Raw genomic sequence first — 265624 nt, forward strand, 5'->3', positions numbered from 1 at the left:
ATGGCGCTGTGGCAATCATCACAGTGGCGACTAGTGACTGGCCGTCGTACAGTTGTTCTGTGAGTCACAGAAGACACCCAAAAGTCATCAGGAGACACCTCACCACCTCACCAGGTAGACCTGTAGCTGATCATGATACCAGAATCTTGAATTTGGTTTCTGTTATTTCTACTCACAAATAGAGGTAACTTACTTTTTATCTTACACTTTTAATACATTTGTATAATTTCAGATCATCAAGACAACATCTGCAATGGATATGAACAGATAGAAGGTACATTTTAATTGTTTATAAACAATTAAAAAATCCCTGTGGTTCATACAGATGTTGTTCCTTATGTTGCTCTGTGTGGTTTGATCTCCAGATGTTGATGTATGGACAAACACAGTGGTTGTTCTGGTTATGAGGCTGCTTCTCATGAAGATCATCGTCTTTAACACTTTGATGACCACTTACGTTGTTATTAAGTGGTAAGAGGATGAGTCTGTGTGCCTTATTTGGAATGAAGTGTCATCAATGAGAAAATAACCAGGTTTTCACTCACCTTCATTGTGTGTCTAACAGTGTGAAAATGTGTTTTACCTAATATATTGTGGTTGTAACAGTGTATTTTGACCTTTCAGATGGTTGGAAACGGAGGGCTTCTGATGCACCATGTGCCCTTGAAAAGAAAACGAACCCAGAGAGGGGAACTCTTTCTTCTCTGAAGTCTACACAGTGAGGATTTCTGCACTGGAAGAAGCTGAGCGTAGTACATGCTTGTGGTTGGCTTTATGATAATGGTTTTACACTGAGTTTTGGATTGGAATCTCATGGATTCAGTGGGAAATGATCTACTGTCAGGATCACAGGAGTAACAGGTCTCAAATGCTACAAATCTTGAGTCGCGCCTTTTTCAGCCGTTTGTCATTTGACATCCCAGGTGTTGCCGACTGTGGCAGTTGAAGACAGATTGTGTTTGTGAGGCCAAACCTGGTATCTGATTGAAACCTAACCTCAGACAGATGGGTTAGTGCACATATTGTTGTATATGTGTTTGTGTATGTTTGTGAGAAGATCTGTGTGTATTCTTACTCATCTTTAATTTTTAATTCCTTGAATTACTAAAAAGATTGTGGGGGAAATTTAGCTTAATGTTTTTGGAAGCTTACACATAAACATAATTTCACATTTTTAGTATCTTGTTTTGCTTTTTTATAAGCCTGTGAATGTGACATTAGTAAACAGGAAGTAAGCTTGGACCATTTTGACTTTATTGTTTTTAAAATAAAACACTTGCACACAGATTTTTCCTCATGTTATTTTTTTTAGCGCCTTGAGTAACACACTGACATAGCAACAGAGCACCACTAGGTGGCAGTACAATCACATTTGACATTTTTTAAAATTATTATCCAACAGCAAGAATATGGAGCTTAACCTTCTCTACAGGACACTACGTTCATAAATAAGTTAAGTATTTCAACATTGACCAGCCACTCTTCACCAAACTGACACTCACACATGATGTAAGAGATCACAATGCCAAAAACTGAGATTAAGTTTACATGGCCAACCAAATGGGGCATAATTATATAGAATGTTACATGTTAAAAAGGTTCATAGTCTTAAGTGTTGGCATTTCTATCAGCTATCAAATGGCATACATTTCCCACAACACACTGCTGAAGCACATATCTCAGCAGACAGTGTGGTAAAGTTTTCTCAGTGATTTGCAGTGTTTTGTCTACACTCCAGTATCTTACACGTATCCCAGTTAAGGAGCAGCTCATCAATTCTGGCAGTAAGAGTAAAACAGTCTACAGTAGCAACTTTAAAAACAGGGGAGAGAGTGTGAGGAGGAGAAGGGTGCTGGTTTGGTGGTGAGTTATGATTTCCTTTGTACATGAAAACCATACATTATCTGTCTTTGGCTCAAATTAACACAACAAAGAATACGGTGAGCAACATACATGAGCCGGTATTGTCACAGCCTCTTGGCAAAAAGGTGGGAATACCTCCGACATGATTCTCAGAGGAAATTAAAAAACCCATCCAAGCATGTCAGCAACTGGTAAAAAAACAAACAAAAAACACTGACACAGCCACACACATTTTCACATACACTCACACTCACACATATTTGAAATCAGGACTGAGGAAAAACAACAAATTCATACAGCAACAAAATAGTACTGATGACATTTGCTGTGACAATATTCATAATACATTCAAAAGAGAACAACTCACATTAACTGACTTAAAATGACACGCTGAGTCAAATCAGCTACTGGAAGAATGATGCATTTTAACAAAAATGGCTCCTTGTATTCAACAGACCTTTACTTTGAATGATTAAAAAAATCTAATTATAGATGGTCTTCAAAATGTGAGCTTTTGGAGACTGTGGTGGAGAACAGTAAGTAAGAGGAAGAAACACTGATGTGGATTTGTTAAAAAAAAATCTAAATAAAGTGCTTCTGTTAAAACAAACATCCTCTGTCTGAGGTATTAAAGAAAAATCACATCAAATGACACAAAAAAAAACTCTACGCCATTACACTGTGCACTTAAGACAAGCTATTTACAGTTTGGAGTGTATATCCATGCACTCAGTTCACCCACACAAGTACATTTGTGTCATTGTTAAGTGTCCTATCCAAAGATGAAGACAGATTGCGAAAGCCATCATCACATCTCCTGTGTTATTCCCCAGAGGGCTGATTCTGCCAGGTAAGATGCAGGTAGTGTTGCCAGTATCTCCTGTGCCTGCTGGGAGGTCTGCCACCTCTTCTACAAAAACACTAGTTCCCAGTAACTGTCCAGCCTGCTGTTTCCTCTCTACATGAGAGGAATCAGTGCTCAGTATCAGTGCTCAGCAAAAAAATCTCCCAAAACTCTCTTTCTAGTGCACACACATACACACAAAGACCCCCACTCCCGCTCTTACATCAATGCCACGCTCAGAGCACACAGCAGGAGCAGAGCGAGCCGTTTGATAGGTTGAGAATTAGAGTGTAAGGTGGATGTGGCAGAGCCGCGGGGGTAGATCCTCCATCTATCCCGGTGTGGGTGGAGGCTCTCCATGTCTTTCAGGGCGCTGTATGCTGCCACTGTGAAGTTAGCATCCCCGGTGGTCAGGAGATCAAACACGCAAGAGTGGAAGTAAATGTCCTGCACCTCCAGCTGATCCCTGCAGCGTTCCTTCGCCCCCTCCACGCCGAAAACCTGCATGGCAGCGTAGGGGGATGCTTGTGTCTGTGAAGAGTAGCTGGGCCGACGTAGCTGCTGGAGCTGTAGGCCAAGCGCAGGAGGGGAGAGGGGCAGGGGAAGATACCCTGCTTGGTCAATGCGTTCTCCGCTCGGGCAGCCGTTCAGACAGAGCTGCAGGTCCTGGGTGGCATCGTAGGCCTGAGCCAGCTCTTCTGGGATCCGCACTGCCAGGGTCAGGTAGCGGCCCAGCTGGCGAACGATTACAGTTACACCAATGTAGCCAGCATGCAGCTCCACGTGGCGCCCCGGGCTGCGCTCAGAGATCCACAGAGCCCGGACCTTCCCAGTTGCACCGTCTGCACCAGCAGAAATGTGGATGGGGTCTCCACTGCTCACGGTTCCATCATCAAAGGCAGCAGGGAGGTTGTCTGTGACGGCCTGGTAGACCCTCTGGTCTGTACAACCCTCATAGGGCTTGAAGATGATGGTGATCTACAGAGAGGGAAAGACGGAGCATAATGGAGAGACATTTTAAGTTTAAAGTGTGTACAATGAATGACAATTTCAAAATGCAAGTATTGATATACAGTTTACAGTTACAGTAGTCAATTCAATAGATATAGGACAAACAACTTTCATCAAGGAAATGAGTAGAGCTGTAACAATAAATCGATTAATAATTAGTCAATTGAAAGAAAATGAATCTGCAACTATTCAGCCACTAAAGTGTGATGATTTGCTGCTTTTCTTTGTCATATATGATAGTCAATGAAATATATTTCACTTTGGGCTCTGAGAAATTGTGATGGTCACAATTGTTTCACATTTTACAAACTAACGGATTAATCAATTAATTGAAAAAATAATCAGCAAATTAATCGCTAATGAAAATAATCTGTAGTTGCAGTCCCAATCAATTTATTAGTTGATCAACAGAAATAAATTGGCAGCTACTTTGATAACCGATTTTCAATCAAAAAAATTCTCTGGTGAACATTTGCTGCTTTTCTGTTGTTGCAAATTTTGAATCTTTTTGTTGGATAAAATTGAAAAATGCACTTTCACTATTTTCTGACGTTTTATAGACTAGACCATTAATCAATTAATCAAGAAAAAAATTACCAGTTTAGTTGATAAGGAAAATTATCAATGGTTGCAGCCCTAGATATAAGGCAAAAAGGTCTCTCTCTCACACAAACACTCACAAATATTAACATTCACCCATTACACAGGTTATTGACTCTCATCACACTACATTTGCAAAATGACTAAATGAGTTTTTAACAAGTTGTAATTTGACACAGCTATGCAAACATACTGACACACACACACACACACAGGGCTCCAGTGGTGAGTGGACGCAGTGCTGGATACAGGGTGTGGTGTGAGCATTACGGTTAGCACTAGCATCATAGTTCCGGTGAAAGACTGCTTTGTTCACATGACAGCCATGAGGAATGAGGCCTGGCAGGCCATTAAGCCTGGAGGGCTGTTAATGTGTGTGTGTGTGTGTGTGTGTGTGTGTGTGTGTGTGTGTGTGTGTGTGTGTGTGTGTGTGTGAAAGAGAGTGTGTGTGTCCCTAATAATCGTGACTAATAACTTGCCCCACCTCTGACACAAGGTCAAACCTTCAACTCCACAGTGTAGCAACCCTACTGTTTGCTTAATGTGTGTGTGTGTGTGTGTGTGTGTGTGTGTGTGTGCGTTTCTGCCAGCGTGTGTATGACTAAGTGTATGCATGGGTGTGTATGTGTTTTAATAATTAAAGCTATTGACTAAGCTAGAAATGGCAGATCATCGGGGGAAACACCAGCATAGCTTCTTTAACAACACAAAGATCACCTTGTGTGGTTCGTCATCCATTCAGTGGTGTGTGTGCGTGTGTCTTTTTTTGTCATTAAGGGATAAGGACCATTAACACACATAGTGCTTTAAGCTGAGTGCCATTTATGAGACACACACGTGCACACAAATACTTGCAAACACACACATAAGTAAACAGTGGGTCCTTTCACACATCTCACTCCATGTTATTAAAGAGAGCGAAAAGTAGAGCAAGTAGAGCAAGGGTCTTTTCCAGCCTCACACTGATAAGATTTCTTACTCTGAGGCACAGAAAAGCAACTTACACACTCAAACTCTCCAGCACACACACATAAATAAACTAGATTACACCAGCTGCTCTCACTTAGGAAACTCTTTCAGCCTTAATAACAGCAATTAAGAAAAGCCCATTTTTCTCTGCTCCCCCCTTTATAACAGTTCTTTTCTCACCTTATTGGTTGCTGTGGCACTGGAGCCTGGTACCACGGGAACATTAGTGACCTGTACTGACAGATAATCATTATCGATGAGAGGCCACGCCCCCTCCACCTTACAAGTCTGGAAGCTGTCCTTAAATGTCCTCAGGTGTGGGTCCCCGAACAGCCCACAGAACAGGTACGCAGGCCGGGAGTGGCTGTGGCTGTGAGTGTGAGAGTGTGTGTGTGCGTGCACGTGGGAGTGTGTGTGGGCGTGCTGGGTGCGACTGTGGTAGTTACAGGGCTCGTGGACCACCTCGGGGTGCGTGGAGGAAGTGGGCCCGTCTCTGGAGCAATTCCTCTGGCTCATGAGATCGGAGATGCCCAGCACAGCCGAGTGGAAGACCAGGTTCCCCCGGCAGGACTTGGCCGTCCTCTGGGTGCAGGCCGAGTACGCACGTAAAGCCTTGCAAAACTCAGTGTGAAAGCCATCCACGGCCGGCGTCAGGTGGGAAGTCAGGGAGACAAAGTCGGTGGTGCACTTCTGGATACGGCACTGAGGGGTGGCCACCTGGCACTGACCTGGAGAGGACAGAAAGAGAGAGATGCAGAAATATTGTTAGCAAAGTGATATTATTACAGGAACAGTAATAGTGATAGGTGACCAGCTATAACAGCCTTAAATATTATCACACGTCTGATAATGTAGGTATGTACTACACTGAGAGTTGGCTTTAACACACAGAAGACAGAAGGTTACTGTTTGTAGGCAGCTTTGAACTTAAACACACAATGCTACCAGCCTGTTACAATCCAACCTAATAAAATTGGAAAAAGAACCAGCCGCTGGTTGAAAGTCTTGATCAATCAGCAGTGCCGCTCTGCAAGTGTAATAAACCAAAGAGCAGCCAGAGAGAAAAGATAAAGAGCGTTTTCCCACAAGGAGTGAGATAATACTGCTTATATAGCCAGGGAGCACATAACACATAGAGTATTATAGACAAAGAGCGCAAGACAATACAAGGTGTGCTATGCATATAAACACACTACCGTGACTTTGTGAAGCTTCTAATGAAACTCTGTGGTCATTTACAAGGGCATTTGTGATCTTGTGTAGCTTTAGCAGAGAGAATACACAATCAAAAATGTACAATTATTAAATATAACTTTATTGTTTGTTTACAGCTATAACTATGAGCACCAGAGGAAATGCATTCAGAAGACTGATTATTCTGTCTTGTATACCCATTAGGAACAAATTTCTTGGTCAGAAATTGTCCCTGATGTTTTATCTATTGCTACATTTTCTGAATGTAACAAGGGTCAAACCGGCCTTTTATATCATAGATCATCAGAGAGAGAGGGAGTTAGAGCGAGAGAGAGATTAGAGACCAGACCTAATGCATCAGTCACATCATGCTCCTATTAGATTAGGCCAGAAAGAGGCTCTGCAGTGTATGGGCAGCTGCACACACACACACAAACACAAATAGCTGTCTCAGAAAGAATGCTGGTTGTACTTCTGTTAAATGCACACAGTCAGTGATCTTCAGTTGGTGGTATGATCTCCCAAAAAGCCAAGCAAAAGCAGAAAGTACATGTTTCTTACTGAAATCAGCAGATTCCTTTAATGTGACACCAACACTAAACAACCATAAGTTGCCACTAACACAATAACACACACAAGCAAACAGCACATTCCAGCTCTTCTGTGTACGTTTATGTGATTTTGGGGCATGAAGGAGTCAGGCATCACCATTTGGGGGCAGTAGTGCTCTGAGTTTTATAAATCAGTGTGCAGGTACAGACCCCCACTCACACCGCGCTTCAGAATCTCTCTCCTGCCTGTTAAATACTGACACCAACCCACAGACACACACACACAGGCTGCCTTCCATGCCAACCACCACTGTACAGACGGTTTGAGTACTGAGGACACATTGTGTCTTTGCACCAACAGCCTCCTTCTCTCCCTCCTATCTGCCCTGCAGTACCTAAATGCTGCTCTCAATCTAATCAGAGTGGGTTTATTCTCTTTCGAAGGATATCAGAATCATGAGCTGCTCTAAAAAAACACACAAAAGCACTCATTCACTCACATTTTCCCAGCAGGGTGACGCAGCGAGAAGGGAGTCGACCCTGTAACTGAAGGACTCAGGTTCAAACCACTGACTTATATAAAGCTTAAAATCTTTCTAACAACAAGCTACTTCTAAAGTTTCACACCAGTTCCCATTGTGTTGCTCTATAGCTGACCCTGCACTCTTCCCTCCCTGTGAATGAATCAATATTAAAGCACAATTTTGATATTTTGGTTGTTCAATGCTCCCCTTTTGTGCAGCCGTCCTCTTAAGGGTGCCTCTCTAAGCATGCATAGCTGTACATTCAAAAGGGAATCCAATCTATGCACATAAATAAGCAATTTGTGCTAAGTCGAGCCGAGGTAATGAATATTGCTATATTGCTAAGAAGAGAGAATAAAAAACTCCTCATGTGAGTAACTGATGCAAGAGGGCCATTCAACACATCCAGAGTCTGGTTTGTTTCATCCCCTGGGGTAAGTATCTAATATAGACACAATAAAAGAGCTAGCGATGCCCACACCACTCCATGTCTCACCACAATAAAAAAAAACTCTCTTTTCACTCCATCCACTTCTCCCTGCTGCCTTTATCATCTCACAGGAATCATCTCTTCTTTTCTCTCAAGCCTCATCTGCTCTTTTTTCCCCCAGCTCAAATAATTTCACTCCATCAGCACTATTCTGATATATCACTACCCCTTTCTGTTTTCAGCCCTCTCAGTCTGATTCCCTGGCCGGTCTCCTTACCCCCTGGTCATCTCTCTTCTCTGCATCCCAAGGCACCCTCTCTACCATCAGACAGAGGTCAAAAGATCCACCAGCTGAATCGCTCAGGCTTGGTTTAGCGATTCTTTGTCTCCCTAGCCGACAGCCTCCAACTTCTCTGATCTCCGGAGATCAGAAAAGGATCTATTGGGATCATCTCTCAACCGAGGGAATGGCTTGTGAAGTGCTTATTGATCACCTTGTTGTGTGCACTCTCTCACACACTGAGCTCAAATCACACAAACAGCCCTCCAAGCTTAGAGATACAAAGCTTTACAGGAGCTCACTACAGCATGCACTCTTTCTCTCTCTCGACTAGACACTCAGGAGGGAGAACAATAGTCAACAATTCAGACGTTCCTGCCTCTAAGCAGACACATGGAGCTGACGGAGCGACGATGAAATAATTCCAAATACCTTGAAATGTACAACTTATAACAAATAAAACATTGTTTGGCTAAACAGACTAAATAATACACATTCTTTCCAGGTGACACACGTGTAGCAGAAGGTGCCAAGAGGGTCTTTAATGTGAACTGGGTCGCTCTGTTCCTACCAGGCTACGCGCAGAGGCAGTTTCGTCCCGCTGCCTGAGCCGTGTTAAACTAATTACTGGAGGTGTGACTGCTCAACAGACAGCTGCCACAACAGCCGACCCCCTGCACACACAGCAACACACACAGACTTGGCCAAAAAAAGCTAGTTTCTGGAAAGAGGATATTATGCTGCTTTTTTGCACCAAATGAAAAATGCATCTGTGTCTCTACCAAACTTAACCAAATGAATTTAAAACCAACAAGCCATGTAAAAGTGGTCAAATTATGTTTTTGTATCAATAATCCTTACAAACACCTTATTATCCTTTCAGTGAACATACTCTTCTTTTGTTGAATTCTTTGTTTTCCTTTCTGTACAGCCTTTGGCTTAGGGGTGTGTTAGTTTCTGCTTTTGGTGCTTATTAGAAGACAAACAACCACAAATACAAGAAATTGGCTTTCAGACAAGGATCGCTTTATGTTTTTTTCCTTTAAAGAGTCTATCCTGTGTAACTTTAATCACTTTGATACTATTTCTTATGATGCATTTTATTAATTTGCATCATACAGCTTAACATAAACTGCATTCCACAATAGGTTTAGTCAGATTTACAACACAGTACAGCCTTGATCCTAACTTTATATGATCAGATTTACACAGATTCGGTTATTTGTTTCGATATTGCTCTCTGTGTAAAGCTGTAATTTGTTATATATGGACACCAGGAGAGGTAGCCACCCTCTCTGCCCTTCTCTTCCCTCCTCCATGAGCCATTAAGGGGCAGACAGGAGAATGACGGCCCAGGAGAGAGGAGGAGAAACTCGATCCGTGCTCTGACTGCTGCACTGCCGCTGGAGAGAGCCATTGTCAGGCAGCACTGGGCCCAACACAAGGATCGGCCACACAATGATTACAAACGCTTAATAACTAATAAAGTATCTCTGATGACTGCTAAATGTAACAGACAGAAAAGAAATGTTGTTAATAGTTGTAGTTGGTTCAGCGCACAGCTAATAGTGCGAAATTGGATAACAAGAGCCTAAAATTACAGATTAGTTGCGATTATGACGGAGAGACCGACTAGTTGTTGCAGCGTGGAAGTGTAGGTTACCTATGTGAGCACCGAAGCAGAGGGCGATGATCAGCAGCAGCAGCGGCCGGAAGCGGCGCACCAGAGACGGGGAGGCGAGGCGCTCAGCCCCGCGGCAACGGCATCCGGCTCTCCCCATCCCCGTCCATGCAGGGCCAGGAGGGGAGAGTGGACAGACCTCCAAAGGGCGAGGAGGCGTGGTGTCCAGGCCTTCTCACTTCTTCGTCTGCCTCTTCTTCCTCACTCTTCTCTCCTTCCTCTCCTCCTCGGGTGCGCAGGGGCATTAAAACACAGCTGCTCCACGGAATGCAGGGCGGAGGGGGTGGAAAGGCAAAGAGAGGAGGAAAACAAAGTAAGAGCAGAAGTCACTCCGACGACACTTTTACTTTTCCCCTATACAAATCCACATCCCACGTGATTGAAGTGCGCTCCCTCCGCGGTCGGACTTTTGCCTTGATTGTGATCACTCTGTCCTCTCCTCTCCTGTCCCAAACACGCACAATCACATCTCTCTCCTGCCTACCAGGCCGGGCTTTCTCCTCCACTCCTCCCCTTTCACTTTCTCCTCCTCCTCCTCCTCCTCTTCTGTCCCTCCAACAAATCAATAGAGAATCAACCAAACCCTGCTGGCGGAAAACCCGCCTACCGCGACTCACACACGCACAGAGAGAGCGTGAGAGCAGTCTACAAAATAATGAAGAGGCCGGAGATAAAAGTTGTAAAACGTTGGTAAGATGCCATTAAATCATTGCGCATTCGTTTTTTCTCTTGTTTTCATTCCTACAGTACAATAATAATAGTAATAATAATAATAATCCCTCCACCTGAAGAGTTGTTATAGAGAAAAGGGTGCGGTGAGAACCTGCGGTGGGTATAAATTAGTTTTGCAAGCTGTAATAGTTGTTATAATGGCATCCATTCCCAGAGAGATAAATAAATACCTAAATAGTCACGAATCTGTTTATTGTGAATTAGTTTGTCAGAGAGAAATAAAAGCATATCTGCATATCGCCTACCAATAAAATCATGTTTTATGTCCAGAGCAGATCGGCATACATGATTTATATTTGACTGTGTGACGATGAAGTTTGGTCTGATAGTATGTAATGCAGTCCAGCATTGTAAATCTATGTTTAATATAAAGCTGTGTTTTAACAGTGTTTTCTGCAGAAACAAGCCAAGGAACACATACAGGTGTATCAGAACTCTTAATTTAGCCTGTAAGAGTAAATTATGTAAATTAAACGCATTTTTGTATCTTTTTCAGATGCCATCCATGCACATTTTAAGCTTGAAATGATCATACCAAAAAATATAAACATATTAAACCCAAAATCATACCAAAATCTGAAGAGTTTATGTTGACTTGCAACTCTCCATACTCGTCATAACTTTTAATGCAGGACGGTTCCCCGTTTTCCTCACTGCTAAGATAGTAATCTGCTGTATCAAGCCTTTGATTTCTTTGATCCACTGACCAAATGAGCTGAATATTTTGTAGGAGAAACGTTACTAATATGTGGGTATTCACTATCAAGTGGCTAACTCAATCTTTGACTTCTTGTTTTCTGATGAAAACCTTGCGGAACTAAACATCACACTTTTAACTTAATTCCAAATAATTATGCTGCGGTTGGAAGGATTTGTGCACCAACCATCGTGGTTGGACATCTGTGGATGTCTTTAAATAAGTTTGTACCTCTGCCCACTTTCTTGGCAAAAAGCACAGAGGAGATCAGAAACATAACAGAGCACAATGTGAAGGGAGTGCCTCTGTGACACAAATCAGTCCAAACATAACAACACACCAGACACCAAACTGTTCACACTGTAACAGTTGTAAATCTGTAGAGTCAGAAGAACAAAAGTACAGAAGGTACAAGGTGAGCAGACAGTGTAAACACCCCCCAGCCATAATGACACTGAACACTGCATACACAGCTATATATGCAAAACAGCTTGTACCTTTGTTCTCTCCACCTACAGCTATAACTCATAAATGAATAACTTCTCACCCACTTTCTGGAAGGTGTAGCATTTTAAAATGTTTTATTACAAAGAAGTTGAGCCTGATCCAAACTCCCCATTTCACCTAAAGGTTATGGAGCTGGACAGGTTTGGACACCCTGGCTTAACTTGTTTGCATGTGTATGTGCATATGTGTGAATATATGTGTGTGTGTGTGTGTCTCCATATGTTTGACCAAACAGAGCTTCTCTGTGGCTGATATTTTATGTGCTGTGTGTCATAGCCGGGTAGTTTCACTCTAACATGACAGTATGTACACTCACATCACTGCCAGGCCATAACTTTGGTCATGGCCAATTGTGTCAGTAAAATAAACACACACAGTCACTACGAAGCTCATGAGGATTTGACAGTAAGTTTGGCCAGAGGAGATGATGTGTGCAACTCAAACAGGCTCTGATATTAGATTATATTAGCTTCCTGTTTGTGCCAGAAGCCTCTGATCTCACCAGTGAGAAAGCCTGCATGTGTGTGTGTGTGTGTGTGTGTGTGATGAGTCAGGAAATCTTGTCAGATGTTGTATTGTAGTGTATTTGTATAGTGTGTATATAGTTTGTGCCTTTAGAGTAGGCCTGAAAGAGGTAAACATACAGACAGGTGAGAAATTAAAGGAAACAGCTGAATAAATTAATGCAGAAACAAAACAAATGCAGATGCTGCTGTACAGGGACTCTGAATGGTTTGATTATCAGTGGACTAAAGTAACTATGTGCATTTAAATGAGTACTGTTTTAAGGTATTTGCACAACTAAAGTATTTCCATTTGATGCTACTTTATATTTCCACTCCACTACATTTTAAATGCTAGAATATTTATACAAATATTGCACTTTCTACTTCATTACATTTATTTGACAGCTGTAGATACTTTTCAGATTAAACCCACGATCAATTCATGAAATACAATGCATTGTTTTAGATTTATTCCCAACTGTACAAAAAGTAGTTAAAACTATCTCCACCTCGACCAGCTGTGTGTTGCATACATGTTATTGCATCAGTAATACTACATCAATACTTTTGTATATGTTTGTATATATATATATATACTGTATATACACACACACTTATATAACAAAAGACACAGAATGCCCCAAAAACTTATTTTTTAAAAAGTACATTTTCCCCCACTGTTGACTATAAAAATTATGTGAATCATATGATCAAGGTTTCACAGTCACCAGATCTCAAGATTAAACACCTGTGAGAGATTTTGGACCAACGTGTTAAACAGTGTCTCCACCACCATCATCAAAACACCAAATGAGGAAATATCTTTTAGAAGAATGTAGAAGTCCTGAGAAGGCTGAAGAGCATTGAAGCTGTCCTGGTGGCTTGTGGTGGCCCAACGCCTTTCTAAGACATTTTATGCATGTTTTTTGTTCTTAATTTGCCACGCAGCTGAACATCCTGGACACCAAATATTAGGGCGGGAATTAAACAAGCAGCGGTTTAACAGTTAAAACAGCTCCTTTAACCAAACTGCCACCCCTCTGCAGGATGAAGAACAAGAGGAGAACATTTAATTTATGCTAACACTCAGAACATGTAATTGAATTAATTACATGTGTGCATGTGGTGCTATTTATCATGACTAATTTCATATTTAATTCTAATCACACATCCGCCTGCATAGACACACAAACGCAAATCTAGACAACATATGACCCTATTCATGGAGTTTAATTCTATATTTCATACAAATTTATTTAATCAATTACACCACAGCTGAGACCTGGGGACGCTGAAACTAACTCACCATCCTCCACTCACACACACACCTCTACAGAGCTGCTCTGCCTAGTTACACATGCATTCACTCACTGCGCCTCAGGCACAAAGACAGTCTGTTTCTGAACGTCCAGCTTGTCTTCACCTCCACACCTTTGCCTCCCTTCTCCACTTATACCTCTCTTCACCTCCCCCTCTCCCCAACCCAACTCCAAACAGCCCGTCATTCAACAAATTGCTCTCGCAACTCCATGTACACCTGTGTTTGCGTGTGTGCCAAAGTGTGTAAGTGTTGAGAGTTTGCATTGTTGCAAACATGTCAAAGGCTGTGCTTCTTATCTGAAAGATAAGATGTTGCAATGAATCTCTAATAATCTCTCTCTCTCACACACACACACACACACAAGGTGGTGGAAGAAGTACAAAATCTGTACCTAAGTAAAAATAGTAGTAGAACAATGTTAAAATACTTTGTAAAATTTACTTAAAGTATCAAAAGTAAAAGTACAGAATGACTCATAGTGTTATGGATTATATTATTGGATTATTAATGTGTAAGTAGTATTTTACAAAAAAAAACACAATTCTGGATATAATTGAGTCTTAAAACCCTTATTTTATTAAAACAAAACCTGTAACTGTAGTATGAGTGTTTAAGCCTGTTTTTAATTCTAAAGAACTTGTTAAAAGAACTGATTGTAATTTAAAACAAGTAAAGCGCATTGCAGCACTAGAATTATGAAAAATCAAACTTAATTTTAGAAAATACTTGAAACAAATTGGATTTCAGTGAAAACAGGCTAGAATATTCTTACTGCAGTGGTAGATTTTTTTTCACATGTTTTGAGAAAATAAGGGGTGAGGAGCCAATTACAGACTCAAATGACTTGATAAGAAAGAGATTTTTGTAGAGAACAAATGCATCATAATTCAAAAGGGGATCATATTTTGTACAAAAAATCTTACAGTAATTGGTAAATTAACTAAAGCTTTTAAAAAGCTGTAGCAATATTTCCCTCTGAAATCATAGTGGAGTAGAACTATAAAGGAGAATGAAATGGAAAATAAAGTACAAGTACCTCAAATTTGTACTTAAGCACAGTACTTGAGTGTACTTGGTTACATTCCACAACTGCACACATATCAAGTTATTCTCTCTCACTCATTCTTAGTGCCAGCCACCACAACACACACACACACACACACAATTCTTGACTCACAGATGGGTGGTAAAGGTAAGTGGAGACTGCAGGTGTGTGTGTGTGTGTCTTTATATTCCTGATGTGAGGTGATAACATAAAAGATAAAATCCAGGTATCAAAGCCTCTTGTAATGCGTGTGGAAACCCAATACTATAATAGCCTGTTTGATAGCTGTTTCTCTCCCCGGCCAAACTCATGTTGTGTTTTACTTGAGTTGGCCTTATCAGACCTCCTGTGTCTGCACATTCACTTCACTGTTACAAAGAGAAGAGAGAGACTGAAGCTGGTTTCAGGTGCTTCTGTGCAAAAAGCGTCAGAGTGAGAAAGCGAGAGCGCTCATCTTGGGGTCAGTTTATCTTTTGAAATGCTGAAGAGAAACATAGCTCAGATCAGTAGGAGAGGATTTCTTTAACGCAGGCCACAGAAGCAGATTATCACATTGATCCTTCTCTTCTTACACCCTCAACCCCAGTCTCTTTTTTCCCAGAGCAGCCCATTGATGTGCATTGATTGACTGGTACTGACGCAAACCCAAAATACTATCACGACACTACAGTTTAAAATAGAAACAGAGGAGAGAAAATAGAACACATAATTGTGATAGTGCTTTCTGTTCTGGTTCTCCAAACACATTTCTGCCACCCTACTTCCTTTCTTCTGTCTAATAGTGCTCTTCTTCCTGCCCTCATTACCACTGCTTGTTTTATACATTAGTGAAAGTAAACTAAGTGCATTTACTCAAGTACTGTATTTTTTGAGGTATTTCCATTTCATGCTACTTTATATCTCCTCTTCTACTACATTTAAGAGGGAAATATGTACTTTTTATTCCACTACATTTATTAGACAGTTTTAATAACTGGTTACCTCACAGATTAAATTTTACGTACAAATCTATGATCAGCCAATAAAATATGTTGCATTGTTATTGATTAAACAACTCAACAATATACACTCACTTGCCAGTTTATTCGGTACACCTAGCTAAAAGTAATGCAGTTTAATTCAACAGCCCTGCAATAAATCCTTCCTTCATGAATGTTTTTAGAGAGGTGTTGATTCAAGTTTATGTACTTTTACATAAGTAAGACTTACGTAGGGAGTAAAGGATATGAATACTTCTTCCACCACTGTATTTATATATACACAGAATAAGTTTCTATTTAGAGTGTCTTCATTAAAACACAAACCAGGATATCTTTAAAATCTGAACTGTTTTTTAGTTGCAGTTGCTAGTTTTTCAAAGATCAAATCAAAACCTGACACACGATATGCAGAATATCTCCAGAAAGTAACACACCTTTCATCTGAGGTGTGACTGGTCCACAGGGACACCTTCCTGTTTTAGCTGGACAAGGTATCATTGCTTGGGGAAAAAACACATACATAGGGAATTATTTGCCACAGAGGCTGTGACAAGTCAAGTGTGAAGAAATCTGAAGTAAACACACACAACACATTTGACAAATTTATAAATTATTTTTCTACTATCTCTTCATCGTCTTTGTCTTTACATTCTTCCTCTCCCTGTTCATTTCCTTCATCTCTCATTTCATCCTTTGTGTAAAAACATCTGAAGTACACACAGCTGCATCAGACAGCGCGCAGTGACAACGAAGCCTCTGTTTTCTCCGGGCAAACACACGCACACACACATTTGCACACACACAGCAGTAAGCAGTAAGAAGGAAACAGCTGAAGGATGTAATAGGGCAGATGAGGATCATGGGGTTGCAGTTTGGTTTGGGTCAGGGTGTTTGGCAGCTTTGAGACAAAGACACGCTATTAAAACGGCTCCCTTCTCGCCTCCAGCTCTCTCTGCTGTGAAACTTATTTTGTCAGTCAGTTTGCCAGCTAACATCGACTTGTGATTCTACCAACTCATTTTGGTGATAAGAGGCATCTTTTTGTGTAGACATAAGTGCATTACTTCCAGAAACTGGGACTTTTTCAAGCCTGTAGATCTGATCATGAAGGCAGCGCAGGTGATAATTGTTCATCTAGTTTAACGCTGCTTTCTCTGCATCTACTGTGATCGCATTACACACACAGACGTCTACCTTTCTCTTTCTCTCTGTCTCTGTCTCTCTCTCACACACTTCCTTGTACTTCTATCTTTGTGAGGACTGTCATTGACATAATGCATTCCCTAGCCCCTTACCATAACCTTAAACAACAAAACTAAATACCTAACCTTTACGCTCACCCTAACCATAACCTAATTCTAACCTAACCCTTAAAACCCAGTCTTAACCTTCAAACAGCCCTTTGAAGTTGTGAGGACCAGCCAAAGTGTCCTCACTTAGTAGGTAAAAAAGCATGTTTCAGTCCACATTATGTAGCAAGTACAAGTACACACACACACACACACACATGCAGGTTGCTTTGCTGATGTGCTGTGTTTTCCACACATGCTTCCACACACTGAAGCTTCACAGATATTTTGAGTCTTGCGGCTACAGATGGTCAGCTTCCATCTCCTGCTGGGACATCCACATCCTCCAGTGGTAAACACATACCCCCTCAACACACACACACACACACACACACACACACACAGAGAGAAAAGGTATGGGCATCTATAAATCACTCATACCTGTCTGTGAGGAAGAAGCCCAAACACAGGTGAGCCCCTCACATTCCAGCAACCTGACAGATATACAGATGGAGAGAGAGAGGGGGGAGAGAGGGAGAGAGGGAGAGAGAAAGCTCACCGCCCCTCTCTCTCCTGCATCCAGCTGTGAGTGCCTCCCTCTCTTTTCCTCCCCCTCCCCTCCCATCTCTTCCCCTTGGGATAGAGTGCTCACAGAGTGGCAGATGGGTGGAATGCATAATACATAGACTATTCGGGGGGCTGGGAGAGTGGTGCATGTGTGTGTGTATGTGTGTGGGTTGTCAGTCCATGGGGAGTAGGCTGTGGAGTCATTATAGATCTAATGGTTGTGTTTTAGACGCTGCACCGTGCCAATCTCATTTGAAGTGCAAAAGCCAAATGAGTGTGAAGCGTTTCATTACTCATGCTCTGTGTGTGCACGCTCCCCTTCAGTTCATGCGAGGCAACAGATCAGTGATGCAGTCACAACTTTCTAACTGACATGTAAGATACATATGTGTGTGTGTGTGTGTGTGTGTGTGCACATTCAAGCATTTGTATTTTGAAGGACATTTAAGGTGGATGCTAGGCTGACTGAATTTGAATCTTTTGTTCTCCGGAGTCATGGTTCTTCTGTCTCCCTGCTCATGTAGACCGACTTTATTTTCTTAATTACTGTGATTACAGCAAGATGAGGCCTATGTATCATAATGTTGTGTAATTAGCAGTCAATTGTGGACTAACAAGGCCTCCTCAGGCATAGGTAATGGATTTTGGATAGACAAGCCGAGCTGAGGCATGACTAATGCAGCATGGGTAAGTATAATTAAAGCCTCCTCTCTGGAAGGAGGTTCCCTCTCACACACAGCAGAAGTTTGAGCAACAATGCATCAATCAGCATAGTAGAGAAGTTCATCTAATCCACATCATGAATAACAGCAAGGTCTCTCTCGGACTTCCTTGGGGGTTAATGGGGATGTGTAAGATGTGTACCCAGAACAGATAAAGGAAGCTTGTTAGCTGATAGAGGCAAAACCCACCGCGCTGACAGAGGCAGCATCGGTTTAGGCAGACAAACGGCAAGGGGGGAAGAGCGGGAGGAAAGAAAACAAGAAGGAGAAAACAGAGTGAGAGAACAATGAAGACAAGACAGAACAGGAGAGAGCTGGCAGGTAGCAGTTCTCTGGAGATTCATTAGGCTTGTCAGAAATGCTGGCTGTGAATATGCTTGCACAGCAAGCTCCTTAGTGGGCCCACGCAAACATACACACACCAACTCAGGTTGCTGCAGGTGTATAGAGCTCTCATCTGCTGACAGGTAGGGATGAAAGCGCGATAGGGACAGTGGGATTTGGAGTCACACTGTGAAGACAGCAGGCTGCGTTTCTCCAAATGGCTGCTGCGGGAATTAACATATTCTGACTGGCATTAAGTCCTTTGCTTAGTGGCACACAACATCTCAGCTGATGAGTGAAAAATTTATTTTGTGTAAATGTGACCGAAAGCTTGATTCATCTTTAAATTTCAGTGAGTTTTTTTGTACTGTAAACACAGCAGCATAGCTTCCTAGTTGTTACAACACTTCAACAATCTGTCCTGTGACAGTTAAGGGGAACTAAAGTGTCACATCGCCTCTTCGTGCTTTGTGCATCTCAACATGCTGTATACTCATTTAACTAGACAGCCCCCATTGAGAATGTACACAATATCTGTGTGTTCCTGCTTATGGAAGAAAGAATCAGTGCTGAGTTTGTCATTTTGTCTGGTTAAATAGGGCTTAAAATGCTGCTGAGTAAGTGTAATGTACTGAAACAGTAGGAAGCATATTATATCAAAAGTATGCTGCTTGAAAATGAACCAATTTGTACACAAGAGACTCTCTTTCTCTTCTTCCTCTTCTTTCCCTTTCTGCATATATCAATGAGTGTATTATGGTTGTTTGTTTAAGGTGAAGAGCTTCTGATGAAAAATGACTAACAGATGATGAAATGACCTGAAATGTATGATGCAATCTGTGCAAGTGGAAGAGTCCTTTGTGTGTATGTGTGCATGATTGCATGCATATGCATGTTCGTCTTGGCAGGGGAGTGCCGTGTGTCTGGGCTTTGGGCTAGTGTGTAAATCCCAACATTTAGGTGGAAGAGAGAATCACCGTCTGATTCCCCAGCTATCCTCGCGGCCGTTTCTCTGCCTCGACAGCCTGACCGCTCACAAAGAAATGTTTACTGTACACACACAAACAAACACACACACACACATGCAGACAATACATGTGGCGAGCTTACTGGCAGTGAGTTTTTCTTTGCAGACAAGTGTCCAGTGAGTGAAGTGCCAGCCCCCAAATGCAGCCTCTCATCACAGAGAGGACCTCAGTGGGAGATGGAGAGAAACTCCACACCAGCAGCTGGAAGCTAGATGACTGTTCCATGTGTTCATGTCTCACTGGAGATCCATAAAGCCTGACCGACACAGCCTGGGACCCATCCTGTGTGTGTGTGTGTGTGTGTGTGTGTGTGTGTGTGTGTGTGTTTGAAAGAGAGAGACAGACAGAGAGAGAAAGACAGAGCCAGAGAACCGACTGTATGTATTCATCACTTCCAGGCAAGTATTGTATTTCATCTACACCCTACTGGCAGAATACACTACATAACATTTTATATCATTTTTGTGGCCCCTGTCTCACTGCTAGTGGTCACATAAAAACAGTCTCTCTCTCGCTAGGAAGACATCTTTTTCTTATGCACATTTTGACTTGGAGTGACAGTGTTTACTCTCACCTCATTTTCTTGTGGAAATGATCAGGCTGGTACACTGCATCTCTTTCTCTCTTTTCTTCCTGGGACTCAGCTGTGGGCTTGGGATCATGGGACTATGTTTCCGTGACAACCAGATATCACCGCCGAATGCTGACACTAAAATAACAGACTGAATAATTTAGACAGATCCATTTTTAAACAGTATGTCAATTCACATCACTGGCCACAGACACCGTGCTTGGCACCCTGCTGAAAGGCCCACCCAGGCCGGGTGAAGGGTGGGATGCAGTGTCCAAGACTCATTTAACAACAGTCTGGCTGTTAGAGTTAGAAATATCCTGAAAAAACTGTGGAAATGAAAGTAGTTGTATAATCTAGGCCAATGTTCCCTCTTGAGATAAAAAAAACACTCAAAATGTTTAAAATTAATATTTGCATAATAAAAAATACATTGTGATACAGTAAAAACTGGTTCAGCAGCAGAATATGGAAAGACAGGAATGAAATCTACACAAATAACTGGTCAGCAGTGACAGTGTGGGACCCCAAGTCATAACATTTTGAACTGAAATGCTTGTTTGGTGTTTATGTCATGAGAGATGAGCCCAGAGCAGCCCAGTTTAATGACAGCAGCACATGGTTCCACGATCAAAGTTCAAAAGAAATCATCCATCAGGGATAATTTTCATGTCTGATTTTCTCATTTTAAAAAAGACCACAGAAATTAGCATTGATGACTGACCATTTATCAGCATGAAGCATTAGTGCAATATGATAATAAGAACTAATTAATTGAGATAGATTTGTAATGCACGTTATATCAAGAAGTAAAATATGGGCCAGATGAAAGTTTAACAGCTAGGTCAACAGCAGATTTAGCAAAGAAACTTCAGTTTTATTTCATGTATTTTTTATAAAACAGGCATAATTTGCATATTTTTATGTTGTTTCACACCACGTATTATTAAATGTTATCATTTATTCCAGCTGAAATGACAAGCTAACTGACAGCACACACTCCCTCCTTTCGTTTCCCTCAGGTTTCTTAAAAGCTGCTAAATTTTAAGAGGATCTTTTCTATGTTTTATGACAAGCTCGGTGAAAAACATAAGCTTAGGGCTGCAGTTCATGTATCTGCACAAATAAAACAAGACACAAAGAAAAAACAGACCCATACATGTTCACATGTCACACACAGATCCAACTGATGGCTTATTCAGATGGAACCTCGGGCTGCGAATCAAATATTTGCACACATGATATATCCTGCTTTCCTCAAGGCCTGAGTGTTGAGAAATATTCAGACACCATTGTGTCTGCATGTGTTTTGTGTGTGTGTGTGTGTGTGTGTGTGTGTGTGTGTGTGTGTGTGTGTGTGTGTGTGTGTGTGTGTGTGGAGCTGCTCTCCTGTTATTTTACAAGCTCGTATTCACACCCACACACGCCCAATCACCAGAGGGCTAAACGGAATAACGGAGAAGGGGAGGTAAACGGCCTCGCAGGTGTCTCCCTACTCTGTCGCACTCACTTTGTCTCATTTAAATAGTGTCTCATTATCCTCTCTAACTTTCTCTTTAGTTCTGCTTTTATACAATTGTTGAGCACATTTTATGGAAATTGTTTTGAAATCATTAAAAAAAGATACATATCAGCAAAAGCAGAGCCATGTCTTGAAAGCAAGGGTTTACAAAATGTTCCTTTAAGCCTAAATATGTAGCTCTGTACAAATTCAAGGTTTAGCAAGAGTCAGACCCACACACAGGGTTTTATAGTTGTATTCAGAAAAAACACTGTTTAATATTTGATTCACGTTGCATCTGTGCAAAAAACCGCAGTAAGTGACAAACATTTCAGCCCCTGTAGACAGTCAATTCCTGGGCCCCTCTCTTGCTGATCCATAAAAACAAATAAAAATAAAATACAAGTCAGATGCATTTTCTAAACTTGTGTTGCGCCAAGTAAATACACAATAAATATTCTTCCTGAGGACAGAGCTACCCCAATAACGCACAATGCAAAGAGTCTTTATGCAATGCTATTGTCAATGTATGTCCATCACATCAACAAAAACTCAGTACAGTTTTTGTGCTATTAAGAGAACTTTACTGAAATTTGCAGTTTTAATTCTACATTTCTAATTCAGTGGAAGATCATAATTTACATAAAAATACCTTCCAGCTCTCTTTCTTCCTCCTTTTGTCCCCCTCACAATATTTTGAATTTGACCTTATTTCGTGTTCTGGGATTTTGGGAGAAGAATCCTCCTGATACACCCTGTCATCCCTTCACACACACACACACGCACACGCACACACACACACACACACACACCCTCCTCTCACCCCACCAACCTTCAGGCAGTGCACCTGGGTACAACTCTTAAACATGCACACACACAGATATACACACATACACAAATGTGTGTATAGACACATTCCCCAACACTTACATATGCACAACTCACAAGTACAGAAAACACACAAATGCACGCTCACACAGACACACAAACTATATGTGTCCAGTCTCCAACAGCCAATCAGATTGTGTTCCAAACCCAGTGTTTGGACAGATTGTAGCTCCTGACAGCTGTCATCAGGAGGTCTCCCATTAGGTCCTATAACAGCTACAACAGTATGACCACTTGGGAAATGACACACATACATACACAGAGTGTGAAAACCACTGAGAGACACACAGCAGGATTGATCTCCCTCAATGGTATTGATTAGCCTACCCCCAACTCAGATCAGAAGATACCAGCTGTGTCAAGCTATTTGCTTCCTGAAGCACTCTGTCTCCTGCACAGAAGATGAAAATAATGACGCTGCGAGCGTCTTCTCGCAGAGAAATTCTGCTGGCTGCAAAAGGGCAGGAAGTCCACAGGGAAACAGTTACCTCAGATGAAGGTCGCTCCAAGCCATTTGTTTTGACCTCTGCCCTGGTCCTACTGAATGTGTTTGTGTTTATTTGTGTATGTGTATGTGTGTGTGTGTGTGTGTGTGATATACTATGTATAACTACTCCTTGGGCTCATGTGGTTGGTATGTGAGTGTATGTGTTATGTGATCAGCTAGTCAGTAAGAACGCAACCAACTGTGTGTCTCATGTGTTAGTCTTTCTGTAACTTTGCATTTGGCATTTACACACTCACATACAAAGACACACAGTAAAACACTAAAATGCATAGCTGGGAGTAACATCAAGGGAATTCTATTTAAATTGTAGTTTCACAGTATTTTATTCTCCTAGAACAGGGCAGTTATTTTATATTATTAATAAAAGCATGAATACGTTTCTTTTCCAAAGCCACAAAGACCATATGATAATATCATGATGTAAGATTTACTAAGCTTAGCATAGTTTAATGAGCTGCTCTATTTGAGTTGTCACTTCCAGATACTCCCTATTTTTATTACTATTCTGTCTGTGTTTTGAAACAAAATATCAGAAACTATCTATCTGAAACTTTTTGTTTTCTTTAAAATCCAAATCAATCCAAAGGTTTGTGACACTGCAGCTGAAATCAGGATAAAATAAGACTAGATTGTCCTACAGAGTGAATTATGAAGACTCAAATCCAGTGGTATTCCTGTTCAAAACCAAAATTACTATTAGTATTATTTCCTCATGAAAATACTTGCATCACTGCTAAAACAGTTGTGAATTATACCACTAGTTGGGGGGAAAAGCAGTTGTTGGAGCTGAGTGTGATGAGGAGCTCCAACTGTTGTTGCTGATTACTGTCAGTGTTGCAGATTTTAGAGTCTTGCATTCAGTTATGACATAAAAAAACTAAACAGCATCCTCTCTGACAGATGAGCAAAACTTAAAAAAAACAGAATGGTGAAAAATATGAGTTAGTAAAGTATGTATAATAAACTACTCACTGGCAAAACCACATTACTAAGTAAAGTGTTGCAATTGTAATTTGATCAGTTTTTTCAGTAACAAGTAGTATATGGGATTACAATTTGAAATACATCAATTGCATTGTTCAAAGTTGGAGGGTGTGCGAACAGCGCTATTTCACTGTGGGGATGGGACTTCTGTTGTAGCCATGGCTAACGTAAGGCTAAATCTTAATGGTCAGTAAATACCTCCAAAATGTAGGCTGGCTGTTAAACCATAGTGACTTTTTTCTGTTTCTACATGTGTTACAGAAGCTGTGACCTGTGGTTGTGGATGACTCAGAGTTGTTGTTGTTGTTGCACCTTTGATGGAACTGGGTTGACTAATGAAAGTAATGTAATGTAACAAATTACTTTTGCTTTTGAGTAATTAGTAAAGTAATGCAATTACTTTTTCAAAAGACAATATGCGGCGAGTAATTTATTACATACATTTGTCATTACACATTTACATTTGTCAAGTAACTTGCTAAATACTGCTCTCCCCCCTTATTCACAACAGGATCAGTTTTGAGTTCTTGAAAACAAAAATGTTCCCTGTAAAATATTCATTTTACTGAAATACTTTAAATAGCCCCATGTGTAGAAACTTAAAAACTGGCAAATATTCTGCAGGACAGTAAGAACTTCTCTGAAGGTCCAGCTCCTGCGAACCAGCTTCAGTTTGGGATTAACTGCACATAAACACATGCATTTCAGAAGGGAGTATGTAGAGTAAATCACATGGTCACCTGTGGCCTTGCAAGAAAGTGTGTCTATTAGGTGAGCATACATGACAATCTGGAAACCAATTTCTCCTTGGAAAGAAAGAAATATGACAAACATGAACAACATCAACGTGATTCTTCGAGTGTCTTTGAATAGTTTGATGTTTTATTGTTGTGTGATGCTTGAAGTACTATTTGGTAGAAATTTTGGTGGTTTTTATGTACAGGTGAGGCTTCCTGCCTGGCACCTCAGTTCTTCAAACATCCCCCTGATCTGACAGACTGCTGTTTAGATTCGAGACAGCCGTCCATCTCCCTCCTCTCCAACTTAAAATGTCTGTCTTTGGCTCTGTGGTCTCTCCTACTCCCCTCCCTTTTTTCCCCTCTTTGCCCTCTCTGTATTTTTGACAAGCTGGCACACTCAAAGGGCATTGTCAAAACGTCAAACTTTATAAAATATAGATATAGAAAGAGATGTACAAAGGCTGAGGAAAACGGAAAAGAAGATGAATGGGAGAAATGTGAGAGTGTAAAAAAAAAGGAAGACAGAGTGAGAGAGTGAGAAAAGGGATATGAGCTCTCTGTGGTAAAAGACAATAAAGTGTGAAAGGTTTTTCCTTTGTTTGATGTCCTCCCCTGAGGGGCTCTGTGACAGAGACCGCTGCAGAGCCCCAGTTAAAAGAGGAAAAATGACAGGAGCCATTTCTCTCTTTTTCTCTCTATGGCCCTTCAGGATGAGGATTGTCTGTGTTTGTGAGTGTGTGTGTGTGTCAGAGACTGAGAGAGAGAAAGAGGGAGCGTATGAGACAGAAAGAGAAAGCAAGAGACAGGGAGAGAGAGCCCTTGGGGTCTAATAAATCAGGCCTGCATTGACTGGGAGGTTTCTGGAGGATCTCGTGTGGGAAGACAGGTGTCCATAGCATTCTGGGGCAGAGGTTATGGTCAGACACATCAGTCATTTCACAAAACACACACACACATGCAGAGACACATGTAGGGCTGAAATCACCCAGAGACAAAACCCATTTCCTCCTATTGTACCTCATTACCATGTCACAGCCCTCTGCTTCATATTTGGTTTCATTTTAAATGTGAAATACTGCTGTGATCAAATAATGAGAGCGAACGGCAACGCAAGCCGCTTTTGTAAACAGTTTACCATTGATTATTCCGCTGCTTATTGTGTTTCACTGTGTTTTCCTTTCAGTTTATAAAAAAGCAAGGCTGGCACCTTAGCGCACAGCAGCGGTGGCTCCTCGGCTACATTAGCATAATGATAATTCACAGGCTGGAGTTATGGAAATGAAATAAAATATTGTTCTTTTATTCTGCAGCACGCAGCAGTACTCCGCTAAGACATCCAGTTATTATACATGACAAATATGAATTAAAGTCAAGAGTTTGAGCTGGAAGGAAGGTCTGTGAGCGTGGAAGGAATCGCACCTTTCACGCCGCCTCTCTGCTGTCTGTGTGTGAATGACAGTGTGTATGCAAGAGGTGTGTTTGTGTATGTGTATGTATATGTGAGACATGTGTGTTTGTGTAATTTGTATGTGTGTGCATGCCTCAGGGTTACAGTTAGGGGAATATTGCATGCCTCTTTTCTCTGTCCTCCTTTTCACCCTTACAGATGGAGAAAAATTAAACTCCTACATGCTGCACACACACACACACACACACACACACACACACACAACCACAAATACACACATGTACACACGTACACACGTGCAGACAGTCAAAGAGTGAAGGGTCCCGCAGAGTTCATAAGCTAGTGAATAACAAAAGCTCCACACTGGACTGGGCTGTCTGTCTGTTGTAAAAATGGCCTGTCTGTGACATGAATATGATTTTTGTTGTGCACATGCAGATGTGTGTGTGTGTGTGAGAGACAGAGAGAGAGAGAGTGAGTGTGCTCTATGGTAACTAGATGAATTATTCACTATTTACTGATGAGGATGCATTTAGGCTCCCAGGAGTGGTGCTCAGAAGCAGGCCTCACCTCTCTCCTCTTGCCCTCTTCGTCTTTATCGTTCTCTTCTGCTCCTTTCCTCTTTCCCACTCGCCCCTATCACACTTTCATCATCTCTCTGCATTACTGGAGCTGTTGGTTCTAACATCATGCCTTTGTGGGATAACAGCGCTGTTGCCTTTAGCTCCAAATCTCTGCCTGTCTGATCCTGCTGACCTAGTTGGGAAACAATGTTCTGATGGTAAAATCTCTGTTATGATGAGCACAGTAGTAACCCATTTGCATGTATTAAGTAGAGGGATGGGCTACGGCTCTTCCTCTTTGGGGCTGCCTTAGCTGAATTAGCATCACCTCACTGACTAGACTCAGACATACTGATATACCCACATACAAGTAAGCACAAATCAGTGGAAGCCAAGTTTAATCTTTATCTTACACACACACAGAAGTCGGTACACACAAATGCACACACACATATTCACATAGGCTAAAACACAGTTAATACACCCACTAATCAAGCTCCTATTACCAGGAGGAGGCTTTCACACATGGGGACCAAACTCCCTTCATCTAATTGGTCCGCTGAGAAAATCACTAAGCTGTTCACATCTGCAGGGATACATACACACATATATGCACGCACACACACACACACACACACATATACACACACACACATGCGTACACACACATGCAGTCACTCTTAGCCAATCAGTGCAGAGCTCCTTGGGCAATGTGCACAGTTCCATCCTTTCTTTTATCCATCCTTTATCCTCTGGTTCATCCCTTGCTTTCAGCTCTATCGGTCCCATTACCACAGCCAGGGACCCCAATCCCTGGAACAGAACCTCAACAGACACACACACACACACACACACACACACACACACACAAATACAGCGCACTTAACCACAACCCAGCTTCCACCGTAACAAAACCAAGGGTCCAAGCTTTTTTAGCCTATTGGTATCTTTCCTGTGTGTTTGTGGTGTTTTTGTATGTGTGTGTGTGTGTGTGCGTGTTTGGAGTTGGGTGGTTTCCCATCCGGAGCAGCCGTTGTGCTGCTTATTAAACAAAGCCTGTCTAAAGCTGTCTTAATCCTTTCCCATAGCTATCCCTGACTACACATATAGACACACACACACACAGATTTCCGCACAGTTGCTGAAGTCCAGCGCTCAGCAACACATTCTGTCCTCTGTCAACCCCAGCAGAGAGAGGGAGAAAGAGAGAGAGAGAGATGGAGGGAAAAGAAAACTTAGCTATGCACACATTCACACACACACACACACACACACACACAGAGTACATAGTATTCTTTAGGGTCTGGCAGCTAGTCGCCCATCTGGGACTGAAGATAACCCTCGCTACCCACTAGTGTACGCAGCAGTGTGCAGGGTGTGTGTGTGTGAGGCTGATTATATGTGCTTTAGAACCCCCTGCACCCCGTAGCACCAAACCAGCACCCAACACTCTTCATCATTTAATAAATAGAAGTTTTCTGAAGCATAAATTCATCTCAGTATGAAGGTAAAAGAAACCTGCAGAGTTCTCTTGGCTTTATTTCAAAAATAATATGGACAAATAACAGTGCTGATAGACGGGGGTGGATGAAGAACTGCCTTTGGACTCACAACACAAGGGGGAGTCCATCAAATAGTCGACTTCAGCTCATTTCAGCAGCAGTGTAACAGTTTTAAGGGATTGGCCTAGAGGAAATCTTGGCTGGTGAGGCAAACACTGAAATTACTTTACTAATCTTTGTGAACTGAACTGAAAGTCAGGCAGTCTAAAACAGTGAAATATATACGAAATAGGATACAAGAATACTGTACTGCTCAATAAGCAAGATGCTTTCTAGCCTATTAAGCCAGACAAGTTGTGCAGGTTGATCAAACTGTGAAATGCATCATAGAGTTCCCTCATAGAGTGTAGATGATCACTGATTCTACGATCTATCATTCAGTAAAAAAATGTTTAGGAGCTACAGATAAAACCAAAATATTGCAAAACAATAGCCTTGGATGATGCCCAAGTCATTATCAACACCAAGCTGCACAGCAGTGACTCCAAGTTTGATCTGTGCTCTGGGCTCTCCCTATAGTTCAAACTGCTGAATCCAACAGGAAAAGCGTAACATCATGGTCAACTCCAATCAAAAGTTATGATTTCAGTGTGTTACAGGTTCATTACATCTCAGCTGTGCCCCATTGCTGCCTTGGATCAGCTTCAACAGAAGCTGCAACAGACCCATCCAGTTCTGCCTTATCAGTATATGAAAGGTGTCAGACTTATGAGGCCTTATTGTTTCAAAGGCAGGTGAAAGGAGATAGACACTAAAAGTCTCCCAGTGCAGGAAATTAATACACAGTTCTGTATGTGTCTATTTTATCAGTATTAACAATATATCATTACCAAGTCAGTTTACAGGCCATATAGCATAATAAAGCAATTTGTATCTTAAGATAACCGTAAAAATTATATTGGTATTAGATTATAAATGGCTGCATTTTAGTAACTTGACATACCCTGGGGGCAAGTATGCCTGAGAAGACAAGCTCTGGGAAATTCAAGTCTGTGAAACTGGTAAGCTTTCTTCCTGGTTGACTGTTGTTGAAAAGTGAAAAATTGAAATCTCACATAAAGTACAGAGACTGGATGAATTTGTGGGTAATTCAGTCACAAATTCCTGAAGGGACTGACTCAATAGACAGTAATAACAAGCGACACATGAGTAACCACATACGGAGGATTTTGGTCTTCACACCTTTAAAATTTAACCACTAAGTTCATGAAGCGGCTATACCAAAACTATTTTATCTATTTCACAAATTCACTTGCTAACGTTAGTTTTTTTTTTTTTTTTGCTTTTTTGTTTAACAATGCTCGTTCAACTGTTTTACAGAAACAAGAATCTTTATTTTGATTTTATTCATATTGTTTCACCTTGACAGAGTGGAGAGTCTGTGGACTGCCTGACGCCTGATAAGCAAGTCATATCTGACGTTACATATAACCTTATTTACTTTACTGGTGTGTGTGTGTGTGTGTGTGTGTGTGTGTGTGTGTGTATACGTCTGCAAATGCATGTGTGTAATGAGGCTTGTGTGTTTGTGGCTGTTCACTCACTAAATGTGTGAATGAGACTGGAAGTGTGTCCACATTTCTGTTTGTCCACAGCTGTTTGCTGTGATATTTCCAGCTCTGGTTTGTGTGAGCACAGCGCACTGTGACTTTGGTGATAATTGAAGCACATATACCCACCCCCATGGATGTGTGTGTCTGTGAGTGTGTTTGTGTGTGTGTGTGTGTGTGTGTGTGTGTGTGTGTGCGTGCTAAGGCACATTGACCAATAGAGATAATTACCTAAAAATGTGTCTGCACTCTGAAGTCATCACTTATGGAGATTACATCCCCGGACTAGTTTCATGAATTAATACACATACACATACACACCCTCTCTCTCTCTCTCTCTCTCACACACACACACACATGCACACACACACACTAGAGCAGGGGTGATTTGACAAGGGCTGGGGCTGTTTGAAGAGCCGCTTCAGACACAAGCATCCCAAATAATTTCAATGCATCTCAATGAAGAGTTGACGCAGCTGTCAAAAACACATACACACATATTACACACTCTCACACTCAGAGCTGTCTCTTCAATAAGTGTGCATTATGTGTGTGACCGAGAAGAGCATGGCCACAAGCACCTCTTTGTTTCAAGACAAAGAGCAGGTCAAAAACATCATTAGTCTGAGGCTGCAGGACACACACACCCACACTGTTTTCCAGATGCTAATACTATTGCCAGTAGGGGTTCTGGGCCCCAGTGAGACTCCGAGGCAATCACTGAACACACAGTAGGAAGAACATCACTTCACTCTCACACACATGCGCACACATAGCAGCAACATTTTTTCCCAAAAGAAGGATATTGAATTTTTATAAAAGTGGCAAAATAAAAAGCCGAAGCAAGGTGAGATGTGGAGTGGAGAAAAAGAAAGAGAGAGAAAAATTGTGTACACATCTATTGTCCAGCTTGTACAAAGCCACAAAAGGGAGCTCTCTCAGTAACCTTGTCCTTGTGAGTCAAGGCATAAATCACTGTAAATTGTGTTTGTTCACACTAATCCAACCCATGGTGTGGCATGAAACAGTGCAGTCAGCAACTATGTGCACATAACCTCTCAAACACACACACACACACACACATACACACTCACATGGTAACCTGACCTGTGTCCTCTCTAAACTCCTCTGAACTTACATCAGCTTCACGTAAAGCTCTGACATCAGCTTTTAGAGTCCAGAATATCTAATGAAACCACTTTTGTGTCTGGTTAAAAACATTTAATAGAGTTAGAATATTTGCTCTTCTGCCTCAGCTGTTATTGATGTGATGCACTTGCAGCATCACCACATTGCAGCCAGTAAAAAGACTCACACGCACTGATTAAACTCTCCTCTCTCACACTTTTCTTTATTCTGTCTTTCCCTCTCTCTGCATGACTGCATGGTGTAATCCCAGTCAGGTAAGAGGAATGTTCCAGTGTTGTTCGGGTGTCTGAGCCTGTATACACACACACACACACCGCACATGGAAAGCAAAGGACAGCAGCTCCTGCACATGCACACAAAGCGAGGTTGTGCTACTATAAGTACCGCAGAGCAGAGCGTCAGGGCCGAGTGGAAAACCACAGGAGAGGGGTGATGACAAAGAGATGTTACACCTCTCCGTTCCTCCTCCTCCGACTCACCTCCCTTCCCCCATCGTTCATTCCCAGGCATCAAGGTCGGACTGTTTTACAAATGAAGCACTGCTCCACCCCCTCTTCCATCCACTCTACAACACACACACACACACACACAGCGGATGAACGCCCGCTGCTGTAACTCACTTCTTGCTGTGACATCATTAATACGACATACTGTCCACAGTGACATCATTAATAAGAGCCGGGGTGCTGACTCTTCCTTAATGGCTCTCTAAATATGACAGGTCTGACATATTGTCCATGTGGTGTTCCTGTGCGTGTGTGTGTGTGTCTAGCAGAGAGGCCTGTGCATACACTGGTGCCTGATTTACACTGCAGGCTGCTGTTTGCAGGGTGGAAGCAAATGTCAGCAAGAGCAGGCTCCCTGTCTTTTTTAAGCAATTAGGGAAACAGTTTCTGTCCCACCCTGCGACACATCCTCACAAACCTAGACACAAACACAGACAGAAGAAGCACACACACACACACACACACACACACACACACACACAGACACACACACACTCCTAGTTTCCTGGTTGAGGGCCTACACTGAGCAGAAGATGGATTCTGAATAATTAGGGAGATAATTGCCGAGGCAGGGGGAGAAAGAGAAGATCAATGGCTGATCTTAAAACGAGTTTATGTGTGTTCTTGTGTGTGTGGGGAGGGGTGGAAGTGGGAGGGCAAATATATGTGTCGACTATCTATATGTTTAGTTTAGGTGTTGCTGTTTTAGGTAGAAATGTCAAGAAGAAGCCAGCACAACCTTGCATTGTTAAAACAATCCGACTTAGTTATATCATAAAATGTAGCACAAACACTACGACAGTGCCCTACATAAGAATATATATAAATAGAATAAATATATGGCAGTAAAAATGATAGTTAGTGATGGGGGTGACACTGAAGTAAAAATTTGTTTTGAAGTAGTGTGTACATAAAAGGCAATGCTACAATGGAAGAGTGTTTCATCCTGTGTCTTTGTTCAGTGTGACATCAGTAGAAACAGACTTCTCTGTCTTTGTTTGGCAGAGGGGAGAGATGGAATAAAAAAAACATAGAGATGCAGGTGGGGGGAGAGTGTGGCAGGTCAGACTGCACCTGCTAAGCAACGGATATATTGTCATGGCAAGGCTTCTTCCCCTTGTTCTGTCTGACACACACACACATCTCTGATAAAAGCTTGATCAGAGCCTCCTGCATCCTCTTAAACTTCTTCCAAATCCTTGTCTAGCTCACACTCCCACTGTGCTCCTTCTGCGCTCCTCCTCTCCCCTCCTTCCTCCCTTCTTCTCCCTCAGACAAAGGTGAGCACACGTCAGACTGACAATCAGACTGGAGCTCAGAGCATGCATATAATTAACACACAACCATACACGCACAGACACTGACATACATGATGAGTTGCCTACAGCTCCCATGGCAGCCAAACAATGAGCCTCACTGACATTCATCTCCATCATATTTATCTGCTGGCAGACTAGAAAAACGCGGTGGCCCCTGTTATCTGAGCTCTTTTCTTCTCATTTTCTCTGTTCCATGCATTTACATTTCAGTCCGTTAGCATACGGTCCTATTCACAGTCCCTGATTTTAGAATCATTAATTTAGTATCTAGGCTACCAACAAAGGCAAACAACTGGGACAGCATCACTGTTATCACTATTAATAGAAGTTCCTCTGCAGTGCATATTGTTAAGGGTTATTATAATATGTGGAGCAGACACAGAGAGGAAGAGCCAAATGATGGAGGAAGAGAGGAAGGGATAAGAGATATATTAGACAGAGGGGGCAGCTGTGGGTGCAATGCTGTACCAGATAGGCAGTGGCAGGTCGAAGCCTGGACTCATCAGATGCATCTCCATATGAAAGGAGCTCTGTGCCACTCTAAACACTGTATGCATTTGTAATACAGCTCAAACATAGAACTGGGAATTCATCCACCACTACATGTGAGTGTGTGTGTGTGTGTGTGTGTGTGTGTTTAAGCAGGTGTTCAGAGGACAAATAGTAATGAACCAGAATTCAACTAGTCCTGTCCCCACCTGGCACACAACATATCCACCAACACAAATACCATCCCCGAAAAGGACGGGTCATTTTTTGAGTATCCATTGAGCCATGTCAGGCGAATAACAAAGGAAACAGAGCTGTGATAACTAGGTGTCCCCCCCTCTAATTACAGCTAAAAGAGAAAATCTCCTGCAGCGCAGGCCTGTCTGTCTTTGTGTCTCCCTGCCTGTCAGTCGATCCATGATCTCAGACTGGAATGGTGCAGCTTACAGTAAAGCTGGCAACTGACTGACAGCTTAAGTCAAAAAACATGAAATATGTTATGTTTCGGCACCTCCCAACAGACGACACCCTGGGGAAGGATAGTTAACTTTAATGGTTTGTTTAGTTTGGAGACGTGTATGTGTGTGCATGTGTGTGCGTGCACCTGTGTGTGTTCATTTTGAAGTGTGGGGGCATTGAAATTGCAATGGGGCTGTGTGGGCTGATGACTTCACGCACAGTTAATTGGCCAACTTGGTTATTTCCGTGCAACACTAACTTCCATAGGCAGACCTGGATCTACCACACAGACACACACACATATACAGAAACACACACCTGCTAAAAACTAAATCTAAACACAAACAGGTAGCTTCCATGAGTATGTGTGTACTGTAGAAAAAAAGTATGCTTTTGTTGTGTGTAATTAAAAATTTTGGAAAGAAACACTACAATGTAATCGTCAGGTGTTTAAATGACAAGAAACCCCACTTTCTAGCCTAAAAAACACTACAGAAAATGACATGAGTATACAACCACCACAGCCAAATAGCTCCCTTCTAGCTTCAAAAGGTGTTTTATGGATACAAGCATCCTGCTGGGGAACTTTATTCGTTCAGCTCCAAGGCATGTAGCACATTTACTTTTCAGAAACATTTTGACCATTAGCAGTAGCACTAGCAGTTTCACTGGAAACTCTATCAGATGTGATGGGGACATAGCTTTTTCTGCGGAGTAATATAACGTGCATGGATGATGTGCACATAAAGCAAGAAAAAATGGAAACCACACACAGTGACAGAAATGAGAAATAACACCATTATGCTTTCTCTGCAAAACACAGAGGGCCATAATGGAATAATCTGCTAAACACATTAACTAAACATTATACTGTCACAAGGTGGTTGATATGCTATTAACTACTACCACTATTACTGAACTATAGGGCAGTGTGCTCATCAGTAGGGGTTCTGCTGCTGCAGACGTAAAGGTCCTCAAGGATTTATACACACACACAAACACACACACACACACACACACACACACACTGTACAGTTAATTAGCTGGTTGTGTTTTTGCCTTTTTCTGCCCATAAACAGATCTGTCAGAGCAACAGAACACAACAGACTGGTAAATCCAGTTATCCACAGAGGAAATGACCTGGACCAGGCCATCTGTGAGTGAAGTGTATGTAAGAGCATGTGTGTGTGTGTGTGTGTGTGTGTGTGTGTGTGTGTGTGTTTTAGAGAGAGCAGAATGGGGTGGGTATAAAGCAAAAGGGAGAGAGTTTGCCACTGATGCTCATGTGTTATTCATGAGAGCGCAGAGAATTTGTGGAATAAAAGCTCTTTCAAACATTAAGCAAAAGAGAGGACAGCAAAGTAAGGAAGAGTATGGAAAAAAGCAGTGAGGCTGAAAGTATGACTTCATTTGGCTTTTTGCTGTTTTATCTCTCTCCCTCCATCTTCTTCCCTCTCTTTTGTTTCCATTCTGAGGCTGTCAGATGGAAGACAGCGATGTAAGGGACTGAAAGAGTCCCAGACAACCAGGGGAAGAGGAGAGAGGCAGGGGAAGAAAGGGAAGCAGACAGGGGGAGAATTTGAGGAGAGGAAGGGAAAGAAGAGGATGTAAACTGGGGTTGGAGAAAAGATCGAGGTGATAGGAGAGGACTGAAGGAGTAAAGAGGAGGCTCAGGGAGGCAGATGGGCTAAACGAGGACAGTGTAATGTTCCAGCTGCCACATCTCAGTATGAAAGCAGAGCAGGAAAAACATGTCGCCGTTGTCTCTCTGATTCACTGAGAGACAGTCTGACTGACTGACATTTGAAAAGGAAACTGACACCAAATTGGCTCTATTAGCCTTTGGGAAGGCTTACAAATAGAGATAAAACAAACAATTACACAATGTTGTACAAACCCAATGCATCTTAATATGCAAATGCAATGAAAAATACTATAAAACTAATAAAACAAGACTGAAGACTGAATGTGTTAATTGCACCCACACTGATAGAGCAGTGGGGACTGATGCATGTTGCTACCTGTGCACTAATTAGAAAACTACTGGCCCTATTTTTTATGCAACATGGAGGAATGATGCAGCATTTCAAAAATGTTTTGCTTATTTCAAAGCTTATCTTGTCCCTTTTTGAGCTGCTGTAATAAAACTGTGTAATTAATTAAATTCCCATTAGATTACAGCAATTAATTTTTTCTCCCCCAAAATGGAATTTTTAATTGCAGTGATTGGTCCCAAGTGGTTGCTGCAGGGCATATGTTCGTGACAAATGTTTCTCCACATATGAAAACACTGGTAAATGCAAGCAAATGTACAATTACTGTCAAACACCAATAAGGCCAAATAACGTCCTAATGCAACTTTCATTCAAGGGGAACCGATTTTACACATTAAAGTCTTTTTACAGGGGAGTACTACTGCATGTGTGAAACAAAGTTGTATAAAGCTTTTTGTGGTTCCAGATAGAGCTGTGTGAAATCTGATAATTGCCTCAAATGATGTTGGGTCTTCAGCAGTTGGGTCTGAAGACTGAGTTTGAAAATGAAACAAATCTGGGGGTGTGGAGTTAGAAAGAAGTGAGCTTACCAGACCTTTGTAACCCACTCCTCATCTCTGCTTGAGGCTAGTGTCTCGAGGCTACATAAGCCGCTATGAGCATGACACACCTGAATCTCCGACCGAACTGTCAGCAGTCAAGTTGCATTAGGAATTTTGACAAGGAAGAAGAATGAGTGGAAGAAAATCTCTGGTTCTGCTGCATTGATTTTTTTCCTTTTTTTAAAAAAAACTGTCCATCATGCATCTGACAATTTATAGGAGTGCAATGCTAAATTGGTGGTGTGTTCTTTCAAGAAATCCTTCAAATAACAACACAATTTAAACAAATATCATCTCAAAGGCACCTCACCGCCTTTTTAATCACCAAAATAGAAGAACTAGTGTCTGTAACAGTGAATGAGGGAACCTGTTTGCACAACGGAGGCAAATAAAACTGTTCTGCTTCGGGCTGCGTGGACCATTTTTCCATCTCACTACTACCAACATACTGAGTGCACTAAACCTGCGTCTGGAGCGCAGCGAGAGTGTGTCTGTGAGGTCAGTCCCATAAAAGTGCACCAGCAGGTGCCTGCTACAGTACATCACACAGAATTATGCACTCAATCATACACACAGACACACACACACAAATACACATAACGCACATGCATGGTTGAGCTGATACATCCAGGCGTCTGACTCCAGAGCTTATAGCTTCTAAGTGCTGCTTGTTTCCTTAAATCACCTCTGACGGAGAAAGACAGAGACATTGAGACTTCACTCTTATTTCCCCCTTTGCTCCCTTGAGCATGTGACAATTCTGATCAAATAAGGTGTTGTGTTAAACATAAGGAGCAACCATAACAGATATTTACATCATTCATAAAACCACAGAGGCAGGACGGATGAATGTAGGAGCTCCAGACTCACCCTCTCCAGATGTCTGTCTGATTAAGATAATACACTGTTATGCTGCTTGGTTCTGCCAGGGGGGTCTGGCGAGGACTTTACTACAAGCCCTCTGATTGGCTGGCCTCTGGGTGACCCGGTGCTGCTGGGAGTCTTGAGATGTCAGACACGATTCTGAGGAGAGCTGCACGTGTAGTACCATGATGCTCTGAGGTTACAGGAACAGTGTCTGGATTGGTGGTTGTAGGAGAGACTTTTGCACTCTTTTACAGAAGGGCAAAAAAGTGGGTCAAGTGCCTGGCTGTCATTGTTGGGGAGGAAAGTGTGTCATTGTAACCTACTACTCCTCCCTCTATCTCCTAAACCAGCTGGAAGGCCTGCTCACAGTCCGGCATAACCTCACCTACATTTAAAAGACGTAAACATGCCCACTAATCAAAGCATTTATCAGACATCTTCAACAAAATAAAAGTTACGACATCAAGTTGAACATTATATTTTGAACTTGTTCGTGAAAGGCAGCCAGAGCTCCAGCTGACTGTTTTGTTTCAAATGCTCAGGAAGCCTTTAAGTGCCTCAGCTGAAATCAGTAAATCAGAGGAGATACATATATCTGACAACACAGACACAAATGTCAAATAAGAGGAGGTGGAAGTGAAAAACGTAAATATGTCTTACAAACATTATTAGTGCCAATACAATAGTCTTGGTCATATTTTATAACAGATTAGGAAGAGCAATGTGATGTGTGTGGGTGTGCATGAATAATGGAAAAAGCAGGTCATGTGGCTGTTGGACAGAGCAGGCAAGAAGGACCTTCATCCCCACGCACATAATCAGGAAAACAGATATCGGTTGTATTGATGTCACTGATCCAAAATACATGAGTAATAAAGGAAAGATGTGGGAGAAGTGGTTGAAATGCAATATGTAAGCCTCTTCGCTAAAGCCCTAATGCTTCTCTGTTTATCTACTTCTAAAACCAGATCTACAATCTAAAACTATAAAAAAAGTACTAATTTTAGGTCTGTTTGCCAATTATTGTATCACTCTATTGTACCTGCTATTCTTAGACAGGTAGATCTTTGAAAAAAAAAGAGATTCAATGAGTGATTATGGCAGCATCAGCAGCAACAGCAGTTTTCTGGAATAAATATAGGGAGAAATGGGTATTTAGTATAATTACTGATGACCAACATGACTGACAAAGAAAAATCCTGACATTCCAAACATAAAGAAACTGAAAATGAGAAAAAACTCACTGCAGCATTTTTGATAACAAAATGTATTGATCTCTAGGAAGTGCAATGCAAAAACAACTCAGCAAGGACCACTTATCACCACAAAACATGGTCTGCCATTTCAATGCTGAGTTATGGATCATGTGACTGTGCTGCCACAGTGAACATTGTTGTTTGGTTCTGGAATTGCAGCATTGTGAATGACAGATATTCTGACAGGGCTGAAAAACTATTATGAGAATTACTGACTACAGGGAACTCAACTAACATCTTTTTTGAAGCATAATATTAAGTAAACAGCCAGTTTCTCCATCAATTTACAGGTAGACATCTCTATCTATACATCAGTCCGTCCACCTGACATTCATCCATCCATACGTCCACATAAACATTCATAGAACCCGTCCAGGCAGTGAGCTTTTCTCCCCTGGGAGAGGCTCAGCTGCCTCCTGGAGCCCTCAGACATGTTTTAATGGTGAGCCTGAACTATATAGGCTCCTCTGGCTCTCCTGAGATGCACACACACACTCACATCAAACACTGCATAAAATTGTATGAATATCAGCAGCGGTGACCTAACCAATGGCTCTGCCACATTTCTATTCTCCTAGCCTCCCCCTTTCTCTTAATATTTACACCCCATTTCTTTATTCAAATATTAATTTCTACTTCCACATAACACCTCTTTGTTGTTCCTTTTCATCGAAGTCCCTGTAAACACTGGTTATTTCTCTCTCTGTAGCATCCATTTTCGTCTTTTTCTTGTCCCTTATCTCTCTGCCTCCCAGCCTGTCCCTCCTTCTGGCTTTTCCTTTTTCTTCCTATTCTTCAACACCATCCCTCTCTGCTTTATACCCCTTTTTCCTTTTTTTTCTCATGTGTGTGACAGAAAGAGACAGACTCAGAGAGATAGGAAAAAGTTAACTGTGATCAGCACAGATGGAAGGACACCTGCTCTGTAATGGTGTTTTCAGATGCTCCCTTTCTCTCTTTCATGCCCTCATGCAAGCGCACAGACACACACATACACACAGTTACTTCAGAGAAGCAAACCTGGGCACAACATGAAGGACCATCCTCCTCCTCCCATGGTGCAATGGAGGCAGAGTGACGGATGGGATGGGGAGAAATGGGAGAGAGATAAAACGACAATATGGAGCCATGGAGGCAGGTCCAAAGGGAGGGAAGGGGGAGTCACACACAGAGAAAGTGGGGGACAGACAGGGAGTGGTTCACACATTTGGCGAGTGAAACTAGCTGTGATAAATCCAGCAGAGTGGCCTTATCTGTGTTCACTTGTGTGTTTGCATGTGGTGAGTGTGGTCCTGTGAGGCTGAGAGGGAGCAGGTCTGTACAGCTACAGGGCAGACAGAGAGATATATATTTAGGCCAAGAGGCACTCACAGTCCACTTCAGAAGTTGGACCTGAACCTGAGCTGTGATCAGATTCTTTCAGTGCTGTGTTTGAGGTCCAGCATATATTTAAATTTAAAAACAATCACAGAAAAGACTCCACATTGTTCTATGAGGAAAGATGAAAGGTGTCAAACATGCAATCTTGAATTTGATGCAGCTAAGAGCATTTTATTAAATCTTTGGCTAATAAGGAACAGACCAAAACCCAGCTGACCACATACTGGAGGCTGATGATCGCCATCAGACTCTAACACACATCAAAGTGTTTGACATTTTGTAGAGATAATATAGAGGGAATAGTGAGGCCTTGGACTGTGCTCACCTGAACACAATCACAAGTAAGACAAATGCAAACTGGCCTTCTTTTTACAGGTTATTAACATGAAATGCGCTTATTCGCTTTCTTGTCAAGAGTTTGATAAGAAAATCGATACTCCGTTCAATATGAAGCTGGAGCCAGGAGACAGTTAGCTTAGCATAACATCTGCTAACAGGTAGCTTCTGTCCAAAGGGAACAAAATCCACCTACTGTCACTTCCGAAGTTCACTTATTAACATGTTGTATCTCGTTTGTTTAATCTGTACACAAATTAAAGTGTAAAAAAGACAAATTGCAAGGGGTTATGTCTAGGAGTATTTCTTGGAGCATCCGTTGGTTGCCAAGGAGTCACTGCCCCTGCAAAGAAATAGTCCCACACATAACCCTCCGTAAAACCGTTGTACACTTGTCTACAAACGACAAGTTGCGGATTGTACGGATTAAACAAATGGCAGATTTTGTTACCTTTTGGACAGAGCTATGCTATCTGTTTCCCCCCTGTTTCCAGTCTTTATGCTAAGCTAAACTAAGCTACCTGGCAGCGGTCTATAGCCTAATAACAGGCCCCACAACCTCACAACAGACAGATATAAGTGTGGTATCAATCTTCTCATTTAACTCTCGGCAAGAAAGCAAATAAGCGTACTTCCCAAAATGTCAAATTATTGCAACTATTGAAGCACTTATTCTGAACGTGTGACACTAAGCAGACTCCATAGACCTAAATGCCTGTAGGCCATTGCAGACCTACTTTAATGTGCATAAGAATATTGCTTAGTGCTTTTTAGAAGTAGAAATTTGGTACCAACAAGTTAATAATTAAAGTTTGCATTTACTTCAAGTGGAGAAAATATGAGGGCTTCAATCCTCAATGAAAATGAGGAGGACTCAGAGGAGGAGGCACAGTGACTTTTCAAACAACACCTTAGTTCTCAGAAGAGACAGGGCAGTACAGCCCAGCAGGCAAACACACTGCAAAGCCCGTTACCAGTAGTTCAAACAAGGTTCCTGACACCATGCATGTCAATGAGAAGAGGCTGAAGCCCAACACACACAAATACAGAGACACGCGCTGAAAACACACACGCAGATAGAGCAAATAAACAAGAACACACACACACAAAGAAAATCTAGTAACTTACAGAAATACCCACAATTACATGCACACATCTAATTTCATTCACTTATGAGTAGATTCACTATAACATAGCCTACAGGTGTCATTAACATTTCAAACATGGAAAATTATGCAACCACCCTGACACGCTGTGGGGGCAAGCAGCTCTGCTCATTTAACACACTCCTCCAGCTGCTCAGACAGAACCGTTTTCTCATCTGTCAGTGTTCCACGGCTTTACGATAACAAACATCTTGTCAGCATTGTGCACTCTCACATTTACATTAACACACATGCAGACATCCAGCGGAGTGAGACTGACAAAAAATAGCACAGTTAATGCAGCTAAGGACAACCAGTTTCAGAAGAAAAAAAACCCACACACACATCGACTACTCACACATGAAAGATAGTATCAATGAACATTTTCTGCTTCCATCATCTTTCCTGACCCTCTTGGATAAACTGTCCAGCCTTGTGCCCATCAAAACCAATCTGCTCTTATTTTATTTCATCCCAATCTATTATTTTGCTTGGGTGAACTGACCATAGTGTGTGTGTGTGTGTCTTTATGTGTTTATGTGTGTGTGTGTGTGTGTGTGTGTGTGTGTGTGTGTGTGTGTGTGTGTGTCCATCACACCCGGTGGAGGTCTATGTGCAGGGCCTCAGAATATGAGGTAATCAATCACATCATACTGCCTTAGATTAGAACCACATCGATCTGGTCTCAGCCCTGACAAACAGCCTGACCTAGAATACATCCACCTGGACAGGGCACACACACACACACACACACACACACACACACACACACAGCAGCTCTTCTTTCGCTGCATTTCTACCACTCCATGTAGCACCCCCTCCCGGGCATGTACACCACCACATACACACATACCAGGAATATTTACTGAGAACCGCAGTCTCACACAGAGCAGTCCCTGTACAGTAAACATCCAAGGTGGGATGATTTTCCCCGTGGGTGGCTGTTCATTTGTATGCACCTTTCACTGTCCATCACCTCCGCTGCCTACATCCACGAAAGCAAACACTCACTGCCACAGTTTTATGTTCTCGTCATTCTCAGACTTGGGAATGTCATACATATGTCTACTTGTATGTGTGCGTGTGTGTGTGTGTGTGTGTGTGTGTGTGTGTGTCTTCTCTCTACAAGCACTCATTTAATTTATTAATGCTGTGTATCGTCCCAGTCAATGGTCAGTGGTGGGATGAAGGTCCTTGCCTGAGGGGAGAGAGAGCAAATGAAAAATGCTCTGAGATATGCAGCGTTCACAAAATCATTAAGTCTTAGCTCAGGCCTGTGTGTGTGTGTGTGTGTGTGTGTGTGCGTGCGTGTGTGTGTATTGTGCTTAACAAGTAATCATTAGCACTAGATATGCAGTGAGGTTGTCAGAGTGTTATCCAGGTATTGTTTGAAGATCTCTAGCTGTCTACCCTGTAGTGCAGATTGAAGAAAATCAAAGCCCTGAACATCTAAAGTATGTGTGTATATAAGCGTGTGTGTGTGCAAGCGCAGGTGACAAGCTTTCTCCCACCATTCCACTACATAGCAGAGACCAAAATATATGCTCCAGTAAAACCACTGTCAGGGGGTTGAAACTTTTCCACCACCTGAGTTTTATAATGTGAAACATACAGCAGAGTACAATTAATTTTAATTTTTGATTCAATCTTTGCATCTAAGTAAGACGAACTGCTGGAAATGTATTTGAAATTGAATAAATATCTACATCATAGACTGGGTAAAGTGACACAGCAATTTAACCATAGCTAACATGCACATTGAATTTCAAACACTTAATTAGACAGTATTTATTGTCATGTAGGTTTCCCTGACTGCTCTGCAAAACTGCTAGGCAGGCAATGAGTCAGCCACCTTCTAAGGAGAGGACAAGTTTTTGAGAAGAGTTCAACATTTTGAGAAATATGCTTATTCATTTTCTTGTCCAGAGATAGATGATACCACTCTTATTACAGTACATTAAGTCTGCTACAGCCAGCAGCCGGTTAACTTAGTTTAGCACAAAGACAAAGAAACAGGGGGGAAACAGCTAGGTAACAAAATCCACCTACAAGCACCTCTAAAGCTCACTATTTAACAAGTTATGTCTCGTTTGTTTAATCTGTACAAACTAATGTAAAAACGTCAAGTTGGAAAGTAATGTGTCAGTCATGTCAAGTTATGTCATTTCTGTTTTGATTTTCATAACGGAGCTCATACCTGATGTGTCCTGGTGAGCAACAGCTGAACAGTATGAGACCTACAGAGACAGCTGAGTGGACGAGTGACCAGTGACGTTCTTCTGGAGGTGGGAGGACTGACCAGTGAGAGAGCAGGACTGATTGGAGGTGATTTACGTTCCTGACATCTTTAACCAAATTACCCGGCATCCCTTGCGATGTGATTACTGTGATGCACAGTCTTGATGCTTGTGTGTAAATTGTGTGTGTGTGTTATTTCACTTCTGCCAAGGCAACAGCTCATGCAGAACTAGAAGAGGGATTTGGACACAACAAGTGAGATTCAAAACTACCAGACAGGAAAAAAAACATCTGTTTTTCAGATTTTGTGTGATAGTCTGATATCTGCTATCTCTGGCAGTTATCACAGTTACCATGCCCACTGACCTGCAGGCGAGGCTTAGACAACATGTTCAGGGTTTTATGAAGTAATCTCATTGATTGCCAGCCAAGACGGCTGTCAGGACATCCAAAAGATTTTCCCAGAATTCGTTTGAATTTATGGAATCTAACAAGCTTGTGTTTATATTTTCTACAAATGCAAAACAACTTCACACAAAATGCCTTCCTTTCAGCAATCTGAAGCCTAATACATATTGATTTACACTAGCTGTAATAGGAAAATACAATAAAACTGTCTGTGCTGACATCCATTTGATTAGCTGACTCCCTGGTGACTACTAGTGTCATTTTCCCAAAGACTAAAGCAGTGGCCTAAAGATTTTGAAATGAGCTGAGGGAAGCGTTCCCTAATATGCAAGCAAATCACATCAAGTCACCTGACCAATTCAATTAAAGACATAAATATAGCAGGTACAATATGTAGTGCTTTTTTGTGGTTCATTGTGAGATGTCTCTACTAAGACCAGCACAGTTTCTATTAGAGCTAACAGGCTCATCTGACTGGAAGCCTGCATGATCCATCAGTTCATTTCAGCCACACTGCTCTCTCAGCCCTGCTCTTAAAGACAGATAGGGGGAGACCGTCTCATTTCACGCTTGCAGGAGTTAATGCTATTAAACTGGACACACAGATAAACTCAAATGTGCACACATTCAAACTCACATATACACACACATGTGCACGCGCACACAAGATGTAGCTGCTATCTGATGGCCTGAACAACGGCAACCTCTGAGATAAAGAGCAGCTTTCCTGTTCCAGTGATACACAGCCATGTTCAGCCTCTAAATGATGTGTGTGTGACTGTGTGTGGGGGTGGTTGTACCTTTGTGTGTGAGTACACATTTGCACCTGCGCTGTGACTGATGCAGGACCAATCCCTCAGTGATCCCATTACAACGGTCTGACAAGCGAGGGTTTGTGTGTGTGTGTGTCAGTGTTAGTGTGTGTGCGTGTGTTTGTGATGGAGAGGATCATCTGAGAACTGCTGTTAGTTAGCAGCATTCTCTATCACTGTGGCATGTCATTATCTGGCTAGGGTCTATGTTACATCACTCATACATGCACATACACACATGCACATAGACGTGCGATCACAAACACACACACACAAACACAGATATTTTTGTGAGGACACTCCATTGACCGAATCGGTTCCTTATTCCTCATCACTACATACAGTACGTAACCTTAAAGGAAGAGTTTGTCATTTTGGGAAATACCCTTATTTGCTTTCTTCCTGAGAGTTAGAAGAGAAGATTGATATGACTCCTTGGAGTTGGAGCAAAGAGATGGTTAGCTTAGCTTAGCATAAAGACAAGAGTAAATGAAACAAGAGTAAACAGCTACCCTGGATCTGTCCAAAGGTTAAAAAAAAGAAATGGAAAAACTTCAATCTATGGTTTTAGGAGTAGTTGTGTGCTGGGACAGTGACTTCCTGGAATCTCCTCACTGTGATGAAAAGACTCAAAGTCACTGCACTCGGCCAAGAAATATTTCTAGCACATAACTCCCCGTAAAACCATTCATCTTAAACACAAACCTAATCAAAAACCTAAAGCTACTTAAAGATGTGAGGACTAGCCACACTGCAACACATATACTGTAAGAGCTAAAACTTCAGAAAGAGAGAACTATTTGGCTAGTTGAGGCAATTGGTCTTTTGTGTGTGTGTGTATGTGTGTGTGTACCTGTCTCTTAAGCTGTATCAGCTGGGCTTGGAACAGGTTATGCCTTGCCTCCTCATATTTCTCCTCAGGCCCCTCGTTTACTCGTTTACTTGCAGCTTGTACAGGCACCTGAGAGCAGATTATTGTTTAGGAGACTTGCAGCAGAACAGGCAGAGTAAGTAGATCTCCTCTCCTCTGCTCTAATCTAATCAAATTTGATGTTTCCAAACACACAGCAGCTGGCTAAAGGCACAGCGATGATACTGTAGGAACAAAGCCCACGCTTGTTGTTGGAGACTTACCTAAGCTTCTCCAATTCCTGCCTCAATTTAGCATTCTCTCCCTGAAGCTTTACGCTGGAAAACAACAAGAAAGCAATTTAACGGCCTGATGCTGTGTGTGCTTAGGTGTGTATGTGCATTACCCTCAAAATGGTTCATGTCTGTTTGTGGAGCAGACATCCTCTGTGGGCTGATTGGGGCAAGTTTCCCATGATCCCACGTTCACTCTGCAGCAACACAGAAAAAGATATTCAAACACCAAGAGATGCTACTGACATAAACAACCCTTTAAAAATATCTTGGCCCTCTGAAAATATTACTCCATCTTTTTACAAACGTGCATTACATGTTCAAATTTGTACAAAAGTAAACACTACAACAGCAACACAGCATGACTATTACCCTGACATTGGAGGTTAGATGAGTTTTCTCTGTTGCCTAATTTGTGTGATCATCCTGTAAAATACATATTATTTTATACACATGTTATGTGTTTGTAAAATAGCTACACAGATGTTGGGGGTCAATGTAGGATTGGGTGGTGGTAGATATGCTACCACTTTTAAGCTTTCATGCATTATTAAAACATCATATGTAATTCTTTCTTCATGTCAGAAATAATAGGGGGAAGGGCTGATAGCTTTGATACACTATGTGTACATCAAATGTAGAGATCACTTCACTTTAGTCAGTACTGCAAAGGTCCTTTCATCACTTTGACCTATCCAGCTCTCACTTTCATCTTACGCTAACGAGGGGCTTATTAATTTCTAATCAAAGGATCCTGATTTACTGCAGGTCCATTGACAGTATTCAGCCCTCTATACACAGAAAGTGGATGGGGTCGTCACATTTTAAACAATACATCTAAAGACCAGTGCACACACATGACTGCTCACATAAACACACAAGGTGAATCTGTCACAGAACACTGCGGCCACTTTTTAATCAGATGTATTAAATTCTATACAGCCAGAGATGAGGGAGGAAAAGATGGAATGGTATGAAGACTGAAAAGAGAGCTGCTTTGTGTTGAAGCATGGTAAAAAGTTCCCTCACACACATCTGGAAAGAAGACACTATCTCACTGTGTGTTTGTGAGTGTGTATATTTGCGTCTGTGCTCGTGTGCACGCGCACGCAGGAATGGCCGTTCCGCCACGTTCCAGATAATTCCACACACAGGCGGGTCCACACTCTCCCTCTATACTCCCGGCCCAGCTCGATTAACACACCATTGGTCACTCTGGTCTGTGCTTGTGTGTAACTATCCAGACTCAGTGAAACAGACAACTGTGCCTGTCTGTCATAGGCTGTTTAACAAGAGATTCTGCCTCGAGAATCTCAATCTGCAGATGCTGAGAGCCAGTAGAGCAAACCACAAGTTTTATCAGTAAAAAACACATTCAGTCTATCAGCCGAATCAATCATATCTCTTGTAGCTAGACTCTAAACTATTAAAACATCATATAAAAGTAGTCATGCTGTTGTAGCAGCATAATATTAAAAGAATTCCTATGAGAAATTGAGTTACTGGATGGCATGATAATCTAATCAAAATCAGAGTTGGTCTATTATTACTAGTATCCAATTAAGGTAGAGTGTTATCATGTGTTTCCATTTGAATTCAGCATGGAATGAGTAATGAGAAAAATAAAGATGAGGTGAATAGGAAACACACAGAAATTTGTGTCCAATAACTTTCATGACAAGTATCTTATTAAGAATCAAAATATTTTTGATAATATCTGCAGAATAATAAAGTAGCATACGGTAAACTCATTGTTCATTCTTCCCATGTATAGCAACGCTTTTAAAAGCATGACGGTCCAGGGGTGGTCTGCTGAATTGATTGTATTTATTAAAAAGGTAAATTAAATGATATCATCAGCATGTATGCGAGTCAGTAGGAGAATTTCCAACCATGTTTTGCAGTCAGTCTTACACTCATCCTGACCCTGTTAGAAACACCATGTCTGCCCAATATCACAAAGACAATTCAGTTCAGACAAAAGGCCAGGTGCACATACAGGAGGAAGATTATTCGGTTTTAACACTTAACCAGACTTAAACCAGAGACAACAATAGTCTATGATACAAAAGACAGCAGCTTAGCAGCTACAGTAATCCACCTGTGTCACAGTGCCATCTAGCTTCCGAATGAAGAATTGCAAAGACATTTTCTGCAATTAATTAATTAATAACAAACTTAATGTTTAGTTTTTAAACTGTAAAATTGAAATATCAGAATTTATTAATTAAACAGGAGGACATACTGCATCAACGTTTGAGAGTAAAGAGCAGAATCATTTTGATGAATCCTGCAATTTTTCCCTACAATGGTAGGTATGGTGTTACATTATACAGTGGGATGGAAATCTGTACAATCTAATACATCCTACTTCAATAGCCCTGTAATACATACTAACATATTAAGGCTTCTAATGTTCAATTTTTGTAGAGGCTGTGTTAGAAACATGCTCCTTTAACTCTGTGATCATTTGGGGGGCTAGTTTGTGGTGTTGTTGTTGTTGTTGTTGTTGTATTAGACTGCTTTATATTGTAATATGGCACTGTTATTTTGTTCACTACTTGTGTATAAAGTGAGCTACAGATGTATATTTTATCACCCAAGACACCTACTGGAGCTGTTAATACACACAGCACGCTGTAGTGACACAGACAAGAGCACTGAGTGGTCATAGACACAAAAAACAACCATGACGCAGTGCAGAGAGTGTGAATAACTGTTTGAAGCAAACATTCATGAGACCTGCAAAGCACTTACAGACACAGAGTGACTCACACAGAGCTCATTTTCTCACTCTTGCTCTCTGCACACTTGTCCATTTGTCTTGGCAATAAACTTCCAATGTTTTGGAGTAAATTAATTACTAATAAAGGAACCAAGTAATGGCTCTACAGTAATATCCCTCAAAGGTCAGTAAAACACCTCCGCTTAATTTGGGCACATGTACGTTTCGTTGCACACACACACACACACTCACACACACACACATTGAGTGAGCTCTCCACTTTCACAGGCTGTGTTGACTCAGTGGAATTCCTCTATTGGTTTATTTAACATTCTGCGGTTCAGCAAGTGCCTGTGTCCAAAGAGAGGCCAGGCTGTGTGTGTGTGTGTGTGTGTGTGTGTGTGTGTGTGTGTGTGTGTGTGTGTGTGTGTGTGTGTGTGTGTGTGTGTGTGTGTGTGTGTGTGTGTGTGTGTGAGTGTGTGTGCTGGGAGCAGAACAAAGTGGTGTCTGTCTGTCCTGAGTAAACACACACTCTCACTCTGTTTAGAACCTAACCTACCTGCCTGTGGAATGCACAGAATCCAGCTGCTATGGCAACAGAAACCTGCCAGTAAATCTCTGTTTAACACCTTCTCTCACACACACACACACACACACACAGCCGACCTTCAGATTTCACTGGGATGATGCAGTGTTTCCTGTAGCACCACTTTAGATGTATTTCTTTCATCTTATGATACAATATGGTATACTTTATTGTCCCTGAGGGGAAACTCGTATTGGACTCACAGCACTGCTGTGTATCATGATTGCAAAACAAAACAACTACACAAGAGTCAATAGATCAACAAACCATCAAATTAATAATATCCAACACATTCATAAAAAATAACAACACAGAACAAATTCAAACATCCACACAACACCCCCAAATATTTTTTATCCTATACACTCCACAACTCAATTACATACATAATACTTTTTCACAGCAGACATAGTGACTTGTCATAGCAGCAAAAGCACAGGTATTACTAATTAACGATGGCTCCATTCTGTTTCCCAGTAAGTCATAAGAGTGTGACAGTGAGCCAGCATACACAATACCAGGAGTCTGAAACTAAAGCAGCTAAATGGAATTCAGCCATCATTCATTTTATTATTTACACATGTGATTTTTCAACAGGTGTCCTGTTCTTACCTGTCCATAACATGTCTACATTACAGTTTATTCATTTAATCATCACTGTACATCTGCCTACCACAGTATTATATTTTATTGTATTGTATTATATTCTATATGTAATATTTTATTTTATATTTTAACTTCTGCACTATTTTATGTCTTATACTCTCACTTTTTACTTGTGTGATTTTCTTTTTATACATATTGTTTGAGCATTGTTGGAGGGATCCTGAGAATTAAGGATTTTATTGCCAGTGATTGCTTCACTGTAATTGTTGTGCATAGGACAATAAAGAACTTGAAGTGAAAACACCTCTGTGGGTGTACAATGGATAGGGGCTTTAATATCTGACTATAGATGTGTCCCAGTTCCATACAGAGTAATGCTAAGGTTTTGAATGTAGTGTGTTCACACTGAAAAAGTGACCAAATTAAGTATACTCAAAAAAGTCAGTATGTAAACACAAGATTTTTGTGAGGGGTGTTGATTAACACTATTGTCCCATAATGCGATGCACAAATGAAATTGAGGAGCAACTCACAGCTCACAAATGCAGACAATTTTATAAATTGCTGGTGTTAAAACAGCTACAGGAAGTTGGAAAACTAAAACTAAAATTTTATAATTATTACTGTAAATCTCTTGGCAGTGGCATTATTAAGGCACAGTTTGATTGACATCTGTCAGGGCACATGTATTGTGTTGTGGTCCTGTTAGGACATAATGGTAAAGTAAGTGGATTTTCTAACATGATGTAGGCCATGCAAATAGTTTGTGGAATGAAACTGGGACACACCACAGTTACCTTTTTCACAGCAGACATTTTGACGTGGAACTAATAAAATTAATGATGGCTCCAGTAATTAATGCAATACAGCATATAATCGTGTGATTAGTTACACTTGTGTATGTCAAGTTAAAATGTCTATGAAAAGGTCAATTGTGTTGAAAAAGTTTCACTTAATTCGCTTTCCCACGAGGTGGTAGTAAATGGTCCACTACTGTATACATGATGTTAATGCTAATGCTATATGTTTTTTTATTATTTCATTTCATATATAACCAACGGTCAAACTTTGTTAACATAGGATGCGTAAAGTCTACGTCAAACGTAAACCTGAAGTGACGTATTCCCCTAACCCCGAACTTCCGCCTTGCACGTGTGTCTACTGAAAATGTGGACAACTGAGCTTAAGAATTAATAGTAATAATATTCTAAACACACTAAATGGTTGAAACATGGGGAAGCTGAATCTCGTGGTGTTGAGATACTTAGCTCGAGATGACTTCCGGGTCCTCACAGCGGTAAGTAGCGAGCTGACGTTAGCTAACTGTCTGTTCTGTCCCAGCTCAGTTAGCCTGTATTAGGCTAGCTTTGGTCGGTTTGTCATTATAGCAGCTAACCCAACGTGAGCTAACGTTACAGTACATACATCATCCACTTTTGTCTGCAGTCTAACAGTTGCTTAATGATATGTCACCGTTGCAGTGGGTAAAATAATGTTAGTGTTGTCATTGTAGAGAGTGAAACACAAATCACCATATATAAAACGTAGTATATAAATATGTGAAATGTACTCCAAAGTTAAGTTGAAGCTTATATTAGGTTTCAGCAGTCTGTGTTAGACAGCTGAAGTTACAATCTTTTTAGTGTGAGATTACCTGTTTGTGTTTCTCCAGACACTGTTTCCTTGCTGAGCTGCATAGTAACACAGTAACAGGGAAAATTGTAGTTCAAACACCGTAAATGCATTCTTGCACAGAAATATTACATATACATTACATTATACAATATACATTATAATGAAGTACTGCAGAGATGCCCTGGCCTACAAATCTTGTTCTCCAGATGTAAGAATACATGTTTGTTTAGTACAGACCCCAATAAATGCATACTTTAATCTCCGCCAGATATCTCTGAGATGCTAACCATAACCCAACTTAAGACCTAAACCCAACTACAAAAGGCAATGGTAGGAGCAACAGTATTGAAAGGGGCAACACAATTTGACACAAGAATGTTAGACCCTCCCTGCCTGGAAAATGCCCACAACTTCTAAACTGCACACCTTTAGTTTGTAAAACTAAACCTTCATGTGTAAAATCAGTGGAATGCCTCTTCAAAATGATCATCATATTACTATAACCAAAATCCCAGACCATGATCTCATCAAGCAGTGTTAATGTCGTGTCAATTCATCTTTTTCTCTGCAGCAATTGTAACACTGTCGCTGCAAGCAGGCTTGAATTTCAGCACTCTAATGATCAGATTCTGTTTCTTCCTGTGAACTTCCCCTCATACAGATTGAAATGGGGATGAAGAACCATGAGATTGTTCCAGTGAGACTCCTTTCCTCCATCGCTAGCCTCAAACACGGTGGCTGCAACAAGATCCTCAGAGAGCTTGTCAAACACAAACTTGTGGTCTATGAATGCACCAAGAGTAAGAAAACATGCAGGAATACTTGCTGAACCTCATTAGTCCTGGTAGAGATGGTACATATAGGTTATTTTTCTAATGTGGCATGTGTATGTTGATTTCAGCTGTGCAGGGTTACAGGTTGAACTACGGAGGATATGACTATTTGGCTCTGAAGACCTTGTGCTCCAGAGAAGTGGTCATTTCAGTTGGCAACCAGATGGGTGTGGGTAAAGAGTCAGGTAAGATACAAAAAACACATACTGTATATCTGCATATGTTCACTTCTTGTTTGGCCTGCGTGATTTGGTTGAAATCAATGGCATGATACAAATAAATGTCTATTGATATGTACAGTATATATCATAATATGATTCATACCAGCAAAGTCAGGTGTTGGAATATTTAAACTTAGATTCATCCCAGAGAAATACACCATAATTTCTAAATAGTAGGCCTACCACTTGACTTCACAAAAATGAAATCAAATGTATAACAAGAACATGTCATGAAATCATTAAAATATGTTTACTCCAACAGAGAATTGCAAATAATATTGAACTTTTTTCAGCCCTGTTTATATTGAATTTTTCCCCTGTACAAATCCCTGTGAAAATCAGGATAGAAGTTGTTTTTCTTACCCATAACCATAAAGAAACACTGTGAAGTCTTTTTAATTGTAGTTTTTCAAAGGACAGTAGTTTAACTCAGCAGCACCCAAGTGTGTACTGATTCACTAGGTGTTGATGTAAATGACATTTGTTTTCTCTGTCAGGTTTCCAGGCTGCTTAGCCAAGGTTCAGAAACTCTTGTGTGCTCATGTTCCTCCAAATATTTCTTTGTTTTCACCTCCTGTAGATTTATACATTGTCGCAAGTCCAAACGGGGAGCAGTACGCTCTGAAGCTTCACAGATTGGGTCGTACCTCCTTCAGGAACCTGAAGAACAAGAGAGATTATCACAAACACAGGAAGAACATGTCCTGGCTCTACCTCTCTCGCCTTTCTGCCATGAAGGAGTTTGCCTACATGAAGGTAATGGAACAAATCAGAGAAAGTATCTAAGTTATGTGGAATAGAAAGAAAATGTCACCAGCAATTCATAAGATGTGCTGTTGGAATCTAGGTTTGTGTGGTGCATCTTTTGAGTCACCTCCAAATTTTTCAGGCATTGTATGATCGGGGCTTTCCTGTTCCCAAACCTGTGGATTATAACAGACATGCTGTAGTGATGGAGCTCATCAATGGATATCCACTGTATGTAAACAAGCCATCCTTCTTTCTTGCTTTATATATTACAATAGTAATATAGTAATACTCTTCCTACTCTGTTTCTTTATATAATTTGTGTGTATTGTCTCTCTTTCAGGTGTCAGGTGCATGAGTTGCAGGATATACCAGCCCTGTATAGTGAGTTCATGGAACTCATAGTCAAACTGGCCAATCACGGCTTGATTCATGGAGACTTTAACGAGTTCAACCTTATGTTGGACGACCAGGACCACATAACTATGATTGATTTCCCTCAAATGGTGTCCACCTCACATCATAATGCTGAATGGTTGGTGTCTCTGCAATAAAAATGAAAATGAATGAACACCTAAAATTAATAAAGCAAACGAAAAGATTTATCTGTTGTTCACTTTTCCAAACTTTGTTTATAGGTATTTTGACAGAGATGTCAAGTGTATCAGAGATTTCTTTGCAAAACGATTCAATTACGAGAGCGAGCTCTTCCCAACCTTCAAAGACATCAGGTAACTGCTCATATTTATCAGTTTCAGTTGCAATAAAACTCCTGAGATACAATGAAAATGGTGGTGTTGTTATTTTTAGATACCTTTTTTAGTGTCCATGGAAAAATGTCTCACATTGTCTTGATTTTTTTACTTGAACATTGTTCAGTATTTGTCTCAACATTTAGAAATGTGATTTGTAGGTGAAAAGCAATCCTTACATGATCTTTTGTTGTCATCGTATATTCCCACAGGCGGTCTTGCTCTCTAGATGTTGAAGTCTCAGCTAGCGGCTTCACCAAAGACCTGGAGAGAGATGGTGCATTGCTACACCCAGCTGGACCTGAGGGAGAGGAAGATGATGAAGAGGAGAGCGATGACGAAGAGGCAACAGACGAGGAAGTAGAAGAAGAGAGCCTGGACATGGAGGAATATAAGCATGCAATGCTGGAACTGGAAGGTCTGAAAGTCAGCGACACACATGTAAACATACAAGATAAGGACAACAAGAGTGAAAAGGGGGAAGAGCAAACTGAGACAGCACCTACTGCTAGAAGTGATGAAGAGACAGAGAAGGACTTGGAGGAAGAGCTGAATGAGGCAGAGGATGAGTGTCCAGAGCTGGCAGACCTTTCTACCTCCAACAAAGACTTCAAACCCTTCAGGTAAACACAATGGAAAGCTAACTCAATCCAATGTCCAAACTGAAGCACATTTGATAAGATGATGCTAAGTTTGAACACTCCACCTGCAGCTGTGGTACAGAGCCAACAAATAAATGTAGGTCTGGTAATGGGAATGCCTGAGAACTTAAGAAATGACATTTGACAAAAATATAGCATCATTTATGTCAACTTAAGCAGGGTTGTTAAAAACATGCAAATTATATCACAACAGTGAATTTCTGTGCTTTGTTGTAAAATGTGCCATGATAGTAACTGAATTTTTTTTTCTGTGTTTTCTCCTTCAGAGACTCGGACAGTCTTCTACACATGGCAGAACACATTAGGAGGAGGACAGACAGTGAGGCCACAATGGGCAGCATAGGGAGCTGCTCTACCATACCACCAGTAAGTAAAACACAGACACACAGCCATCTGCACTTAAGTGTATTGTACAAGGGTCATGGTGAGAGCGAGCCACACTAATACAGTACTATTACAAAATACACTCTGACTGAGGTGATCACTTGAAAGTATGACAGTTTGGACATTCTCCAGACGTTTAGCAATTCTAGTACACAGTTTTGGAGAAAAATTGGAATGTCCTGTAGATGTTGCTAAAGAGCTTTCACATGGTGTTGCAGTTTGTCAAAGAATGTGACGGGTGACTTGTAGCAGAGACAACATGTCTACATACTGTTGTGTCTGCCTTGCAGTGCGTTCATTTGTCTGTAGTAACCTGCTGTCGTTGTTTTTGTGTGTGCTGCAGGAGGTAGTCCGTCAGAAGGTGCGGAGGCAGCTCACCAAACAGCAGAAGGCAGCACAGAGGAGACGTCTGCAGAAGGGAGAGGCCAACTTGGTGACCAAATCCAGGAGAGAGAACCAAAATAACATCAAGTCTAGTATGGAGAGTGCCTCCTTCTGGGGATAAATAGGACTGCAGAGATGAACAGACGTATTTCATGTCAACATGCTTTTTGTTTGGTTATCATGCCTGCTGCGTGGTTCCTCTGCTCCTTTGTTAGGAAAGTTGATGATAGTTGATGGAAAAATTCAGCAAGAGAGTATCTGTAACTCAACTGTTCCGTACTGTCATGGAAAATACACGCAAGAAGAAAGACAGATCTTCTAGCTTCCTTCCTATTTGAACTGCACAGTGAACTATCATGTTCAACATACAGTCTAATGTAAATATCAACTATTATATGAAGCCATATGATTGATAATTAAACCATTTAAACATTACTAATGAGGTGTGCTTTTATCTGTTTATTCAAAAGAATGGTTTAACAAATGAGAACATTTAAGAACATCATATGCACCTGTGCTAAACATGTTTGCTAGTCAAGGGAGCACATTCTTTTTAATTGATACTCACATATCAACCTCCAAGATGGTTACAAAAGACCCATTGAGTAACTTCTGCTATTATTGTAGTTTCAAATTCATTCTAGGTCTGGGTGTACTACTGACAGTGATTGATGTGGATTTAAGATTCAAACTAAATGCAAGTTCATGGGGAGCTTTTATTTATACGAAACTCCTGTGGTTCAAAGGTCTCCAACTATTATGGTAATTTGAATAAATTGCTACCCTCACCTTCCCAGCAACTAATCAAAAAAGTAGAGCCTGACACAAGCATGTGGGAACATATGTGCTCCAGAACACCAATACATTCAGCATGAAAAGTTGCAGGAAATACAGAGTGAGGCATGACATGTAAAAGATGAGAGAGTAGAGGAGTTCAGAGCTAAGAAACCACTTCTTCACTACAGATTCTTCTCAGAATTCAGTTCATTTATGCGTAAGAGGCTTTCAGAAAGCGGGTGAATTCAGACCTGAACAATGGCCATTCATATTGAAGAGGGTGAATGGAGCTCAGACCCTGGGCTCTGTGGGCTCAAATTAGTGTGTGAATTCAAAAGAATCCCATCCCCACACATTTTAACACACTACATGTTGGGTAGATGATGGATCCAGTAATATGCCAGACTTTCCACAGAACAATTCATGTTTTTCCTGTTCCTCAAGATGGTACATTATGCTGGGTGCAGGTCTTTAACTGTCCGAGTCTGTTCAGGGATTAGCCAGCTGCACAGTCCGAGGGGAAGGGTTCAGCATTCCAGCTCTGCACCTCTGTGTGTGTGTGTGTGTGTGTGTATGTGTATGTGTAGAAAGAGTGAGGGGCCCACTGAGCTAATTGGCAGCGATGGTGACAAAGGTGGTCCTCTTCAAAAGAGAAACCATGTTGAGATGTTCATACAAAAGAGGAGGAGGAAGGGAGAAAAGGGGTTTAGGAGGTGGAGAAAGGGAGAGTGGAGGGGCTTTCAGATTTTGAGTTTATTCCTTATGATGTTCCCATCCTGAGCTGTGATGACGGTGGTGGTTGCTCATTTCTAGGACCATGTGTGCCATTTTGATGGACCATTTTGATGAAAAAAGTGAACTGAATGTGTTGGAGGCAGCTGTGGAAGTAAACACTGGATGAGGATGATGAGTAAAATGAAAATGGAGGAGAGCATCATGTCATACCTGTCACAGAGTGAGACTGACACCAGCCCCAAAGACCGTGAGTAACTGAGAAACTTTGAGAGAAACTTTATGTTAGTGGTGCTTACAGCTCCTAATTCTACTTAAATAAACACTGACTGGGAATACTGATTTACAGATGTCTGGCTTGTATATTTAGGTTAATATTTACACATATTCTTAGAGGTTTTCTCAGAGTGAGGCTAAAAGAAACTTTTCACTTCTGATGACATCACAGAAGAGTTATCAAAATGTTTTACGTATTTAAAGTCAATCGTGATTGATGACATGCATTAATTTCACGTATACTTTCAGTACTGTCAGTCTTCACTGTGACACATGTCTGTATTATATGTGTGCAGTGAATGTAGTGGCCATGCTCCATAACTTCTGGGAGCAGAGGCAGATGAGTCAGTTAAATGGCTCCTCCAGTGAATCAGATGGTTCTGTTGGGGACACAGCCATCCAGACAGAGAGCTTGCTACTGTACGAGTCTGCACCGTCCCCTGGTCCCCCATATGTCTGCTACGTCACCCTGCCTGGAGGAAGCTGCTTTGGCAACTATAAGGTGTGTTTATCATCATCAGTGCTGTCTGGCATGATTTCTACACTTGGTGGTTCTTACATGCCTGCACTGTGTCACTGAGAACTTGCACCAGTTATCCTTCACATAAAGTTAAAAATATCACCATCATGTGGTGAGTACACATACCTGACCAAACATAAAATAAACTTTGGTGTTTTACAGATACAGATACATGATGCAGGTGATGTTTCTGTCTTGATGGTAAAAGTGCAGAGAGCAAGGAAATTGTAACATCAGTAGGAAATTATGTTGTAAAAACTTTACAACAGTTTGCTATTCTATGTAAATGGCTTGTGTAGCTGTTGTTTCAAATTATCTAATAGTTACCACACATACATGGTAATAATAGTTTTTAATCTGCAATTGCTTCTCTTCATTTTTCTGCAGCAGCACAAAATAGATCTCAACTAAATCATAGTAAATCAAGTAAAATGACCCAGAGAATCAAGTTTTCTTGCAGTTTTTTTCTGACCAAAAGCATTTGAATATGTGCCAAGTTGTATTCCATCAACTTTCACATTAAGAGGCAGGCGCTTACAAGCAACACTTGAACACCATTCAGTGGGAATAAACACACAGTCACACACACTTTTAAGGTTGTTTTAAATTGATGTTATTCTGTTTAAATTCCACAGTGCCTCTCAATGGGCTCATTGTGACCCAGACAGCAGCCCCCAGCTCAGAGAAGGCATGTGATTGGTTATCTGTAAATGCCTCTAATGTCCTAATCTCACTGTGGATTTGAGTTCTGATCTCATGATTAGCTGCAATGAAGTGTAAAATCATTAAAATGGAACTAAGAGTGGGCACCCATTTATAGACAGAACTTAGGCTCACACATATCAGCAGACCCTGAAATTTCTGTTTGAAGTGACAAATTTTCACACCTTTTCCCTCACTTTTTGCACTCTTTTTTGTCATTTTACCCTTCATTTCATCATCTCCTCATCCTCAGGTGTGTGACACTCAGGCAGAGGCTCGGAGGGATGCAGCTCGTGTGGCTCTGATGAACTCGCTTGTGAACGAGCTGCAGTGTCGGCGCATCAACCCTCAGTTCATCACTCAGAGTTTGCAGCAGGCAGCCACAGAGAGTGCTGTGAGTGTGAGCCAGTGTAGACACACAGTATTACACCTTGTTACAATGCAGATTATAGGAATGACACAGAAGGAGAGTGTTTAGTCTCAACATGAATGTTGACCTGCACTGTTGTCTCTCTAAAGGTCTCTATAGAAGATGCATGTGATTCAAGCACCAGTATAGGAACCTACAGATTGCTGCTCCATTCCTACATAGGAAGAACCATGCTGGAGTTCCAGGTAAAACATAGAGCCAAGGCCTATTTTTATAAATAAAGTTTATTTGTATTATTATTATTATTTTGCAAAATGTATTTTTCTTGTAACTGTGCTCAAAAATCATGTGGTAAAGTATTCTAATTTTACATAATTAGGAGTAATTAAGCCAAACATAACAAATATTTCCACTCCATCTCACTCTCAGTTAGACCCAGGCAGGGAGTCGTGGTATGCAACACCTAATATTTCTGCCTTTGTGTAAATAAGCATATGTCTGCAGACAGACATTATCAGTTCTGCTAAAGCATGGCTCACAGAGATGAAAAGCTTCCAAGTAATACACACACCTCCATACGTGCACATACGCAGACATTGAAATGTATTCATACACATACATTCAAATCTCTGCACACACAGCATCAACCATATCTATGCAGCTGTCAGTGCTTTGTATAATCTATACATGCAGTCATTGCAGGAGGCGTCGGATAGTTTGGTAGTCATAAGCAAGTAGCATAGAGCAGATGTACAGTTGGAAACAGAGTAAACAGGCCGGCCAGTACAACGTGGACTTCAACCCCAGACAACGTACGTGTCTCATTAGGTCAGTTTCAGTTAATCTATAGACTCTCTCTGTTTAACACTAATGTCGCTAGCTCTTAACACACGGCAGCTGTTCAGCCAGACAGTGTTTTATAAATCAGGGTGAAACCTACCTGGTGCACAAAGATTTACAAGATCCTTTCAAACCAATCTTCCATAGTTTAGGTGTGGGTTCAAGAAAAATCCACATAATATGTTATCTTTGTCAGACGTTCGTACACAGAGCTGGATGTTTGGGTTTGTTATTCAAGTCATTACTTATGGACTTGCGCAAGACTTTCTCTCTCTGTGTCTCATTCTCACCCACTTTCTCCCCTCTCTTTCCCTCTGTAGGAGATGATGACAGTTTTCCAGTTGTTGCACTGGAACGGGACACTGAAGGCTCTGAGGGAAAGGCAGTGCTCTCGACAGGTACAGGTCTTGCCAAGTGCTTTGATTAAGCATCAGTATCTCTGCTGCTACATAATGATGATTGCTTATTGTCTTTTCTCCCCTTCAGAGTGTGATTGCATATTACTCTCAGCGAGGACTTGATGAGTACATGCGCAGCAGCTTGGCTCTGGATTGGCTCGGACGGGAGCAGAGGTCACCGGGGCGACTCGGGGAGGAGCTGCAGGTGGCACAGAGGGAGCTGGTGTTGGCGCGGCGTCGAGGCATAGAGCTACGCTTCTACAAGGAGAAGACAGAGATCCTCAGCTTGGCTCTGAGTCAGGCATACATCCACCACACACCTGAGGCCTTCAGCCAGGCGCCGAGTCACACATCCAAGCAAGAACAACTTCCTTTACATACATTATACAGCCAGGGCACAGAAGTCCAGATAACCCCACTCTGCAGTCCTTCACCAATCCTCCACACACAGCAAACAGTCTGTCAAACCTCTGGCAAACACACACTCTCCAACAGTCCTTCACCGTGCTCACAGCAGACTTATGTGCCTTTAAATAACTTTGAATAGACTGAAGCAGAAAGTACAGGATGGATGATAAAAGTTGTCATTTGACTCTGTGAATGAGCTAAAAGTCTGCCACTCGAGATGTGACATCTCTTTGGGAGAACAGAACATATCAAGCATGGTCTTCAGGTTTTGTAAGAGTTCTGTAATTGCGAGAGTTGTACAACAGTTGTGTTAATTTGTGTATTTATAATGCTCTAACCTTATTAACATTCTTTTGTGACTATAGAACTAAGACTTAAAGATGTGTGTAGTGTGTTTTGCAACTTTAACCACAAGAAATACAACATTCAAATGATTTAAATCAATTAGCAGGAAATGTATTTGAGTTGTAGCAGTGACCATCTATCTATTTTGTATGAAGAGTACTCTACTGCCTTAGCTTTTATGAATGTTTTCTTTTTGACAAGTATATTATGACATGTCACCTGTTACTTCAAATACAGGAATTTTAAAAAGATTAAAATTATTTAGCCTATGAACTGCTTTACATACCAGCAACTCAGTACTCCTCCATGCCTCACTGTTGCTTTCTCCTTCTCTGTCTAGCATGTCATCTGGCGTGTCAATTTCCTCAATGGAAATTACTTGCCAGAGCAACTCAGGATACTGACTGACTGTGTGACATGTTTGATGACGTGTTGGCTGGATGCTATGAGACAGAGAGTCTGTTATGAGACACACAGTTGAAAGAGGATGGCTGGTCAACTGCAGCTATAATTATAAGAGCCAGCACTTAACCATGTTCTTCATGATAAAATGGATACAGGCCAAGAACATTTGATTGTCTTAGGTTTGGTTGGGAGTGAATGCATTTTAAAGGGAAAATGTTTTTTTTTTTTAAATCATTGTAATATACATTTGTAAATAAATATCTTTCTGTTACTCATGACCTGCCCGTGCATTCATATGAACACTGCTGGAAATGGTGAGGCACTTTTAAAAGTGTAATCTATTACAGACTACATAACTGAGAAATTATTAATTGCAATGTATTTCGATTACTTTTGGATTTGTGGGTTATTTTTCTTGTATGATCACCTTAGTTGAGATGAGAGTGAACAACCATGCCACCAGATCACAGAACAGGTTAGCTTGTAAGGTTCATTATACCAACCCTGAACTGAAGAAGACTGCTTTATGGTACGATGCATCAATTTGCTACGTGAATGATCTGCAAAACAAACCGAAGTACCATAAAGTTCTACTTGCTGATATTTAAAATAATATTTGTGAGCATTTTAATTCTTGTGTCTGTGTGTGTGATGTTTTTTTGTGTGACTGGCTTGTCTTGTTTTGATCTTGTATATATTAAAATAATTTGTTCTCAGGTTTCTCTTGCAGATGAGATATTGACCTCAATGAGACCTCCTGAATGAATAAAGCTTAACTAACTAAATACAGTACTCAGTTAAACAAAATGTGTAGCTGTATTGAAATCTGATTGATGGATTAAACTAGTCTTTAATAACTCCATCCAGGTATCAAGACAGTCATATTACACTCAGTAGATAATGAGTGACATTCACCCGTAACCTCTCAGTAAACGGCCACTGTGACTTTTGGTGCGTATGATACAGTTTGAGCTCTCTGGCTTTCCGTAGAGAGGTGGAGTAGTCACGTGATCAAAGATTGTGATCGCTCGCTGAGTTCCTGGAATAAACAAAACAAATAACAGCTGACCAGCGGATGGGGCTACCACCCCATGTCACTTACTTGACATCTTATTTCGATCATTTGAGCGACAATATGGAAAACGTAGAGCCGCTGGTGAATAAATTACTGAGGAGAAAGACAGCGTAACAAGCTAAGAGCTATGCGTTAGCTTAGCTTAGTATTGATAGAGCGTCTTCAGTTGTGTAGCTAAGTAGAGTTTCATCAGAAATTAAATCACAAGCTGGTTTTGTTTTCCTAAAATGTATTCTCTGGATATTATGCCTACGCTAAGAGACATGCCAGTTGTTGCCTTGCTATCCTTCTCCAGTGACTTTTCTCAACGGGCCATACCGGAGTGTTTTGTTTACAATCCGTGACAGGTGTTTATCTTGACAACACAGCCAGCCACTAACGTTAGCTGCTTATCAAAGGATAGAGCTCGCTAGCCATCCCAGCTAATGGTTGCTGTTTGTGTGTATCTAGTTTACGTTTGAGGACTGTTCGTTTTCAGCTGATCAGCGTCGTTTCCGCCAGGAGACACCTCAGTCACCTGTTTGTCAATGTGATCTGAGTTGTGGAAAAAGCTGGTGTGAGCAGACAAGATAAGATGGAGGCTGTAAGACCAAAGAAGACCAAGGCAAAAACCAGCGGAAAATCACAGGTGATTAAACCAAGTCCCTTACAGTCACTCTTCGCCTTCTTCTGCTCCTTGCTTTACACAGGTTCACAGGTGGAAGGCCCATTCCATTGGCCTTGAGACAGGACAGGTCTCTCCAGTCCATCACAGAACAAGACAGTTATAAACACACTCCTTCTCACAACTATGGACAGTTTAGAGTATCCAATCCAACGTACTTTTATTTCTTTAGAAATTGGGAAAACTAGGAAACTACAAAACTTGCAAAACATGGAAACTTCAAATAAAGGCCTAGGGCCCAAAAACGAATACAAAATCTTGATTTTAAATGGCAGAACTAATCACTGGGACACTGTGCTGAGACATCATAATTGTTATAATTATTTTTGCCACATTCATCATAATGTTTGCTCTGTAGTCACATGCCCTTTGTTACATGTAGAAAACTAGGGCAGTGGATACTGGACAACTCAGTTAACCAAGGAAAATTAATTTTACCCGTGATTGTTGTTTTATGTTTTCAGCTGGTCGGGAAGCAAAAGCAGGCAGAGGACGACAAAAGAGCCACAGCTCCCTCCGCTGTCTGTGATGAGTCCTCCACCTCTGGCTTCACTGACATCCCCCTCAGTCTTCAGGATCAGGAAGCAGAGGAGGAGCAGCAGGACCCTGTTCAGCCCCCTGAGACCACAGCACAGTCATCAGATCTGCCCTCTGAGAAACAGCAGACCTCCTCATCACATACTTTATCCACATCAGTGTCAACTAAGACTTTACAGTCAACTCTGACATCACAGGATACAGTGCATCTGACAGGGGAGGGTGGTGGAGCAGCAGCTCAGGAGGCTGAGTTTAAAGTTGCAGCACAGACCAATGAGTTGGTAAAAGACACACAGTCATGGAATCAGCCATGTGTTTCAACTCAGTTTCAGATCCCACATGCCCCGAGTGTCCCTGCACTGTACCCGTCTCTCCCAGCACTGGAGGAGAGTCCTGTGATACAGCTCTGTGAGGAAGCTGTGAAAAATAGGGAAAAGGGACCTGCAGTGTTGGCACTTCCTGAGCAGGAATCTTCCCCTCTAAGTTTGCAGCCTCTGGATTCTGTAGCTGAACTTTCGAGGAGCAAACTCTACCCAGAATTATCTAAAACAGCTCCAGAAATTCAGGTAATCTCATACAAAAGAGATAACATTAAGTTAGATTGAGTACAGTTGTGTTTTGGTTGTTTTTTTCAAATGGAAAAAGAACAGTGGAACACCACAGTATTGAAAGACCATCAGTGTTTTCCCCCCGAAACAACACTTAAAAGTCAGTGCTTTATAATTTCTCTGTGTTTCTAAAAGATTGAGAATGTATTGGTGGTGGCAAAATAGCATTCACAAGCTTCACAAAACTTCTGATCAAATAAGTAATTTTTCTAATGCAGTTGCACATGAATTCACCATTTCAGCAGACTTTTTAATCTGTTGGTACATTTAACTGAAATTTCCCACAACCTAGCAACATATTAACATGAGAATAGCTAACTGTCGTATGGTTATGGTTATTGTGTTGTGATGATATAGGTTGAATTTAAGTTTTATGTTTATGAAGTGGCTGTAGCTTAGTCGACTGTTCTAGTAGAGTCAACAATAATTGCTGCTACTGTACCTGTCATGGTATCCACGTTATTAGTGATTTTCTTTCTACAAAATTTCCCCAACATTATATTAATATGTATATATATAAACATTAAGGTATATGGTCAAAATATTGTGATATTTGATTTTGTCAATATTGCCCAGACCCAGATAATAACATTATTAAGTGACTACATTAATTGTGCCCTTACACATATACATGCATTAACATGTGAGATAACCTCTCTCACCTCATGTTTTTCTACTGCAGCCGTTCTCACTGGAGCAGCTGAGTGTCTGGGAGCCAGGCGGAGGTTTGCGAGCTTGGTTAGAGGGTGTTGAAGTGTGTGCAGCCCAGTTCTGTACTCTCGCCCGGCAGGAGAACCACGAACTGACCGAACTGCTGCAGAACTACTGGCGCTGTCGTAGACAGCTGACACAGTCACACACACAGCTACATACACAGTCGTCTGACTGCAAGAGCACACAGAATCGTCTCTGGAGCTTCAGAGATGAACAGCTTACACTTCAGGTGTGGTAGTTAAAACAAAGCAGAAATATAGTGTGTAGAGAGAACTACTAACAAATGGTATTCTGCTGTAATGACATTTTTAATATAATTTCTTCCCTACAGGGTGTGTGTGCAGATCAGTCTAAGGTGTGTGGGTACCACCGCTTCCAGCAGGCAGAGTTCAGTCAGAGTGTGCTGGCTGAGCTGAGGAGACTGTTTGAAGCTCGTAGTGAGCTGCTCCATCAGAAGGTGGCATTACATGCGTATACTGCTCTGCTGTCACGTGTACAGGTCGAATCATACTTGTATCATCTACTAAAAGGTGAGAGACTGTACTGGTGGTGGCTAATTCTAATTAACTTGAAGCCTTAACATGCCTGTTACAAACATGCCTCTCATGCACAATACTAATATTAAGTACATACCCTACATCAGTTTTACATTTGTTTGTTTTTGTTATCAGATTGTTCTGGCAGCCAAACACAGCCTTGTTCTCTCCAACCCTTGAAAGAGGCCATCAGCGTTCTGTTTAGCTTCACACGTAGAGTCCTGGATGACACACAGTTCCAGACAGACGTCCATCACTGGCTGGAGAGACTGGTATACACACACTCTACCACTTTTCTTACTCCATGTTGGTCGAGGTATTTTGTTGTTGGGTTTCCTCAAATGGCTCTGGTCCACTCTCCAGGTGGCAGTCCTGCTACATGTTGGAGGGTCAGGAGAGCACCTCTACTTGCTGTGCCATCTTCTGTGCTGTCCTGCCGGGGTTGGCAAGTGGGCTGCACCCTTCCTTCAGGTTAGTTAGGGACACATTCTTTCATTTATTGTTGTCATGCCAATGGTTATACATACTGACTGGAGTTTTCTTCTCAATTTCTGCCTCAGATTCAAGTTTGGAGGAACACCTATGGAGTGCAGCACTTTATGCAAGCTCTGGCCGTCCTAATGTCGCCTGCCAAGTAAATATAGGAGCCCCTTTAGCAAATACGCTTTCTTACCCAGTGACTGTGAACTGTACACTCTAGCTTTATGTCTTTGGTTTTCCATGAGAATCCAGGTCATCTTGGTCTAACAACCACGCATCTCTAACCAATGGCTTCTATGTTTTGCCTCAGACACCGTGCAGAGTTTCTGGGACATCTGAAACCATGTGACAGCCAGAGCTCAGCAGCTTCTGGACCTGAGTCTGGCAACTGGACACTAGTGGATGAAGGGGGAGAAGAGGTATGTGTAGGGAAAACAATGACTGCATTTTAAGAAAAGAAACAAAACCTCCACTAAACAAAGAATTATCTAAAAAATAGGGGTACGTTAATATGTTAGACAATTTCACGTGTGCGTATATGGGATGGAAGTGAAAGCTGTTAAAAATAAAAACCAAATAACCAATCAATTTTTTTCTACATGATTGCATGGGAAGATACGTAGAAAACTTAAGTTAATTTTATTTTCCTGGTAAAATCAGTATCTGTTTTGTTTTCCTTCACTGATTGTGATGCTGTTATGTAAAAAAAACCCCAGTCTGTATGTCCCTCAAGAAAATGTGATGTGTCATTGAGGTTTGCAGATGATGAATTTATGAATCAGAATGTTCTGATCTTTGTTCTGACCTGCTGAGTCACATTCAAAGCTTTTGTATAAAAGGTGCCAAATGAACATGGCCGTGTAAATATCAGTCTGGCTTAAAACCACGACTGCTGCCAGTACTAATGTGTTGCTTAGGAACCACTTCAAGAAACATATTATTTTGCAATGCAGGAACATTTTAAGATACTGTAATTTAAGTATTATATAAAAAATTTTAAACTTTCACATTTTTTAATACAATGGTCTTTTGTTAACATTTTATATAAAAAAGTAAGTAGCCTCCACTTTGCAGCTTGCCTTAAAAAACTGTTGGCAGTTTAAACAAGTGTAAAATAGAGCCTGTCATGACTTATTTTTCACGACTAAGAGTGCAGTTTGTGGTCATTTAACCTCTAACTGCATTGCCCTTCTCTTCTCTCTGTGTTTAGGATGAGGACCCAGACAGCAGTTGGTTGTTGCTCTGTGAGGAGGATCTGATATCACTGCTCACCCAGTTCCCATTCCAGCAGCTCTATTCACACATGCTGGGGATGAGCAAGCAGGGTAAGGGAGTCTGTCTGTCCTTCTGTCTGTTGGTTTGTACCACTTACTGTATGATCTGACATACCACTTTCCCTTCAGGTGTTTATGAACCCCAGGCCCATTCCAGTCAGAAGATGATGCATGTTTTTGGATTTGCTTCCTCACTCATCGAAATTCTCGCTCTTGGACTGCAAACCTACAACAGGGCACGATACAGACAGCTAGTCAAACGAATAGGACACATCATACGGTCAGTGCACCAATAATATACAGTAAGCTGCTAACATCAGAAAACATAAACAAATTACATATACAGTATTTAACATTCAATATTCATAATGTTCTCTATTTTTCCTCAGAATGACAGTGTGTTATGTCAGTGATCACTGGGCCCAGTATGTGAGTTTAACTGGGGCTGCTGGATCCAGCTCACACTCTCTGTCTTTGGACAAACTGCAGCTAGAATACGACTATCTCTTCCTAAGAGCTGTTTTACATGTGCTCAGAAACAAAAGGTGAGGAATTGGCGTCAAGTTTCAGTTTTTACTGGAAATGATTTACTTTATGGACTTCACAATTATTTTCTGTGGTCCTCTCTCACAGGCTGGGAATTTGGTTGTTTATGTCCGAGATGCCGTATGGGACTCTGTCCAGCTCTATGCTGTGGAGGGTCCTTTATGTTATGCAGCGTGCAGAGACAGCAGGACTGGAAACACTCTGCACTGCTAGTGACACACTTTCCTGCATTCAGGCACTTAGAGGTACCAGTATACGCTCTTACCCTGAACAACATATCCTAAAAAATGAAACTATCATCTGCATTGTAGTAATGCTTGGATGTGGCAGTTTCATCATCATATTGAAAGCTGAACGTATCTTAAACACAATTTTTAAGGCAGTTTTAAAAATGCCCCACACACTTTTGAATTGAACTTTTCTCAAACTACGTAACTTGCTTAACAAACAGGGGTTTTATTATCCTTCTCAGTCTGATGTTGGCAGTTGCCACCCTCTTATTTTACTTTATGTCTCTGTTACAGACCCAGAGCACCAAGAGAAGTTTGAGCACTGGCTGTGTGAAGTGAACAGCTCTGATGGCATCTCCCTCCTCACCGCGCTAGCACACATGGCCACACCAACTCAGCACTCAGACCCTGCATTCATCACAACCATAACTCTGCTGATTTACCAGGTATGACAAGGAGATGCAGAGGGAAAATACTAGAAGAGGCATGTATAAAAATGTATACGATGTAGAGTCATTTAGATGCCAAAACAAAGCTACTGCATTACTCAGATATTATATATAGACTACATGAATTAAGACACTGTGTAAATCATATAGAGGTAGGTAACCGAGGTAAGGTAACCAATACTGAGGAGGGTAGCATAGAGAAAACAAAGTTTCAAGGATACATAACACTGGTTAAAGATTCATCACCCTGGTCCCTTGGTTAGAAAACATACAGTACCTATGTTGTTCTTTGACATCTCTTTATTATTTTTGCTCCAGGTGTCTTATGTGAGTGTGTCTACCAGAGAAACTTACTCTAAAGTGGGGCGGGATTTGCTGGCAGCCATAGCAACAGTCCATCCCTACGTTATCTCTGTGCTCCTGGAGAGACTGAGAGAGACCATACAAACCGTAGGAATGGTTGGTATTGCTATTCTATTAAGCAGCCGCATTAGCATATTTAACTGTGTCGTTGACTACATTGAGAGGAAAATATCTAATTTGGCAGAGCTCGAACTCATGAGTTTTTGTTTTTTGTTTGTTAGGTGGCTCTGTACTTGTGCAAAGAGCTACCTCTGAGTCTGTGGCAGCCCCAGCCACAGGAAATATGTGTGATCGGAGCCTGGTTGCTCCAGCATCCCCTGTCTGCTGTGGAGAACCGGCTAGCTTGTGTCATACTGGAGGGTCTGAACTGGGGTTACACACAGGTAGTCATTGATGCATTAAAAGTTATGTGTCCAGATATCTTGAGTACAATTGTGAGTTTGTCGTTCAACCTGTTTCCTCTGCAGGATGGCTCCTTGGCCCTGTCTTCATCTCTCCATAGTGAAGTGGCTCTGCTGGTGGCTGAAGCCTATCAGAAGTACCTTACTGACAAACCGTACAGTGGCCTCATATCAGAGGGAATCAAACAGGTGACACATCCACTCTTTGCTCACAGACGTTTAGTGTGAACCACCGTGGCTTCATCACTGCATCCAACGTTACTTTGTGGGTTTTTTCATCTTTTTCTCTCTTACTTTCTCCCTTCAGGTGTCTTATATTGCTAGTGTCCTTCGTTTGGGTGTATCTCCTGAAGCATCCTTTAGTCAGTGGGCATGGCAGCTGTTGCTAAGGCTAAAGCTCCATGGCAATGCCCAGAACCCTAAAGGAGCCTGGTCAGTTCCTGCTTTGACGTCCAACCCACCTCCAGAGCTTACACACACTCCCAGCATGCACTCTGTTATCAGGGCTGTAAAAGCAGGAATCCCTATTGGATGCTACCTGTCCATTGCCATGACATCAGTGGGACATAGGTTTGTACTCACTCACACTATACCTAATACTTATGGTTCATTTATATCTAGAATCTGAATGAAGTTAATCTCCTGTGGATTTTCTTTCTGTGTTTTTCCAGTCTGGAACACTTTTGTACCGATGGAGTTGGGTTGTTGAAGAGTTTGATTCAGTCTCGCCACCTGAGAGCTGCTGTGCATCTTCTGGACAACATCCTACCCCCAACCTACCCTCTCAGCTTCTACCTGCTCAACAACTCTCAGTAAGAAAGATACATACTTCACACACAGCCTATAAAAGACCAGAAAGAAAGATATATATTATAGCAGCTACTGTATCTCCAACACTTAAATTTACTCTTGGCTCTAATGTCGTCCCTCTGTTTATGCCAGGTTTGTAAGTTGTATCCAGTTGTTTTTGCAGTATGACAGCGTGTGTCCTCAAGGTGTGACACAGCAGGTCACTCACCGGGTAGCACCACTCCTCACAGGAAACACCTATGGAGACAATGTCCGACTGCTGAACAGTGTCATTCAGGTTCGTCACAACAAGCTTTTATAATGTATTTCAGGTCTTCATCCATCACAGAAAATTGTTAACATTCATGATTCTTATAATGGTTAGGAAAAAATGGAAAATTACATAAGAATTAGTAGGTATGGAAGAAATTTAGAAATAAACCGCAAAGTCTTTACTTTGTGTAGGTGTCAGTAATATCATAAGCCAGCAGTCAAAACGAAAAGCATTGAAATTTGACTTAAATGCTGCTACTTTGTACACAAAATAAACTGCATGGGGCTTATTTGCATCTTTAGCCAGTGATATAGGCTCCAGTCACTCAACATTTCCTCAAAAAAAATTCAAAAAAATACACAAAAGATGGCTCAATTTTTTAAGCAAAAACATCTTGTTAAATGAGTGTAAGTTGTTTTAGCCGATACATCTTCTCCAAAGAGGACATGTATATATGTGTGTTTTATCTTCTAGAGTCATGTGGTGGATAGTTCACAGCCCAGTCGTGTCGGTGCTGCAGCAGTGCTGGAGTTCTGGGTGGGGATTTTGACTCAGCAGAACCTGTGGTACCGGGACAAAACAGTCCTGTTCCTCATGGATCAGATCTGCTGTGCCGCATTCACTCACCATCAGGAGGAATGCGTGCAGAAACTTCTGTACCAACAGCATAAGGTATTTACTTAGTCATGTTAGAGGTTTGCATTATTACGGAACTCTTATAGGTACAGAGTCACCTTTAACCCATTAAGTTTTGAATTTTAGTACCGTGCCAAAGTATGAATAAGCATGCCAACTCTGAGTCACCAGTGAAATGTTCCTATCAGGAAAACTTTTCCATTTTCATACTTCACGCAGAATGCCTTGGGTTACCACGGAGATCGGGGTCTACTCTCCTCTCTGGTTGGCTGGATTGCTGGAAATGCCACGCCCTCATTCATAGAGGGCCAATCCCTGAGTGTGGAGGTAAGGGTCCCCAAAGCACCAACAGTATGTGCAAGTACTATTGATCACACTGGTAAAGTTCTCAGTCCTGACAGACTTGTTGTTGTCTGTGTGTTTGTAGGTTTGGTTCGCCTGGCTGGTGCTGAACATGGAGGGCGTGTTTGAGGAAGATTCTCAGCTGAGACGCTGTGTTGAACATGAGCTCCTGTCAGAGCCCAACATTTCCCCAGAACAAGCCTTAAAGGTATACAGACACATAGACAAAAAGTTGTACCTTTGTTGAGGTAGAAATATCAGGATTACTGTTATTTATAGCAAGCGTTCAGTATCACTTGGCACTGAGAACTTACAAGACATTTCACAATACAGGACACAGTAAGTGTAGGACAAAATGTTGAGGACTTCAACTACTTCAACTACTTGTTCAGTAGTCTGATTCATAATCCTAAGTGCTCTATGTAGATGGTGTTAACAGTGTGTCTGTGTCTGAGCCAGAAGGCGCAGCAGAGGCTGAAGTTGCCGGTAGCACCATCTCTGCAGCGGCTGCAGGTGTACCGCTGGGCGTGTCAGGCCTTTGCCACGCCTCCTGACCACCCCCTCCTTCCTCTGGTCTGGCAGAAGTTCCTACAGCTCTACCTCAGACAGCCAGGACCTGAGTTTGGGTATGATGCACACACACGTTACTATTCCTAGCCAGGGAAACCAGGAAATAGGCAGAATCCATGTGAAGGAACCATGTCTCTTTTTGTATGCGTTGTCCACCAGGCTGGCTGCAGGTGGATGTATTGGCCGAAGGTTCTTCCAGGCCTCTTCTCAGGCCGCTTTACTCAGAGACCTGAGACAGCGAATACAGGAGGTGTCTGACTTTCACCATGCTGCCAGCCAGGCCCTCAGGGTGCCCCCACCACACACGCCTTCACCAGACAGCCAGGGCGACGAAAGCCCAGACAATCCCCGCCCCCCTTACCTAACTTCTCCTCAGCTACACACAGAGCTGGTCAGGTAGGTCACTGATGCTTTCCTGTTGTATAGCAGGTAGTAGCAGCCATTAGTGTGTTAACAGGCTCTCAGATCTCAGCTGATTGGTTGCCTACAGGTTGTTTGGTGTATTTGCCGTGTGGTTGGATGATGAGACTCTGCAGAAGCAAGAGGTGTACCTTCCCTCTCTTCCTCCCGAGTATGAACCACACAGACTGGCACAGGTCATGCAGCGGCAGCAGGTGGGTTTGTCTTTATGTGTGTAAATTTAAGAATGAAAAACATATGATACAGTGGTTGTAATAGGTGTGTCAAATCTCTTTGTGGTGTGTTATATCATGTAGCTCATACATTTGAATTTGTGTTGACATGTTTTGCTGTAGGAACTGTGGCTGGAGTATGTGGACCAGGAGCGTCTGCAGTATGATGAGAGAGAGGTTCTCTCTCTGTGGGAAAAGGTGCAGAGTGAGCCAACCTTCTTGCAGGCCCAAAACCCTGGCTTCATTGACTACACCAGTCTCAACAATGGTACAGATCCAAAATTGATACTCAAAAATTGATACTTAAAAATATTAAGTAAAGGTCTTCAGCAGATGGGCAGTGGTAAATGTAAAAGTCTGATAATGATGACCACAAGGAACATAAATGCACACAAATTCATAAATCTAGCAGTAGTTGATATACTGTAGATACAGGCTGTAGACAGGAGTTTTAAATATATTGCACCAACAATAATCCTGTTTTATCCCGTTTTGTGTCTCTCTGTGTGCAGCAAGGGAGCGTATACTGTCCAACCTGCAGAAGCACCCAGTTCCTCGTCCACCTCCAGAGCTGCTGCAGCAGAAGGCTCCGGTAGCTGAAGTTCCCACCTCCTGCCTCACTGACTCTAAAGCTGCTGCTGAAATGGTGCAGCAGGACCTTAGCATCCTGCAGGACCAGGCCAGGTACATGGAGATCATACAAACATTAAAACATTTCCACATCATCAATGGCACACAGTGCACACATGCATACACAGAAATGCACTGACTTGTTTGTACTCACACAAACGCACACATCAAAACATATACAAAGCTACGCACTGATTACTAAATACTTATTCATCTTGGTGTCAGGATTGCAGTGGCACGCGAAGCCCAGCAGGTGGCGATGGAGCAGGAGCTGCTGGAGAGCCTTCCTCTACTGTATAAGAACCAACCAGAGCAAGTCACCATGGCTCTGGAGTGTAAAGGGAAGGGAGGGCAGCCGTGCCAGGGACCGGCGAACATCACTGTCACAGTATGACCACTAAAACTGCATACTAGCCACATTTTTGCGCATTTTAGAATTTCTTCCGTGATCTATTAATAATGTTTTTGTGTGTTGTCTCTGTAACCACGTAGTGTGAGCGTGTCCAGAGACAGGAGGCAGTGCAGACTCAGATAACGTCACTGCGCAGGGACATCAAGAAGCTTCAAACCGATTCCATGGCTTCTCCACCTCAAAGCCTGGCCCAGGCTGCTGTCCACACAGAGAACTTTATCACGTCAGTATAAACAGATGCAGTGCTACCAAAATAAAAGAACATGACTGCATCATAATAAATATAATTGCAAACACATTTGGGAGGAATAAGTGATTAAAATAAGGATGTTTTGACTAATGCGTGGACTGTTTTTATGTGCTCAGGGCTCTGGTGAATATGTACAAGGCACAGAAATCACCAGCAGTGCAGCATGTTGGCGTGTCTGCCTTCTATCAGGTGGTCTCTTATGTATGTGAAGACACACTGCGACATCCCCCAACACGCCAGTACCTCTCGTCGTGTGTGGAGATTCTGGGACAGGTGAGCACACACACATAGCGGTACAAGATTTATATCAAACATTGTTTAGCTTTATTTACAATGCCCAGACAAAGTTAAGTTATTAAGTCCCTCACCTTTGTTAACCTGAGTCAGAAACACTGTTGCTCAGGGATTAAACAGGACACAGCTGTAACCAATTGGACATAAGTGATTGGTAAAAGGCACAGGTTCACTCTCTGTTACACATTCTGTACACTCCTTAAATGAACTGACTGGCATTGTTCTTTCTTGTTTTGTGTCTAGGTGTTTATCCAGGGCAATGCAGAGGAATGCGGCCGTGTCCTGAAGACTATCCTGGAGCACAGGCGTCTTTGCCCACTCATTTCCCCCTTCTTCACTCCCAACGCAGCACCCAGTCAGCTTGTCTTTCTCTACCAAGACGTGGTGACATCCTTACACATTGACAGTACTGATGTCATTTTCATGCTGCTCACAAAGGTTAGGCTAGACACAAATGCAACACATTGAAGAAATATTATATAAATCTAAAAAACTCCAGTTACAGTAACCACTTCTGTCGTCCGTCCCCCCCCCCCATAGTTTGACTTGTCCCAGTGGCTGAATGAAGCCCATCCTGTGTTTTCGGAGAGAACCCGTTTGCTGGAGTTGGTCCACGGAGCTCTCTGCGTCTGCGGCCAAGACCCTGACCCTGAACTTCTTACACCTTTTCACCTTTTCACCAAACACTGGACCTGGCTTTTACGCCACCATTTCCCTGATCACTACAGTGACTGCCTGCGTCTGCTTATGACCAGTAAGTGTTTGTGTGTGTACAAAGGCTGCCCAATTGAATTTGATGAAATAATTCTTAACTCTTAAAGTCACAGTTTGAATCATTTACTCAATCAAATAATCAAATTCCGATTTTTTAAATCTCCCTTGCACAATTGCCAATAGAACATCACATAATGAAAGGTTAGACCACATTAGACAACACACTAGTTAAGAATGAAAACCAACTTGCAAAGACGTGCATGAGATGGTGAATCTGTCACATTGAACAGCAGATTTTAATTTTTTGTCTGTTATGTTACTTAGGAGCAAGGACTGTTAAAAAAAAAAAAAAAAGTCCTGTTGCTCATTCAAGTGATTCATCAAAACACATTCATCTTTTTGAAAGAATGCCTCCTACTCATCTTCCCACCAACAAAAGATGAAATTAATTAACAAAACTAAAGTTATTTGAATCGTTCCATCAATCCACTGAATCAAGTATGAGTTGAAAATTTGTGGAGGGTATAGCCTTAGTGTGTGTCTATTTATGTGTTTTATCAAGACAGAATTTGGGTTTATTGTTAACAGCCCCATGAGATTAAAATGATTCCAAATGAAGGCACAAATGCTAAATGAGATCTGATATAGTGTTTTTATTTCAAGAATATTGGATTTAGGTATTTGAATTCCAACTTCTCTAACAATCAAAGGCATTTCTTAACCTCATCAGGCTCCTCAAACCAGTTACTGAGTCCAGAGTGCTGGAAGGTGACTCTGCGAGTGCTGGGCTGCTTACCTCCATCCCGCAATACCAAGAGCAAAGCTGAACAAGCCCTCAGCACCACTGATGTCTCCGGTCATGCTGTCGGACCCCCAGCTTCTGCCTACAGGTCCCCCATCAGCCTCTCCCCTCAGCAGGTAACTAATGTTGTTTTTAATAGAGTCAAACCTCTTTATCTGATAATAGTTAACATGTCATATGTGCAGCAGGTAAGATGCTTAAACATTCATTATTAATCCAAACTTGCTCGCTGTGTGATTTATTTATTTATTTATTTTTTATTGGTTGCTAACAGGTGGATGAGACAGTTGATTGGCTGAGTGATTACTTCCTGCGGAGTCGTCTCAGTAAGCAAGACCTCCGCAGCTTCGGCCTCTACTCAGCCTGGACTCCCTACATTAGTGAGGTTGTTTCCTTCTGGGACCATTTGATTGGTTGTCTAATCAACGTGCAGCTCAGCAGCTGTGCCAGAGAGTCAGTGGGCAGCAGCAAAGTAATGAAAGGTATTTGTCAAATTTCAATTTAGATCATTAATACAATTCATCTGATTTGTGCATATGCTTTGTTATGTCGTTATGGAAGTGAAATGTATCTTGCACTCTCACAGCTCTGCAAGACCTACACAGTAAGATTGTGAAGTTGTTTAAGCCTTGGATCTTTCCTCTGGACACCGATGATGGCGGGTAAGGATAGCATACCCTCAGCTCTCTGCCATTCATTGGTTTTAGATGGTGGGGAACTGTTGTCAGTGAGACAGATGTGAGCACAGACTCCAGAGAGGTTTTTTTAAATTTCTGAAGCACACTATACATTACACAAAATAAACCACAAACACGACACTGCTCAGAGAGAAAAGAAAACATTAGATATTTACTTCTGAGTGTGAGTTATAAGTCTACCACGTCACAGTTAAGTCTCTCGTGTGGCCAGAGGTTTGTACTGTGATTCTCTTGATCGATACACGGAGAGAGCAGTTGCTTTCCAGGGTGAAGAAAATGGAAAAAAGCAAAGAGAATGTCAATATCAGTGTCTCTTTGTCTCAGTAACCTCAAGTGTTACCCCTGGCTGGAGACAGATGCGAGTGCGGCAGGATGTCTGGTTGGCCTGTACGCTCAACTCACTGACACACTGCATCACAAATTCAGAGGTGGGTTCCCAGCAGTCCTGTGTTCAGACGTGAGTGTTTTAAGTGCTGCTACTCTTTGTCTGTATTGTTAAAGTTATTTACAACTTTGTGTGGATCTTGCAGATCGTCTGCTCCCCGGCCAGAGAGGTGCACTGTGGCTGTGTATGATGCAGTACTGCGAGAGCTGCACCTCTCCCCGTACACCCGAGTACCTTCTCTACCTGTACCACACACACCTCCGCAGCTTGCTCTGGAGACACCTGCACCCTGACACTCAGCTAATGGAGCAGCTTTTCAGTGTGAGACACTCCACCCTCCGACTCCTAACCCCTGACCCCCAACACTGCACACTGGTCTAGACATGCATGACACAGGGGAGCTTGTTAATTTGAGACCTGGGTCCTTGGCCCCTCGCTCCTATTATTAGCCTAACTTCTTGTAATTTTAGTATCAACACCGTGTTCCTGGAAACAAGCTCCTGTCTCTCATGACCCGCAACAGATTTATAGTTAGGGTATTCTGATTACTTTCAAGATAACTGGATTATCAATTTAGCCATAAATGTGCATCTTAAATTAAGTAGTCAAGGAGTCAAACGTATAATGTTTAATCAGAAGTAGTAAATATTCCCAGTACAGTCACTTGAGACCCAAGACATTTGATTTGTTTGTAGTTCTGTGTTTTGACAAAGTGGATTTTTGTTTATTTTCTCGCCTTCCTGGTGCCTGCAGGTGGAGAGAGGAAGTCCCAAGAGTTGCTTCCTCTTTCTTGGAGAGGTGTTATGTGAAGTTAACTGGGTCAGCGTCCTAAGTGACCACTTACAGACGCCCCCCACCTCTACAACATATCCAACTCTACCAGACATGGGTACTCAGAACGAGTCACACACCATGTTAGTCTATCTACTATACATGCTAGTTTTTCTGGCAAAGGAGGAACAAATCCTGAGTCAGCAGGTAAGTTGAGAATATTTTGGTTTCACATCAGGCTCAGACCTTTTGTCCCTTCTTTGTTTATTCTTAATTTTTCTCCTCCTCCACCTCCAGGACTCACCTCTACTCAGTCTATTGGTCCAGTCCACCTCTCTGCCCTGGCACCATCTGGACCTGTCCTCATACCAGGGCATTCTGGGATATGTCAGCACCCACTACCCTCCCTCCTTGCTGCTCAGTGCTGATTCTGCGCCTCAGCTGCTGCTGAAATCACTGCGTAGTGCTGCTGGGCTCCACCCCTACCCTAATGAAGTTCCACACAGGGTTAGACAATACAGTACTGTTTGTCTTACAAGTCAAATTACAGATGTATTAAGGCATCCTGAACCTCTTAAGGTCTAGATCGAGTTATAGCTACAGTACATTAACGTTGGTTTAATCTCCCAAACTTAAAGTTCTGTATGTAGTAGGTGGCAGCCCAGTCAAGGTTTCAAGCCCAGAAATGTATCACAGAACATACCCACTGATGATTTAGCATACATGCAGTATATCTGACATTTATTTTTATTTTTTATAAATTGGGCACTACATTCATTCGTAACTCCATAAATGAATGAATGAAAAATTATTTAGCCACTTACAGCTGAGATTTAAGTCAATGATTAATTTGAGTCAATGTATAGGGTGAATGGAGATACTAAATATGAACAGCTGAATTCAGAATTCATGCATCTCCTATATCTCCACTTCCCCAGACAGGTACAGTGGTGTGCAAAAGTGTTTGCCCCCTTCCTGATTTCTTATTTTTTTGCATGTTTGTAACACTTAAATGTTTCAGATCATCAAACAAATTTAAATATTAGTCAAAGATAACACAAGTAAACACAAAATGGCCCACTCAACTTTGCAGAATTGTTGTAATTCAGCTACATTGGAGGGTTTTCAAGCATGGACTGCCTTTTTAAGGTCATGCCACAGCGTCTCAATAGGATTCAGGTCAGGACTTTGACTAGGACACTCCAAAGTCTTCATTTTGTTCTTCTTCGTCTGTCAGCCTCACTAGAATGCTGTATCAAATTCACATCTGAATCCATATAAGGTTCGGCTATTATGCAACAGATGTTGAATAAACATTTGCAAACAGTTGCTCAACTTATCTCCACTAGGCCACTCCAAAGTCTTCATTTTGTTCTTCTTCAGCCATTCAGAGACCCCACAACAACATCCAAAGAACTGCAGGCCTCACTTGCCTCAGTTAAGGTCAGTGTTTATGACTCCACCATAAGAAAGAGACTGGGCAAAAATGGCCTGCATGGCAGAGTTCCAAGACGAAAACCACCGCTGAGCAAAAAGAACATTAAGGCTCGTCTCATTTTTACCAGAAAACATCTTGATGACCTCCAAGACTTTTGGGAAAATACTCTGTGGACTGACGAGACAAAAGCTGAACTTTTTGGAAGGTGTGTGTCCCATTACATCTGGCGTAAAAGTAACACTACATTTCAGAAAAAGAACATCATACCAGCAGTAAAATATGGTGGTGGTAGTGTGATGGTCTGGGGCTGTTTTGCTGCTTCAGGACCTGGAAGACTTGCTGTGATAAATGGAACCATGAATTCTGCTGTCTACCAAAAACTCCTGAAGGAGAATGTCCAGCCATCTGTTCGTGACCTCAAGCTGAAGCGAACTTGGGTTCTGCAGCAGGACAATGATCCAAAGCACACCAGCAAGTCCACCTCTGAATCCTATTGAGATGCTGTGGCATGACCTTAAAAAGGCAGTTCATGCTCGAAAACCCTCCAATGTGGCTGAATTACAGCAATTCTGCAAAGATGAGTGGGCCAAAATTCCTCCACAGCACTGTAAAAGACTCATTGCAAGTTATTGCAAATGCTTGATTGCAGTTGTTGCTGCTAAGGGTGGCCCAACCAGTTATTAGGTTTAGGGGACAATCACTATTTCACACAGGGCCATGAAGGTTTGGCTTTTGTTTCCCTTAATAATAACAACCTTCATTTAAAAACTGCATTTTGTGTTTACTTGTGTTATCTTTGACTAATATTTAAATTTGTTTGATGATCTGAAACATTTAAGTGTGACAAACAAACAAAAAAAAGAAATCAGGAAGGGGGCAAACACTTTTGCACACCACTGTACATCTTGTGTAAAAGTGGGAGGTTTGGAACATCAGCCTTAAATTTAGATTTAGACATGTCAGTTTTCTTTGCCAGCTCTGTATCAGTCAGCCAAATTACATTAAATGTAACACTTAAATCTTTACAGCTGATGTAGAGCAGCAGAAGGCAGTTTTATACAGCTCTTAATAATGTTCCAAAGTAGACAGATTTTGGCAGAATCTATACAGTAACCATTTCAAGCTATACTGTACACAGGACCGCTCTAAGATCCAACGTATGTGTTTTCTCTTTAATTTGACCAATTCTTTACCATTCCTAAAAATAGTATTGCTGTCAAACATGGGTTCTACTAATTATATAAAAAATATGCCTGAAAAGCTGTGGAAATTAGATACATTCATACACCATAAAACATGAAAGTTACTGTAAGATACTGTCAGATTTTATTTATTTATTTCTTTAGTAACATAGTTTACTGCAAGTTTGGCAGCCATTTCTTCTTTACTTGAAAAAATGTATTTTTGGATAAGATAAATTGCATATAACCCTGTAATAATTGATAAATGATATAATGCTAAAATATTAATTGAGAGAATCCAAATAATGGCTAAATTCTACTTGTGAGACAATGTCTAAATAGTACTTTGACATTTAACTATTTTAAGGGGCAGGAACTCTTGGTTAGTTAGTACTCTCCTTGTGTGCCTAGGAATATCTTTTAAAATATGTATGATATTTTATAAATGACAAAGTTATGTATTTATTCATTAATCTATTTCTGTATAGCATTAACCCAAACAAACTAAACTATAATATAACAAAAAAACTATAATCTCTGTTACTTTCCATCTGTCAGGAGGAGACGCTGAAGGCTGAAGCATATATGTGCTGGTGTGTGCAGTCTTTGGTGACTCTGGAGCAAGGAGGCAGCATCGGCCTCAGCAGCCTGGAGGCTCAGCTGGAGACACTCCTGGAGAGCGTTGTCACATTCAACCCACCAGGTGAGTTGTCCTCACCATCTTCCTCAACGACATTATCAACCATCAGTAATAAATTCTTTAATCACGTCAATTGTACCACTTCCTCCTTTTTCCTCTCCAGAGACTGGTTTGGAGCAGAGGCACATGGCGTTCTGCAGTCTGTTCAGCAATGCTCTGGCTTTGCTGAATGGAGTCGGTGTCTCAACAGGCGAGGCATTAGCTGCTCATGTTATTACCTGGCTGGACAGGAAGGGGAGGGGCTTTCCTATTCTGCCTCTTCTCACGGCTTGCTCCCGCTGTCTAGCATCAGTACGGCACATGACGCGCATCATGGAGGCATGCATTACAACATACTTCAACCACGGTAACCAAAGTACTTTTTGGCATCCATTTTATTTAACTGAGGATTACAATTACTATTTTTTGGAAAGTTGTCATCTTGTACAGTTTACGTCTTACTGTTACAGTAAGAGGAAAGTGTTCTCCTCTGGTAGATATCTCTGTCCTGTGCATATCCACCCAGGCACATGTTAATATACTGTACATAAACTACTATTGTCTTACATAAGATAGACATTTAAGGCCAGACTGTCCTTTCTCATACAAGTTTAAAATTGACCAATTTCCCAAAAAGTTGTTTTAGTCCTTTAAATTTCTCCCTTTTTAGTATAGATAGTTTAATGTGATGTCAAGGATTCTCATGTTGTTTTTAACCACTGTCTGTTTTTCATTTCAGCTGAGGAGGAGTCTGTAGGTTGGGGTCCTGTGTTGGCATCGCTGCAGGTGCCAGAGCTCACAGTGGATGACTTCCTCTCTGAGAGCCAATCAGGAGGCAGCTTCCTAACGCTCTATGCCTTCATCCTGCAACGCCTCAACACTGAATACACAGCAGCCAATGAGAGAAGGTCTCTGGCTCTAATTAACACATGGACAAATCAGGTCTTCCCCAGGTTTGTACCCTTCATTTGGATGCCTCTTATGGCTTTTAAAAGTCCATTTAGCATGTCAGCATGTGTGTGTTGTGAGTTTATTTTACATGCTATGATGTGTTATGTGTGTCCAGTGGTCCAGGTGATGAAGCCAAGCTGTTTCTTTGGTGGCACAAAGCGCTGAATCTGTCAGCGGAGCAGCTGCAGCCGCAGGCAAGCCAGACTGAAGTGTCAGGCGTCGTCATGGGTCTGTTGAGGTTGCAAACCAGGCTGCTTCAGCTGGGAGAAGAAAGACTGAACTCTGGACTGTTAGGAGCTATAGGCCTGGGAAAGAGGTCTCCTGTTTCTAATAGGTAAGCTCACATGCATTTTTCTAGCTGATCAAAACACTTGTAGGCCAGGTAGATTGTAATAGAAATATCATTGTTGATAAACCACCTGTTAATGCATACTTACTGTGTATCCAGGTTCAGGGTTGTGGTACGCAGTCTGGCAGCATTCCTGTCAGTCCAGCTTCCATCAGAGACCGAGCTTCGACTCCAACCCACCAGTGACTTGCAGCTCTCTGCCAAAGCACAGCAAGTATGCAACAAAAACTGCAAATACGGTATTTTCATTTTCTAGTCTGCAATTATCTCCTAAAAATAACTTGTATTTCTCGTCTTTTCTGTGAATGCAGACGTTGGGGATGCTGGAGGCCATGCCCAGCAACAAGCAGTACGCTGAGTTAGAGGACACTGTGAATAAAGCTGTCCAGTTCATCCGCTACCCAGGACACTGTCTCAAAGATGGACCCCGACTGCTGGCCCTGCTAGCCAACCTCCTATACCCTGACCTCAAATACCTACACATTATCCGTTAACTATGACCTGACACTCATGCAGATGATCCGAGAAGATGTTCGTCTTCTGTGGCAAACACAGTAAACCTTTGTTCTGCATGGAGAAAATCTTTCTGGAGCACAATCTAAAGTGGTGACACTGGTATTGAATCCCTATTGCTATTATATAAGCGAGAGTTACATGTCTGCTCAGCGAGGGCTTTGTGTGACAGAAACTGACTGTTCATCACAGCTCGGTGTGCATTCGTGAAAAATACTTTTTGACTGAAGCATAAGAAATGTTATATGCTAACCTCTAATCTTTCTAATGCTTTCACCTCTCATGTTTATACCTTGTTGCTTTTTATTAGTGATGCACCAATTGTGAAATTCTGGGCCGATACCGATGTTTAAAATAACAATTTGTCCAATATCCAATGCTGATTCCAACATTTTTTTTTTGTTGTTGTTGTTGTTTTTCTTTATTTATGCCCCCTTTTGTGCCAGGGAAACAAAGAAATCTTCATTATAAGAAAATAACAACTGTTTTAAAGTCACTCAGCCCGCCATTACACTATCTTTGAATGAGCACTTTTTATATAACTTGCCTGTTGGTCTTCAACACATCTGTTCTATTCTATTAGAGAAAGTTGCACATAGTTATTGAAGCAGAATTCAACATTGGGCTTCAGGTGTGAGTTTCACACCTGTATCTGCAATCTAACAGAAAAAAGTTGAAGGGTCCACAGATTATTGGGAAGAAGTTGAAGGACATATCTAATAGGCCTATATGTTTAGTGGTACCTTCTTAAAATGCGGTGGAGAAATACCAGGAAACTGGTAGACGGGTCAATGCCTGATACAACTCCTTATGTCAGCTTTTGATGCTAGCATCTAGCTACAATCTGAAATCTCTCAATCTTGCTATAGTACACATACAGATGAATAGAGTGGTTGCCTGTATGAAGTGATTATGTTTAGTAACAGAACATTTGCCAGTATTATTTTTATGTCTAGCCAGAAGTGCTTTCCTTGTTTCTGCCAAAGAGATGTTATTTTCATTTGCTCATCTGCTTAAATCTTCTTGACCATGTACTCTGGTTGTTTCATCTGTCTCTGTTAGGTGCAAAAACCGCAGTCTGAAAAAGCACACGCACTAGAAGATACACTAAGTACCACTTACACTGTGCCACTCCACTTGGCTTCCTTATAAAGTAGTGTATGCAGTGTAATACAAGTTACTGCCGCCGTTGGTGTTACTAAAACAGCAGGGACGTCATGTAACTGGACTTTTATATGCAAATCGTGGTACATATTGGTTATTTGTGGATAAAGGCAGATTGTAATTCAGATTTATCAGACCTCTGTACTGTACATCCAAGATAGTTTTCACATTTTAATTACCCGTGTCAGTTCACTTCTGTTGCTCTGTGCCATCTTAATAATAATCGTGCCGCACTGCTGCAGCCTGAAGCTTGCGTTATTGCCTGTGTTATGTGGCGACTGTTAATGTCAAAAGCATTTCTTTTTTATGAGTCAGTGATCAGGAATGGGTCTTGAGAGCTGCTGGAGGAGGGAGCTACAGAGCTGGGCTGCACAAAGGAGACACAGCTGGTATTTACCAATTCAACCTGGTGATCTGGGACCATATGTAGTACATGGGCCCTGTGAGAACGGGAAGACTGACCTATACTCCCTGGACAGGTCACGTGGAGGGACATATATGTGGGACACTGCTTTATGAATCAAGCTGTAAAACACCAGTGAGATAGATAAAAAGATCCAGACAGAAATACAGAATACATTGTGCAACCTCTATAACAAAACTGCCTGCAATCTGCATTCTCCATGCATAACGCTGCAGATGGTCAAACTAAAACTAAAGCTTCCTTGTCTAAGAAGCCTGTTCTGACAAGCGTGTGATTTGATTGGCATCCGCATCTTGTTGTTCTTTGCATCTGTGCGAAGGTACAATACATGTCCCCAACTGAAAGAAGCTTTTACAAAAGCTGTACAGGAGGGGGTCTATAAATTGAGCTGTGTGCTTAGCATCCTCATTTGACACCACCATGTTTGTCTGGGAGAAAATCTCTCTTCAGGCAACGGTGGTCTCTATGGTTACTGGAAGGGTAGAAGTGAGAGAGGAGGTGGAAAGGACGGGGTGTTCTGAAGCTGTGAGAGAGAAGGTGGGAGATGCTTACAGACGCACTTTGCTGCCTCCTCTTCACACTTGTTAACGGCCTCCGGGATATTCTGCGAGCCCCTCGTCTGTTGTCTCTCGCCATCTAGTAGACCTTCTCTTCTCCCGTCTCTCAGCTCAAGTGGTGGTGTACGGAAGCAGTCGATATTTATGTGACAGTTTGCTCTCAAACGTTAGCCTCATTAGACATCTCTTCCTTAACTCACCCCGTGTGCAATCTCTCACACATATATACATATACACGTGCTCAGAGGAGGTATTCCTGGTAGACACATCACTGTCTGGCAGATTCCTGTGTCACCATGGAAACCCAGCATCAGGTCAGAAATAGTTGCTCCTAGACTGTTTCAGTGCACACTCAGCATCGCAGCAGCACGTGGATCAGATCCCCCTCGGTTGTCATTGGCGATAAGGATGAAGACAAAACAAAGTGTGCAATTTGCAGAAATATGATCATATTCTCTGAAATCTAACTAGTTGTGCAAGAACTTCTGACAATAATGAGTAAGTTTATTGTCTGTGCCTGTGTGTACACTTGGCACAGATGGATACAGATTTCAGATCCCATTGTAACCCAATGTTTCCGTCAGTGCATTGCAGTTGATTTCAACGTGTCCCAGTGTCCGTCACAGGCTGGGCACAGTATAACACTCCACTGCTGACCAGTTGCTCTTCTGGGACAGCTGCACTGGCCCGAAGTCCCTCCCTGCTGCCAAAACACACACGCACACACACACACAGCTGGACACACGAGAATGTCTCTCTGCATTCTCCTCCACAGCTATGCAACACAGTGACTTCTCTACGTGCTTCCATTGTTTTGAATGTTTAGTGTGTGTGTGTGTGAGTACATGCAGATGAGAGTACATGCATGTGTGTGAGAGCAAATGTATATTTGCGTGTGTCAGACAGACTCCTCCATTGAGAACACCCACTTTTCTCGCACCTCCTCGCCAGTCCGGTGGGGAGCGGTGACTCAAGCTTAAATGAGCCTTTATTTCTCTCCTTTTCTCTCTTTCGCATTAACCCAGCAGAGCAGAAGCGCTTTGCCCCGCTGAGTGTACCTTTCTGTGCACTTAACGGTAAAAGTCATCAATAATGAGTCAGACCTCCACCGGTGGTGTAATGAATGTCTTTTTTTTTTTTTTTGGAAATCTGGGTAGTCTACTTGTTGATCTGTTCTGGACTTAGAACAGTGGTGAAGTCTGGGAGGAATGTTTGGCCTTCAGGAGATGCTGTGTGTTCAGCAAGAACAAAATCTCCCAACAGTGAAGGACGAAAATAACCCTCCACTGAGAGGACAGAGAAAGTTAGTGTTTGCTTATATCTGTATTGTGGGACTGGTGAGTCTGAGGCCAAGAGGTCAGGGTTACTGTTAGGCTGTATAGTTAGGCTGAGGTGTAGTATTAATGTCAAATTAGGGGCACAGCAAGGCTGGATTACCACCCAGTCAAAGCAGGCAACTGCCCCAGGGTCCAGCCTTACATGTCAACTGTTTTGGAATATTTTTATTGAATATTTTTTTGGAATGTGCATCACTGAAGGACAACATCCACTGACATGGGCTTTACTGCCTAATCTTGAGACCTTAAAGAGGGTTAACTATAGGTTTAAGACTTTCATTATTTATTTTTTTGCATATGTGATGAATATTCCTATTTGTGTTTAATAAACACAGTGCACAGACGATGGGAGGACCATAGGTTTGATAGGGGGCCAGCAGCTTATTTTTGCCCCAGGCCCCCCTAGTATAATCCAGCTATGGGTCAAGGTTCGGGGTTAGTTGGGTTATTTTGGGGGAAATGTTTAAATTTAGAGTAAATTAACAGTTAGGTTAATGTTGGGGTTCACTTTAAGGTTTAGAATTAGGGAAGTAGGAGGTTTCAAAGTAGATTTCCAGTGCCAGAATGTCTGGCAGCATCTCTGGGTTTAATTTTGGGGGTTACTGTTGGAATATGAGTTGGGGGTGAGGTCTAGTAGTAAGGTCAAGACATTGAACTGTGGTCAGGGTTGAGGGCAGGGTGGGTTATTTTGGAGGACTGTAAGTTTAGAGTTCAGGAAAGGGTTAAAGATGGGGTGAATTTTAGGGTTTGGTGTTGGGAAAGTAGGATGTGACTCTGAATAAAGCTTCACAAAAATAGAAGATCAAAATGCGTGTGTGTATGGAGTCACCACATGACTCAGCAGTGTTTATACCAACTCAACTCAGGCACGACTACACGATCACGCACAGACACACGCAGGTTTTATCAGGTGATTGTTCTTCTGTCAGCTATCAGGACTCCCTCCCTCTCTCTCTCTCTCTCTCTTTCTGTGTGTGTGTCTCTCTCTCTCCCCAAATATGACTCCGTTTCCCCGCACAGTGAACCGCAGCCTCCGACATGCCTGTTTAGACTGGTGAATCTTGCAGGAGGAGAGAATTAAATCAATCCTACTGGTGGGTTTCTAATTCAAATTCCCCAGTCAAACTTCACCCTAAATGTAACTCAGTCTGGGTTCGCTTGCAAGCAGACCTTGAACATAAAGAGCCCTGGCTGCTAGCTGCTGGCTGCTGGTTGAGAGGGCTGGGTTTGCTCTCCAGACTGCAAACGGACTTTTAGACGCCGACAGGTCCAGGATCGGACACAGTGGGCTCGGTAAGGAAACAAATCTTTTTAAGCATTTTCATGCGAAAACTGCCTGAATTGATGCAGATTTTACACTGCAGAGGTCGGACCAGGGAAGATCATGATGATTGATGGGGAATAGACTTACATTTAGGGAATAGAGTTGTTTGTAACCTCGGATCACAGCCTCGTATCAAATAAGTGAATTTAGTATGATTTTTAAATAATGAATATTTATGACAATCACTGACTGAACGGCAAGATGATGAACTTTTTGCGCTCTGTTTTTTCTCCAAATCCAATTTCACGCACAAAATCGCAGCTGCAGTTACGTGATGGATGTAGGTTTATGGCAGGCTGTATGAGCAGTTGTCCGAGGTTTTCCAGTGAAACGTCAGATGCACCTCAGTGTTTGGTCACCGGTTATTTCAGAGCCTGTGATTCTCCCGGCGTCCTGACGTCAATTTATAAGGACCCAGCAGTGCCGGGGCGGCAGACATTCAGATAACACCCGGCTGAAGGAAAGAAAGGGAGAGAGAAGCCGGACCATGTTGATGTGATATTCCTCATAAATTGCTGAGCATTCTGGTAGGATTTTTATTTCATTTTCATTTCCTGTATTTTCCTAATCTTCTTTTTCATTCGTGTTGCCCCGATCTCGTGTAACATTTTTGAATCTGGATCTGAATCTGGCTTTCTGCCACTAATATTTCAGTTTCATTGTATGGGCTAATATGGAAAATATCCCGGATTTATTAGTCGGTATAACCCAATTGTTGGTGTAAATTAGCCTGTAAATTATTGGTTTAAATGTAGGATTTTGGGCTCTATACTCTAATAGAGAACCGTTATCTCTTTGTCTACATCAGCATATAAGCAGCATATCATGATGTTAAAACCCTAGGCTTTTTCGTCCATTTTTGTGCTCTCTTGGTCAAACAGAGGATCATTGTGTCCTTTTCAGAGGCACGCAGTGTCTCAGTGAAGGGGTTTCTGCTGTCTGACATGCTGTGTGTCTCTGCTCAGCTGGTTTAACACAGATCTGGATCCAGATCATCAGTGAGATCAGCCAATTAGTCAATTCAAATCACAAGGTTTCAAAATAAGTGCATTCGAACTCAATTATTCCAGGTATTATCTTTACTTGCCAGGCTAGGGAGAAGCCCTTTGATAAAGCAGATGAAGGGGATTCCTCCACACACCCTGACTACATCCGCACAGCAACCACATCCCCATAGCAACAGTTAGTAAAACCAGCACTCTGTGTTCCCATTTCCAACTATCACTAAATAGACTTCACAGTAACTTGCACTTGAGTGCACTCTGCACCTCTGCCAGGACACACATAGTCTGTTGCTTTGGCCAGTATCCGCCTGGGAGGAGTATTATAAGACTAACAGTAGCACTGTATCTCACCAGTGACCGACCACGGCCGGAGCTTAAGAGGGGGGTCCCAATTCAGAAAGTGTATGCGTGTGTGCAGCTATGGGGAAGGACTACTACAAGACCCTGGGCATCCCCAAGGGCTCCAACGAAGAGGAGATCAAGAAGGCCTACCGGCGCATGGCGCTGCGCTTCCACCCTGACAAGAACAAGGATGCCAACGCTGAGGAGAAGTTCAAGGAGATTGCAGAGGCCTATGAGGTACTGAGCGACCCCAAGAAGAGGGTCGTGTATGATCAGCTAGGAGAGGAAGGTGAGGAGGGGGGTTCATGTCTGGGTTTGATCCTATCTGTCAGTCTGTGTCTGTGTCGAATCATTGAGTAGAAGCGTTCAGTGCAGACAGGCATAGGAGGCTTCAGCACTCTATCAGTGAGGCCTTGTTTAACATGTGTTATGATGTATTAAGTTGTTATTGAAATAGCTCAGGAACAGACTCAGCATCTAATATCACAGTGGATGATTTTGGTTGGCTTCAGCCACTGAAGTAATAATACTTCAGTTCTCTTGCATGTTTTCATGTTTGTGTTTATGTGCAGGAACGTGTGTGTGATTGTCTATTGTTCTCTTTAGTGCCAACAACATTTACAAGCTCTAATACCTTATAGTCTACCTTAGCTGCTAGTGTAGTGTGTGTATAATTGTGTGTGTGTGTGTGTGTGTGTGTGTTAGCTGACAGACAGATGGCTTAAGATCATTACGTGGTTGAGATATGAATAGCAGCGACTGCTGCACATTACATTTGTGGGTGTTTTGTGCATGTGTCTCTGTTGAAAAGGTGTGTGTGTTAGTGTGTGCATTTGTGTGAGTGTGTTGGATGGAGTGAGCTGGTATTTTACGAGTTCCTCCACCACCAGCGCTGTTGGAAGATCAGTGATGCTGTGGGATTTTTCCCGCCCATGTGGGCTCTACTCTTCTTGCTGCTGTTACCCACACACTGTCTTTTCTGAACAGGGTCCTTTTTCTGGTATCTGAGTTCATATTAATGTGTGTTTTTCAGCTGGTGGGTGTTTGAGTGTGCATGTGTATATGAGGTCTCATGTTTTTCTCTTTCTTTTCTCTCTCAGGTTTGAAGACAGGAGGCAGCAGCTCTTCAGGTGCTCCTGGAAGCTCAACATACCACTACACCTTCCACGGAGACCCCCACGCCACCTTTGCCTCCTTCTTTGGCGGCTCCAACCCCTTCGACATGTTTTTTGGCTCCAACCGCAGCCACAGCCGCTCCAACGGTTTCTCCTTCCACAATGACCATGACGAAGAGCGGGACATGGATGTGGATGAGGATGACCCCTTCGCTCATTTCGGGAGACAGTTTGGCTTTCCAGGGGGGATGAACAACGGCTTCCCAGGGGAGGGCCGCAGGAGGAGGGGGGTGCCGTCAGAGCGCCTGGGGACCGGGCGAAAGCACCAGGACCCTCCGGTGGTTCACGAGCTGAAGGTCTCGCTGGAGGAGATCTTCCACGGCTGCACCAAGCGCATGAAGATCACCCGCCGCAGGCTGAACCCGGATGGGCGGAGCATGAGGACAGAGGACAAGATCCTCAATATTGTTATCAAGAAGGGCTGGAAGGAGGGAACCAAGATCACCTTCCCTAAGGAGGGGGACGAGACCCCTGAAAACATTCCTGCTGACATAGCCTTTGTGCTTAAAGACAAAGGGCACCCCCACTTCAAGAGAGACGGTTCCAATATAATTTATAACTGCAAGATCAGTCTAAAAGAGGTGCGTCTGTCCCTTTTCATCTAACCTCTCTCTCTTCTGACTTGGTATCTGCTTTTCTGTCTATCTTTAGTCCTTTCTCTTTATCACGTTTCTGCATGTAGATGAGTAGATAATGCTGCTGAGTTTGGGAGTTTGATTCCCGGTGGAGCAAACAAGGCAGAAATTGAATGCATTCATGGAGCTGCAAAGTTTTGGATGAATATCCAAAAATGGCCCATTTTTTCACTCCTTTTCTTCATATCATTTTTGTCACTCAACCTGGGCAAACAGTGGATGAGGTGGAGAGGTGTAACTGTAATTTAAGGGTAGGATTATGTCCTGGGTGGGTGGTCACATAAAACGTATTGAGGAGTGAGTGTGTATATGTGTATGTTGCTGGAGGGTAGGATCAGTGAAGAGCAGAGTCTCTGTCACTGTAGTGTGGGAGAAGCAGCAGGAATGTGGTGTCCTTGTGTGACCGGCACAGAGCCATTGTCCTCACTTGTTTTGCAGTGGTGTATGAATATATAAATATATATATATATATATATATATACATAAACACACATGCAAGCAGGCACACATAAAGCTACACACAGGCATGAACATGCATGCGTATTTGCAAACACACTCAGTTAAAGATGGATTGTAGTGTGACAGTGGTGACAATCCAGGCTGTTATTATTGAGACTGGCAGGACATTTAATTAGCCGTTCCTACGAGGGCAACGGGTCCAGCACAGCTCTACTTCGTCTGTGAATTACACAAGCTTTAATGTTTCTAATAGAGCTGCCACTCACTGGCCTGCACTCCACATGGTTAGCCTAATAGCAGGTGTCCTCAAAGAGTTGGAGATGTCAGGGGAGTTGTTTGTACTCCACTCAAGCCAATTTTGAATAGTTCTCTTCTAAAAGCAGCACTGACTCTCATACATCTCCACAGAAGCAATTCACTAGGAAAACAAGGGTGCCTACACACAGCACAACTATGAAGACAGCCTATAGTTAATGAGAGCACATTAGAGTTTGTTAAGTCGCATTAAGCAGGAGACGGCACTTGATCAAACCTGCACAATGATTGTTTTCACTGCAAACTCCCACAGCTAAGTCCTATGCTCTTACAGCAGCCAGATAAGAAACTTAAGTCTGATGCAGCCAAAGACGGGATGGAGGAGAGAAGGGGAGATGTGGATGGGGGTGGGGGGTATCTGGGGGATATTAGGGAAGTGGGTCAGATGATTCAGTATCCAAAGCAAATAAGAGCTCATATTCCACTGCTCCACTCTGCTCTGCTTCCCTGAAGATGTGATGCTGCAGTGAAAACACAGCACCAGCTTTATGCTGCACACCAGACAACCTGCCACATATGTGTAATATGTGACCAAATGTTATGCAATGCACCAGTAGATAATGTTACTTAGCCAACAGGATGATTGTTTATATTGGCAAAAAAAACCTCTGCTAGTGCTCATTCTGAAGTACAAAAACAGAAGAGGAAGGCTAAGACTTAATGATATTTGGAAATACACTTCTTTAGCAGATATAGTTATTTTGTCTTGTTGTGTTTCGACTGCTGTATGAGTCCCCTGCTATTTGGTTGCTCAATTTGGTTTACTGCCTGAAGCATGCCCTGATGAGCAGCTGCATTTAGTGCTGCCAGGCTTGTTTGACCACGCTATAAACTCCTGGGAGACTGCTAAAGGCAACTTCCAGCGCTGCAATGTCTTCACTGTCAGCAGTCAAAAGCAGTTAGAGAGCTTAGCACGAATTTGACACATTGATTTCCCTGAAACAGACCTATACTTGGATCTATAGGTTGGCTCTTTCTAACATTAACGATGCCTCTGCAGTGTTGGTATCATCTGTGGTAGTGCATTTCTAGCTCCTGTCACCACTGCACACAGCTCAGCAGCAAAACCCACATCCAAACACACGTAGGTGCTAACTGTAGCTGTTGGGCTCTAAAGGCAAAGTGGACAGCTCTTTACAGCTCCACCTCTGATATCATTTAGAAAGGCAAATACACTGTTTGAAGATGTTGATGTTGTGATTAGCAACTGCTGTGGTTCAGTCCTGTCAGTTCAATTAAATACAACAATAGCAAGCAGTATTCAGGACAAGCATGTATTAAGGGTATGGACTGAATTGACATCACACAGTCTTATGAGGATACTTTGGGTTGTGAGGACACTTTTAATTGGTCCTTTTCAGCAAAAATAAAAAGCTGATAATAACTGTTGAGTTAAGCATGTAACAATGATGGTTAATGTTAGCATATGGCCCTAGGGAATGAAGGTAAATCTACAGAACGTTCTCACAAATATAGCAAAATCAAAGTGTATGTGTCAGTTTCTACAGCTATGTTGTCTGAGCTGAGGCTTATGCAATCAGTGAGCCCTCAGATCAGCTGGCAGTGTGTGTCGAGCGTCATGGCAACCTGTCTCTGTGTGTAACTGACTTGTGTTAGTGAATGGAACTGTTCGTAACAAGAGGATGAGCACTAGTCTCCATCACAGTCATAGGCTAAATCACCTCCTAATGTATGTAGTGGGTAAAAGGAGGCTGATGTCATGGCTGGAAAACTGTCTGTCCTCTGAAGCAGCTGCTCTGCTTGACTGAACTTCAACTGTCCACATGTCCATCCCTGTTTGTTAAAAAAAAAACACCAGACGAGACAAGAAAATCCTCCACGTGCCAATGAAGGCAAAAACACTATTACATCGTGAGGGGCTGGTTGCCTTGAGATGACTGGTGTTGGTATGTTTTAGAAAAAAGTGAGAGGGAAACTTGAACTACTAATGCTTTCCTTTCAATTAAAAAAGTTTCCTTGAGTGGCATAGTTTGATTAATTTAAAAGACTTTGAAAGAAGCAAATTAAAATATGAATACTCTTTTTAGGAAGGAATTCATGCTGAGAACCTATGCTTAGCAATACCTTAATAGCCCCCCCCCCCCCACCAAAAAAACAAAAACAACTTAAACCCCTTTGCTGACAACTATTACACCCCTGCATTTAAAAGTAAGACTTGTCTTGTCTGTCTGTGAATTGTAGAATTGTTTTTTAAGATTTTGCTGCTGATTCTTAATCATGCTAGCAACGTGGCACTAGGGATGGCAATGTCAGTCGGTCGATTGGTCCACCACTTTGGTCCAGACTGAAATCTCGCAATGACTAATCGATGGATTGCCATGAAATTTTGTACAGATATCCATGTTGCAAGGAGGATGAATCCTATTAACATTAGTGAGCCCCTGACTTTTCATCTAGCGCCACCAGCAGGTAAAGGTATTCACTTATTTGAAATATCTCAACAGCTGTGGAGTGGCACAAAATGGTTGACATTCATGGTATCCAGATAATATAATGACTTTAGTGATACCCTAACTTTTCCTCTAGTGCCACCATGAGTTTTACATTTGTCGTTTTGAATGGAATGTCTCAATAACCACTGGATCAATTACCAAGAAATTTCAGGGATAAATTGTAATAACTGCTGATCCCTGACTTTCATCTACCAGTATCATCAGGTCAAAAATGTTATTTGTCCAGTACTTTGGTTTATGACCAAATACCTTTAAAACTAAAGGCATCTTCATCAGCCTCAGCTGTACCTTGTGTTTACTGCTAATTAGCAAATGTTAGCATGTTAACATCCTAAACTATGATGATTAACAATGTATTTATATACCTGCTAAAAATGAGCATTGTCATTGTAAGGCATGTTAGCATGGTGACATTAGCATTTAGCTCAAAGCACCACTGTGCTTAGGTACATCCTCTCAGTGTCGCCACCATGGCTGAAGAGTCTTTAGAGACCAGCTGGTTGTTCCAAGGACTCAAATGGCAACAAATGCTGCGACCGGTACTCCCAGTTATTGAAAAGCTGTGCTGGACGAAGTCAAGGTAGCTACAGTATATCACTATATTGGGGTTTTTTCGTGATCAATTATTTATTGTTTGTATAAGGAAGGGGAAGCACCATCACAGTCACAAAAGTGACACAAGGCAAACAAGGCAAAGAAGTGTAATACAACAGTTTCTTTCAATATATCAATGGTATAATTTTTTTAAAGCATTTTTGGGGTTATTTTGCGTTTATTAGTGTACAGCAAAGAACTAACAGGAAATGAGGGAGGATAACATGTAACAAAGGTCATTAGCCAGACTCGAAACCAGGGACGTCACAAGCAATCGTCAGTGCCCAAAACCCTTTGACGATCAAGGTGCCCTATTATCATTCTTTAAAATACCCTGGGTAATTATAAGTTTTATAAGCTATCATTCTATTTTTCTGTCTTTCTTACTTTTTTTCCCTATAACCTTTCAATCCTATTGAATTATAGGTCAATGACAATGTCTCGCCATCTTCCTTTCTCCACACCTTTATGTTAATTATTCACTGACCTTATTTTGTGTAGTAAATCATTTTGTCACAGTTGCTTAGAATTGCATTATATAAGAAACTTTTTTAATTCATCAGGATGTTCATTCACAGAGTTTTGGATTGAAATAGTTATTTTTATTCAGCGCAAATCTGGCGAGTGATGCTCACTGGAAAGCCTGTGAAGTCGTGATAACCACAGGCCTCCATGTTTAGTTTAGCGCTCTCTACGCTGTGACTGGATTCATCAGGCATTGTGATAAGGAGGTGAGGCTTAGTGTGTGTGTGTGGGTGTTTTGTGTGTGTGTTCTCTCTCCTCGTCCTGCCAGCCCATCTGACAAGCCCACCAACTATTTACGAGCTCAGCCGATTCCTGCCTCACTTCATTAGCCCCGGCTATGAGACTGTTGCTAAAATTAGTCCCCTGTGCAATGTGTAGCCCCTCCAACACTGACACACACACCCCTTCCACCTACACACACACACACACACACACACACACACACACACACACACACACACACACACAAAGACCGGAAAAGTTTTCCACTGCCAAGTCATGTTTTCCAAATGCTGTTCTGTAGACCCCACAGTGCTGTAGTCGATACTAAAACTTGTCTTTTTCTCTCTCACACACACGATGAACACACACAGAAAACACGTGGAAGCATGTTAGGATGACGTACTGAGGGAAGATAAACTAAAGTTTTTAGTTCATGGAAACATTAACTCATCGAGATATTCATGGCTTTGGTATTTCATTCCTACTAAAGGATATTAACCCTCTCAATCTCCTCTCTTCTTCTCCAGGCGTTGTGTGGCTGCACAGTTAGCATTCCCACACTGGAAAACCGCATCATATCGCTCCCCTGTCACGACATCATCAAGCCGGGGACGGTGAAGCGACTCAGAGGGGAAGGCCTGCCTTTCCCAAAGAACCCGTCACAGCGTGGTGACCTCATTGTGGAGTTTTCTGTCCGTTTTCCCGACAGGATCCCCCCTCAGTCCAGAGAGATTATCAGACAACACCTCCCCCAGTCATAAGAAGACTCACTTTTAACCCCTCCAACACCACTCACTCCAGACTAAATGGCCCAAACCCAGAAAATCAACCCTTAATACTCCTTCATCTCTCAAATTTTGAACCCCATTGTGGTTTCCCTTCCCACTTCCAGTCCCCATGTCCTGTGTTAATGTACGCAGCATTAAACAGACGCTGTTGTTTGTAGGGACTTCGCAGTGGGAGGATGAGGGAAGAATTCCGAGATCAATGGCAGTATCAGGATGTGATATATTTGTTTGTTTTGTCTTTTGGCCCAAGCACGCACCTGAGCAGTGGAGCGGTGCTGAGGATGGGCTCAGCACAATCGTGGCTTTTACCGGATAGATTTTCTTATCTCTGTTTTTTACAGATTTATCAGTGGTTTTATATGCTGTCCAACTCTCTGATCCTTGTCTTTTTGTGATAGGATGAAGTGTGAGATATTTTTTAAAAGAAACATTTTTTCTAGGATTTTCTTTTCCAAAGGAAGTTTCAAATAGGATTATTTATTTTTACCTTGAGTGTACCAGCAGCTTCAGTGTGCTCAGTGCAAACCCTAGTTTTAACAAAACTCCCCCCACCACCTGCTCTTCTCTTGCTTTCAGTCTGATAAAGCATTGTGCTTGAAGTCCATAGGCTGTTTACTGTTTGGTAAGATCTGTCTCCCCTACAATCAGTATTCTGATGCGTGCACAATGTCACAGCACACTTAAAATCCTGCATTACTCCAAATAATAATAGCATATCTCAGCTGCATTGGAAAATCTGGGAATGACAATCACATACTGTAACAGCAGTGTAAGCTTGGATAATACAATCTTCACATAATATGGGTGCTCTCCCTTCTGAGCTGTGTGGCTGCTCTGAAATGAATAGCCTGGCTCGCTATCTGAGGGACATGTAGGTGCCTTAGCCCAGTGTCATACCACATATGTGAACACACACACACACACACAGGTCACACTGTAATATATACAACCAGCCATGTTAAGTGCACAACAGACAATGTTGTGTTAGACATTACCATTGGGAGCTGGTGATGTTGGAAAAACAGTAAGTAAGCGATGTAAAGTCAATCACCAAATTGTACTGTATGTAAGCAAGGACATTTTTAGGGAGAGATTTGATACAAACTGATGAATTTTGCCAATGTATCCCTGTAAAGTGCCGTACAAGTGCAGGTTGGATTTCCCAGAGGAATGTAAGCAGTAGGTTAATCTGAAGTCAATAGTAAATAGTTGAGATTTCTCTGGGAAACCCAGCTTTGTTGTGTTTATTATGCTTTCTCTTATGCCATTTGAAGGCAATGTCTCGGTGCTACTGTAAACAATGCCAGAAATAGACCCCCCTTGGGGTCTACTTTTTGGTTTTCATGGAGTCCACAGTTTGTGATTTGATAACTGCTTCTGTCCTCTGTAACATCTGTACATCGAACTTTACATCTGTTTTTTCAAGTAGAAAACCCTGTTTAGGAAACAGGTTTTGTAATAATGCAGCTGCTGTTCTTTGTTTCAACTGCAAGGGGCTCTGAAAGCTCTTCCTACTGTAGTTTGCAGCAATGATGAGATGTATGTATGAGTATGGTTTATGAGGACAGCCCTAGTAGGTCATATATATATATATATATCCTGTGTATGGGGAAATGTTTGAATGCAACATGTTGATAAATGCACTTTTATGTCATAAAAGATACTGACAAAACTATGAGATGAGGACAGAGACCTGAATGACTTGTCTGATTGTTTGAGCGTCCTGCCTCTCAGAGCCTCCGGGGACGCTGGACTGTGGCTACAACCAGAATGCACGTGCTGCTGCTGAAAGACTGTCACTGCTTATGTGCATTTGACAATATTTATGATCTTTTCAAAATGGCAACCAATAAACCAAATGTGTGAACTTAACAGTTTGTGTCATTGAAGTTTCTCTCTCAAGAATGATCAGCTACCTGAGTATGACTTTGGTGTGGTGTGCACCTCAGATTTTCACCTTAATGAGTTTGTACATGCACATTAGTATCCACCATCTGATCGCTAATAATGGAAAACAAGGACAAAAATACAATTTATGCACTGAATTACTGAAGTTAGACTTTCCCTTTATTTCAGTGTGTGATCATCATAACATCATTCACCATCTTGTGTTTTGTTTTACTGGCTAAATGTCATGTAACCTGAGTTGACAACACACCAGCACACATGAATGAAAATGATCAGAAACCTGGTGCCACTGTATCCTGGTTCCCAGCCAGCTAGCAAATCCAGGTTTCTAAAACCAGGTGTTTACATAGGCAACAGATAACCAGAATACTTAAAGACGCCGATCTTAACTGGGAAACATTGTACGCTCATTCTTAGTGGTGAAAAGTAACATGTAAATACATTTAAACACAATTTTGAGCTACTTGTAGCGGGAAATATTGTATTTTTACTACACTACATTTATCAGACAGTTATAGATACTTTTGAGATTAAGATTTTACATAAGAAACATAATACACTTCGGAAAAACTATTAGAAAATAGCTTCGCATGACTTTGAAAATATAGTTAGCAGTTCCACCAAGGAGAGATTTTCCCTCTAGACTTCTTACATGGTTTCATTTAAATAACTGTTTGATGCCCAAAAAAGTCAAAATAGCCAATATTTCATTAGAGAAGTCCAAAAAATTAATACAAATTTGTGAAGTAGAAATAGTTTCTTCCCCCCCAAACAACCAAACTGTATAAACAGCAGTTAAAACAAGCTCGACCACGACCATCTACGACATATAAATGCTGCTTACACATGGATACATCAATATTAAATCTAATAATGTTATATATAAAAATATATTAGTCACAGGGGCCATTGTTCTGCAAAACGAGTCCTTTTACTTTTAAAACTTTAAGTAGATTTTGCTGATAATAATTATGTAGGATTTTAAATGCATGACTTTAACTTGTAATGGAGTATTTTTACATTGTTGAATTGGCACTATTATTTAAGTAAAGCATCTGAGTACTTCTTCCTCCACTGTTCATTCTCTGTTGGTACAGAAATGAGTGGCCGAGATTTTGAGGAATGAAGACACACCTGCATGCAGAGGATCAGAAACCTGGATACTGTTATGATCAGGTATACAGGGATATGTAAACATCACACCATGAATAAAATCAATAAGACTCAGAGATACTAATGTGCAGATGAACGAACTAACTGATCTCCTTTCAGATCTTATAAAACAACAAAAGGAGGTAGGAAATCATTTTTGGAATCCTGTGATCAAACATTGGCAATATATGTTTAACTGTGAGCTATTTTGGTGAGTGGAGTTCAGACATTTTCCATCAGTTTGTGTTACAGATAAACAAATGAAGGCAGACTTTGCCCTCAGCCTGTTAAAATCCAGACGGACAGCTACCCTCAGCAGATCACTGGTCCATCTACCAGAGCGATTCCAGGTAAGGAAAATAAAGAGACTTTGATTCACTTTTTGTTTAATCTCTGCACCATTTTCAGACTGCGTTAGAGCATTAGTCAATTACACACTCTGTGCTGCTGCTGGGTCAGGAGGCAGTCAGGGCAGGTGATCTGTGTTAAGAGACTCTGATCATGTGAAACAACTGCAGTGGTTGATGAGATGTGTGTGTGTTTGTGTGTGTGTGTGTGTGTGTGTGTGTGTGAGACAACCATGGGAAGGCTCTGAGATGTGCTGCAGTAGCACTAGACTGTGACTAATGCCATATACCTGTATCAGCTATTTCTGGCAATAAGGCTGGGTTCGCAGAGGGTTTATAGTTCCACTGAAACACACATTTCAGCTCGGAGGGTGAAAAAACAAAAAGGGATAAGCAGGTCACCAAATACACACACACAACCCCTGCTGTAGTTCAGGAGTTAATGAATTCAGATGTGAGTGTTAATCAGTAACAAAGTATTAGAGCTTAGTCATGATGACTGGGTCCATAGGAGTCTACATGTGAACACCTCACACACTTCTCTGTCACTGTCTTTCCTCTGTCAGGTCCTCAGAGTTGAAACATGAGTGCCTTCGCGACACTCTCGTCAGGGCAGAGGATGCCCTTGGTAGGACTCGGCACATGGAAGAGCGCTCCAGGACAAGTAGAACTATAAACCCTTACACAGGTAACATTTCTGGGAATTGTTAAATAATAAAAAGTAGGGTTTAGACTGTGTCTGTGTCCATGTGTTCTCAGGTGAAGCAGGCAGTGCTGGCAGCTTTAGACTGTGGGTACAGACATATTGACTGTGCTGCTGCATACAGCAATGAACAGGAGGTGGGAGAGGCTCTGGCTGTCAGGGTTGGTCCTGGGAAGGTGAGAACCTCTGGTTAAGCTTGAATTAGACATTGATTTTAACAGTTCATTCATGACATTGGAAACAAGTAGTTATCTAAACAATCTCAACTCAAGATCCACTTACTTGCTTGCTCTGGTGCTTTCAACCATATCACACAGTTTTCATCAGTCGATGGAGTTTGCTCAGTTGTCCTGGAACTGCAGAGGTTCAGACTTTCCTTTATTCTGAGCATTTTGAACATCTACAGTTACATGACAGCTGAGTAAACTTTATTTGCTGATGAAGACCGTGTTTTATGGTTAAAAGCTCCAGAACATGCAAGTTAGTGGACCTTGAGTTAAGATTTTTTTGTCAACTTAATTTACATAGTTTAATGTTAATAATCAATTTAATAACAGTTGACTATGACTTGTCACTAACAAGTCTACTGAGATGAGCCTCCATTCAGCGCTCACAACAGAGTCAACAGGGGCGCCCCTGTGGGTTTAGGGGTTAAGCCACTGACCATGAACTGCAATGTCTGCAGTTTGAGTCCAGCTAGGGACCTTTTGTTGTATCTCCCTTCTTCTTTTCCTGTCATCTCTCTACTGGCGCTGTTAAGTAAAGGCTTTAAAAAATGCTCAAACAGAGTCAACATCAGTGCAGATATTCTGTTTCTAAGATATGGTTCATTTTTGTTTTGGAAACTGGTGTAAGGATAGTTTTGGGTTTAGGACTAACAAAGGGGTCGAGATTGCAATTAAAGTTTAGTATACATTCTGGGTTAAGGTTGAGTCTACAAATGCAGTAAATTGTAGGGTGACACTTTATTAAGAGTCTGTCAAGTGTTGCTGAAACATTTTCATGACCTGGAATGCTCTCTCTGATTCAAGCATGTTTTTTCCCTGAATTGAACATTATGCTTTCCCCTCCAGGCTCTGCATCGTGAGGATGTGTTTGTAACATCCAAACTGTGGAACACCAAACACGACCCAGAGGATGTTGAGGAAGCATGCAGGACCAGTCTGGCCCACCTGGGTCTCTCCTATTTGGACCTGTACCTTATGCACTGGCCCATGGCATTTCAGTGAGCAGCTGCACACAATAGACTGATTTTGTCTCCCCATTGTGCGAATCATTATGAAATGACATGTATCACAGTAGCTGAAGCAGCCTTTGTGTATATGTATGTTTTAGGCGGGGGAAGGAGCTGATGCCTCGGCGGGAAGATGGAAGTATTTGTTACTCTGACACACACTACAGAGATACTTGGAGAGCCATGGAGAGCCTTGTGGACAAAGGTCTGGTCAAAGCTATAGGACTGTCCAACTTCAACGCCAGGCAGACTGATGACATCATCAGCATGGCCAGACACACACCTGTGGTGAACCAGGTACAATGTGGCTTCCTCATCAGCCAAAATAAATACATTTGATATGGTTTTATTGAAAATAGTGAATGTGTAATTCAGGCGTTTGTGTGTCTCATTGTGCAGGTGGAATGCCATCCTTATTTGTCTCAAGCAGATCTCCTGTCTCACTGTCGGTCAGTGTAATGGCAGTTTAACACATTATCAAAACGCTATTTTATTTTATTTTAAATATTGTTCCCATTGTGTCAGTAACGGTGCATACACCTGTGCCTTAGGTCAGTGGCAGTTTGTGTGACAGCCTACAGTCCTCTGGGCAGCGGGGACAGACCCTGGGCCTCTCCTGATGAACCAAGTCTGCTACAGGATCTTCGACTGGAAGCTATCGCCCAGAGATACCAGAAAACACCTGCCCAGGTCATACTTAGGTAAGACACAAAACCTCCCTCAACTTCAAAGTATCTTGTAAACTCAGTCAAGTAAATGACGCACACAATCAGAACCAATCCCTGACCTCTTCGACAGCTGCTTAAACTTTTTGGCGTCCTTTTGGCAGGTGGCATGTGCAGAGGGGAGTCGTGTGTATCCCTAAAAGTGTGACGCCCTCCAGGATCCAGCAGAACTTGCAGGTGTTTGAATTTTCCCTGTCAGAAGAGGACATGAAGCTGATTGAATGCTTCAACCGCAACGAGCGCTTCATCGTCCCAACAGTCAAGGTCAGTCACTAATCTTATGACACCTCACAATATTTTAACAGGACTTCTTTCCCAAGCAGAGTCCATTTAATACCAGTGACTTGTGCTTATATATGTACAACAGCTGTGTCAGTCCAAAATTAACTTAAAGCGCAACTGGTGTAGACTCACTGATGACACCGCATGGATGAAACATCAGTCTGTTTTAGATCTCTATGAAGCTCTGGTATGAGCAGGGGATACGCTTTCTTAGAGAGCTGGATTGTAGGGATCTGGGTCAAACGTCCTGACTCTTGTAGTTTTTTAAGTTGTAAGCAAACCTTTATACATACACATTTAATGTGAGCATAACTGTCATTTTATTATTACAGAGGGATGGCAAGAGAGTGTGGAGAGATGCAGAACATCCTCATTTCCCCTTCCATGATCCTTACTGAGTCTACACACCAGGAATACAATATTGTGCTTTTAAAAAGAGGATTGTCACAAACACTGAAGAAACCAAATTTCTAAGCTCCAATGTGATCAAAATTTATGTTCCTTTTAGGATGAATGGCATTCATTTAATAATAATAATAAAGTGACTGAATTTGTCAAGAAATTTGCTTAAAACATGTTTGTCCAGTCACTTCACTGAGATTGCAGTGAAGAGGGAAAAAATAAATAAATAAGACTGTCAACTGCCGTCACTTTTCATCATTGGCAGAGCGACACTATGTGGTCAGTAACAGAACTGCCTCTCAATGTCAGTAGCTTTGATCACAAGAGTGAACAATCTTTCAAGGGTAAATCCTGCAAGGGTAAATCCTCACTGAATGCACTGCAGAAGCACTGCTCTCAGAGCTTCCAATCAAGTTGCACTTCTGAACACAACTCAACAATGAATCATGCTTGAAAGACCTTTTCAGTGTCAGGTGTAATAAAATACATAATTATTGTGAAAATTCCAGCCAAGAAACATCGTTGCATTTCATCTCTGTCCCTCTACATGTGTCTTGTCTTTAACAAAAACAAACAAATGTAGACCATTACTATATACACAGTACGTCTACAACACTATGAAATCTCAAACTTTCTCCAATAAAGTTATTTTCCCCATGTTAATTTTCTATACACCTAAAATGCACTTAACAGAGGATTACAGATACAGAGTTAATGTACATTCAAGGTATCAATAAATAAGTTTCACAGACGCAGATAACACTTCCATTTCGTGAGATTTTATTTTCAACAACATAACCTTGACAAATTTGTAATACATTATATGCTACTGTTTATTTAAAAAAAAAAAAAGGAAGTAATTAGCAATGTTTTTTTTCCTTTCGTATAGTCTAGCATAGAATCCCACTCACTAAAGCCATTCATGTTGTTTGTGATATACTGAAAATGAGGCCACTCAATAACACCCCCCCACCCCCTACCTCCCCAATCTGCATCAGTCACTCACCTTCCAGTTCCATCATCCCCTTACTCCCACCCACATCAAAGCCAGGGCAAACCAAGCGGCTACATGCTTTCTCCGAGGGAAGTCATACAAAAAAAAGGAACACATGAAAGAAGCACAAAGTCCTAAAAATGTGGAATCTGGTGAGAATTTGTACAGGTGTGATCCCGGTACTGACCACTGTGGGGCAGTGTACATTTATCCATAAAGGTCATCGTCATTATCTTCATTGAACACTGGACCACTGCCAGTTCCACCTGAGCCATGGCTTGGACCAGTGCCGCCTGTAGCACTGGAGGGAAACCTGAAAGAGAAAAGAGTAATTTGCATTTTTTTCTGACTCTTCTGTAGTCAGTGATTCTAGGAAAATGCCATGACTAATATGATAAACATGCAGATAATGTCTAATGTCTGTAGATTGAAGACTTGTTTGAAATTGACCAATCAGCTTCAATTTATCTTTGTTCCAGTATGGCTGCCAATCAGAACAGAAGCTCAATAGCAGTGTAGCTGATTTTATGTAACAGCAATGCAAAAAGAATACTACTCCACTTTCATGGTGTCTCTCCACAAAGCTTAACAACAACACCACCACACAGCTACCAACACTCAAGCAAATACAAAATGTCAGAAGTGTACCTGAAGCTGCCAAAGCCACGGCTCTGCTGCAGCGTCTGAGCAAACATCTCATATTTGCGAATGTCGTTGTCACTGACGGAGCGACGAGCGAATCGCATTGCCTCTTCAAAGTGGTCCTTCCTGATCTCTGGCACAGGATCATCCTCTTCCACCTCCTATGGGAGAAAAAAAAAAGTTTTTTATTAACATGCAAAAGATCTGAAGCAGCAGCAGCAGAGCAGGAGGGGGATGATGCTCATCCAGATGTGGAAAAGTGAACAAGGGGGCAGAACAAGCACTGACCATAGCTGACGGGTTGGTCTGCCTCTCCCTTTCTCTGCGGATCTCATTCTCAATGCTCTCTCGGATGGCCAGCTTACACGCCCGCTGGCAGATCTCTGTCAGATCTGCTCCAGAGAAGCCATTGGTCATCTTTGCCAGGAAGTCCAAGTCCACATCCTATTTAAAAAAAAAAAAAAAAAAGAGAGAGAAAAAAAAGTACAAGTTTAGAAACTTCTCATACATATTTTGAATGAAGCACTTTTTTTGTGTCATCCTACAGGGCATCTTCAAGTTTCATGAAGCAAACCTAATATTTTTCATATAAACTGGGAGTATTATAAGAACAGTTCATCTGACTTTAATGACTGTATTTGACAACAGAAAGAATCCCTGAAAATAAAACAAGGCCTGCACAGAATGTTTTTCAAAACAAAAATAAAAAATAACACTGAGAAACTGTGACCAAGTAGTGGGTCTGTTTGTGCAACTATGAGTAGCAGCACTGTCACCTTGCTGATGGGGCTCTTGCGGAGGTTGGCTTTCAGGATGCTCATCCTGCTCTTCTCGTCGGGCAGGGGGATATAGATGAGCTGATCCAGACGGCCAGGTCTCAGGATGGCAGGGTCGATGATGTCTGGTCTGTTTGTGGCTCCGATGATGAAGACGTTCTTCTTGCTGGACATTCCATCCATCTCTGTCAGGATCTGGTTGATGACACGGTCGGCCGCTCCACCACCATCTCCCACATTGCCGCCACGGGCCTTGGCTATGGAGTCCAGCTCATCAAAGAAGAGAACACATGGGGCTGCTTGACGAGCCTGAAAACATCACACGAACAAAATGAGTCTTACAAAAAAACGTAGAAAAAAATGTATGTAAAATGAAATTAGTTGCAAACATAGCCGCATGTGGTTGTTCTGTGAATTAAATGTACAACATTCTTCTCTGCACTCAAATTCTGTGCCAGACACCCCAGCTACATTCTTACCTTGTCAAAGATCTCTCTGACGTTGGCCTCAGACTCTCCAAACCACATGGTGAGCAGTTCAGGTCCTTTGATGGAGATGAAATTTGCCTGGCACTCATTGGCAATGGCTTTGGCCAGCAGAGTCTTACCACAACCAGGAGGGCCATAGAACAGCACACCCTTGGATGGGGTCATGCCAAACTTGAGGAACTTGTCTGGGTGCTCCACTGGGTACTGAATTTAAGGAAAGGGGAAACAAGTATGTAACATGAGAAAACATTAATTTGTGATACATCTGTTTCAGATATGATCTTACTTCTGGAAGAGGTTCATACCTGCACCAACTCCTGCAGCTCCCTCTTGACATCATCCAGACCTCCAATGTCCTCCCAGGTGATGTTGGGAACCTCCACAACTGTCTCCCTCAGTGCAGATGGGTTGCTCTGGCTCAGGGCCCACTGCAGGACAGCATTGACCATGTTAGTAAGGGCTCAGAAGGCCATTATAAGACAATATACCAAAGACCATATTACAGCTCTCACCTTGAAGTCATCCATAGTGACAGCAAGTGAGTTCATGACTTCAGCGTCAATAGTCTCATCCTCGAGGTCGATCAGGTCCATCTTCTTCCTGATTGCCTGCAGGGCAGCTTCAGAGCAGAGCGCAGCCAAATCTGCACCCACATGTCCATGGGTCTCATTGGCCACCTACATAAAAGACACAGAGCACAATGATACTTTGCCATCCAGTATCCTACACAACACGCCTCCATTAAGTATAACCATTAAAACTGCTACTGCAATGCAGTAACTCTAAAATGTGACAATGCATTATATATTTCTGTATTCATTTACTGTTTAATGAATGTCTGCATCATGTTGAATGGCAAATTGAATAAACACACTAAATGCTGGTCAAGAGCGATCACAGACCTCTACATAGGAAATTAAGGAATGTAAACTTCTGTAAATCTGACAGAACGTAACTATTTAATGTGGAATGGCTGTTACACTGTCAAATTAGGTGCTCCATGTAAGTAAATATAGAATTAGATGCAATTTCCTGTGTAGTTTTACTTGGAAGTTACAGCTAACAACAACAACAACAACAACAACATGACTACCTCTCTTCAGTGAAGCAGTGTGTGGTGTCACCTGACTGCAGGAAAATGATTGTGTACAGACCTGTTCCAAGTCAACATCATCAGCCAGTTTCATGTTCTTGGTGTGAATCTGGAGAATCTCCAATCTGCCAGTGGCGTCAGGAATGCCAATGTCCACTTCCCTATCAAAACGCCCTGGAGGTGGTGAGGGTTCAAAACACACACTTATTAGTTCCAATGAAACTAACTAAGAGCAGTAAGACACATACCAGACACACCTCAAGATAGTTTAAGAGCACAGTCTGCAGGAACTTATTGCCTCCTCTCCAATGGTCTGGCAGCAGAAGTAACATTAAGTACGTTTAGTGAGCTATGCAAGCAGAGCACATTCAGGCTATATAAAATAAGACAGTAACTTTGGGTCTATTGCAGTGATTGAAAATTACATTTTAAATTTGCTGAAGATGAATAGAGATTCCTGCTACAATAATCTCTCACCGTATCTGAATATTTTAATAAACACCATAGGCCACTAGACAAAATATTCCAGGAAACCTACACTTCTTTACTGATCTTAAATGCAGGCCCATTGTTGGTCATATGAGCACTGTACAATGTTGGTAAAAAATAAGACATATTGACTACCTACTGCTAGTGTTCAGTCCAATATTTAATAGGACTAATATCAGTGGGAAACATGTGATAGAGACCTCCCTAATAATTGATGAGTTAAACATAACCAATAGGAATGATGCCAAAACAACTATAAAGACTTGGGTTATAAAAATTACATTTGCCTTTAATAATGTATGTGCGTTGCTGATTTTACATTTTACTACTAATATTCACTAGTTTATGCATAGATATGCATTGGATGATTTTTCTAGTTACCACTGTATTAACTGAACACATGCTTGAAAGAGATAACTTACCAAATCTCCTGAGAGCTGGGTCAATGCTGTTGGGTCTGTTGGTGGCAGCCATGACGATGACATGAGCTCTCTGTTTCAGGCCATCCATAAGAGTCAGCAGCTGAGAAACAATGCGCCTCTCCACCTCACCATGAGTCTACACAAAAAATAAATAAATAAATATTGTTGCTATACATTTCACATTTAAAATCTAGACATTAGTGTTTTGACTGAATTTGAGTGCTTTGTGATATCACTGTCATCAAGATGACAGTGAATCAGCTATATTTTAAATCAGTGTGTGAAGGATTACTGTTCAGAAGGAAATACCAAGTAAGAAAATACTAAGTAGACTACACTTGTTAAGCAATTTTAAAGCTTTTCTAGGTCTGGATATTGACAGCCATTTTCATTTATTTCATAACACTCAAACACTGTACTGTTATTCAGCAATCCACTTAGATTTCCTCTCTTCCCGCTCACCTTCTCTCTCTTAGGAGCGATTGCATCAAGCTCATCGATAAAGATGATGGCAGGAGCATTCTTCTCTGCTTCCTCGAAGGCCTTTCTCAAGTTACTCTCGCTCTCTCCTGCCAGCTTACTCATGATCTCAGGACCTAAAATGGAGGGCCAAACATGTTGATTTCAGAGGAAACCTTAACCTCACAGCATACTATATTCAGTATGAATCACAAGATAAACCCTGTCCCAATTAAACACTGTAGTAATAGATAAACACACTATAGTGTGTCTGAGACTCAATCCAATGCACTTAGTACATACATGGTAATACAAGTGAAACAGTATTAACCATACAAAATATTTTTTTCTAACTTAATTCTTATTCTAGGAGATGACAGCTCTCATCTCTTTACAAATGGTGAGTTGCACTCCCTGCAGGTAGCTGATGTCTTCTTTTATATTAATAATAAGTGTATAATAAAGAATAAGTGTGTGTAGATGATAAATACAGATGGGTGTTCACACCATTAATCAGGAAGAAGAAAGCTCCCGTTTCATTCGCTACGGCTCTGGCAATCAAGGTCTTTCCGGTTCCAGGAGGTCCATATAGCAGGATTCCACGTGGGGGCTGAAAAGAGGGAAAAACTATTTTTGAAATCAGAACTCATTGTAAAAATAAAAGCATTTGTAAGATAAATGGCAGACTGAATTCCTCTACACTTTGAGTCAGTTGCCTTAATGACTACATCATTACACAAATTGACAGTAAGTCAAACAAAACCAAGAGCAGCAAACAACATACATGTTGTGAGGTAGTGTGTTTACTTTGTGCTTTACTTCATGATTTAACACTTGAAATGTACAAACACGTTTGCTTGTTCCTCTATGCAGATTAAAAGGGTGCCTTACCTTGACGCCAATGGCCTTGAACAGTGCAGGGTGTCTAAGAGGCAGCTCCACCATCTCTTTGATCTGAGCTAACTGCTTCCTCACTCCTCCAATGTCATCATAGCCCACCTCGTTCAGGGACTCTTCCTCATCCTGCATATTCAAACACAAGATGTTCAAATTTCAATGTGGTTTATTTTCAGTGAATGTTAATCCATGCACTGTGCGTGTACCTGCTACACACCTCTCTCCTGATTGGCTCTCCCTCACAGTGGATGACTGTATCAGGAGCAACGATGCAGTAGGGAGAGGGATCGGTCTCTACCACCTTGAATTCCACAGCACGCATGCCTCCTCTAACCAGGAAAATATCCCCTTCACAAGGTAAAAGAAAACACTTAATTTCACCACAGACAGCTGCATGTCATCCATTGAAAAAGACTTGATCAGCCAGGCAAAATAAATTATTTGTCCCGACAATGGAAATTTGTACTCACCTTTGCGGATTGGCCTGTAAGCCTCAAGAAAGTATGGCTTCAGGTAGACCTCAAACAGGTTGCCAGTAATTCCCTCTACTGTGTCATCTATTGGAAGGACGTGGATCCTCTTTCCATATTTCACATCAGGACATGGCTGAATGCTGAAAGACATTAGATTTAACACCACTTCCCCCCCCCCTTTAAAAAAAGGGCTGTGGAAAGTGTGTGCTTTTCCCTACCTGATGACATCACCCAGTCGGACCCTCAGATTATTGCGGACCACCCTGTTCATTCGCACCTTTTCATCGGAACAGGTGTCGTCAGACAGCACGATGCAAACAGTCTCCCGCCTCTTCTTCCCCTTCATCAGCACTGTGTCTCCACGGAAAAGCTGCAGCTCATCCATCTTGGTCTTAAGAGACATTAAACAAAGTTATTTTGTGAATCTCAGTGTTGTGACATTTAAAATATCACGATGAAAAATAATATCCAATCTAATCTATTAGGACAGATCACAGGGTTTATACTTTGTAGAAACATCAGCCATGCATAAAACCATATGAATGTCTACCTGAGAGAGAGAGACCACGCTGTTGTCTTCATTGATGGATTCATCAACAATCAGTCTGTTGGGTCTGTTCTTCTGTTTCAGAATTGCAGTGGCTAGATCATCATTTTTGGATCTGTGATGAGAAACAGATAAAGTTACATAAAGTTGTAGGTAAAACAAAATACTTCTGATTGAGCACCTTCAAGGTCTCATGCAGCCACAATAACCAAGCCACTCAAACAAAGTAACTGTGCAAAAGAAAAATTTGTATAGGAAACCATTAACATCTCACTATTCCACTCAAATGAATGTTGTCTGGTACACCTATGGGGAATTGGAAAACACCCCTTGGTTAAACATCCCTTGGAGGACAGCTTTCTGTGTTCAGGGTGTCAATATGGTGAACTCCTTAACCATAGAACTAAAAAAATTTTTTTTTAAAAATGGATCATTACTGGGATAATTTTAAACCCAAGATCAAACCCTGTCTGAAGAGAGATCAAGCATACTTAGTACTAAGGCATGAGTATTTTTTCTATTGATTGTGTTTTGTACTGCTAGTTATAAACGTATTTCTACTGTATTGTCCCTGTACTATTTTTATGAGCCCATCCAGGAATAAGAATTGCAAATGAACTATTATAAATGATGATCTGTGGCATTACGGAATTCTAGTAACCTAATATGCTTGTGTATACATGTCCCTACATTATTATTATTATTATTATTATTATTATTAATAATAATAATAATAATAACAATAACAATAAGAACAAATAAGTATGTTTTGCTGTGAGTAAGTGTACACATGTCGTTTACACAACTCGGCAATTATGCTACAATGCCTACCGTTAACTTAAACGTTACCTACGGATAATACTCACAATCATACGTACATTCAATATACCTTCAAATACTAACCAGTAGTTAACGTTAAGGTTTAAATTGCCACAAGTTTCGAGAAAACGCTGCGGCTGTTTTGTTTCCCTTTCATGTTATTAGCATGCTAACGCTAGCGTTTTAGCTAACTGACTGGCGAGCAAGCGAGCCCAGATGACACAGCAAAAGAAATAGAAAAAAAAAAAAAAACTTTGTTAGCTAGCTAGGGTTCTCCACAGAAATACTGACGTTACAAGTCTATCGTGAATTTACATACATTAGCTGCCAATGTAAGCATGAGCTACATAGTAATCACATAAGGAAATGTGTTATTTCACAACTGTTTAGCTAACAGTCGATCATTTAGAATGCATAGCCTAACCCCGTTAGCCTGCTAGCTTTGGTGCACTTTGTAGAGTGGCTATATACAGCTCGCCATCTGGATGACTAACGTTAGCGTTTTCTTTCGTGTAACCATTACGTTAGGCTATTAACCAAGTGTATGCCATTTGCTGCTTAGATTTATCTTGGTTCAATTTGAAGCCAATTTTAAAAACAGGCTATTAAGCGGCGGATAGGCCAACTTGTCGGTGTGATGGTGGATGGCTTTGGCCTTGACACTGTTGCTAAGCTAACCTTAGCATTAAAACACGACAGCGATGACTGCGCTTTGTCAAGTCGCTGTCACACAGCCGGTTAACTCAATACCGTTAAATGGTCAACGACAACCGTGTGGATGACAACAGTTTAACAACTGTCAACAGTTCGTCGCGTTATACTTAACTGTCACTGGATTTGCAATGTTAGGTTATTCAACCAACGGTAAAAAGTGCGGAGGCTGAAGTAACTGACCCCAATAGCTCTCCCGCTAGCAAACTCGACAATGTATTAGCAATCGAGCTAACTTTTATAAACTAACGTATTCTGACGTTGGCCATTTAAAGGGTATTTGCTGATAGCCATTATTCAGAAAACCGCCATTGTTCAGAAAACCGCATTTTAATAGGAGTGAAATATATTTGTACTTACTCCCCTCCCGAGGCCATGGTCGTCCACCTGGATTACTATTAATAAATAAAGAAATCCTAGCTAAATGTTTAAGAGGCTAAGCCAGTTCTCGTTACTCAACGTTCTCTGTGATTTCACACGAAAGAGAAGCCGTTTCCGTGCTCTTTACAATTATACCATGAGCTGGATACATCCGTCATTCTGATTGGCTGGAGGTTGTCCATCAAATTCGGTAACCAATGAAAGATTTTGGAGTTTGACGCCATCGAGAATATTGTGGAAATCTGGCCAGTTACAAATGAGTGGGACGTTCCTATTTTCATCAACTTTTCTCTTATTGGTCGTTTAAGCCTACCACCAAACTTCTGTTATCCAATAAACTTGTACCGCGTTGATATTGAAGAATCGCAAAAACATGAAATTGATCTTTTACTCTTGATAATAATAGCATATGTGTAAAGAAGAGTCCAAATTAAATTGAGCATTTTATTCGTAAGAGCACTCCATACAAAATCGGTATAAATAGGCATTTTAGAGCAGTAACACAGCTTATGGTGTGTATCTTCTGAAGTAGTATGTATTGTGATTTATCTTGAAAAGCATAATTCATTATCAAAGTAACAGTCTTTTGTTATCATTGTCTGGCCAAATACACGTTTTATTTCCTATAAGCCAGTTAGATCCTCAATGACTGAGCAACTTTATTACTATTTTTAGTAATCTTTCATCATTTCATGAATAAACCACCTGCCAGGTTTACCACCAGTCTCAAACACTGTAAGCCCTTTCAAGATGCTTTATTTTACTATCCCAGTAGATACATGTTTGTTGTGGGTATGGGTTTCAGTTCACAGGCCAGAGAAAGTTGATCCTGTTCAGTAAGTGATAGGGTATTCTTCTTTTGTCCCTCTCTAGGCTGACAAGGTAGGACCAAGTTCTTGTATTCTGTGGCGCAGCTCCATGGAGTCCAACAAAGGGCCAGACTGGGGTTCCTGTAGGTACAGAGAAAGACTCCTGCAACACAGAAGGCATTTACCAGTTAGAAGGAGAGTAACATCACAGTATAGTAAATGTATTCGGCCAAAAGCAACAAAAGACTGATTAAACTACTAGGGGCTTCAAATTTATTTTCTTTGAAAAATACCCTGTTCGTACCTAGTATCTTAAATGAGCAGAAATTCAGAGTGTGTCTAGACCCAACAGAGACAGACTGAAGTTCATATGTGGCATCAGAATGCATCTCTAATGCATTTTGAGTAACCACTTGTGATGAAGAGGAAAAAAAATGCACATTTGCACATGGTCACCTTGACCAAACAGCTAGAGAATAATATAGTAGACCCTCTTTGATTCACCAGGTGCAAGCTTACAGTTGAAATCGCTTAAGTTGTTTTTTTTGTTTTTTAAAAGTCTTTATTTATTCTGGGAAGCTCCACTGAGAGAAAGCCTCTCCTGATCATATTCGCACAATTACACACATTCACACCTGGAAGCTGCCCAGTACAACCACAGTCTGATCTGCTGGCCACTGAGCAGCTGCACTGGAGCGATTGTGGTTAAAGGCCTTGCTCAAGGGCACCTCAGTGGAGGTAATGAGGGAGGGACAAGCACTGCTTTTTCACTTTCCCCACCCAGATTTATCCTGCCGGTCCAGGGACTGAACTGACGACCTCCCGGTCACAAGCTTGCTTCTCTTATTGATATATACTTTAGGTATTTTATCAATGTGATGAACCCCTTAAAATAATGCATTTCTCGTGGTTGGGCCAAGTAAATTATATATCTGAGTTAGCTGGTGATGACATTTTCCCTGCATACCTACAACAATGAGGTGAAACAATAATATGCCATTCTACATGCTTCGTTTTTTAAACTTGCAGAAAATTGTCTTTAGGCAATCAACTGTTTTTGTGAGGTGTGTTTTGCTATATGCACTTTAAGTTGAGTACAAAATGCTTTGTGGTTGGGGATGCATCTGTGTTCACCCCACTCTACACAGTGCATGGTCACAAGGGTTCCATGGCTTGTACAATCAAATCTTACTCTACTGAGGGTTGTGTGGTGACGCTCCAGGTCTTTTCCCAACAAACTGCTGCCTTCAGTCTCCTGCCAAGCCTCCACAGCACTTCACCACACCACAGCCCTGCACCCACACAGTCTGAGACAGCACATACAGCATGATGACATGATGGGACCACGCAAACCAAGTATAGATTCACTACAGTCTTACAGTACATTCATGTCAAATTGATACAGTTCTTGGCTCATACATGAACAGGACTGTAGGTGTTGTGTGTGTGTGTGTGTGTGTAAAAACCTCAAAGATAAGATGTGAAAAACACTGTTCAGATTGTAGTTCATAATGCCCAAGTATAGGCCAAAAGTGACCTTGCTGCTGCATGACCACGTTGCTGCAGTGATGGCTGTGTCAAAAATTGCTTCAAGCTCTGCTGTATATCATTAAGTTACAGCTGTGGTGTGTATACCTGGGGATGCCTGCAGGCTGAGCTGGAGGTCTCTCAGTGCCTCTCTCAGTTGGTCTGTCTGGGCGAAGCTGATGCCCCTACCAGCTAGTGAAAGCCCCTTCAGCCTCTGGAGGATATACAGATCTGTTCCCTGCCTTCCAACCATATCTGCACTGGGGATCTGTGGTGGGAAACCTGTAATTGAACAAGCAACAGAATAAAATGCACAAAGTAACAGTAGCTGTAGGGTGTGTAAAAAGAGCATTTTCTCTCCAAAGCATCACAAAAGTCAGAAAACTACTCCTACTACTAAGTACTCACCTCTCTTTTTAAAGTGCACCTTCACCAGCAGGTTGATACACCTGTAATGCAGAGTACAATCTTATGCGTTTGTTTATAATCGTGAAAAACTGATGACAGAAATAAAGCAAATTTCATCTTACAGACCTTGTATAGTGAGTCACAGCTTGTTTCCAGTCACTCAGGTGAGTGTGGCAGTGACCCTGGAGGAGGTAGGCAGCCCCGGCCCAGAGCAGCATCCCCACCCTATCTTCACCCTCTGCACACAGAGCCCTGGTCTCAGTCTCACTCTTCTCCTCTTCCAACACCAACTTCTCTGGCAGCAGCTCCAGTGTTGTGCTGATGACTTCATCGCACAGCGCCATGCAATCAGCGGGCCGCTGGGCCATGAGCAAGGCAGCGCCAGTCTCCAGGTAAAGCTCGGGCAACCTGGGAAGGGGAGGGACCTCAGCATGCACCTGAGACATACAGCAAATAGATGTCAATTAACATGTTAAGAAAGTATTCTTCCCTTATGGCTGCTCACAAATGAGCTCATAGCATGCACAAAAATATATCCAAAGCTCATTGTTAAATTGTCTTGTGTGCCAGTCAGTATTTTCAGTCTTACTCCATGTTGATCTTCTGAGTGAAGAGCAGCCAGCAGGTCCAAATAATATTCCACACCCTCTGACACCCTGAGGAAACAGCAAAGACACCCATTTAACAACTACAGTGTGCACTATGCGTCTACTATTCTCATCTCCATCTACAGTATGTTTTCTGTTTTTTTTGTAGTGGTCAGGTGCCAGTAAAATACAGAAACTCTGAGCTCCATGCTGGTCGTCTCACCTCCCATGGAGCACACACTTCAGGGCCAGATTGTGAAGGACAAAGAGGGCAGAGGGAAGTGAGAGCAAGCTGCTCAGTGATTGGCTGCGGAGCAGTAAGTATGGGGAGAAGAGATGAGTATCAGCCAGAGCAGGCTCTGTGGCAGAGGGCAACATCAAAGTCTGTGGGCCAAGAGAGGTTTCATGTTTCAGTACACAGGCCTACACCTACATGAATATGTGTCAGTGTCCCAAATACACATTCTGGCTCACCTACTGAGGGCTATTCTACTACAACAAAGGCAGAGAATATTTTTTAACAATAAAAATAATTTAATAAAATTTAAAAAAAAAATACACCTACAAGATAAACATTTAGACACATTTGACATCTTTTTTTCTGCCTTCCCTGTATGTACTGTATACTTGTGTTACTCACTGAGTGCAGCAAATGAAGAGCTTGTATCTCAGCCTGTGTGTTTCCCAGCTGTCTGTAGATGAGCATGCTCTGATACAGAGCACATACACACTGGGAGTCTGTCTCTAGTGCCTTCCGGTAACACTGCAATGCCATCTGAGGGCGGCTCTGGAGACAAATGCAAACACGCACTCTCAATACATGCAAATGCTCAGACCTGTTATGCCTTATTTCCTGTTTGTATGTGTAGACTCTGTCTACGTGTGTACCATATGGGCGAGGCAAGAGCCTGAGAGGAGGTGTGTGTATGCTACTAGAGTTCTGGGAGCAGGCAGGGAGGAAGCTGTCTGCAGACCAGACAGCGCTTCTGAACTCTGACCCTCACTCAACCTCTCTGCACCTTAATGAAACATGAGCACAGCAAAACACAACATTAATTACTCAATACTACAAATACAAGGAGTCTATTTATACATCACTATCATACATCTTTGTGTTCAGTTTAAAGAAATATTTCTAAATTAACTTTTAGGAACCTATGAACTACTCACCAATACTGGCTCTGGGAGCCTACACTCACAATTTACTCACTTCTATTTTAAAAGTCGATTCTGACAATCAGCATTCAAATACATCAGTTTGGATTCATTTGATATTTTTCCTGTACTACTATGGAGTTTGTCTACCCTGTATTCTTTTGGTGGCACCTGTGCAGAAAAGTGAATAGATTATATCAAGGTGAAACATGTATTTAGAAAGCACAGAGCAGAAATCAAGACACTAACTCTATGCTTAAGCTTCATACAATATTTTAGTCTGGTCACATCAAACTGTATTCGGTCATTCAATATGAATTAACAAAAAACATGAATGTTGCTGACCTTGGGCAATGAAAGTACACATCTGCAATAATTCAACAAGCCTTCTTGGATCCATCACCAGTAGTGGAATATCAGAGGACTTTCCTCTTGCCTCGCTCCTCCTGTCCTCCTTAACTCCAGTAGATAGTGTCTCAAACAGAGAGAAAAGCTCACCCTGCATCACAGGAAAACATGCTGTATAGTTTTATAGTATACTTTTATAATATAATAACAACAACAAATACAAGATCAAACAGAGACAGAGAAAGAGATGTTGGGGGAAAGTGCACTTGAATTGTTTTGAAGAAAAGTTTGCATTTCTTTGTTATTCTTCAAACAAACAAAATATATTGACTTTCTCTGTGGGCTTGGAGTATAAATCCAACACTTGACAGTAGTTAGTATCAGGCATTTGTTAGTATCAGGCATTTGTTTCATAAATAACAAAGAAGGGTCATGAGATAAAGAGGAAGGAGATAACGTGGCCTGAACACCAACATGATGAGTAAAGATATAGATATAGATATATATGGTAAATATCACATAACCTTCTGGTTGGTTACATCACAAACAAACCCCATGGTGGAGTTCACTGAGAAACTAAAGGAGACCCATTGGTTAAGGAGAACTCGGTACAGTGGTTTGGTCCACACTAGAGGCTAAATGACAGCCATCTCATTAGCCTAGCCTAGATGCAACAGAGTTCCTTTAAATCACGCCAGACAAGTTAGGTAGGAACACAGCCTACAAACAGGATCTTACCTGAAATCCCTGTATAGTTTTCAGCTGGCAGGTGGCCAGCCATATTGCCCACTGCAGACAGAGAAGGTAAAGTACACAGGAATTCAAAGCTGTGTTTTCCACTGATTTGAGAACTATTCTCCAAAACACAGGAGGGTCTGAACAAACAGGGTTGTCTCCTGTCATCTGTAGAACTGTAGGGAACAAGAGGCAGTAAAAGTTGAGCAATCCTTCAAACTAACATGAAACTATGAATGTATGGCATTAGTGTCATCTACATCTGTGGTTTTGTCATAATTTCACAGCGTAGGTCTACCTCTCTCTGTGGCTTGTGTGAGGAGCAGCTCAGCTTCTGAGAACTGAGACTGAGCCATAGAGGACACACAGACATTGTACACCACTGTCAGCTCCAGCTGTGTGTGGTCTGCATGAGGAGGGATACCTGCAGGAGAGGGACATGGGGAAAGGAAAGGAGGGAGATATAAGATGCATAAAGGTAAGAGCTGAGCTCCCCACCTTAACAAATTAGGCCTTTCTATTATGAAGGAGATGTAGCACCTTGGATTTTCCTTAAAAGTTTGTGAAACTCAGAGGAACACCATCTCAGATGGGTCTGGATCTGGTCGCTGCTCAAGGCATCTCCTCCTTCTTGCTTCTGAAACAATGAAGTGAAAGCAAACTGGAAAGTCACGAAGAACATTTACTTAAGTACTGTACTTAAGTACAATTTAGAGGTACTTGTACTTTACTTGAGTATTTACATTTTATACTATTTCACGTTGCTAATATAAGCAAATATGGTACTTTTTACTCCACAACATGTATTAGATATAGTTATAAGTTACCTCTTAAAAATTTTTTTACAAACAAAACATGATCAGTTTTTAAAAAATGTGATGCACATAGATTAAACTACCCTAGACATGCTACTACTATGAATTAGTTAAAATCAGCCAGCTACAACATTAAAATGCTGTTTACATGTTAATGCATCTGTAATAATAATCCAATATGTAATATAATAACTGTGTAGAGGAGCCATTCTGCATAATGACTACTTCTACTTGCGACATTTTTCTGTCAGTACTTCTGTATTCAAGTGAAGTAAAAGTTTGAATGCAGTATTTTTTTATAGTGTGGTATTGCCATATTTTCTTAAGTAACATGTAAAACATATGAATGCTTCTTCCACCTCTGGTAATAATACAACATTATTTACTATCCAGCTAAAAAAAAATCAAACAGTGGAAGACAGTCTGTTTATGAAAAAAGATATTAGGTATTCTGCAGTATGTCATTAGATACCAGAAGTATAGATTTAAGATAGCAAGGACTACACTATGGGTTCCTCTTAACCTATTCTCAAGCATTAACAGATTTATATAACGATAAATTAACGTTATTGTATTTCATAATGTTGTCGAGGCTAACGTTAACCGCTGAAAGCTAACTACCTACCTTCCATTTGTTTACCAACTCGTTGTTTTCCTGGATCCATCGATCTAACAAAGAAAGTGGTTGACACATTTTATTTAACATTACATCGCTGTTTCCTGTGAAAAGTTAGTGGCGTTTACTTTGAACCTTCCCTCGTTGTCAAAGGGGAGCTAACACCGGAAGTAAACATTAGAGAGTTTATTGCAGTGGCGCGGTGCTGCCCCCTGTGGACAAATCAGGAAGTGACACCAGCACTCTGCTAACTGTCCAGCAGGTGGTGCTGTGACAGAGCCAAGTTCAGTTTTGTTCTGGAAACTTCAATCTGTGGCTTTTTCACAGCCATTAAACTGTGAAACGCTACTGCTGTTTGTTTTTGGTCATTAGCTTTATATTCCTCCAGATAAACAACCTTAATGTATTCAGTATGACTCTGTGTGATGCCTGTCCTCTCCTTACAAAAATCTGCAATGGCCATAGTGGCCATAGTACCACACATGCACACACGTTCACACACGCAGGTCTAAAGCAAGTAAACACATCCAAGGCTTTAATTGTATTACAGCTGAGTCATCCTTGAGTCTGCCAGAACAGCCATTTTTCTAGTTGTCCCTCCCAAGGTGACTCCCTCTTTTCTCACCCAGTTCCTCTCCTCTCATCCCTCTTCATCTCTGTCATCCCTCCATCAGTGCATCATCTTGTTCCCTGTTGTCTGCAACTTCCATTGTCTTTTATCACAACCTCCTGGCTCCACTTTTCTTTCATTGTCTCAAATCACAGAAAGCTCTAAATATACCACCACGGAAAAACAAGGGGAGCTCCTGACATCCACTGCTCCACAATATAACACTCACACACTTGCAGCTGCATAGGCATGTACATACATACATACACAAAAGATAGATTTCATACCGATTCCCCGCGTCTTTTTCCCCCCTAGGATGGGTTTCACTATTTTGTGACATTTTCCTCTGCATCGATCCTGCTATTTTCCATCTCTCTCTGTCTCACTGTCTCCCTTCTCTCCATCCATCCCTTCAAGGACAAGGGCATTACATGGCAAGAGCCTCTCACCTCCTTTTCTGCTGTTCCTCTCCCAATGTCATTCACATGGCAAGACTTCAAACTTTCATTACAAGGTTTGTATACAATTGTCACTGCGACAAATCCACCCATGGCAGCATTAAAGTGCAGATTATGTTCCCTTTGAGAAACCAACAGCAGCCTAAATGTGTCTGTTCTGGTGCTTGACATTTAATCTCTTCTATGGTATTCCTACTGTTTGTGGCAGGGGACCACTCATCATTTGGAGGTATTATTCTGTCTATATTCTCAATTTGGTTAGCAAGATAGCAATAGTTGCAGGTGTGTTGGATTTAACAGCTCCCCAACAGTGTAGCTTAACACTGACCATCACCAAAATTGCCATGTAATATTTCTCCAGCAGGTATATCCCAACACAGACTGCAAAATGATGAGTCTTTTTTCTGCAGACTTCATCTGTGTGCAGTTGGTTCAAATAACAAGGTATTGAGGAACATGAGCTATACTGAACATGAGATCCTCATAACATCACAACTGAATTCTGCCTATTCTGCTCCATTATCCTCATTTATAAAACATGAAGCAAGTGGAGGGAGGGGATGTGATGAATGTAATTTCTGTCCTGCATGTCCCCTCAGCCCCCTGAACATGTGAGATGTGGTGCATAAAACACTGTGATTCACAAGCAGCTAACCAACACATTCAAACATGCAGTTTAACACATTTGTGAAAACACATGATAAAACTGTAATGGGATTTCACCTTTGAAGATTTAAGAACCTTAAACAGACATGACACAATTGCTGGAGGACAGGCTAAGGGCTTGGGCGTCACACAGTCCCCTGGATGTCATTGGGCTGACAACACACATGTTCACAGAGTCGCATAATGGCTGATACAGAGAGATGACTGTGTGCTGATCTGTCTATTCTTCAACATACATCTCAGGGGAACGACATACACACAGTTCTCCCTGCTCCTTTAAGGTATGCAGAGTAAACTCACTCACCCTGAGTTTGAGTAATCAATAGGTGCAATACGTGCTCTTCAGAAGTGGTCCTCTTCTCACAGCAGACATCCCTTTAGATCAGTTTGTTTTTGTGTGAATGCTGTATCATCGTAGCTCAGTGTGTATCCTGATGTGCCTGCACTATAAAGTTGTTTTTGGTTTTTATGTCAGTGCTGTCACATGTCATGCTTGGACTGCAACCAGATCTGCACATCTGGAGATGATTTACTCTTCAGCAACAAAAGGAAGCAGAAACTAAGAGATGAAAAGTTACATTTGAAGTATAAGGAGAGAAACAAACCTTTTGTGTGTGTGTGTGTGTGTGTGTATGTGTGTGTTTAGTAAGAGAGGGAGATGAAAAAGAGTCTGTCAATGGCCCAGGAGTTGAGTTGAGTCCCAAGGGGTTGGCGTGGATCTGCAAACTCACACTGCAGCAGTAGAGCTACAGAGAGCATCAGCAGAACACACTGCACACCCACACAATCAGTTCACAAAGACTTTAGCCACAGTATACCCCAAAAATATGAATATGTCTTCATATTTTTAAAACCTTGCAAAATGAATAATATTCAGGGCTGTTTATAAAGCGCCATAGCAATTGACAGTTGCAAATAAGCCTAAATTTACTCATGTCCTAATCATTCACAGGCTATATTTCCCCAGGTGTTTTTATGCACAAAACACCTTAAGATATAAAGTGAACAGTGATGTTGTAAAAACATTTTACATGCTAAAAAAAACAATATTTAATTTTGTTGCTTCATTAAAATACATAATTTTACATTAACACCTTCAGTACAAATCATCAACAAAGGTTCACTGATTAGCGTGAATATATTCCTGCGCAGGCAGTAGTTTTCTGAAGAGAAGATATCTCTTTAAATAGAGTGTGTCCTGGTGCTGACTAGTGAGTTTTCCCTGCCTCCTATATAAGCTCAGCGCTACCCCTCCTGCTGCAGTCAGTTCTCCTCCGGCCAACATGAGCTTCACGGTAGAGCATCACTTGTTCGGTCCGACCTCGTACCGCAAGGCTCGGCCTGCCTCCGTGTCCTCCAGCGGCTTTCACTCCCAGCGCCGCCGCCTCACCTACAGCCAGCCGTCCTCCGTCGACAGCTTTGAGACCTTCAACGGTGACATGACGCGGAGGAGCGAGAAGGAGATTCTGCAGACTCTGAACGACCGGTTCGCCGGCTACATCGACAAGGTGCGAAACCTGGAGATGCACAACCGCAACTTGGAGGCGGAAGCGGAAGCTCTGCGGCAGAACCAGGCCGGGCGCGCTTCGGTTGGGGAGCACTACGAGCGAGAGCTGGGCGACCTGAGGGGTCTCCTGCAGCAGCTGACCGGGGAGAAGGCCCGCGCCGCTCTTGAGCACGAGCACCTGGAGGAGGACATCCAGCACCTGCGGGCCAGACTGGAGGATGAGGCGCGAAACCGGGAAGAGTTGGAGGCTGCCGCGCGCGCCATGAAAAAGTATGTGGAGGAGTGCCGACTGACGCGACTGGAGCTGGACAAGAAGCTCCGTGCCCTGGAGGAGGAGGACGCCTTTCTGAAGAGGAACCACGAGGAAGAAGTGGCGGAGCTCCTCGCGCAGATTCAGGGCGCTCAGGTGAGCTTCGATAGGCCTATGCGGGACACGCTCAAGGCGGACGTCACTGACGCACTGCGAGAGATCCGCTCACAGCTGGACAGTCACGCATCCAAGAGCTCAACGCACGCTGAGGAATGGTTCAAAGGTGAGTTGGTCAAGAAGGGGAAAGTTTTAAAACAATTTCAGTTTTTAAATCACAGAGAAAATTCCGCGTGCGTTTGACAGTGTTATACGTAGTGCGTGTTCTCTGTCCGTGGTGCTGAAGTCTAAAGTCACATCCCAGACATTTACATTAACGTTAGGCTGTAGCCCAGACTCAGACATCTTTGCAGATGAACAGATCCTGCTGGTAGTGTTAGAACCTTGATAACCTTTATCCCAACAACCTGCCAGATCTCCAACTTTAACAAAATAGACTAAGGAAGTTTTATTACTGGTTACAGAGGAATTAAGTAAGTCAAGACAGATAGCCAAACCTAAATAGAAAATGCGGAAAGATTAAGATTTAAATAATATGACCTCCGGTTTAGACGGTGCGCCTTTCTGTGGGTGCGTCTTTGCCGCAGAATGATCATTTTTACTTAAAGCAAGTACTGCAGGAGTGAGATGGCACACCGAGAGGAGACTATGACTAATTTGCACTCTCACTGTGGGTAACAGTGGGTGTGTTCTTGCTTGCGCCCCATGTGCGCGCTGTGTGTGCCTCACTGCCTCTTACCCTGAACCCGAACCTCTACAAATAGAATTAGCCCTTGCAAGGTCATTGTTCGTGGCAGGCAGACAGGACAGAGGAGTGCTTCATCACATGCTTTAACCGTCATCCGTTATGATGTCGTGAAGGACGTGGAAGCAAGCTATACATGTAGCATAGACTTACTGAAGCGAGGCAGAAACTGAGACATCATCTGGTTACAGCCCCTGTGAGAATCCTCCTCACAATTATACTGCAAGAAGATGCAAGATCGGATGCAGACAGTACTGCTGACCTTTGTGGTACTATACAAATACACAATTGACCACTTTAAAGGCCAGAAAGGGTTTTATCTGGACAGCAGTTCAACTGCATGTCAAAGAACTTAATGCTCTATAGATTGACCATGCGGTACATCTACATGCTGACTTGATATAACCAGCGAAAGGTGCCAACAGAATGACCTTCCCTGTATCGTGTCCAGCTGACTGCAGCACTGTGACTCCTTCATGCTTGAAAGAGGGAGGGAGCTGAGTCAGACAACTGACTGACAGATGGACACTGTCAAGGTTACTCCAGCTCCCAGTGGTGACTGTCTGCTCTTATGAGGCCTTGTGGACAGAGGACAGGTCAAATGTCTCAGGACAAAGATAAAACAACAATGCATGCATATGGACTGAATCAGAATGCACAATATCTCTGTACTTTAGTGTATGCAGGTCATGTCAAACTGTTTTGGGACACAGTCAATGGTGTGACGTCTAAATAATACGCATTCTTTTGGATGTCATTTCTGCAGTGCGTATGGAGCGTCTGTCTGACGCTGCTAAGTCTAACCAGGATGCAATTCGTGGGACCCAGGAGGAGATCGCAGATTACCGCCGTCAGCTCCAGAGCCGCACAATTGAGCTGGAGACTCTTCGAGGAACCAAGGAGTCACTGGAGAGGCAGCGTATGGAGAGCGAAGACAGACACCACGATGACCTCAACTCACTACAGGCAGGAAATCAACACAAACTTCTCACTTATCTCTCATGAGGAAAACCAGAAATGCACATTCGTTGCACATATCCTCTCATACCATCAGAATGATATTCAACCTGTAAGGCTGCGTGTTTATATTTTGCAGGAGACCATCAATCAGCTGGACAATGAGCTGAAAAACACCAAATGGGAGATGGCCAGCCAGCTGAAAGACTACCAGGAGCTGCTGAATGTGAAGATGGCTCTAGATATTGAGATTGCTGCTTATAGGTTGGTCATGGTTTAAAACCACACAATTGAATTGATTCTTTGGCTTCTTAATGTCTAACGTTATAGACACGTTCACTGACTGTGTGTCCTTGTCTTTTAAAACAGGAAGTTACTGGAGGGAGAGGAGAATCGCTTCGTGTCAGGAGGAAGTCCATACTCTTACCTGGAAGGCAGAATCTCTGCCCACTTCAAAGTAAAAGGAGAGGAGATCTCAGATAAAGTCATCGTGGAGGAACAGACAGATGAGACCCAGGTGACAGAGGTGACAGAGGAGGCAGACGAGGAGGAAGAGGAGGGAAAGAAAGAAGGAGAGGAAGAAGAGGCAGGTGAGGAAACCAAAGAAGAGAAGGGTGAAGGAGAAGATAAGGAGGAGGAAGGAGAGGGAGAAGAAGAGAAGGAGGAAGAAAAGGGAGAGGGGGAGAAGGAGAAGGATGAGGAAGGGGAGAAGGATGAGGAGGGGGAGGAGAAGGGAGAGGAAGAGGAGGCCGGTGAGAAAGAAGAGAAGTCCAAATCTCCAGAAAAGGCTGCATCCCCTACTTCAAAATCTCCTCAACCTAAATCTCCTGCCGTCAAATCACCAGAATCTAAATCTCCACAAAAATCACCAGAATCTAAATCACCACCAGCCAAATCCCCGATGCCCAAATCACCTGCTAAGTCACCTGCAGTCAAATCCCCTGCAGGAGATGAGTCAAAGTCACCTGTGTCTAAATCCCCACCCAGCAAATCCCCTGAATCTAAATCTCCTCCTCCCAAGACCCCCGAACCAAAGTCTCCAGAAATAGAGAAGGACAAGCCTGCCGCTGCCAAAGAGACCCCCAAAGAGGAGAAAAAAGAGGAGAAGCCCCAGCCTGTCAAGGAGGAAAAGAAGGAGAAAGAGCAACCTGTGAAGGAGGAAAAGAAGCAAGAGCCCAAGGAGAAAGACCCAGAGAAGGCAGACAAACCTGATACAAAGAAAGATGACACTTCCAAACCTGCTGCTCCCAGCAAGCCCACAGAGGACAAACCTGCTCCCAAGTCTGAGCCAAAAGAGAGTGCTCCCCCTGCCAAGGAGGAGAAACCCTCTGCTCCCAAACCAGAGAAGGCCGAGCCTGAGGCAAAGCCTGCCCCTAAAGCAGAGCCTGAGAAAACAGAGGGCAAGAAGGAGGAGAAGAAGCCGGAGGAGAAGTCCGCACCTAAAGCCAAACCTGAGAAAACAGAGAGCAAGAAAGAGGAGAAGAAGCCAGAGGATAAAAAGGAGACCAGTAAAGAAGAGAGTAAGGAGGTGAAGGAAGGAGGGAAGGCAGAGAAAGCGGAGAAATCTTCTGGTACTGAGTCAAAGGAGAGCAAGGAGGAGAAGGCCAAGAAGTAAGTCTGGATAAGCTGTGTTTCAGGGCACAAGGAGAGGAGGAGGTAGAGATGCCAAAGAACTATGAGGGAGTAAAGAGCAGGAGAAAGGGGCTGGATGTACCCAGCTGTCCAACACAAAGCAGGTGATGGTATGTAAGCAATAGTGATTTCTGTAGCAAATAATCCCCTGCTCCCTAAGTATGGCCATTACACACCCCCAATGCTTCTGATGTATGACTGTAGTGAATGCAGAATGCTCTTAACTCTTTATCTGAATGTGACAACTGCCCTAAATAAATAACAAGTGCATTTAAACTGAATCCTGCTGACGGGGACCGCAGGGGCCTGCTGTACCTACACAAGCCTTCAAGGGTAGAGATGTCAAAACAATGTCAAGCTAAAGACTGTGACAGCTATTGAATATAAAAATGTATATTTAAGCAGATACAAATGTCTGTTATATTTACAAATACATGAGTAAGAAAGACTTGAATTTTGCTTGTTGTGCACCTTAATGCAGCTTCTCCCGACAGGTGAACTGCAGTGTCTCACTCTTCTGGTCTGCAATGCTAGGACAACCATGACTGTGCTATGTATAAACTGCTGAGAATATGCAATATGAAACAGATAAATAAAGAATGAAGAATCAAACACAAGAGGCTTCTGGGGGTTTTCTTAATCTATTCATACCGCAAAGAAATATATAGCACATTGACCTTAGGTGAAGATTTATGAAGGAGAAGCGTCGAGAGTGATCTTAGAAGGTTTGAGGCCGAAAGGTAAATGCTGCCAGTAACTGCACTGCATTGCGGCTGAGGAGAGAAGGAACTGTACCCACCCACAGCAGCCAGCGCACTGTTCCTCACGTCCCATAGACAGCACTCATGTATAAATCAGGAGCAGTGCTGCTTTCTCACACAGAACAGGCTCAAATTCGCTTATTTCCCGGCTCTGCCTCACTGCACAAAGGGAAAGTTCACACGCTGAAGCAGTGATTTTATAATCCTTTCACCCCTCCTACAGTTATCTCATTATTGTTAATTCATAATTACCATTATTATTAGTTATGCTAGTTATGCTGTTGAGTATCATGAGTAGGCTTAAGATTAATACAAAACAGGCCTTCACTTTTGAAACCATACAAAATTAATGAGGAAACACAAATCCTCCTGATCATTTTTGGTCATGACTTATATTAGTATGTAAGCTATTCATAGATTTCTACAATCCTTCACTGAAAAGGTGTAGCTGCATTTTTAATAGGATTTACTCAGTGCAGCAGCTGATGAGAATAGTCATCCATTTCACCAGTCCACGTCTATTAAAAGCAGCTAACAGTTCAATTTAACCAGTGAGAAAAGTTTTTATGGACAAATTACTGACATTGGACACACTTTGGCTGACACTGGAATGATTTTAGTGCTCCCTTCAAATGCAATCTCATTGCATTTGAGAGACAGCTTTGTATTGATGGGATTAGCAACCGCATCATAACACACAACAGGTTGACGTTAAAAATGTCTTTTACTCTTCCTAACTCGTTGCATTTTTATTAGAATACTTTGTGAGCTCTGTAATTTTATTTTTCAGTTTTCCTGAAATACTCACCACATCTGACAGATCTCAGTAGGCTTTTGTGAAGTCATTCAGTCAAGTCAGCCAAGACAAGATATCTTACTTCATTTTGTTTGTTCTCTTTACTGATAACTTTGAGTTTGCTCTTGAGAATCAAATGGAAAAGATTTTCATCCAAAAATAACCTTCTAATTACATCCTTATCCATAAATCCATGAGGCATTAATGTCTGGATTAGTTTACATCCTGCTGGATTTGCACTCCAATGCGCAAGAAAACAAGTGATATTTTTGCCAAACACTTCTGTAGACTGCTGCTAGCTAATCATAAAATGAGAGTAATCCTTGATGGAACTGGTGTCAGTATCCTGCATAACAACCTGTTTTTCTTTTATTATTGCATCCATGATGATAAATGAAAGGTCAAAGGCTAACAATACACCAATATTCCACAGACATAATTCTCTGGGGAAATGACTCAGCTCGCTGTAGCACTGAACCACAATGGCATAATAATCAGCTAGTGCAGACAACGCATATAAATAGAGCAGCACAAAGAGAGGTGAGGGTAGAGAGGAAGGCAGAGGGATAAAACTGAAACATTTGGAGTGCACAACAGAGACTTAAATAGACCAGAAACACACTGATTCAAGAAAATAACCTGGTGTTCTTTTATTTTCAAAGTGTTAAAAAGGCTTTTAAAAAGGTATACTTTGTGTGTCAAATAGTCACAAAGGTAAGCTTAAGGGAGTTGTAAAGTACAGTAGAGAGAAGCATGTGGACAGATTTAGCGGTGACTGAAGAAGCCCTGGGGATGGTTGTACTTGAATGGCTTCAGACGATTTGGGCCCCTGAGAAAGAGAGAGCCATGTCAGAAAAACAGTAAATCTATTCAGATATGAAAGTGTCTTTGACGAAATGTTTGCAAAGAGTTTAAATGCTTCTTGTGACTGTATACCTGACAGTGCGCAAGCACATCTTCTCTCTGGGAAACTCTCGTGGTCCCTCCACGCTGTCATCTTGTCCTTCAGTCTCCAGATACACATCCAGGCAGACGCACAGACGTGAAATCTGATTGGTCAGGAGCTGGTATCCTGGACGTGGGCCCTGTAGTTCATTTTTGAACACATTGACCTCACTCTCCATGGCCTAAAAAAAAAGGAACAGATGAGTCATTTGGAGTCTGAAAAATCTAGACATAAAGAGCTTGTACAAGAACAGAGCACAGGCTTATGGAACATAAGTGATTAATATTGAAAAATGTTCATACTCGTAGGTTGTCATCAGTGCGTCCACTGCGCTCTCCCTTCCAGCTGAGAGAGAGGGAGAAAAGAGGAGAGATTTCTGGGTAACGGGGACTCAGCACCACAGCGGCCTGGAGACGAGCTGAGAAAGAAAAAGATTGAGGCAACGAGTTTATAAGAAACAAATAAAAATCAAGTTATCAATATTGGCCAATTCTATCATCACTGCTAGTACTTACCTGTGCCCCTCTCCACCACACCCATAAAGTACATATCAGTCTCCTTTGCCAGCCCAGCATCAGTCACATGACGTGTATATGGCAGATCCTACCAAGAAAGAGAAATATCATAGTGAGACATGTGCTGCATGAGGTGTATTTTTGGATCCGGGTGATTTCAAATATCTGTACATGTATTTATATGTGTATACCATATACTCCTCGTGAGTGATAGTGGTCCAGCGAGCTAAATGGGAGATAATCTTGGCAGGAAAGAGGTGCTGACACTCAGTGGAGACCGGGATGATGCTGTGCTCTGAGGACAGGAGCACAAACAATCTCAGTCAAAATGTCCTATCTCTTCTTTAGGACTATTTAATGTGTGGTCGTTAACATGTAACGTACCTAAAGAGGCAAACTGTTTGTGCAAAGCCAGGCGGGACTGGACTCGTCCCCTCAGCAGCTTTATGGTGCTCTCCATTTGGCTGGCACACAGAGAACTGCCCACACGCACACCCTGGAAAAACAAGAGTGTATACCAACATGATATGGCTGTAACACACAGAAACTGTGCTCAACTGGGATAATACTTGATTTTAACACGTACCTCTGAGGCATCTTTGGGAAAATGTAGTCCTCCAAGACTCTGAACCCACATGTAGGGATGGCCCAGCTCCTCCACATAATCAGCAAAGCAAACAATCCTAAAAGGAAATTATGGGTTAAATCTGCTGGAATTTTGTTAAATTCAATGGTGTGATTCACTACACATCTTCTTATTTACTTTAATTATTTGACATCCTCACCCGACTTTATCAAACTGGTAGCGATTAGCTGGATTGGGTGTTTCTCGTCCCTGGTCGCTAGAGTAGAGACAGCAGAGTACAGTGTCTGATTTCAGCAGATCCCTGCAAAAGAAGACATCATTAGACTTTCCTTTCAGGGACACAGAGAGGGAGACGAATTCTTATGTCCACACACACACACCCTGCGCTGATGGCTGTGTTGAGGTCTATGGAGGTGGAGACCTTGGTCTTGACAGTCATAATGTTCAGATTCATCAGGTAGTAGAAGTAGAGATGAAGGATACTGCCATCTGTGGAGACATGACGGATAACACATGGTGATGAACTAATCCATTACTAGCTTAATTCAATACTCTGTCTACCCCCCTCTTTTCATTAATCCTCCCACTGAACGTCCCCCAGGGTTTACTTTACACTGCAGCATATTAAAGAGTAATAACGGGGTGTGGTCACGATGGTAGCGAGCAGCACCCAGGAGACACATACTATTCTGATGGTCATCTTTCATGCTCCACTATCTGCAGTCACAGTGAACTCAGTGACACTCTTGTCACTCACAGACTCCTACACTGCTCACTTTTTGCTTTTACTGCAGTAAACTGACTGCTGCAGCTGGCAGCAGTGAAGATAAGTGTGGAGAGGGAAGGCACTAGAAATAAAAGCAGAAGTTAGAGAAAGGCTGGTGATGAGAAAATATGCTTACAGCATGTGGTAGGTGCTGCAGATCCACGCTGCTGCAAGCGTCTTGCTCACCACCTCCCTCCCTCCCTCCCTCTAGGTAGAGTTACGCCTGCAATGCAGATCTCCCTATAATCTGTCACTATTCCTTTTATTGCCAGCAGAGGGAACACGAGGGTCAAGTGGTGTCATGACATAATAGAGTGGGTCACGCTTACTTTCTTTCACATACTATCTCCTAGGTATAGAGTTACCACAACACAGTGTAACTATGGTCACATTACAGGGAATGTAACACAGATGACTTGTAAATATTTGGGCTTATACATGCTGTGTAAAGACAGGGAATGTGTCTGCTTGCACAAAATGCACAGACCTTTTTGGTGCAGACACTAAAATTTTAAGTCATGAAGAATGTAGAACCTACCTTTACACTTGAGGTCTAAGCAGAGGGACAGAGGGTGCCTTTTCAGCATCTCCCGTCTTTTGTCATCCAGCTGGCCGCCTGTAGTTGGCCTTCTCCTCTTCTGCCAGACAGACAATAAAAAGCAATGGAAACAAGAGATGAAAAGAAATAAAGCAAAACAAGGTGCATGTTTGACATTGTGGCATATCAAATATGTTTGAAAAACAATTTGCATCAAATTCCAGCTGCTTACAGGAGAAACATGACAGTCACTTTAGCATTTTAGCCCTCTACTATTACATATAAAAGGAGGAGGGGTGGTTCAAAGGAAGGGCTGGCAGTAGTAAAAATTGAAAAAGAAGAGGGTGTTTCAGATGAGCTGTCATATGCAGACGGTAAAATGCCAGACAGGTTGTAACAAAATACAAAAGATTTATTCTTAAATCAGTAATTTAGAAAATAGATCTAAGCACCCTGGTGTTCATGCCTGAGGTAGGCTCAGGTTACAGTCACTTAGCCATTCTTGGTAAATATTTCCCAGAATCCCCCAGCTGGCACTCTTCCGGATGCAGGAAACGATCGATAGCTTCCGCTCCCCAACTGGCCAGACCACAATGTGTGAAAGCTAGGGCTTCAGGGACAGTTTGTGTGCTCATTGCCGACACGGGTATATTAAGAAATCACTGAACTCACTGACCTGAGTGTGTGTGTGTGTGTGTGTGTGTGTGTGTGTGTGTGTGTGTGTGTGTGTGTGTTGGGAGTAAAGCCAGGCCTTAGACTCACTGTTTTCTCTTGCTCCTCCTCTGCATCTGAATCACTCTCATCATCTGGATGAAACCAGAACACATACATTTATGTTTTTTGTTGTTGGGATGACACAAACATAACATCTTGAAATTTTAAGCGACAGAGTATAACAGAAAAATGAACTGCACTACAAAGATAAGTGTTTGTGTGCTGTATGTGTGACGACAGACATGTATAGTAGTGTTTGTACCCTGGGAATCTTCTGGAGGTTTGGACAGGGCCTTGGCCTCATCCACATCACCACTGATTGAGACAATCAGGTTCTTGTCTGAAATTGAAACAAAAATAAATCATTGACAATCAGAGCTTACATGCCATAAAGAAAAACTCTATTTTGTCTTGAAACATAGGATATTCTCTAATGATTTCTTACCACAGGCCTGGCCATAGGCATTGGCTTGAACAAACAGGACGTAGAGAGGTGGAGGCAGGTGGCGGGCAATCTCTGTTTGTTTCTGAGTCTGTTCAAAAGGCATGGACAGGTACTGCTGCACTGGGAGAGAGGCCTGTAAAAGAAGAGATGTCCATTGGTGATCCAGCAGTTAATACATTCACCTCAATGAAGAAAAACAATTCATGGGACTCTACAAAACACTTTTGTTTAAAAATAAATAAGCTAATAAATTAAAAATTCAAACTCATAAATAATAAATGAACAACACACTTTCAAAACACTTTGCAAAATCAATGCTCCAAGCTGCTGAGACTGGAACAAGAGTGATAGCGTGGTCCTATCAAAGCACAAAACCTTTATAATATAGCACCCAGACAGTTGTTATACCTGCATGATGGCATTGAGTCCTGGCTGCAAACTTGTCAGATGTTCCTTCTTCACCTCGATGCTCTTCTGGATCTTCTCCTTTGTGGCCTGTGACTCCTTGTATTTCTCTGCCAACCTGTATCCAAGCACAAATTTTTAACAAGACTGTTTTTTGACCACAACATGCTACTAATGCACTATGCTGTGTGCAAGTCTGCATACCTCTTCCTCTGTTCAAGCTCCCAGTCCAGTCGTGCCAGTGTGAGTTGGTGGGGATCATTTTTTGTGAGTTGAGGCCTGGAAATTTCCTGTGGCGCCTCCTGGTAAAACTCTTCCTCAGACACCAAATCTATTTCCTCATGCTTAGACCTGGGTCAGGGAAAGGTATGCTTAGCATTTTGTGTATGAGAAGGTGCTATATACATAAAATGTATTAATATTACCACTGTGGAAGCACGCATGAGCAACTGTTTGTATAACTATACATTTTGAGCATCTTCTGAGGTGAGTAATTGTTTTTCACTTAAGTACAAACTCAGTGATTGTAAATCTCTCTCTGACATTTCTAGGGCTTGATGTGACCCGACTTTTTTAGAAAGAATTTTGTAACCTCTTCAATTAAAGCACCATATAAATAAAGACTGCTTTTTTGTTCTTCTTGTATATAATGATGGATAACTTCAGTAGATTTTAATGGGTAGTAATTTAGCTTGTTCTCAATTATGTGCAAAGTAAAAGCTGTTCTACTTGAGATATTTTGTACTAACTTGAACTCCAGACACTTGCTGATCTCCTTCTGAAGATGCATAACTTCATACAGCAGGTTCTGTAACTGAAGGTGCAGTACATCCACTCTCTGCTTTGCCTGAAAGGACAGAAACGGTGGTTAAGGCTGGTTTGCAAACACAACCCAGGTGCCCCTGGAAATAAATACATGCCAAAAATCAGAACCAGGATTCAATAAGAACAAGGATCAATAAGCAGGATCAATACATTCTAATCGAAAACAAACCAAAGGGTGTATAAGCTTTCTTTGCTGACAGTGGCAGCTACTGCAGTTAGGTGTTATAAGTACAAACTAAGTGCTTGGTGTTCAACTTGCCTTTCCTGATCAGCACAAAAGGGAGTTGAGGCAGCACTTTTTCAGCAAATTTATGGAATAGTGTGAACTTAACCTAAGCTGGTATTTCTTTTAATATCCCATAAACGTTGGACAGCATTTGAGAGTTGTGTGGGAGTTACCTCGTGTGTCTGGTCTCTGCCTCTCTTTAGTCGCATATGAGCCAGGCGATTGAGTTTTTTCAGGTTCATGAAGTGGATGCAGCTCTGCATACGTCTCTGCTCCACCTCAGGACACTGAGAACAAATACAACTAGTAAGACTTCATTGTTATTGGTGAAGAAACAGAATCAGCTTTTTTTGGGATCATATATACAATGTTGTGGTGTATTAGATTTACCAGTACCACTAACTGTATGTATAAAGTTTCTGCTGTGGGGGACTCTACTTGTTTCTAGTGACAAACCAGCATAATATACATAGTGTACATTATTACTGACAAAAAAAAAAAAATCAGTCTATAATGACAGATTAGTTTGGATGTGTATCTTACCCCCTCTTTGGCTCCGTTGGCTTTAAGATCCTGGATCTCACTCATGAGTGTGGCCAAACTCTCACATGACTCTTTGTACTGCAGGTAGTCCTGTTCAGGGTCCCTGCTGTCCAGCTCCACCTCCTCACTATACACACGCACATCCTGGAAAATAAATAACAAAACCTACATCAGTATACACAGTATAATCACACCACATCACACCACCATCGGTCCTGCTTTAACTCGAACCCACTCTTCTTGGTGCTGTAAGAAGTCCAAGTACTGAATCCATTACAACGAAACTAGCAGGGATTCAGCCTTCTGGTCAAAGCAGTTGGTAGTGAGTTAACTCAGGTCCTGAATGTCAAGACTCCAATATTGATAACTCATACGTTCAGTATCCTAAATTAGTACCTGGGTATCTGGTAACAATATAGTGCTTAAAAATAGAGGATGTACATCCAACCTAGCATTTGCTCCCATGATTCATTTAACAACAAGGGATTTGTGTTTCAATCACATATGGACATTCATCACAATCACAAAAGCAGATTTAACCATGTGTAGACTTTTCTATGATGTAGGTCCAAAGCAAATAGGAGCAGGACACAATAACACCTGTAAAATATAAGGTAGCTCCATAGCGATACAACAAATGCTACACTTGTAAGGCTCAGGCTGTCAGCGAGCTGCAGATTCAACTGCGATCAGTAGTCTATATCTTGTATCCAATCCACTTAATGCATATTTTCGAGTAAGATGTGCAAAATTTAACTCTTCAATTCGCTAGAGTGGATACATTTTTTCAAGTACAGTGAGTAGCGCCTCAGTGACTACTTGAATTTGAAAACAAACTTCAGCTTGACTCTTTTGAATTTTATATCTCCGCTACATTGCCCAATGACACCTTGCCAGGGCGGATTTTTGCTGCTGGCACAGGATCTTCTGCTAGGGGGTCGGTCTCCCTACACAATGCGGCACACTGCTGCCCCTCCGGTCCCCTCAACCAATCCCTCCCGGCGGTGTCCTACCGGCTGGTCCCCATCTCCGCGACCTCGCTTCATCTCTGGGGTTCCTCCTTCATTGCGGAGAACCTTCGACTTTCGCTTCTTCAGGGCGTCCGACGACATGGGTGGCTGGATAAAGATTGGAAATATATAGATTAGATACAATAAGACAAGCTGTTACAGTAACGTACGTGCCACCAATATTTAGCAAGCTAGCTAATCTCTGTGATAGCTAAGGCTGACTAGCTTATTAGCTAACAATCGTTAGCTTGTCGGCTCATAAAGGAACGTTTTCCAATCATAGATACCAAACCGTCGATATATTGTGTATTTCATGAGATATCTATAGATGTCCACATACCTCCGTGATGCAAAAATACGCCTGCAATGATTGAATCGTGCGCAAAGGCACATACGTGATACACACAGGATAATGAAGATACTTTGTTTCACCGCAAAGCGCCGAGTACGGACGGAAGCCCAGTAGTGCCAAAAACCTCAGACCGGATAGCCGGAGGAGGAACCAGCCGCTACACTGCCACCTACAGTAAAACGAGTTACATACCGGTATTGCAAGTCATTCAAAAAGACTGCATTACACAATTTTCTCTATTATTAGTTTGTTATGCTTTACAAACAGAAAAATTAAGAAAACACCAATGGTGAAAAGGAACTCAAAAAGGTACAGTAGAAGTTGCCACACCATAAGAGAGAAATCATTAAAAAAAATTGTCATGTACATTAATAAACAATAGAAGTACTGTTTTTTGTACATGTACGTACATAAAAACACTAATACAACCTTGTATTCTTTACAAAAAAGTTTACTTGTAAAGAAATATGCTATATTGAGAACTTGCCTCACCTGTGTTGAATGCAAAATCTTCTGAAACCAAGTACCACATACAAACCTATATGTACTGTATATTGTATAAGTACAGTACTTGAACATTTGTACTCATTTACATTTCACATCTGATTTAAACAACGACAAAGTAGACAACATACATTCAAAAATTATTTATTCACAGTTCTAGTGACACTTTAAAAATGTACAAAGACACATGACAAGGATCAGCATACTGAAGTTACATAAAAACCAAACAGTCGCTCTACTTATTCTCTTTTACACTTGGCAGACCAAGGAATAAGTCAGTCCACCCTCACTTGGCCATATCTATCAGACTCTGCAAAGAAGTGGGCACCCAAGTCTTCTCTCCTTGCACAAACACAACTCCTCTGTCTATGTAGATGACAATACGCCCAAATGTGTACAGCTGTTTGCCCTCATGCCGTTTGCCCACTAAGGGCATAAAGACAATGTTGTTCTCCTCTGCCTTGGTCTGGATAAGATCTTTAAAGTTAGTCGGCACACCGGCACTGATGCCCCTGTGAGCTACACACTCGGCATCTCTGCGCTCCTGCATCGCTTCGTACTGGAAGTCCTTTCGTCTCTCTGTCTGTGTTAGATATGCAATATTCTCCCTTGCACCAGGTTGCATATATCCACCTGTGAATATGAAATAGAATGAGTGTTGTAGTAAAAAACAAAAAAGTGCTAATGTGCTGAATTATCATAATTTTATTAAGTACAGTATATAGTTTTCATGTGTTTATTTTCTGAGACTACGTGTAGTACTAACCCATGCCTGAAGACACTGCACGGTTCATGATGTCCAAAGCTTCATTGAATTTCTCTTTAATGAGTGGCTGTGCCAACAAGACGTCACTAAACATGCTTTTCCAACCCAGGTACCATTTAGTGATTTCCTCATAGTTAGGACTGTTGCTCAACCATGAACACAGGACCTAAAACAACAAAACACAAACAGACATGAAGTCACAAAAAATGTAATAAAATTAAATATATCAACAATCAATTGCAGCTAAGTGCATCTTAATTACTTTCTGTTCTGTATACAATTTACTGTGTAAGTATAGATGCTGACCTGCAACCATTTTGTAAAGAAGTTTTTGTCCAGCAGGGACACAAGGCTGGAGGGGGACAACATGCCCTCCCAGTCCATCACCCAGTGAAATGGCTCCATCTGCTGCTGGTGAGGGTTGATAACCAGCTCTTCTAAACACAGAGCTGAGGAGGGAAACAGAAGCCATCACATGAAGAAGAGAAACCAGTGAGAAAAGGAGGGACGGGGAAGACTGCAGGGAAATACATTTTCTCCCACGGCTATGGCATACTTAAGGCAGTCATTGATGAAGACATACCTAGTTTTGGGATGATGTTTTTCACCATGAAGGCCTCCCATGCACCCGGTGTGAATACGTCTTTCCACGGCTGCAGGATGAGGCGGGCTGAGGCGTCGCTGGGATGCCACCGCTGCAAGGCGTTGGATAGTTTGCTCCTGATTGGTGGGTAAAGAGGCTCTAGACGTGATTGGAGCAGAGGCAGCCAAGGATGGATCCAGGAGTGGATGGGCACTGTGTCAGTTAAAGGGTTCCAGTTATCCACCTACCAAACAGGAAACAGAAAGGAATAAAAACAGCTTGCAATGTAGAAGGCATAAGTAAATTATGTGAAATGATCAAAACCATGGGAGTTTATCTACATCTAAGTGTGTCTTTAAGTGAAGATAGTGTGTGCATCTTGCCTCTCTCTGTAGCCGGGGTAAGATCAGCTGCTCCAACAGGTGATCCAGGATCCACAAAGGGAGAAGAGGAGCCCACACTTCCACGCAGTCCACCATTGGCCCTACCATACGAGGCTGCCAGCCTGACACACAGGACCGCATCACTGTTATCCACACTTCCCACAACAGTCTGGACCGACAAAGAAAGGACACACATTTTACAAACACTTATAGTCAAAAATGTAAATATATGTAAATACGTAAGCACAGCTTACTATACGTTTGTGTGTTTAAAATGACCTGTGATAAGGGTCCATGTTTGAATCTGGGGCACTGGAGTGGAGGTCTCTAGATTCAAGAATTGCTCTCCACTGACCGATGTCTTCCAGACAATAAGAGCTGTCCTGAAATAATCAGAAAACAGTCTGAGAAGTGGTAGCTTCATTATTAATGATTTAAAGCAAATAATGAAAGTATGTACTTATCTCAAAAAAATATAACTGCAAAAGCATACCTTCAGAGGGTCCCAGGAACGAAGTCTCTCTTTGAGTAACGGCTGAACAACAGCTACAGCCAGGTCTGCCAAACCCATTGTCTTGTACTCTTCATAATAGTCTGTTTGCAAAGTCTCAAAGATCCGGGCACACTCCTGAAGAAAGAGAAGGAAGGCACCAAAACGTTTACCTATATGGATGTGATAACAGAGCAATGACTATCAAACTGAAACAGCCTGATAACTGTAGCTGTTAGTCTGTTAGTCTGTGTGTGTTCACTGTATATGCACCTGCAGGGTGGGTCCCTCCCCCGGTGCCATCTCCCCAGAAGGAAAACGCTCCACCAATGCCAGAACGGCCTCCATTCTCTGGATGGCATCTTGCTCTGCATCCAGTCTGCTTTGCAGTGCTCGTGACTCGTGGCTCAGAGACACAACTACATCTTTTTCATGCTGCAGACGTCTGGCAGACTACAGGAGGTGGTAATAAGATAGCAAAAGAGAAAGCATGTCAGTATGTGGTAGAAGAAGAAGAGTGGTACATAAACCACAACAACATAAAACAAGCCTCGGGTGGCTGATGCAGAGAGAAGCCTTCATTAGGCCCGGTTGTAGCTGAATATATTTGGCAGATATTTTTGGTTCCCTCATACCTGTAATATGTCTTGTTCTGTAAGGTCTATCAGTAGCTGCAGGTTATGTTCGAGTTCAGGTAGAGCAAAGCCAGATCCCTTCTGATCCTGAGACATGCTTGGTGGACCTTCATCTGGAACACTGTGCTTGTTGGACATCTGACTGTAACTGTAATATACCTTTTGCTCTCTTCCAGTCATATCTATTACCTAGAGATGGGTGGAGATACGGGGTAAATGAGATTCAGGGGCAAAAATGGCAGTCGACATTCATATAACAATTTCACCCACGGGGGCTTGTACTGAGTGTAAAAGTACAATTAACTTAAGTTCCTGATGCATATTACAACATTACAGCCTAATTCAAGGAGTGTGAAGATCAAAGCCTTAGTGGCCTGATAACATTCCTGTGAGACAGATGCAAAGGAGTGTTAATTCAAGACTTCGAACACACCTTGACCTGTGCCAACTCTCCAGCGGATGCCGCTGTACTGCGCCCTGCCAGCTTGCCTTTAGCCTTCAGCTCGTCTACAGTTCTGTAGGAGTACTTGGGTTTCTTCTTTCCTCCAGGGCCTGCAGGATCCTTACGCCACTGGCCTAGCTCCTTCTGAAACTCCGAAACAGGCAGAAATTGAGAATAATGTCAAAATAATGTTGACTGACTCTACAATATCATTTCTGCTATGTAATCTAACAGTGGGTATAGCTCTCTACCTTTTCCTCCTCTTCCTCTGAGTCGACCACAGGAAAATCCTTAAGACTCTGATGGGTTCGCTCATTGCCATAAGCACCCACTGCTCCCTTTCCTTTACGAACCTTTGCCTCAATGGGGTTTACAATACCTGCAGCAATAAGAGGGCGCAAGGTCAGAATATATCAACTCTACTCTGTTGCTCCTGTAAAACACACAGCATTAGTAAACAGCTCAATAACATAGCCTCCTCAGGCCTACCCACCTTGAGCATTCTTGCCCAGGCCTTTGCCTGGTTGGTAGCCCATCATCTGCAGAAGTTTCTGGCCAATTCCCTTTGTGTGCTTCTCCCAGTTACCAATGCCTTTACCAGACTGTATGCCACCTGCAAACCTCTGGGACTGGTTCCCCCGGAAATTACTCTAGGAAAAATAAAAACAATTTGTTTTTGACAAAACACTATTAAAGAATACACTGCAATGGGTAAAGAACATACGCACAACAACATTTACCATCTGGAGTTTTTTGGGTGCAGTGCCGCGAGGAGGGGGAAGTGCTGAAGGACCGCCATCATCAGAGTCATCAGAGCCTCCTTCTACTTTTTGCTGGTGCTGTTTCTCCTCAGCTGCAGTCTTACATAAACCAGCACTCACAAAGTTGACTGGAGCACTGTAGTCTTTAGACCTAGAAAAAACACAAACCACGGACTTGTTTTGTTAACATTTATTTTAAAGCAGCAGTTGTTTTTCTGTGGTCTATTCCTCTTGGGATGTTGAACTCTGTTCTCCTTTGAATAGGGTTTCCCTCAAGTTAGATTTTGTTTCCCCCATTGGGTTTAGATTATGTTATGGTTAGGCGTTGAAGAGATAACTGGTTGGGGTTAGGGTAAGCATCTCAGAAGAGGACTGACTGGAGTTAGGGAAAATGTTGGGTCATGTCAAGGTGAGAGGAAACACATGTCAATAGGGAAACAGACTTCGACCCAACGGGGGCAGTGGGTCAGCTACAAAAAAACCCCCATTCCTTACTTCTTGCCTCCAAAGCTAGGCCTCTCATCCTCGTCTGAGTCCCTGTCAGCCCAGATACCATAGGTGGCCTGGTCCTTGGTCTGCCTGTGTCTGCCGCGGTCTGGATTGAACTCATTGGCCAGGTCCCAGTCTGTCACCTCAAAGCTCTCCACCTCCACACCTTCCTCCTCCTCCTCTCTCAGCCCATACAGATGGGACATGGACATCTCTGGATATCACAATAAACAAAATAACAATACGGTTAAAGTCGTGTAAAAACTCCAAATAATAAGCTACATCCAGAGCCATCTCCATGACAACCGAGAAACTCTATCTGCTGATGAAAGCCACGGGAAGTGGCTGAAAGCTCGCGCGAATAAATCTAACGTTAATAAGTCAATTAAGATTTGTTTTTTTTTGTTGGTCAAACTACCATTACACCCAGTACGTTTTGTTTATTTTGAATGCTTTGTAGCTATGATCACGCTGTAACTGTATCCCAGATATGAGGTCAACAACAATTACCGTTTAGCTAACTTGTCTTAATATTAACTCCAAGAAAAATATAAACAGCATAAATAGCTAGCTAGTTTGGCAACACCATTACTCTTAGTAAATACATATAAACAACTACATGGATTACATTAGATTTGCCCATGTGGAGAAACCCCAACGTGAAAACAAGCTAACATTTACTAGCAAAAGCTAACGATAGCTAATGGAAACTGCTCGCTTTACCTAAAAACTTGAGCGTAGGGAAATAATTTAAAAAAAAATATTTTCTCTAACTTACCTGAAACGTTCGTTATTCCTCTACCCAAAGATCAGGTATACATTCATTAATCTGTGTCAGTAATGAAAGGTAATTCAGCTAAAGTCAGCTAGCTTGTTCGTTTTACACACGAAAACACAGGTACTTCCGGTTGTATCGTAACTGCCGGTGCCAAATTTTGTACTCCGTCTTTCCCTGGCGTACATGTTCTCACATGTACGCGCAAATGTGTCTCAATTTTTCAGAACAAAACAAAATAATTTAGAATAATAATAATAATTCATTTTTGTTTGGTTTTTCGATTCATTGCAGTTCAGATGGCGAAACAATATTTTAAAAGCACTTTCACCATGGTTTCAGATTGAATCCATACATAAGGTTTTGGCCAGCAGATGTCGCCATTTTTTACTTCATCAAATGCTTAGAAACAGTGAACCATTTTCAAGTTTGACAGTGCTTCAGAAAGCTTCGTTTCCCCCACCACTACGTCGAGCTATAGATTACTCGTCTACAGTCCGTTTATTGACCACGCATTAATTTGACAAACACGAGGATACACCACAGAATACAAAATGTGGCATAACACCGGAAGAGGAAATGCGTGTGTTACACTCAAAATAGTCCCACTTGCTGCAGACTCACGAATCACAGACAGCACTTAAACTAGAACTTTGTTAATAATACGAGTATTTTTTTATCACATGTCTGTGTATGTCTACATGGGGTACCGGTGAATTAGCATAAATGTCGGACACCGGGGAGGAGTGGCAGGTGGCCCGGCGACGAAAAGGCGCAGCGCGGCAATCAAGATCACTTCAGGTGTCCTCAAATTCAACATGCTGCCAGGAGCACCTGGACATACGCAAAACTGTTAAACGAATCAGAGACACAGTGTAAGAAGTCTGGGACAAGCTAAGCAGCAGACTCCTATCATTCATTTTTAAAGTGGATACATATTTTCACCACATGCACAAACTCAAGAGGGTCCTATAACTTTGCTTATCCTCCCCCTCTAAAGGTCTGAGCTAAGATGCGAGGAGTTTTGGCAAGAGTGGAAAGGTGAGTATGCTGGACAAGTGGAGTTATCACCAAATATTTTGTTTGGCTGTGCAGTTCAGTGACACTTTCAGGATTCTTGTCTTCAGAACAGCTGCTGGTGGCAGGATCAGCAACCCTCACAAAACCTCCAGACAACAAGGACACTGAGGGCCCCACTGACCGGCTGGGGAGGACCAGAGATGGCAGACTATGCCAACAGCTGGAGTGTGTGTGTTATGGACTTGGCTCCTTTTCCTCCTGTGTCTCCGCTCGCTACCAACTTGCCATGTTGCTGCTGCTGCTGGATGCAGGGCAGGTTAGAGGATATGTTTATCCAATGAGATAACAAACACTCTACATGAGACCCTGTTCATTACAAATCCTGTGTGTCATTGTTCCTCTCCCTTTAGATTCCCGTTAAGGACTGCTCTGTTTATGACCCTGCCTTCTCCTCTGGAGAGAGGGATGTTTTGAGTGAACTGGGTCTGACTGTGCTCACAGAAAATGAGGTCAGTTGTTGGTTTTTATCCTGCAAGACCGTTAGCAGGTAAACAGTGTGGAGAACAGGTGGATAGTGCAAGTGTTGTTGAATGTTTCAGCTGATTTAATACAAATTACAAATACTTAACAGTACTGCCAAGTTGCCACCAACTTTTCAAATCAAACCACAACATCCACTATTTATAATTTCAGTTCGGTGTGCAAATTAATATATAGAGACTAGATCGTTGTTTAGGGGAATAGATTTTTCCCAGGGAACACAGTTTTATTTTTTGTCAGATCTGAGCTGTAACTGTGGACTGTTTCATAAAGTCTTCTAGTGTTGTGGGTTTAAGAGTTCGTGGGAAACTCTGGGCAACAGATTTTAGAGTTTGCAACCAAAGGGGAAGCATTTATGTCAGAAAACCAGCTCCAGAACTCGAACAATAAGAAAACACAGACATCGTGAAGAAAGGTGACACAAACTTGGTATATTATTGCATTCAAAAGCTGCTGTTTGGAGGCAGATTTTTAAATCTCAAATGTCCAAGTGTCCTTTTTAGCACATAAATGCAAATAATGGATTAACATACAAAAAAAGCACTGACAAAACCTAAGATGACTTATCTCAAGCAAGTTTCAGATTGCTGAAATTTGATTTTCTTGTTTTCATAAAACAACAGCTTTCTGTCTCACTGTATTGTGCAGGAGGGGAAGCGTCTGTTGACTAAGCCCACACTCTTTTACCTGATGCATTGTGGGAAAGCCCTGTACAACAACCTTCTGTGGAAGAATTGGAGTACACAGTGTCTTCCTCTGATGATAATCATTGGAAACAGCTTCAATGGCATGAGGGACAGGTTAGTACAAGCCATGAGGGAGATGATGTTTAAGAAATGAGACATGACGTTTTCTGTCTGTCGTCCCAACAGGACAATCGAGAGAGAGTTCAAGCGGGACTACGGCTACATTACCCAGGCTGTGTCTGTGTGTGAGGAGAGACAGCTGCCCTGTCCATCACGTCTGATTGACGTCTTCAGTGACACAGCAGTCATCACCTTTCCTACCAGCAGCCTGAACAGGCTACCACAATCCACCTGGGCAGAGCCGCCTGAACCACAGTACCAACACTGCCTTGATCTGGAGATTATTCAGAGGGAAACACGGAGCTGAGACGAGAGACGAACAAGAAATGGACTGAATGTTTTGGGGTTTGCTTGTTTTTTTATTGTTGCCATTAATATGAGCAGTTTTTAAATAAATTAACCCTGCCTCTAATTGAGGATTGAATCTTGAAATACTGAGCCACTGTCATGATAGTTTGTCTCAAGGCCTTATTGGAAAGGAAAAGAGACTGTTGAGCATCTTGGACCAGTTCTTAACACCTGAAAACCTTGTTTTTGCTGACCTCCAGTGGTTTAATTTCTCACCTTGCTGCAGTGAGGTACAGGTGTACTCCAGGACAATGTGACATAACTGTTTGGTACAGTTAGATACATCAAAGCATATTTGTGACCACTCCCATCAATGGGTTTGCTCATAGGGGAAACAGACTTGAAACTTTCAACCATTGAGGACAAGGAAGGGCTGTTCTTCCTGTTGTTAAGTTACTCTCTAAGTATAGGTTATACAGCTTTTTAAAATAAATTATCTTAAGTTAGTACAACATGAAAATCAACATGCAGAGGCTTGAAATCAGCTTGAGCTAGATGATGCATCGTAGGTAACACGTTACAGAAACATTTACTCTGCTTTGTGTTTTGTCAAAGTTAAGTGCTGAGGGGAAGCACCAACAGTCGGCTGCACAACAGTGTCTGCTGGTGTGATTTTGTTTAGTGAATGCTACATTGATCAGCAGGTGGGACATGCACATCTCTGGATATCCAACACGTTTTCATTGTAGGAACTTACTTTTCGGAATATATATGATAGATATATGTTCTTTCCAGAGCATTAGCTGGAGTAAAATGTAACATTTACATAAAAAAACCCAAACAAAGTATTTTCTATATGATGATTTCCATATATTAAGCAAGTTTCATGGCTGTGCAGATTGATTTCTGCTGATGTCTTACCGTGGACCATATCAGTGGCTGGAAGATGAAAAAACACTCTATGGTATGTTTTGTAAAGTGATTGGTAGTAATGTTTACAAAATTCCTTGCAAATGGGGGAAAAACACAGATGTAGTTCTTTACATTTAGATGATTCTCCAGTTGAGGTTTTTCTGGGCACATGAGGTTTTTGCTAAGTCTTGCAGGTGTGTTTTTCTTGTGTTTGCATTTTCAGATTCAATTGTTACTCAGACTTATAACCTACAATCAATAGTACGATTTTATAAAACTGTTTTGGAACTGTTCCAAATATATTTTTATAACATGATTTTCCACTTTATGCTGTCTAGAGTTTTCTCGGTTGTCACCTGAATCATGATTTGGTGATTAATAGAATCACATCTTCACACATAATTTTTTACATGCATATATGTATGTGCCAAAAAGGCAAGATCACTGGTAAACCAGAGTAAAAAGTTTATTGTTGGAAAAAAGCACTCAACAGTACAGTCCTCTCCCAGCATCAGCAATAACATCTCTAACACAAAGTAATACTCATCATCTGACTCTATGTTCTCTTACGCTGCGCTTCATGTTCATTGGATCTAATTACATCTAGGATCCTGGGAGGGCTTTATCTTACAGCAGTGGCTTGTAAAAACTTGACTACAACACTGTTTTCCTGTTTGATACATTTTCACTTTTCAGCTACTCCATTAGCAGTGACACCATGTGCTACTCCATTGACTGCTACTGTGTGTTTGACTCCTGTTCCATTAGCTATGGCAGCTTTCGAAACAACATCTGCCCAGGTTCCTTTACTCTTAAGGACTGGTGGGCTGGCAGCGATGTCTAAAGCTCCATTTATTTCACCATTAACCTCATATGACTCTGACTTCATCTTATTAGCTGTTGCATCAGATTTGATCTCCCCATTGGCTGTGCTGGTTTCAGTTTCCTCTCCTGTAGCCCTGACCTCTGACTCTCCATTCACTACCTTGACCTCAGCATCTGAATCTGCTCTGTCACTGTCCTCACTGACTTCTCCATCTATGTCTGTTTTCTCTTTGTGCTGGTTATGTTCTGCCAGCTCCACCACATGACCATTAGCTGAAACTATGGCAGCACTCTCTTCCACTGGCTGCTCCTGTTGGCTCTTGCTGGCATTCTCCACTGCTGCGCCTCCTCCGCCCTCAGCTTCCTTCCCGCATCCTGTTTCTTGATCAGAGCGTTTCTCTCCCCCGTTCACAGTCTCTGAGGCGACGAGCTCGTTAGTTACTTTAAATCCCAGTTCTTTTGCCACTGCTGCCTTTAGTTCCAGGTGTTTCTTCTTATACTCCTGGAACCTGTCACTATGAAAACACAATGAATATATCAGTGGCTTCCTACCTAACAAAAAATGACCTTTTCCAGTTTCTTATATTATGTATTTGCTTAAATAATTCTCTCACATTTTTGTAACAACAATAACAGGTGGTAAACTTATCATACGGAAGTCCTGATAGGTAAGTGAGAAAAAACAATTCTGGTGATCCATTTTCTAAGTCTGATCTAAATTGTTTTCTTTCCTGTGTTTATGACTTAAGAACAGGTGGGGAAAAAAAGTTCCCCACCCCAAAAAGTTCCTTTAAGTTCCTTGTTTCATCTGTGAAACAAGTGAAAAAGTTTTGGCAGGTGAAAAAAATGTTTTTGTCAGGATTAGTGTTAGTGTTTGTTGTTGTAATACTATGGAGTCTGGGAGGGGACATGGACATACATTTTTTTTTTAAAGTGCACGTGCATTTACAGGCTCAGTATAATACTCATTCCAGCTACTAGAGGCTGAAGTGCACCTGTTCTTCATCTGTTCTTAAGTCATAAACACAGGAGAGAAAACAATTTAGATCAGACTTAGAAAATGGATCACCAGAATAGTTTTTTCTCACTTGCCTCTCAGTGCTTCTGTATATGCATCACTGCCTGTTTTAAAGATCAGATTTGTATTCACTATTTGAGTTTTCACCATGGAGAGGAATAGCAAGAGGACATACTGGAGAACCAAAACAAAATTTAAAAAAGCATCAAAAGTACTGATAATGCAGAATGGCCACTTTTAGATTGTTACAATTTAATCTATAGTATTATATTATTTATGGGAATTTAAGGTACTTTTAGAGCTAGATTGATAAATATTGACTAATTTTGCTCATCACAGATATAACAGTATTTGTGTATTAGTTGGCTGACAAGTAACAAGACATTAAAGTAAATAAATGCCAAAATATGTTTGAAACAGTATCACTAATACTTACACCAGAGAATACCAACACATTTATTTTTCAACAGCAAAATGTTTGGATCAACAAATATCTTGACCCCAATTCTTTAAATAAGCAAATTTAAGTGATCCTTATCAAGAGTATTTGTTTATTTTATGTGTTGTTAAAAAATGACTATCGACCAACATATCGATATGGAATTATTTAAGATTTTGATATCGGTGTCAGCTTCAAAAATCCAATATCGGTCAAGCTACATTTTAGCTTCAACATGTGTTGAAGTGTGGCATATAACACCATATCATATCATATGTCATGTATTACAGTGAATATGTACCTTTGTGTAATCCTCCTGATCTCTGTCACCAGAACCATTTGCTCCAGCACAGTTTCAGTTGAGGGAGTTAGACACTGAGGACACAGAGGACAGGGAGATTAATAAACAGGTTTACAGAACAATTAGCTCAGGGAGACATTTGAGATTCAAAGAGGTTAATTGTGTCAGAGACCACATGAGCTCCTGGACATACCTCCACTGTTTGCTCCGTGCAGTCAGCTCCTGCCTGTCTGAGAGAGCGTTCCACCTTCACTGCTTGCTTGGTGATGGTGCACAGAAACTCTTTGCTGCAGCGTGTCTGAGAGTGATCCTCTCCAAACTGAGAAAGAAGATAACCATGAGATGACATGCACACACAACCAATCCACTTATCTGGCTCTGGCTCTTTCTGCAGATATACTGACCAAGGAGGTAAAAGCAGTGAGGGCTTCTTTCTCGTGGGTCATAGCACTTCTGTAGTCACCCTTGCTGCACATCCACTGGGCCAACAGGTGCTGACTGCACAGATAAGAAACCAGGGAGAGAAATGGTGATGATGTTGGAAAAGGGGACAGAATAGATCAACTTAATGACTTTATACAAATGATGAGTGCAAGCTATAAATGGCATCTTACTTGAGAGCAGTGTGCAGATCTGTGGGGCCAAAGAAGGAAGTGTTGAGTCTGAGGGCGTTCTTTAAGTACTGACCTCTCTGATCTCCTGTCAGCACCAACCCAAGACAGCTCTGCAGGAAAGCAATGAGAGGATTGCCATTGTCAAATAGTAAATATTGTTTATAAGGATATTGTGAAAAGGCTTTTTTGTGCTTGGGGTGAACACCAAAGTGTTGTAACCTACATCCAGTGTTGCAGTGTAGGGATGGTCCTCTCCATGGACTGTTAGCATTAGCAGACGAGCTCTGAGGAGACACTTCTGAGCCAGGACAGTTTCCCCTCCAGCAAACACATACACACCCAAGAGGGCCTACATATAACAACAAAATTATAATAATCACACACTACACACAGTGCTTACTCTATAAAAACCATATAGAAATGTGTAGTTATGGACCCAGGTCTACAGTTCTCATATCTCCACAGTGACCAGGGGTTCCACTGCTAGTAGTGGTACCTCCAGCTTAGTCATGAAAAAATCTGAGATAAATGTGTAGCTATACTCACATACTGCTGGATAGTGTTTGGGTGGTCAAAGCCAAGCACTCTCTCACTAATGACCACTGCTTTCAGCTGGACACTGCGAGCCTTGAGAACAGAGGAAGTCACAGTGATGACAAGAATTAATGGCCAGTTTCATGTATATTAACAATTTCAAACACTTCAGTACCTCCTGAAATTGACACAGACTTTTTGGTCTTTCCAGAGTGGTACAGTACACACAACATAGAAAAGTAGAAGACTACTTAAAAATATCCCACTACCAGTATTCAAAATTATACTTGAGTAAAAGTTCAGAAGTATTATCATCAAAATGTAATTAAAGTATGAAAAGTAAAAATGGTGCAGCCCCTTTGTTGTGTTATTAAGCTAATAATTTGTTTCGTATGTCAAATCTTCTGCAAAGTAACTTATAACTAAGCTGTCAGATATAAGTAGCGGAGTAAAAAGTGCAATACGTCCCTCTCAAATGTAGTGGAGTAGTTAGAAAGTAGCAGGAAATGGGAATACTCAAGTAAAGTACAAGTACCTCTATATGTACTTCGGTACAGTACTTGAGGAAATGTACTTGGTTACTTTCTATCACTGCAAAATGTGTTAATGTAGCTGTAAACAGTTGTGGAGCAGTAAGTGTACCTCAGCTGCCTTCCCCTGCAGGAAAGCCACCTTGGCCAACAGGTTGTGGCAATAACAGGCCTCAGGGTGTAGGTCATCACACACCCTACCAAACAGGTAGGCTGCTTCTTTAAGGTGCTCGTGGGCCTGATCCAGCAGACCTGCAGTTGGGAAACACACAATAGTTTTGCACAGAATTTACTTTTCATTTAGATTTAGTTAAAAAACTCACATTGAACAAAGATTACAGATACATGACTCCACAGCACAAGGGCTTTTGTAAAGTGCGCAGCTTTATTGACCCACCTTTCTGAATGGAGGTCTGTGCAGCCCGATATGCTTTTGAAGCATCCACAGTTGGCATGTGAATGTGCTTGACGACAGGGAAGATGTTGAGGACGTCGTCTGGACCAATGGGAGCTTTATTTTGGTTGTCGAAGAAGTAGTCTCTCAGTCTCAACTGGTGTAGACACAGAATTATTTTCAAGTTTTTATCTGGAAGCTAATTTTGCAATTACAACTCGGTGTATATTAAACCATTACTAATATAAATGTGTTTCAGTTGATCTAGTGACTAATTTTACAAGGCCAATAACACACTGAATCCATATTTCAGATGTTGGTTACCTGTACTCCAGTCTTTAAACAGAACTCTCTAAGCAAAGAGAGCTTCTGAAGGCCGTAGTGCTCCACCAGATGGTTCGGACCAGAGCTGTCACAGAGAAAAATGACAGTATTCTAAAGTGAACTCTGAGCCATTGCATAACTAACAAACTTGAGGTGAGAACAAACAAAATGCTGTGTCCTCACCCGAGGCAGTCAGATACGTTGTAAGTTTCAACAGCATCCTGGCAGACCAGGTTCCACAGCTCAGCCCCTGTGAGCGTGCTCCAGGACGTGCTTTCAGAGGCCCCGGCCCCTCGGCCCCGTCGCCTTGACTTCTTTTTAGTCTCCTCCCCCGCAGGAGTGAGTGTGAAGTGGGGAACCAACAGGCAGCAGAGGAAGTGACTGACCGCTGCAGAGAGACTAGGCACGTCCGCACCCTGCAAAGACATAACCAGAGGCTGTAGTTCATTCTTTCTGGAGTGTGTGGACCCACACCTGCTGCTATTTCACCTGCTATTAACACTGAGGTGTGCAAACATAAGAATGAATAGGAGTGCTTATTACAGAATACTGTAAAGTACCTGGAGGAAATTGTTGAACACTCTTCTTGTTGAGCGGATGAAAATATCCCCTATGACTGATCTCTGGTTAAGACAGTAAGAAGGATGTTAGAAAGCACAGTTAGGAGAGTGATTAAATCATCACTAGTTTAAGTTGGACTATTTTGTGAATCAGACACACCATTATGTGCCTCAAGCGCTCCTTGTGTTCTGACTGGCTGATGGTCTTGATCACATGGCCCAGATACCGGAGGTTGATGCCTCTCTGGTGTAGCGCCTGTTTTAGAGAAGCTCCATCCATTGGTGCCTCGTTGCTGTGTAGGCAATACTCCACCTGTACACACATACATATGCTGAGCTTGTTTCATGTTTGCAGTAGATGTGCCTATTATAGTATGTAAACAGTGGGTCCACTTACAAAAGCTGGTATCTGATGTGTAATGATGAAAGCTGCAGCTTCCCTCAGTAACCTCTCCTGCAGCTTTGTTGATGTACTTTCACCAGGAGGGAAGGTTACTCCTGAACACAAACCACAAGAAGCCTGTTATATCGTGTTCTAGCAAAAGATTTGTCTGTGCGTGTTAGTGTGTGTGTGTGTGTCTGTGTGCGTGTGTTTGTGTATGTAGTTTGTCATGATACCTGGAGAGAAGATGCTTGAGTTAAAGCGCATCTCAAAGATGATGTCGCTAACTGAGCCCACTTCTTTACAAGCAGCTCGTACTGCATTAGTGGCTCGAGAGTCACCTGCAAGAATACAAACATTTGTCAAGTATAAAATGGCCAAAGTTCTGTGTGTATTAGCTACACTTTTGGTTGCCATTCAGTTAGATCTACTAAAACACTTCTTACAAGCTATTGCACATTCTTCAAAGCCTCCATTCTCATCAAACATCTCCCTGACACGCTGAGTGAACTGGCAATGTCTAAAAGGAGCAAAAAGCAAAACTTCAACTTTCACTTTCACTTTGTGAAAAAACTTTCAAAACTGAGAATAAAATAGTTTTATTTCATGTAGAACTCACTTATGCTGGATGAAGGCCTGCACCAGCTCTGGCCTCAGTCTACAGAGTCCGTGAGGAAAGCTCTTTGGAAGACCAGAGTCTGAGTGATAATTCTCCGGCCATCCTTCTTTTGCACAAGCCTTCTTTTCTTCATCCTTTTCACAGCTTTTATTACTCTCCTCTTCTCCAGTGACTGTCTGACTTTCTGTCTCCACTTCTGGACAGAAGTTGGCATCAGCTGGGAAGCTCCTGAACACATCCAGTATGTAGAACCTCCCATCAGCCCCCAACAGTCCCTGAGCATCCACTGAGGTGAACAGTGGTACCTGGTGACCGCTGTGCGTCACAACAACATGTTTCTGAAGAGAAAGAGACTTGGCAGTGTGAGCCAATATCTGTAGTAGCCGTCTGCGATGGGGGGACTCTTGGGGTCCTGCATTTACCCCATACAGCAAGCCTCTATAGAACACAAGAAGAAGAAAGACAATTAGCAGAAAAGGCACAAAAATGTCACAGTGTGACACCACTACCACAGTGGATAGTTGAATAATGGGTCTACAGGGTGTACCTTGCGGCAGGAGCACTTCCCTGGTCCTGCTCTGAGCCTTCCAAGCCAGGGGCCAGACCCTGAGCAGACAGGCGCACTCCTCTGTAGTCTACAATGGCTGTAGGTAGAGTGTGCAGCCCCTGTAGCCCCTCTATGTCACTGTAGGCCTGTACTCCTTTAAGCTCCAGCCTCTGAGCAGCCCTGCAAGTATAAGACAAGGAAACATCAAAATAATTTGTGCCAAAACAATGCCATTCTAAAAGTGAAACAAAACTTTTATAATCAGACACAGCACATGGCCACAGTGTACTTTGTGAATCCTCACAGCCATAACACAATAAGATAACACAATTAACAGCAAATGGCTTTACATCTTTAGGATCTTGTCACTGAACTTGTGGTTCACGCTCACCTGCGACCCCTTTCCCCACCAAACACTGTACTTGCTGCCCCCTGGCTCATGAACAGGCCGCCCCACAGGAAAGCTGGGTCCTCAGGGTTTCCATTCACTGGCTCCACAAAGCCATCTACAATAGTCTCTGCCCCCTGCATCACAGCCTTAACAAACGCACTGTTTACCTGAGAAAACAGGTACAAATGAAGGTGAGAGGAGGAGAAGTTGAGTGAACAAAGTAAGGAAAGCAGGTGATAAGAGTCCTGAACTGTCCTGCTATTGTTTTGACATAAATTACAGCTTTTCTTGGTTACCTGGAGGAGAGTTCTGTCTCTCTGCAGCCTCTCCTCCAGACTGCTTAGTGGAAGATCTCTGGCTGCTTGCAACTCCTCATTCCAGTCTGGAGCCTACACATACCACACATGGTTACACTTAATATCACTGCCAGCAGCACACCACTCAACAAATAGCAACAAAGAATAATGCTGTGTTTTAAATAACCTGAGTTGCTGGCTGTTCATCCACTCCCAGTCTGCTGAAGGTGTTTTTGTGAGTGCGAGAGGCACAGGGAGGCCCGAGCCAGCTCAGCGTGTGGTAAGGAGTGGGCAACACCTCTACTGGAGATAACTGAGGCCTAAAGGAAGAAAGTTAACAAGCTGCATTACCCAAAATACCCAAAACAGCTTACAATATCAGTTGTTATGAACATTTTATGATTTGAAGTTGGGATATTCACCTCACCAAACCCCACTGTTAGGATTCTGGCAAAATACTATAGTATTCATGCTGGGTAATAATGTTACCTGTTTTTGATTGTAGTAGAAGAAGTTTGTTTGAAGACAGGGCTGATGTGACAGAGAAGGTCAGTAAAACAGTGACAAAATGGGGAAGACTGTGCAGGACGAGGATCAAACACTTCTTCTGTAGACCTGAGATGAAGAAGAAGAGAGAGAAAATAATTCATAATTAAACTGAAACATTTATCAAGTTAAAGTTAAATTATTTATAAAGCAGGTGACTCTACAGAAGTCCTGAGAGGCAAGTGAGAAAGAAAACTGGTGAACCATCAAGTGGTCAAGTCTGATCTAAATTGTTTTCTTTCCCATGTTTATGACTTGAGAACAGGTAAAACAAAAGGATTTAAAACAAAAAAAAGTTTTTTCCAGGATAATTGGAAAAAATTAAGTTTCTTAAAAACATTTTTTTCATCTGTGAAAACAGGTGAAAGAGTGCATGGATAAATTACAATTAAAACTTGCCTCTCAGGACTTCAATTCAATTCAGGTAGAATAGAAATATGACAGCTGAGTACATTATTTGCCTTTCATACATTTTCTACTACAATTTACTACAACCATGAACAGAGTTAATATCATGAAGTAATTTTTTTACCTATTGAGAAAGAAACCTTTTGGACAGGATGTGATGTCATATCGCCGTCCCTCCATTGTCACGACGGTGATGTACAGGAAGTCTCCCTGCAGCTTCCTGTGTCCTGGAGGCGGGTTCCAGCAGCTGAGAGACAGGTCCCTCAGATAGCTGGGGGCCTGATGAGACAAATATAACATCACAAAGAGTCAGTGTGTCTGTGTGCATTTTGGGCTGGCCCAGTGTGAAACAAGACTCCAGGTATTTATGTACCTCTGGTTGGGAGCTCTGTGGTAGCAGGGCCATGAGTGGTCTCTCTGAGGAACCAGGGAGGAGGTACTCAGGAGGAGCTCCATCCTGGTAGTTAGTTTCTGTTTTTGTGTTGCTTAGAGAGCGTTTCAGGCTCTTTCCATTTGGCAAGCTAGAGTCTGCACCGGTATTAAAAGGAGATCTCAGTGTGAGCTTGATTGTTAATTTTGTATCTTTGTTTTATTACCCTTTTGTCTAAGTGCACAGTATGCGTGTGTACCTGCTGTTAGTGTATGTGTGAGTGTCTCCAGTATGCTTGGTGAGCGTCCTTCTCTCAGTGCATCCTGAGGTCCAGACGCTCTCAGCAGCTCCAGCACACGAGCCAGATGGAGCCTGGCTGAGCAGGCAGTGTAGGGTTCTGGAAAGACACACAGCGTTAAAAAGGTTACACTGACCTTTATGAAACTGTGAACACAAACATCTCTCTTTAAATAGCCAGCATGCACGGCACAAAGACTCTGGATGTCATGATCCACTTGTTTTATTGGACTATAGACACAAAACTGACTGGGTAAATACTGTACATAATAAGAGATTAACTGCAGGTTGTTTCAGTATTTCAACAGCTGGCAGGTGTGAGACAGACAAACTGGTTGGCACACAGTTGTAATCTCTGCAACTATAAACCTTGTTATGATTAATCAGAAAAGGTGAGTCAGCAATTTACATTGAGCTGAGAGAAACTTTAGTGTGTATGAAAGGGAAAGGCTGAAGGGTGTGATGAAAGTATGGACTGGATTGTTCTGTTCTGATATTCTACAATTAATAATTATACCATACATCACCCTAGATATGTAGATATATAAATGGACATGTGAGAGAGTAAAAACTATATTGTTAAAAGGCCAGACAACAGCTTTATGACGTATAAACTGCATTACAGAACAGAGTATTGTTAAAAAGCTGCCCAATATTTCTAATAACTGTGTCAAAAACTCATTAGTAAGATTAGATCACAGAGTATACAGGTATGCTATTAAAAGTGCATGCAAGACAAAATTAGAAAAAATACACAATAAATAATCAGAGTTATAAAAGAAAAGCAGTTTCTCAATGCACCCAAAAACAGCCTTCGGACAGTTAAACTATTTATAAAATTCAAGCTACAAATGTAGATTGGAAATAAAGCTGAAAAACAACAACAATACTACCTTCCACCAGGCGAAGGATGGCTCCTGGTTTAAGCCCCTTGAGGCTTTGCAGTTCTGCGAGGGGGTCCAGAGTCGTACCGGCGAGTGCCAGTGACAGGTTGGAACGTGGACACACCTCATCCCTCGAAAGCAGAGTCATTACTGCATCTTGGACAAGCCAAAAACCACGGACCTACAAAGACAAGTGGTTTAACACAGCAGATAATGCCAAAATATAGATTATAAACCTGCCTATTATATTAAAAAATGTAGTTATCTATGAGGATAATCCCTGCATTACACAGAAAGACATAGAGTATTGCAGATAAGACATCAAACATTAACACTGACAGAAAATACAGTATTGTATGTGTATATATATATATATATATATATATATATATATATATATATATATATATATATATATATATATATATATATATATATATATATATATATATATGCACCATCTCCACATTTAAGAGTAGGCTTAAGACTTTCCTCTTTGATAAAGCTTATAGTTAGGGCTGGCTTGGGTGAGTCCTGAACCATCCCTTAGTTATGCTGCTATAGGCCTAGACTGCCGAGAGACTTCCCATGATGCACCTCTCCATCTGTATGCATTCTTATCCCATTAATGCATGTTACTAACTCAACATCTTCTCTCTCTCGTAGTTTTGTGCTTTCTCGTCTCTCTCCTTCTGTCGCTTTCAGCAGGTATTTCTGCCTCCGGAGCTGCAGAGTCTGGATCAGTGGTTGTGGGCTACCTGCTGCCCCCGTGTTACTGCTACTACAACTGCTACTACAGTTGTTATTATTTGTCTTATTATTCCTTTCACTATCACGCCTATTATTATGACTTTATTAATATTAATATTAACTTGATTATTATTTTTTATATTATCACTACCATTACATTATTACTATTTTAAAATTCTTGGTGGAATTTGCATTGTGCTTCCCCACCCCCCTCTCTCTCTCTGCCTACGCCCTGCCCCACCCCCCTTCTCTCTCTCTCTGCCCTCCCTCCACGCCCCGCCCCACCAGAACATCCCACGCCCTGCCCCTTCCGCAAGAGTTCCTGTAAGGGTTCTACATTATCAAAAATTACAGATACTACACAAGATAAAGCTGATGAATTCTTATCAATATTTAGTCTCAGTTATCAATGTTGGTTTCCACCACTTGTGAAATCTTATCATTAACAGAAGAGTGAATAAGAGCGAACAGAGAGGAAACAACAGTCTGGTTTTGTACCTGCAGCTCAAATGGCTCTACTCCTGCCCCCTGGATCTTCACAGGGAACGATGTGTCCTCATCTTGCTTAATACCAATGGCATCCTTTCCACCAGTGAGGCTGTTTACATCTGTTTGAAGGAGAAATCAGAGAAACTAAACTAATTGAGGATAATCACAGAGCCCTGCACTGGACAAGTAAATAGTTTCGGTTGTTTTCCTGCCTTCCGCTCATTACATGCTGGGATTGTTTCCAGCTCACTATGAGCCTGAAAAGACTGTTATAAAAATCGCATGAATAGCTGAATGAAAGAATTAATGAAACATAATTATGACTTATTATGTTCAGATTCCATCATCTGCCCTTTGCGGCAGAATCAAACAAGAACACTAATCTCCCCTAAAATGATCGTGAGCTGGACTGTAGATACTGTGTGTGTGAGAGTGCCTGAGGGTGAGAGTGAATTTATGCAAGAAAATGTTGAAGAAAGGGAAAGTGGGGTGTGTCTGCCTTTTTACACACATTCACAGGACCCAGCGTGTTCCTCAACCAGCAGTGTGACTAAACCTGTTGAATTTGCCTACTGGTCTTCATGTCATCTCAGGGTGAAGGGACAACCACACCCAGCACTGGCATGTGGAAACAGCAGAATGCTAAAACACATAAACTAACAACAAACCTATAGTATGGCTTGGCAGCGTTCTTGCATGCATGGATGCATTCGCATATTGTATATATAACACCTGACTTGACATGTACATAGCAAAACAGAAAATTCATTTTGCACTCATCTCTGAAGACTGTAGTTTATTCTACAGTAAATCCCCAGCTCTTGCTGTCAATCTGGGACTACTTTACCACTGGAAAGCACCCAAAAAAATAGCTTCTCTGTTCGCGATTGGCTGGAAGAAGGTGCCTCCTCTCTGCAGGCTTGGAGCAATCAGCTTCTTTTTGGACTGAGCTGCTGTCTTACTACAACAGAAAACAGCATTGTTTCCAGCCTTGGCCAGTTTATTTTGTCACTTATACGATAAACTACACAAGCAGCCAGAATTCCTTCCCTATATGTCACATAGTAATATTACAAAAAGATGACTTTAAATACATTCAAATGAGTTCCTCGAATGACGTATCCTGTCAGTTATAATGGTGTGCCCAAGGATTATTTTGTGGGGGTATAATCATCTGAAGACAGGCTAACACACACTCTTCTTTAATTCAATCATTCTGTCTAGTGAGAGTGGAGTAGCAAAGGTTAAAAGAAGTCAAGAGGCCCACTTGAGAGTGTGGAAAATGGAGAAACAATTATAAGGTAGATAAGGTGGTTGGAGGTTTTTGATTCTGGATGAACAGCAAGAGAAGCTGTGTACAGAGATTTAAATAAAAACTACTCTTTGCCCTTAAAGAGGATCATAAGTGAGAATTTACAGTTGTTCTAGGGATTTCAGGTTGATTTCAGCATGTATCTGTGTGAATAAATTCACCATAAAAGTGAAGAGCAGATTGTCCAAGTGGTCAAAAAAGTTGGTGAAAGCAGAGAATAGCACCAGCCATTTTCAGGGCAGCAGTGCAGTGCTAAATCTCCCACCCTCCTCACATTCTGTAGCGAGGGAGGCACCAGACGAAAAAAGAAGGAAGAGGAAAGTGCAAAATAGAGACAGGGAGAGAGGAGCAGGAAAGAAAAACACATCGCAGGGATTTCTCACCAGCCTTGGCCTGATTTCTTCCTCCTCCTCCTCTCCTCACTTTGTCCTTCATGGTTATGTGTTGGAAGCTTTTTCTTGAGCTGTCCTCTTGTGTCTTCTCTGTGCCTTGCTTCCCCTCAGTCTTGCTTCAGACTGCTGAAGGAATGCACAAGAGAGGGGCAGAGTGAGTGGAAATGTGCAGCTGGATTGTTTGTGAGCCCAGCAAAATGTGAACGTGAACGGCTGTCTGTTCAGGACTGTGACTCCTGACTCTCTTTACAAAGCAAACTCAGCTTATCTGTTCTCCCTGAGTAAAAAAAAAAGCCACACCCTCCTATTGCTCAGTACAGGCTTATTACTCTGCATGTCTCTCACACTTTTGTTGGACTGGGTGTGTCTAAGCATTCTAGCTTTACTCACTCCTCCCTCCATAAACCCTGGAGGGGAGATGGGAATGAAGCACACAGTGTAGTGTAGTAGTGGTTTGACCCCAGTCAGCCAACTATGCTGCTTTTGAAATAAAGTATTTCATGTTACAAATGTTATGGTTCATTTGGTGAATCTGTGTATACGTTTTAATGGAAACAGAGGGACGTAATTAAGTAGTATACTGCTTTTTAAGCCACACATATTCCTCTAATCCAAGGTGAAGGGAGTGCAATGAGTGCATCATATATGATACACTGTTGATAGTGAAGTCAGTTTGCTGAAAATGCAGCCATGAGATGAGACTTAACTTGTCACAAATGAGTGTGTTTGTATGTCATGATGTGGTTGCTCTCTTATTCTTGAGAGGCCTACACCTACTGTCTCACATTTTACACATACCTGGGTTAAGATTTGTGGGTTAGGCTGAGCAGGTGACTTGTTGAATGGATGCCATGCCATATTGACTGACATTTTATCTAACATCTTCATACCTCTCAGCTGAAAGATAGGAAAGTCCAGCATGCATCTGCTCAAAATATTCACTTTAGCATTCTTAGACATGACATGTTATCCATCCGATTTACAATTACTGAATTCATGTATAAAAGTTATAAACAGCAACTATGGGGTAAATACATTATGTTTACCTTCCACAACATTGGTGAAATCTGAAATTTGTACGCCTCTCGTTTTACAACACACAATTTCTCAACATTTTAAATTCGTGACGTCAGCTTAATGTGGGGGTTGGGGGGGTGAGCCTGTGATATTTCATGTTGTCTTCAAGGGCTCCTCGTAAATCTAAAAATTTCTGTGTGAAGGTTCGGTTCTTTTGCAGTAGAGTTTGATTTTGAGTTTAACAGATACACGATTACTTTGTGTGACAGACGACTATAGGCCTGAAGAAAATGTAGGATTTTATTAATTTACTTAAAAAACTGTACTTATATAAATGTTTCTGTTTGCACTGGACGCCGTGTTTCCGTATTTCACTTGATCGTCAGACTTTGAAATCTCGGGCATCACAGAAAACTCCTTCTGTATTAATATAGGTGTTTTATTTTATCCCTTTATTTGGCCGTTAGTGTGGTCGTTCGTGAAAGTTACTCTCGTAATAGTAATATTTCCGAGAACATCGTAACTAGGCAGCGGTTGACAGGAGGCTGTCCTTGGCTTGCCGAGCTAGCCAGAGCGAGCTAAACAACGAATATAAATCCTCTGCATTAACTGTATGTGAAGTTGTCGGTGAGTTTAAGTTAACGACTGTGTGTTACTAGTGCTATAACGTCCAAAACAACAACAGGATGTGAAAACTGAGAACTTAACACTAGTGTCCCGTTCAGCCATCGTAATTCAGCTAGCATGAACCTCAACCAACGTTAACGACCCTTGGCCTCTAAGATGTGTTTGTTGCATTCTTCAAAATACGCCAATAACATGAGAAATAACTGCGAACAGTAGCTAGTTTTGTTCAAGATAATGTCAAGAAATCCCCAAGTGCTACGTACATCAACATAACTCATAATGCATCCATTGTGTGACATAACTGTTAGCTAGCTGTCACATTAACCTGAGTGTTTATATTTTCCATTGCAGCTGATAATACAGCTGCCAGTGTAGTCTGAGATCTGGGATTAGTTAGTAGTTAACGTTAAACCGCAGCTAGGGTGTGAGCTAACGTGATCTGGCTTGTTCGTCTTTCTATCTCATCACCTATGATGAGCTGATTAAAGTAAACGTCAACAGCCGTTTTGTGCTAGTGTCACTATTCAATCCCTTGCAAGTTTAACAGGTTATAACATGTTATGTAAATGTTCTGATGGTCATTAGGCCTCCTTTTTGCTCTCATTCTGTGTGCAGCTGGGTTGTGACAGGTTCTGTGTTTGCGTGGCTCCCTGCCCCCCTCAGGTCAGAGCTGAGGGTTGGGGTCAGATCTTGGGCTAATGTCATATAGTCCTGGTGAAGAGGGGGGTCTATCTCAGGCTGCCCCAAACGTCAACACTCAAGACCTGTCTGACAGCCCCACTCAGACTGCGGCCACAGGGAGCACACCTGAGGATCAGGTGAGGGTGCATGATTTTGTGTAAGGGTGTATTTTGTGTAACAGTGTTGTTTGTCAAAGTCTGTTTGCTGTAGCGCTGCCCTCCATGATTGGGGTCAGGGTTTAGGTGAGGTTAAGGGGAAACACAAATTGATGGGGAACAGACTTTAACACCACACCCTAACCTTGTGCATATTTTGCAGAATGGTATGGCCTTTTTCGTTATAACAAGATAAGTTGATAAGATGAAGTTGTATTTTATGCTTGGGCTGATGGTGAGATTCTGCTCTTATTGAGCCCACAGTCAATTGTATTGTCTTACGTTTGTTGTCTCAAGAAGAATTTTGAAATGTATGGTGCTGTACAGAAGAAAGACCCAGTCTGACCTGTCAGAGTTATCATCGTTTTGCAGTATGGGTTATCTACATCTACATTTCTCATTGATCAGCTGCAGGGGCACAGAAAGTTGGAGGACCCACTTTACTAGGACCCAAGGAAGCTTGGGTCCTTCAATGTGTTATCTCTAACAAGGTTTTTTTCAGTCCTGGACTAGGCTGATCTGTGATCAGGGATACCCTAAGTGGTATAAGAGGGCACTGATTTATTTGATAGAATTAACATTGTACCTCTATATAACTAACCATGACACCTTACACAATTTCAAGGCCATGCCAGTATTGAACTACTCTATCACAACTGTGTTAGAAATAGAATTCACTCCTCTCAAGTGATTATGAATTTGAAAAAGTGCAAGTGTTGATTTTCAACTAACTGCTGGCTAGTAACAAAATACAGTTATCATATGATGCATTGTCATGTTCCTCCAACAAAAGGCTTTATAAAACCATTCACTGCCTAGAAAAGCTCATTAACACACGAAAAAGTACACAGAGATTGTTTGTGCTCCTGTACTACTGAATGATAGTGGGACAAAGTAGAATCGGTGGGCTTGTGGAGGTGGTTTTAGATGGTCACATACTACTGTCCCTCTTTTAAGGTATGCACACATTATAAATGTTTGAACACAGCACATAGTCCAGAGGAAACAATAAAACCATCATGGTGTCCAGGGCTAGTGTCAGTGTGTGTCTGCCTGTCAATGATAAGCTGGCAACATACATGTACCTGGATGGAGTATAATGAATCACTTTCCTGAAGGTTATTTGCTAAAGGAATTTTGACTGTTTTTATGCTGCATGGCATGCAACCAAATAGAGGAACAGAAAGGTATTACTTGCAAGGAGATCAGTAAGATTAAATTCTTAGGAAGGGCGTTCCATTCGCATATCAGTTTATTCTCAATCTTATTTTAAATCTGTACACCTACTGTATGCACATTACACTGCAAATCGGATTGCTGATTTGGCAGCTGTGTGTAATGTGGGTGTTTGTTGTTGTGTTTAGCAGTGGCAGGCTCTCTCTTTCAACACTCTGAAATAGGCGTAACACAAAAGTATTACTGGCAGCATTGTTTGTGAATGCAAGATATTCAGTGGGAAAAGGTTGTTTACAAGCTGTAGCTGTAGCAGTTGTGTTAAGAAAAAGAGACAAGAGACAACTTGTAGAGGAGGAAAGAATAAAACAGGGCTTTGTGCATCTGGCCAAGGGGAGGCCTGATCCTTTCCCATCCGACTGTCCTTTGCTTTGTCTGATGGTCTCAGGTTCCTCGATAGGAGCTTAATGAAAGGGCACAGACTTCTACATTTACTTATTCTGGAAACTACAGAGTTGAACAATGGACTGTTCTAAATAAGGAAAACACAGGTGTATATAGTTTATATAGTATATATAGCAGGTATGTGCTTTTTACTTAGTAACTGAGCAGTATTGCTGCCAAGAAGAAGAAATATTGATTCAGCATCTTGACCATGCTGTCGTAATTTTTCTCCAGTTGTCGCCTGTGGTGGATGAGGTCTCTCCTTCTTCCACGTCCTCCTTTGAGATGCTTGACATGGAGTCGGTCCCAGCTCCTTATCAAGAAGTGCAGCCTCACTGGTTCTTCTGTCGACGGGCTGAAGACACCACCTCCTGGCTTCCTTTCAGCAGAGAAGACTCTGACAAACTAGAGAATGCCTGCAACATTGGTAGGCACATGTATATTCTTTACATGTATAAAGGTATGTGTAATTAGGTATGTGAAAAGTAGGGAAATGATGAGCTTGTGCTGTGAGAAAATAAAAGGTCAAAACATTGCTGTTGCCAACACTGGCCTGGTGCTCAGTAGGACACTCTCCTCTGCCCGGACATGCTCACCGTTGCTAGCAGTTTAACAGCAAGTTGAAGTTCGGTGTCAGGATGGTTTTAGGTGAGCCTCATCATGATGATTAATATACAGTACCTTTGTTGTATACATTTATTCAGAGTTGACATCTATGATATTCATATTTAAAGAAAGTTCTCTCGCACCCAAAGTTAAAAATATAAAACAACAAAAAACAGCAGGGAATCATTTCCAAATCATTTGAAAGTATGACTTTCTACAAATTGCTCCATAAACAAGCAAAGTTCTTGTCTTTCCCTTTGACAATATAAGTCTCTCCAATGCGAGACAGGATGGGAGTTCCATCGCCCTCATTTGTATAGATGGTACAGTGGGGCAAAAAAGTATTTAGTCAGCCACCAATTGTGCAAGTTCTCCCACTTAAAAAGATGAGAGAGGCCTGTAATTTTCATCATAGGTACACTTCAACTATGAGAGTCAGAATGGGGGGAAAGAATTCAGGAAATCACATTGTAGGATTTTTAATGAATTAATTGGTAAATTCCTCGGTAAGTTCCTCCTCCACCTACAAACAAGCAAGATTTCTGGCTTGCACTGACCTGTAACGTCTTCTTTAAGAGGCTCCTCTGTCCTCCACTCGTTATCTGTATTAATGGCACCTGTTTGAACTCGTTATCAGTATAAAAGACACCTGTCCACAACTGTCACACTCCAAACTCCATTATGGCCAAGACCAAAGAGCTGTCAATGGACACCAGAAACAAAATGGTAGACCTGCACCAGGCTGGGAAGACTGCAACAGGTAAGCAGCTTGGTGTGAAGAAATCAACTGTGGGAGCAAGTATTAGAAAATGGAAGACATACAAGACCACTGATAATCTCCCTCGACCTGGGGCTCTACGCAAGATCTCATCCCGTGGGGTCTAAATGATCACAAGAACGGTGAGCAAAAATCCCAGAACCACACGGGGGGACCTAGTGAATGACCTGCAGAGAGCTGGGACCAAAGTAACAAAGGCTACCATCAGTAACACACTACGCCGCCAGGGACTCAAATCCTGCAGTGCCAGACCTGTCCCCCTGCTTAAGCCAGTACATGTCCAGGCCCGTCTGAAGTTTGCTAGAGAGCATTTGGATGATCCAGAAGAGGATTGGGAGAATGTCAGATGAAACCAAAAAACTGGTAAAAACTCAACTTGTTGTGTTTGGAGGAGAAAGAATGCTGAGTTGCATCCAAAAAACACCATACCTACTGTGAAGCATGGGGGTGGAAACATCATGCTTTGGGGCTGTTTTTCTGCAAAGAGACCAGGGCGACTGATCCGTGTAAAGGAAAGAATGAATGGGGCCATGTATCGTGAGATTTTGAGTGAAAACCTCCTTCCATCAGCAAGGGCATTGAAGATGAAACGCGGCTGGGTCTTCCAGCATGACAATGATCCCAAACACACCGCCCGGGCAACGGAGGAGTGGCTTCGTAAGAAACATTTCAAGGTTCTGGAGTGGCCTAGCCAGTCTCCAGATCTCAACCCCATAGAAAATCTTTGGAGGGAGTTGAAAGTCCGTGTTGCCCTGCGACAGCCCTAAAACATCACTGCTCTAGAGGAGATCTGCATGGAGGAATGGGCCAAAATACAAGCAACAGTGTGTGAAAACCTTGTGAAGACTTGCAGAATACATTTGAGCTCTGTCATTGCCCACAGAGGATATATAACAAAGTATCGAGATGAACTTTTGTAATTGACCAAATACTTATTTTCCACCAAGATTTGCAAATAAATTCTTTAAAAATCAGACATTGTGATTTTCTGGATTCTTCCCTCCATTCTGACTCTCATAGTTGAAGTGTACCTATAATGAAAATTACAGGCCTCTCTCCACTTTAAGTGGGAGAACTTGCACAATTGGTGGCTGACTAAATACTTTTTTGTCCCACTATGTATCCATATTACATGGTATGTCCAAATCCAGTGAGCAGTGATTACTGCAAAGTAACAACATAGTCCTGTGGGTAAATTCTGAGTCAACAGACTTTCGCTTGAAAAGGAACTTCTTTACCAATTACATGGCTTGTACATTCAACAACCTTCTTCCAGAATCACTGTAGACTTGGACATTCCCATAAACAATGAATTCATGTACCTTTTTCCTCCATGCATTTAACACATGTGGAACATCAGAGAACACGTTTTCTTGCAAATCTATTGCCAGAACTAAAGCACAGCACTTGTATTCCTAACTCGTCATCATAGAATCTTTTTTTTTTTTTTTTTTTTTTTTTGAAGATTGACTCGTAAAACTTGTGTTTACTGTACAGTAGGAGACGAGGAGGTGGTGGTAGCTGTGGATGGAGAGCGGTATGACGTACATGTCAAGGAGAGGAAGCGCTACGCTGTGTATTGGGAGCAAGCTCCCACTGAAGTCCGCCGCTGTACCTGGTTCTATAAAGGAGATAAAGACACCAGGTTCATGCCTTACCCTGAGGACTTCAGCAAAAATCTGGAGGTAGTCTGACACCGAACCCTCACCATTACACTGCTCATTGCTACAACTTGCCCTTATCCCCTTCCTAAGTTTGCCTCTTCCTCAGTTACTCTTTTCATATCTGTCTTTGATTCCTTCCCCTCCCATCCAATTTTTCAGGAGGCCTATATGATAGCAGTGACCTTGGACGAATGGAAGAGGAAACTGGAGTTTCCCACTGGAGAGACTGTCATCTTACACAATCCCAAGGTAAGGCCTGCTGTTAAAATAGCACTGTGTACACTATAATTAGATACATGAAAAAGCCACACCATGGCTTTTCTGAGTATATAATTTTTTTTTATTTGGTACATTGTTTCCTTCTTATAAGCCTCTTCTCTTCCATTCCCCTGCTCCTCTCTCAGCTGATAATGCAGTATCAGCCAATAGGATTGCAGGATGAGTGGGTGTCCTCCCCCTCGGAGCAGACCCGGCCTCGAACAGTCAAGAGGGGAGTGGACAACATCTCTGTAGAAATACCTGATGGTACGTGTGTGGATGCACTAATAAGAGATATACTGCAATATAAACTCATTTGAGGACAGTTCCGGGCTCACATTTCTGTGTGTTCCCAGGTGAACCAGAAAAGGTGGATCATCTTGTCTTTATGGTCCATGGCATCGGTCCTGCATGTGACTTGCGCTTCAGATCCATCATACAGTGTGGTAAGTGTGAGTTTGTGTGTGTGTGTGTACACTATGTATATACTGTATGCATGTATTTATGTGTATGCATGATTCCTTCTTGTCTCTCTCCAGTAAATGACTTCAGGAGTGCTTCCCTGTCCCTCCTGGCCTCTCATTATAAGCGTGCTCAGCAGGATGGCCAGATAGGAAGAGTGGAGTTCCTCCCAGTCAACTGGCACAGTGCTCTACACGGGGATGCCACTGGTGTGGACGAGTAAGTATGGAGAGAGACAGAGAGTGGACAAACCAAGATTCCTCTGTTGTACAATAGTACTGTCTCCAATATTGATCCGAAATAGTCAAACTCTGTCTTCCCTCTCTTTATTTTCTCCCTCATTCCCCACTTTCCAGGGACATCCAGAGGATCACACTACCCAGCATTAGCAGGTTGAGACATTTCACCAACGACACTCTGCTGGACCTTTTTTTCTATAACAGCCCCACCTACTGCCAGACCATAGTGGACACAGTGGCCTCAGAGATCAACAGGCTGCACACCCTCTTTAAACAGAGACACCCGGAGTTCAATGGGGCTGTTTCAGTAGTGGGCCATAGCCTGGGTAAGACATGCACAAACAGACAAACACACATTTAGTCATTAAAATGCTGAATTTCAGCTCTTTCCCTTTGTCTCTTCTTCCTCAGGTTCGCTGATCCTGTTTGACCTGTTAACCAATCAGAGGACTGGATCAGAATCCAGAAAGGGGGTACAATAACATTCACAGTAAAAGATAACATCAGAATACCAATAAAAAGATTGCATATTTCTCTACATGGTGATGAGAAAATCCATTTCCCTTTCTGTCCCTCCCGGTGCTTAAGGTGCCCTCTGATGCGCCCTTTTCTTTGAACTGTGACACACTGGAGCAGACTCTGACCAGACTGGGCCTACAGCAATACCTGGATACACTACAGGCAGAAAACCTAGACCTAGAATCACTGGTACACACACACACACACACACACACACACGCACAATGGACATACAAATTCAAGTGTAATGCATAGTTAAAAACGTATGGATCTCCCCTTTTAGACTCTTTGCCAAGACAGTGATCTCAAAGATTTAGGAATTCCTCTTGGACCTCGGAAGAAGATCCTGAAGTACGTCAGGAGGAAGTGGCTTCCAGAGGTCAGACATAGCCTGAAACTATACTGGCTTTTCATGTTTTGTAACATATTACCACTACAAACTCTGTTAATGTTTCTTGGATCTGGATGAAATTTTGTTGGACTGTCCTTCACTGTCCATATTAAGGCCACACAATAATCGGCACCTTTTTTTACAAAACAAAATTCACATGACATATATTACTTATTTTCCCCATGTGTATGTGTTTAAACAGCCATTGGTGTGGATTGTTTGACTGATACTGGCAATGTGGCATGTTTTTATGTATTTATTTTCATATTCTAAAGACAGGATCAAACTATCTAAGAGAACTGATTTACTGTAGACAACAGTGAGAAGCAGGCTGTTTCATTTATGCGCAGTTCCTCTTTTGCTTGGGGGCTCTCTATCCAAATGATAGTAACCATATACTACAGTTCAGATATTGTTTAAATAACTTTTTATATTTCTCAATCTAAATAGGATTGTAAGACGGGGGCAGTACGTCTGGCACCAGGGTTGCAAGTTCCACCTCAAGTGAGCAGTGATCACGATGGTAATCAGTCCTCAGCATTGACAATGCAGCAGTCCCAGTTCCACAGGGCGCAGTCTGTCACCAGTGCTGTAGACTACGAATACTTTGACATGGGCATCGGACAGGTACCACACATGGACACGGACATGAAAACTTGTGCTTGGGAGTACCAGTAGATAAAAGCTTTGATGCATCACCTTCCTGCTTCTCTCCTCCCCCCGCTTGCCTGGACAGACCAATGGAGGCATAGCCAAGGGACAGGTGTGTCTCACATGGTGTCCCCATGCTCTCAGGCTTTGTCCTTAGCTCTCTTTGATCTCACTGTGCCTGGAGTTTCTCTTCACATACAGCCTGGTCCGGTCAGGGAAAACTCAAAGCAGCTGAATTATAGTGGCTAATTTATGAGCAATAGGGTTTCCTACATCATGCCGTGATTGAGGCTACCATCTTTGTCCCATTGAGTCGTACAACCCAATACCACACTCTCTGTCTGTGCTCATCCAGTCCTGCATGAGCGATCAGCTCCCTGGTCTCCTCCTTACCTGCTGTCATACTCCCTGGCTATTGTCTTGATGTCACGAAATATAGTTTTAATGTTCCCAGCACTATTTTGCACCAGAGAAGTGTTTCCATCTGTATAAATAGCTGTGTCTTCTTAGTGCAAAAACTGTGTTTTAATCTCTAATAGCACACATGTTTCCGACCCCACCCCAGGTATCCATTGATTACCCACAGCTGGCTTTCCACCCCCAAACGTTTTTTGCTTTCGGGTCTCCTATTGGAATGTTCCTGACCGTTCGTGGGCTTAAACACATCGATCCCAACTACACCTTCCCAACCTGCAAGAGGTTTTACAACATCTACCACCCGGTGAGTGATCATATATTTACTGCATCTGCCCGTTTGGGCACACATACTGCGCTAAGCCCCAAAAAGGGATAACAACTGCTTTTATTTGCCACAACTACAATTTGCCTTTTTTTGTCCCATTTTCAAACAAAGATGCATTAACTAGGCAGTTCTGAATGTTTCCGAAATTTGTTTGCATGGTTAGAGCCATGTTGGAAAAGACAGATGTAATTGCAGCATTGAATCAACATAATGACAAGAATACTAGTAGCAGTTTTACCGCTGTATAATTAATTTAAATACATGGTAATCTTGGACGCAGCCACTGGTCTAATCTAACTTTTGCCATTATTAACCTTACGCATGTGATAAAGAGAACTGCACATATTGGAGTCTATCTCTGCTTACACAATGACAGAGGTCATTTGTTAAAAGTTATATTCATCTCTTCCCCTTTATTGCTGCGTAGTATGACCCTGTGGCCTATCGGATAGAGCCCATGATTGTGTCAGAGGAGGATCTGGAGCCCATGCTGATCCCTCACCATAAAGGCCGCAAGAGGATGCATCTTGGTATGGCTGTCTGTTTTTCTCCTTTTCTTTGTGGAGCAATATTGCGGTATGGGCTTTTTGTTTAGTAGGTTAATGATAATCTCTGCTTCTGTTTGCCCAATAGAACTAAAGGACAGCTTGACCCGTATGAGCATGGATTTGAAGAACAATGTTTTGGGATCATTACGGACGGCATGGCAGTCCTTTTCCAGACTACCGGTTGCTGCACTGCCCCCAGTGGAGGAAGGAGAAACCACAATAGAGAGAGACCTTCAAGAGACGCATGGTAGAAAAAGCACTTTTATTTGTGTTTTGTTTGGGGGAATTTGTGGATGGTGTGTGTGTGTGTGTGTGTGAGCGAGCGTGCACAAGAGTGTGTCTAACCCAGTCTCTTCATACTCCTCTCACCCCTCTGCATGTTCCCACCCTCCCCTCCACTCTTCTGCCCTATCTGGTGGTTGCTCCTGCTTCCCTCACCCCTTACCACTTTATCTTGAACCTCAGCCTCAGCGGCAGTCACAGCTTCTGCTAAGAGGGAAGAGAAAAGTGCTGATTTTTGGACTAAAGTATTGGAGTGGCCCAGGGCCCTTCATAAGCATTACTTCCAAGGTAAGCCAGGATAGTCACTTGGCTAGAATAAATGAGGAAAAAGGAGTAAATTAACTCTTTCTAGCTTACTAGTAGCTTTGCAATCTGGTTTTCTCTGTAAACTTGCCTGATTCAGCGAAAGCCTACAAGTTTATATAAACTGTCTGTCATTCTGCGTGTTCCACGTAACTTCACTGTTCGTGAACATCAGAAGCCACTTGAGTGACCCGCCCATGACACACTCTTGTATGTGCTGAACAAATAGGACAAGTTGAATAGTAGTGATCACAGTTGTTGTTTTTTAACAAGAGTAATTGGCTGGATCTCAACCAGCAGGTGACCTACAGTAGCTGTGTGCAGGTACATGTCCTGCCCTTTTCTACAGCACCAGTACTTCATTAAATGGGTCAAAGGGAACGCAGCTGATAGTAGAAAAGACTGTACAATTCAATTACACAATGCCTTTTTTGTCTTTCTTTTCACTCTCTATCCGTTAAAGATAGCTTTTCATTTAAACCCCATACAACCGTCATTTGTTGTATCAACTAGTAGTTGTACCACTGTAGTGGTGCATGAGACTCTTTAGGACATAGTACAATATAATTTGAGAGTAAGATTTTTATTTTTTAATGTCAGAATTAAAAGCCAGTAAATGCAGAGGAAATAAAATAAAATGTTTTCGAAGCTAGCAGTCAGCAGTTTCATCAGCAGTGCATTAGGTCTTTGTGGAGAGCCCTTGTGAGACAACAGTTCATTAATAACATACTGTCACTCATCACAAAACTGCACCACCTTACTGACATTTGCTTAACATCATACTTGCACTTAAGGGTGATTGCATAAATATTCAAGTCCTTGCCTATAAAAGCATTACGCAGAGCTATTCCAAACAATCACAAACTATTCAGATCTGTTACAACCTCTTCAAAATAATCTCTTTAAATATTCTTGTCGGAGGCAGATGATCACTGAGGCGGGATAGCTCCCCTAGTGATGGATGCTGACTGAACTGCAAATCAAATTATACAATGGGAGCTTGATGCATGTTGTCTGATGCAGAGACATCATGATACAGTGAGAGTAAAAACATGAAGCTACATATTGCCTACAATATTTGTGAAACCTTGCAATTTTTCAGGAGGACATACTTAAATCTACAGGGTTCTTTTAACTGGTCAGCACAGGCTAACACATCTAATCTTAGGGTTGTATGTGAGCAAACTATGCCTGTTTTTGGTGTTGTTATCCCATCAAAGTATATTCTTACAACATTCTACTCCTCTCTGGGGTAGATGGACACTGGGTAGACTAATGTGAGTTTGATTCACTTGCATATGTTTGAATGTTGCTGGCTGCAGACAGCAGCTACTCAGCTACTCTCTTCTTTCCTGTCCATTATCTGATACGTTCTCAAAACAGATAGCTGCTGCTGGCTAGTATCATTGTTTTTGGTGTCTGTTGTCTAATATAGCCTTATCTTTTTTTTTTTTTTTTAACTTCTGTCCCTGCAGTAGTGTGTGAGGAGACAGAGTCCTCAGTGTCAGCAGAGCAGACAGAGCAGCCTGAGATTAAAGTGGGGATGCTGAATGGAGGACGAAGGATCGACTACGTACTTCAGGAAAAACCCATCGAAAGCTTCAACGAATACCTGTTTGCCATCCAGTCTCATCTGTGTTACTGGTGAGTCATGCCTATAACACCCTGTAGAAGGGTAGACTACAGTAATTGTGCTCTTTTGTTTTGTGTTCCTGTAATTTTCTTTGTTGTATCACACTTTACTTTTTACTATTTTACTGATTTTTTTACTTCAACTAAATTTTGTTTTCCCCACTCTGCCTGTCTGTGTATTAGGGAATCTGAGGATACAGCTCTCTTGCTGTTGAAGGAGATCTACGACAAGCTAGGTGTGGCCTTTGAACAGCCACAACAGTAATAAAGTTTTATGAATGTAGACTTGCTTTTTTAACATGGCAGTAACCTGAAAGTGATAAAATGAAGGATAGCTGACTGAGCCAGAGGCTGCACAATCCTCTTCCAGAATGCCTTACTGTCTGGGTGTTACCTGACTGCCCCGCCCTCTCCTCCCTTGACAGTGGAGACTGTTTTGCTGCATCCTGGTGATCTTGGTTTAGATATGTCACTCAACCTTAATTTTGCGGTAACGGCGGCTTTTTGGTGTCTGATAGTTGTTTCAAATCCACCCAAACATCACTGTCATGCTCCGGGTTGCACTTTTCTGTCTTTTTTTTTTTTTTTTTGAGTCATTCTTTGTTTTACTTTACTTTGCACTTTCACTTACCAACAGATGTTAACATATCATGCGTACAGCTGCAGCTGAATAATATTGGAAAAAAATAAGTATCATGATAACCAGAAGACACACGCAGTACTTGTTCAGGTATGAAAAAACACACATCAACTTGCGTATCAAGTATGTTTATCACATTGAAATACATTTCAAACTTCTTTTCTCATCTGCCATTTCTATGTATTTGACACCAAAAATATATTTAAAAATGCCATAATATAATTAAAAAAGTAGATGGTAAATTTTATATATTTTCCAGCCCTATGTATAGCCTCCAAAAATCAGAAATTTAGAACTATACTTAGAATTAACTATAATTCCTATTATGTGTGTTCATCTCTGCCTGACCCTTTAAACTTCAAGCTCTCTTGACCAAGGAAGCTCTCTCCCTTAGCCCTTACCCTTATAAATTGCTGGATCAGATGGTTTAGTTTGGTTGACAATAAAATGTTTACTTTCTGATTAGGAAAATTAAGGTTATTTTTGTCTGTTAAGGGTCCTCCTGGCAGCTATATTTTTTTCTGTCAACATTAAGGCCATTTGAAACCCAAAGCTGCTACTCCTACATTTGTGCAATGTAACAATGTTGATGTCACTCCTTTTTCATTTCACAGATGAAGTTCTGTACTGACACTATCACTGAAAGTGAAGTTCATCTTGCCTTCTAATCATATTTTTATTTCACTTGCAATATGTATTTCACTGTGATCGTATGTACACTTGTATCTAAAAGAAACAAACCTGATGAAGATTTGTCAGAAATGCAGGTGCTTGAAAGGTCGAGCTGGTTGTCTTTTCATTATGTATGTATGTATGTATGTATGTATGTGTGTATGTGTGTATGTGTGTGAGTACATATGTATGTAATGTGTGTGAGTACATATGTATGTAATGTGTGTGAGTACATATGTATTGTAGTATGTATGTTATTGCAGTGTGCAAACTGTACAGAAAGGAAAGTTCCACTTTCTTTCCCGCAGGTCTGTGCCATTTGTCCTTTACCACTTTCTTCTTTCTGCTGTTTTGCAGTTGACCCAAAACGTATCCTTCTGTAATTCCTAACAGCAGTATATTCTTTATTCCGATACAGACTGGCATCTCACATAGACAGTTCTAACTTTTGCATAATCTATGGGCCAAATGTTACATGTTTCTCTCATCTGTTCCTTTGTATCAAGGTATTGTAAGATCAACTTTTCTATCTGTATTGCTTGCACTTCTTTGTTATGTTAGAGCAGGGTTTCTCAACATTTGCTGGTGATGGACCCATTAATAAGAGTTTTCACAGTGAAATCATATGAATGTGATTTAAAGAACTTAAAGCAAATCAGTTTATTTTATATACAAACATATACGAAACAAATATCAATATATCAGTGTTACAAATATCACAAACTGCACCTTCATATCAAGCTACATGGGGCCCAAACTACAAAGTTGAGAAACTCTTTAGAGTGATTTAACTTTATAAATGACTCGTATGTTATGCACTGTCAGGGGACCACAGCCCCCAACCACCAAAGCTCTGAATGACCTGTATCTCAGCCCTCTGGGTGTAACATCCGCACAACTGATGAATTAACCTAATGGGGTTGTTCATTTTTCTTCCTTTAGAAATGCACTGAATACTAAATTATCATGTTGATGTTTCCTTGAACCTCACCATCTCTGTTTCTGTCATTTTTAGTGTCTGAACAGTAAAACAGGACTTCGTGGTCCCTGGCTCCTCTTCCTTACCATAACTACTGTTTTTTCACTTGATACTAATATGTTGATACATACCAAAAAGCAAATATTCTCCTTTCTGAATACATACCCTATGAATGTGTGTTCATGGTGTGTGTGCCATAATAAAACATTACAAGTGTCTTGTTGTGTTCTTTGGATTTCATTGTAGCATGCTTATTCTAGATTTAAAACACAACAAATTAATCTGCAACTTTGCTTCAGGATTTTATCATGTTGACATATGACATCATCAATAGCCTAAGAAAAACCAACAGAATTACAGCATATTGAGCTTAGTCTTAATCAAATAGGATAATTTACAAAATAATAGTTCATCATAAGCAAACGGACGGGGGTTTAACAGGAAGAATATACACAGACGCAGTATTTAGTTCAGTAGTTTTCAAATTTACAACTCATTACTATGGCAAATCACTCGAGCATGCGCAGTCGGGAGGAAAACAGCATCACTTGCAGCGGTTGAATTGACTAGCAACCTTGGACAGCAACCATGAGGCAAGTTGAACACTTATAGTTCGTTTTGGCGTTTGTTTTGAGCTATTCGTCAGGGCTATTTGCTATATTGCCTAATTGTTCATGTATTTATGCGTAATTTACGGCGCTAACAAGTCACAAGCTAACGAATGACCGTTGAGTAATGGGTCAAGTGGCCGTACTGACTATAAAAGTTGCATATTCATACCATGAGTCGTGCTAAATGGTACGTATTGTGTGTGGTTTAGCCCAATGTGATGGAGTCATTCAGAAATTGGGACCTCCATAGTGAGACTCGTGATTCATTTCAGTGGGAGGAAGTTATGTACTAAAGCCTCTCAGTTATTCTCAAAGGCGGGCCTGTCCCGGGTAACTGAGGGTTTTTAGCCATTTTTCATTTGATCAAAAGAGACTAACTGGATGGGACAGGCTTGAATCAGGAGGTATGATTTCCCTCTATAATCATTAACAAGACTCTGCTGTATTGAAACTCAATAGGCTAAATGGACCTATGATTTAGTAAATTTCCAGGCTTTCTCTTTCACTGTTGGTTAAACGATGTCTAACTAGCTTTTCCACATGTTTCCAGTAATCTTGTTTATTCTTTATCCGCCTAGATGAAGCCTTTTTTATCACACTGATTGCAGTGACCTGATTTTGAAAGATGTCCAGGTTTAGTTTCAGAGTAACAAGTCAAAAGGCAGTGATGAGCTTTGTAAATTAATGTATGCAAACAAGCCTGACAGCGTGTGTGTGTGTGTGTGTGTGTGTGTGTATTGTCATGCTGAAACTCTAAGTCACAGCAGGTAGTGGGAATGTGGCACAACAAGTGGGGCTGTGTTTTATGCCGCCAACTCTTCCTCCATCATCTTCCATCCCTCCCCCTGGATCTCAGATCTGCTATTCAGCTGACTAACAATAGAAGAGACTCTTTCACGCTTGAACAATACTCTCACCCCTGCCAGATACCCCCATGACACACTGACACACACACACACACACACACACACACACACACACATACACATACACACTCCATCTACCCCCTCTAACTCCTTGGACTTAGTGGTATTTAAAAAAAGCCTCACACACACACACATCCACCTCTCTTTCTACCTCTAAAGGCTACGCACTGCCTGACAAGTTAATGAAATCTGCCTCTGGTGTGTGTGTGTGAGAGAGAGAGAGAGAGAGAGAGATTTTGGAGGGTGAGGAGAAGTAGAGTGAGGAGGCGGGACTGTCAGCAGAGCTATTCATGTGTGATCAGTAGTAGTCCTCAGTATTTAGACTGTACAGCATCAACAGAGACCGCAAAAGAGAAAAGACGAGGAGTGGAGAGGCTGGTTGGTTGGTTAAATAATAACAAGTCAGTCATGTGAAGCAGTGTGGTGTGGGGCTCTGACGTTGAGCCAGGCTGTCTGGAGGAGAGGCAGAGGTGAACCTTGGGAGGTGAAAAGGACATACGGAGCATCTGGGATAAACCTGAGACAAACACATACTCGGCTGTTGCCATGGGGGGCTCCCTCAGCCAGCACAGGAAGGGCTCCGTCAGCTCTCCGCGGAAGAAGAGCAGCATGTAAGACGAGATGCTTCATTGTTTGTGTGGTATGTTTGTCTGTGCAAGTTCTTGATGAGAAAGGGAAACTTGCACAGGCAGAGACGCTCCAAAATAGCTGATTGGGTGGAGTTGATCATGGACAGCAGATCAATTTCGCCCCTTCGTACTTGAGATTGTGTTGTTTTGTGTGTATGAACTCAGTGCTGCATCGGCGAGGGGAAGAAGAGTGGCAGATAAGGGGTTGAGGGCAGTGCTGAGACCTTGATGCTTCCTTTAGAGCCAGGACTGAAAGCAAATCAGCCCATCAGACTGCACTGCACACAGCCTCTCCTGTCGTGCTATTTTGAATACGATATAGGTATTCAAATCTAAGCAAAGAGGGAAGAAACAGAGTGGTACAGCTGATGAAATTAGCAGAGGCTAACGTAATGAGCATGAGCTGATCGGGTCATGTGCCTGAAATTAAGGCAGTGTCCAAGCCTTCCTTTCATTGGTTTTGACATTTTAGCAGCGGCTTTTGTAATTACAACAGTAGAAGAGATAATGCTGCTGCCAGCTATTAATTATACAGCTGTGACCCTAATTCTAAAATGGTATTTTAATCATACAAGCTGCACAGTTTATTTCTGTCTCAGCAGGTACCACTGCTTCCTGTCTGGAACCTTTGTCTTGTCAAACTGAAGGGAAAGGAAATGAAGATGTTGTTGCTGAGGCATTAGACAGAGCTTAAAAGCACTTAACCGCCACACTCCCTTTCACTTCTCCCAGCTGATCCCAGTGATGCTTTATATCTCTATTTTTTAAAGCTTCTGTAAGTCCCTTGTAGCGGGAACACTTTCTCTCGACACACGTAAATGCACAGGCTAGGCTAATCCATTGAGTCTTTTCTTAAATATCACTGTGTTCACTCACGGATTCAAGTCATGGAGAACAGCGGTTGTTAATATGAGAAGCAGTGCCGCCATGTACTGAAGCAGATGTGGTTTTGGAGATGGCAGGGAAACACAGTGAGTGACAGAAAGGCAAGGATGTGAGAGCTCAGAGGGACGACACTGAGACAAAGCCTTGTTAAAGCAAGCCTCATTGTTATTTGGGTGTTTTAAATAAAAAAATCTGACTGATCACATAAGCATACTTTAGTCTTCTGCATTCAGCTGTGTTTGTGTTAGGGCAGGCGGGGGTTGGGGTTCCCCTGTGGGAAAACTGGAAAGCCAACCACTGCAGTGGGATTGCAGTTTTCAGCTGCTTGTCTAATTTTAGTTGGCTTAATCATCCGTTCTATGTCTTAACTGGAACAGTCTTTGATGTGCAGTGGACTTCCTGTCCTCCAAAAATCCCTGAACATCCAGACAGTCCCTCATTTGGGAAGAGGCTGGCCTGCATTTGGAGCTCATTTCTTGCTGCAGTGATATGAATTCAGGCCAGTGTGGGCTGAAAAACTTTTCTCATCTTTAGAGAGACACACATTGTAAATACATGAAGACAGGCACACAATTTGAAGATGTACATTTCAATTATGCATAAGCCTACAATGACTAGGCTTGCCAGCATGAAAGTGAAACTCACTGCTGAATAATGCTGAAGTTAATGGCTAAAAACCCTCACTTGCACAATATTGTTATAGATGATGTAGATGTGTAGATTTGGATTACAGTGCAATGAACACAATTTAATATAGCTTTATGGAATTTTGAATGGAGATTAAATCTAGGTGAATTGGATATAAAAGGCAAAGAATGGAAACATCATAAAGTAGAACAGTAGGGGGTGTGTTGTCTCCCTGCTCTGTGCGTGCATGTGTGTACAATCTACATGCACTATTGTCTGGGAATTGTGTGCTCTTGTGTCCCTGTTGTAGCCATGAACAATAGCTCAGTTGGTGTCTTTACATGACTCCTCTCGGGTAAACCCCTCCTCTCTTTCTCTCTTGTTCCCTCATTCTTTCTCTTTTTGTTTCATCATGCCACTGTCAGTTAAGTTATTCTAGCTTGGTGACTGCTTCGGCTCATTTCAGTCTAACTCTGTTCACTTGATACTAGTTTTCTGCTATGATTGCAGCTAACTGGGTGTTTTCTATTAAAGATGCAGAGATATCAGGGATGTAAACACAGTTTTGCTTCCCAGAAGCTAATCAAAGACTTTGGATCTATTTTATTTCCGTAAGCCTGCTGTGTCCTGGATAATGCTGAGCTGCATGAACGTATAAAAATAAACAAAAGGTAGTAATTATCATCAGCAGTGCTGCCTTCTCTACGTCTGCCTGTCTGTGTGTGAGAGTGTGTGTGGTTTCTATATACATGTTTTTATAGTGTAATACACTTTGTGACCCCTTCCCAAATGGTTGCCATGGTGAAACCTGATCCTGTCAACTCTGTTTTAAGCTCCCAAAGGTGACGTCAGACCGGTTATGCTATGTATCTCCCTTGCTTTCTCTCTCACATCTATTCTTCCCTCAGCTCCTTTTGTCTTCTTTGCTCTTTCATCCTGGCATTGTATCACTGAAGGGGTGGCTGAATCTAATGATGCTGTTTTGTTTTGTTTTAAATGTTGTGTCATATTTATTTTAGTATTTTGGGTGAGAGTCCAATAATGACCACTAGATGGAGCCATATCATAGAACAAGCCAATAGATATGACCCAGCAATATTATTCTGTTCAGATTAGATGCTGTGAGTCATTACATAGACAAACAGACAGACAGTCAGCTAGTCCAGCTGTCTGTCCATCCCAGGAGGGACATTTTTTTTTACAGCCTGACTGATTTGCACTCATCTTCATGTCTTGCATGAAAAACTTACTTATAAACACAATTCATACAGTTGATATATGGTCATATAGACACCGTAGAAAAGGTTTCAGTCGTAGTCATCTGGACACTGTTTTCAGAATCAAGATGTTTCGGCTCCCATCTGGAAGTCATTCTCAATTGTGAAAAACGACTGTGACTACGACTGAAACCTTTTCTACGATAGAACACTCCTGGACGAATGAGGGACTGGACTACACCGTGTCATGTAGACACATATATATTTATGCCCCTTACTTGTATCTCCACATATACTTACATTCACATGTACACTCGCCCACATATTTATACATGGCAGACTGTGTAGTTGCATCAGATCATGCGCCGGAACATTATCCACAACTTCCTTATATTATAAATATCTTTTGTGCTGCTCTCTATTGAATGCAAACAACACTGACTCAATCCTAATCATCTATGTAGTGTCTGTTTCTCAGCACATATCCTCTGCGGCACAAGAGGAAACTAGTTTGAAGAAGTTTATTTGGGATAAATAGAAGAACCTTAATGAAATATGAAAAAAGCCACAATTAAGTATTTTATTGTGGACTGTTTATTACTCCAGTGCTGACATCTGAGTGATTAAAAGAAAGACCCTTTCTGCACCAAATGTGTTGCCATGTTAAGGAAAACACTTGTCTAACTAATCTTGCATGTTGTCAAAGTCAAGCTGTTGCATAGCAAAATGGATGCTTTCCCTTTAAAAGTAATGATATACAGTATTTAATTTTAAAGGTCAGATTCATAGATTGAAGCTTTCAAAGTTGAAGCTCAAAAATATATTTCACACCAAAAACACAATTCATGTGATTTTCAACAATCCCAGAGAGGGTCAAGGCTCTGATTTTTGACAAATCTAAAACAAGCTGTGTAACTGGGATAGTTATGCTGATTTTATAGCCGTTTGAGTTTAGACACATGACCAGGAGCACTTATATTTTCAATACTGACATGTTTATTACATTGCAAGTTTGCTGTTTGACTTTTGCGCTGTGTAAATATTGATCAAAGTAGAAACATTTAAAGAGCACTTTCTACTGTACTTTTCTGTGACTTGTAATTGAAACAGGGTTAGTACCCAAGTCTAAAATTAAAAGAACTAAAGCTGCAATTCCACGCCGCAATATGAAAATGTTGGACAGACAACATAATGATGTCTCTGTTATTGCAGTACTTGGTATAAAAATGTACAAATTTTCTTCAGGATGGTGCAAAGGAGGAAGATTGTGAGGACATTAAAAATCAAAACGGCTCATTCTCCTGGGGGCTTGAGTGTGCTCAACAAGTGTTAGCCCATTAGATTACAAAATACCTCATATGGAAAGTTGACATTTTGGCTAATGGGAGGAAAGCATCTGTAGTGTCCAAAATGAAACGGTGCTCAGTAATTTTCATGCAAATCCAGCCATTAGGTTATGAATTTTACAAGTTTTCCTGATGGTGGCGCTTGAAGAAAGACCAGGGGTCACCAAAAAACATTAGATATGACCCAACAATATTATTCTGTTCAGATTAGATGCTGTGAGTCATTACATAGACAGACAGACAGATAGTCACCAAAAAAACATTGGGATTCATCCTCTGGAGACAAACAAGAAGAAACTAAGAGTCTACAGCCATGCTAGCTGCTCTGTGAGTCTGTACTTTGGCACAGCAGTGCTTTGAGCTAAATGCTAACATCAACATGCTAACATGTTCACAATGACAATGCTAACATGCTGTTGTTTAGCAGGTACATGTTTACCATGTTCACCATCTTAATTTAGCATGTTAGCATGCTAATATTAGCTAATTAGCATTAAACACAAGGTACAGCTGAGGCTATGGGTATGTCATTGATTTTAAAAGTATAGGACAAACTAAGATTTTAGATTAGATTAGTATTCATCCTCTTGGCATTTTGGATATATTCACCAAATTGCATGGCACTCTGTCCAGTAGTTGAGATATTTCAGTCTGGATCGGTGGTGGACAGACCGACCGACGGACCAACATTGCCCTCCCCGGAGCCATGCCGCTAACATGTCTAAAAATAATCACAGTAAATTGAATGTAAATCCACCCATTCATTTTTAAAATACCTTGTTATGGACCAAAGTGTTGGTCAGGAGAAATGTTGACCTGATGGTGGTGCTATATGAAATGTCAGATTCATGACCTTTTGTCATCATGCAGGGGATTGAGAGCAGAGCTAAACTGTCTCTGATAGATGAGAAGCTTCTCTAATTCCCTCTCAGTGTGCACACATACATAGTTATCTCATCCAGTATCACATCACCTCTGTTGTAGCTCACAGACATGTTTATCATTGCTGATTTATTCTTAGCTTATAACCACACATGTTGCTATCAGTCAAAATGTAATTGATGTTTAAGGATGTGCATTCTTGCTGGATTACAGCAAACACACACAATAGCTGGGGTTCAGTGTGTGTGGTGTAATATGTCCACTCCTGAGCCTTATAAGTCTCTGTGTGCTAAGATGGCAGCTCTACATCACATATGGGCGGACTGTATGTGTGGGTTTGCCACTGTTTCACTGTGTGCTATTTGTGGTTTCAGGGTATTACGTAAGAGCTGATTCTTTTCCCTCTTTCTGTTTTCCTCCTTCTTCTCTGTCTGTGGTTCATGTCTCTGTCAGGGAAAGAATCAGACATATTCCCACTCTGTCCACTCCTGCATGTTGTCTCCCTGTCTGTATAAAGACTCGTGTTTTCTGTGTGTTATTGTATGTCCAGAGGTCGAGTTTACAACTTCACGGTGTAGCAGAGTAAACAGTTTGTGCAACACAGTACGTCCATTATGTCTGAGTGTGCTGCTTGATGGACTTTGTTTGCTTCTGGCAGAATATGTCCTCCGCAAGACAGACAGGTTTGTCCTCTCAGCTGTACTGACTGATAATTAAGAAGACAATGTCAGGAATGTTTAAGAAAACCAATGAAGCTTTTCAGATTCCAGTCTTGCCCAAAAACTCACTTTCTTTACCTTCCTTTGAATCTCAGTTTTCAAAATATTCTCATCCTTGTTATCTTTCTGTCTCTCACTCCCCGTTTTTAATTAATACTGTTTTCCATCTGCTCCACTTTCAGTCCAGCCATCACAGATTCACTCTTTCTCTGTGTTCACCAGTGTGTGACATTATTTTTGAGTGTGTTCATGCATGTGTTCATCTATCTGCCTGCCTGTCTCTGTGCACCAGTTCAGTGTGATCAGTGGTAGAGCTTCTGCTTTTCTTTCCATGTTTTTCACGTGTGAACAGTAAACAGCAGGAAAGGAACCGTAAAGTGTAAATAACGGGAAAAGCATCTCCGCTTCTTCTGTTTTCTTTCCCTGTTCACCTTTTTCACAGTGGCTTTTTCAAAGAACACATCTCATCTAGCCTAGGTGTGTGTGTGTGTGTGTGTGTGTGTGTGTGTGTGAGAGAGAGAGAGAGAGAGAGAGAGAGAGAGAGAGAGATGTATAAATGTGAAAGCCTGGACTTAAAGTTACATAAGCCATCCATGAGCAGCCTCAGAGGCACATGTGTGTTTAAGTGTGTGTGAGCAGCGATGAGAGCTTTCATCCAAATGACTTTTCAGTTTACTGTTGAATCTAGGTTTACTGTATTGATTTGTTTGCTGCCTGGCCTGGATATTTTGAGTGAACAATGGATCCTCTGTAGGTTTGGTCACACATCATGGAATTAACAGCTAAATTTCAGATGTTATCTGTCTGTGTGGATTTATAGTACATACTGTCTACAGGGTACATTCTTAGTCCTTGTTGAAAATAACTTTGCAACTTTGTAGCTCTTGTCTCCCTTTATTCATCCAGGGAAAATAGGCACAAGTGCTCTTTTTCGGCAAATCTTTGTGTCACAATCACAGTTATCCACAGCCTCTGCTGGGAGCTGCCAAGTAAACAAACCATTAACAACTCAAATTACCTTTCAAACTCATTGTTGGCTGCCCAAATATGTCGGTAAGTCACATGTCAGTCAGTTAATTTACATGACAAATGTAAGACAAGACATTATGGCTGTTTTAAAGCAACATTGATCCTAAAGGATGTAGAATTCCTGGAAAGCTGTCATTGCTGCATTTTATTTTATAGTTTTAGGGAATTAGGGAGGGTGTAATTTCAGTGAGATGGGCTTTATTGGAAGGCAAAATTTCAGAAAGGAAGCATATTGCAATGGAATGAGTTCAGGATACACTATGAGCTTTATCTCCAATCCAAACTCATCTTACATCTTTTAAAATGTAGTGTTTACCTCATAATTTTCTCCCTTTCTTCCCCTGCTCTCTTTTCATCTCCTCTTTCTTCAAGACACAAACGTCTGGTAGTCTGTCTGCCTCTTAAAACAGGAAGCAGTGCCTCTCCTCTGCGCCCTCTCTTCCCCCACAATCGACAAACCCTGAAAGAATTGGGGAGGGGGAAGGCAAACTCCCGAGAGCGAGTGAGCAAATTAACAAACATGCAGGAGCAGAGCGAGCCAATGTCTGTTAACCAGCTGATTGTCCACCCAGACAGAGAGGGAGAGGGGGGAGAGAGGGGAGGGGAACAGAGAGAGGAGTGACTACTGATGCTCCAGTAATCAGCACTGTGTGAGTCAGTGCTGTGGAGAGCAAAGCAGCAACAGCAGCAGCAGTGAGAGACACGTTTCCCTCTCACAAGCGTCAACAATGCTGAAGAGCAGGATGGGAAAGCTGAGCGGCTGAGTGAGAGGAGGAAGTGAGCAAGCCGTATAGAAAGCAAGAGGGGCAGAAGCTGACGTTACGAGGGAGAGAGGCAAGAAGACAGATCAACAGCTTCTTTTTGAGAGTCTTCTTTTTGCAGTCTAAAGGACTGTGGAAGATCACTGAACCTGACTGACAGCAGTGACAATTTAAACTAACCCAGAGGAAGAGGAAGTTTACTATTAGATTTTGAAAGGGCAGCAGGTTTAAGACTTAACGTGGTGCAGGGATGTCTTGGTTGTCTCCGGTCCAGTGGGCCAAATGGACATGGTCAGCAGTGACTGGGGTTGCAGGGGACGAGGGGCAGCCCAGATCCAAGGATGACGGAGAGGACAAGTAAGAGGGCTAGACCACAATGTTTGTGTGTGTGAGAGAGAGTGATGATAGAGAGAGACAGCTGTTGTACAGGTGGATCTGTATAAGAAAAAAAAGAGAGAGGATATCTGTAAAGGAAATAGTGATTTTGTGTATTTGCTTCACTTTAAACAGCACTAGACTGATTGTGTGTGTGTGTGTGGGTGTTTACTGCAGATTCCTCTGAGTCATACTGACAGGTGGTGGATATATACACACATAGAGAACAACACACAGACAAAATGACTGATGCTGTGGTATAATCTCAGATTCTTTCCTATGCTGTGGATCCCAGTGGCTGGGTTATAATGCCATTGGCTAAAAACAGATTCTTAGTCAAAATACAGACACTCAAACTAATGTTTTGTGAGTCCCTGCTTTGTGTGCACCATCTTTTTTCTTAATGAGAAACCAAATGCTGAGGATCTGACTATCTAGGCCTGTTTTTATGTGTGTGTGAAGGCTGTTTGGCAGTTGGGGAACAGTTGCTGAAAGTTGGGGGAAGGGGAAAAAAGCCACAGTTTCCAAAGCTTTTGATTTTTTTTTCTGTCCATTTCTAGTTTCTAAGTAACCATCCAAGATTGCAGCCGTTGGGGCCATCACTGGGACGTGATCCAGTGTGTGTTTGTGTGTGTGTGTGTGTGTGTGTGTGCAGGGTGAGGGGTGGGTTATGTATATTAGGATTAGCTCTGGATGGTGTATAGAGCTCCAGAGTGTGTGAATGTGGTTGTGTGAACTGATATCAGAGATGGAGTGTGGTTGAGTATTGGCACTGAGCTTTGTTCCTTATTGTGCTGTTTTTTATTATAGTGCGGACGTTTTTATGTGTGTTCAAAGGGCTGGGAACGGGTACACACACACACAACCACATACACTTTCACTCTCCTTGTCTCTCCCTTCCTTTTTGTCTCTCCACAGTTTGGAAATAAATTTGGTCTGGGTGTCTAGGCAGCTGACATAGCAGACCAAAAGACTCTGTGTGTGTGTGTGTGTGTGTGTGTGTGTGTGTGTGTGTGTGTGCGTGTGTTTTTGAATGAGTCTGGTGGGACACAGTGTGTCCTTATTGAGGGGCAAAGGATGCAGGTGGCCTTGTAGGACACTTCCTTTCCTCTCCCTTCCTCTGACTTCCTTTAAAATAAAAGCACCTTGTTTATTTTTAGCTGAACTCTGAGATCTATTGTTTTTACGTCACTTTAAAAAAACAGAAGATTGATATTGAAAAGCCAATGCTTATTTGTTTGAATGAAATTGACACTCCAACACCCAACAACATTATATGTACATCATTCAGTAGCTATTTGTAGCAGTTATATGTAGTTATTTAGACTGATCAACATTTCCAATGCCTCTCTGTTCTCAAAGAGAATGTGATTTGTTTTTATCATATGCTCTAAATCACTTAATTTAGTTTTATGGATCATATTTGTCAGTTTCAGCACATTTTCAATTTCAAACTGGAGATTTCATCTTTAGTTGCAGATAACTTGCCAAACACTTGAGCTCAATTGTAGCTCTGACCTCTTTCTTGCCATCTCTTTGTATGTTTATGTCTCGCTCTGTCTCTCTTTTCTTTTTGTGAATGATGTTTTGTTAAGGTTTTCCTCTCTCTTTCTCTCCACAGTTCAGACTCGGAGGGGACCTTTGAGACTCCAGAGGCAGAGTCTCCAGGTGTTGTAAAGCTACTGAGCCAACTGGACAACTCCAACCACACAGGTGAGATGGCTCAGCTGTCTGGCTGACCCAGTGCTCTTATACTGGTCAAACTCTGTCACACCTGAACGGTGACATTAGATATTCTCAGGTAGTGCTGGGTAGCAGGCCTCAATTTCTGGTACCAAATGTGTCTATAGCTCAGACTAAAAGCAGACACAGTATGTCTCAGATTGATAATCTTGTTTACTTATTTTCTGGTCAGATAATTCCTGTAGAATTCAAATTTTGCCAAGTTTAGACTGTGTTTTATTTAGGCAAAGTACTTGTATGGCTGCTTATTTCGACATGAAACAGTAACTTAACATCAGGCTGAAAAGCACAGTTTCACTTCCCTCTCTGGTTAAGAGTTTTCAGCCTGTTTCACCTCTGACCACAGCAGCATCACCAAGGGGCGTGGTTGGGTGTGGTCAAAAGTGGGCTTTGTTGCACCTGTAATCACACCCAACAGTGATGTCATGGTGTCCTGGAGTACCCCCTGTACATCGATCACTACTCTCTAAGTAAGGTTTCGGAAAAAAGGACTTTTTTAAAAAAAAAAATGTATTGGTACCGAAGCTCAGGTAGCGTATCTGCATTAGTGTTAACATCTTCAAATAATACCCAGCCTGATACTTTGGTGGCGTAGGTGTGAAAATGTCCCCAGTGAAAAGTTTACTTCATAAAATGGCCCAGATCCTGATCAGAATAGGAGGTTGCTCATAACAGCAACCTCCTGCTGTTATGAGCCATGAAGCAGTCCAGCAGATATTGGCGGACGCACGTTTAAACAAAAATATTTTCTCACTTGCCTCCAGTCATATCTGATCATGCAGATAGTTTGAGTTTTATTTGCCCAGTTTTGAGGTATTAGTCTTCAAGGGGAAAATGAGTAGGATTTGTGGGCTGCTGTTTGTAAACAAGCGACAGAGAGAGAGAGAGAGAGAGAGCGCAGTGGTAGTTGACCGAGCTAGAGAGTGAATGAAGAGATGGAGTGGCGTTAGGGAGAACAAAGCAGTGAATCATAGACATAAAACATTATTTTCTGATTGGTTACATTCTAAAGCACAAATTAACACGGCCACACCTCCACACGCAGCTCTTTATACATCCATAGTCTGCATAGCCCGACCTATCTCCACACTTAGTTTTAGCACTGTGCCAGCGCTGGAGATACATCCATGACACACAGTGAGCAGAGGAGAGAGACAGCGATGTGACCTGCTTGTACGTTTTTATAGAGTCCTGACCTCACAGCCTGTGCACTGTTATTGGCAGGGGGCTACACACCACTGCCCAAATGTTGACGCCCAGAAGCGTCCCAAACACAGCAAACAAATAAGAAACTAAGAAAATACAGGCAGAGGGCAACATCTCTGCAGATACAGACACCACCACACACTTCTAGTGGGTTATAGTGATGAAAAGTTAGAAATGTAAATGAGCTCTCTCCTGTTAGGCACAGACTTGTAAATTGGCTGATAAATGGGTTGTAGATGAACCGGCCTGTTTCAAGCTGCCAGAGAGGACCACTGATGTCCAATCCACAGCCCCTTCCTCACCCCTCCCCTCTGCCCTGCTTTCACCCACACAGGCATGAGTACCACACACTACCATGGTAATAGATAATCTGGAGTGCATCTTCTGTGCTGAAACGAATGCTATTATATCACTGATTTTTGCAAACTCTGCTTCTCCGTCTCTATCAGCTTCCATTAAAGTAATTGATTTTAACATGTGCTGTACATGTATTAGGATGAAATTGGTCTGCATGTTGTGGATGGCTCGGCTAGTTGAAATTAGACACATTTTGATCACATCATATGGGACGCTGTGCTAGATAATCACAGAGAGATTGTGTTTATTATTGAATCTAGTTTGCAGACAATAACAGTCTCCTTTTCATGCTAAAACAGTCACATGCTCTGTACAAAATCTGGGTTAGTCTCATAAATAAAAGATCAACTGTGAAGAGAAACTGATATTCTTGTTCACTATAATTAGACTATTAACGGCTCAGGGGGGAATCGCTGTCTATTCATGGGACCAACCACATGCCACAATCTAACAGCATGTACTGTAGAACCAGGATGTAGCTGAAACCTTAGACAGCTATTTGTTACCTATATATTATCTGTTACTCTCTCACTTCCCTCTCTACATTCTTTCCTCTTTTTCGTCGAGTTGTGAAACTGTAATAAAGCCTGATGTTGTTTTTGTTGCTAGGCCACGTGGTGGTGTGTACTCTGCATGACTGGGTGTGGTTCCTCTACATCTGTTCCCTGTCTCCGAGGAGTGTTTGAGTGTGTCTGAAAGTACCCAGATTTTGAGCAGAAGCTTACATAAACTTGAATTAAGTGAATGAATGTATGATGTAATAAGTCACACATAAGCCATCAGTCATGACAAATTATGTGAGAAGCTGCTACCCACCCAGGGTGAAACCACAGTGACTTCATTCATGTTGTGTGCATGTTGAGAAGCAATACAGGAGAATACAGGAGTTTCCTTTTTATTATTCTGTGTAGGTATGTGAGTTTTACAGTTTGTGTGGGTGTATTTTTCAGTAACATAAGAGTCCTGTGTTTCAGCAGCAGTGTGACTCAACAGAGACCAGCATGCTGCTGTGGTTGTTAGCTAGCTGTTAACAGTATATTCGAGGACACAGGATGTGAAGTGCTCTGAGAGGAAGCCAGCAGCCATTTTAAGTGTTCTAACAGGAGACGGAGAGGCCATCACTTAAAGTTTAAATCCCTGAATGACAGGATGGGGATGTTAGGTTTTACTCTTTTAGGACAGAGACGTTGAAGAAAGGATTAAGATATGTTTTTCTCTGGGTCAGAACTGCAGTGGTTCTCCTACCTTTCTGATAAGAGTTTGTCAGTTGGTGTTGGTAACTATGCATCCTCATCTGAAATTCTGTATTGTGTTGTGCCCTAAGGCTCAGAAAATAGCCTAAGTAATTTTCAGTATCTCCTATCAGTGCTATGCAGATGATATTCAATTATGCTTTTTGTTTAACCCTCCTGTTGTCTTAAAGTGTCTATAATCAATATTTTTACATTATCAAATGACAAAGTGAGAACAATGTATCAATATGAAAGGGGTCACTCATAGTGATGAACCTACAGAGAATTGTCACCTGAATCTGCAGCTCCCCTCGGCTTTATAGAGCATTATAGCGAGTTTCAGCTCATTGTTTAGCTGTCCAGCTCGCAAGTTTACTATTCTCATAGCGTTGTTTTTGCCCGCAGCAAGTGAAAAGCTCTAAAAACCCACTGTGTGCTACCTGCTCAGGACCAAACAGCAGATAGACACAGTTAAAGACTTGCTGGTAAACATAGTGGAGCATTTAGCCGCGCAAGAGCCAGATATTTCCCTCAAGAGTTGGTAGAGACCAAAAATAGAGCTAAAAGGGAGTAAATATTAGACTTACAGTGGTGTGAAAAAGTGTTTGCCCCTTCCTGATTTCTTATTTTTTTCCATGTTTGTCACACTTAAATGTTTCAGATCATCAAACAAATTTAATTTAAATATTAGTCAAAGATAACACAAGTAAACGCAAAATGCAGTTTTTAAATGAAGGTTGTTATTATTAAGGGAAAACAAAATCCAAACCTACACGGCCCTGTGTGAAAAAGTGATTGCCCCATAAACCTAATAACTGGTTGGGCCACCCTTAGCAGCAGCAACTGCAATCAAGCGTTTGCGATAACTTGCAATGAGTCTTTTACTGCGCTGTGGAAGAATTTTGGCCCACTCATCTTTGCAGAATTGTTGTAATTCAGCCACATTGGAGGGTTTTCGAGCATGAACTGCCTTTTTAAGGTCATGCCACAGCGTCTCAATAGGATTCAGGTCAGGACTTTGACTAGGACACTCCAAAGTCTTCATTTTGTTCTTCTTCAGCCATTCAGAGGTGGACTTGCTGGTGTGTTTTGGATCATTGTCCTGCTACAGAACCCAAGTTCGCTTCAGCTTGAGGTCACGAACAGATGGCCGGACAGTCTCCTTCAGGAGTTTTTGGTAGACAGCAGAATTCACGGTTCCATTTATCACAGCAAGTCTTCCAGGTCCTGAAGCAGCAAAACAGCCCCAGACCATCACACTACCACCACCATATTTTACTGTTGGTATGATGTTCTTTTTCTGAAATGCGGTGTTACTTTTACGTCAGATGTAATGGGACACACACCTTCCAAAAAAGTTCAGCTTTTGTCTCGTCAGTCCACAGAGTATTTTCCCAAAAGTCTTGGTGATCATTAAAACTTTTGGGAAAATACTCTGTGGACAAAAGTTGAACTTTTGGAAGGTGTGTGTCCCATTACATCTGACATAAAAGTAACACCGCATTTCAGAAAAAGAACATCATACCAGCAGTAAAATATGGTGGTGGTTTATTGTGTTATCTTTATATAATATTTAAATTTGTTTGATGATCTGAAACATTTAAGGGTGACAAACATGCAAAAAAAAAAAGAAATCAGGAAGGGGGCAAACACTTTTTCACCACTGTACATTCGCCAGGTGTCCAGAATCACAACTCCAAATTAATGGTAATGTTGCTCCGTAACGGCTGGATGTGTAAATAAGCAACTATTTGCGAATGTGTTTGCCATATCAAATTAAAAAGGGATGAATGTCAATGTTTGTTCACAACTGGTTTCCGCTGCCCCCAAGTGCACAAAAACAATGTTTCAGGTTTAAGGGTCAAAAATGACAAGTTCATGGGTTTAACAGAGAAAACTGCCTGAATAACATTCATCATGAAATATGATGACCTTTAGTCATCACGTTCTTATTTCTGCCCCAGCCAGTCTTGTCACTAATTTGTTCTGGATTTTTCCAGCTGAAAAACATAGCAAAATTTAGGCTCATTGTGTCTCAAGTTGAGATTAGATTTTTTTTCCTCCCATCTTGATTATTTTAACTTTGAAAAACATCCCTGCATCGTGTACAAGTGGTCCTAAATTCTCCTATAATGCTATTGACCGGGTCCTCTAAAAGGTCTTATGTGACACTGATGTTGATTTCTTTACACTCACATTCAGAATTCAATTCAAAATTCTTGTGATCACTTTTATACATCTTCAGGGTCAGGCACCTACCTACATTAGAGATCTGCTGCAGCTCTTTGTCACCAGTAGGTCTCTAAGGTCCTCTGATCAGGGTTTGTTGGTCGTTTCTCTCTCCAGACTCAAAACTAGAGACTGTGTTTTTGAGGTTGTGGCTCCTAAACTTTGGAACTCTCCCTTTGGACTTAAGATCTGTGGGTACTGTGGACACCATTAAAAACAGCTTTAAAAGGCCGACTTGTTTAGACTTGGCTTTGTGTAATTTTTAGTTATTTCTATTTATGTTGTTTTTACTCTTTTTATTCTACTTAAGTCTGTAATATGTGTCTGTTGCCTCTTTTTTATTTTGAAGCACTTTGTGACATTCTGCACTTTCAATATAAATTTAGTTACATACTTAACTTACTTGCTTTTCTTTCCTTTTCACAGCTCTTCCTGATGTTACAAACCATTTTCTGGACAGAAACTCCAACCAGGATGTCCGCCCAGTTTTATCCCAAGAGGTTGATTCCCTGAACAACTTCACCCGCTCCTCACCTAACGACAGCAGCTTTGGTTTGGACCAGAACCTCAACCTGACCCTCAGCAGCAAACCCAGTCCTGGACAGGGCTTCTCCCCATCCAGCCCTCTCCCCCAGATTCAAGCCCTCCGACCCCCATTCCTGTCCGTCCTCTCCCCGCTAAACAAACCCGATCCTTCGGAGGTTGACGACGAGGCTCCAGTGACGTCTGATTCCAGCCCGGACTCAAACTTGATCCCCAGTCATGACATTTGTGTGGACCCTGACTTGCTTAATGGCAACATTAACTCTGACACTGTGTCGTCAAACACAAAACTGACCTGTGAGACTAACAGCACAATTATCACGTGAGTAAAACAGTGGAGACAAACATACACAAAGGCCAGTCCTCTTCAGTCAGTCAATCGCTGAAACTGAACAAATGCTGCTTTCTCTTTTATGGCCGTAGGGAACATTAGTGAATGCTTGCTATTGTTCACAATGAACCTCAAGTGATCAAAGTGTTCCCATTTTAACCAACTGTGGTGGCCTGTTGTGTATTTTCAGTTCTGTCAGCTGTTGTTTCTCTCTTGCACATCCATTCATTCCTTACCAGCGTTATTATAGTTTTTAATGTTTTTTTATTGCTTTTAGATATCATTTTATTTTATAATTTCAGTTCACTTTCATTTTTAGTTCAGTTTTCTGGATGATTTGTTTTTAATTTGCTTGCATTATTCAGTGTTCATAGCTGGATGAAGTATTTTTATTTAACAACTATTTTGTGTTTGCTGACAGAAAATGTTCTTTGAATGGTAAAGAGAAGTTGTGTCAAACAATGCCCTCTTGTGGTGTTTTTCAGTGAGGTTCCTACTAAAGAAGAATCGTGATTCACATATTTATGTCATTATACATTATATCCAAGTTAAAAAAACACAAGGATAATTGTAGCCTTTGGCTTTTTGTGATATATATACAGCAATGCATAACTCCTATTAGAACAATCATTGTTGGTTGGCAACTTCAGTTTTGTGCACAAAGATAATCGGATTTAATCAATTGACATCACTACCCTCGTATTACAATGTGAGCTGAGATTAGATTTTTTGTTGCAGCTTTATATTGATATTTTCAAGCTAAATGAGTAGTGTTACATGGGCAATACAATACTTTTACAGACACAGGGTCTTTGAATTACATATGTAATGGTTACATCTTATAGGCCAATATACAGTGTATATAGTACATTTTTTCCATTAGTTTACATATTGTCCATATCACAGTTATAAGATATAGTTCAAGTTTATTTTATTGACAGTTGCAGTTCAGTTGTTCTTTTTTGGAGGGTTTCCCTGCAGTCATTTCCGTTTTCCGCTTGCTTAGCAGCCAAAAGTATTTTAGATATTCATCCTGAGCCATAAGTTTACCAAGATAATAATGTAACAAAAGAGCAATCAACTTTTATTCCAAATATTTTCATTATCTCTTTATGAATATCTTGCCAATATGAATATTGGTTTTGGAGTTTTTTAATTAATTTTAATTTCATTGTAGTTTCAATATTTTGTTTTACTTTCCAGTTAAACTGAAAACTCTCACCTGTCTACCTTTAGTCTTGTTTTTTTTATTTTATTTACTAAACTATAATAACCCTGCACTCACCTTGTGTTTAACCTAACCCCTGTATCGTCCTCTCCTGTCTCTTTCCTTCCTTTTCTTTCTGAACCTGTCATTCTGTTTCCCTTCTCTCTGTGTGGCATCAGGACTGCTGAGCAAGTCCATTTCCTCTGTGTTCTGTTGTAAGTACTGTATAACTGTGTGTGCAGACGTGTGTGTTTGTAACTACTGTCCTTGCTGTTCTTAATAAGTCCAAGTCCAGGCTCACTCCACAGCCTGCTGTGAAGGTGAAAAAAAAGTGAATGGATTAGATTTTGAAAATAGAGGAGGGTGGAAACCTGTAATTCCCTCTAATGCTCTCTGCAACTGTTGTTGCTCTTATTTCAATTTGGCAACAATCTCTTCCATTAATCTGCTTTTTCTTCTGCGTAATTCAGCACTTTTAGCAGAGCATGCGAACTCAGCACGCACACAGAGCAGAGAATTGAGGTCTGGCTGTAAGGCTTTCTGTCTCTCCTGCTTTCTCTTCTCATCATTACTCCTTCCCACATATACACACATACAGAGATATGATCTGGTTCGTGTTGACACTGATGTTGTTATTGACCTTCATACTCAGGAACTCCTGTAAAGTGAAGCAGAACCAGCCGATGCATAAGGACTTCTGCGGACAGGTATGAGTTGATAATGTGTCCACTGACTCATTTGGTAGTATTAGCTCTTGAAAGGTTTCATACAGTCAGTGTGGTTGATTGTGTTTGCTGCTGTTAAAGGACGACCATCGTGGAGACCACGCCACAGACGAGGAGAAGTTGGCGAGCAGTGCTGGTGTCAAACCAGATAAGGATGAAAGCAGTGAGTAAAAGGATCAATGAAGATTGATTTAAATGTTGTGCTCATGTGTACATGTCTGAGAGCCACCCAGTTACAGTGCACACAGTAACTGTAATACAGTATACAGTAGTGAATAGCTCAGTTATAACCAAGCTCAGTGAGAGACTCTGCTGCACAGAGATCAGAGAACTGGATGTTAATGTTTAGACAGCTTCCTTCGATCAATACCGGACAGCGATAAGGTTATCTGTTACGGACACACACAATATTAATCATTCACTTTACGGGTCATTTTTCATTGCATTGAAATTCGTGACTGTGTCGGTCCTGAGCACCATCACAGTATGATATGTTTGCTCTGTTGTGCCTGTTTGAGGAGAGCTGTTTTGGTGCAATAAAACATATTCAGATTGCATGATCACACAGGTGCCTTCAGTCTGCATGTGACACATCTTTAGTTACTGACTGGTCTGAACTTAGCAGGCCTCACTGTTACACATGTTGCATAACAGTACATCGCTGCATCAAGTGCAGTAGCCTGTGGTTTTATTGTTTCCAATGATGGTTTTTTACTGTGAAAATTAGCACTTTTCTGGCTTTGCCCAAAGACAGGTAATCGGGATGTACTGAGCTGATATTTGAATGATGTATTTGGAATATGAACAGACAGTACACAGACAGAAATCTGTCATTGTAAGAGGAAGTGCCTTGATACTGCAACAAATGTCTTAGTATTTATAATTATACATTGGGCAAAATATTGTAATACTTCTCATGTACTGCCTAAATTATTTTTAACACGTGTGTCGCTTTCTTCCAGTTCAAGACTGCCATGTGACATCAACACCTGAGGACTCAGACTGCTGCTCTGTGGTAAGTAAATATCACAATTGATCATTCATGTCCTTTTTCCTGCACATGCTGTGCCAGGCTCATATACAGACTTTTTTACTTATCATCATAGTGGTACACTCTAATGCATGTCGTCTGTCACATTTGGCATTTTTCATCAAGCAATAAAAGCAATATGATGCCACCAGTGACCACTAGGTGGGAGTGAGGCACTCTTTTATTAGTTAGTTAACTAAACTGTCACCATCAGTTGCAGAGAAAAAAAAAGTCCAGATGTGTCCCAGCATAATATTTCACTCGCTAGTAAAGTGTGTTGTGATTTAAAGATGTAATAGCCTGCCCTGTTTTGTGTTTAGAGCCATATGCATTATATCTAAAGCCGCAGTATGATTGTCTGTCTGATATGATGACTGCACTGTGCTCTAGGACAGCAGGAGGTACTTAGTGTCTGCCACCATGTTCATGTATTCAGGTGACAGATGGATTTAGATTATCATTCAGGATATTAGAATATGACTGTCATAATCCAGGGAAGGACAAAATGAGAGAGGAGAGAGACGGGGAGGAGAAGAAGAAGGACTGAGATGTGTAAGAACGCCCATTGAAAGGCAAGAAGGGTATGAGGTTAAAAAATGAGAATGAGAGAAGTTTGAGAGAGTGAAGATATATGATAAGAGAGAGGACTAGAGAGAAATATATATGTTCAGTATAAAATAACAAATCAGAGAGTTTTCAAGGGCAGAAAATACTCTTATTTCATTAGTGTGGTATGTCTCAGTCTCAGTCTTGTTTTATTTTGTGTTACTAAGACCATGAAGCCTAAGACTAAGCCATGAATCTGGTGTTAAATTAGGTATCATAGTCATAAACCAAAATGTCTTCATTTGCAGTTTATTGCCAAAATAAATGTTACTTTTTGTATCTTTCTCCCAGTAATCTGTATACTGTAACTAACTTGTGATACAACCTATAGCTAGTTACATGAAAGGTTTAGCTTTGGTTTTTCTGAGCACATACAATATAATTTCCCAGAAAAAATTATTTGCTGCACAGAAAATTATGCATTTTTATATAAGAAGGTTGAAAATATATTAAAAGACACAATATTAAACAACAAACTAATAATGAGAAAAACGGGTGGAGCGATTTAGATTCAGGTTTAGGTTTATGGCAGTATTGGTGAATGCTACTTGACTGTGTTTTTGTCATAAATACCTTACAAATTCTTGAAAGGTTTAGGTGGGCTTACCCCCATTATACTACTGGATGTACAATAAAAGATGATGGTTGACATAACTGATTTCCTTCTGCCCTCAGCAGTACGAGGACCCATGCAAGCTGAAGAACAAGTCGGGGGGAAGTGAAATGGAGAAAACAGGAAGTCAGGTCCTGGATTCCATCTGCATCAGTGAGGCAGAAAAACAGGCCGTTCTCACCCTCATTAGAGAGGAGGTACACACTTTTATCACACTCATCCAAAATGAAATATGTCATCAGTGTGTTTGTTTTTGGCTAAGTGGAATGTGTGTTAAACAAGGTTTTCTTTGAGTTCTGCTCACAGTAAACCACTCTTTTTAGATCATCACTAAAGAGGTGGAAGCTAATGACTGGAAGAAAAAGTACGAGGGCAGCAAACAAGAAGTCACTGAGATGAGGTTAGAAAACAAGTTTCTGCATGCTTTTTACTTAGCTATCATGGAGAAGTGACCATCGCTGATTGACGTTGAGGGTGGTCGTCATGTGAGGTTTTGATAGACTGAAACATTAAAGCAATGAAGTGGTAAAGAGGGGATTTTTTTTTCTGTGCAATATGTTACTTGCATCATATTTTTGTAACCAAAAAAAGTCACTAATTTACCACTTCTTTATCTTTTTAAATAATGGAGGCTTTGGGGTTCAAACTGTATTGGAAGTATTAGTGCAGCCATGTAAATGTTATCTTTAAGAGCCACCAGTCTGTCATAATGTTAAGTAAGACTTATTGTCTTGTCTTATTACAGGAAGATTGTTGCAGAATATGAGAAGACAATAGCTCAGATGATCGGTGAGTAGAAATGTTAGACTATACAATCTACCTGGACATTTGAACTGTGTGGTCACGGGTACAGAACAGACTTCTATTTTTCATGTAACCACACATTTCACAGGTTGCTGTACTGATTATAGTGCCACAAAACTATTATTTTTGTTTGTATCCATTTATGTGGCAAATGCAATGTTTCATGCAATCACTGTGACTAGACTGAATACAAGAAATAAGTTATTTAGCACTCCACAATAATATCTTGTTCTTCTTTGTTCCACTCAGAGGACGAGCAACGCAACAACCAAAGTTCCCAGAAGGCTTTGCACACTGTGACGATGGAGAAAGAAGCCGCCCTGGCAGACCTGAACTCCGTGGAGCGCTCTCTCTCTGATGTCTTTCGACGTTATGAAAATATGAAGAGCACCCTGGAGGGCTTTAAGAAAGTAAGGGGTCACAGGACAAGTTCACGTCAGGATAATTGCTCGAGGAAAGTGTCAGTTTCAAGTGCTGAGGTGATCAGCTGATACTAGCACAAATTAGAGGGCTGTAAGAAGATTAAGGTCAGAATAAGGTTGGAAGGTATCCTGTGATTAGGGGCAGTGGTCGCCTAGAGGTGAGAGCAGAAGTGGTTTACATTTAAGCTCACTAGATAAATCTGGCCCTCAACTCAATGAATAGCACACAGTTCTTTTACTCAACATCTGCCGCAGAAAAACCCCTCCATTAAAACAGTTTACCCCCAAATCTTGACCCCCAGTTGACCCGCAGCTGGTTTAGAGCAGCTGCTCATGGGCAAACAGAAAGCTTTGGTGGTTGTGTTGGGCAGCTTCCAGGAGTAAATGTGTGCAACTTCAGGAATTCAGTAAGATTAGAAGGAGAAGAGCCTGCAATGTTTAAGACTCAAGTGCATAATTTTTACTTGATAAGACAAGTATAAGGATAATATAAGGATACGTAATGTTGCATCTGCTTTCTCTGTGTGTAAGGGTGATAGATAAATAACACTTTGTTTCCTCGTACAGAACGAAGAGGTGCTGAAGAAGTGTGCTCAGGAGTATCTGGCCAGAGTCAAGCAGGAGGAGCAGAGATACCAGACACTTAAGCTCCATGCTGAGGAGAAACTAGACAAGTATGTAGAGATTGAAAGGAAATGAAATTTTCCTGTCAAGTCGGTTATAACAAACTAAATACATTTACGGGTTTGAGATGCTATTATATAAAACGTCTGTTGAATTCCCTCATTCCACATCTTTCAGGGCCAATGAGGAGATCGCTCAGGTGCGTACAAAGGCGAGCTCAGAGAACATGGCACTGACCGCCAGTCTGAGGAAGGAGCAGATGAAGAATGAGTCTCTGGAACAAGCTCTGCAGCAGAAGGTAACAGGCATCCTCATCTTCCTGCACACTAATTCTAGATGAAACTTTTAGCTCGCAATAATACACAATACGACATATTCACCATGTTTTTACACTGTATTTCTGTGCTGTAATTTAGTATATAGAGACACATTAAATGTACCTATTCATCCTTTGTTGTGTTGTCATAGAATCAAGAGATCGAGGAACTCACCAAGATCTGTGATGAGCTGATTGCCAAAATGGGAAGAATAGAGTGAGAGACACTCCCTGTGAATCAGCCACTACCGTCCCTCCGGCTCTGCCTAGCAGTGACGCCCTGTGCATGCCCCCCAGCCAAGAAGCAGCTCTCATACCCTTTTCCTACCATGTCTAAAGTAACTTCCTGTATACTGCAATTGCACTACTTGTGACCAGAATCAAGAAGGTTCTGTACATGACTCTTGTTATATGTATGTGGTCACGTTGTTTTGTTTGCATTTTCGCCCATCATGAGGCCATCTGGACCTCTCGTGCTTTCGTCCATCATGCCAGTGAGCAACAACCTGCTTGTGACTCACTTAAATTCCCAGCAGCTTAACAGCTAAATTCCCAGCAACTCATCCAACAGGATGACATCATGCAGGCTGGGGTTGTTTTAGAGTCGCATTCAGGCATACATTATATTTCGATGGACTTTGACAAGGATTGTTTTATATTAAAGAAACAATCCATAAAATGTATTTTTCTATGAAGTAAACAATGATTTTACTCTGAAAGAGAACAGCTCAGGGGTGTTGTGTGGGGCAGAATGAGGTCAGGGTTAGGTCCAGCTGCAAAAGAACTGGAGGAAAGGATTTAGGATTGTTTGAGGAAATACAGTAATCCTCAGAGGCTTTGGTTCGTTCAGGAGTGACACTGAAACCAGAATGAGTCTGGACCACATGTCAATGAAACTAAAGCTGCAAATAATTCACAGCATTTGCTTTACCTGGTTATCAGAACAACACAGGTGGGATTCTGGACAATTCAAATAGCTGCAGGATGTTTATCAGTCACATAGAAGTATAATAACCTGACAATCATAAACTTTCTGTGATTGTATAAACTTTGTGGCATTGTCTTGTCCGATCCACAAAGTCTTTACAGAGACAACTTTATCCTGAAGTATGAAGAGTGAGCAAATTCAACCACCACTATACGTTAACTATCCTGTGTTACGAATCCTGAACAACTGGAAAAAGTTCAAACATAGTGAATCTATATTTTGGGTGAAGATATTTAAAACTATTGTAAGATTAGCAAGTGCTACAATATGTCAAAAACCATCACTGTGTCACAGATTGAGTGTCCACTAATCACATTTATCACGAAGGAAACTAAGAGTTTGACAGCTTTGTAAGAGGTTTTGTCTGTTGCTTATGTGTGATGAGGATGTGAGTATTTACAACACTGTACTAGTTATTCCACAGATAAACCTGTTTCTTTGCATGTTTATTTTCATCGCATTTCTCAGAATGCAGATTGTTTAAAACTATTGTTTAAAACAATAAAACTAATTGTGTCCGGCAAAGCGCTTTAGTAATAACTTTTTCTACAGAAGAAATGTTCTTTCCATTCAACAAAATAAGCCAAACCTCTCTGCAACATCAATGTTAATTAAAGGCTCAACACAAACTACTATTTGCCTCAGTATAGTCTGACTCAAAGGAAGTAGGCTGTGGGTATAAGCCTGCCATTGGCCAACTATTTCAGTTGGAATTCTCTTCCCCTTTCGCTATCTGCGTGTTACCGTTTTGCAAGAGCACCGTTGCTGCATCCAGGGCTTAGCTTAGCATCACTAAAAAAAGTGTGGTGTATGAGACTAGCCTCAATATAACACAGTATAAAATTTTAAAATCTATGACTTAAATAATATTTGGTCAAAGAAAGTGAAACGACTAAAAACCTGACAATGCATTTAGTTCTCATTTTTGTAGTCAGTCACTATTGAAAAAGCATTAATGTCTGATACTCACCATGTAAATCCACTTCTGACACAAACCCACTGATGTGCTACAGTTTATATTTGTGCCATTATAATATCATGTTACCTCTCCTTACTCAGCTGGTTTGTCTTAATTTTTATAAAATATTGTTTAGCCACTTTAGCCCCTTTCTTTAATTATTGTTTGTATTTGTAAATTGGAAATGGCGATCTCACACAAGTGTTGACACATCAAGGACTTACAGTTTGTGTACATTTGCCTGAATAAACATATAATTTGTTCTGCTGTAAGTTTTTCTTGTTTTTTACAGTTGTCATGATTACCTATACCACAGACTCAAAGCACAAAAGTATGAGGTCTCACAGTGTGTATCTGTGTGTGTCAGTGTGTGTGTGTGTGTGTTATGTTTGTCAGTATGTGTGTCATGGCCTCAACTTCAGCCTCAGTACTGGTAATGATGCACAGTGCTTACATCTTACACACACACACACAAACTTACACACTCTCACACATCCCAGCTGAGGCGGGGACGTGAGTGAATAACGACCTTGAGCTTCTTTGGCAGCTTCAGCTTAATTCTGCATCCACAGTGTGAAAACTGTCCACAGTTACAAAAACAGTGTAGTAGAGTCAATACTATAACAAGTGACCTCAAAAATCTGTTAATCACAACACTGATAGCTTAATAACACTGACCTGTAACTGCGTCTCCCTGTTAAAGCTAGCTTGGTTAAGTCCATTACCACAGGGTGCTGGCTGTGCAGCATAGATAGAGATTACAGAGATAAGACCTTAATGCCCTCAGACACCTTCCCCTGCCTAAACCCCCTCCTCCACCTCATCCCCTGGTGTCCCCTCCATCAGAGCCTCATCTCAGCTCATCCACTCTTTCTCTGGACTCTTGAAGACACAGTGACCCATCAGCCAGGTGCCATGAAGACTGCTCTCGCCCTGCTGCTGCTCATCTCTCTGGCCTGCCACAGTAAGTTTCTATAACACTGATACCAACACTGGATTTGGGGTTTTCAGCAGTGGGGAAGGATTAAGTTTAAAGGCAGCTGGCACACTCTAAGAGGTTACAGAAGCACTGTGACACAGAGGATCCAGGATTTTTCTGTCCTAAAAGCAGCACCTTGGACAGCACAATTTGAGACATTTTCCATATAAATATGTCACGCATTTAAGCCTGCAAGGATCAAATGATCTATATGTCAACTTAGTCTGCAATAAATGTATCCTGAATGGTGGAAAAATCTATACACTAGTGCAATCTAACATGTTGTTGTGATATATAGCAGCTTTGATTGTGTGCAAATGTGTCCAAGTCATAAAGTCTATTTAATGTAAGCAAATGTGTGTGTGTGTGCCTGTGTGTGTTTGTGTGGATGCACAGTGGGGGTGAATGGACTAATAAGAACATAATGGTTGTGTGTCTGCATGTTTACACCCACATGTGAACATACATGCTTAGTCTCAAGTCAGGTGCTCTCTCCTGTTCTGTCTGTGAAGGCCACGCCCTCAAATGTCACACATGCGTGGCGTCCAATGAGGATGACTGCAACAGACAGGGTTCTACCTCCTGCCCTCAGTACGCCGACGCCTGCTCCACCATCACAGGACCCAGTGAGTAAACACACACCCAGGAAAACATGCAACACAAGTATGATTTGGTTGAATACAGTATTGTAAACGTCTCACTAGAGGTCAGCATAACACAGACAACCCACTGCTTGTGTGAGGTAGCAGTTAAAGCAGTGCTTATGCTGTTTTCACTGACAAAGAAGAGGTTTTAAAGTCAGTATAAAAGCCCATAATGCAGGAACCAATAGTATTTTTGGATATATTACAAAAATCCAAATTCGTGTCTTATTCTGATTGTTTATGTGTGTGTGTGTGTGTGTGTGTGTGTGTGTGTGTGTGGGATCATAAAGCCAGCCTCTCATCATTTGAGGTTGCTGGATGTTATCCCGGCAGTTTATGATAACCACAGACCTCTGTATGCCCATATATTTGTCTATGTGTGTGTGTGTGTGTGTGTGTGAGTGAAGTGAAGAAGAGCGAGAGTTCACCAGGTTCACAGCATCACACCAAGTTAACACAAATGGTCAGCATTCAATCGCTTCAAAGCAACTGTGAACATCTGCCGGCCTCATGCGTCCTGCTCTGTCTCGCTCTCTTTCAGACACTGTGATGAAGTCGTGCACGTACAAGGCTTTCTGCGACAAGGCTCACGGCGGCAGCTCTGGGGCCAAGATGCAATGTTGTTTTGGTGACGACTGTAACGGGCCCCACAGGAGCCACAGCCACGGAAATCACCACCACAATGGTGCAGGGGCTCTGGCCTCCAGCCCCGTCCTGCTGATCACGGCCCTGCTGCTGCGCATGGCCTTCAGTCAGTAAACACCTCTGCTTTTCTTCTCCTCCAGTGATTCATCATCTCCTCCTTATCTGTTTCATCCAGTCAATTGTGATGTTGTCTTTCCATCCACCCTCCTCTCTCTGTCATTGGCCCCCTCAGAGATTTTTATTATCCAAGTTTACAAAAAAGGATTTGAGCGGCAGAGAGTTTCAAGTGGTTTATGGTTTTTTTTTTTAAAGTATTTCTGATGACAGTGTTGGTGCAGTGAAGGAGTGTCCCATAAATATAAGCTTCTATTCAGCACCTTTGATTGTGTCATTTTTTTATCATCATCAAAAACTTGAATAGTAACCTACTTTTTTTCTATAGTGGTATGTTCACTTTCAGGTGATGTAAAGCTGAGAGTTTGTGGGGAACATATGTGTACAAAGTGAAGTACACCTACTAAGGGTTTTGCTACAGACGGTGGGGCTCGGGTGTGGTTTTGGTAGGTGCTGGGGTGTCTCAGCAGTAGCTAGTGCACAGCTCGCTTGATACCATAGAACCACATTATTTAAGTAATTTAACACCCCAAATATCAAAATGTTTAAACACTTTTGTAATTAGTGCATGAATTGTTCATTTTTTGTGCATGCAAGCTTGTCTGAATAAAGATACACTCCCACCCTTGTGTGTGTGTGTGTGTGTGTGTGTGTGTGTGTGTGTGTGTGCAGCATGTGTGCAGTGTGTGGGTAAGATCACCTTGCTGTGTGCTGTGACATTTGATACCCCACACTTGACCTTTAAAAGCCAGAGAAAAGAGATATGTGTTCATGATAATGTCCCTAATTGTAAAAGTGCATATACAGTAGAGAGAAAATAGTCATAGACAGTCTGTGATTTTCAGCAGAAACAGGGGGGTCTGTGGAAACTTAAGGACTTCCTTCTGCAACTGTGTAACTTGAAACCTGTGCAGTCGCCACAGGATATGAAATCAGCGAGGTAGGTCTCCCTCCTCAGGCAGGTCATATGACGTGCAACCACTTCCTCTTAACAGGAGGCCACAAATTTTGCCAAAAGAATACAGAATTGCTGTTGTAAATGCAGATATTTGTTATTTCAGCACTTATAAAAGGTGTCAGGCTCAGCACTACATGTGTGAAAACTAAACCCAGACTCTTGACTAGACATAAAGTGTTGAAACCAGGAGCTCAAGTCAGTTCATCCTCCGAGCTCTCTTTCTGTTTCTCAGGAGTTTCATCACAGGACTCAAACTGTGGTCATCTTTGTGTAAAGATGAAGAAACAGTGAAGCAATACAGAAGTAATCTATTTAAGTAGGATACACACTAAGATGCTTTACATTTTGTGAGATTTAACACATTTTACAGGGAAATATTGTACTTTTTACACCACAACTTTTGTCTGATGTTAAGTTTGCTACTTTGCAGATAGGATTTTACATAAAAACATAAGATAAACTCAGAAAATAAGATGCACTGCTGAAGTTTAAACTATGAGGTAGTCAACCCAAATACCAACTGGATCACCTACAATATTAAAACATTATTCTGCCAGGAATGTAACCATTCTGCATCAGTTGTGACACCTGAATATCCTCCAGTTGCTTTGAGTGACATTCAAGCAGAGATTTCTGAGGTTTGTTTCTTAATATTTAATGTATCTTTCATATATTTTTTCCTCTCTGATGTTAAATTGAAACTGATGACCGTTGTAGCGGTCTGCTTTGTTCAGAGGTGTTGCTTCACAGTATTTATCATGGCTGACACTGTGAGGTGTTGACCAGAGGTCATTGATGTAAAACACAATGCTGTTCAGACTAAAACTGTTTTTAAACAAGCAAGTAACTGACAGCTAAATGTGATGTAGTTCAAACGGTACTGAGCAAATTAATGTATTTGCAGTGTTACAACCATAACGATTATTTATGGAATATTCTTTTTCCATGAGCATATTTGCATAAAGCATGTCCTATTTGCACAAAGAGAAAACAAGTAGCTGTTATTTCTGGGCTTTTTTAAGATTGTAAAAAAATGTTTAAATGTTTAAAAAAATGTATGGTGTATGGTATATATATATATATATATATATATATATATATATATATATATATATGTATAAATAAAATAGTTCTTACCAAGGTTACTTCTCCAATTACACACACATATATTACATATGTTTGTCTATTTTTTAGACCAGATATCGTTGACTGTTTTTAGGCATAAAAATACCTAAATTGAAATGAAAGGGATTTAGTATTTCTCCACCAGAAACATCTGACAATTTAGAGAAGGATTTGGAACAACATTTGGACAATTTACAGAAAATATAACTGAACAGTTAAATGAATGAATAAGATGTGAAAATGTGTGATCTTTTTAAATGCTCAGGAAATGTTACGGAGATTGGTTTGGTGGCTAGTCAAATATTTGTAAGTTTAGACTCATGGCTTGGTAGTCCTATTGCTACTTACTTCAGTACAGGTACAGTACAGGATTTTTAAGTAGTTTTTTTTGGCACCACTGCTTTTGGCACATCACCTTCCACCTGTCACACACTCACCTTTACATGGTACGTACTCAAATGACACTATTCTTCTCTGTGTTCCTGTTTATCCAGGTTTACACTCCCTTCCTTTATAGCTCATTTATATGAACTAACTGATTCAGCTGAGTCTGTGTGTTTGACCCAGTTCTCAAGTTGCCACCTCAGAGAAGAAGAGATCATATATTGGATAGGGTTGCAGGAAGAAAGATACTGCGCATACTACAAAAAAAGCTTCACTAAAAAGAGCAAAAGCTGTCGAAACAACTGGAAGGAAGAGGCCTATTTTGCATCACTTTCCCTGTTAAACTGAGACGGGAAAAGGCAGAAGGTAGGCCTGTTGAGCTCAGTTTAGTTCCTCTTCTGTGAGAGCAGCAGCAGCAACAGCAGCGAGGAGGAGGAGGAGGAGGAGGAGGAGGAGGAGGACCCGGGCCGGAGCTGACAGGACGCATAGATCACATCCGGGGCTGGTTTATTCTAATAACGAAACGTCCAACCCGGAAAAAAGACAAGTCTTCTGAAATGCGATCACACAAACAAACAGACGAGAGTGTGAGATGCACGCCGGCCCTGTTAATGTGCGCTGTTTGTAAAAGTTGTTAAAACTTTCTCTACCATGCTCGTATTTACCAAACTCGGGTCTCTCTGCTTCGTAGTCGTGCGGGGCGCTGGCTGTGGCGCACACTGACTCTCCACAGCGAGCGGGTAAGTAGTCAGTCGACAGTGGCACTTTGTGCCTGTGTGTGTGTTGTCCTCGTGTGTGTGCGGATGGCACAGTGCAGTAGGTGTGGCGGGCCGTTGAGTCGTCGGATCTGTTGAGTCAGTGCAGGTCATTTGAGCTGAACAAATGTAATGTCTGTCAGGTGTCGCTGAGTAATTTTTTCAGATCACATTTCAAGTTTTCATCGCATGCTCATAATCACGTTAACATTATAAGTGCACGCCACTGATCTTTAAACTGGTCATTCAGTGGCGTGAAGCTTGTGCCTGCACTGCTGCTGCTACTGTGGATATCCAGCTGTCATTAGAAAGCAGTGAAGAAAGCAGGTGATCAACTATACTTTTCAAATCAAGATTTTACATACAAAACTCCATACAACTCCTTTTAATCACGAAAACAACTCAACTTCACATTAGAAATAGAATAAACATAGAATAGTGCGCCCCAAACATTACAGCCGCTCTTATTTTTGAACTTAACTTAAATGAACCAGCACAAGCAGCAGCTCAAGGGAAGGATGAAATAAAATTAAGATGAGAAAGATTTAAGAGACCCTTGCATCAATAATATCAATAATATTCCACCACTGTCAGCCAATCCTCACAATTGAGAAGCTTTTGCCCATTCTTTTGTTATTCTGTCTCTCACAAATCCCGGACTTAAAAGAAGTACTTAACAAACGTTGCTAGAGTATAACTGACAGCAATTTGAATCAGTTTCTGTTAGAAGTTACACAAATAAAGCAGATGTGTAAACTGACTGTAGGTGGGTTTCACTTCACTGCCCTGGATGTGGTAAAAAAACAATGACTCTGATATCACTGCTGTGATCTGTACACTGTGTTCCTCCTACACACAAACTCTATTTACATTAATAGATATATAGGCTATCTGTGTTAACCTGCTACATTTCAAAGCTGGAGTTCTTTAAATCTCATAGAAATGTATTAAAGACTGTCTGTCTGAATTATATTTCTTGGTAAAGGTTTGCCAAAAATGCCACAACCTCAACGCAAGCCAGATGTTTTCTGATACCCAAAATGGTTTTCGGGGCGGGGGACACCAACACTGCCAGTGTCAGTGTTGTTATCGCTACCTCTGCAGCATCATTTTCACTTTTCCATTACACCCAGAGTTTCTGCAAAAGGCTTCTTTCAGTGTCTTTGACCTATTTCAATGGCAAAAGACAAAATGTTGTACGCAGCCCACCTGTTTCAAAATGAAGCATTTTCCTAACCATCGAGTTAAAAATAGTTTCACAGGAGTTCCACCAGCACAGTGAAGATGCAGCCTGTGTGTCTGTTGTTATTTCTCTGTCTCTGTTTGTCGCTACTGTGTTGCGTGACGTGTGTGAATGTTTTTATGGAAATGTTGATAATTTCCATCTCTTGAATGGTTTTAAGCCAAGACAATCCTGTAAAAGTATTGGCAGAGGGCTCAGCCATTCAGTCCTGATTATATATTTTATATGACTGTCACTTATGTTATGGTTTTTCTTCTTATATAAAAAAAAAAGAATCAGTCACAGATGTGATGATTACTTCAGGTTTAGTCTGCAGAGATGCAAATGAAACAACAGTGGAGAGACTGAAAGTTCCCCCAGTAATTTAAGGAGGACCAGATTATAAAATAGAGCTTTCAACATGTCTTCTGACTCTCCTGCAAAATAAAAAAAAAGGACTTTCATGTACCGATGTCTGCCATAGATAAAATTCTCTTGGAAAGCAAACACTATTGAAATCTCATCAGCATACCTGAGTGTCTAACTGAATGAGTCTCGATTTAGTTGTCAGTCAGTCAGCAGCTCAGTGATTCACATGCATGGCATCATCTTAATGAAAACATCTCACCAGCTCTCTCCCCCTCTCCTCTCCTCTTTTTCCCATTCCTCCCTCCCTCTCCTCTCTCTTCTCTCTTCTCTGGCCAGTGGAAATGTGCATGTGTGCAGATCTTGAGTGCAGTCTGTAATTTTTGGCTGTGGTGGAGGGCCTCAGCTCAGCCTCAGGCTTCAGGGTTAGCTGCTCAGCCTCAATCACGTCACATGAAAAACTGCTGAGTGCGAGCGGGTCTCTTTCTTCCTCTGTGTGTGTGTGTGTGTGTGTGTGTGTGTGTGTGTGCGTGTGTGCGCGCACGCTTGTGTGTGTTTGAACAGTGAATGAAAGATGGTTTATCCTTCACATCTGCCTGTCTGTCGTATGAGTTTATCTCCTTCTGTTGCTCCCTTTACATTTGTCCATCTTACTTGAGTATGTGTGTGTCTAATTGTCCATCTGTGTTTCCCAGTGATATGTGATAGCAGCAGCATGCCGTACTTGGACCGGCTGAACCGTGTATGTGGCTTCCTGGACATTGAGGAGAAGGAGAACAGTTGCCGCTTCCAGAGGCGATACTTCATCCTCGACACACAGGCAAATGCTCTGCTGTGGTATATGGACAACCCTCAGGTACTCCACACACACACACACACACACACACACACACATATGCATGACACACACTTGCACAAACAGCAAGAGGAAGTGAAATTGACCAATAGGAGCCGCGTAACCTTGGACTCTGAGCCAATGACTGTATGTTTGTGTTGCATGCAGAACCTGCCCAGTGGAGCCAGCTTTGTTGGCAGCCTGAAACTAACCTACATCTCTAAGGTAAACCGCTCTCTTGATTGCCTGTTACTTTGCTGCGGGTTACATGATGTCCCGTGAACACGCAGAGGAGACGTCTGAGCCGCATGGAGACAGGAATTCATAGAGTGCACACAAAAAGAAAAACATGCACATAGGGTGCACAGATCCACCAGATCGGATTTATCTGTAGTTCTAGTTAACGGTCACATGCAGAAGCAGACTTTGTGAAGTTTTCCAGATGTCAGTGCTGAGCTAACCAGAGATAATGACATCTGGCTTCATTGCACGGCAGCGCTGACAGCTCCTCCCTGGACACTCTGAGTCAAATCCACGTCAAAGAAATTAAATGTTTCTTCTCTCCTCTCCCCTTGTCTCCTTAACTTTTGTCTCCTCTCCTCTCCTTATTAGTACTTTTAGTATCTGGTTCTGCCAAGTTAGCCATCTGGCTGACACGCAGGAACCGGGCTCAGAGTGCCGCTCCTGGAGGGACTGCTGAAAGCCCGACTGAGGGTGGAGCGCGCTTACTATAAGATGATGGACAATATGCAGGCCTTCAGTCACATATGGGGGGGAAAGCTGATTGTACATTTTTGATCCGAGAACCACGTTTGTGCCTTTTGTTTGTTGTTTTTGTCCTCTTGTGATGGTGTGACAGTGATCTGTTTTCTGGTTCTGGTTGCAATGGTTAAATAAAGGGATTTTGAAAACCAAACCTCTCCTTTTGTCTCCTCTCCTCTCCTTATGCCTCATCTCTCCTTTTGTCTCCTCTCTTCTCCTTTTGTCTCTTCTCCTCTCCTTATGCCTCATCTCTCCTTTTGTCTCCTCTCTTCTCCTTTTGTCTCCTCTCCTCTCCTTATGCCTCATCTCTCCTTTTGTTTCCTCTCCTCTCTTCTCCTCTTCTCAGGTGAATGAAGCTACAGCGAAGCAAAAGCCCAAGACAGAGTTCTGCTTTGGTAAGTTTTTAGGGGAAACACTGAGTCATGCTTATCCAGTAGCGCACAATGGCATTAATTTTATTTACACATGTGATAAAATGATATAATGCGGTTATTGTGGATTTTCATGGAATTTGTGTCTATTTTTGCAGTCATCAATTCAGTTTCCCGGCGGTACTTCCTCCAAGCCAATGATGTGACTGACATGAGGGACTGGGTGGCTGCTCTCAACAAGGCCAGCAAGATCACTGTGAGTGCAACACGCACACCTGCACACACACACACACACACACACACGCACACACACACACACACACAATATTATAAGCAGATGTCTAATGTGTGGTAAGAAAAAGGCTAAACCAGCAACTATTTTTTTGGCATATCTGCTTCATTATGATCGTGATAGCTGGAGAGAGACAGGAAAGGCAGGGGAGAGAGGGGATGACATGCAGCAAAGGGCCCAGGTTCACTGCAGTAAGGACTCAGCCTCGGTACGCAGTACGCGCTCTACCAGGTGAGCTACCAAGGCGCCCTAAAACAGCAGTTATTCATAAGGGATTTGTTTCCACTTGAGTGCAGGAAGCTGCAGTTTGCAGTGGTTTGACTAAAACCAGTTTGGCCCTGGTGGCTGCAAATGCCAGTCCGTTGCCCACAAATATCCTTTCGCACACTTGGTGAATGAGGAAATTGTGAATGTGCATGAATATGAGAGATAACACATACACGTCAATGTGGTGGAGGTGTCAAAACACCATTGTGAGTGTGTAAGTGAACATGCTGTGCACATTCACTTTCCACATTTGCATAATATTTGTGTGTGTTCAGCGAGATGACCGGGTCTTTGTTGACTGCTGACATCCAGATGTCTCATGACGGCAGATGGCAGAGAATATTGTTTCTCTTTTTTTCTCACCTGCACGCTGACACAGGAAGCAGCACTGCTAACTCTCTTTCACTTCCCCTCTGATGGGAGGGCTTCTCTGCCGCATTTTCCGAGCTTCCTTGGCTTCAATGAAACCTTATGTAAAAAATACTTCCTAAAGCAGAATGGACCTGATGTAAATGCAGGAATGAAAACAAAGCACTGACTAATGGATTTCACAAAACAAAAATAAAATAGTTAAAATAAAGCCCTTCACAGAATATCTCTATTTTTTTTTTCTTCTGCAGACACACTAGGGGGTGGAAGATTTTGATTTTTATCTATACTTTGTAGAGGCCATTAATTATTTATTCAGATTTTTTTTATTTTTTATTTTTTGCATTTTGCCTTTTTATTGGGTAGCTTACAGTGATAATACAGACAGGAAGAATGAGGAGAGAGAGAGGGGTTTGACATGAAACAAAGGTCTTCGGCCAGAATCGAACCGAGGCGTCTTAGGTCACCAGGATGCCCCTTTTTATATTTTTTGAGTATTTGATTTACTCTAGATATTTACCCTATTTTTAGAGTATTTTCTTTTGCTAGGTCTTCATTGTTTTTATGAATTGAGCAGCACTAAAGGCACCTCACCTTTTTTTTATATATATAAAATTCAGTTAACAGTAGTTAATGCTTCATTGTTTATTAGGAAGCTCATTAGTCGTTACCGTGGCAACAATTACCCTTCTTTGGGTCCATATTAGAACGTATAATATAATCAACAAATCAGCTTACATTACACACAGTAAATAAAACAATTACAATGTCACTATTATAGCCATGACAACATGTGATAACATGACATATAAGTCATTAAATAGAAAAATTGACAGTAAAACATTAAGAAAGAGAAAACTAAATTGAGCAAAGGATAGTAAAATTCAAACGCTTAAACATCCCCATAGACTGTGTCGGATGTTTTCATGCAGAACATATTACAGTTGCACTGTTGCACCATGGAGACTCCCAGTGGGAATCAAACCACTGACCCCCTGGTAATTAATAGCAGACTTTACTCACTAAGCTCTGCTTGTTAATGACATGCTAGTTAACTATCCTACCTGCTGCTGTGCTGACAGGTTCCTAAGTCTGGCCCTGCACCTCCAAGGTCCGATGTGACCGCAGTAATCAGTGACACTCAGGGAGGGAAGAGACAGCAGGCCTACAAGACGGAGATCATCGGTGGCGTGGTGGTGCACACTCCCATCCAGGTAATGAAGCAGAAGCTAAAAACCAATGTGGTTACTATGATGACGTTAAAGGTGACACCGATGTTGTTAGATTCCAGGATTTGCGTCATTGAGCGTACAGATTACAGTTTGCCCTCGGCCTCCAAAACTTTTTTGTTATCTGATCTGACATATATTGAAGATGGTGGTTACATGATTGTTGTAATGATAATGAAGATGGTTGTGATGAAACATTTCAGAATGAAAACGAAGAGACAGAAGGGAGAGAGAGGAAGGGCAACAGGCCAGGTGTGCTGAGGTGTGGTTACTGTGTCAAACAGGGAAATGTGGTGAGTACCCAGCTATTTATAACTGATTAACTCTGTGTTTGAATAAAAAAGCTTTGTGTGGAAACTGTAATGTGGTATGTGTGTGTGTTTCAGAGGAAGAGCTGGAAGAGGAGGTTTTTCACCCTGGATGAAAATACAGTCAGTTACTACAAGTCCGAGATGGTGAGGAGCCCACCTTTTTGCATTACCTCTCACAAGTTGATGTTTATTTTTACGTGTGTGACTGTGGTCTTTGTCTATCCATTTCTGAATTGTTCCCACGTATGTTCCAGGATAAGGAGCCTCTCCGAGCTATTCTACTGAGGGACATTCAGAAGGTCCACGAATGTCTCGTCAAGTCAGGGTGAGTTAAATGTGAATCACAGAGTCAAATTCTCCCACCATTTTACTGTCTCTCCATCTGGTTATCTCTCTAGTACTGATGCAAACATATGCGGATATTTGGATAAGAACAGATTACACTTTAAACAGATGCAAACAGCATCTAAATGTTTGCAGTGTACAAACAAACAATAGGCTAACATGGGGTTGTCCATAGTTTTAAGTTTGATATTCAGACATTCAGTGAGGTTGTCCATAATACCTTTTTATCAGTTTCCTCCAGATTTTTTGTTCAGTGCGGGATAAATCTTGACTGATGTTGCACAGGTGAGGTTTTTACCTCATGATCTATATTGAAGCCTGGCACTGTGCATGACTTGACAGTAGATGGAAACTGACAGGCTGAAGTTAGGGGCCGTCTCAAAAGTGCATGCAAAATGGCCAAGAGAACTTTTCAGATTTTTGTAAATATCTTTCTCATTTTTTCAATAGACGCTTCAATCAAACTTTATTTTCATCTAGAACTTCTCCTATTGTATGCACAATCACAATGAACTATCATGGCTCATTGTTTAGCTTTCTCATTTCTCCTCATAGACACTTCAGACCAACTTTACATTAACCTGGGCCTATTATATATGTAACCTCCACTTTTTAAAGAGAAATCACGCAACATGACCCAATGCAATTCTGACTTGTATTTTCCCACTGTTGATACCTCCCATTCTATTTCCACTATTTATTTCCACCCATACCATTTATATTTAGACTCAGTTTAGATTTTTGTTCTGTTTTAAAGGTGGGGTTCAGCTACAAATAATGCTTTTATTATTTGATACATTTAGGTACATGCTTAAAGTACGATGTTATTTTGTTAACAGCTAAACTTATCTCCTTAGGGATCTTCTGCTGAGAGACAACCTGTTTGAGATCATCACCAGCTCCCGAACCTTCTACATTCAGGTACAATTCCATCTTCCTGTTATACCAACCAATCTGAAGCTTTGTTTTAAGTTCAAGTTATTTTGTTAGAGCAGAGAGGGTCTATATTCCCAGGTGTATCCGTCTTGATGTTTTGAATTGTTTTCTCTAAATGCTCTGCTGCTGATGTGTGGCACGGGCTCTTTTTTTAGGACCATGAAAAGTTTGTTTATGTGAAAGGGGCTCAGCCATCTGTTGTTATAACAACAACAACAACAACATCCTTCCTCCCCAGCATGACAAACATTTAGTAAACTGAAACAAACAACACGTAAACAACAATAGATTAAACAGAACATTATCATAGTGTAATTGCAGACACCAAAGTGAAAAATCATCAACTAAAATTAAATTTGAATTACAAATTAAAATAGAGCCTATTATTGATACTTTAAAATTTGAAAAACCCAGTAGCGATATATCTGCTGATTTTATTTTATTTTTTTACATAAACATAAAGTAGAAACCAGGGCTGCAACTAATGATTATTTTTTCTTTATTGTCCCAGCTAAATACAGTAACAAATAAAATAAAATGCCCATCACAATTTCTAAAAGTCAAAGTTTTTGCTTGTTCTGTCCTACTAACAGTCAAAAATCAAATGATATTTAGTTTAATATCGTAGAAGACTCGGAAAACTAGCAAACGTTCACACTTAAGAGGCTGGAACTGGTGAAGTTTTGGCATTTTTGCTTAAATTAGTTTAATTGATTAATTATGTGCATTGTAAATGATACTCAAACAAGAGTAAATAGTGCATTTGTTGTGGACTATTTTCAGCAGCAGATTAATACAAATATACAAATAATACTATAGTATATAAAGTATTTACGGCGACAGGTCACTGTACGTAGGATTGACTCAAAACAAACTACAATGCCCATATTTATTGTAATGAACTGTTAGCAGGATCCATTTTTTGTTTGTTTTGGTCTTTTCATGAGATTTGTTGCCACTAAGAAAAATGTAGAATATCGATTAGCAGCTATTAGAAAATGTGATACAACACAATAGGACAAATCACTACAATAGCTAGTGTGAAAATAAGTGCAGGTATGCAGCTCTGCAAGGCTTTATCCTCTGGTAATGTTTCTCTATAGACCGACTCTCCAGAGGAGATGCATGGCTGGATCAGGGACATTGAGATGAAGATCCAGGACTTCAGAGGTCCCCCTAAGGTAACTCTAACTGTTGTCTCTCCTCTTGACGCAAAAACAAAAAATTCTACAATCCTTTTTCTTGCTATGTGTTCTTGGAGGAGAAGTGAAAACTCTAGGGTATGACAAACACTGATGATGTTTTTGTCTCTCTCATTGCAGGGTTTTTCATTTAAACGTGCGTCCTCTCTCTATCGAAGTCACAACGCCTCCTCGGCGTCTCGAGGTCAACAGGGTGATGAGCGCAGACCTCCGCTGATCAAGTCTAGCTCTGTGGCACCGGGCTGGCAGCCCTGGATGCCCGTTCCATCGTGTGAGCCCTCCATCCCAGACACAGAGGATGAAGACAGTGCTTTCAGCCCCGTGCCCACCTTGCCTTCTCTCTCCTCCTCCTCCACCTCTTCCTCCACCTCATCCTCCTCCAACTCCCTCTCCAACCCGACCCCTTGCCCCAGCGTGCCTCCAGCAGCTTCAACCAGCGGACTGGGGATCCTCACAGCATCAGGAGATGTGGCTAGTGGGCGTCGGAGGCACCGCTCGCAGCCGCAGCCTCACACCGGTTGCAGCTTCCCCTTCAGCCTGGATGACGACAGCATCCGCACCACGGACGTCTAGTTATATAAGGACTGTCCAGACTCCTGTGTGGACTCAAGTGTTGGTACCTGCTTTAAAATGAATGTGACTGGTAATAATAGTATTCCCTGCTAATGAAGTGACACTGTGACCATCTGCCTCAATGCCATGTCATGAGATTGGGGCCCCCTGCTGGTCTTGTAGCTGTATTGCAGACGAAGGATGCACCCAGCTGGAAGTGGACCAAGGGGCGCAGTGTTTGTTGTTCACAGGACTGTGAAAGAGTATGATGGAGTGTTTTTAGTGCAACTTCCTCTGAAAACTTGAATAATCTTGTTATTAATTGTTCTTGCAGACAAATGATGGCACATGCTTTCAATCTGTTGCACTTGGCTCCCATCGGAGACGTAACGTTGTCATCAAACACGTTTCCACCCCTGCTAGAAGTATTCACAAATAAGTGTTTAAAGGCATTTTAACACATTAGTATCCATAACTTTTATACTCAAGTTTATGTTCACTAAATACTAAAATAATTTGGGGTCTTTTTAGTTTCTTTGGAGCCCAGCAGTGTTTTTCCCTTTTTCTTCCTGAGGCATTATGTCAAAAGCCTCACATCAACTTACCTTCATTTTAATTACCAAGCATTTTATTACTAACATCTAATCATGTGTCTGGGGGAAAGTATCCTGTTGGTCTCATTAAAAACGGTACACGCACTCACATGCCAACTGACTGAGGGCTCCTCTGTTGATGCAGCCGGTGCAGACCGAGAAGATGGAGTCAGCAGCAGCTTTTATGTGTTCGCTCTATGTTTTAAACAGGAGCTTTTAATACTTGGCTTAAAAATCAGTTGTCAGTAAACAGTGACTCCTCTCTTAGCTTTTAACAGGGTACCATAATAATACAGCAGTGTTTAGATGGTACTTGTTGTAGAATGTACTACCAACATCAAAGTACAGCTGGTTGACAGCTTTGTAAATGTGATTTTCTTATTGCAGCATTATGTGGGGTAAATGTGCCACTACTTCTGGTAATTTAATTGTAATTCCGCACTTTGCTTTTCTCATTTTTCTTTGTTTTTTTGTCACAGCAGATATTACAGCTTCCTCTGAGATGATGCCTCAGACACTTTGTGTTGTTACACCAGTAGTCTCAGCCCTTCTCAGGTTCACCTCAAGACTTCATTGATGTGGAACCATGCTCATGCCTATTTCCGTTTTCTGAAGCTGTGTGCACTTGTCTGCCTGCGTATAATGTTAATTTTCTTTCTTGTACATTAAATGATGCTTTTTATTTGTCTTTTTTGGGCTGTTTTTGATCTAAAGTTCATAGTTTGTTTCAGTTTTCACACTCTGCCATCTAGTGGCCGGTGTGTCAATCCACATTTTACACCGAAGATAGCACAGACTAACTTTAAAGAGTTTTCTCAATTACCTTTTGATAGAAGTGATCGCATTAAGACTTTTATGTGTTTTCTCTCCTAAGTGCAAAAATGTCCAACTGCCAGGCATGCAGAGAGCCAGCGTATTTGACCTTCAACAGTGTCACCCTAAACACATGCACGCTATATAGACACAAACACAAGCATGCACACACATACACATGCCAATCTAGTGCCCAGAGGCTGCGTTAAGTGAAATGTTTCACACGTCTGGTGCAAAGGTCCATTAGGTAAAATGCCTAAAACTCTGTCCTGACCTCCGTCCACTTCCCTCTCTGCCTCCCAGTGCAGCTGTGTGGCTGCAGGACTGGCGAGGCTAAAATGTCTTCGCTGAACAGTTTAAATTGTGTCGGTAGGTAAAAAGGCCCTGAGTGCTCGTGAAATGTCAGCTGTGTTGAAATGAGTTTTCAGTCTGTCAAAGACAGAGCTCTTCTAGGTACTGAGAGAAATCCAAGCAGAAACATGTGGCAGGACCAGTGGTGATAAAGAGAGGGACAGTGATGAAAGTTTGGTTAGTTTGGCCTTTGAAAAACCCACTAAATTGTGAGGATTTGAAATTTGATTTAAAACCTCCCACCAATATAATCAACTCCTCCGGTGAGCTTCTCATCTCTCCATCATATACTGTTGAGAAACAATAAAGATATTAAGGTCTGAAACTATGGCGGCACACTATAAGCCTTTGAGGTTGAATTTCTTTGTGTGTTTCTTTGCGTGTCTGCACGAACATGATGTAAAGGTCACGTAGCACTAAAGTTTGACGCCTGTGAGTGACAGGCAGCTCTGAGGGCTGACAGACACACTGCTCCCCTAAATGTTAATGTTCCCACATGGATGACTCTGCACCAGTCTGCTCTCTCTCTCTCTCTCTCTGCCTCTTTCTGATGCCATCACACTCTGGTGATTTTTGATGTTGCTCCTAAATATAGTCATGTTCCTGGAGCACTGTAGATGGATGGTTATGCTCTGTTGCTTGTTCAGTGGCTTGAGCTGAAGCAGGTAATGTGTATATGATGAAGACAACTACATGGTGCGTTTTGTTTGTTTCTTTTTTGACTTTGTCACATTGATTTCTTTGCTTTCCACTGTTCCACTGTTATTCCCCTGTTTGCAGAAGAAAGCCACTAGAGGGAGCTGCAACACACCACACTTCACTCACCCACTGACTAGTGTATCAAGACAGAGTATGAAGGGCTCTCACGCAGCTGAAGATGCTATGAGCTCATAAAGCAGTCCTGGTCGCTTTCAAACACTCACTTTGAAACCCAGTAAAACTATTTATAGAGGCCCTAATGCCATCCACTATCAATCACAATGTAACAGCATTACAAAAGTTATGAATGGAGGATGGTATGCTGAACAGCAGCTGCTGAACAGTCACAATAGTTTCCTGTGTTTGTGCTTGACACTTGAATATAAGCCACCTACTGGTATGTCCAGTCCACCTTCAAATAAAAGTCCCAACAATAATAAAATTCAGAACATGACATTATGAGATTAAGTGTAGAATCAATAAATATTGATTAACTTTAATACATCAGAATAAACACTGTTGACTATATTAAACTAAAAAATAATGGCCATTTATACTAAGTGAGCTACAAACAAGAAGTTTAGTCAAGTTATATTGACAAAAATTTCATAATCAATGAAATTGTATCCAGATATATTATTAAATTGTCAGTTGTTCATGTGTTGTAAAATCATTATTTGTTGTAAAATAAACCACTGAGTCTAATGCCAGCACAAGAGAGGGATATTACAGGGAGACACTGTGGCTATTTGTGAAACATGAAGATTATGAGAGAGGGAATAAAAGTGTAATTTTCATCTCAAGTGGCTTTTTTCCATCGGAAAAAGCACTATGATTGGAGCTATAATGTGACTGAGTCACTTTTTCAAGAGTTTTTCAGGGTCTCGAGAGTTCACACACACACACACGACAATAATTTGACCAGTGTATTGAATGTTTGGAAGAATATTACTGTAATACAGCTCATAATTTTAAGTCAAAATACTTGAAAGTGCTACTTTTAGGTTTAAAATGAGATTTGTTTTGGTATGTTGAGTTTTTAGAGGTCCTTTGAGCGGATGTGTGATGTGTAATAAGAATCAGAATCAGAAATACTTTACTCCCCGAGGGGAAACTCTTTCGTTACAGCTGCTCACCATCACGTCAAGGCACACTTGAGAATAGAAGGAATAGAAGTATTAAGCAAATCAAAATATAATACACTATAATACAGGTAAGATCTTCACTTGTCTCTAAACCGCTAAGTGATCTGATCTGAAGGCACATTTACAACAAGTCAGATTACAAACACACATTTAACTAAGCCTGTGCAGAAAGCAGAGGCTCCCTAACATGTGTAATATTAAGTCATATTAATGTGGAACAGGTTTTCCTTCATCTGGCCTTGGAGGCCCCATCTGGACTGCTGCCAAACCCCCACCCTCCGCTGTTCCCACATCAGACCACCTTACAAACTGGAGGTTGTGTGTGTGTGTGTTTGTGTGTGGAGGGGGGGTTGTTGGAATGTATTTTGCCCTGTGTGATGTGATTGTTTGCAGAGAAATGGGTTGACCTTGCCCTCTAATGCCACACATACACACACGCACACACTCTCTCTGGCCGAGCTGGAGGTGTGTGAGACAGACCTGCTGAGTGCAGGAGGTCTGGGACCCCGTCACCACTTCCTCCAGACGGAGAACAGAGGATCCAGTCAGCTGAAGTCAGGATGGGACAATAATGAGCCGTCCAGCCACCTCCATCACCTCATTTCAGGTATTATTGAAACCTTCGCCTCTCACTTTTCTTCTGCACACACCAAGCAACTGAGGGATAAGACCATATGAAGAGTTTTAGTCCAAAAAGCAGTGCCCAGTTTGAAAATTAGATTAATTATTCAATATTTTAAGATTTAAAGGACAAAAAATGGTGTTGAGTAAATGTACTCATATAAACACTAACCTTAATGAACACTACCTGTGGTGTAGCTAAATAGTGTCTTGCTACCGTAAAAATGTGGAGTTTTCACCTAATAAATGTTTCATGTTGGAAAAGAAGATTTTCATATTATTTAAGGAAAAAAACATGCAATCAGATATAAAGATAATGAAATTGTTTAGATCAGGTTTCTGATACATAAGAACATTATTTCAAAGTTTTATGGAGAATTATTTTAACTTCAATTATTGTTTGTTTGATTTATTATTACTGAGCTGGTTATTTAGTATATTCCAGGGGTTTATATCAGAATGGTAACTTGTTTTCAAATTAATTAGTTGTTTTCATCAATGCATTTTTGGTATTTTTAAGCAGAAGAGATTAGATCATTTGGACAAATTAAAGAGGCAACAACTATGATTCGAAAAGTTTTTGATTCCCTGATTAAACTTTTAGAAACAACGCAAGAATAAATAAGTTCAACTGTGTGGCTTTAAGTCAAGAGGTAATTAGACAATTATATTTATACTGGGGGGGTTTCGATTGTGTAATTAACCTGCAACGGGGGACGTTTTACAGAACTTTTCGGAAATGTTGTATTTGAAGAAACTGCATATTTTCCAGACAAATACACAAAATAATTTTCGAAATAAATTAACGTATTGCAGCGAGCTATCTTACTCTGTTGTGCTTAAAGGCTCAATAAACAGAAGAGTGAGTATTGCTGAATCACTTCTTCTGACTGGAAAGTCGTGACTTATTTGGAGGAGCAGCATGTTCACTTCGACTATCATAAGCAATAATATTTAATTTTTACAAAGCAAATGTTAAAAAATATTTAAATTATTTAAATTAAAAATATTTTACTTATTTCTGAAGAGTATAGAGTAACTCCCTGTGGCAACATACTGATAAATTAACGTCTCCGTCTCTTCGGGAGGGATTAAAAATAGAAGCTAACAGCTGATATGAGTCAATATTTTATCTTATTCTGGCTGTAAATTCTTAGTAATGTATGATAATTAAGTCTGGACATGTTTATTTTGCCGGGACTTCTGTTCTATAGCTGCTTTTGCATAATAGTCTTATTAATTTATATATATATATATATATATATATATATATATATATATATATATATGTATATATAAAAATCTTTATATCTTTTTTCAAATAAAAAACATCCAGGTCTGTATTTTGATTAACCCCGTCTGTTTATTTCAGTTTAGTTTTAAAGTCAAATCATTGACCTGTGGGTTATAAAAGTGGACCTCCACCAAAACCCCGCTGTAAACAATATAATGAATGTGATAAACGTATTTCAGGGTAAGCCTTGTAAACTGGCAGCAACACGCTAATATGTCTAATATGATCTGATCGACATTAGTAAAATAATCGACTTTATGTTCTCGGAATTGCTTTTTAAAAATACTAAACACATATTGTTCAGGATACTTAGCCTAATAGTGTAGGCTATTCATAAAAAGGTCTTTCACTTAAGTCAAGATGTGTTGCTTGTCGCTCAAATTCCTCTGTACAGGCGACTTTATTAATATAAACTTTGAATTAGTAGAATTACGGTAAATCATCTATTTTGAATCGTACTTTACAGAGTGTGTTTTGACATCAGCTCAAAAAGGCAGCGCCTGTCTGTGTAGGCTACACATTGATTGGCTCATTGGTAGGGCATCAGAGCAGATCGGAAAGTTGATGGGTCTGCATTTACACACACACACACACACACACACACACACACACACACACACACAGATCCAGTCTCTCCCAGTGGCAGCGCGCTCTCACTGCAGAACCCGATGGTCGCGCTTTGCAGGAGAGGCTGTGCAGCAGCTGCCGGTAACCGGAGGTCTATTACCGGGGAAGATTGGTATTTAAATACGGTAAGCGCTGCAGTTATGGATGCTTTTTTGAAGCGCGTGCAGATTCGCAAAAAACAAAATTCCGAGAAATTCTCTAAAGGCTGTAATATTGTGTATCATTTTGATACAGTAGGGTATTTATTTTCATATTTTTATGTATGTTCTATTTTGGTTTTTATATAGGCCTATATTCAAATTTAATATAACAATATAGGCTGCAATGGCCTCTTTTCCATAGTGGGATGTTGCAGCCCGTGACAGCTACCTGCTATAAATCTCGACACACGTTATAATAGAGATAAAGTCAACACTACAGACCTCTCGTGCTAATTAAATAAAAAAATAAAATCTTTAATGATGCGTAAATCTGTCCACAGACACTCTGAATAAGCAGGCTGCGGTCAGGCTGAGTGGAGTAGAGGGGAAACGCGAGGTAGAATCGGTAGAAATGGGTAACGGATGGATCCGGCATGTTGACCTCCCGGTGACCCCATTCAACTTTCAACTCTGGATGCCTCCGGTTATCAGGATCTACAGTAATCCAGTCAAAGTCAACCCGCTGCAGCTGCAGCTGCTGCTGCTATAGGCCTCCAGTGCCTGAATCTATAATCTACTATGAGATAATGTGTGTGTGTCCCTCATGTGAGATTAGGCCTGTGGGGTTTTATCATTTTAGGAAATGCACGAGCCAAATCCACATCACATTTGGGTGTGTTGATGCCCAGTGCCAGTGACAGGTTGCATTTGTGTTTTATTCACCAGTGCAGGGAACTGACGTGAATTAATAGCCTGTTATTGAATTTTTAGTATCCTGGGCCAACAGGTAAAATAAATCCTGTCATTCGTTAAGGTTTAATTAATGCAAGAGTAAAATATTCCCACTTTCTCTTTAACAACAACAACACTTTTCTTTGGTCAATCAGGACAGTTAGATGGAGAATCCAGATTTTCTTCAGATAGAAAATGAGTCATTTTGGTGTGAAACTAAATGAGGAGGCGGTAGTATGAAAGATTAATTCTCACAGTGACAAATACACATTGTGGGAATTAATAATCAAATGCTTTTGAAAAATAAATCATCCGCGACCGAGTGCGCGTGCGTGCGTGTAGGTCAACGTGTGTGTGTGTGTGTGTGTGTGATTGGCCAGTGTCACAGCCGTGATTTGGGCTGAAGAAACCGATGCACCGTGCAGACCTATGGGAGCGCAGGGACGGCAGAAGTGGGAGGGCAGAGTGTCTGAGGCGGACTTGACTCATTTGTAATGAAGGATCTGATGAGGGGAGTTCAGATTAGGGCTGCCGCTGAGTCCATGAGGGCAATGAGGAGAGGAGCGACATACATGAGGAAGAAATTGCATCCTCTTTGAACGGATCTCAGCCTCCTCTGCAGCCGGCGGTGACGGGAGGCAGCGGAGCGGACGAGCCGCGGTCTGCGCACAGGGAGAAAACAACCCGATGAAATCTCAGCGCTGCACAGGGAACACGGTGGATTTTTGAGAACCGACGCCGCCACATTTGGACAGTTGGATTTAAAAAATAAATAATATTTAGTGGAAATCAAAGCAAGCTACAAAAATACGCGAGCGGGCTGCAGAGCGCGCAGGAGCAGGATGAGCGTGTTTTCTGCAGGGAGAGCAGAGCAGTGCGTTTGAGGTAAAGGCCCTCAGGGAGACCATCCAAAATATACACACACACACACGCACACGCACATGCCAGACACAGGCTGTGGTTAGATTATCTGATGTCAGTGATATGCACTTTAAGAGCTGCTTCCATTTTTAAACAGCACGACGGCTGCAGCTGTTAACACACTGTGGAACTGCAAGCTCCAATTATCTTCATGCATTAAGGTTGAAATACAAAATATGAATATTAATGCAATTAATATGACCACTGGTAGCCTACAATACAGTCTGAAATATGGTTTGTTAATACCACATAAATATGCATGATCAATAGTAAGCTATCGCCTTCTGTAAAACAATGTCAAAGTTCAAGTTCATGCACATTTAATCTCCTTTTTTTCAGTGGAAGCCTGTAATTAGGTTACTGGATCAGTTACAGTGTAAGTCAGTGTAATGTAATGCAAGTCATTATCCTTGTTGTGGTGATTCACCACGATGTCAAAGTGCGTATAGGTGCACACTAAATGCCTCTTTGTGTATCCTTTAACAAAGACAGTTCCTCACCAAATATCAACTGTCCATCAGTTTGGGTTGTCTATCAGCCTTCATAGTTTTTAGTTAGGACATTAGTGTTTTGTCCTAAAAATATAATATTAAATATTTTTATCATACATCTGAGTTGAGTTGAGACTGACCTTAATTTGCCTAAACAGACATGCGTCAAATTATATTCCTTGTAGGTCTTTAAATATAATATGAAATTGTTCTTACCAAATGTTTTACGTGTGTGTGTGTTATGTGTGTGGGACCCACGACAAAGCCTGTTCAAAACCACATGCACATAATACTGACCTGTGTGTGTGTGTGTGCGTGTGTGGGTGTGTGTGCGTGTGTGTCAGTGGGACATGGCAAACGGGGGGGACCAGTTCGGCCTTGCAGAGCGTCCGGAATCGGACTGCATGGATTCCCCAGAAGAGACGAAACAGGAAAATCCCAGCTACACCTTAAACTCATCAGCTTCACCGCAGACCGCGTCCAGCCAGCAGGCACCGGCCTGCACCGCGGAGCATAATGTAAATTTTGATTATTAATTATTGATTATGGATTTTAACTAACTTCATCCAGGAGTTTCTGCGGTTTTTGCTTCAGAAATCAAATCACAAAGAATGTGTTGATGCATCCCGGACAGCAGACGTTTAGACAAAATATTCATCTCGTTTAATAATAGTTAGTTTAATTTACTGTGGATTAGGTTTATATCGTCATTTCAAATATACAAATCACTATACAATTACTGTGTGTATATATCCTGAATTTAATTTAGAAAGATCTAACTGAAAGTGTGTTTTATTTGTGTCCTGCTTTAATTTGACTTCCAGAAGATTTCCTCTTCAGTTGTAGTGAGCACTGTTTATATTTTGCTGCAGGGGATGGAGGGAATCAAAGTTTTCCTTCATGACAGGGAACTTTGGACGAAGTTTGATGAAGTGGGAACTGAAATGATCATCACCAAGGCTGGAAGGTAGGAGGCAAGGAGGAAGAAATCATTATATTTTTGACGATAGATTTTTGACTTATTGATTTATCATGTTTATTATTTTTATGAGGCCATGTCTTTACCAAAACGTTGTACGTGTGTGAATGAACGAGTTTTATGAATGTCTCAACAATTCTTCTGGGACAAACTGTACAATGTGCATGTCGCCAGGCCCCCAGGGGACGTTTTGTCTCAGAGGAGCTCAGAAGCTGGCTGTTTATTTTATTATCTAACTTCAGGTATTGCATCATTTAGATCTGTCTGTGTCTGAATGGGAATATTGGTATTTTTCCTGACCGTGTTCCCTGTAGGAGGATGTTCCCCAGTTACAAGGTGAAGGTCACAGGACTGAACCCAAAAACCAAGTACATACTCCTGATGGACATTGTGCCCAGGGATGACCATCGCTACAAATTCGCAGACAACAAATGGTTCGTATATAGCAACATTTAAACACGTGTAATGAACGACATCCAAACTTATACTACCCCCCAAAACTTCAGAGTGGTGTAGGCGAAAAGCCGTGGGGGAGTTTGTGTGCTCAGGTCAGCTTTGCCACGATAGATCCTATTGTTTATTAATGATATGTAACCTTTTGAACATCATGGGCAGTGAATGGTAAATAAACGGTAACTGAGCCACCACTATTCAAAATAAATGAATACAATAATCAGTAGCTTGTAGCCTAGGCCTACTTACTTCTGGACTAAAGATTTTTTTTCCAAATTCTCGCATTTATTCATCTCATTCCTACTTTTTTTTATATGTGGGCGACTGTGGATTTTACATGAGAAATCTCAGCCTAAAATCCTCTGTAAACAGAAACCTAGGTAAGCCGTATTGTTGTGGGTTTACCCTCCACTCCATCCCCGCCTCTGCACTGTGTAAAGGTCGGGTCCTTCTTGCAGACTGGGATGGCCTAGTTCCCCGTGTTTCCCCCCCGTGCCTGCCCGCCGGTTAAATCAGAGTAAGAAGGGTTCACCGGGCGGACAGACGGCACAGAGCCGGATTAAAGTCTCCCATTCAACTGTGTGTTGTGCTGCGGGGTAAAACCCCCCAAGAGACCACTGACTCTACAGTTATATCCATCAATGCTCTGCCTCTTCAGAGCATCAGACACTCGGTTACTACAATGTAACGGGCCGGAAACAGGGGTCTGACACAGTGCCAGCTCAGTGCGTAATGGAGGCGCTCGGTCTTTATAGAGATACGTCGGTGCTAGCCTGTGGGCTTTTAGATAAAGTTGGGTCTGGATGATTGATCCCTCCACTATAACTGGCTGCACATTTGTTTCCAAAATATCATACATGTCATTTAATTTTATTTTTATTTCATTTTTATTAATGAATTAATTTTTAAATGTTGGCCAGGTCACGTCATTTGACCTTTGCAGACTGAAAACACTGGCCAGACTACACGCAGATACACAATAACAAAGGCTACCTGATCAATATTTCTTCAAGGCTTTTATTCTTTGGCTATATTGGTTATTAAGATTACAGCTCCCACTAGTTATTTGTGCCTAATTAGTGGCGTGTAAAATGTCAGATGTAGCCTAAAACATAAAGAGAAACTCACCAGTAGCCGTTTAACACATTGATTAAAAATTGACTGTGCTGATCGAAAACCACCACTCAAACAGGTTGGCCCTATCTTTAGTGTCTGCTCCTCGGCTACTGTTAATAAGCGAGAAAATAGTCCAGGAGTTCACATATTAAATGGTTAAAATTCCACCTTTCTTGGACGTGTGTGCTCCTTGTTGCTGTTTTAGTTTTGTGGTGATTTGAGGTGTTTTTCAGCAGATAGGTTACCGGGTTCAGGCTTCTCGCTCGGCGAGGTTACAGCAGTTCTGGAGGAGACCGAGTTAATTTGGGTCGGCTAAGCTAAGGTCCAGATGTGGCTATCAGTGTAAACTTCAGCAACAAAAAAACAAAGTGCACTTTGTGTCTGTCTAATTAAAGCACCAGATAGGCCTCCTGCGCCGCGGGGCGCCAGTCAGAGCGGTGCACGGCCGGTCAGACAAACCACTGTGACCCACTGAGTGTCACTGTCTGACCGTTCTCTGATCTGCAGCATTTTCTCTGCGCATAGGTCGGTAACGGGAAAGGCAGAGCCCGCGATGCCCGGGAGGCTCTACGTTCATCCGGACTCTCCCGCCACCGGCGCCCACTGGAGCCGCCAGCTCGTCTCGTTTCAGAAGCTCAAACTCACCAACAACCACCTGGACCCCTTTGGACACGTGAGTCTGTCTTCTTAATAGCATTTTGCTGATGCGGTGTATTTCTGTTTCATAACAAGACAAAATGTTCTTGGTCTGTGTTTATTGAATTGAAAAAGAAATGTTTGCCCTTTGAACGATGTGGGTACGTAATGTTCAGGCTATATAATAAAAAACGCAATTTAAAAGACGAGGACACATATCATAACCTACATTTCCCAATGAAAATGGTCAATTGGCGACATTAAATAGCCATAACATGCATTTTAAATAATTAACTGAGTGAGGTTTTTAATTTAAGAAGAGTGATTACACAAACTACAGCCACAGGTCCAGTTAGGCACGCAGACGTCACAACACAGCACAAATCAGCACGAGCGCAGAGCGGCCTCACTTCAGCCTCAACAGAGCAGAGACTCGTTCCCGCCATGTCCAGCTTTCACTGGTACCCTACAGTAACAGTCTGAGTCCATGCACACTGTAGGCCTATTTCACGAGGCAAAGGTAGTGAGCTGTACGGCGCGAGAGCAGGTGAGCACGTATTGTCTTGGTGCCTGTGCGTGCGCACAGACACAAACAGAAACATAATCTTTTCAGGCTTGTTAAATTAGAGGTAATGATTTCAATGACTCAAAAGTCCATTAGCTAATGCATGTCACCGGCGGACTTGTCACTGCGATTAAACTGAGCCCCCTGGATAAACAAACGTGCTCACGCCCGTGCGCGCGCCTACACAGAGGACCGTGATCCAATTAAAAACCACTTGTGGAGTTGCCGGTGTCGTGGGAAATAGTTTGGATTGTGCGCTGAATGCACAGAGTTGTTATAGTTTTACATCACTGGTATGTCCAAGCCAAATTTAGCCATGCACTGCCTGTTGAATAAAACTAAAGAATGCTAGTAGCCTATCAAATCAAGTCGATTTTATTTATATAGCCCTATATCACAAATCACAAATTTGCCTCATGGGGCTTTACAATCGGTCACCAAGTACAAACCTTATAAAACTTTCAATAAGTCATTTTAAGTTTGGCAAAAAAATAAATAAAAATCAGCTAAAATAGTCTGCCAGGTTAATGATCAGTGATTACATCGAATTTGAAATGTAGGCCTTATTTCCAATATATCAGCCCCTGTGGAGTCTATGGTCTTATATAACCATGTATTATTCAGTTGTGGTTGAAAGAAAATGGCCACAGATGCCATATTTGATAAATGAAATGAAATTAGCAGTGTATAATATGCTTCACTAATGACTTTGTTTTAAGGTGGCAGCTGTCTTTGGTTCCATGCATGATTTTTTTTTGGGTAACATTGACATGAAAATAAGACCTTTAGAAAAAATCAAATAGCATAAACATGAGTCATTTACCTGTATGCTACACAACTGAATCAAACAAAAAATAGTTCTTATATTCATGCATCAGTATTTTTTAAGTCCTGGCTACAGCCAAATATTGATTTGTTTTTCCTCTTGGCTTACATCAGTCTGATCCTACTAATATCTAAACCAGGTATAGCTGTCTTAAAGATTCATGTCATCCGAGTCTGGGTACCTTGACATAAGTTGGGTTTACCCTCCACCTGGCCTCCAGTCTAGTCCAGGTCCCAGCATCTGCCGGTGGGTTTCTGGAAGCATGACAGGTCTGTCAATCTCACCTACTTAATCTCTCCCCCTTGCAGATAATACTCAACTCCATGCACAAATACCAGCCTCGTCTCCACATTGTCAAGGCGGACGAGAACAACGGCTTCGGCTCCAAAAACACGGCTTTCTGCACCCACGTCTTCTCTGAGACTGCCTTCATCGCTGTGACATCCTACCAGAACCACAAGGTACGCTTTACACACAAGACACAGCTCACCAAAACACTGTTAGACTATCGGGAACTAAACCTCCACTTTATGTGTTTTAGAAATCTAAATCTCCTTTATGGATGAAACTAATGAAACAGTGATTGGAGGGTTTAAAAAAACATACACTCACATTCACACAGTCAGAAACTTTTTCTTTGTTTGTATTACTGTCTGTAATTTGGATCCAGAAAGTCAATTTGGATCTTCTTTGTTTATGTGTCCTTACTTAGTATTTGTAAACATGTCCAAAACTAAATTATCCGTGTGTGTGTGTGTGTGTGTGTGCGCGTGTGTGTGTGTGTGTGTGTGCACGTGTGAGAGAGAGTGTTGGTCTGTAATGACCTGTTTCTTTCCCTTGATCTTGGCTGATCCAGTTTCCTCGGCGTCTACTAGAAAGACAGATTGCTGAAGCTTTAAGCCACTCTTTTCACTCAATAGCTTAAATTTGATCACATTTCATAACAAAACATAAATAACATAAATTGAATAAATACATTTTAATATAATTTTTCGACAAAGTTTTGCATTTGTTTATTTCTTCATTCTATAGATAGTATATCTTGTTAGCAAAATTGCTCACTCTGTGCACTTTTATCTACAGCTTCAGTATTGTATCCTCTTATTTATTGTATAGTAAAAACTGTAAAAAAACAAAACAAAAAAAACAAACACATACAAAGCTCAGAAAATAGATGTGCAACAAGTATTTAATCCACCAAGGTGCATTAATGTATTAATAGTAGTTACAGCTTTTAGTTTCTAAACAAAGGTTTATACTGTATTGTTTTATTTATACTGAACAGCTCAAGTATTGTAGTTTATGTATAAACTTAATAATAATAATTATTATTAATAGTAGTTAAATGTAATTATTGGAACTATCTAATTTATTAGAATGTCTTTATATGCATAAATACATGTGTAATGTAATAAATACATATTTTGTATTTTAAACTTTATTAATAATTTATATTATTCAGTGGTAGTAGAAGTAGTAGTAATAAGAGTCAGTAAGACAAAGTGACCACTGAATTAGTTTTGAGTATTACAAATAAAATATAAAACACAATTCTGAGCTGTTACATTTCTGTAATCAAATTCAGTTATTTGTGTAAAAAAAAAACTTAAACTTACATACATGCAAGAACAAATACGTCGGTATCACACTTTCACGTTAACTCCAACATTCATGTGTAAAAATGAGAACTATTGAGCCAGTAGTTCGGTGGAGACCATCAGTATTATCGGCACTTCAAAGTTTGTTTGGACCTGAGCTCGTGTCAGAGCTCCAGTCCACTTGCCTGCTGGGTGATGGACACACAGCACCGAGGTTTCCCTCCATGACATCACTGAGAAAAGTTTGAAGACTTAACATCAAAGCTCCCAGCTTTGGACCTCTAAAAGCTTTGGCCTGCAATCCTTAAACCTGGCGACTGTTTGGGTAAACAGTTTATTCTGTGTCAGCTGGCGAGGACACTGTTCGCTCCGTTAGAAACGTCAGCGGCTGAGGAATGTTGGCCGTGCAGAGCTTCAGCGGGGCTACTTTTAACATCTGCAGGGCCTCTGACTAATAGTAAACTGTTGACTTTCAGTCAATGAAAAGAATGGTTAAAAAACCAAATGTGCCTTTGTGTGTCTGTACTTGCATGAATCTGTGTGTGTCTTTGGGCCTGTACATGTACTGTGGTGTGATGCTTGCATCTGAGTTAAAGATTTTCTATGTTTTGTGCTCAGATTACACAGCTGAAGATAGAGAATAATCCTTTTGCTAAGGGCTTCAGAGGCAGTGACGACAATGAGCTGCACCGCATGGCCAAGCTGCAAGGGTGAGTACATCTGCGTGCTTGTGAGCATTCATGGGAAACAAAATCTGTTCTCTCTGAGGGTTGTTATGATGGGGTACATATGGTCTTAGACATGAGTGTGTGTGTGTGTGTGTGTGTGTGTGTGTGTGTGTGTGTGTGAGTGGAGCCAACTGCTATAAAGAGATGTGAGCCATTGTCACCTGAAGGTTGATCTTAGCTTGAAACCTCGTCCAGAACGTGCAGCACAAACACGGCACAACATTGATAGATAGATGATATCACATTGCTGCTGGTGTCTGTGACTGTCACTGCTGATCAGCTGATGGCCTTACATGGTGTCTGTTTGCATGCTGAACTAATCTCAATTGAAGCGCTGTGAGATTAAAATAAGCCAATGGGAGAGGCTGTTTTACGGGGTGGGTGGGTGGGGTGGTGAGGTGGGGTGGGGGGCAAGAGAGAAGGGAGGAGGAGGAGGGAGAGAGGGTTGTATTAAATGTAGCACCCCTGTGTTTTTGTGCTGCTGTGGTTGGAAGAGAGGAGAGTCTATCTGAAGTGACACACGGATGGATGTTTATTTTTAGAGCGGCGAATTATCTCACAACAGCACCGACTGTGTGTGCGCGTGCACTGCTGTGCGTGAGCGTGTGTCACTATCTCAGCGAGAGTCAGGGAGATGTGGCCCGCTGTCCCCTACATACCACAGAGTTCACCAAGAGGGCAGTGTGTACAGAGAGAGATCAGAGCTGAAAGGATTGGGAATGGCTAAGTAGACTTGAAAGAAAAAGGCAAAGAAAAAAAAAACTAGAACACAAACAATACAACCAGGCAATTTGAATTGAATCTAACAGAAATACCTGTACACAGTCAGGAAACGCAGTTTTGTGCAGCATATTTGAAGCCATAACAACATCAGATGCAAATAGTTGCTTCTGCTGTGATTCTCAACTCACCTCTCTCTTTCTGTTTCAGTAAGGACTACCCTGTGGTCCCTCGCAGTACTGTCCGTCACAGAGCCTGCTCCACTGGGAGTCCGTTCAGTGGTGAGGGTCGGGGTCTGCGGAGTTCCCCCGAAGCCGTCGGGTCCCCCTACAGCTGTGAGAACGGCTTGAACTGCAGCAGTCCCCAGGAGCTGCTGAGCACTCCCCCCGCACACTACATCCTGCCTCATCCTCACCTGCAGCACGGCCAACAGCCACAGGTCTACCACTGCACCAAGAGGAAAGGTAGGAGGAAGCTGTGTGTCTCTGTGGAAAAGAAAATGACTGCCCCCCAAGAATTTGATGTTATTTGACTAAAAACTATGCATTTTCACATAATTTTAGACAATTATCATAACAATAGTTTGTTTATATTCTAGCATCATTAGCATTGTGCCTGTCTTTTGCCTTTGGCCTTACAATAGTACAGTCAAACATGAACCATAAATACATAGGGAGTCATAAATATAATTCTTATGACTCTATCGTTATTATTCCACAGCCTGCAAGGTTTTTTTATGATTTCATCATAATTATTAGTACATTGTATATTCCAATTATGTGTTTGTACTCAAGTTGATGTCATACGTACTCTAAAAGCAGAGAAAATAATTCAACTTTTCTTTGTGTGTACATTTTATTCTTATCTCTCTCTCTCTCTCTCTGTAGTGGCGGAGAACTGCTCTCCAGGAAGCCGCCAGCACCCGTACAAGAAACCCTTCACTGGCAGCTCACCAAGTGAGGGCGAGTCTTACTATCACCCCTCCTCCTACCCTCCTCCTCCACCTGGTCTATCCACCAACCCTACCCTGGGTCTCACCGACTCCCCCTACAGCTCAGACATGGGACAGCGTCAAGCATGCATGTTTGCTGGCTCAGAGCCCAGACTGGATGATCTCAACTGTACATCCTGGTCATACACCTGCCCGCTCCCCTCTGCCATGACCCCCATGGAGCCCTACCCACCCTATACCCATCCTCCCTACAGCTCCAGCCCTCAGGGCTCTCGACTCAGCGCTATAGCCCACCAGAGCTCTCCACCTCTGGGAGAACACATCGCCCACGACCCCTATCAGAGCCAGAGCTCTGGACCTCCATCTCAGAGCTCCCAAAACGTTCACATCAGGCAGCTCAGCCCTCCTCTCAGAGAGTACCCTCGCTACACGCCCAACCTGTCTCCTCCTCTCTATCACACACTAGAGACGCACACACACATCAGGTGTGGAGTCCCAGAATGGAGTGCAGCCTCCTAACTGAACCCGAGGACAAACCCGAAAGACTGATTAGTGGACAGAGATTCCTCGTCTCAAATTCAATGACCCTTCTTTCTGCTCTTCTGAAAGATGCTGCACCGTATACGGACTAAATGTGATATTACCTTTGTAAAATAATTGTGAAAAGTGTGATTTTATGCTGTGTGAAGAGGTGTCATCTGTTAGTCATGTTCCTCCCCTGTGCTGGATGGAGCAGTGGATTGTTAAAGATTGGACTTGGACATCCATGACGCTTCAGACATTAAAAAAAAGGGGAAAAAAAGAGTCTGAGCAGCACAATCAAAGTTGTACTTTATCGTCTTTCCATAACCCAAAGACTGGTCATCCAACCGTTTGCACTGTGAGCCCTGTTAAGGCCAGACTGTGAGCAGCACTAGGCTGCTTAACTCTCAATGACTCCCGCTCTCTCCATTGTGAAGGATGTAAATTGTGACCCACTGTCAGACAGGCAGTAACATTTTCTGACCAAAATAATCTCAGCTCTCACAGCTGAGCCTGAGGGAGACATTTTTTATCTTTAGTGGAGCAAAGCACTGCTCTGTGCTCAGTCTCAGTGAAGGAGAAAAGGCTTGTGTTGTCTGTGTGTGTGTGTTTGTATGTAAAGCCTATGTCAGCTCAGCTCAAGGATGCTATGAGTTCATTTCCAATGAGACAGGCAGTAGTAGCTGCAGGCGCAACACCATAGAGATAAACAGTTTGTTTAGACTACGCTACAGGCTGAAGAACCTGTAAACACTGTTTCCACTGCATTCTGGGTAAATACACAACTCAGCGTCATGCAGCTGTCACCGCTGTCCTCTTAGTCACCCCCAGGTGACCAAATAGATTTCTCTGTTCACTAAGAGCCAGCCAATGAGCATGCGCCTCTCTTTCATCCCCAGCTGACCAGTCAGAGCTGGAGTGTTTTATGTGTGTATGTGTTGGCCCATTTTTGTTTGTTTCTGAATTATTCATGAGTCCAGTGTTGATCCTTGGCATGCAAGGATTGCTCAGCAAACTCAAAGAAACACAGTGCTAGAAATGTGATAATATTAATGCACCAAATCGTTAAAATATTCTTTTTAGTCTCTTTATTTTGAATCTAAATGCTCCCTGTCACGCCCATACTGCACATTTCTCCTTTAATTGCTTTGACAAGATTGGGTTAAGTACATTTCCCTGCAGATTTGGCCAGCATTAATTTTCTCCTGTTAGCTAACTGTACAGAAACATTTGTAGCACAAAGCAAAATGCACACAAGCTGAGATTTTGGTTTATTTTTTGTGTAATGAAGCAGTTTTTATATTTCTGCCCAGGTGTTTTACATGCAGTAACATGTGAGAAGGTGCTCTAACATTACAGACCATCAGTATGCAGAGAGAAGATCCTCATCGTTCCTTCATATGTATACGATATGTGTGTGTGTGTGTGTGTGTGAGAGAGTATGTGTGTGTTACAATGAGATTTTTTATAGCCTTGTTCCTGCTAATAGTATTTATTACTCTAGATTTGTAAAGATTAGTTTGTTGTTAACTTGTGAAACGAGGCGGTATTGTTCAGACATATTTGTTTCTCTTTGAAGGTTTGTTTCTGCTTTCACCCTCAATCTCCAAGTGGTGATAAATAGTTGTGATAAACAAGCAAAATTTTCTGTTCTATGGAAATAAAGACAGATTTATATACAGAAATGGAATAAATTTTAGAGATTTTTTGCGTAAGTCAAGTGGTCGTAGTGTTCTTCTTTGTGATTAGACAACAAACACAGCAGAGACAAACTATTAACATTCCCAGTGGGTTATTTAAAGTACGTTCAGCACCTCGAGAGTGGAAACTCTTTTAAGTGCAGTGCAGTTTATCAGCTTCAATGCATGTATCAATATGAAGGACCTGATAACAACGGTAGCCTGCACCTTTTCCCAAATGTTCCAAAAGTCTCCAACAATCTCATTCAACAATGTAGAGAGTATTGTTTAAAGTGTGTACTCTGCTGTCTTATCAAGTATAACGGACCCCAATGTCTCTAACACTCCCACTCAGCAACGAACCCCCCCAGAGTGGTGTGGGTGCTGAGGTGCTGTGCATGCCTTGTCCGCCTCTTCTTATCTCTGACAGGTTGTTTGGCATCTCCAGTCTCCACCAGCTGGACCCCCTCACTGACAACCTGCTGCCCAGTGACGGGTGGGGTCTGCCGGGATGCAGGACAAAGAAAGGTGGGGGTGTGTTGGTGGTCCCCCATTTCTCTCCAAACCGCCATTCGCCCTCCTTCCTCTCTCCTGACATCTCATGTTTCTGTGTCTCTCACAGCAAAGTTAAGCTCTTACACCTTACACCTGCTCAGAGTTTACAACACACTTATTTTGAAGGAACAAATCGACGTAACATGCAGAGATTTATTTTAAAAAGTTGTTAAACCATTAAACTTCTAAGCCAGTGTATTTACATTTAATTGCATAGTTATGTCAGTTGTCAGACCTCCCTCTCTCTTCTTCTCTTTTTCTCTTTCTTCCTTTCTCTCTCTTTCATACACCATAAGGTCAGAGGTTAAGCAGGCAGCTCTTCAGAGGGTCTGTTCCTCCTTAACCCTTCGTCTCCAGACAAATTCAGGCCAGGATGAGGAAAGGGGGAGAGGAGGGGGAGAAAGAGAGGTCCCATGCGGGGGCCTCCAACTCTGAAGATGGATTGCATCGCTTCATGCTTGCTTGTACAGTAACAGAGCTCTGTGGTGACCTCTGTATGGCTGGAAGTTAGCTGGGAGAATAAAGCTTTGGGTAAAGTAATATTAAATACAAAGTGTGTGTGTGTGTGTGTGTGTGTGTGTGTGTAAAGGACCTTAATCCCTCTGTGGAGGACTTTCTCAGACACACTGGTCGGACAGTAGATTGATGAACCTTTGTGATCAAAGAGCCTAAGTGGTGCTTATCGTTATCTCCCAGACGCCCCTCCAACACACACACACATCAGTAACCCCTCTGCCTGCCCCCTACATATTCTCCTTTTCCTATCCATATCCAAATGACTAGTCCACGATGGTTTCTAACAGACCACCACATACGCACACATCTTTTTTCGTGGTGTGCACAGATGAGACACCACATGTTAAAACAAAAAAAGACTGACATTTTTAAATGTCACTCATTTGGCCTGCAGACCTAAGTTTTTGTATAGTGACTAAACTGGGAGGGTTGCTGAGGAGGGCTAACGTTTGGCTGTATTGTATGTTAAAGCTACTGCCCAGCTAGGCAGAGCAATTTCTCTTGCAAAGTAAGCCTTTTTAAAAGGCATCAAAGACTTATTTAAAGCTTATTTCATTACAGTCTGAACTATTGGTTTGAATATATAAATGTGTATTTGGAGTCTCTTGCAGGACACTGAGAGGCATTTGTGTGATGTCTAGCATTAGTGATGCCATTTTGTGTGGAATAAGTGGTCTGAGATGGAGTGTAATTGGTAAAGTCGATTATGGTTTGTCTCTATGGGTCTGATGGTGCTCCGTCTCTGTGGCAGTAAAAGGCGACAGCATGGCACGAGTAAAACAGCTGTTATGCTGGAATGCCACAGAAAATAGAGAAAGCTTGGATCTATGCAAAAGTTTGAAATCAAATATTAAAATTGCATGTATCTGAGCTTTTAAGAATGTATCTTTTATCAATGGCTTTCCAGAACTTTAAGAAAAAAATTGTTCAGGTGAGTGTTTGCTGGTTTTAGAGCTTCATCAGACCAAGTGAGATTCGAAAGTTGAGAGAGCATTGTTGTAAAATGGGTTGATTGACACATCAAACTAATGTTAATATACTAAGCCATAAGTATCTGTAATTAGAGTATGTGCTGTATGGCATTAAGAGGACTGCACAATGGCAGTACAATAATGTAAAACAATGAATGCTTGTCCATTACATATAGTGCAACAAAGTAGGCTGGTGGAGGTTTATTTGAGTGATACGATCCATCCTTGTTGTTATTTAAAAGCTACAAGAATGGTTTAATGCTGTTAAGCACAGTATAGGAACAAGACTGAGACCCAAGCTAATTTCCCCCTAAATGAGAGTTTATGGCTGAAACAGCCCTGAAATCACTGAAGTAGATCTTAATATGAGCATAAGGGCTGTCAAGGATAAGAGGCCAAGTAGGAGTGTGTGTGTGTGTGTGTGTGTGTGTGTGTGCCTGGTTGTTGAGTGTGCTTGGGTTGACCTGTGTGTTGCTTCTGAAAGACAAAGGGAGGGGTTAAGGTTCAAACTAACAGCAGACAGGCTAGTCCAGGGTCAGAGGGCTCAGACTAACCTGATCAGTGATGGCTGTTTATCTGACGACCCTCGAACTGTCACCCTGATGGAGCAGCCTTATCTTTCCCTCTCATGCTGGACTCTCACTTTTAGACCAGTTCAACAATTCAGTGCCAGTTCTGAAGAATAGCTGATCCCAATGAAAAAAAATAAACATGCAAACATCATGAAAAAGCAGTGTTGCTGGCCCAGTGGTCTGTGTTGCATACCATGTGGCCGTCATGTCCCAGGATCAGATCCATATGAAGATCTTTGTCTCCCTGATTTTCCTGTCATTCTCTCCAGTGGAAGCAAAGTTTTTAAAAAGGACAATGTGATGTGAGCAAGAATAATTGTTTTAACTCCTAACATACCGCCAAGGTCCCAAGACCGGCAGCCAAACACAGATGACAGGGTGAAAGGGATAGAGGCGCTCCCGCAGTGGGTGGTGGTGGGGGCTGTGGGACGTCATGGAGCCAATGTCCCGTCTGATTACAGCCAGAGGACTGGAGAGGCACGCTAATCCTCCACACACGCATGCATGCACGCACGCACACACACGCACACACACAAATATAGATACAATAAAACACTCTCTTTGAGACAAAGACACAACCAGCACACATACTGACACACACAAACCTATTCAATCAAGAGATTACACCCCATACCCTCTGATCTCACTCTGGTCCCCTTGTCCAGACAGGGCACACAGCATAATGATATCACTACCAGCAGGACTTCACTTTGCCGCTCTGCTTGTTTGCTCACTGTACAGACGGACTGCCCTCCCACTCTCCCAGTTTTGAATAAAGGGACATTGTCAGGTCATTATTGTGCATGAGCCAGGATTTTTTAAAATACTCAGGTCATGAGTCCAAGTTCTTGCAATGTACCCCCCTCACAGAAATTTGGACCAGACATAACAAAAAAAGTCAGTTTTTTTTTTAATTCATAAAAATCCTTGTCCAGAGTGTAACCAGAATAAAATTCTGGTGGGGAAACACTGAATCCTCTTTTTTTTTATTTCTTTGTTTAAGTTTCAGTTTATCGTTAATCTGTCCGACCCGCAACTTTACTATTTTGGTTCACTCTCACCGCTCTCATAGTATTGTTTTCTGCCGCAGCAGGCAGCTGTTTTCAGTGAAAAAGCTGCAAAAACTCACTGTGTGCTACCCGCTTTTTTAGTGGATAAAGAGCCAGATATTTCCATCAGGAGTTGGTAGAAACCAAAAGCAAAAAAAAATAGACATTGGAATTACCTTCGCTTGGTGACCAGAAACATGACTCCAAATAAATGATGCTGCACCATACGGTTTGCTAACAAGTTTGCCATGTCAATTTAAAAGCAGATTATACTGTATGTCAATGTTGTGTTCGCTGCCCCCAAGTGGCCAAAAGAAGCAGTTATTACAGGTCAAACTTAAATATAAAGTTAAATAAAATACCCATCAAATTGCCCAAATTCCCAGAAAAACAAGGCTAAGAGTCTACAGACATGCTAGCAGCTATGTGAGGCTGTAGCTACTTATTATACGTACTAATTGCAAAACTCAGCAAGCTAACATGCTCATAGTAACAATACTAGCATGCTGATGTTTAACAGGTATAATTTTTACCGTGTTCACCATCTTAGTTTAGTGTGTTAGCATGCTAACATTTGCTAATTAGCACTAAACACAATGCACAGCTGAGGCTGATAAAGGACTATAAACCAAAGTATTGGACAAATAGACATTGTAACCAGACGATGGTGCTAGATGAGAAACCAGGAGATCACCCAAGTCACTGTAATTCATCCTGAAGGGGACATGAATGTGTGTACCAAATGTTATGACAATCCATCCAATAGTTGTTGTGACATTTCAGTCTGTGACATTTCAAGTGGTGGACCGACCAACAGACCAACATTGCCATCCCTAGAGCCACACTGCTAGCATAGCTAAAAGCTGAGGCCATGACCTTAGTGTCATTAATTGTAGCTAAGGGCCATGTGTCTTATTAGGTATACCTCATCATGTGGTATGGCCTTATAGTGTGGATCAAAGTTGTGAGCTGTTCAACTAAAATGTGATTTTCCTTCCTGGATTGTTTCATTTGAAGGATTTATGGTGGCCTGAAGAGGTGAAAGTATTCAGTATTTCACAAGAAAAAAACTTGGTAAATTGTTCTTGGGATCCCTTGAGCAGTCCTGACGCCAAGTTGGGAACCGCTGTTTTATTTGATTAGATTAACAGATGTCCCAGCTTTAAAAAATGTAAATAATTATTTTAAAAAAATAGTTTTGAAATCTGTAAAATATATCTAACACATGTTATTGTATTCAGAAATTATAAATGATATGCTTTATGGAGCCTTTTGTAGAGGTCCCATGTGCCTCAGCATCCCCAAGCAGGCTTCCCTCTCTCCCTGCATTTCGGTTGCCCGTGTTTTCCTGCAGTTTTGTTGCCACTCGTGTACAAGCATGTTTGCAAACAGGCCAGACAAGACCACTGCTGTGAGACAAACACAAAACACAAACATCAGTAAACAAACAAATCCACTCATCCACCCCACCTGCTTCAAAAACTGCATGCACACGCAGCCTGATTTCAAAGTACTCACTCAGTCTGCTGTCAGATCCCATTGTTTGCCAGAAGCAGCATTGTTTGGTTAATACCCAGTGCATTTCTGCGATCTTGTCTCATTATTAATAGATGGTGTCAGAGAGTCGCAGGCCTATCTGTCTGACAAGGCATTAGCATAAACACAGACTTCCTCTCAATATCTGTGTGCACCATACTGTTGACCTTTAATTATGGATGTCTAAATGTTTGTTACCTGTCCACTCAAGTGTGTGTGTGTGTGTGTGTGCATGCATGTGTGCAAGCTACAGTGAAAGTCAAGGCTTTTACTGGTTATAGGTTTGACTATTCAATTATGCCTTTTTATTTTTGTATTTTAGGAATTTAAACAGAGGCTGAAGAGCAGAATAAAAGTTAATCTCATCAAATACCATTTTACAAGCAACAACAACAAAGAAATGAACGAAAAAGGAAGGAGCGTTAAAGCCGTATTGTAAAAACAGTCCTCCGACTAAGGTGCTAAATACAAATTAGAGCCACGGGAGCCACAGTTGAGCAGAATATGCAGGGAGTAGGCAGATAGGGATAGTTTTCAAAGCATCATTAAAAAAGACCAAACAATCAACATATCAAGAAGCATCCGTTCACAAACACTGCAAATCTAGTTAAAATGGTGAGGAAACCTGTCCAGACAAATACACATCACATCATCAAGTCAAAGTTCACAAAGAGACACATTGCAGGGTACTTTACTACAGCCTAATAAGATCCCAGAATTTCATCAACACATCTAAAAACTACAATAAAACACAATGCAACAACGTCAACACATCTAAAACACATCAGTTTCACAGATATGGTATTAATGACTCATATCCAGTACCTATTCTAATATATTTAACCTGGTGTGACAGCACAAACCTGAAGCTCTGACAAATGGTAAAATCAAGTTCCTCACCTTTTTCCATTGCATTAAGAACAAAGGATGCATACAACCTAGATGTGTGTGTTACAAAATGTTGGTGGATAGGCAGCCAACTTTTGGGGAGTTATTAGGTCTTCATTGCTTTGTTTGGAGGTAGAAATGTCAAGGAGAAGGGGGTTTTGCACTGACAAGTTTGTCATGTTTATTTATACATTATATATATATATATATATATATATATATATATATATATAAATATATATATATAAATATATATATATATATTTAATGTCAGTTTGTGTGGCCATATAACATACTTGGTTCACTGTCATGTGATATAACATTTGAAAATGAAAGAGGAATTGCACAGTAAATGACTTGAGCAAGATCCAGATGTGCAATTATACAGTGACTCAGGAAAAAGAGAGGAGCTGATTAACTCCATAGTATGAGCAAAGTTCCCTCACTATGTTCCCATAATCCTTAAACAATAACACACCTGAGTATCGCTAAAACAGACGACAGAAAAGATCATTTCTGTTCCTGACCATCATCTAGATATTCCTCAGTTGTTTGCTGTGTTTCTTATTTTAACCAGGGCCTGTTTCCCCTTATTTCAGATGGTAAAAATGAACATTCAACTTCTTCAGCGCCACAGCCACGTTGGAAGGTCAGTCCATCACTGACTGCACTGTAGCCAATATATGAACACTAAAGCAGTGTTTATAAATGAAATAATAATGTGTGTAAATGATACAGAAAGACAGTATTATATTCCACTTGAGGTGATCGCTAATGAAATAAAAAGCATAATTAATTTGGATATTTTGATTGAATATGTCACTTAAGAGAGGGTAATTTAACTTTTGTGACCCACTGAAACAATACTATATACTGTACGTGCAGCTTAAGAGGACATTTAAGGGGAAAAATGGGTAACATTAAGGTTAATACAACTGAATGGTGCTACCAGTATTCTTTATTGTCCTAATGGGCTTTGTGTCTACCATTATGGATTTTGACCTATTAATCTTCTTCTCCTCGTCCTCCTCAGCTGTTAAAAGGTCTGCTGGTGTTTACATAGGTGTGGGTCTCCATCTCCTCAGCCTCACATTGTGCCCATCACCTGACACAACATGCTTTTATTATAATAGCATCATTCCATTAGTATTAGTGAAGTACTGTGTGTGTGTATGAGCAGCATGCCACCCATTCATCAAAAATAGATACAGCGGCATCTCTGCCTGCAGCTATCTGTGTTGTTGTTTTTCCTCTTCACTGCCTTTTCGTCATGCCTGGGCAATTCTGTGTGACTGTGTGTGTGTGTTTGTGCGTGCATGCATGTCATACATTTACATCAGATGCATTTTTCTGGTTCTGCTGCTTTCACTGTCAGCATCACCATCTTCGCCACACCTGGCAATTATTATGCAAAAATAACAGCACACAGTATTTCCATTAAGTGCGCTGTCACCATGTGGCACTATGCTACTAGCATGAACATGTAATGTCAAATTACCATTAACCCCATCCTCTTACTTAAAGGTGATAACAAGTCTTTGAAGATATTTTAGCCATGTCATGAATGTCCTGGCAGAGTGGTAATATTCATCATTTGGTGAGGGATATTTCTGTAGATGAAAGAGACTGTTAGCATCTGACTTTTTTCACTAAACCTCTCAAGATCAGTTTAGAAAACAATCTCACCACTCTATCTGTGTAATTTTAATTTTACAGAATTTTTTTTGGATAAGGGATAGGTATCTGATCAAAATATTGTTAATAGCTAGACCCCCCTACCCAAGAACAATGGATTGAGATAGCAGAGGAAATCTACAAAATGGAATAACTGACACATCGTTTGACAGCTGTAAGAAAAGTGGGAGAACTAGACATTATTCAGGACCCAAAATAGTGACAAAGACTACAGAAAGGACAACTGATTTAGTTGATGAAACTGAGAGAATGGATGGACTACTAAAAAGTAACTCCCAAACAAAATTATTTTGTTTTTAGGTTTGTTTGTCTGTTTACATGTTCAAATGTTGAAATCTTCAATAAAAACTAAAGTGAAAAATAAAAAGAAAACAATCTCACCACAAAATCTATTTCAGTGGCTATTTCGGAGATTTCACATCACATGATCTTCATCAGAAGAATTGTAGATGTTCAAATTTCCATTTCTTCTGAGCACTTTGAAGGCAAAATTCTGTATTTTTCAACCTGGACTCTATTTTCCCATGTTTTTCTTTCTAAGTGACTAATGGGGACAACAAGTTTTGAAATTGGTCCAGTATTGAGCGAGAGCGCTGCAGCCGGCAGCAACAAAATAGGCTGCAATATAATCCTTCTGGGCAATAGCACACCATTAATGTATGCCCACTAAAAGTACTTGTTTTTGCCAATGTCAGGCTCTGATTGTTATGTGTTAAGTGTCTGACAACATTATTTTTTAAACCAGAAACAGCAGTTATATCGCTCTCCTTAAAGCCACCAGACTCCATTGACAAATATAGTAATTTTACCTTGTAGATCATTGTAACATCATAACACTTCATTCAAACTTGACAGAAACAAAATAAAACTCACCAAAACTGTCTTGGTTAGTCTTTCCACTGTTCCAACAATCACCAACTCTGGTTTGGTCGAAATAAATCCTTAATTCACAGAGTTAGAAGTGAAAATATCGGGAGAGGAGCGAGAGGGAGGTCGGGCATCAGAGAGGCAGCGGGGAGAAACAGCGTGTAGAGCCAGACATGTCTCTCCCTCCTCGCACATTTCCATTCTCTCATCAAAAAGAGGCAAAACGCTAATGTTTGGCTATATAGCATGAGTTTGTAATTACAGACCCACTGACCGGTCAGTGGGGTTTCATTTCCAAACTTGTTTCAGTATGTAAACAACTTGTCAGACTCCAATAAATCCTTACATAGATGAGGCCAAATCTTTTGTTTCGAAGTAGCCTCAACAATTTCACACAACTGATCTTGTTTCTGACATGTTTACAGCAAAGTGTCATCATGTCTGCCTGTGTCTGTCAGTCTAGTGTACACTGTCCAGCGTCGTTCAAAGCGTCAGCAGCAGAAAGGTGTGATATTAAGTGTGATTTTTGTGCTTAAAGTGAAAAAATCACACATCTCCCTGTGGTAACACCTGTCAATCAAATGTCTGAATCTCATGTTTCAGGGGTCACCGAGGTCCACGCTGTACACAGATTTTCAGTTGTTTTTTATTATATAGGTGGTATACATAGACAGGTTATAAGACAATGGGACCCTGGGCACACATAAGATAAAAGCCTCCTGCAGGCAGAGCCATGTTTCTCGTAGTAGTTTTGCATTTAGAGATTTTGCAGGTTAAGTATGTTTGAAAACTGCATGTAAACTTCAGTATTTTGTTCATGCTGGAGATGAAGAGAGGCTGTCTAACTGACATAGTCGGAAATGCAAATCACCAATGCAAAACAGCAAATTCTCACATTTAAAGCCACTCTCATTTATTTATTTTTTTTGCTTGTTACTTCACCTGAGGTTTGAGTTTTACTGTGCCGAATGATGTAGTTTGACACCAGAAGGCTGTTTTCAAATTCATCTGCACTTTAAATCTGAGTTTAAGACATGCATGTATGAGCAACATTTTGCGGTATCTCAACTAGTCTGGAAGCCAATCGTGGTCCAATATGCAACTTAAACAAGTGTGATATGATGAAACCCCCAGCACACATACAATGATCATGGACTTCTTTGTGAAGTAGGAGCCATCTTCGATAAAACTTTGAAGCTAAAAATATTTGTGTATTCATAGATTCTAGATTTTTCAAATTGAAAGGGGGGTTTAAATGTTCTAGAATTTTTAACTAGCTGTTTTTGGGGAAAAAACATCACACACACATTATTATTCAAAGCATTTTTATGTCTTGAAACACGTCTGGAGGGGATCTTTAAAAAGCTGGAACCATCAAGTTTGGTTGATTGAAATTGATTATGAAAAAGTTGGTAAATAATTGTTCATCAATCCAGTAATTAATCAATTAATCATCTTCTCTTTTCAGCTGTAACTGATATAATTTAAGCATTTGACTTATCGTTTTTTAAAGTTTTTGGTGGGGCTGTGCTTTTGGTTAACATTTGAATTTCTAGTTGTTGATTAATTTTCTGTTAATCGACTAACTGATTAATTGCCTAATCATTTCAGTTCTAACAGAGTTTGATTTATAGATAAAATTAAAATAAAAATCTTGTTTTGAACGATGTTGGTGGAGCTGCCTTTCTTTGCACTGAAATGCCGGATTGTGCCTTTAAAAGTTCCTGGTTTTTCGTTACCATAGCAACGAGGGGGAAGAACGCTGGAAGCGAACGTTCATGGAAAGTTTGGAAACTAACGTTAACCAACGATAGCAGGAGGAAGAATAAAACCGGAAGACTTTTATCGTTAACTCTGAAAATCTTCAAAGACAACAAAGAGTCATGGACTCTAGGGCCGTCCGTAAGGAGCAGGTTTCACAGTGAGTTTATGTGGAGCGGTTGAACGTGAGAAGCCCTGCCAGAATCAATCTGAGCGGTCAATGTTATTAACTTTGTACTGTGCTTATGTGTGAACAGGGGGTTGCCTGCGGGGGCGAGCGGTGTGATGACGGGAAACGTCTTGAGTGACTGGAGCGTTGCCTTCTTTGATCTGCAGAAGAAACGCCGGGAGGAGGAAGAGCTTAACGCAAAGACCGAGGAACGCAAACAGGTGCGCAATTACTTTAGCTAACAGTTACCCTGTTAGCGTTACTTCTCGCGATGTAACGTCTGGCAGTTACCTAACGCTAACGTTACTTCTTGCGATGCAGCGTTCTTATAAAATAATATTATTATATATCATTCTTAAAATGATTACTTTTTGGGTGTGCACGTGTATAAGTATATGCATATAAATAACTATATAGTTTTATTTATTTCATTTTAGTCTATTCTAAATTTGTATGTATAACTTACATTTGTTGTTGTAAAATGACAAATAAATGACCTTGATTGATTTCTCACTGTCCTGACTGCCCATGCATCATAAATATTCCTAAACAGCTAATCCAAGCTTTACCTGCTGTGTGTGTGTGTGTGTGTGTGTGTGTGTGTGTGTGTGTGTGTGTGTGTTTATGTAGTTGTTGGAGAGTTTGCAACAGCGGATAGATGAGTTGCATATGGAGGTTAAAGTTAAAACAGAGGAGGAGTTATACTCATCCTTTGATCTGTTTCGCAAGGTAAGTACAGTAAGGGACCATTTCACACACGACTCCTGCATTAGACTGCACATGTTGGATTTCAATTTTACTGGACAGCAACAGCTCTATCCCCCTCTGTGTAGAAGGAAGATGCTAATCAAGCTGCTGAGAAAGCAGAGAGGGATAGGGAAGAGGGGCTTCAAAAGGAGGCAGAGATAAAGAGGCTGAAGGAGGAGTATGCTGAAATGATGGAGAGGAAACAGGAAGTAGAGCGTCAGGTGCAGAGACACACTGTGTATCGGGACTTCATGGAGTGTGTGGTCAAAATGACGAAGGTACAGCAAGGATTTTTACATGGCAGAGAAACGTGTGACTGAATCTAAATTTGTTTATCGTACAGGAAGAGTCTATCATAAAAATGTATTTATCCGTTTACCAAACAATCTGTCATTTGAAAGCCTTTTTGAAATGCATTGCACCACCTAACATGTCAACTCCTGTAGTCCCCCAACAATTACAGATAACTCATCTCTCTGCTGCTCTAAAAGTACAAAAACCCAACGGGTTTCTTCACACTACCCCTTAAGCATAATGCAAGTATTTTGTAACTGAAAAATTGGGTCCAAAGCTCATTTTGACCCCTGGAAAGGGTTTAGTCTTGGCGGTAAATCACCCTTAATCTCGACTCATTGTGTCTCTTGATGATGGCCTAAACAATAGCCACACTCATTAAATATATGGCATTGTTGTGTGAAACACTTCTGGCTCTTTCTCCGTACAGGTTCATGTTTTATTTCAGAAAAGTGCAATAATGTATATGATGTCAGCAGGGGCGGTCTTTGTTTCAGGCGAGGGGGCCCGCCATTTCAAAACCACTGACATGTTTTGAGTAGATATTGAAGTTACATTTTGGGGCTAAACCTTTAACGTGTGTGTTACAGTTCGAAGATGTGCAGCTGCTCACGGGTCATTTAGAGAGTCTTCTCCACTTTAGAGACCAGTTCTATCGGAGGGAGAGTGAGGCGCAGGAACAGGCCGACCAGCAGAGAAAAGCACTGCTGACACTGGAGGACCAGCATCACTTGCTGCGGCTGCACAAGAACAACCAGCTGTCCCAGCTCCAGACCGAGCTAGAGAAGACCCGTTCTGAAGCTCAAACATGGGTACCAGACATATAATCCTGGGTCAAAGTCCGGCGTCAGAGCTAAGACCAGATCAAATGTTGCTTTACCGTACCATTCTGTATGAAAATCAGTTGCCCCTGTCTTTATACAGGAAAGAAAGTGGAACCACATTCAGGAAACAGCAGCAAAGAAAACACTCCTACTGGGACAGATTAAGATGGCGACCCTCAACCTCTATGAAATGACAGAAGACATGATAGAAGGAGAGGAGGGTGTGGATATGAATGATACAGAGAAACAGCTGGACATGGTATGTACCCTGACAGAGCAGAGATGGAGACAAACAGCCAGCGCAATAGAAAATGATCAACTTAACATACTCTTTCCTACTGTCTCCTTCTTAGGTCAAGATGTTCATCCAGGACCACGATGACATAGTTAGACAACATCAGACTCCCTCACAAAGACACAACAATGGACAGAAAAGAGAGAAGGCAAAAAAGCGCATCGTAACTTGTATAAAAAAATGTAATAAACATTAAGGTGTTTCAGTTTAACCCTAAACATACATTCCTATGCTGCTTTAAAACTGAATTCACTGAACTAGCACTGAATAGTTCATTTAAAGTTTGTTGTTAGTTATTTTAATGTAAAACTCTGTGAGTTAACTGAACTTGAAGACAATGTACTTCAGTAAACTTAAGACACTGGGTGCATCAACAACTGATTAAGAATTTTGACAAGGATTCCTAGTTGGATCTGCTTTGCAATTACTATATATTTATCAGTCAGTAATGAAGAAGTAATCAGGGTAGGGTGTAGAATTAGCAGCCATGTTTGATCCAGAAGAGGGCACCTGCCTTATTTATGTATTTGAGTGGTTTTTATTTTAATTCAGAAAAAAGACCTATGTGACTAACCAAAGATATAAGGAAATCTCCTAAATGTACTGTAATACTGTACTGTAATAGTAAATGTGCTGTCTTGAAACTAGAGAAAGGGTTTCTGGAGAGTTAAATCTAAATACAGTGAATGCTGGGAATAATGCTAATTACCTACCAACGTTTATTAATAAACTTAATGAGTTTATGAGTGGTCAGTAGGATATTCAGTTAGCTCCTCATTGTAATTAACAGGGCTTGAAGTGATAGTAGTAACTATAAATTAATTATAGTTGATTTGTTTTAGCTCGATAAATACTATCTAGTAGCAATATCAGATCATTTATACTGCTGGCGTTTCAATGGCTCCTCCTGTGCACATGACTGCCAAATGAGTGTAATGTAGATAATTGATCATTCAGAAGACAAGGTCCTGTACTGCCACCCTGCGGCCACTAAAGAAAACAACAACTGGTATAACCAATGAATCCGTCCCTGTTTTAACTTAATTTGGCAGGTCAGACCCGTTTTCGATGCGACTTTTCCACATATAAATTCGGCGATTTGTTCTTATGTAAGTTGCCAAAGACACTACCTACTACCACATGTCTATTGTTTGTTCTTAACATTGCTGTGTGGGTTGAAGTGTGGGACATTTCTCTTTTATTTTGAAAGCCTAGCGTTATCCAGTGAAGCATCTGTTTTGTTGTCTGACTCTGAACATTGACTCACAAAGCAAACGGAGAGAAATGTTGTGGATCACATATACATTATAAAATTGAGCTGAAGTTACTTTCTCTTCTTTCAGACTGACATTCATTTCTCATTGAATGTTTTGATTGTTTGGCATAATTAAATATTAATTTCATGTAGGCATACACCTATTAAAAATAGGGTGCGATTATATGATATGATTTGTTGACAAAGCAGATGGGGAGAAATGTTGTGGATCACATTCTTGTTGTAAAATTGATTTGGAGTTACTTTATCTTCGTTTAGAATCCATTGCATCTCTCATTGAATATTTAGATTGTTTGGCATCATTACAGTTATTCTTTTCATATTATGTAGGCTACGCCTAAGTAAAAATAGTCTAAATAAGATGTTATTGTAGGCTATTATTGGCTCACTTTGAGTACAGTTTGTAGTGAAACAAATCAAATTAAAGAGGAAGTTGTGTTTTTGTCACTTTATTTCTGTTTTTGATACAGAGCTGTTTATTTGGTTTGAGTAGGAAAATGCTCATTAAAGTGACGGTTCTCAGTGAACTGCAGCAACATTCTAGAATTCTAGATGGTTAAAACATAAAAAACTTTATAAAAAAACAAGACATAAATGACAAACGTGCTGAATATGGAGTATAATGGTTTTTGCAACATTCATACTCTAACAGGTAGAGAGTGTTTGAGTGTAGCACCAGAGTAATGAAACTAGTCAATGGTTTATTTGGTCTTCTTGCCTTTTCCTTTTTTGGCCTTCTTGCCTTTGCCCTTGTTTTTTAAGGCCTTGCGAGTGCTGTAGCCTCTCCACCAGGCTTGGGCAAAAATAGCAGCTTTGGTCTTCAACACCAGCTCCCTCATCTCCTCCTTTCTCTTCTCTTCTGCCAGCCGACGCTTCTCTTGGATCTGGTTGCACTCCACCTCCAGGACAGAAAAGGCTTTCTCCAGCTTCCTCAGCTCCTCCTCCTCCCTTTCATATTCCATTTCATTCAACTCCAGGTCGGCCTGCGACAGGTGATGGTGGCAGTTAAAAGAGATTGTGGTGGGTAGTGAAAAAAATATATATGTAAAAGAAGATTTCAGACATTGAGCATACTGAAATCTTAAAAAGGATAATCCATTTAATAAGCAGGTATAAATGCTCAAATGGTAAATGCTAAAACCAGATTGAAATTTAACTAAACCAATGCATGAAGTGTGAATGCATCTGTCCTGGGTTTCGAAATGACCAGGAGTAAATAAAACAGTTGTGTGTTTTAGAGCTGAAATGAAAAATATATTTGTTATTATTTGTAATTGATTAGTCGATCAACAGAAAATAAATTGTAATCGATTAATCGTTACAATTGGTTAATCAAGAAAAAATGGCATATGTTCTCTGGTTTCAGCTTCTAATAGCTTCTAATGTGAAGATTTTGTGTTTTTCTGTGTTTTATATTCTTATAAAATGAATATCTTTGGGTTTTGGACTACTGGTCGAACAAAAACTGGACATTTGAAGACTTCACCGTGTTCTTGATGCATGGTAATATTCATAGTATCCATAGAGGAATATTTTAGAGCAGGATGATGCATATATACAATATCCTGAATATAGTTTGACAAAATCATCTCAGCAGATGAACTGGCCAGACTCCATCAGCTGATGAAGACTGTGAAATGTGAAGGGTCTGGAAAAAGCCAGTAAATGGACCCTGCGTTAAGATTATTTTGTTAAACTACTATATCCGAGGTCAAGAACTTGAACTGTCATGTTAAACATCCTGATTATAGTCTCAACCAGCATATATCCAGTATACACACTTATTATCTTTTCCAGTAACTTTTGGCACTTTGTGGTTTGACTGAGTTTGTACCTGGTTTTCTTCTATTTCGTCATCAAAATGTTGGAGCAAGTATTCAATTTCTGTCTCCACCTTTTCATTTTTCTGTCAAGGAACAGTTGACATAGGTTTTAATGAAAACACTAAAATATTAAACATTTACTATGAAATATTAGATATACTAAACTTACCTCTTGGATCACTCTTTCTGCCTGTCTGTTTTCAAGCATCAAATTGTTGAGCTGAATGTTCAATTGATCAATTTCCTGTTGTATACTGGTGTGCTTCACCTTTGAAATCTTCATATGTGACTGGCACTGCTTGCCTGCAAGAAGTGACATACTCGCTTCTTGTGCGTTTTTCCTCTGCAGAGAACTCTGCAAATTTTTGATCTCATCATTTTTGTGAGAAATCTGTGATACAAATGGAAAGACAGAAGAGGTGAGATAGGAAAAAGGTTAAAAGCAGAGGATATGTTGGCCTCAAGTAAGAAATCTGGGTTTGTTAGACTAGACTCTTGTTTCTTTTTCAACTTGATGCCTCACCTTTGCATCTATTTCCTTCATGGCTATAGCTAATTCCTCTTCCACTGAAACCATGTGCTCCAGATTGTGGGCAGGGGATGAAGGCGCCTGCTTATAGAGAACCAGCTGTAGCTCCTCATCCAGACTGGTCAGCAACTTTTCTACCATAAGGCCATGAAACTTCTCAAGCCCTCTTATTAGTATGTACTCACTCTCTCCTACTTCCATACCTAGCTCTGTCCTCAAACCAAAAATGACATCTGGATGGTTTCGGACAAGCCTGAGCAGATCCCTGACAGAGTTCTTGATGTCCTTTTCAAGCTTAGCCCTTTCTCTCCTCCTTGCTTCCCCAGATTCTCCCTCTTGTTCCCCATCTGAGTCCCACTTGAGACCTTCTAGTGTCTCCAGTCTTTCATCTAATATTTGATGCTTTTGAAGTGCCCTGCTCAACTCCTTGTCTGCAACACTAGACACACTGTTTAACCGGAGCACAGCAGGCAGAGTCGCTGCAATCTCAACTTGACTGATGCAGTTTTCCAATATGCTTGAGATGCGTTGGGCCTCAAGAGAGAGCAGCTTCTTCTGTGACGGTTCACGGTTCTTTAGAGCATCTTCCGACTGGGTCTTTGCCTTTGTCTTTGCCAGCACTGTTGCCCCCTTTGCAGACATGCTGTCACTGGATGGTAGGAAAAGAGCAAAAAAAACAACAAAAAAGGGAATGCTGTAAACTAATCTCAGTACACTTGCAAATCTGAATACACTTTAGCAGATTTTAGTACACATTCACAAATCTGAGTACAGCGCATACGAATTGAGAGGCATTTTCACAACTCTCCACACACATTTGAAAATAATACTGCTACAATAACACCCCCATACAGGAGCCCCACAAGGGTCGCCAGATTAACCTGTGTTAATATGTCAGACCTTTCTCTAATATTTGCTATTTCGTGTAAAATACTGGGTAGTTTTACCTCTTCAGGTCACACTGTATTAAAGGAACACAAGTAAAAAAGGTTGGGGAGCACTGGCCTAGATTAAAGCATTTATATGGAACTATAAGATACTAGCTATATAGAAAACAAAGTAGGGATACAAGCAAAGTAACGCACATGTGGTTTGAGACACAGTTTCACAACTCTCCACACACATTTGCAAATAATATTGCTACTATAATACCCCCATAGAAGACTATGGGGGTATTATAGTAGTCCCTATTGGGAACCACCCTAGCTGTTAGGTGTGCTGTAGCCTCAAGCCATTGGCCCATAGTAACCATTGTATCAGCGGCTACATTTTCCAACATACTGTAAATGACTCTGGTATTGTCACATTACATTTGCCATTAGTTAGCTATCTACGACAGTATTAACAGTTAACGCTAGGTTAAGATAAATAAGTGAGGATTAGCGTCTGTTAAATTAGACAACATCAGTCTACACATTTAAGTTGTTGTTTTTAACAGAAAGTTGGTTATAAAACGGTTCCTAGTTTTTTTAGGAGGATGACAGCAGATACTTTAGCTTGTGTTAGTTTAGATGTAGCTATATACTAAGCTAACTACGGTACATAGTTACCTGTCGACTCATATGTTGGCCGCAAGCAGAAAATATTGTTGACATTTTTTCCTCTGTTGCTAGGATACCACTAATGCGGGTGACAGTATCAAATCACTGGCGCATGTTGCGGATAGATTATGATGCAGAAAATATATGTATGCATTCGGGGTTATTTAATCTTATACATGAATGAATCAATAAATGAATGTGATAATCTTTAATTAAGGGCACTGTAGACATGAGACTTAAGACAAGAGACATACAGCATACCTATAGCCATTGACTTTTATTTTGAAAATTTGGCAACGGTCACTCAGCCTGCCGCGAATTGCTTCAGTGTCGCGAATGTTTGTTGATCTCGCTGTACCCGAAGTATCTGTAGAGCTTATGAAGTGTCGTTAGTAAGTGTCAGGTAATGTTGCTTGCGAGAAGATTAATCCAGATATTAAATTGGTACACTTAGTTATCGTGTTAAATGGTATGAGAACACGCACAACATTTGTTATCCAGCAGAAAGCCTAGTGTGCGGTGATGATGCCGTGATGGACATACTCGGACAGTCTCAGCTTGTTCGCCTGAGTGACAGTGAACCAGTTGATTCGGTGACAGATGACATCTGTGAGAGGACAAAGACCAAGTCTGCAACCAACAGGCCTTGTCCGCTTCACACAACTTGAAAGCAGCTAGTTCCTGTGTTGCCTATCTCACCAGAGACGTTTTAACTTGTTAGCTATCATCTCAGTTTGCACCGCGTTAAAAGTACTCGGTTTGTTAGCTAACAACTAGCGTTAGCTGAGAGCACCCAAGATGTGCAGTCGTCTTGCGGTTTGCAGAACAAACCATGCACGTATTTAGCTAGCGGGTAGCTTAGATTAACTCTAATTGAACTTTAGCAAAGCAAGACTGGTTGGAGCCTGGTTATCTGCTACTATGGAGTCTGACGACGATGTGCCTCTCATCTTAACCTGGGACGAAGCAAACAGCGGTCTGCTCAACGAGGAGACCGAGAGAGGAGACGAAAGTAAGTTTTTACTGTCATATCCTCATCCTCCGCCATGGTGGAGTTATGTAAACTACGTATGTATGGCTAGGCCCGTGACCGTGGACATGGGTTCTGGTGTTACTACTGTCATGGCATGGTTTTTATATATATATATATATATATATATATATATATATTAAAGCAAAAATATTTGTGAGAAAATTCACTCAGTTGCCAGTTTATTTGGTACACAAAGCTAAAACTAATTCAGTCCAGTGTTAAACAGTAAAACCCAGCGTCACGAAGGTTTTAACGTTCAGTGTTTGTTGAAACTGTTTTAGGTGATTCAACTTTGTGATCGTTTTGTTTTTGGAGGCTGTAGTTTGTGATGCTGTTGCGTTGTATACTCTAGCCTCAAAATTAGCCTACATGAAATTGAATCAACACCTCTTTAAAACCGTTTCAACACAGTTGGTTTAAGTTAGATGGACCAAATAAACTGGCAACTGAGAAGAAGCTTGGTGATTGTTCTTCAGTGTACAGAAAGACAGACGTCAACTTTCATTAAGCCGTACTGTAGCTCACATAAAGATATGATCAGGCTACGTTTTTAGCTCCACGATGCATTTGTATTTACAGTATACAGTGTGTTGTCAGTAGAAGAGTATATATATATATATATATATATATATATATATATATATATATATATAGCATATGTAATTATAGAAGTATATTGTGTGATATGAAGTTAAGCTCGTCTACTTACCAGTGCATGTACAGTCTGAAGCCGTTTAATGTTGTTGACAGGCTGCATACCTGCTGCATGTCCAGACCACACTGTTTAATGCAGAAGAGAGATTGTCCACTAGGCTCTGAGATCACGTGTGTGTGTGTGTGTGTGTGTGTGTGTGTGTGTGTGTGTGTGTTTCATGTTCTTATATCCCCGTGGGGACTTATACCTGAATGCACACTAACCCATGGGGACTTGTGTCACTGTGAGGTCCCCACATGTAGAGACTGCTTTTTGAGGGTTTAGACTTGGTTTTAGGGTACTGGTTACAATTAGGTTAAGGTTAGGCATTTAGTTGTGATGGTTAAGGTTAGGGTAAGGGGCTAGGGGAAGCATAAGTCAATGACTGTCCCCCACTGGGATAGTGAAACAAACATATGTGTGTGTGCGCACACACAGTATGTATGGGTATCCATGCATCCACTCAACATAGTAATCCTGCTGCCTTTGTGTTCCTCACATATAAGCTACAAAATGACCCATCTGAGAAACCGCTGCCTCAGCAGACCGGGTACCCCCCAGCCCCTCCCTGGTGCTCATGGGCCGCATGTGTGTGTTGTGTGTGTGAATGTCTGCAGCCTGTGTGTAAGTGTGTCTGTGTGTGTGAGCCTGCTGGATCATTTTCTCTGGCTCTGGAGGTGAACAGGAAGAGGAGAGGAGTTTTTTTTCTCAGGATATCTGGGAATGGTGGTCAAGGAGGAAGTATCATGCTGTTCTTGCTGATTGCTTTTGGAGCTTTCTGGAAAGAGAGGGAGTTTGAACCTGGACACTGAGAAAGAAGTCTGCATTGTATCATCTCAGTGACAAAACACATGCTTGGATAGAAGTGTGGTGTTCAGTTTTTTTGCTGGTGGTCACGACCCTTCAGATCACCATAAAACTTGATTTTATTTGTCCTGGGAGAAACGGTCATGACTGCTGAGTCTGTTTGTGTTTCTGTGACCCGGAGCCCACTGTGTTTTTGACTGGGAGCTCCAAACATGTTATTGTTCTCAAACAAATGAGGGGTTGGAATAGCACACGGCAGAAACGGGGTGTACTCCTGTCAGGATAACAGCCAGGCTGCCGCTGGACTGGAATTTGATCTTCACACTTCAGCTCAATCTGCTGCTGTCATGGTGGACAGGAAAAGTCTGTGACCGCTTTTCAGAGACTCAGATGGTGTCCGCTACGTTTTATTCCAAGGAGTCGCGCCTGAAGCAGAAACATGTGATGTACAGTGCGTGGGAAGAGTACCCAGATAGACTCACACAGGACTAAAATATGCAGCTGCAGAAAGACACACGGAGGAATTGCTTATTCAAGAAAGAAACTGTGACTTATATTTATGAGAACTCCTGCTTGAATCTGTAAATTCAGGTTATTAGAGAATTAGACTTCATCTGGATTTCATCTTTTTCAGTTGTACTTTTGAGTTCATTTTGTAGACAGTGCAGGTTTAAGAAAAAAGTACTCTCTGTGTCAGTTTAAACATAGTCATTACCTAATTCTGCGTTATGTTCTACAATGGCTTGCTGCTTTCTCAGTGTTATTAGATATCTAGATGTCTTCCCTGTCTTTTGAAGTCAGTGGCTCTCTCTCCTGTAGTGCATGATTAGTTCCTCCTGTGGTTTATCTGTTTCATGTCTGTATCCTGTCTGTGACAGGAAGGAGGCGTAATAGACAATGTGCAAACAATCAGTGAAATGACAATCAGTGCAAACACGGCACTTTCTTGCTGATTGGCAGCACTGGGTTCAAAGTTCAAACTCCACAGCTAAGGCAGGAGGGTAATTTCAGTGTGCAAGTGTTTAAGTCACGTTTCACTGTCACTGGTGACAGTATGTTTCATCAAGGTGACTGATGCGTTTTCTAAAAGAAGCAACCGGTTGTCAAAGAAGTACTGATCTTCATGAGCACTGTCAGTTGTTTTGAATGGTGTTCTGTCCCAGGTGTCACTTTGATCACCCATCTTGGCCTGGATATTTCTGGATCTGTAAGAACTTGCGTCCGGACTCCACTTGTGACCGTGTTTCTGGAGTTTGCATCAGTTCTGAGTGGAATGTTTGGCCATCTGTATCTCCGGATCTGTGTGGATGCTGGAACAAGACTAGCGTACTGTGAATGACACACACACACATTGTGCTTTGGACTTCAGGGACTTTAATAAGTTCACACAGACAAATCCAAACTCATCAATGGAGTGCTTATGCGGGCAAGCAGCTGGTTTCCATGAAGATCAGACCCATAACGAGAGTCCAGTAGCAATCTCCTCCTATTCCTTACAGTTAGAACTAGACTGCATTGGTAGGTACATACCCCACTATGTACTTTGTGTGCGTGTGTGTGTGTGTGTGACCCATATATGGTGCTAAAAGAAGGATAAACATGGAAATTAAAAGACAACTTCATTGTTTGGTACACAAGTTTGTTGTTCTTTTCCACATAAATATGGACTGTATCAATACACTGACTCTTGAGTGTTTTCTTCCAGATGGAGGAGGAGGCAATTATGACATAGTGAACAACGCTGTGATCTCAACACCTGGGCCACAAAACTACAGAGCCCAAAATGTGTCCTTACGGCAAAGCTGGGAGATGAACTACCAAGAGGCAGCCATCTACCTGCAGGTATTCACAAGCAGTGTATTGTGGTGTTTGTTAATTACTGAGTGTAAAGGGTGACTGCAACTGAGCTCACATGGTCATATAATGGTTTTTATTACACCCTCCACACTGAATTACTTGTAGATGGTTAAAACTTTCAGTGGGCTCTATTTACATCATGAACAGCTGCTGGAAGTAATAAAGTTAAGATAAGTTAAGATACAAGGAACGTCAAAGTAGTGACGCACAACTATGGGAATTCTGGACTGATAACCAAAAAGTTTCTGCTAAATGTTAATACAGAAACTCACACAAACACAGGCTTTTTCATTGTATTTAGAAAAGTTGCACAGTTCATGTGTAATAATGTTCAAGGTGTTTGTAACCAAACAAAAAGACTTGTCATTTGGTTCGTCACAGCAGGAAAAGCACAGGTGGAACTAATAACATTAATGATTGCTTCGTTCCAGCAATCATTGCAGTGCAACATTTACTAATGCTATTAGTTGTACCTGTGTTTGACAAGTCAAAGTGTCTGCTGTGAAAAAGGTTTATTCAACTTAACTTTCACCTTTTTCTTCTGGTCATGTGCATCCCCCCCAGTTTGGAAACCACTCAATAAGAGCACTGATATGGTCCTTGGTCATTTTTATAAAAAATACAGGAGGGAAAAAAAGCAAACAGTGAATTGAATGTTCTGAAGTCTGAGTATTTAACATCACTCATCTACGAGTGATGCACTGCTTCATCAGACCAATACATCAGATTTAACTTATCCTAATGCATTGTGTTTTTCAGACCACAGATACTGCTCCACAGTGGTGGGATGTTAGTTGAATCAGCTGAAATCCAATAAATAAAATAAAAATACTTACATTGTTTGTATGTAACTTTAACTTTCACATACAGGAGGGAGAGAACAATGATAAGTTCTTCACCCATCCTCGAAACCCAAAGGCACTGGCAGCATACCTGTTTGCCCACAACCACCTGTTCTACATGATGGAGCTGCTGACAGGCCTGCTGCTGATGATGCTGTCACTGTGTGAAGCTCCTGCTGTGCCCTCACTGCGCCTCGATGTCTACGTGAGCGAACATATACACACAAACACACTCACACAAGCTTACACACACAGTTTCCTGTAAAAGCTCCCGTGCATTTGATACCTCTGCAGGTCCACGCCACACTGGAGCTGCTGGCTTTGGTTATGGTGGCATTTGAGCTATGCATGAAACTCCGCTGGTTAGGCTTCCACACCTTCATACGACACAAGAGGACCATGGTGAAGGTAAGCGATGCATGATGGATACTTTCTGCATATTAATGTAGTCATTTTGCAATAACCACAGAGAAATCCTGTTTGTTTTTTTTCTTGCCTCGCTCTACAGGGAGGTCAGGGTCAGTCACTTCAGCATGCTGAATGCTTGCTTTCATAGGTCCACTGAGGGAAGGCAGTCACCCTGCTGTCTGCAGGTCCCATGTCATAGTTTGGGATTCAGCTTCTGTTACTGTATATTGTTCACGTTGTCTCTTCTCCTTGTTCAGACGTGTGTGTTGCTGCTACAGTTCGTGGAGGCCATAGTGGTTCTGATCAGACAAACGTCTCACGTGCGAGTGACCAGAGCGCTCAGACCAATTTTCCTGGTGGACTGTAGATACTGTGGTGCTGTGCGCAGGTACATAATGACGTAACAAACACACACACACATTCACACAGTCAGGTCAAAGTCATGGCCACAAAGTAGAAATTTCAGCTTCCTCAATTGAGAGGTTTTCGTAACAACCCACACCAAATTCTGTTTGTTTACTGGAGGAGACTAGAGAGAATAAAGGAAAGACCATACAGGTCAACTAGGCATCCCTTCCCAGGCTCCAAATGTAATTATTTTCATACTATGAAAGAAAAACAGTGACTTTCAAGAAAAAAAATCTTGCAAGCTCATTTAGATTTGTGCTCCATTTAACTTGAAAACATCCATTGAGAATTCATTGAGATGTTTTTTGACAGTGTCTTCTTTTGGTGCTGCTGTTCGGAGTCACCAGCTTCTGAAATATTCAAATCCTACACAGGACTTTAAAAACTTTTGTTTTAAAATATCTGTCTAAAATGACATTTCCTGCTCATTGATGGTTGGTTTTAATGTAGCTGCTTTGTGAATTAGTTACTTCAAAGTTAATGTCCCCTTTTACATGTTTTTTTCCATGATTTTGTCCCACTCCGTGAACATACAGACACCACTGATTTGACTGTTAAATGCAGTCGTCACTGACAAGGTTACTTTCATCCAATCAGAAACTTGCGTCAGATCTTCCAGTCCCTCCCACCTTTTATTGACATCCTCCTACTGCTGCTCTTCTTCATGGTTATATTTGCTATCTTGGGTAAGAAAATGTATTATTTTAATGTATATTAATTGCTGTTGCTTCTTTTCTGCCCTCTTTTACTGAAAATCATAAAATAGTTAAGGGTGAACCGTCTACTGTCTTCAGGGGGAACAGGATTTTCTGTTACTCTGTGTGTTTAACTATCCTGTTGTCTCCTCCCAGGTTTCTGCCTCTTCTCTCCAAACACAGCTGACCCGGTACGTTGAGTCTGCCTGACATTAGTTTGTTTGAGTTATGGAAGTTTGGGGACTTTGGGTTGGTTGTTCTCTTTGTCCCAGTTGTGTGTCTGTAGTGGTCAGATTTCCTGACTGAAACCCTCTCCTCTCGCCGCAGTATTTCAGTACTCTGGAGAACAGCCTCGTCAGTCTGTTTGTGCTGCTGACCACAGCAAAGTAAGCACAGAAGTACACGTAGTACTGTTCAGTCATTTTTACACACACAGCATGCAAGCAGTACTTACTACTTACAGGGCTCATCATAGATGTTTTTGCCTCACCACATGTGTGTTAAAGCTGATTCCACCATTTTTATTTTGTATCTCATGATGCATGTAAGTCATGCTTCCCTCTTTCTTGTAGTTTTCCTGATGTGATGATGCCAGCGTACTCCAAGAACCGCTGGTCCTGTGTTTTCTTCATTGTTTACCTCTCCATAGAGCTCTACTTTGTCATGAACCTGGTACAAATGAGCCTTTTTTCACCACTTCAAAATTGTCTAGCCTAATGTATTTGTGCATTTGCAGCAACTGTCTGTGCCAACTTACATATGAGAAATATTGTATTTGGGTCCTATTTAAAAAAAAAAATAGACATGGCTTTCAGTTATCCCTTTTACATGATTACTCATCAGCTTCACTACGTTGTCATTTTCTCTGTCCCCCTCCAGCTCTTGGCAGTGGTGTTTGATACGTTTAATGATGTCGAGAAGATGAAGTTTAAATCTCTTTTGCTTCACAAACGCTCTGCTATTGACCACGCCTTTCAGCTGTTAGTAAGCCGGCAGGTACGACCTCATTGTTCTATGCAGTGTAAATGTATATCTGGTGCAAATTAATTATTTTAAAAAGAACTAACCGCCGCTGCGTTTGTCTGCGTTGATGTTGTTGTCTCTCCAGAGGCCGATGGGCGTGTCGCTGAAACAGTTTGATGGTCTGATGCGATTTTACAGACCACGGATGTCTGCAAGAGATCGCTTCCTCACATATAAAGCTCTTCACACGTCAGGTTCTCCTATGCTCAGGTGACTGCCTGACACACTTTTTCAGTTAAAATCCTTCTGCATTTACTTGCATAGTTAAATTTTCATACAACAATTTAACGGGAGTCTGTTCTGCTACAGTCTACAGGATTTTTATAAATTCTATGAGGCCACTGGCCTTAAATGGAAGGTAAGTAGGCTTACATTTGCACTGTGTAGTTATAATTCACTGTATTTTGTGTCCTTTTGGCTGTTTTTAATGTACTGTGTGTGTGTGTGTGTGTGTGTGTGTGTGTGTGTGTTGTTTAGGCACGACGCAGTGGAGAACATTGGTTTGATGACCTTCCACACACGACCTTCCTCATTTTCAAAGGCAAGTTCTCTGTTTATTTTCTTCCATTTATTCAACTGAACAAATCAGTCTCTCAGTTCGTAATTCTCAGTGCTTTCTTCTATCTCTAACAGGCATCAACCTGCTTGTGAAGTCAAAGGCCTTCCAATATACCATGTGTAAGTGAAATCATTTACATTCTCCCAGCTGTCCTCGGAGATACCGAGACAAAAGTCTCTCATCATAAACCTTTTAACCTTTTCTTGTGACTGCAGATGTGGTGGTGGCCATCAATGGCGTGTGGATCCTAGTGGAGACGTACACACTGAATAGTAAGATCTTTCCCTATAACATAAACACATGTGACTGAAGGAAAGTGTTTTGCACTACAGAGCTGTCACCTTCCTCATCTCCTTATGCAGGTGGATTTTCCTGGTCCAAAATTGTTCCCTGGAGTTACATTGTTTTCCTGACCAGTGAGTAGGCTGCCTGCTGTCTCCCACTCACACAGAAAATCATATCAGTAATCATATGCTGTAAAACTGATCATAGAGGGCGTCATGAATTGAAGTTGTTTATATGCACTTATACTAATATTAACTCTGCCTCTGTCCTTTTTAGTTTATGGTGTAGAGGTGTTATTGAAAATTACAGGTTTGGGGCCGATGGATTATTTCAGCTCTGGGTGGAATCTGTGAGTAATAATTTGGATACTGGGTCGATTTGATTGACATATTAAATGAGTACTGAATCCAAAAGTTCAGACTTGTAGACTGTGCAGTTGATGAGACTCACGGGTTATGCTGAGCAGCGCAGTGATAAATAAATCCATAGACCCTGTTGGAGTCTGTACATTTGGATTCAGTACTCTTATTAAAACATCAGTCATTTTAATGTGGCTATTTTGTGAAAACACAATAAAAATTTATTTGAACATGTACAAACACTGGTTTTGGGTTTGTTAATCCCTTACTGTGCTCGTCTGTCCAGGTTTGACTTCTCAGTGACAGTGTTTGCCTTCCTGGGCCTGATTGCTCTTGCCTTCGACATGGAGCCGTTTTACTTTATTGTAGTTCTCAAACCGTTTCAGCTGCTCCGGTACGCTTTTATTTGTCACTCTTAAGAGTTTAGTATACGTGTACTTATGGCACTATTTCATATTTTCTTTTATGTTTGAATTTTGGTCTGTTGTCTCTCACAGGTTGTTTAAGATAAAGCAGAGGTATCGTAACGTGTTGGACACCATGTTTGAGCTCTTCCCCAGGATGGCAAGTCTGGGGTTGACCTTAATCATCTTCTACTACTCCTTTGCCATTGTGGGGATGGAGTTCTTCGCAGATAAGATTTACCCCAACTGCTGCAAGTGCGTCATGCTGTCATCATCTGTAGTAATAAAAATAACACTCAACAGCAATTTATTTCTCAGTTTTCTACATATTGTCTGATTGGGATGTATTGGCATTAACTCTGGTTTTTGCATTTTCCCATTCATTGTGGCACAAGAGGATAAATTATGTTTATTTTCACTATACATTCATCATTCCGTCACATTTTTTTTCTCAGCAAAAGCACAGTGGCAGACTCCTACAAACAGATCAACATCACCGATGGCAACAAAACAGTGTTGGAAGAAGGCTACTATTATCTCAATAATTTCAACAACATTCTCAGCAGCTTTGGTAATTCCTTTCATTTTTTTAAAGGATAAGGCTGGCAATATTCTGTATTTTTGCTACTGTCAACAAATCCCACAAAAAGACCAAAACCAAATATGTGTTAGTCCGTCTCTCAGTACTTTCCAACATCCGCAGCTTGTCTTTGGATCTCAGCCCCCAAGCCCATTTGTCCCTACTGAAGACGTAAATATTTAAAAAGGGGTCATGAATATGTAGTTTCAATTTTTTAAAAGCCTGAATATTTTCCTAAAACAGCTGGGAACGGTGGTTTTTAGAAAATGTTGCTCAAACAGGAGCATAAACTGAACAGTTCAGGATCAATTCATTTTTGCTTTTGGTTTCGAGATTTTCTTGGGATTAGTTGACAAGAATGTGGTGTGTTTGTGATTTTTCTTTCTATGTGTGTAAATTTGTTTTTTAATTTGTGGATTAATTTCTTGTTTTGTTTTTCTCCAGTGACTCTGTTTGAACTGACTGTGGTTAATAACTGGTACATTACCATGGTAAGATTTTCAGTCATTTATCTGTGGTCTTTCATCAGCCACCACTCTGCAGTCTTGTCATTGATCAGTGGGTGTCGCTGTTTGACTGCTGCTGTGTTCACTCTCCTACAGGAAGGAGTAACTTCTATGACAAACCACTGGAGCCGGCTCTACTTCATGACCTTTTACATAGTAACCATGGTGAGGCCTGTGCATTCATATGTGCTTGAATGTTTGTGATATGTCTGTGGAAGTAAGCACTGAATTTTTACGTTTTATCTCTGTGTTAATGCTTGTGAATGTGGCCGTGCATGTGTGTGATATTTTGTCTGTTCCCTCTCCAGGTGGTGATGACCATCATTGTAGCGTTCATTCTGGATGCGTTCGTGTTCCGCATGAACTACAGCCGCAAGAACCGGGAACCACTGGAGAACCCAGAGGGTGAGACTGTGTGTGTGCATGTGTGGATATTGTGTACACATTTACAGAATGTATAGCACTTTAGAACAAAAGTCTTCATGTATTCTTGAATGTTTGCAATATTTCTTGCACAGATATTTGGATGAAATGCTTATTTGATTTAAATTTAGCTGCCGGGACTGTGAAAGGACAGTGTGGCGTGTGAACTATTTTAATGTCTGTGTGTACATGCTCTAGACGAGAACGGGATAGTGTTTGAAGTAGAGGTGAGTCGTGATGAAGCTCTGGCCACTCTGGAGCTTTACAAACAGACCTGCATAGGACTGTCCTCCCTCAGCTCTTTACAGGGAGTCCTACAAACTATGGACAGGGGCGGGGTAAGAACGCGCGCACACACACAATGAACTTTTCGTCCTCTGCTCTTCCCATGAACCCAATTAACCGGCTCTCCCTCCTGCTTGTGTGTGTACAGCACTCGTCTCTGGTGTACCTAGGTCGTAGGTCTAGGACGAAGAGTGACCTCAGCATGAAAATGTACGAGGAGGAGATACAGGTAAAGAAACGGAAGAAATAATCCTGAATACCACAACAGCAGTTGGTCTGTCGTAACTTCCTAACCTTTTCCACGCCGTGTTTCTCCAGGAGTGGTATGCGGAGTATTCAAGGGAAAACCGGCCTCGGCCAGACCAAAGCCTGGAGCAGGATCTGGACAGTCCTGTCTCTGACGCGTCTTCCTTCCCAGAGCCTCAGCTCAACTCTCAGACTGGACCTCACAGCATCAACTAACGCACAGTTTGCAAGAAGTACATACATACCACCATCTTGTTATTTCTTAAATGCTAAGAAACCCCCTCACTCCAGGTCTTTTCCAGTTCACCCACACTCCCCGTTTGCCGCAGTGGAAATACTAGTCTGGGGCCTTTTGGACTGATGTGAGAGTGAGACAGGTTAAAGATGACTCCTTCCTGGAGCCATAACTACAGACAGAAAGACAGCAGTACAGGTCTGTTGCTCAATCAGTGAAGTGGGAGTGTTGCCCTCTTTTGGCCTTTTGAAAGACTGCAGCAAATACTACCAGAGAGCCTGTACTATTACAGTATGTTGTGTATGTATACTGCTGTAGGCCTTTTGTGACCTCTCGTAAATCATGTAGTACTTAAACCTGATGCCTTAGCTCAGTGGCTCATCTGACCAGTATTAACAGACACTACTTCCACTAAGTTCTCTAAAGACCAAAATTATAAACAATTACACTCCTTTTAGCTCAACCCAACAAAATAATAATGGTGTATCTCCTAACTAATGTCTCCACAGACTCAAAGTATTTTACTTTTATATAACTTCTTATTCTGTAATGTATTTAAGTTAGTTCATAAGGGATTTTATTAAACTGTTAAAATTGTCAAGTGCATTAATGTATTTTTGCTGTACTATCATACTGCTGGTAACTGCTTATTTACTAACAATGTGTCATGAAAGACTAGCATAGCATTACTACGACCTGTAAAAACAAATACCAAACCAAAATTATTTAATTCCCCAAAAGCAGCTTTGTACTAGGTAATTTAACATTTTAATTTACAGTACATTTAGTTCATTCACAATGTTTTAAAGTATAAATTTCAACAACCTGTGTTTTCCCTCTGGACTCACAAAGTGCCATCACAGCTCCAGTCAGCACAAACAAGAAGTTGAATAAAGGCACAGTGTGATAATTAGTTTCAGCTCTCCCTGAGCAGAAAAGTCTTAGTTTGTCATTAATTTGCGGATGCCTCTGGCTTGTAGGCAAGTGCACAAAGTGTTGACCCTTGTATATATAGTGCATTAATAATATGTGTAGAAGAGGATGCAATTCGTCTGCTCTCAGTGCAGCTTCTGTTCTAGTGTGTCATTTTTCCTTACGGGAGGACGTCCCTCATTTCAGACTGGCCTCAGGGTCAGATCTACACACTGTGGATCTTGCCAAACTCTGTGAGGAGTGCAATGAGGAGGAAGACAGCATAGAAGATGAGGAGAAAGATCCCGTAGGTCTGACCCAAGTGGAACCGGCACAGTGGAACGATGACGAAGGACAGGACCAAAGACAAACCCAGAGATCCCACAAGAATCCACGTCAACAAACCCTCTGGTTCAAACTGAGGAGGAGAAAGAGACAACGATGCATCATGTTCATGGGTTCCACACATGAACATGTATATGCGACTTATATATTTCTCTGTATGTTTAACTAGATGATAAACTCTTGATCTGTGTATTTGAGAAGAATATTACCTGCACATCAGAGTGTGTATTTAGCATCTGCACCAGACATCCTAAACCCACTCCAAATAGCATGTCTGAAGGAAATACAGTCAAGGACGCAGTCATCAACAGCCACTGTTTTACATGTTATGTTTTTATACTGACACACCTGCTCTTTTTTTATATATATATATATATATATATATATATATATATATATATATATATATATATATATATATATATATATATATATATATATATAATTTTTTTTTTTTTTTTTTTTTTTAAAGGATACTGAAGATGATGCCTCCAAAGCAGGCAGATAGGGCCATCCGTGGGTAACCCTGCCGGGCGATGGTGATGTCAGCAAAACAGTCTGAAAAAGAGAGATGCGTACAGATCATGTGTTTAAAAATTTTAAGTACAAGCATATATTTGTATGTTTTGCAAAAAAAGATTTAGGTACACAAATATCACCTCCTATGCTGTTGCCCCAGGCCAACAGAGTCAGCCCCAGCACAGTGTTGCTGAGACTCAGCACCACACCGAGCATGTGCAGAAGACTGACCACCTCAGAGGCTGCTGCACTGATCAACACTGCACTCACCACGAAGCCCAAAAGAGCAAACAGCTGGAGCGGGAAGACAGCAAACTTAAGAATCGCATGGACGCAAGCAGCAGGACATGTTCCATCATCACAGGATGAATGAAACTGCATTAATCCAATCTGGTAATAAAAATGTTTTTAAGAGCAACAATTCTAATGATGAATGAATTATGATGAATATATACAGTATATATTTTTAGCCACACTAGCGTCCAGTCGACCACTTTGGTCCAGACACATCTCAACAACTACTGAATAAATGACCATAACATTTTGTACAGAGACATTCAAGGTACACAGAGGATGAAGCTGAGTTTGGTGATCCTCTGACTTTTCCTCTAGCCCACCATCAGGTCCCATTTCTTATTTGTTCAGTACTTTGGTTTATGACCAAATACCTGCAAAGCTAAAGGCAGTCCCAACTGTACTTTGTGTTGATTGCTAATTAACAAATGTTAGCATGCTAAACTAGGATGGTGGACATGGTAAACATGATACCTTTTCAGCATATAAGCATTGTCAATGTGAGCATGTTAGCATGCTAATGTTAGCATTTAGCTTGAAGCACTGCTGTGTCTCAGTGGAGCCTCACAGAGCTGCTAGTATGACTGTAGACTCTTAGTCTTGTGAAAATGACCCCCTTCTGTTATGTGTACCTGAAGGTGGCACTCCCTAAGCCCCAACCAACATCTGTTCCTTTTTAATCTCCACAAATACTTACTGAATGATATTTGGGAGGACAGTCATTAGTGGTGGTGCAGAAGACAATGGCAGACAGGAAAAGTCCTAGCAGAAAAGTCAGCAGCCATAGGGGAAACTGCCCTTGGATCATATGATCTACATCTAGACATTAGTTATGGAAAAAAGGAGGAGATAGAAAAAAAAAATAGCAGGGTAATGATTCAACCATATATTTCATCTGATTATGGCTGCTACATTATATCAT

The 265624-nt window shown here is 41.5% G+C and overlaps 22 protein-coding genes and 1 long non-coding RNA gene across 50 annotated transcripts in view; 14 read left to right on the plus strand and 9 right to left on the minus strand.

Annotated features, from left to right (window-relative positions):
• Nucleotides 1-1237: 1237 nt before the first annotated feature.
• rgmb (repulsive guidance molecule BMP co-receptor b) lies at nucleotides 1238-10453 on the minus strand. The gene is made up of 3 exons (XM_044196784.1): nucleotides 9930-10453; nucleotides 5468-6015; nucleotides 1238-3685 (listed from the first exon to the last, which is right to left on the minus strand). Exons 1-3 carry the CDS (start codon nucleotides 10045-10047, stop codon nucleotides 2927-2929), a joined length of 1425 nt encoding a protein of 474 aa, XP_044052719.1. The 5' UTR covers nucleotides 10048-10453; the 3' UTR covers nucleotides 1238-2926.
• Nucleotides 10454-20209: 9756 nt separating this feature from the next.
• Nucleotides 20210-46150, minus strand: LOC122876435. Its single transcript, XR_006378070.1, has 3 exons — nucleotides 46035-46150; nucleotides 45754-45861; nucleotides 20210-20374 (listed from the first exon to the last, which is right to left on the minus strand). It is a non-coding gene; the product is annotated as an uncharacterized LOC122876435 (long non-coding RNA).
• A 4925-nt stretch (nucleotides 46151-51075) lies between these two features.
• Nucleotides 51076-56013, plus strand: riok2 (RIO kinase 2 (yeast)). Its single transcript, XM_044196786.1, has 10 exons — nucleotides 51076-51257; nucleotides 52257-52395; nucleotides 52497-52613; nucleotides 53230-53405; nucleotides 53539-53627; nucleotides 53740-53931; nucleotides 54035-54127; nucleotides 54361-54771; nucleotides 55077-55176; nucleotides 55538-56013. Exons 1-10 carry the CDS (start codon nucleotides 51192-51194, stop codon nucleotides 55697-55699), a joined length of 1545 nt encoding a protein of 514 aa, XP_044052721.1. The 5' UTR covers nucleotides 51076-51191; the 3' UTR covers nucleotides 55700-56013.
• Nucleotides 56014-57053: 1040 nt separating this feature from the next.
• On the plus strand, nucleotides 57054-61629 carry LOC122876434 (protein limb expression 1-like). The gene is made up of 6 exons (XM_044196787.1): nucleotides 57054-57337; nucleotides 57660-57865; nucleotides 58839-58979; nucleotides 59105-59200; nucleotides 60116-60193; nucleotides 60282-61629. The coding sequence occupies exons 1-6, from the start codon at nucleotides 57253-57255 to the stop codon at nucleotides 60738-60740; spliced, it is 1065 nt and encodes a 354-aa protein (XP_044052722.1). The 5' UTR covers nucleotides 57054-57252; the 3' UTR covers nucleotides 60741-61629.
• Nucleotides 61630-62349: 720 nt separating this feature from the next.
• On the plus strand, nucleotides 62350-83950 carry epg5 (ectopic P-granules autophagy protein 5 homolog (C. elegans)). The gene is made up of 46 exons (XM_044196788.1): nucleotides 62350-62773; nucleotides 62877-63054; nucleotides 63555-64193; nucleotides 64918-65178; nucleotides 65281-65479; nucleotides 65621-65757; nucleotides 65849-65956; nucleotides 66046-66119; nucleotides 66276-66384; nucleotides 67176-67290; nucleotides 67369-67519; nucleotides 67629-67784; nucleotides 67873-68030; nucleotides 68310-68461; nucleotides 68783-68923; nucleotides 69049-69210; nucleotides 69295-69417; nucleotides 69536-69798; nucleotides 69900-70040; nucleotides 70171-70315; nucleotides 70766-70963; nucleotides 71147-71254; nucleotides 71355-71477; nucleotides 71729-71895; nucleotides 71999-72235; nucleotides 72330-72453; nucleotides 72595-72739; nucleotides 72984-73155; nucleotides 73327-73489; nucleotides 73594-73736; nucleotides 73880-74036; nucleotides 74301-74495; nucleotides 74598-74811; nucleotides 75502-75689; nucleotides 75848-76055; nucleotides 76160-76235; nucleotides 76596-76699; nucleotides 76802-76977; nucleotides 77410-77634; nucleotides 77725-77934; nucleotides 80605-80749; nucleotides 80850-81092; nucleotides 81465-81678; nucleotides 81792-82010; nucleotides 82125-82239; nucleotides 82337-83950. Exons 2-46 carry the CDS (start codon nucleotides 63001-63003, stop codon nucleotides 82517-82519), a joined length of 7740 nt encoding a protein of 2579 aa, XP_044052723.1. The 5' UTR covers nucleotides 62350-62773; nucleotides 62877-63000; the 3' UTR covers nucleotides 82520-83950.
• Nucleotides 83951-86805: 2855 nt separating this feature from the next.
• Nucleotides 86806-97749, plus strand: dnajb5 (DnaJ heat shock protein family (Hsp40) member B5). Of its 3 annotated transcripts, none has more exons than XM_044196790.1 (5): nucleotides 86808-87313; nucleotides 87606-87871; nucleotides 88703-88979; nucleotides 89791-90446; nucleotides 95617-97749. In XM_044196790.1, the coding sequence occupies exons 3-5, from the start codon at nucleotides 88769-88771 to the stop codon at nucleotides 95848-95850; spliced, it is 1101 nt and encodes a 366-aa protein (XP_044052725.1). In that variant the 5' UTR covers nucleotides 86808-87313; nucleotides 87606-87871; nucleotides 88703-88768; the 3' UTR covers nucleotides 95851-97749. The 3 variants fall into 3 exon arrangements, with proteins under 3 accessions (XP_044052726.1, XP_044052725.1, XP_044052724.1); XM_044196789.1 differs by having other exon boundaries at nucleotides 87716-87871; XM_044196791.1 differs by lacking the exon at nucleotides 87606-87871 and having other exon boundaries at nucleotides 86806-87313.
• A 1424-nt stretch (nucleotides 97750-99173) lies between these two features.
• On the plus strand, nucleotides 99174-103546 carry akr1a1a (aldo-keto reductase family 1, member A1a (aldehyde reductase)). Of its 2 annotated transcripts, none has more exons than XM_044196798.1 (9): nucleotides 99174-99287; nucleotides 99851-99948; nucleotides 100044-100163; nucleotides 101061-101212; nucleotides 101323-101518; nucleotides 101621-101670; nucleotides 101773-101922; nucleotides 102051-102210; nucleotides 102561-103546. In XM_044196798.1, the coding sequence occupies exons 2-9, from the start codon at nucleotides 99868-99870 to the stop codon at nucleotides 102624-102626; spliced, it is 975 nt and encodes a 324-aa protein (XP_044052733.1). In that variant the 5' UTR covers nucleotides 99174-99287; nucleotides 99851-99867; the 3' UTR covers nucleotides 102627-103546. The 2 variants fall into 2 exon arrangements, with proteins under 2 accessions (XP_044052733.1, XP_044052734.1); XM_044196799.1 differs by having other exon boundaries at nucleotides 99240-99287; nucleotides 99851-99972; nucleotides 100017-100163.
• On the minus strand, nucleotides 103394-111957 carry LOC122876439 (valosin containing protein). The gene is made up of 17 exons (XM_044196792.1): nucleotides 111801-111957; nucleotides 109914-110025; nucleotides 109582-109754; nucleotides 109361-109503; nucleotides 109108-109238; nucleotides 108885-109016; nucleotides 108501-108603; nucleotides 107997-108130; nucleotides 107535-107670; nucleotides 106685-106797; nucleotides 106043-106207; nucleotides 105836-105958; nucleotides 105522-105734; nucleotides 105043-105351; nucleotides 104555-104710; nucleotides 104273-104427; nucleotides 103394-103937 (listed from the first exon to the last, which is right to left on the minus strand). The coding sequence occupies exons 1-17, from the start codon at nucleotides 111815-111817 to the stop codon at nucleotides 103832-103834; spliced, it is 2421 nt and encodes an 806-aa protein (XP_044052727.1). The 5' UTR covers nucleotides 111818-111957; the 3' UTR covers nucleotides 103394-103831.
• A 294-nt stretch (nucleotides 111958-112251) lies between these two features.
• Nucleotides 112252-119003, minus strand: fancg (FA complementation group G). 3 transcript variants are annotated; one of them, XM_044196794.1, is made up of 14 exons: nucleotides 118831-119000; nucleotides 117931-118051; nucleotides 117689-117814; nucleotides 117394-117566; nucleotides 116653-116806; nucleotides 116041-116171; nucleotides 115793-115939; nucleotides 115376-115536; nucleotides 115155-115221; nucleotides 114692-115002; nucleotides 114566-114606; nucleotides 114266-114439; nucleotides 113823-113937; nucleotides 112252-112793 (listed from the first exon to the last, which is right to left on the minus strand). In XM_044196794.1, the coding sequence occupies exons 1-14, from the start codon at nucleotides 118909-118911 to the stop codon at nucleotides 112691-112693; spliced, it is 1905 nt and encodes a 634-aa protein (XP_044052729.1). In that variant the 5' UTR covers nucleotides 118912-119000; the 3' UTR covers nucleotides 112252-112690. The 3 variants fall into 3 exon arrangements, with proteins under 3 accessions (XP_044052729.1, XP_044052732.1, XP_044052731.1); XM_044196797.1 differs by having other exon boundaries at nucleotides 117931-118027; nucleotides 118831-118998; XM_044196796.1 differs by lacking the exon at nucleotides 113823-113937 and having other exon boundaries at nucleotides 118831-119003.
• A 2628-nt stretch (nucleotides 119004-121631) lies between these two features.
• On the plus strand, nucleotides 121632-126380 carry LOC122876440 (neurofilament medium polypeptide-like). The gene is made up of 4 exons (XM_044196793.1): nucleotides 121632-122595; nucleotides 123941-124140; nucleotides 124271-124395; nucleotides 124501-126380. Exons 1-4 carry the CDS (start codon nucleotides 121839-121841, stop codon nucleotides 125744-125746), a joined length of 2328 nt encoding a protein of 775 aa, XP_044052728.1. The 5' UTR covers nucleotides 121632-121838; the 3' UTR covers nucleotides 125747-126380.
• A 1565-nt stretch (nucleotides 126381-127945) lies between these two features.
• thoc5 (THO complex 5) lies at nucleotides 127946-135344 on the minus strand. The gene is made up of 20 exons (XM_044196800.1): nucleotides 135180-135344; nucleotides 134843-134947; nucleotides 133830-133973; nucleotides 133460-133573; nucleotides 132985-133082; nucleotides 132440-132586; nucleotides 132239-132353; nucleotides 131831-131963; nucleotides 131648-131725; nucleotides 131434-131477; nucleotides 130672-130771; nucleotides 129748-129856; nucleotides 129567-129668; nucleotides 129368-129464; nucleotides 129166-129277; nucleotides 128973-129076; nucleotides 128782-128869; nucleotides 128569-128684; nucleotides 128257-128447; nucleotides 127946-128149 (listed from the first exon to the last, which is right to left on the minus strand). The coding sequence occupies exons 2-20, from the start codon at nucleotides 134939-134941 to the stop codon at nucleotides 128086-128088; spliced, it is 2055 nt and encodes a 684-aa protein (XP_044052735.1). The 5' UTR covers nucleotides 134942-134947; nucleotides 135180-135344; the 3' UTR covers nucleotides 127946-128085.
• Nucleotides 135345-135823: 479 nt separating this feature from the next.
• tfip11 (tuftelin interacting protein 11) lies at nucleotides 135824-141179 on the minus strand. 3 transcript variants are annotated; one of them, XM_044196802.1, is made up of 15 exons: nucleotides 141023-141179; nucleotides 140251-140458; nucleotides 139735-139906; nucleotides 139488-139644; nucleotides 139247-139373; nucleotides 138986-139148; nucleotides 138553-138741; nucleotides 138191-138370; nucleotides 137921-138055; nucleotides 137707-137810; nucleotides 137428-137596; nucleotides 137045-137288; nucleotides 136768-136910; nucleotides 136462-136627; nucleotides 135824-136328 (listed from the first exon to the last, which is right to left on the minus strand). In XM_044196802.1, the coding sequence occupies exons 2-15, from the start codon at nucleotides 140454-140456 to the stop codon at nucleotides 135982-135984; spliced, it is 2502 nt and encodes an 833-aa protein (XP_044052737.1). In that variant the 5' UTR covers nucleotides 140457-140458; nucleotides 141023-141179; the 3' UTR covers nucleotides 135824-135981. The 3 variants fall into 3 exon arrangements, with proteins under 3 accessions (XP_044052737.1, XP_044052739.1, XP_044052738.1); XM_044196804.1 differs by having other exon boundaries at nucleotides 138986-139138; nucleotides 139246-139373; XM_044196803.1 differs by having other exon boundaries at nucleotides 138986-139144; nucleotides 139246-139373.
• Nucleotides 141180-141412: 233 nt separating this feature from the next.
• On the plus strand, nucleotides 141413-143817 carry srrd (SRR1 domain containing). The gene is made up of 6 exons (XM_044196805.1): nucleotides 141413-141894; nucleotides 142020-142060; nucleotides 142147-142355; nucleotides 142450-142548; nucleotides 143228-143379; nucleotides 143452-143817. The coding sequence occupies exons 1-6, from the start codon at nucleotides 141746-141748 to the stop codon at nucleotides 143690-143692; spliced, it is 891 nt and encodes a 296-aa protein (XP_044052740.1). The 5' UTR covers nucleotides 141413-141745; the 3' UTR covers nucleotides 143693-143817.
• A 1213-nt stretch (nucleotides 143818-145030) lies between these two features.
• si:ch211-166a6.5 (clustered mitochondria protein homolog) lies at nucleotides 145031-158099 on the minus strand. The gene is made up of 28 exons (XM_044196801.1): nucleotides 157799-158099; nucleotides 156113-156222; nucleotides 154874-155045; nucleotides 153943-154080; nucleotides 153687-153841; nucleotides 153438-153592; nucleotides 152849-152974; nucleotides 152547-152679; nucleotides 152360-152452; nucleotides 152064-152230; nucleotides 151673-151852; nucleotides 151126-151563; nucleotides 150953-151026; nucleotides 150743-150847; nucleotides 150522-150622; nucleotides 150285-150437; nucleotides 150125-150187; nucleotides 149748-149980; nucleotides 149565-149649; nucleotides 149244-149397; nucleotides 148959-149098; nucleotides 148329-148409; nucleotides 148006-148131; nucleotides 147783-147892; nucleotides 147573-147666; nucleotides 147362-147487; nucleotides 147169-147242; nucleotides 145031-145925 (listed from the first exon to the last, which is right to left on the minus strand). Exons 1-28 carry the CDS (start codon nucleotides 157848-157850, stop codon nucleotides 145271-145273), a joined length of 4293 nt encoding a protein of 1430 aa, XP_044052736.1. The 5' UTR covers nucleotides 157851-158099; the 3' UTR covers nucleotides 145031-145270.
• An 853-nt stretch (nucleotides 158100-158952) lies between these two features.
• ddhd2 (DDHD domain containing 2) lies at nucleotides 158953-173487 on the plus strand. 10 transcript variants are annotated; one of them, XM_044196811.1, is made up of 20 exons: nucleotides 158953-159116; nucleotides 160115-160269; nucleotides 162139-162331; nucleotides 164786-164973; nucleotides 165112-165201; nucleotides 165357-165477; nucleotides 165567-165656; nucleotides 165750-165891; nucleotides 166029-166237; nucleotides 166323-166384; nucleotides 166500-166619; nucleotides 166714-166809; nucleotides 167272-167448; nucleotides 167558-167584; nucleotides 168038-168193; nucleotides 168642-168744; nucleotides 168848-169009; nucleotides 169228-169332; nucleotides 170823-170991; nucleotides 171163-173487. In XM_044196811.1, exons 2-20 carry the CDS (start codon nucleotides 160150-160152, stop codon nucleotides 171242-171244), a joined length of 2412 nt encoding a protein of 803 aa, XP_044052746.1. In that variant the 5' UTR covers nucleotides 158953-159116; nucleotides 160115-160149; the 3' UTR covers nucleotides 171245-173487. The 10 variants fall into 10 exon arrangements, with proteins under 10 accessions (XP_044052746.1, XP_044052742.1, XP_044052744.1 ...); XM_044196807.1 differs by having other exon boundaries at nucleotides 158988-159116; nucleotides 160067-160269; XM_044196809.1 differs by lacking the exon at nucleotides 158953-159116 and adding an exon at nucleotides 159164-159451.
• Nucleotides 173488-173763: 276 nt separating this feature from the next.
• LOC122876449 (transforming acidic coiled-coil-containing protein 1-like) lies at nucleotides 173764-199483 on the plus strand. 5 transcript variants are annotated; one of them, XM_044196820.1, is made up of 13 exons: nucleotides 173764-173863; nucleotides 184899-184990; nucleotides 190471-190909; nucleotides 192778-192832; nucleotides 192932-193013; nucleotides 193813-193865; nucleotides 195162-195296; nucleotides 195423-195499; nucleotides 195845-195888; nucleotides 196153-196313; nucleotides 196893-196999; nucleotides 197127-197247; nucleotides 197418-199483. In XM_044196820.1, the coding sequence occupies exons 1-13, from the start codon at nucleotides 173859-173861 to the stop codon at nucleotides 197484-197486; spliced, it is 1440 nt and encodes a 479-aa protein (XP_044052755.1). In that variant the 5' UTR covers nucleotides 173764-173858; the 3' UTR covers nucleotides 197487-199483. The 5 variants fall into 5 exon arrangements, with proteins under 5 accessions (XP_044052755.1, XP_044052754.1, XP_044052752.1 ...); XM_044196819.1 differs by lacking the exon at nucleotides 173764-173863 and adding an exon at nucleotides 175072-175418; XM_044196817.1 differs by lacking the exon at nucleotides 173764-173863 and adding an exon at nucleotides 182677-183259.
• A 490-nt stretch (nucleotides 199484-199973) lies between these two features.
• On the plus strand, nucleotides 199974-202216 carry si:ch211-113d22.2. 2 transcript variants are annotated; one of them, XM_044196822.1, is made up of 3 exons: nucleotides 199974-200175; nucleotides 200676-200816; nucleotides 201376-202216. In XM_044196822.1, exons 1-3 carry the CDS (start codon nucleotides 199989-199991, stop codon nucleotides 201591-201593), a joined length of 546 nt encoding a protein of 181 aa, XP_044052757.1. In that variant the 5' UTR covers nucleotides 199974-199988; the 3' UTR covers nucleotides 201594-202216. The 2 variants fall into 2 exon arrangements, with proteins under 2 accessions (XP_044052757.1, XP_044052759.1); XM_044196824.1 differs by having other exon boundaries at nucleotides 200703-200816.
• A 2232-nt stretch (nucleotides 202217-204448) lies between these two features.
• Nucleotides 204449-215155, plus strand: plekha2 (pleckstrin homology domain containing A2). Its single transcript, XM_044196825.1, has 12 exons — nucleotides 204449-204800; nucleotides 207099-207259; nucleotides 207407-207463; nucleotides 208347-208395; nucleotides 208530-208627; nucleotides 210382-210513; nucleotides 210732-210821; nucleotides 210915-210983; nucleotides 211094-211164; nucleotides 212042-212105; nucleotides 213224-213301; nucleotides 213443-215155. Exons 2-12 carry the CDS (start codon nucleotides 207119-207121, stop codon nucleotides 213893-213895), a joined length of 1302 nt encoding a protein of 433 aa, XP_044052760.1. The 5' UTR covers nucleotides 204449-204800; nucleotides 207099-207118; the 3' UTR covers nucleotides 213896-215155.
• Nucleotides 215156-217929: 2774 nt separating this feature from the next.
• On the plus strand, nucleotides 217930-233111 carry tbx5b (T-box transcription factor 5b). Of its 3 annotated transcripts, none has more exons than XM_044196827.1 (9): nucleotides 217930-218082; nucleotides 222646-222819; nucleotides 223174-223268; nucleotides 223595-223714; nucleotides 225375-225522; nucleotides 227185-227337; nucleotides 229093-229184; nucleotides 230133-230386; nucleotides 230810-233111. In XM_044196827.1, the coding sequence occupies exons 1-9, from the start codon at nucleotides 218047-218049 to the stop codon at nucleotides 231391-231393; spliced, it is 1656 nt and encodes a 551-aa protein (XP_044052762.1). In that variant the 5' UTR covers nucleotides 217930-218046; the 3' UTR covers nucleotides 231394-233111. The 3 variants fall into 3 exon arrangements, with proteins under 3 accessions (XP_044052762.1, XP_044052761.1, XP_044052763.1); XM_044196826.1 differs by lacking the exon at nucleotides 217930-218082 and adding an exon at nucleotides 220014-220142; XM_044196828.1 differs by lacking the exon at nucleotides 217930-218082 and adding an exon at nucleotides 221172-221774.
• Nucleotides 233112-243470: 10359 nt separating this feature from the next.
• Nucleotides 243471-246032, plus strand: cfap73 (cilia and flagella associated protein 73). Of its 2 annotated transcripts, XM_044196842.1 has the most exons (7): nucleotides 243472-243645; nucleotides 243743-243875; nucleotides 244285-244383; nucleotides 244488-244679; nucleotides 245286-245507; nucleotides 245620-245778; nucleotides 245873-246032. In XM_044196842.1, the coding sequence occupies exons 1-7, from the start codon at nucleotides 243608-243610 to the stop codon at nucleotides 246008-246010; spliced, it is 981 nt and encodes a 326-aa protein (XP_044052777.1). In that variant the 5' UTR covers nucleotides 243472-243607; the 3' UTR covers nucleotides 246011-246032. The 2 variants fall into 2 exon arrangements, with proteins under 2 accessions (XP_044052778.1, XP_044052777.1); XM_044196843.1 differs by lacking the exon at nucleotides 244488-244679 and having other exon boundaries at nucleotides 243471-243645.
• Nucleotides 246033-247523: 1491 nt separating this feature from the next.
• iqcd (IQ motif containing D) lies at nucleotides 247524-252846 on the minus strand. 2 transcript variants are annotated; one of them, XM_044196840.1, is made up of 5 exons: nucleotides 252726-252846; nucleotides 249437-250091; nucleotides 249083-249304; nucleotides 248925-248996; nucleotides 247524-248073 (listed from the first exon to the last, which is right to left on the minus strand). In XM_044196840.1, the coding sequence occupies exons 1-5, from the start codon at nucleotides 252782-252784 to the stop codon at nucleotides 247792-247794; spliced, it is 1290 nt and encodes a 429-aa protein (XP_044052775.1). In that variant the 5' UTR covers nucleotides 252785-252846; the 3' UTR covers nucleotides 247524-247791. The 2 variants fall into 2 exon arrangements, with proteins under 2 accessions (XP_044052775.1, XP_044052776.1); XM_044196841.1 differs by lacking the exon at nucleotides 252726-252846 and adding an exon at nucleotides 250993-251096.
• Nucleotides 251279-263229, plus strand: tpcn1 (two pore segment channel 1). Of its 2 annotated transcripts, none has more exons than XM_044196834.1 (26): nucleotides 251279-251995; nucleotides 255223-255359; nucleotides 256245-256421; nucleotides 256511-256624; nucleotides 256882-257012; nucleotides 257630-257718; nucleotides 257884-257918; nucleotides 258055-258113; nucleotides 258300-258399; nucleotides 258607-258723; nucleotides 258836-258960; nucleotides 259060-259108; nucleotides 259228-259291; nucleotides 259384-259428; nucleotides 259525-259581; nucleotides 259672-259725; nucleotides 259871-259943; nucleotides 260240-260347; nucleotides 260451-260612; nucleotides 260813-260928; nucleotides 261382-261428; nucleotides 261540-261608; nucleotides 261752-261848; nucleotides 262065-262204; nucleotides 262300-262380; nucleotides 262470-263229. In XM_044196834.1, exons 1-26 carry the CDS (start codon nucleotides 251905-251907, stop codon nucleotides 262611-262613), a joined length of 2481 nt encoding a protein of 826 aa, XP_044052769.1. In that variant the 5' UTR covers nucleotides 251279-251904; the 3' UTR covers nucleotides 262614-263229. The 2 variants fall into 2 exon arrangements, with proteins under 2 accessions (XP_044052769.1, XP_044052768.1); XM_044196833.1 differs by lacking the exon at nucleotides 251279-251995 and adding an exon at nucleotides 254289-255035.
• A 152-nt stretch (nucleotides 263230-263381) lies between these two features.
• The window catches only part of slc8b1 (solute carrier family 8 member B1), a 9053-nt gene continuing 6810 nt past the window's right edge, over nucleotides 263382-265624 (minus strand). For both annotated transcript variants that reach the window (XM_044196838.1, XM_044196839.1), the window contains 5 exons: nucleotides 265400-265521; nucleotides 264549-264702; nucleotides 264367-264447; nucleotides 264099-264163; nucleotides 263382-263962 (listed from right to left, as the gene is read on the minus strand). In XM_044196838.1, the coding sequence (XP_044052773.1) occupies nucleotides 263771-263962; nucleotides 264099-264163; nucleotides 264367-264447; nucleotides 264549-264702; nucleotides 265400-265521 (614 nt within the window). In that variant the 3' untranslated portion in view covers nucleotides 263382-263770. The remainder of the gene's footprint in view (nucleotides 263963-264098; nucleotides 264164-264366; nucleotides 264448-264548; nucleotides 264703-265399; nucleotides 265522-265624) is intronic.

The sequence above is a fragment of the Siniperca chuatsi genome, linkage group LG5, assembly GCF_020085105.1.
Source record: "Siniperca chuatsi isolate FFG_IHB_CAS linkage group LG5, ASM2008510v1, whole genome shotgun sequence".
Lineage (NCBI taxonomy): Eukaryota > Metazoa > Chordata > Actinopteri > Centrarchiformes > Sinipercidae > Siniperca > Siniperca chuatsi.

Bases quoted from the DNA above. Each gene is read 5' to 3' on its own strand.
- rgmb (XM_044196784.1), bottom strand. From the start codon at position 10,047: ATGGGGAGAGCCGGATGCCGTTGCCGCGGGGCTGAGCGCCTCGCCTCC. The intron at 6,016-9,929 runs GTAACCTACACT...TGTCCTCTCCAG, and splicing joins CTGCTTCGGTGCTCACATAG to GTCAGTGCCAGGTGGCCACC. The intron at 3,686-5,467 runs GTGAGAAAAGAA...CCCTCTCTGTAG, and splicing joins GTGCCACAGCAACCAATAAG to ATCACCATCATCTTCAAGCC.
- riok2 (XM_044196786.1), top strand. From the start codon at position 51,192: ATGGGGAAGCTGAATCTCGTGGTGTTGAGATACTTAGCTCGAGATGAC. The intron at 52,614-53,229 runs GTAAGATACAAA...CACCTCCTGTAG, and splicing joins GGGTGTGGGTAAAGAGTCAG to ATTTATACATTGTCGCAAGT. The intron at 54,128-54,360 runs GTAACTGCTCAT...ATATTCCCACAG, and splicing joins CCAACCTTCAAAGACATCAG to GCGGTCTTGCTCTCTAGATG.
- LOC122876434 (XM_044196787.1), top strand. From the start codon at position 57,253: ATGAGGATGATGAGTAAAATGAAAATGGAGGAGAGCATCATGTCATAC. The intron at 57,866-58,838 runs GTGTGTTTATCA...CCTCATCCTCAG, and splicing joins GCTGCTTTGGCAACTATAAG to GTGTGTGACACTCAGGCAGA. The intron at 58,980-59,104 runs GTGAGTGTGAGC...GTCTCTCTAAAG, and splicing joins AGGCAGCCACAGAGAGTGCT to GTCTCTATAGAAGATGCATG.
- epg5 (XM_044196788.1), top strand. From the start codon at position 63,001: ATGGAGGCTGTAAGACCAAAGAAGACCAAGGCAAAAACCAGCGGAAAA. The intron at 73,737-73,879 runs GTCAGTATAAAC...TTATGTGCTCAG, and splicing joins CACACAGAGAACTTTATCAC to GGCTCTGGTGAATATGTACA. The intron at 76,700-76,801 runs GTGGGTTCCCAG...TGGATCTTGCAG, and splicing joins ACTGCATCACAAATTCAGAG to ATCGTCTGCTCCCCGGCCAG.
- dnajb5 (XM_044196791.1), top strand. From the start codon at position 88,769: ATGGGGAAGGACTACTACAAGACCCTGGGCATCCCCAAGGGCTCCAAC. The intron at 88,980-89,790 runs GTGAGGAGGGGG...TTTCTCTCTCAG, and splicing joins TGATCAGCTAGGAGAGGAAG to GTTTGAAGACAGGAGGCAGC. The intron at 90,447-95,616 runs GTGCGTCTGTCC...CTTCTTCTCCAG, and splicing joins GCAAGATCAGTCTAAAAGAG to GCGTTGTGTGGCTGCACAGT.
- akr1a1a (XM_044196798.1), top strand. From the start codon at position 99,868: ATGAGTGCCTTCGCGACACTCTCGTCAGGGCAGAGGATGCCCTTGGTA. The intron at 100,164-101,060 runs GTGAGAACCTCT...TTTCCCCTCCAG, and splicing joins TCAGGGTTGGTCCTGGGAAG to GCTCTGCATCGTGAGGATGT. The intron at 101,923-102,050 runs GTAAGACACAAA...TCCTTTTGGCAG, and splicing joins CCTGCCCAGGTCATACTTAG to GTGGCATGTGCAGAGGGGAG.
- LOC122876439 (XM_044196792.1), bottom strand. The intron at 109,239-109,360 runs GTGAGTACAAAT...TACCTTGTGAAG, and splicing joins TTACAGGCCAATCCGCAAAG to GGGATATTTTCCTGGTTAGA. The intron at 108,131-108,500 runs GTGTGAACACCC...CCTCCATTTTAG, and splicing joins TTTCTTCTTCCTGATTAATG to GTCCTGAGATCATGAGTAAG.
- fancg (XM_044196794.1), bottom strand. From the start codon at position 118,911: ATGTTAAATAAAATGTGTCAACCACTTTCTTTGTTAGATCGATGGATC. The intron at 117,815-117,930 runs GTGCTACATCTC...CCTCTCCTGCAG, and splicing joins ACTTTTAAGGAAAATCCAAG to GTATCCCTCCTCATGCAGAC. The intron at 115,537-115,792 runs GTGAGTAACACA...CTTGGCCCACAG, and splicing joins CTCTTCATTTGCTGCACTCA to ACTTTGATGTTGCCCTCTGC.
- LOC122876440 (XM_044196793.1), top strand. From the start codon at position 121,839: ATGAGCTTCACGGTAGAGCATCACTTGTTCGGTCCGACCTCGTACCGC. The intron at 122,596-123,940 runs GTGAGTTGGTCA...TCATTTCTGCAG, and splicing joins CGCTGAGGAATGGTTCAAAG to TGCGTATGGAGCGTCTGTCT. The intron at 124,141-124,270 runs GCAGGAAATCAA...TATATTTTGCAG, and splicing joins ATGACCTCAACTCACTACAG to GAGACCATCAATCAGCTGGA.
- thoc5 (XM_044196800.1), bottom strand. From the start codon at position 134,941: ATGTCGTCGGACGCCCTGAAGAAGCGAAAGTCGAAGGTTCTCCGCAAT. The intron at 131,964-132,238 runs GTATAACAACTG...CTTCTTTTACAG, and splicing joins GACTCAATGCCATCATGCAG to GCCTCTCTCCCAGTGCAGCA. The intron at 129,669-129,747 runs GTGTGTGTGTGT...CTTCTTTTGCAG, and splicing joins AACACAGCCATCAGCGCAGG to GGATCTGCTGAAATCAGACA.
- tfip11 (XM_044196802.1), bottom strand. From the start codon at position 140,456: ATGTCCATGTCCCATCTGTATGGGCTGAGAGAGGAGGAGGAGGAAGGT. The intron at 139,374-139,487 runs GTGGGTAGGCCT...TTATTGCTGCAG, and splicing joins CCTGGGCAAGAATGCTCAAG to GTATTGTAAACCCCATTGAG. The intron at 139,149-139,246 runs GGTAGAGAGCTA...TCTGCCTGTTTC, and splicing joins TCAGAGGAAGAGGAGGAAAA to GGAGTTTCAGAAGGAGCTAG.
- srrd (XM_044196805.1), top strand. From the start codon at position 141,746: ATGTCGGACACCGGGGAGGAGTGGCAGGTGGCCCGGCGACGAAAAGGC. The intron at 141,895-142,019 runs GTAAGAAGTCTG...CCCCCTCTAAAG, and splicing joins AAACGAATCAGAGACACAGT to GTCTGAGCTAAGATGCGAGG. The intron at 142,549-143,227 runs GTCAGTTGTTGG...TGTATTGTGCAG, and splicing joins CTGTGCTCACAGAAAATGAG to GAGGGGAAGCGTCTGTTGAC.
- si:ch211-166a6.5 (XM_044196801.1), bottom strand. From the start codon at position 157,850: ATGAAGGACAAAGTGAGGAGAGGAGGAGGAGGAAGAAATCAGGCCAAG. The intron at 152,680-152,848 runs GTAACATTATTA...TTCTTCCTTTAG, and splicing joins TCTACTACAATCAAAAACAG to GCCTCAGTTATCTCCAGTAG. The intron at 148,410-148,958 runs GTACACTTACTG...TCTGTTCTCAAG, and splicing joins TGCAGGGGAAGGCAGCTGAG to GCTCGCAGTGTCCAGCTGAA.
- ddhd2 (XM_044196811.1), top strand. From the start codon at position 160,150: ATGTCATATAGTCCTGGTGAAGAGGGGGGTCTATCTCAGGCTGCCCCA. The intron at 165,202-165,356 runs GTAAGGCCTGCT...CTCCTCTCTCAG, and splicing joins TCATCTTACACAATCCCAAG to CTGATAATGCAGTATCAGCC. The intron at 168,194-168,641 runs GTGAGTGATCAT...ATTGCTGCGTAG, and splicing joins TTTACAACATCTACCACCCG to TATGACCCTGTGGCCTATCG.
- LOC122876449 (XM_044196817.1), top strand. From the start codon at position 183,153: ATGTCTTGGTTGTCTCCGGTCCAGTGGGCCAAATGGACATGGTCAGCA. The intron at 183,260-184,898 runs GTAAGAGGGCTA...TTCTCTCCACAG, and splicing joins AAGGATGACGGAGAGGACAA to TTCAGACTCGGAGGGGACCT. The intron at 193,014-193,812 runs GTGAGTAAAAGG...GCTTTCTTCCAG, and splicing joins ACCAGATAAGGATGAAAGCA to TTCAAGACTGCCATGTGACA.
- si:ch211-113d22.2 (XM_044196822.1), top strand. From the start codon at position 199,989: ATGCCCTCAGACACCTTCCCCTGCCTAAACCCCCTCCTCCACCTCATC. The intron at 200,176-200,675 runs GTAAGTTTCTAT...GTCTCAAGTCAG, and splicing joins CATCTCTCTGGCCTGCCACA to GTGCTCTCTCCTGTTCTGTC. The intron at 200,817-201,375 runs GTGAGTAAACAC...GCTCTCTTTCAG, and splicing joins CTCCACCATCACAGGACCCA to ACACTGTGATGAAGTCGTGC.
- plekha2 (XM_044196825.1), top strand. From the start codon at position 207,119: ATGCCGTACTTGGACCGGCTGAACCGTGTATGTGGCTTCCTGGACATT. The intron at 208,628-210,381 runs GTGAGTGCAACA...CTGTGCTGACAG, and splicing joins ACAAGGCCAGCAAGATCACT to GTTCCTAAGTCTGGCCCTGC. The intron at 212,106-213,223 runs GTACAATTCCAT...GTTTCTCTATAG, and splicing joins CCCGAACCTTCTACATTCAG to ACCGACTCTCCAGAGGAGAT.
- tbx5b (XM_044196826.1), top strand. From the start codon at position 220,059: ATGGTCGCGCTTTGCAGGAGAGGCTGTGCAGCAGCTGCCGGTAACCGG. The intron at 223,715-225,374 runs GTTCGTATATAG...CTCTGCGCATAG, and splicing joins AAATTCGCAGACAACAAATG to GTCGGTAACGGGAAAGGCAG. The intron at 225,523-227,184 runs GTGAGTCTGTCT...TCCCCCTTGCAG, and splicing joins ACCTGGACCCCTTTGGACAC to ATAATACTCAACTCCATGCA.
- cfap73 (XM_044196842.1), top strand. From the start codon at position 243,608: ATGGACTCTAGGGCCGTCCGTAAGGAGCAGGTTTCACA. The intron at 243,646-243,742 runs GTGAGTTTATGT...ATGTGTGAACAG, and splicing joins CGTAAGGAGCAGGTTTCACA to GGGGTTGCCTGCGGGGGCGA. The intron at 245,508-245,619 runs GTACCAGACATA...GTCTTTATACAG, and splicing joins GTTCTGAAGCTCAAACATGG to GAAAGAAAGTGGAACCACAT.
- iqcd (XM_044196840.1), bottom strand. From the start codon at position 252,784: ATGCAGCAGGTATGCAGCCTGTCAACAACATTAAACGGCTTCAGACTG. The intron at 250,092-252,725 runs GTAAGTAGACGA...CCTACCATCCAG, and splicing joins TTCAGACTGTACATGCACTG to TGACAGCATGTCTGCAAAGG. The intron at 249,305-249,436 runs GTGAGGCATCAA...TTTGTATCACAG, and splicing joins TGAAGGAAATAGATGCAAAG to ATTTCTCACAAAAATGATGA.
- tpcn1 (XM_044196833.1), top strand. From the start codon at position 254,927: ATGGAGTGCTTATGCGGGCAAGCAGCTGGTTTCCATGAAGATCAGACC. The intron at 259,292-259,383 runs GCAAGTTCTCTG...TATCTCTAACAG, and splicing joins GACCTTCCTCATTTTCAAAG to GCATCAACCTGCTTGTGAAG. The intron at 262,205-262,299 runs GTAAGAACGCGC...GTGTGTGTACAG, and splicing joins AAACTATGGACAGGGGCGGG to CACTCGTCTCTGGTGTACCT.